Source organism: Mobula birostris, chromosome 30 (assembly GCF_030028105.1).
Source record: "Mobula birostris isolate sMobBir1 chromosome 30, sMobBir1.hap1, whole genome shotgun sequence".
NCBI classification, from domain to species: domain Eukaryota; kingdom Metazoa; phylum Chordata; class Chondrichthyes; order Myliobatiformes; family Myliobatidae; genus Mobula; species Mobula birostris.
In genome coordinates, this window is record NC_092399.1 from 5,071,107 (window position 1) to 5,359,464 (window position 288,358).

The window sequence follows — 288,358 nt, forward strand, 5'->3', positions numbered from 1 at the left end:
AGGTAGACATTTTCAAGTGTTTTGGAGACATACCAAATCTTCTCAAACTCCTAATGAAATATAACTCTTGTCATGCCTTCCTTGTAGCTGCATCGATATGTTGGGTCCAGGTGAGGTCCTCAGAGATACTGACACCCAGGAACTTGAAACCGCTCACTCTTCACTTCTGATCCCTCTATGAGGACTGGTATGTGTTCCCTCATCTTTCCCTTTCTTAAGTCCACAATCCATTCTTTGATCTTACTGACAGTGAGTTGCCACACCACTCAACTAGCTGATACATCTTGCTCCTGTGCGCCTCCTTATCATTGTTTGAAATTCTGCCAACAATGGTTGTATCGTCAGCAAATTTATAGACCATCATCCCTTCAAAGCTAATCAATAAGCCTCAATTCCTCCTTGTGCAATTGAATTTCCTCACCTGCAGACCCCAGTCAGTTCAGATCGGCAACGATATCTCCTCCACGATCTCCATCAGCATAGGTGCACCACAATACTGTGTGCTTAACCACCTGCTCTACTCACTTACTGCTTATGACTGTGAGGCAAAGCATAGCTCTAATGCCACATTTAAGCTTGCTGAAGACACCACTGTCATAGGCCAAATTAAAGTGTTGACAAATCAACGTATGGGGGGAGTCTGAAAATCTGGTTGAATGGTGCCACAACATCAACCTCTCATTCAATGTCAGCATCTGCAGAATCTTTTGTATTTATGACCTGAGACTCTGAATGAAGGCACCATGGTTGTAACAGACTTTGTTAAAACAGCTGTACACAAGTATGCCCTCAGAAAATCATTCAGAGTCTTCCCCAGTCAGAAGCCCTGGATGAACCATGAGAACTGAAATGTGCTGAGAACCAGATCAGAGGTATTCAAGTCCAGTGACCAAGAAAGTTACAAACAAGAGGTTCAGGTACGATCTCTGGAAAACCATCTCACAGCCGAAGGGACAATTCTGGGCCAAACCTGAATCAACAACGGATTCTCAACAGTTGTGGCAGGGCTTGAAAACTAACACCTCTTATAAAATTAAATCAAGCAACATAGGGGACAGCGGGGCTTTGCTTCCAGGTGAGCTCAATGCCTTCTCTGTTCGCTCTGACTATCGAAACCTGGAGGAAACATCACAAACTCCCTCAGCTTCCAATGATCCTATAGTTTCAGTTTCTGAAGCCAATGTCCGAGCTGCCTTCAGGAGGATGAACCCAGGAAAAGCATCTGGCCCAGATGGGGCACCTGGTCACATACTAAAGACCTATGCTGATCAACTGGCTAGTGTGTTCACTGTGGTCTTTAACTTCTCACTTTGGCAGAGTGTGATACCCACCTGCTTCAAGCTGGCTTCAATTATACCAGTGCCCAGGAAGAACATGGTGACACGAGGAAATTTGCAGATGCTGGAAATTCAAGCAACACACATCAAAGTTGCTGGTGAACGCAGCAGGCCAGGCAACGTCTCTAGGAAGAGGTACAGTCGACATTTCGGGCCGAGATCCTTCCGTCAGGACTAACTGAAGGAAGAGCTAGTAAGAGATTTGAAAGTGGGAGGGGGAGCGGGAGATCCAAAATGATAGGGGAGGTCAGGAGGGGGAGGGATGGAGCCAAGAGCTGGACAGGTGATTGGCAAAAGGGATATGAGAGGATCATGGGACAGGAGGCCCAGGGAGAAGGAAAAGGGGGAGGGGGGGGGAGTCCAGAGGATGGGCAAGGGGCATAGTCAGAGGGACAGAGGGAGAAAAAGGAGAGAAAGAAAAAGAATGTGTGTAAATAAATAAATACTGGATGGGGTACGAGGGGGAGGCGGGGCATTAGTGGAAGTTTGAGAAGTCAGTGTTCATGCCATCAGGTTGGAGGCTACCCAGACGGAATATAAGGAGTTGAATGCCATCAGGTTGGTGGCTATCATGGTGATCTGCCTCAATGACTATTCTCCAGTTGCACTGACATTAGCAGTAATGAAGTGTTTTCAGAAGTTGGTCAAAGTTTAAGGTAAACTTTATTATCAGAGTAGATGCTGTGTACATCACCACATGCAACCCTAAGATTCACTTTTCTGCAGGCGTACTCAGGAAGAGTAGAATAGGAACTATAACAGAGTCAATGAAAGATCAACCAGAGTGCAGGAGACAACAAACCGTGCAAGTGCAAATATAAATAAATAGCAATAAATAATGAGAGTATAAGATGACAAGATAAAGAGTCCTTGCAGTGAGATCATCTCAATGGATGAGCAGGTGAGTGCGGTTATCCCCTTCTGTTCAAGAGCCTGATGGTTGAGGGGTAGTAACTGTTCCTGAACCTGGTGGTGTGAGTCCTGAGGCTCCTGTACCTTCTATCTGGTGGCAGCAGCAAGCACGGCCTGGGTAGTGAAGATCCTTGACGATGGATGCTGCATACCTACGACAGCATTTCATGCAGATGTCCTCGATGGTTGGGAGAGCTTTACAAGTGATGTACTGGGCTGACTCCAGCACCTTTTGTAGGATTTTCCATTCAAAGGAATTGGTGTTTCCATACAAGGCCCTGTCAATATACTCTACACTACACATATATAGGATTTTTTCAAAGTTTTTGACATCATGCCAAATCTCAGCAGACTCTTAGGGAAGTAGAAGTGCTGACATACTTTCTTCGTGATTTCATTTACGTGCTGGGTCTAGGACAGGTTCTCTGAAATGGTAACACTGAGGAATTTAAAGTTGTTGACCCACCTCTGATCCTCCAATGAGAACTAGCTCACGGACCTCCGGTTTACGTCTCCTGAAGTCTACAATCAGTTTCTTGGTTTTGCTGACACTGAGTGACAGGTTGTTGTTGTGACACCACTCAGGTAAATTTTCAATCTCCCTCCTGAATGCTGCTTCAGCAATACTTTCAATACAGCACACAACAGTAGTGTCATCAACAAACTGGTATTGGAGTTGTACTTAGCCACACAGTCAAAGGTGTAAAGAGTTGTGGTGTACCTGTGCCGATGATTAGACTTATCAGCTCCTGCCTGAGAAGTGACTTACATCTGCTCCAGTTTGCCTACTGGGGCAACAGGTCCACAACAGACGCCACCTCACTGGCTCTTCACTCAACCCTGGATCATCTGGACAGCAAAGGTACATACATCAGGATGCTGTTCCTCGACTACAGCTCAGCATTCCCTCAAAACTAGTCAATAAGTTCCAAGACCTTTGCCTCAAAACCTCCTTGTGCAACTAGATCCTCGATTTCTCATTTACAGAGCCCAGTCAGTTCAGATTGGCAGCAAATCTCCATCATCAGCACAGCTGCATCACAAGGTGCTGTCCCCTGCTCAGTCTCCAGCTCTACTCGTTTTGCACTTATGACTGTGAGGCTGGGGCCCAGATGCAAGTGCAAGTTCAAAGAAAGCATGGGGGTACCTCCACTCCCTTAGGAGATGTTTGGAGATTGGGCATGACGTCTAAGACTCGTAAAAATGTTTTTTATTTGTGTGGTGGGGAGTTAATCGATTGGCTGCCTCACAGCCCGATACAGAAACACCAATGCCCTCGAACGGAAAATCTTATGAAAAGTAGTGGACACGGCCCAGTCCTAAAGCCCTCCCCACCATCCAACACATCTGTGTGAAATACTGTTGCAGGAAAGCAGAATCTATCGTCAGGCATCCCCACCCCTCATCATCCAGGACATGCTCTCTTCTCACTGTTGCCATCAGGAGAAAAATACAAGAGCCTCAGGACTTCCAGCACCAGGTTCAGGAAGTTATTACCCTTCAACTGTCAGGCTCTTAAACCAGAGGGGATAACTTCACTTGCCTCATTCTGGAAATACTCCCACAATCTAATCACTTTCAAGGACTCTTCATCTCATGCTCTCGATATTCATTGCTCATTTATTATTATAATTTCCTATTTTTGTACTTGCACAGTTTGTTGCGTCCCACAGTCAGGTTGTATGCCCAAGTTGGGGGATCTTTCATTGATTCTGTTATTGTTATTATTCTATAGATTTACTGAGTATGCCCACAAGAAAATGAATTTCAGGGTTGTATATGGTGACATAGATGTACTTTGATAATAAAATTTACTTTGAACCTTCTTCCTCAGTGTAATTATAATTTTACTATGTATTGCTGCCACAAAACAACAAATTTCATGACAGTTAAAGAGTTCGAGGAGATCCGGTATGTATCTAGTACCAAAGACTGTCGCACATTTCTGCTGATTTACAGTGGAGAGCTTTCTGAATGGTTTCACCACCAGCTGGTAGAGAATTTCCAATGCAGAGGATTGAAAAAAAATCAACTGCAGAAGGTTGCAGACAGGGACAGCTCGGTCTCTGGCACAAGCTTCCCCACCATCCAGGACACCTTCAAAAGGCAGCACCTCTGGAAGGCTCCATTCATCATTAAGGGCCTTCACCATCCAGGACAATACCCCTTCTCATTACTACCATGGAGGAGGCAGAGGGACATGCTGTTTCAGGAACTGATTCTTCCCTGCTACCAACAAACTTCTGAATGGACAACGAACCCATCAACACTACCTCAGCATTCTGCTCTTTTTTTTGCATTATGTATTTACTATGTTTCTTATTGTAACAGACAGGGTGGAAGTGAAAGGTTTATGGTGAACGTGAGGGGCAAGTTCTTCACTCAGAGGGTCCTGAGAGTGTGGAATGAGCTGCCAGTGCAAGTGGTGCATGCGAGCTCAATTCCGACGTTTAAGAGAAGTTTGGATAGGTACATGGGTGGTAGGGGTATGGAGGGCGATGGTCCTGGTGCAGGTATGTGGGAGCTGGCAGATTAAATTGTTTGGCATGGACTAGATGGACCGAAGGGCCTGCTTCTGTGCTGTTCTTTTCTATGACCCGATGACAGCGATTTCTTAATCTATCACACTACAAAACCACTGCAAAAGCCTGGTCTTGATTCTCACGGATGGGCAGCGTCAGCCCGTACCGGCTCATTTTCACCTCTGAAACCACCGTTAAGGAGGGCCGTGGAAGCTTAACCATTCAAGTCCGGAAGCAACCAAATTTTGGTTAGATGTTGGCTTCTGTGCAGAGGCGAAGACAAAACGTGAGTTTATTGAAAGAACGACTCTTGCACACTGGAATCATTACTTACTAAAGCAGAAAATACTTCTTGCTCTTCCTATTCGTGGGATTTACATTCGCTTCACAATACAAGACTCGGTGTAAAGGAGAACAAATGGAAATATGCAGGTGGCCCTGCCATAAAATCATCCCCAGTCGCGGTGGCATGAAGGGGACAAACACATTTCCTTACTGATTTGACACTTCTGACAAACAGTTTTGGAGTAATCCCAGACTTTGGTCAAATTGCGGCAGCCCAGCGCATGACAAACAACGACGCCAAGGTTATACAGCCCAGTGGCTCAGCCCCCGCCCCTCGCTGATTGGACAGTGCGGGGAAAGTATTTGATTGACAGTCCTTGTCGGGGCTCCTGGTTACAATCACCTTGGAAACCGCCGTAGCGGCGCCAGCGCTGGCTCTCATGAATGGGTGACGTCACGGGACTGGCGCCAGGGAGTCTGGAACTGAATCTGCTGATTGCTCCCTGTTCCTGCCAATTCATCACCTGTCAAAACTAGCCCTGTTTGCCTTGAGAAAACGAATCTACCTAGATCAACACAGCTGGCAAGAACAGCCAGATGTGTAAAGATCACTTTTCGGTCCTAAAAAAAAGTTTTGACAAAATGTGTGCAAAAGTTGAAACATTGCAAGCTTCGTAACGTTCATAAACTACAAAATGTTAATCTTTTTTAAAAATTGTAAACTTGTTTTTTTTAATATTAGAAATTGGAATAACAGAGTATGTATTAAAAGTTTGAGACCAAGTTTAGGCATGTTACGCTTTTGAAGACTTTCTATACAAATCATAGAGCAACGAAAGAATATCAGGCATGTGAAATATATACATGCAAATTGAAAGCGAATTTTAGGCGCCAGTAAATTTGCAGATTAAAACGGTTTGGAATGATGCAAAAAGACGTTTTTAAAACAACTGTTGCTTTGCACAGCTGTGTCAAACCGCCACTTGTATTAGTCACAACGAGAATTTTTACAGCAAACGGTCTTTGTGAGTTTTTAAGACTTTTTTTAAGAAGGAAGTGTAGGACAGGAGCTAACTGCACGGATGGCAGTTGACAGAATTAATGAAGAATGAGACTCAAGAGATTCTGTATAAAAATGCTTGGATCCGGATGAAAAAAAATTAAACAAAAATCTTGAATAATGGAGACAATGACACCTAGAAATAACCGGTTACTTTTTTTTAAAGTAACAGCCCCGAAACGTCTTGACAAATAAATGAACTCGATAGTTATGAATCAGTGTTTTTTCTTTCTCTAGCTGCTGACAATAGCTAGTCTCTTTTCGTAATTGGAAAAAGACATTCTAGCGGGAGTATTGCTATATCTCTAAAAGGCTGTTGAAAATATAAATTGACAATCATCTGTTTTCAAACTGATTATTCTCTCCTGCGTTCTGATACTCAAAAAGCTGTGAAGGAATTCGCACCGTAAGTGCCGGCTTGTTCCACTACTCCTCCCGCTCCACGAAACCCCCAGTTGTCCGGCTGTTGTCTCTCCTTCCACCGGCGGCGCTGCTCATCCGTTCCGAGCTGTCCTATGGGCCGCGCCGTTTCTGAACCATTGCCGCTCATCTTTCCAAAGGCAGGTTCTCACTGGGCGCCGAGAGAAGGTGAACTGACGTCGCCTTTCCGTGCAAATGACGGGGGGTGTGGCTGCAACTCGACTGACATAAATAGAGGGAAGTCCAAAACATAGCTGGCATTACTGCTTTTATCATTTGCGAGAACACAAAGGCTGCGCTTTACAGGACCGTTGTCCAAAACGAGGATCTTTTTAAAAAAAATATATATACATTTATAGTCACAAGCAATCCTCAAGCGGGATTTTGAGGGAGGAAGAGATGAAAGCTATCAGCCCCATGCGATCAGTGAGAAGCTGTCACGAGGCCGTGTGCTGCTTGTCTGATCAGAGTTTGGCGATCTCACGGGGTAAGAACCCGATGGAAGACTCCATCACCTTGTTGTACGACATGAACGACTGCTACTGTAAACTGATGGAGCTGGTCCCTAGCATTCCCCAGAACAGAAAAGTCAGCAAAATGGAAATCCTTCAGCACGTTATCGATTATATATTTGACCTACAGATTGCATTAGAAAGCCAGCAAAAGGATCCCGAGAACACCGCATCGAGCAGCTCCCTACTAACCTTGCAGGTAATCCACTCACCTGACTCTTTACGGATTATGAAAGTATGTTTTCGCGCTTTTTTGTTGAAACAAAGTTCCTGTAGCTTCTCTGTTAACATCTCTCCTCTCCCACTTTCAGCGATCGGAACTGTCTAGTGAAGGAGAGAGTCTGACCTTGTGTCACTGATAAAAGCCACGGTGAGTTACTGTATAAAGGTTGTAGAAGTATCATTAGTAATTAGCAGTTGGATGCAGGAACATGTAGCCAGTACTATCACTGGAAACTGTTAATTTAATTCGAACGTTTAGAATGTCTACAGTAGTACAATATTAATGTTACATTATAAAGATGTGTAGTGGAGATATGAATATGGGTATAGTTGGATTTTTGAATTTAAAAAATTGCAAGATTTTTAAATAATTTATGATTAAGTCTTAATAACTTTATAATTTTAAAGTCTTGAGAATCAATAAACTCTTGCAAAAATGATTTCATGAATGAATGTGGGAAAATCGAACTCGGCAGAAAGAGTTATGTATAGAACTAGAGGTTTTTTTTGGAAAATATTTAATAGCTGGGACGTGTTTAGCAACAGGAAGGGAGTTGTATCGTTTGTATCCTCCTTGCTGAGCTCGGATGCTGAAGAGCTGCAGATGTGCATCGAGATATTACCCCCACCCGCAGGAAGGCGCCACCAAACATTCGTATTGTTGTTGCTCTTTCTGGTCTGGGTAATTGTAGCAGCATCTGTGAAGACTTAGGGGCAGTGAACAGTGCCAGTTAGGAAACTGCGTGTCGAGGAGAGAGGCTTATGTGTGTGTTGGTGTGTTTAAGCCGGGTTTCTTTTCTTCTCACCCCCCGCCCCTCCCGTGCTGATGGTTTATCGTCCGGGGCTGTGCGGGGGTTCCTGCCTGGTGCCAATGTGTCTGGCCCGGCTCTCGCAATCTCACTGACTGACACGCCTCTCTCCCATTCATTGCTGCAGGTGTGCATTCAACTCGCCGCTCTCGCATCGCTCCGAGTGTCCTGCCAGCGAATCAAGCGTCAAGACCTCACACCCCCTCCCCACCCTTCCCGTTTCCACTTCCAACGATGTCTTGAACATTTCAACCATTTCAAGGACAAATCGTGTGTTTTTTTAAAAAAAGGAACGAGCCTGTACATATCTGGGGAACGCTTTCGGTTTGGCACCCAGAGTACTCTATTTTAACACCTCGCATTTTATCTTAAGGACCAAAGAATTTTAATGAAGTCATCTTGATTTCTTGAAAGATATTTTTAGAAATTAATGGAGAAATTATGTGATTCATGTTTAATCTTTTGGAAGGTGCTGGTTGATTGGAACTTGATGAAAAGCAACAAAAAGTTTAGTTGAGAATTTTTTTGAGGGGACCAAACGGTGAGGATTTGGCTGGACTGGAACTCAATATTAGAATGGCTAGTGTATTCACAATTCCAGATTAATCAGAGCTCTGACAGTGTTCAAGCCTCAAGCTCTGTTTTTGCTCAGAACTTTCTGTGACATAGATAACCAGAATTTGTGCCCCAATACAGTGTAGGGTGCAGTTTCACATAGCATGGATCACCCTCTTGCAGAGTGAGTAGATGCATTTCGGACTCTCTGGTGGGGCTATTGCCTTCAAAGGTACAGAGTCCTGGAGAAGTACAGCATGGAAACAGGCCTTTCAGCCCATCTAATCCATGCCGACCACAGCATTGTCCCTGCTAGTTGGTCTGTTTTTTGTAGGGACTAAGACCCTCCAAGTCCCCTCCCCGTCATGTACTTATCCAAATACCTCTTTAGTGTTGCAATGGTCTGTGCCACATCACTTCTGGCAATCCATTCCTGGTACTCGCTACTTCATTGGCCACTCACTCCTGAGTTACTGATGGATGAAGTTCTCTTGACTCCAGTGAGAGAACTACTACTTCCTGGTGTGTGAGGGGAACATCTGAGCAGGTTGCATGTGGGAACAGTAACAATTTACAACAGTGTAGGGGACTATTGCTGGATCTACTAATTAGGACTACTCTTTTACCCTTAAAAGTTTAAATAGAGCGACCAATTAAGGCCATAAGGTATAGGAGCAGAATCAGGCCATTTGGCCCATCAAGTCTGCTCCACCATTTCATCATGGTTGATTCATTTTCCCTGTCGGCTCCAAGTGCAGTATCAGGATTTTAAGACATGCCCAAATTTCAACATGTGGACCCAAGGATTCTCCAGTTAAGCCTGTAGCACGGTTTGGGAATAGTCAGATCAGGAAATCTCCTGATTTCTTAACACTTGTGATGACTACCACTTCGCAATTCAAACTTGTGCATGCAGTACTGCAGTGTTCTAAATATTTTTTTAAACAAATCCCAAACATAATTGCTGTTGGAAGTTTTGAAACATGTCTGTACTGGGAGGAGGAATCTTATGTCCATTCTAGTGGAAGTGCACAAATCTTGGAGAAGAGCTTCAAGTAGATGCTGTATCACTGATCTGTAGAAAGGGGAGTGAAGTTCCCCAACTTTTGCGAACTCTATACTAGAGTATCTTTTGTATATTTGTGGGGAGAAATTTTCCTGCAAACATGTATTTCTTCTGATGTTTTTAAAAAACTTTTTATAAAAGTTTATGGAAATGTAAATTTTATACATAATAAAAATACATTTATAAACATGTCAGTTATTGAGTGGAAACTGTGAGAGGCATGATAGTGTGTGAGAGGAACAACTGACAGTGCAACTTCTTTCTTGAAGCAAAGAGATGGAAATTAATTCTATAACACGTGAGAATTACTGCAAAGGTGGGTAAACCTGATGAAACAAGGTTTTTTCACCTGGAAGTTCCCAAATAAGTTAAAATTCACAATGTTTAGGAATCAAAGTTCAAAATAAATTTATTGTCAAAAGTACATATATATATATATATATAATCACCATGTACAACTTTGAGGGCAATTTTCTTGTGGGCATTCACAATAGAAGAGAAACAATAGAGTTAAGGAAAAACCACACCAGACAGGATGGACAACCAACCAGTGTGCAAAATACAACAATTGCAAATAGCCGGCAAAAAGAAAAATAACAAATAAGCAATAAATACTGAGAATATGAGATGATGACTCCTTGAAAGTGAATCTATGCATTGTGGGAATAGTTGAGTGATGTTTCCCCTCGAGTTTGAGCTTGATGGACAATAACTGTTATTGAATCTTGGTGGTATGAGTCCTGAGGCTCCTGAACCTGGAGCAATGGAGAACTTCTTCACAAAGGTGACCTCGTACTACCGCATTTTTTTTTGATGATTTACTCACCCACCCCATCTAAAATTAACAACATAGGAGATCCTGTAATATATCAGCTACTTGGGAAACTGGTAAGACATTCAAACTCTCAAAAGACCCCTTGAAATATTAACAGACTTTCAGAAACTCTATAAAACATTAATGGTTCCCCAGCATGCCATAAATAATAAACTAGCAACACTGTAAAATGTTATACACTCCCCACAGCAAACCTATTAAGTATTAACTTATCAACTGTATTAACCTACCTACCCAGTAGTTTTATAAAATGTTAATATACTGCCAGAAACTTCATAATATATTAGCAGACTCCCAGTATCTGGAAAATACTCCCACACCCTTAGTTCGTAAAGTATTAACACATTCTGTTAAATATCCTTCCAGCAACTTGGTTAATATTTTAAAGCTTTGAGTGTGTTAATAATTTAACAAACTCAGCCCATGTAATACAAAATTCCAGTGACTCCATAAAAGACTGACTGAGTTCCAGAGATTACAAGTAACGTTACAAGGGGCGCCACTGTCACGTAGCTGTAAGTGCAGTGCTATTACAGCTTGGGGCATCAGAGTTCAGAGTTCAATTGGGGTGTGCTTTGTAAGCAAATTTGTACATTCCTTCCAGTGGGTTTCCTCCGGGTGCTCTGGTTTCCTCTCACTGTTCAAAGACGTACTTGCTAGGTTAAAATGTTATTGTAAATTGCCCCGTGATTGGCCTAGGGTTAATTCAGCACGTTGATGGGCAGCGCGGCTCGAAGCGCCAGAGGGCCTACTCTACGCTGCATCGCAAAGTAAAATAAAACTGTGCCAGGAGCCCCCAAAATATGAAAGACCACCAATTCCGTAGAATACCCTCAGAAAAGCTGAAGAATATTAACTCTTAAGAAATGACACACAAAATATTTCACTCCACCAGAACCGATACATTTCTTGCTATTCGTAAGAACTGTAGGTTAGCACACTCCCAGAGGTTCCACCAATTTACACACTCAGAAAGTCCATAGAATATGAATGTTACCCGAGGCTCCACAAAATATTAGGGAAAAAAATCCCATAGGAGTTCATTATAAATTCCCACTCTAAAAATATTGAAAACCCCCAGGAATCCATAACAAAATCCCAACAATCCCGTAAAATATTAGAACACTCTCAAAGACGCCATGAAATCTAAACAGATTTCCACTTACTCCTGGCGTATTAATGCACTCCCAGGAAGTTTATAGAATATTAACACAGTCTAAGCGAATCCCCCAGATGTGATATAAACGCACTGCAAGAGACTCCATAAAACACTGAAGCGTTCCAGAGAGCCCATGGAAAATTATCACATACCTAGAGGTTGCATAACATACCAAAGTATTCTCAGTTACTCTGTAATATTTTAGTACTTCCCAAGAAATCTCATAGAATATTAGCAGTCCCAGAGCATCTGTAATAGTACACCAACAGCAGCTCTCAAAGTGGGAACAATCTCCCAGGAGTCCCATTAAATATTAGCAAACTCTCAGATATCTCATAAAATATTCGCACATTCCAGAATGCTGTAAAATATTACATAAGCCCTAATAAATAGCAGTACATAATACACTCTGTAAAATATTAACTCATTCCCAGCAATTACATAAATATGAACAAACTGGCAGGCATTCTCTGGCTCCTGCGGATCCTACAATGTATTAACAAACCAAGAATATTGCTAATGAGATTGTAATTCATTAACATCCGCAGAGGTCCCATCTAACATTAGCTCACTCTCAAAACCTGTGAAGTATTAGATACAAAAAAATCCAATGACTTCATAAAATAAATTTATCCAGTAGGTTAATAAAATACGAACATACACCGTGTCATTCCATAACCATTAACAAAATCCCAGATGTTCAGAAATATTTTAATTTTCATCCAGAAAGCTTGTAAATTATTAACACAGTTTCAGTGATTCCATAAGTACAAACACAATCCCAATAGTCATTAAATTTTAACACACTCCCAGAGATGTTGTCAAATATTAACACACTCCCAGTAATCCAATCAAATGCCAGTACACTCCCAGTGATTGCATAAAATATAAACATACCACCATGACTCCATAAAAAATTAACACAATTCCAGATATCCCATCAAAATATTTCCAATCTCTCATCAGCTGAGGAAAATATGAACAAATTTGCAGAGATTCTGTCAAACATTAAAGGGCATTCAGAGAGCTTATAAAATATTAACAATTTGCCACCCATTCTAAAAATTACTAATAGAGTTTCAACATCCCACAAGTATAAATACGCCCCCAATAGCTCTCTAAAAAATTAACGGTATTGAAGGGATTCTGTAAAAAATCCCTGGGAGTAGATTAAAAATATTAATGCATTCCCAGAGATTCCAAGAAATGATAACTTTTCCAAAGATCCCATAAAATATGAACACATTTCTAGGGGTCCATAAAATATTAGTACATTTCCAGACAACCCATAAAATATTTACACACTCCCAGAGAAGCTGTAAAATATTAATACTGTCCCAGTAATCCCATAAAATATGAATACTTCTACAACTCTTTAAAATATTAACACACTGCCAGATACACAATAAAGTATTATCACATTCCTGGCTACAATATTAAATATCAACAAGATCCCAATGAATCGGCAAGGCATTGACAAACTTCCCCAGAGACCATTAAATATTTAAACACTTCCAGAATTTCCATGAAACATTTCAAACTTCCCATTGCATGTGACGTCGTGTGATTCGTGTGAACAAAGTCTTCAGATAGACACAATTAGTAGATATGAAAAGTTGTCTTGTTATTTAATATACACACTCACAAATAAGCTGACAGCCTTTTGGAGTTATGAGAGAGTCCCTTTCGGAGCAAGAGGTCTGCTTGACCCAACAGCACATGGCATTTTATATGCTAAAGATCAAAGAAAAGTTCAGGACAATTCCATATTTACAATGCTTCCTTTTAACTACACACCACCCTCACACCCCCTCTTTGCACCTGTGCCACAGACACTTAAATACACACACAAATAACACATTTACATCAGCGTTATCCAGCCTTCCAATTAACTTGGTTCACGGTTCTTAGGAACCCATTGTTCAGAGCTCTGTTTTAGATTTAATCCACAGTTCAAATTCGCATCTGAAGACTGGTAGCTGAAGTCAGTCGCTGAAATTATTTGCTGTATGTGCTAACCCCAAAAAATACTCTAACCTCACGCAAAAGATTTCACCAAATTAAACTGGACAACAAAGGTTTTGCTTCCTGAATACTTTTGGGCGCATCTTACAGATGCTGGGCTGTTGACAATGAAAATCACCATGAAATTTCTTTTACAGACAGAATTTTTGGAAATTGCCTGTACTTGATATTTTAAATCATAATTCAAGTCGGACTAATTGATGCCAAGATTAAGGAAGGCATTTTTGTTGGTCCACAAATCAAACAGGTTATCAATGACGGGCAATTTGAAGGACCTCTTATGGAATCAGAGAAAATGGCATGGAGGTCTTTCATGGATGTTGATGAAAACGTTCTTGGCAAGTACAGATCACCAAACTACGTGCAGCTGGTTGACAACATGCACCAAGCATACAAAGTCATGAAGTGCAACATGTCACCAAAGATTCATTTTCTGCATTCTCACTTACTTTTCTTGCCTGCAAATCTTGGCGCTGTCAGTGATGAGCATGGTGAAAGGTTTCACCAGGACACTTAAAGTGAGAAGCCTCAGACACTGAGTACAAATAAAAATCATCAACAAAATACCTTTAACTTAGTTGAACTATTGCAAAGCAACACCACTGCTATGCACTAACACACGTTATATTCAATAAAAGTTATTTTGTTTCTGCAAATCCCTACGTGATACAAATTGTCTGAAATTATACTTGTGTTCAATTTCAAGTGGTATATCATAAACAAAGAAAATCCTGAGGAAGCAACACTTTGAAAGGAAATTGGTGTCCACTGTTATCAATGGACTGTTATATATAAGTAGTCTCTGAGATGTCACTAAATCAAGGCATACACCAGATATCACTAAATCATCACCACTCAAAAACTTCTACAGATGTACTGTGGAGAGCATTCTAACTGGCTGCAACATCGTCTAGTATTGGGGGGCAGTGGCTACTGCACAGGATCGAAGTAAGTTGCAGAAAGTTGTAAAATTACTACTACTACTATGTCGGCATCGGGCATGATGACGGACTCTCCATTTCTCCCTCTCCCTCATCAGTGTGTTCAGTCCATCTACATTAGCCGTGCTGCTAATTAGTCAGTTCCATCATGGGTACAAGCCTCTGTAGTATTCAAGATATCTTCAAGGAGAGGTGCTTTAGGAAGGCTGCGTCGATCATTAAGGACCCCATCACTCGGGACATGTCCCCTTCACACTTTTACCATCAGGAAGGAGGTACAGAAGCCTGAAGGCACACATTCCACAATTCAGGAGCAGCTTCTTCCCCCCACCATCTGATTTCTAAATGAATATTGAACCCATGAACACTACCTCACTACATTTTTAATAATTTATTTTCTGTTTTTGCACTACTTATTTTACCTTAATTATTTAACATACATATATATACTTACTGTCATTTAGTTCTTCCTAAATTTATCATGTATTTCATTGTACTGCTGCCCCAAGGTTAACAAATTTCATGACATATGCCGGTGATATTAAACCCGATTCTGATTCTGACCACTCTGGCAGAAATTTAATCCAATACTTGGATGCTTGCAGTGAATTTGAAATATTAACAAACACCATAAAATACCATTGAACCCTTGGACAATACTTCACTTTTTAAAATACACAGTATTTCTGATTTGTACATGTTTTTTAATCTATTCAATATATGTATACTGTAATTGATTTACTTATTGATTTATTATTATTATTTTTTTTCTCTCTTCTATATTATGTTTTGCATTGAACTGCTGCTGCTAACTTAACAAATTTCACATCACATGCTGGTAATAATAAACCTGATGCTGATTCTGATTCCGAGGTTCCAATAAGATATCGGCACACTTCCACAAGCTGATGGTATAGTAACAGATTTCCAGTGATGGCATGAACTATTTTAAAACATCCCAAAGATCACATAAAACAAGATTCCCTCTGATCCCATAACATAAGAACAATGAGACAGCGTACCAAGAAGAAGTAGAGCCGCTGGTGGCCAACTTGAATCTCGATTTAGACAAGACTGGAGAGATGATTGTGGACTTTAGCAACACTCACAACACGCTGGAGGAACTCAGCAGGTCGGGCAGCATCCGTGGAAAAGATCGGTTGACGTTTCGGGCCAGAACCCTTGGTCAGGATTGTGGACTTTAGGAAGGTGCAGGCTTACCACTCCTCACTGCACATACACAGCTGCTCCGTGGAGAGAGTTCGAAGAATCAGCTTTCTGGGAGTGCACAGAATGGATGATATCACCTGGCTCCTCAACACCACCTCTTCAGTCAAGAAAGCACCATATGATTTGTAATTGATTTGTGGTAACGTAACTTTATGCTTCGTGCGTGAGTTATGTGTACTGTGTTGTGCACCTTGGTTCGGAAAGCAATGTTGTTTTGTTTGGTGGTGTACATGTGTATGGTTGAATGACAATACATTTAAAGTTGAACCTCAAGACAAGCCAAGTTTACTGATATTTAACTATCAAACAAGACAATGTTTCTCCAGACCAGGGTGTAAAGCACAGTAGTACACATAACACACAATAACTTAGGAAAATAGGAATTAAATCTATGAATGAATTATGCATAGATAAACAGAGTGAAGTGGATAAATTAAATATTGGGGGGTACAGTACAAATTATCCAGTGACACTTCGAATGCCATGCGGCAGGGAGTTCAGAGGCCTAATGGCCTGAGGGAAGAAGCTGTTTTCCATGCTGACCATCCCTGTTTTTATACATCAGAGTCTCCTGCCCGATGGTACAAAGTCAAAGAAGCATACTGGACAGATGGATGGGATCCTTAATAATAATATAGCCCTGCGTACGCAGTCCCTGATGGATGGTAGGGAGACCCCCTATGATACTCTTGGCCATTCTCACAGTCCTTTGTGAGGAGCTCTGGTCCGATCTTGTGTCCAGTCAGGAGAAAAGAAGATACACAGCATGCCTGTCTTTGAGTCGTGTCTGTGGGTTCATACATCGAGAGGTTACAGTGCAGCTGGATAAAATTCTGCTTACAGCACAGCTGGCGCATTGCATTCAGTGCTGCCTGACTTCCACAGATGCTGCCTGACTGGCTGTGCATGTTTCCTCTTCATTTGTCATTGATCAAGCATCTGTGCATCAGAACTCAGCAGATCATGTAGCAGGTGCTGCTGTTAATGCCAATGTCAACAATAATTCTGATCATTTATTTATTGAGATACCATGCGGAGTAGGCCCTTTGAGCTAAACCACCACAGCAAACCTCCCCCATTTAAACTTAGTCTAATCACAGGGCAATATACAATGACCAGTTAACATACCAGTCTTTGGACTGTGGGAGGAAACCGGGGCACCCGGAGGAAACCCACGCGATCACGGGGAGAACGTACAAACTCCTTACAGGTAATGGAGGGAACTGAACATGGGCCGCTTGTACTGTAGAGCGTTGTGCTAACCACTATGCTACTGTCCCACCGCTTTTCACTCCCAGCAATTAACAGAACAATCAGCCACAGGTATATATTTTGAGTAACTCACACAAATGCTGGAGGTACTCAGTAGGTCTGTCAGCAGCGTCGGATAAAGAGTCGACATTTTGGACTGAGACCCTTCCTCAGGACTTGTACATATTCGCAGCCCAGAAATGTGTTGATCGTTAGAGGCCCAAGCTTCTTTTATGTCTTCTCTTTCTTTTACATGTCGTCTGGGACTGCTGGAGCCTTTCATCTACAGTTTGGAGGCGTGTTTTTGGGCTATTTGACTAATCTGGCATTTTGCTGTCTCTGAGACGGTTTGGGGAGGCAAACAGCCTCGAAGCCTGGTTAGCTTAGAGACGGGCCACGAGCCCATGATCGACTCCATTGTTTTGCCGATATCACCGATTAAAATATCAACGAAGATTGAAGCAGCAAGGCGAGAGAGTGTTCAGCACCTTCGCGCTCACTGCTGCCTGAGGAAGGTGTCCGCGTGTGACGGTCTCGCGTTCTCTCTTGCTTGCTGTTCCGGAGGGAAGGCCTTTACATTCGAATGGTCTCTCTCTCTCTCTCTCTCTCCTTGAAGCTGTTGAAGGGTGGTACCAAACTTCTGGGTCTGCATTTTGTGAATTGGACTGTAATTCCATTGGACTCTTTCAATTGTTGTCTGTTTATAATCCGTGTTTTCACTCGTTCTTTCTTGCTGCCATTTGTGCAATTTGTTTTCTGTGCGTGGGAAGGGTTGACGGGTTGAACGTATTCCATGGTTCTCTTTGTCTGTGGGAAGACAAACCTTGGGGCTGTATACTGAATGCATACTTTGACATTGACTGTACTTTAAACTTTGAGCCTATCAGTCAACATGGTGAGAGAAAACCTTCAGCTCTAAATGAGTGAGAAAAATGGTCAACACCTTTTTATCAAAGTCATCCAAAAACCTGCAGATGCTGGAAATCTAAAACAAAACAAACGATCCTGGAAATACTCCGCAATCAGGCTGAAAAGAGAAGCAGTAAATGTTTTAGGTCAAAGGTCTTTCTTCAGACATTTTGTCAGTTCTGATGTAGAGTTTTTAATATGAAAATTTTACCGTTGCCACGTTCTGGGAATATTTTCATTGCAAATGATATTCAAAGTCAAGAGGGTTAATAAAGTGTTTTACGTAATATCAGGTATCTGTGATACTCAAGCATAAGTTTCAGTATGGCGTCATTTTTGAGGTCACGCGCTCAATCAGCCCAATAATAGCAACGAAGAAATTGCAGAGTAGCCTCACAGTTATTCAAGCAAGGACACAATACCCAGATGATGACTCTAAAGTAATCTCAAACTGCGACCACCTGGCTGCGATGTTCCTTCTAACTTGTAATGACCAGTGTGCACAAAAATCTTGTGCAGTGCAGTTTTTTACCCAGTAACAACAACATGTGCACACCGAATTTTATGTGAAGAGGTATACACTTAACAGCTAGCAAAATACTATCAATAAGAGTTTTGATCTCCTCTGGGTTTGATTACTTTCACTCTCGTTCATCTGCACTCTCAAAAAACATATGCAGCAGGCTTGTAGCGGGTAATGAAGGATTTTCTCACTGGTGCTTTTACACACCGTCCATATGTGATTTGCTTGCTAAATTACTCTTTAAAAAGTCAAGTTTCCAAATATCACTCCACTTCTACCCACTTGCAAATTCTCCAGCAACTCTTACATTGCAACAATACATACAGGTAACACCAGTTTCTGTATTGTACATAAATATTTCTCGTAGCTGCACGTTCCTGACCTCATGAGCTTTCGATGTATCAGTTTCTACTGTTTAATTAAGCCATTCCACTTTAAATGAACTAGCAGTCCTTTGGCGCTTCACGCCCTTTGCGTCTTCGGAATTCAACATAGGGAATCAATAATTTCTTCAATTAAAAACGGTATAAATAAGCCAGTTCTAAAATCTGCAGACAAATCATCACAAACTCCACGTTGTCAACACCGTTTGCATCAGAAACTGCAAAAGGAAATGTGATTGTGGACAATCATGAAATATACTTAACATGCCAATGAGGTGGAGGGTGACAACCTTTTGTGCACAGTTTAAATTCCTTTGTGTGCTAGTAGCAAAGGATGTGTGCACGCACACCTCAGAGATAACATTGATTGGGTGCTATTCTGCCCCAGCAGCAAATCAGTTACAACATAGACACAGCACCCTCTAGTGATGACACACATACACTGCAAAATTTGCACCAAGTTTGCAATTAAATTATTTGTTTATTTATTGAGATACGACACAAAATAGGCCCTTCCGGCCCTTTGAGCCACGCTGCCCAGCAATCCCCCGATTTAATCCCAGCCTAATCATGAAATAATTCACAACGTCCAGTTGGCCTACCAGATGGTGCATCTTTGGACCGTCAGAGGAAACCCACGCAATCACGGGGAGAATGTACAAACTCCTTGCAGACAGTGGCAAGAGTCCACCTACCTCAGATCCTAGACTACAAGATAATCATATTGCTCTTCTGCGGTTGCTAACAGAACATGTTTTAGACATTGCTCATGATGGTTCCAAAGGAATCACGAAAGCTTAACAAGTGCTAAGGGAGTATATAGTGCAGTTCCCAGGAAGAGGGTGTTAGGGCATATTCTGGAGTTGGGGCATATAGCAAAATATTAACTTTCAATAGCAACCAATCTTCAGACCTGAACGTGGATTGTCGATTAAGTTTAAAATGCAGCCAGGACAATGATCATAGAGTCAGAGTGTCATAGAGAAGTGCAACACAGAAACAGGCTATTCTGCCCATCTAGCCCATGCCGAAACCATTTAAACTGCCTACTCCCATCGACCTGCACTGGGACCATAGCCCTCCGTATCCCTACCATCCATGGACCTATCCAAACTTCTCTTAAACATTGAAATCAGGCCCACATACAGCACCTGTGCTGGCAGCTCATTCCACACTCTCATGATGCTCTGAATGAAGAGATTTCCCATCATGTACCCCTTAAACTTTTCATCTTTCACCCCTAACCCATGACCTCTAGTTGTAGTAACACCCAACCTCAGTGGGAAAAAAATTGTTTGTATTTACCCTATTGATACCCCGCATAATTTTGTATACCTCTCTCAAATCTCACCTCAATCTTCTTACATTCTAAATTAGACAGTCCTAACCTATTTAATCATTCCTATAACTCAGGTCCTCCAGACCCAGCAACATCCTGGTGAACGCTTCCTGCAATTTTTCCATCTTGCTTATATCTTTCCTGTAGGTAGGTGACTAAAATTGCACACAATACTCCAAATTAGGCTTCACCAGCATCTTATAAATTCAACATAACATCCCATCTCCTGTACTCAATGACTTAAGAAGGCCAATGTGACAACAGTTTTCCTTACAATCCTATTTACCTGTGATGCCACTTTCAATTGATTATGTACAGTACCTGTATTCCCAGATCCCGCTGTTCTCCCGTACTCTTCAGTGTCCTACCGCTCACTGTTTAAGACCTACCCTGGTTGGTCCTAGCGAAGTCCAAAACCTCACACTTGTCTCCATCAAATTACATCTGCCAATTTTCCAGCAGATGCAGATTCCTCTGCAAGGCATGATAGCCTTCCTCACTGACCATACACCCCCAATCTTGGTGTCATCTGCAAAATTTGCTGATCTTGTTTACCATATTATCATCCAGATCATAAGACCATAAGACAAAGGAGCAGAAGTCAGCCATTCGGCCCATTGAGTCTGCTCCGCCATTTTATCATGAGCTGATCCATTCTCCCATTTAGTCCCACTCCCCCGCCTTCTCACCATAACCTTTGATGCCCTGGCTACTCAGATAAGATACCTATCAATCTCTGCCTTAAATACACCCAATGACTTGGCCTCCTCTGCCGCCCATGGCAACAAATTCCATAGATTCACCAACCTCTGGCTAAAAAAATTTCTTTGCATCTCTGTTCTGAATGGGCGCCCTTCAATCCTTAAGTCACGCCCCCTCGTACTAGACTCCCCCATCATGGGAAACAACCTTGCCACATCCACTCTGTCCATGTCTTTCAACATTTGAAATGTTTCTATGAGGTCTCCCCTCATTCTTCTAAACTCCGAGGAATACAGTCCAAGAGTGGACAAACGTTCCTCATATGTTAACCTTCTCATTCCCGGAATCATTCTCGTGAATCTTCTCTGTACCCTCTCCAACGTCAGCACATCCTTTCTTAAATAAGGAGCCCAAAACTGCCCAGAGTACTCCAGGTGAGGTCTCACCAGCACCTTATAGAGGCTCAACATCACATCCCTGCTCCTATACTCTATTCCTCTAGAAATGAATGCCAACATTGCATTCGCCTTCTTTACTACTGACTCAACCTGGAGGTTAACTTTAAGGGTATCCTGTATGAGGACTCCCAAGTCCCGTTGCATCTCAGAACTTTGAATTCTCTCCCCATTTAAATAATAGTCTACCTGTTTATTTCTTCTGCCAAAGTGCATAACCATACACTTTCCAACATTGTATTTCATTTGCCATTTCTTTGCCCATTCTTCCAATCTATTGATCATTGATACAGATGACAAGCAACAACGGACCCAGCACCAATCCCTGTGGCACTCCACTAGTCACAGGCCTCCAGTCAGAGAGGTGACCCTCCACTACCACTCTCTGGCTTCTCCCGCAAAGCCGATGTCTAATCCAATTCAAAGTTCAAAGTTCAAAGTAAAGTTTAATATCAGAGTACATATATATTTGACCATATACAACCCTGAGATTCTTTTTCTGCAGACATACTTAGCAAATCAATAGAACAGTAGTTGTAAACTGTAAACATCAGGAACCAATAACTTTCAACAAACTGTGCAAATGCAGATATAAATAAATAGCGATAAATAACGAGCATGAAATAACGATATGCAGTCCTTAACTGAGTGTGGTTATTCCCTTTTGTTCAATAGCCTGATGGTTGAGGAGTAGTAACTATTCCCATATCTGCAAATGTGAATCCTAAGACACTTGTACCTCCAGCAGTGAGAGCCTGGGTGATGAGGATCTTCAACGATGGATGCTATTTTTCTGCAGCAACGTTTCATGTGGATGTGCTCAGTGGTTGGAAGGGTTTTACCCGTGATGTACTGGGCTGATTTTCTGCCCATACCAGGCCGTAATGCAGCCAGTCAGCACACTTTCCACCACACATCTATAGAAGTTTGCCAGGTTTTTGATGACATGCCGAACCTCCAATGACTCCTGAGGAAGTAGAGACACTGTCGTGCTTTCTTCGCAATTATAGTTATATGATGAGTCCAGGACAGGTCCTTTGAGATACTGACATCCAGGAATTTAAAGTTATGGACCCACTCCAGCTCTGATCCTCCAATGATTACTGGCTCATGGACCTCTGGTGTCCCACTCTTGAAGTTTACTATCAGTTCCTTAGTCTTATTGATATTGAGTGAGAGGTTGTTGTTATTACATCACTCAGCTGAAATTTCAATCTCCCTCCTGTATGCTGATTCATTACCACAACGACGGTGTCATCAGCAAACTTGTATATGGTATTGGAGCTGTACTTAGCCACACAATTAGAGGCATCCGTTAGTCTTGCGAGACCATGGATCTGCCCCTGGAAAGTCTTCACTCTCCAGGGCGTAGGCCTGGGCAAGGTTGTATGGAAGACCAGCAGTTGCCCGTGCTGCAAGTCTCCCCTCTCCACGCCACCGATGTTGTCCAAAGGAAGGGCATCAGGACCCATACAGCTTGGCACCAGTGTTGTCGCAGAGCAATGTGTGATTAAGTGCCTTGCTCAAGGACACAACACGTTGCCTCGGCTGGGGCTCAAACTCACGACCTTCAGGTCACTAGTCCAATGCCTTAACCACTTGGCCACGTGCCCTATAGCCACACAGTTATAGGTGTAAAGCAAGTAGAGCAGGGGACTAGGCACACATCCCTGTGGTGCACCTGTGCTGAAGGAGGTTGTAGAGGAGATGTTTTTTCCAATCCAAACTGACTGGGGTGTGCAAGTGAGGAAATCCAGGATCCAGGATTCAATTACACAGGGGGTATTGAGGCCCAAATTTTGGTTTACTGATTAATTTTGAGGGGATGGTGTGTGGTGATATCACGTGTCACATGTAAGAACGTGATTGGACAGAGTTCGGAGCATGAGCAGAAATGACAGAATGATCTAGAAACCTGTATGGTGAAAATGTGGTTGCTGTTGCTGTTGTAAATAAAAGTTCTAGTTTTAATTCTTCTAGAATATGATTTGTTCTTAGTAACCCACGGTAGGTATAAAGAACACAACATGATGTCAGAAGTCGGTCTGGAAGAATAGTACGTTTCGCTAACATGGGAGAAACAAAGATAGTTGAAATAAAAAGCACAAACTTTTTTGTTGTTTGCTCACAGCTTTAAAAATAGAAGTTTTTCAACCCCCATCAATGCCTTAGCTGACTGGAAACGTAGCGGAAAACTGGAAAAGATTTAAACAGCGTTTTGAAATTTATTTATTGGTGATCGGAGCGATGAAAAGGAGTAAACGAAAGCTGCAATTCTACTCCACGTAATAGGGGATGAGGCAATTGAGGTATATAACCATTTTACTTTTGAAAATGGAGATAATTTGAATCTAAAGGTGATAATTGACAAATTTGACGCATTTTGTATACCGAAGCATAATGTGACGTATGAGCGCTATAAGTTTTTCAAATGTTGGCAGAGACCTAGTTAAACGATTGATCAATTTGTTACGAAGCTGAGAAACCACAGTAAAAGATGCCAGTTTGCAGAGCTGACAGACTCTCTCATTAAAGACAGAATTGTTTGCGGCATTCTGGATAATGGTCTGAGAGAAAGACTGTTAGAACAAGATTTGAATTTGGAAAAAGCTGTGGCACTCTGCAAAACTTCTGAGACCATGATGTCACAGGCTAAAGACCTTTTTATCGAGAATGGCTGCATAGACTCTGTAAACCGTGAACATATTAGAAAAAATAACGCAGCGACAACGAAACCGACAGAGAGCAAGACGCCATCTGAAAGAAAAAAAACTTTGTGATCGCTGTGGGTGGCAACATCATCTGAAAAAGTGTCTAGCGTGTTGGAAAATGTGCAACACCTGCGGTAAGAGTAATCATTTTTCACGCTGTTGCAGAAGTAGAAGGGAAATAAAACACGTAAATGCAGTGCTTGAAAATGAATGTGAGGTGTTTTATATAGATGTGCTTTCTGAAAACAAGCAAAGTAAGAATGACTGGACTGTGCCATTGCAAGTTAACCAAAACATATCCTGTTTAAATTGGATACTGGAGTACACGTAAATGTTCTTGCAGAATCGGAGTTTAATGCATTAAAGCCTAGACCAAAGTTACATCAGACAAATATAAAAGTGACTTGGTATTCAGGTGCAGACATTCCAGTTAAAGGAACATGTGTGGCAAAAGTATCACACAAAAATATGGTGCATACGCTTTCATTTGTGGTCATGCCAAAAAATGTAGAGTAAATACTGGGTTTATCTGCCTGTGAGAGACTGAATTTGGTGAAAAGAGTCTTAGTCCTGGATAGTGACACAGAGTCAGAATACACAGAATAGTACAGCACAGTACAGGCCCTTCGGCCCACAATGTTGTGCTGACCCTTAAACCCTGCCTCCCATAACCCCCCCCCACCCTAAGTTCCTCCATTTACTTGTCTAGTACTAGTCTCTTAAATTTCACTAGTGAATCTGCTTCCCCTACTGACTCAGGCAGTGCATTCCACGCACCAACCACTCTCTGAGTAAAAAACTTTCCTCTAATATCCCCCTTGAACTTCCCACCCCTTATCTTAAGTCATGTCCTCTTGTACTGAGCAGTGGTGCCCTGGGGAAGAGGCACAGGCTATCCACTCTACCTATTCCTCTTATTATCTTGTACACCTCTATCATGTCTCCTCTCGTCCTCCTTCTCTCCAGAGAGTAAAGCCCTGGTTCCCTTAATCTCTGATCATAATGCATACTCTCTAAACCAGGCAGCATTCTGGTAAATCTCCTCTGCACCCTTTCCAATGCTTCCACATCCTTCCTATAGTGAGGCGACCAGAACTGGACACAGTACTCCAAGTGTGGCCTAACCAGAGTTTTATAGAGCTGCATCATTACATCGCGACTCTTAAACTTTATCCCCCGACTTATGAAAGCTAACACCCCATAAGCTTTCTTAACTACCCCATCCACCTGTGAGGCAACTTTCAGGGATCTGTGGACATGTACCCCCCGATCCATCTGCTCCTCCACACTACCAAGTATCCTGCCATTTACTTTGTACTCTGCCTTGGAGTTTGTCCTTCCAAAGTTTACCACCTCACACTTCTTTGGGTTGAACTCCATCTGCCACTTCTCAGCCCACTTCTGCATCCTATCAATGTCTCTCTGCAATCTTTGACAATCCTCTACACTATCCACAACACCACCAACCTTTGTGTCGTCTGCAAACTTGCCAACCCACGCTTCTACCCCCCACATCCAGGTCATTAATAAAAATCACGAAAAGTAGAGGTCCCAGAACTGATCTTTGTGGGACACCACTAGTCACAACCTTCCAATCTGAATGTACTCCCTCCACCACAACCCTCTGCCTTCTGCAGACAAGCCAATTCTGAATCCACGTGGCCAAACTTCCCCGGATCCCATGCCTTCTGACTTTCTGAATACAGTGACTTGATGAAAGAGTATGAAGTCATACAGAGACCAAACTTGCCGGTACAGTACAATACAGATCTGAAGCCAAAGAGTGACAAGAATCAGGATCCAATTGAAGAAGTGAAAGCACAAGTGAAGGAATTGAAAAATGTTATTGAAATGATGAAGTCTCAGCATAAAAAAGAGATTACACAGTTAATGAATGAGTTGTGATTTCTTCTCAAAAACCTCAAAAAAGAACCAACTTCAGAGTTTCAGTTAACCGATGCAGACCAGACAACACAAGAAAATAACAATGAACCACGAGAACTGTGTGAACCACTTAGAAGGTCTACTCATGTTCGTAACCCCCCAGAGAGACTGATAGAGACATGTTAAATTACGTATTTGTTCTGATCGATGTTGCTAATTGTTTTGCTTTTTAAGGAAAGGAAGATGTGGTGATATCATGTATCACGTGTAAGAACGTGATTGGACAGAGTTCGGAGCATGCGCAGAAATGACAGAATGATCTAGAAACCGTATTTTGAAAACATGGTTGCTGTTTGCTGTTGTAAATAAAAGTTCTAGTTTTAACTCTTCCAGAATATGGCTTGTTCTTAGTAACCCACGGTACGTATTAGATTATGAGGACACGCGGTCCTCTTTTATTGTCATTTAGTAATACATGCATTAAGAAATGATACAATATTCCTCCAGTGTGATATCACAGAAACACAGGACAGACCAAGACTGAAAAACTAACAAAAACCACATAATTATAACGTATAGTTACAACAGTGCAACAATACCATAACTTGATGACACAGCAAAAGAGTTCAAAGTCTCTCGAAAGTCCCACATCTCACGCAAACGGGAGAAGGAAGAAAACTCTCCCTGCCATGCCCGACCACAGTCCAACTCTGAGTCGTCCGAAAACCTTGAGCTCCGATCAGCCCTCTGATGCCGAGTACCGAGCACCGAGCATCATCTCTGCTGAATGCTTCGACCCCAGCCTCGGTAGCCAGCAGCAGGCAAAGCCGGGGATTTTGGGGCCTTCCCTCTGGAGATTCTCGATCGCACAGTAGCAGCGGCAGTAAACCGGGTATTTCAGAAATTTCTCCAGATGTTCCCCTGTGCCTTCTCACATCTGTCTCCATCAAATCTGGATTGTCCACGGCCCCTATTTAACGGATACAATATCATTTCACTGGAGAGCTGCATGCGCTATGTCATGCCACCATCTTCTCCTCCCGCCGTATTGATATTGAGTGAGAGGTTGTTGTTGTTTTGACACCACTCAGCCGAGCTTTCAATCTCCCTCCTGTATGCTGATTCCTCACCACCTTTGATACAGCCCACAACAATGGTGTCATCAGCAAACTTGTATATGGTTTTGGATCTGTACTTAGCCACACAGTTATAGGTGTAAAGCAAGCAGAGCAGGGGTCCAAGTACACATCACCGTGGTGCAACTGTGCTGAAGGAGATTGTAGAGATGTTTTTTCCAATCCAAACTGACTGGGGTGTACAAGTGAGGAAATCCAGGATCCAGGATCCAATTGCACAGGGGCTATTGAGGCCCAAATCTTGGTTTACTGATTAATTTTGAGGGGTTGATGGTATTAAACATTGAGCTGCAATCAATAAAGAGCATCCTGATGTATGCATTGTTGCTGTCCAGATACTCCAGGGTTGTATGAAGAGCCAATGAGATGGCATCTGCTGTAAGCCTGGTGTTTCAGTAGGCAAATTGGAGCGGATCCAAGTCACCATTCAGACAGGAGCTGATGTGCTTCAACACCAGATTCAGGAACAGTTATTGCCCCCCAACCTTCAGGCTTTCAAACAAAACTTCACTCAACTTCACTTGCCCCATCATTGAAATGTTCCAACAACCTATGGACACACTTTCACAGTCTCTTCATCTCATGTTCTCAATATTTATTGTTTTTTTAAAAATTTATTATTATTTTTTTTTTCCTTTTTTATTTGCATACCTTAGTTTGTTGTCTTTTGCACACTGGTTGAACACCCAAGTTGGTGAGGTCTTCCATTGATTCTATTATGGTTATTATTCTATTAGGGATTTATTGAATATGCCCACAAAAAAATTAATCTTAGCCAGGCCCAGGAGCAAGCCCCACAGTAGGTGCTCCAAGGGACCACCCCCCCACCGTTGTACTTGGCACCCACCACAGTCCTTGCTCACTCATCAAACCAGCGGCCTCAACCTGGTGCCCCCAGCTTTCACAGCCCCTGTCTGAAGTTTACCTTGCTGCCTGTCGTGTTTAGTTTCTGCTCTCTCTTGCTTTGTGGTCCCCCATGGCTCATTATTTTGCCATCCATCAGTAAGAGTATCATTTAGTACTAAATCGTCTCTGTCGCTCTACTTTTGGGTCAAGCCTCCTCTACATTTCCTGACAGACCCTGTTTTTTCTTTTGCAGAATGCACAGCAAAAAGTGAGGACGGGCAATCAATGAGCCACCATCCAATGCCGATCACTTTGGCAAGTTTGCACTTTACACAGGTTTCACAAATCACAAAATCACACCAGCAGTGCAGCGGAGGTTTTCACACAAATGCAGAGTAAAGTCACCAGCTGAAGGGAAATCGGGGAAACAAGAACTTTATTGTTTTTTGAAGGAAAAGTGGGATTGGTGACAGTGACATCATGAGGAAATCTGCAGATGCTGGAATTTCAAGCAACGCACATAAAAGTTGCTGGTGAATGCAGCTGGCCAGGCAGTATCTCTAGGAAGAGGCACAGTCGACGTTTCGGGCCGAGACCCTTTGTCCTGACAAAGGATCTCAGTCTGAGACGTCGACTGTACCTCTTCCTAGAGATGCTGCCTGGCCTACTGCGTTCACCAGCAACTTTGATGTGTGTTGGTGACAGTGACACTTGTTTGTTCCCTATCTATACCATTAGGTAAATAATCAATATTTACATGTGCCTGACATCATGCAAGGCAATGCAGAGAAGGTATAGATTTCAAGAAGATTCCAAGGATGTTCCAAGCAGAAGGTATAGATTTCAAGGAGATTCCAAGAAGGTTCCAACAAGAAGGTATAGATTTCGAGGAGATTCCAAGGAGTCTTTGTCCATCCTAACCTAGGAAACGTGGCAGGCAATTCAAACATTCACAATAAATTACCTGTGAATAGCTAGACAATAATGAACACAAGAAAGTCTGCAGATGCTGGAAATCCAAAGCGATGCACACAAAATGCTGGAGGAACTCAGTAGATCGGGCAGCGTCTCTGGAAAAGAATAAGCAGTCACCGTTTCGGGCCAATGACCTGGCTTCTACAGCCGCCTGTAGCAACAAACTCCACAGAAATATCATTGCATGTATCTCATTAAGGCATGAGGAAAGCCGAGGTAGTTGGCCAGCTGTGGCTAACAAGGGAAGGAAAAGAATAATGTTGTTAAAAAGAGGCATAAAACTGAGAATGTTGAACGTTCAAAATGGAAGTGCTATGTTTTGTACTTCAAAATATTAAATTAACTCAAGGGAACACAGGGGAGTCCGGAATGCTGGTCTAGCTTCACCTTTACTTCAAGCGAATCGTACTTGTATCACGTGATGGCGTGATCATGTACGCAATTAACGTATTTATACATTTAACCTGTGATAAATTATTTAAACAAAGATGCTTAATCAACCCATATATACACACAAGATTACTCAAATATTACTGAAATATTAAGTACACAACAGAAAGGAAAGAGAAAAGAAAGCCAAATTTGAGAATAGATTAATGGAAATCATACAAATACACTGTGACAGTTTGTATAATTGATGTTAAATGGAAATGATTAGGTAAAGTTCACATGGCTCCTTTACAGACTGAAACAGGATCCCAAATTACATCGGGATTAAGAAAATGCTAAAGAAATTAAACAAAGATTTTTTTGTGCCTTCGTGGAAGGAGGAACAGAAAATCTCCCACAAACAAAATCACCAATCTACAGCAAATGAGGAGCTCAAAGGAATTGACACTAGTTTAAAAAAATGCAAGAGAAATTAACCCAGTATCTGATTGCAAACAAGAGAAAATCTGCAGATTCTGGAATCTGCAATCCTGCCAAAGGGTTTCGGTCCAAAGCGTTGACTGTGGTTTTTTCCATGGATGGTGCCTGGCCTGCTGAGTTCCTTCAGCATTGTGTGTGTGTGTGTGTGTGTGTGTGTGTGTGTGTGTGTGTGTGTGTGTGTGTGTGTGTGTGTGTGTAACCCAGTATCAGATCTGTTTCTGTAAGTAAGTTTTTATGTGGCTAATCTAAGGTGACCCCAACAACACTGGTTATGTGGGAACCAGGGAACAGTAATAATTTAATTGAAAGCCATGGGAAACTGGTTACTAATTTTTTTAAATTGGGAGTGATTAGTGACTGGCACACATGTTGTCACATATCAGCCCAAGTAATTGCAATCAATAGCCCATCTATTGTGTACTTTGGCATCTAGCTCTCTGTCTTTAGAATTTTTCAGAATATCTGTGCCAACAGAGATGTTTGAACGTTCACAAACAAGAGAAAATCTACAGATGCTGCAAGTCCAAGCAACACACCAAATTGCTGGAGGAACTCAGCAGGCCAGGCAGCATCTGTGGAAAAGAGTGCAGTCGACATTTCAGGCCGAGATCCTTCGGCAGGACTGGAGGAAAAAAGCTAAAGAGTACATTTAAAAGGTGGGGGGGGGGGACAGAAACACAAGGTGATAGGAGGAACCTGAAGGGGGAGGAAGTAAAGAGCTGGGAGGTTGATTGGTGAAGGAGATACAGGGCTGGAGTAGGGGGAATCTGATAGGAGAGAGTAGAAGGCCATGGAAGAAAGAAAAGGGAAGGAGCTCCAGAGGGAGGTGATAGGCAGGTAAGGAGATCAGGTGCGAGAGAGAAACAGGAATGGGGAATGGTGAGGGGGAAGGGCATTACCAGAAGTTTGAGAAATCAATGTTCATGCCATCAGGTTGGAGGATAACCAGATAGCTTATAAGGTGTTGTTCTTCCGACCTGAGTGTGGCCTCATCACAACAGTAGAGGAGGCCATGGACTGACAGGTTGGAATGGGAGTAGGAATTTGAATTAAAATGGGTGGTCACTGCGAGATCCTGCTTTATCTGGTGGATGGAGCATACGTGATCAGCGAGGTGGTCTCCCGATCTGCTTCGGGTCTCACTGATATCCAGGAGGCCACACTGGGAGCACCAGACGCAGTAGATGACCCCCACAGACTCATAGGTGAAGTGTCATCTCACCTGGAAGGACTGTTTGGGGCCCTGAGTGGTACTGAGGAAGGAGGTGCAGGGGCAGGTTTGGCACTTGTTCCATTTGCAAGGATAAATGCCAGGAGGGAAATCAGTGGGGAGGGATCTTCACCATCTTCCAGCATCTCCAGTGGGATCCCACCACCAAGTATATTTCTCCCCGCTCCCCACTTTCTGCTTTTCATAGGGAATGCCTCCTACATGACTCCCCTGTCCATTCATGCCCCTCTCGCCCGGTTTCACTTGTCACACTGTGGTTCTTCCTCTCTTCCCCCCATTTTCTCACTCTGACTCCTCAACTTTTTCTCCAGTCCTGATGAAGGGTCTTGGCCCAAAACGTTGACTGTACTCTTTTCCTTAGCCTGGCCTGCTGAGTTCCTCCAGCATTTTGTGTGCATGTTGTTTAAACATTGAGAGGTGTCTCCCACTGTGGACATCTAATTCCAAGGAACCGTTTGTCAACCCAAAGTATTGAAGTAAACATGTCATTGCAACTATTGAAATTGTATTGAAACACCTGTTACCTTTGATCTTCAGGGTATACGAATGTGTTATACTTTTGGGGTTGTGAGCCTCTACCAAGAGTGTCTCCATAAGCACGTCTGTTTGTCGCAATGAAGAAGGTCTTCTACATGACCCCTGATGAAGCAGGATTAATGGGAAAAAAGACAATCATTCTGCGACCTGAGCGGTTTCAGCAACGGGCATCAAGAGGTTCGATGAGTCCTACAAATGGACAGCTCAATCCAAATTTTTGAAGAAAGAAATTCTTTGAAAAAAATACCCATTCAAAGACAGACTTGCACTCTTAGCAGTGTTAAGATCCTGCAGTTATGTGCCCCATTGAGGAATTGAGCGCAAAGTCCAAAGTGGAGTGCAGAACTGTTTCACTATCTACAACTCTATCTATTAACTGAGTTATTAAAGGTCCCATCTGGCCAAATGAATAGATGGAAAAAGATTTCATGCACAATTTGTGGAGCATGTAAATATTATTCTGTATTTCCTGTGTCAATAAATCCCATCAATCTACATTAGGAAAGGCATTCCTTTCTCATTGGATTTTATAGGACTTAAATGAAGAATCAGGTTTAATATCCACTGGCATATGCTGTGAAATTTGTTGTTATGTAGCGGCAGTACATTGCAATACATAATAATAAAAACTGCTAATTGCAGTAAGGATATATATATAGATATGTTAAATTGTACATTGTACTGCTGCTGCAAAGACACCACATTTCACAACCTATGCCAGTGGTATTAAATCTGTTTCTGATTCTGAAAGTAGTTTGGTAGTGTTCGTGGGTTCAATGTCCATTCAGAAATCTGATAGTTCAGGGAAGAAGCTATTCCTGAATCACCAAGTGTGTGCCTTCAGGCTCCTGTACCTCCTTCCTGATGGTAGCAATGAGAAGAGGGCATACCCAAAGGTGGTAGGGGTCCTTAATGGTGGATGCCACCTTTTTGAGGCATCGCTTCTTGAAGAGGTCCTGGATGCTGGGGAGGCTAGTGCCCAGGGTGGAGCTGACTGAGTTTACAACTTTCTGCAGCTTATTTTGATCCTGTGCAGTGACCCATCCCCACACCAGACAATGATGCAGCCAGTTAAAATGCTCTTCACTGTACATCTGTAGAAATTTGCAAGCAGTGACATACCAAATCTCCTCAAACTCCAATGAAATATAGCTGCTGTCATGCATTCTTTGTAACTGCATCAATATGTTGGGCCCAGGACCGATCCTCAGAGATATTGACACCCAGGAACTTGAAATTGCTCATCCTTTCCACTTCTAATCCTTTGATGAGGACTGGTATGTGTTCCCTTGTCTTACTTTTTCTGAAGTCCACAATCAATTCTTTGGTCTTACTGACATAGAGTGAATGGTTGTTGCTGTGACACCACTCAACCAGCTGATATATCTTACTCCTGTATACCTTCTGGTCACCACCTGAAAGTCTGCCAACAATAGTTGTGTCATCAGCAAATCTGTAGATGGTATTTGAGCTGTGCTTAGCCACACAGTCATGGACCTTGCTTTGTACAGATATGATGTAAAGCACCTGCTGATCATACTGGATTCTGAAGGAGTCATTTATAGTAAATGTTCAGCTTTCCTGGTAATGACAACTGCCTCACAACAGATATGGAGAGCCTTCTGTGGATCTCTCAAAATATTTGACTTAATTCTCCTCAGATGAAGTTCCTGCAAGTTGTCACTGAATGTAGGAAGAAAAACAATCAGCAGAGTAAACTCAGCCACTGTTCTCACTTCACACAAACATGGATGGATGGATATTGTAAACACACTGCAAGATGCATTTTCACTGCTTTTGCACAAATGGTTCCTTCCAGCTCCCATCCTGAAAGTCCCTGCACAGATCACACCATGTCCTCCTCCTTATTAGTACCGGAGATCGGGGAGGGGCAAGCAAGGGTTAAACACCATCTACATCGAGGTAAGACTCCACACATCCTTTCTCCAATTCACTGAACTGATGAGAGAGAAGGAACCAAGGAATAATTTCCTCCCCTTTAATTATTGGCCGTAGCCAAATTTTATTTTAAAGTTAGATTAAACAGACAGCTAAATAAAAAAAACACTAAATTTACTGCATTGCCCATTTTTAAATAGAATTATCATTTATTTGCTTATAAAATTCTTTGTCATTTACAAAACTCAATAAAAATTAATATCATTTTTGTCTATTGTATAAAATAGATAGAAGAAGCACTTCTTATGTCTACCATCACAAATCATACATAGATTGGGGATGTTTAAATAAAGTCTGAACTGTAATAAGCCTGAAGCAGAGGCTTGTACATCACGCAGTAAACCTTTTACATTCACCCTTTGCTCACTGGCTAGAATCCCAGCAGCTCTCAGAGGAGTGCAGCTGCCCAGGGACTCACCGTCCACATCACGGTGTCCCGCCAGGCTACAGGTCTCGGGGCACTGACTCTCACTGGGCTACGGTTCCATTGTCTCTGACTTTAACATGGCTACAGTTCTACAGATAGTGGTTCTCCCCAATACCAATTCCAAAGTTAGAAATTAAAAAAAACCCCAAACCCATGACTTAGTAAAAAAAAAAAAAAAAATCCATCGACTCTACTGCCTGTTGTTTGTATGAAAGGTATCAAACATACCTGGATTTAGGATTGGGCTTAAATAATTTATTTCTATTTTTATTTAGAGATTCAGCTTGGAATAGGCCCTTCTGGCCCTTTGAGTTGCATAGCCCAGCAACCCCTGACAACCCCCCAATTTAACCCTAACCTAATCACAAGACAATTTAGAATGAATAATTAACCTATTAACTGGTACATCTTTGGAGCATGGGAGGAAACTGGAGGACCTAGAGAAAGGCCATGCATTTCGAAGGGAGGATGTAGACATTCCTTACTGATGACATTGGAATTGTCAGAAACTTCGAAGCAGCTGGTCATGGTGGAAGTGACAGTGCCTTCGGAAGTCTGGATTGAGGAGGCATTTGAGCAAAAGAAAGCCAAATACAAGGAGCTGGTAGAATAGTGCCAGGGATAGGGGTGGAGGGCACGATGTGAGTCTATAGAGGTAGGGTGTAGAGGTTTTACTGGCTGCTCGCTCTGCAGAACCTACTCTCCCCTTGGCATTACAGGGGCGACAGAGAAAAGAGCCATCAGGACCGTCACAGAGGCTGCTGAGCAAGCCTCCAGATGGCTATAGACCAAAAGGTCTGACCCGTGCACAGAACTGGGACATAAGCTGGGGACTGATCAACACTGGTGGGTCACCTAGGTGAGAATATCTGATGTTAAAAGACCCCGAGACACCCTATGTCCACAGTTTACATCACTGATGATGTGTCCTAGTGCATCCTAGGATATTTTTCAGCATCATACAGGAAAGAGCACCTGTCACTGTCTCTCTACTCTGAATTAGGTATAACTCCATTTCTACGCTATCTGCTAAATTCTGTGTGGTGTCAAGGTAGCAAAAAACATGCAGTAAGTGCTGAACTGGAGGGAATGATTGAACGGCGGAATTATTTCTTTCAAAGGGAATCATTTCAAAAATTGTATTGGTGGAAGTTATAAGGATGGACAGTGTCATGCAGGTGTAGCTACATCTGGTTCCTGCGATTTTATTTAACATTGAGATAAAATAGCTCCTTAGCCCAACGAGACCCTACTACCCAAATACAACCACGTGACCAATGAAACCACTACCCAGTTCTGGTCCTGCACTTTATGAATTGGACCTTAGTTCACTTAGACTCTTTCAGTTTTATTTTATATTCTGTGTTTTTGTGACGCTGTTTGCACGACTTGCTTGTTTTTTTTCCATGGGGGGGGGGGAGGTTGCTACCGTTTGCACAATTTGGTTTTTGCACGCCGAGGGGATTTTGATGTTCTTGTTGCCGCCTGCATGATTAGTTTTTATTGTGTGCTCGGGGGAAGTTGATGTTCTCGTTGCTGTTTGCACCATTTGTTTTTTTTTTTGCATGCTGGGAGGTTGATGATTTTCTTTGAATGGCTTCCATGGTCTTCTTTGTTTCGTGGCTGTCTGCGATGAAGACGAATCTCAGGGTTGTATGCTGCATACCATAAATGTACCTTAAGCTTGAATCTGTACATATTTCGAATGTGGGAGGAAACTGGAACACCCGGAGAAAACTCACAACATCATGGAAGAAAGTACAATCATCTTCCAGGGAGCAGCAGAATAGAACCCAGGTCACTGGTATTGTGACAGCGTTACACTAATCACGACAACATTGTGCCACTCCATTTTCTAATGAATGACATCAGCTGGTGAATGGGGGTTCATCCTCTTCCTATCCCTCATGTCCCCCTCAACTACTGACCACCCTCTTGTGAGGCACTGCAGGGGTCAGGGAGAGAGCAGCAGAGAGGATGCTTAGGGGGAAAGATAATTCCTGCATCAGAGGCCCAGTACTTTGGTCTTAGGGAGTTGGTTTTGTTACAGCATCTGAATCTCCCATTTTTGAACTGGGTTCTGATCGTCATGTTTACAGATCATTCCAGAGTCCTGGTCATAAAATTTCCCACCTAAAACAAAGGAGGCAAAAAAGAAGTCATATATCTGACAAATGTGGTTGGCAAAGTTCAAAGTAAATTCATTAACAAAGTACATGTACTGTATATCACCACACACAACCCTGATAATCATATCCTGGCAGGCATTCTCAATAAATCCACAGTAGAGTAATAACCATAACAGAATCAATGAAAGACTATCCTACCATGGCATTCAAACTGTGTGTAAAAGACAACAAACTGCAAATACAAAAAGAAAGAAATTGTACGAATAAATAAACAATAAATATTAAGAACATGAGGTGAAGAGTCCTTGAAAGTGAGTCCATTGGTTGGGGCAAGTGAAGTTGAGTGAAGTTATTCCCTTTGGTTCAAGAGCCTGATGGTTGAGGGATAGTAACTGTTCTTGAATCTGGTGATGTGAGTCCTGAGGCTCCTGTACCTTCCTCCCAAAGGCAGCAGCCAGAAAGCAGTATGATCTGGGTGGTAGTGGTCCCTGATGATGATGTTGCTTTTCTGCGACAATGCTTCATGTAGATGTGCTCAATGATGGGGAGGGCTTTAACTGTGATGGACTGGTCTGTATCCAATACTTTTTGTGGGATTTTCAGTTCAAGGGCTTTGGTGTTTCCATATCAGGCTGTGATCCAGCCAGTCAACCTACTCTCCACCAACACATCTATCGAAGTTTGTCAAAGTTTTAGATATCATGCCGAATCTTCGTAAACTCTTCAAGAAGTAGAGCTGCTGCTGTGCGTTCTTCATAATTGCACTTAGGTGCTGAGCCTAGGACAGGTCTGCTGAAATGATATTACTTAGAAGTCTAAAGTTGCTGACCCTCTCCTCCTCTGATCCTCTAATGAGGATTGGCTCGTGGACTTCTGGTTTCCTCCTGAAGTCAATAATCAGCGCCTTGGTCTTGCTGACGTTGAGTAAGAGGTTGGTGTTGTGGCACCACTCAGCCAGATTTTCAATCTCTGTTCCATATGCTGATTTGTCACAACCTTTAATTCAGCCTACGACAGTGGTGTCATCAGCAAACTTGAATATGGCATTGGAGCAATGTTCCTTCTAATTTGTAATGACCAGTGTGTGCAAAAATCTTGTGCTGGGCAATTGTTTGCCCAGTGACAACAACATGTGCGCACTGAATAATTTCTTCAATAAAACAGAATAAATAAGCCAGTTCTAAAATCTGCAGACAAATCATTCTAAACTCCACATTGTCAACATGATCCGCAGCAGAGACTGGAAACAGAAATGTGGTTCTGTACGATCATGAAATATACCTAACATGCCAATGAGGTAGCACATGCTGTGTGCAGTTTAAATTCCTTTGTGCGCTTGTAGCAAAAGACGTGTGAGCGCACACCAGTCATAATGTAAAGCGAGTACAGAATGGGACTAAGCATACAGCCTTGTGGTACACGCGTGCTGATGGACATTGGGGAGGAGATGTTGTTGCCAATTCAGACTGACTGGGATCTGAAAGTGAGGTCATGGAGGATCCAATTGCACAAGGAGCTATTGAGGGCAAGGTCTTGAGGCTTATTGATCAGCTTTGGGGGGATGATAGTATTGAATGTCAAGCTGTGGTTGATAAAGAGCATCCTGATGTCTGCACCTTTGCTGTCCAGATGTTCCAAAGTTGAGTGAAGCGCCAATGAGATGGGATCTACTGTGGACCTGTTGCACCAGTAGGTAAAATAGAGCAGATCCAAGTTGCTTCTCAGGTAGTTGATATGTTTCACCATGTTATTCAATGGATAGAGGGTTCTTTACCCCATCTTTCTGAGGACACTGGCCCTTAAGTTGTGTTCATCACCATGACCACAGGCAATCTGCCTCTGAACTGCTGCTTCGGGTGAGAATTAATTGACGCTCACAGACCAAAGGATTGGATACCATAAGACCGAAGATCAAAGGAGTTTCCCCTTCCCTCGATTTAGGCAGTAATGGCTGGTGTTCTCTTGGTAATGGGGTGAATGTACGTGGGCTGCATGAAGGGATAGGGGCTGATGGATGGAAAGCCATTCACATTGTGCCTCATCTTTCTCTCTCAAAAACAAACTAGTTTTTATTCTGCTTTTGTTTTGAGCTATCTGTTATGAAGTATGAAAGCAAGGGGCAAACAAAAGTCTGCAGTGTGTGTCACAATCAGATTAGACAGTGAAGGGGAGAGGAAATTAGCAGCAGTACTGGTTTTGAGAAAACAAACTTCCCTGACATTGCTGAGAGTTATGAGGGGTGTGATACCAGAGGGCAGAAAGGGACAGGGTTTATATAGTCACAGGCTTTAGAGGATTGAACAAGTTTTCTCATGAATGAGATGGAGAAACAGACAGTACCAATAGAAGTCACATGGCTGAGGAAAGTAGTAATACTTTGCAGTTTTATGTAATTTTTAGGAAAATATCCCAAAGTAGAACATTGGGGGACAGCAAGTGTAGGACTGATAAAGATACGATTTAGGGGTTAGACTGAGGCAGGGGTGGAGATGGGTGAGATCATCTAGGCAATGATGCTTGTCGTAATCCAAAACAACACACACAATATGCTGGGGGAACTCAGTAGGTCAGGCAGCATCAATGGAGAGGAATAAATAGTTGATGATTTAGACTGAGACCCTTCATCAGGAATGATGCTTGTGTGTGTTTGAAAACTCATCTTAGAGTCTAATGATACCAAGCTTATGATCAATCTGGCAAAGTCTTATGCTAACTTCAGAAAAAGGAGTGGAGTTAATGTCTAGGCAGTAGAATTTGTCGCTTGGACTTGACAAGAACAGATCTAGTCTTCCCAGTATTTAGGCAGTTAAGAAGACTGGTGATACCATTGCTAATGGATATAGACACTGAAGCTAATGGATATAGAAGTGTTTTCTTCAGCAAAAATGAACAATAGGCATCATATTGAGACACTCTTGTAAGCAGAGGCCTGCCGGACCCACTATTAGATGACATTTTTATATGCTAAAGATCGAAGATAACAGCAGAACAATTCTTTAGTTACAATGTATCTACAATGCTTCCTTTGCATTACATACAGTTGTCACAAACGTCCTTCTTTACACCCACACTCTAAACACCGGAAATGAATGCTGATCAGCATTGCCTGGTTTTCAACCAACTACAGGAAAACTATCATTCAGGGCTGCATTCTAAGTTCAAGCTACAATCCAAGTTTGGGTCTGAAGATTGGTTGCTGGTGAAATTAATATTTGCTATTTACCCTAGCTCGAAAATACCCCGAACAACATGAGGAGCTAGCTTTGTCTGAGCTGAAGGAGCGACATACACAAACTCCTGGTTTATAGAACACTTACCTTTGATGCTGAGCACAAATTCTTCATACAAGAGGCTTCGGATGGTGCCACTGAATTCAAATGTCCAGCAATGCTTCGGCATCCGTGTGTCCGACCAGATCACCACCTTGCTTCCAGTGTCACCTATAGCGCCAATGGTCTGAAGACTCATGTCTGGGGCAAACTGCAAATCCAAACACAAATGAAGACATTTCTCCACTTTAAGTGCTGCCAGGCTTTCTAGTAACAGTTCTATCTTAAGACACTATGCATTCCAGCAGAACCCTCGGTGAGAATCAAAAAAGAATGCAGATGCTGAAAAGCTGAGCAAAAACAGAAAATGCTGATGAACCTCTGATAAAGGGTCTCAGACCTATTGCATTATCTCAGTTGCTCTTTTCACCTCTGTGTATGGACCTTTTGAGAGGTTCCTATTCTTATTTCTCATTTCCCCTAACTCTGGTAAAGCAACTTCCATTGATGAACACTGGGGAAAAAGATTTATCTAGCATCTTCTGCTGACAACAGTAGATCTTTATTTTGCTCACTACCTACTCTGGCAACCTTCTCACAGCAGATATCCGATAGACCACTGGTGGGTTTACTGTTTTGTTAGCTCCCAATCTATTTCCAAACCATTCTTGTCTCTATTTCTTCCTTTTCCACTCTCCTATGTTCTTTTGGGTGGCGGGGTGGAGATACATCTCTACCAAAGGAGGTGTAAGGTGTTCCTTCCCTCTGCTAGAGGGCAGGTCACCTTTGGGCAAGGTGTAGCACCTACTTAGCCCCCGCTGAGCAGGATCATGTGAAGCATGGGACCAAGTGGTGGATGGTCATATGAGCAGTTGGTGCATATCACAAGTCCTGGTCATGTGACCACTGATGCTAGGCAGCCAATCTCTGAAGAACATTGATAATGTTTGGGCCACCTGTCTTGTAAAGAAGAAAGCAATGGCAAACCATTTCTGTAGAAAAATTTACCAAGAATTATTATGGCTAATAGACCATGATCACCCTTATCATAAGACATGACACATGATGATGATGACATGATCTTTCTGCATACTGTCTGCTCTCTAGCATTTACCCTTTGACTGCCTCATATGAATTGCCAAATCCTCAATGTTTTCTGTCTTTGGAGAGCCTTCTTTTCTCCCTGTAGACTGCACCTAAACCATCACCTCATTGCAGCAATCTGCATGGGCTGTTTTTATGTGAGCCAGTTCTTATCTCCGATTGATTATATTAATTCTTCTCTTCTCTGGCTGCTGGCTTGGAGTGTGTGGAGCAGGGGTACTTAAGCTGTGGTCCGTGGACCGGCTCGGATAACGCTAAGGTTCATTAGCATAAAAACGTTTGGGAACCTCTGGTGCAGAGGTTAGTGTTTATCAAAATGACAATGGTCTTTAACGATGAACGGCCATCATTAAATCTTCAGAAGGCAATGCCTCAGAAAGGTTGGCATTCCTCATTAAGGACCACCATCTCAGAACATGCCCTCATTCTCATTGCTCCAATCAAGGAGGAGGTACAGGAGCCTGAAGGCACACACTCAACAATTCAGGAACAACTTCTTACCCCTGTCATCCGATTTCTGAATGAACATTGAACCCATGAACACCAGCTCATTCCTTTTTAAATTTTTTTACTCTCTTTTTGAACTACTTATTTAATATATTTCGTATTATAATTTATAGTTTTTATTATTATGTATTGTCACTTACTTCTGCAAAACAATATATTTCATGACATATGCCAATAATATTAAACCTGATTCTGATTTTGATTGTTTCCTAAATGAACTGAGGCAAGGAACAATGGTAGAGTGGAGCTGGAGATTGTGATCAAAGACCAAAAAGCCCTCACCACCTTAGCATTCCATCTTGATCCTGTCAACCCACAGTGCCACCCCACCCCAGTACCCTAAACTCCTGTCTCCTACCAGTTTAAATCACAGAGGTGAATAGAATAGAACTTATCGTCATTGCTTAAGGCATCAAGATTGTGGGCAACTCCAGGTCATGAAAAACAGGTACGTATTTACAATGCATGTGGTATGGCTTAATTTAAAAAAAAATTCTAATGTTTACATTCAACAAGTGACTTCAATAGTCCATAACACTCAAAGGCCATTGGCAAGCCGGGGTGTAGCATTATTCAGCTGCAGACCTGGGGAAGAAGCTGTTTTTCAGTCTTACTGTCTTGCCTAAGATGTTTCTGTATCCATTTCTGTTTCTGTAAGATGGCAGGAGATTGAATGAACAGTGTACAGGATGGGTTGGGACCACAATGATTCTGCAGATCTTGGAAATCTAGAGCAACACACACAAAATGCTGGAGGAACTCAGCAGATCAGGCAGCATCTTCTGCTGCCCATTAACATCCAACCCTCCAAATTGACACAAGTGTAATTGAGAAACATTTTTGAGCATTTCACGTTGAAAGGAGGGCCTTGATATTGAGCACTCCCTTAAGGCAGAGGTGGCATATGGATGATCACTAAGCCCTGGTGTACTACAGAAGAAACAAGTGATCCTTACCTTGGGCTTCAGCATCCCTTTCTCATAGAACCAGAGCTGCTCCAGTTCCCTACTCTCAGGAGCGATAATAACCCGCCCTGACTTTACATCTTCCCCACATGGAACTATGGACAGCAGACCACCATTCTCCTGGTTCTTGACGGTGAAGTATCTTTGTTTCTGTAAACACAAAATGTTTTGGCATTAAGCACAGGGCTTTGGAACATACAATACATTGTGTTAATCATTGCTTAAGAGGGGTCAGCAGAGAAACGATTGGGAGATGTCATAGTGCATTGCAAGTTGCTCAAAGGTCAGAAACTGAAGGTCTGGGCATGAAGGGACCATCTGATGTAATTGAGGGCAGAGTATAGGGTTAACAACAGGAAAATAGTATGGAAGATCAGAGGGATCATGGGGTTCAAGTCTATAGATCCCTCAAGTTGATAGGGTGGTTAAGAAGATGTATGGTGTGTTCATTAGTCAGGAGATTGAATTTAGGAGTCAGAACGTAATATTGCAGCTCTGTAGAACCCTAGCTAGACCACGCTTGGAAAATTGTGTTCAGTTCTGGTCACCTCGTTATAGGAAAGATGTGGAAGCTTAAGAGAGGGTGTAGAAGAGATTTACCAGGATGCTGACCGGATTAGAGAGCATATCTTACAAACACAAGAGATTCTGCAGATGCTGGAAATCCAGAGCAAGACACACAAAATGCTGGAGGAACACAGTAGGCCAGGCAGCATCGATGGAAATGAAAAAAACAGTCGACGTTTCAGGCCAAGGCCCTTCACCAAGGGCCTGGAAAGGTAGGGAGTAGATGCCAGAATAAAAAAGGCGGGGGAAGGAGGACGACAACAAGTTAAGTGAGCTGGGGTGATTCTCTTTGGAGCAAAAAGGAATGAGAGGCTTGATAGAGATGTATAAGATTATAAGAGGGATAGATAAAGTGAACACACAGTGTCTTTTACCCAAAGTTCCATTGACTAATATTGGAGGACAGCATTAAAGGCAAGTGCAGGAAAGTTTAGCGGAAGTGTCAGAAGTAGGGTTTTTTAACACAGAATCCACTACTGGAATACACTCCTGCGGGAGGTGGTGGAGTCTGATACATTGGGACCATTTAAGAGACTCTTATATGAAAGAAAAATGGAGGGTTATGTGGGACGGAAAGGTTAGGTTGACCTTAGAGTAGAATAAAAGTTCAGCACAGCATCTTGGGCTAAAGGGCCTGTATTGTGCTGTAAGAGAAAGACGGAGGACAAAAAGTGAGACAGTTAGACCTGCAGGAATGCATATTTGTGTCTAGCACAAGCCAGGCAGATACATCTGCTGGAATCCACGTTGTGTTTAACATAAGCCATTCAGATACACCTTCTGGAGTATATCCTTTGTGTTTAACACAAGCCAGACAGAGACACCTGCTGGAATCCACATTGCCTTTAACACAATTCAGACAGATGCACCTGCTGGTTGCACATCTGGGTTTACTGAGCCAGTTGTTTGGAGAAGAGAAGCAAAGTGTTGGAAAGGAAAAAGTTTTAAAGATTAAGGTTGGAGAGTTCCACCATTTAAAGGACAGGTAATCCAAATGAAAATGTTCATGCTTTGGAGATGAGTAGTTCTCTTGGCTTGTGGTCATGTATCCCATGGGTATGACATGAATTCACTGGAATTCAGAAGGTGGGGTTGGGGTGGAATCTCATTGAAACCTAACGAAAGCTGGAAGGCCTCGAAAGAGTGGATGTGGAGAGGATGTTTCCTGTAGTCGAGGAGTCTAAGACCAGAAACCACAGCCTCAGAATAAAGGGATGTCCATTTATAACGGAGGTGAGGAGGAATTTCTTTAGCCAGAAAGTGGTGAATCTGTGGAATTCATTGCCAAGCTGTAGAGGCCAAACCATTGGGTATATTTAAGGCAGAGTTTAATAGGTTCTTGATTAGGCAGAGCATGAATGATTACGGGAGAAGGCAGGAGATTAGGGCTGAGAGGGAATGGATCAGCTATGGCAGGACAGACTCGATGGGCCAAATAGCCCAATGCTGCTTCTATATCTTATGGTCTTATGGTGAATGATCCCAAAGTTAAGGTTGCAGAAATCCACAGGCACAGGTCAGTCTGCTTACTCATTCACATCACGGGGCTGGATGTTAGGGGTGACCAGTTTATTGCATTGTAGTCCTGATGGATGACAGGCTAGGGGAGAGGAGCCAGTGGTAACAGTCCAGTTACCACCACACTGGTGCTGAGGTTCACATTCCTTACACGTGCACCGCATTACCTTGGTTGGGGTTGGGACGGAGGTTCAAGCTGGGCAGCTGATGTACAGTATAAGGCCAGGGCCCTGCACTAACCTGACTGATTGGCATTAACGATCCAACCCTGGTGAAGCTGCTGTACTTGGGCCAGTTTGAAATCTCAATGGGTTCCAACAGAACCTGCCGACCTCGGAAGTTGCTGTACTCGAAAATAACCCAGCTGCGGACAAGAAGAGAAAGAGGACAAGGCTTTGAGTCACACCTTGGCAAACTAAAGCAAGCTCCCTCAGTGCTCTTAAACCTCTGTTCACCGTGTAGCTGCCAGCTTTGACAGTTTGGACAAGCATAGCCTGGAAACACAGTCCAAAGATGTACCGGTTAGTAGGTTAATTGGTCATTGTAAATTGTCCCGTGACTAGGCTAGGGTTAAATTGATGGGATGCTGGTGGTGCGGCTCGAAAGACTGCATGGGCCTCTTCTGTGCTGTATCACTAAATAAATAAGCAAGCACTCTATCAGTATGCACTCTAGCAGCACAGTTAGCAGGCGGGAGATGTTAGTGTGGAAGTTTTGCTAGTTCTGCTTGCTTGTCCAGGAGTGTTATCCAATGTCACGTGTAAAGACTAACACGCAACATAGAGTCCGACACAGGAGATTGTGCAGGAGCTGGAGATCACTGGACACATTTCATGGTATGTTTCGATGTACATGTGATAAAGAAACAAATCTAAATCTGATTCTTGAGCAATGCACACAAAGTGCTGGAGGATCTCAGCAAGTCAGGCAGCGTCTATGGAGTAGAATGAACAGTCTACATTTCTGGCCGAGAGCCTTCATCAGGACTGGAAAGGAAAGAGACAGAAACCAGAACAAGAAGATGGGAGGAGGGGGAGGAATACAAAAAGGCAGGTGATAGATGAGACCTCCCACCTTCTCCTTCCTTGAGGAGAACCACAACCTTGTCATGGTTTGGAGGCTTGCATGCCTCAATGGGCCCCGAGTGCTATGATGGCTGGAGTCACGGCTTGAGGCTTTGGCTCTTGGTAGGGTCACCCATGGCAAAGAGGTCAAAGGGTAGAGGACAGACTAAGAATCACCAGTCTTCCAGGTTTAGGGTTCAGCTTAGGGCTTACAACCCTCACTAGTAAAACAAAATTGTTACGGAAACAGCAGTGAAGAATCCTTCTACATCTAAGCTTGACCGTATTCCTGAGTCTCCACCCGGTGACTTGAATGACTTGACAGCAGTGAAAACTGAGAGGCAGTTACTGACATGACGAAGGAAGCCCTGAACACCGGCAGAGACGGAGGACAGCAGTGGCATAATGGAGAGTTACCTTCTCATTCTGACTTCTGCCTCCTTCCTTTCCAGTCCTGATGAAGGGTCTCAGCCAAAACATCTCACATTTATTCCTTTCTTTAGGGGCTGCCTGACTTGCTGAGTTCCTCCAGCATTTGTTGCATATTATGCTATTTAGCAGAGCAGAAAAATAGTCTACCCATCCCTCAGAAATCCCGAAAAATAGGGCATCTTCTCTAGGTTTCTGCTGCGAGCACCACAAAATAAAAATCACTGGGACATTTCAAAATTATATTTTTCACATTTAATGTTTATTTAACTGACAGCTGGAACTATCCAACCCGTGAAGAAAAAGAATGTTTGTCTTTCCAGTGGGTACAAGAAGAGGCTGTTCTGCAAAGGCAGCATGACGGAAACTGGAAGTCCCCTGATAATAACTGTTAAAAAACACACTGTCCAACCTGCATCTGCACTGAAATGTGAGGCCCTTCAATCCAAACAACTAATCATTTGGAACAAGAAGTGCTGGGTCTGCTTGCAATGTGTGGCCATGGTCAGACACCATCTTGAATTAAACGAGTGCATAACCATCATGACAACACGTGACAGAGCAAGAACAAGACTGTAAGACATAGGAGCAGAATTAGATGTTTGGCCCATCAGCTCTGCTCTGCCATTTCATCATGGCTGATTTATTTTCCCTCTCAGTTCCATTCTCCTGCCTTCTCTCCATAACCTTTGATGCCCTGACTAATCAAGAACCTATCAACCTCTGCTTTAAATAGATTCAATGAGTTGGCTTCCACGGTTATCCGTGGCATCGAATGTCACAGATTCTCCACCCTCTCGCTAAAGAAATTTATTTATTTATTTATTTAGGGATACAGTGTCAAATAGGCCTTTCCAGCTCTTCAAGCCACACTGGCCAGCAACTCCTGATTTAACCCCTGCTTCATCACAGGACGAATTAAATTGACCAATTACCCTATTAACCAGTACGCCTTTGGACTCTGGGAGGAAACTGGAGCATTCTGGCTAAAGAAATTTCTCTTCATCTACGTTCTAAACGTGTGTCTCTCTAGTCCTAGACTCCCCCACTATAGGAAACATCCTCCCCATATCCACTCAGTGGAGGACTTTCAATATTTAATAGGTTTCAATTGAGATCTCACTTCATCCTCCTAAACTCCGGCAAGTACAGGCCCAGAGCCATTAAACACCCTACATACATTAACCAGACTCCCAGACTCATTCTTGTGAAACTCCTCTGGACCCTCTCCGATGCCAGAATGTCTTTTCTTAGATAAGGAGCTCAAAGCTGCTCACAGTACTCTACTAACTATGTCACTGTGCTGTCCTTGATGGGCAAATATATAGCAGTCATGAATAAGAATCAGAATCAGTTTTTTTTTTGCTTAAGATGGTGCCAGTGAACACTGCTGCCCAGGGCAACATCTCCCAGGTGGTCCATGAAACCATTTCCTTCACTTCTTCCACATCTTTTTCTTTTATATGTGTTCCTGGTACCTTTGGAGCCTGGGAGTTACACTTTTACGATCAATTAAGTGATCTGACACTTTGCTGTCTCTGTGAAGGTTTCAGGAGGTGAGCATCCACGGGGTCCGGGAGCTTACAGAAGGGGTGTGAGCTCAGGATTGACTCCATTTCTCACCGATTAAAGTGCCAATGAAGATAGAGACATCGATGGGGATGCGGAATGCGAGCGAGGATTCAGTGCCGTCTGCTGGCCTCTCACTTGTTGCTACCGGAGGAGAGTATCTGTGTGCAACGGTCTCGCTGCTCCCATGGGAAGGCCCCTGCGTTTGGGTGGTCTCTCTCTCTCCCACAGTGCTGTTGGAGGATTACACCAGCGGTCTGGTCCACAATTTATCAATTGGACTTTAGCTCAGTTGGACTGCTTTATATTCTGTTTTCACCCATTATTCTCTTGTTGCTATTTGCACGACGAAGGGAGTTTGGGATTTGAAAAGAGGGCATGCCCTGGGTGATGGGGGTCCTTAATGATGGATGCTGCTTTTTTGAGGCACCGATCCTTGAAGATGTTCTGGATATTATGGGGACTAGTGATGGAGCTGACTAAGTTTACATCTCTCTGCAGCTTATTCTGATCCCGTGCAGATTACCAACTACCCTCCCTCCCCTCCATACCAGATACTGATACAGCTAATTAGATGCTCCCCACAGTAGATCTGTATAAATTTATGAGTGTTTTTGAACTCATACCAAATCTCCTCAAACTCCTAATGAAATATAGCCACTGCTGTGCTTCCTTTGTAACTGCATCGATATGTTGGGCCCAGGATAGATCCTCAGAGATATTGACACACAGGAACTTGAAATCGTTCACTCTCTCCACTTCTGATCTTTCTACGAGGACTGCTGTGCGTTCCTTCATCTTACCCTTTCTGAAGCCCACAAACGGTTCTTTGGTCTCACTGATGTGAGTATGTGAGTGTATACAAACAGTAGAGTAGAAATATTCCTTCCTTCACAGGAAAAAAAATCACTATGATAGGTTTGGCTATGCGGTTTCTAAGTCAGTGTAAGCGATATTGTTCATTAAATTTAGTTTTGTACTTACATCCCACCATGAACATGAAGAGACAGAACCTGATTGTTATAACCGTCGGAGATCAGATTCTTCACCTCCGAGTCCAATTCAATCTCCTTTCCTTCAAAGTTCTCCAAACCATGCAAAGTGATTAAAGGCTCAGAGAAGATCTGTTCAACACAGAGAATCAGTCAGTCAGTCTGCCTGCTGATGGACCCCTACCTACTTGACCATTACTTTCTGTTCCAAACCCACTGCCTTCCAGCACATTTCACATGAGAGACACATTTACTTTTAAAGCTCGAGTGTTCCAGAGCTCAGGGTTCAGATCTGTGAGGAGTCTCTGTACGTCCTCCCTGTGGAATGTGTGGGTTTTGTCCGACTCCTCTGGTTTCTGCCCACAGTCCAAAGACGTACCGGGTAGGTTAATTGGTGATTATAAAATGTCCTGTAATTAGGTTAGGGTTAATCGGTGCTTTGGGGGGGTTGCAGGAAGGGCTGGACATGCCCACTTCATGCTGTATTGCTAAATTAATTAATTATGGGAAAACGGAGTGGGGATCAAAGGCAGTTTTTCCTCAATAAACTAGCAATTCCACAGCAATCTCAGTGTGTCCCAGCATCCTTCAGAGGCATGAATTACTTTTTCATTGCAATAATTATTGTCAATTAATGAATCAGGTTATAACTAGCACACAGTTGGATACAAATTGACTGTGTTACATTCTGCCAAATGTTCTTTCTGTGTTCATTTCTTTATCATTCAGACACACACTCAGTGGCCACTTTAGTAGGTACCTCCTCCCCCTAATAAAGAGGTGTGTTAACATTAAAACATTTACAGCCACTTGGCAACAAAGACTATTTGCATGGGAGTGTTTCAGTTACTGTGCACCCACGCAGCTCAGAGGTAACTGGTACTGGCATCTTAAAACCTACCACTTCGAGCAGATGGGGCTTGCCAGCTCATCTAGGAGGAGGAGAACTCTAGTCTCAAACCTCCGCTGCCTTGTGTCCATAACCACTCATGGGGTAGGCTCTGGGAGTAAACTCCGAGGAGAAATCTGGAGTTAGGTTCTCTCAGGCAGGCTGGTGTTGAGCTGAACGCTGACTGGCAGCTCCTGCGATGCCACTAATACCAAACTTTATTGGTCTCGGCCATTCCTTTGGATTCATCACCTGAGTGGAGAGGAGAAGCCTGCTACACAGGCTACAGCTTGCTCTCCATACTGTACTGTCCTGGACTGCGTATCATGTAGACAGCTGGGACAAAAGCTATGGCTGACTCCAACCAATGGAAGACCTCAAAAAAGAGTAAAGGAGATCAGAAAAAAAAAACCCTTTTACACCCAGATAGTGGGTGGAAGTCCTGTATTCTGCCTGAAAGGGCATTGGAGGCGGATGGTCCAAGGATCCTTGAATAATACCAAACTGTACACTTGAGAAGGCATGTCCTACAGCATTAAATGCCGAAGGTGATATTAGACTTCTTTTCATTTAGCACCGACACAAAGATCCAGGAATAGTCTCAACATGGGTGAGATGGGTCAAAGTACTTGCACCGTGCTGTAAACCTCCATGGCTCCATGCAGTCAGGGGAGGAGGAAGAACAGTCTTTAACAAACATTCTTCCTGGATTCCACGGGGAGGAGAACAAGTTTAAAATAGCATAGTGGTTAGCACAGCGCTTTACAGCACAAACCATAGGACTGGGATTCAATTCCCACTGCTGTCTGTAAGTAGCTTGTAGCATGTTGTCCCAGTGACCACGGGGGTTTCCTCCGGGTGCTCTGGTTTCCTCCCACAGTCCAAGAACGTACAGTTAGGGTTAGTGAGTTGTCGGCATACCATGTTGGTGCTGGAAGACTCGCAGATGGTCCCCAGCACAGTCCTCACAGATTTGATTTGACCCATACAACATGTTTCACTGTATGTTTCAATGTACATGTGACAAATAAAGCTAATGCTTATCTTCGTTATCCCTCAAGACTAGTCATGCCATGTACACGGTAGCACTAGCAGTGTGCGGGACACTATTACAGCTAGTGGCTTCGGAGTTTGGAGTTCAATCCTAGCACCCTCTGTAAGGAGCTGCTGCAGGTGGAATGCCTGTGCTTCTTCCAGGTGCCCCAGTTTTCTCCCACAGCCCAAAGACACACCAGTTGGTAGGTTAATAGGTCATTGTAAATTGTCCTGTGATTAGGGCAGGGTTAAATCGGGGGTTGTCGGGGGCAGCACGGCTCAAAGGGCCGGAAGGGCCTATTCTGCACTGTATCTCTAAATACAACTAAAGATATAAATAAATTAAAATCTGAATGAACCAGTTGGCTTTGCATTCCAGAGCACAGAGAAATTCGATGTTGGACACTTACATGTGGAATAGTTTTGACACACCGGATGTGCGTGGTCATCCTGCAACCCATTGATTGGAGGTCTGGGTACTCTCCTTCACTAACCACAAAAACCCTTCCATTGTAGTCCTGGCCTTCATACAGAGCCCAGCTGAAAAATAAACCTCAGCTGCATCAGTGAACGCAAGACCAGACTGGAACACAAGGTTTTAGTTTCCTTCAAGATAGCGGACTAAATTATATATGATTGATCTCTGAGAACATGAAGACTTAGGCGTAACAGATCCACGTTCTTCAATAAGAGCCTCTTTCTATCCCAAGTCTAACTCTAGGAACATATTCTACCTTCTACTCTTTTACCCTCTTCGCAGCCACTCTCTCTCAATCCACATAACTCAGATCCTCCCAAGTGCAGAACTGATTGAGTAATTAATGGAATATTTCTCTTTACTCCAAGGTTTTGAAATGCAAAGAGAGAAAGGTGTTGCTTCATTTCACTTCATGTGTTCCAGTTTCCGGTTCTAGTCCTGGTGGCTGTTTCCTTACTATTTTTGGGTGGCTTTTGAATCGGGGCGGCCTGCAGATAATGAACACTAAGCTGAACTGCATTGAAGTATGCCTTTTGATTTTGTGCTTTTGCCCATTTTTTTTGGTTGCCTTTTGCGTTATTTTTGTGCATGGGGAGGCGGGGCTTGACGTTGGATGTTTTTCTTTGAACAGGTTGGTTCCATGGTTCTTTGTTGCGTGACTGTCTGTAGAGAAGACGAATTTCAGGGTTGAACACTGCATTCATACTTTGATAATAAATGTACTTTGACTCCTCGAATTTGTATGAATCACGTTCGAGCTCAATTCTTGCCACCGCACCTTGACAAGGAAGCCCGCACAATTTCAACAGAATGACTTCATGAGGGCAGGTTACACAGAACTGGCCTGCAATTCCTTGAATTGAGAATATTGACATGCTGATCAAGACGTCTACAGTGATAAATAAATCTATGTTTCTTCTAATGGAGGAGACGAGAATTAATGAGTAGGTTCTTAAAATTAGATATCACTCAGGAGACTTTTTCACACAAAGTGCAGCTGAAATGTCGAGCTCTCTTCCTCTGGACAGTGAATGCTTCAAGTCATTTAAAGCTACCAGAATAAAACTGGAGACATTATTATTAAGTTGCAGTCCTGGGGGCAATTAAATCATTTAAATAGAGTTGAGCTGCTGGTCAACTACAAATTGCAGAACAGGGTAAACGTTTGTTTAGCCTGCCCCAATTGCAAAATGAGAGCTTGCTGATTGAGGGATGCAGTGCTCTGGGCTTCCAGTGTGGGGAGCCATTGAGCAGAAATGCAGATGTTGCCTCTGTAAGGAAACAAGACATACAATTTCTGGATTTGTTACAGAGCTTCCAGCAACTAACTAGTGCACAGTGTCTGCAGAATGTCCTAGACCCTCTATTGCACACATCGTCGTCGTGGCTATCCCTCGAAGTCGAGGATCATGGTCTTTGTTCTGTTGATCTACTTATGGGCTCTCAAGTGGTTTACAAGTCCGATCTTCTCATACACATAACATTCCACAACTAGCTTTACAAAAATAGTGCCTCAGTTTCTGACATAATACAGTTCACTGAATACATCAGAACAGTGTTGCCTCTGAGGTGTGCGAGTGCACACATCTTTTGCTACGTGCGCACAAAGCAATTTAAACTGCACACAGAAGGGTGTCACCCTCGATCTCATTGGCACAGTAAGTATATTTCACGATCATACACAATCACATTTCCTTTGTCCTGTTTCTCATGCTGATGGTGTTGACAACATGGAGTTTGTGATGATTTGTCTGCAGATTTTAGACCTGGCTTATTTATACTGTTTTTATTGAAGAAATTATTCAGTGCACACATGGTGCTATCACCTTTTAAAGAGGCCCTCGATGCTGGGTAGGCTAGTGCCCATGATGAAGCTGACTGAGTTTACAGTCACCGGCAGTTGAATTCACTTTCTTTGGTCCAGCTGCTATTATTTAAATCTCCTTGTTTAATGAAAGGATCAGTTGATTGCCCTGCTCATTTAGAAATCTGATGACCTGTTTGCGTTATTAGCTCAGGCTTGGAGTAATTCATCAAAGTACTTGAGCTTAAACGTACAAAGGCGAACATAAGGCGGGAGGCGGGAGGAGAAGGTGGCGGCGCAATGCAGCGCGCGTGGCCTCTACGGTGAAATGATATCGTATTTGTTAAATAGGGGCCGTGCACAATTCTGATTTGACGGAGACAGCCGTGAGAAGCACGGAGGAACATCTGGAGAAACTTCTGAAATGCCCGCTTCGCTGCCGCTGCTACTGTGCGATCGAGAATCTCCAGAGGGAAGGCCCCAAACCCTCGGCTTTGCCTGTTGCTGGCAGCCGGGGCTGGAGTCGAAGCGCTTGGCAGAGATGGTGCTCAGTGTCGGAGGCTCGAAGTTTTCAGACGACTCAGAGTCAGACTTTGGTCTGGCATGGCAGGGAGAGTTTTCTTCTTTCTCCCGTCTGCGTGAGATGTGGGACTTTCGAGAGACTTTGAAGTTTTTTTTACCGTGCCCATGGTCTGTTCTTCATCAAGTTACGGTATTGCTTGCACTGTTGTAACTATACGTTACAATTATGTGGTTTTTGTCAGTTTTTCCGTCTTGGTCTGTCTTGTGTTTCTGTGATATCACACCGGAGGAATATTGTATCATTTCTTAATGCATGCATTACTAAATGATAATAAAAGAGGACTGTGTGTTCTCATAATCTAATCTAACAAAAATCAGACACTTGTAGAAGTTCTTTGGGAACTAAATCTCATCCAATGCATCCAGTATTTACCCTGTACTGACTGGCCCATTTATGAAGCAGGTCCTGGATAGAAACCAGCTCCAGGGTTGTCACACCGTATTAACTATCAGTAGTTGTACCTGCCACTTAGGACCCTGCAGTATTGACCTATCAGTATCAGAATTGACTATCAGTGGTTGTACCTGCCACTTAGGACCCTGCAGGACTGGAGCTTAAACTCCTTTGGAATCCCCATCTTGCTTTCTTCAATTTCTAAGCAGCGTCCGTTGAAGTCGTACTCAGAGAAGATCTGGATCTAAGTGGTGAAAGAAAAGAATTTGAAACTTGTTTTAATTGTACCTGCATTGGGACAGAAACAGGAAGTAAAAAGCAGACGATAACAGCAGAAACCAGCAAAATTGGAACCAAAAGGACAGGCAACAGATCACAAATTGAATTCTCCTTCCGGTAATTCGGCCCTCTCTTCCTGCGCTCTGCTTCTATTCCCCAGTCTGGCCTCTTACCTCTTCTCCTCACCTGCCTATCACCTCCCTCAGCTGCCCCTCCTTCCTCCCTTTCTGTCATGGTCCACCCTCCTGTCCTATCAGATTCCTTCTTCTCCAGCCCTTTGCCTTTTCTACCTATCAGCTCCCAACATCTTACTTCATTCCTCGCAGCCTCACACACCCACCTGGCTTCACTGATCGCTTTCGAGATTGTACTCCTTCTCGATCTGAAACATTGACTGCTTATTCCCTTCCACAGATGCTACCTGACTTGCTGAGTTCTTCCAGCATTTTGTGACTGACTCTGTACCAGTTTGACGACTAATCTCCAACGCAGACTATTAGGTGGCGTCATCAAAACAGTGATGCAGGTTGATGTCCTTATAGGCTTTTATCCCCCATTGTAGCTCACCACAGGATATGTCAGAATGTAAATAACTTACCCCCCCCCCCAATAAACACAACTTGGTCAACGCTAAGGGCTTACAGTAGTGTGGCGTTTAGCACAATGCTGTAACAGCTTGGGACATCGGAGTATAGCGTTCAATCCCAGAGTCCTCTGCAAGGAGTCTCTATACATCCTCCCCATGGATTGCATTGGTATTCTCCGGGTGCTCCGGTTTCCTCGCACAAAGACACACATCTTTCTTTGGTTAATTGGTCATTGTAAATTGTCCCATGATTAGGTTAGGGTTAAATTGGGGTTGTTGGGAGTTGCTGGGTGGTGTGGGTTGAAGGGCCGGAAAGGCCTATTCTGCACTGTATCTCATAAATTATAAAAAAAACACTTTACAGGTCAAATCTGATGCTTTATGTCAACTCCTTTTATCTGCTCTGGTTACTGCCAATAGAAAGTTTCTTTTCATTTTCATCCCCTTGTGATGTACTTCAACCAAATTTCCCCATCAATCTTTCTGCTTAGGGTGAGCAATTCCAGCTTTGCTGATCGCTGTTCATTTCTGAAGCCTTTCTGCCCCAGTCATTTTCCAGTTAACCCTTCCATATCCTCTCCAGGGCTCAATCGTCTGTGCTAAAGCGTGATACCCACTACTAGCCTGTATTCCCCGGCTGTATCCCAACCGGCATTCCATAAAGGATAACTTCCTTGCTTTTGTACTCTCTGTCTCTATCAATAAAAACAAATTAATCTTATTTAAAAAATAAACATAACCAGCTTACATGGAGAATAATTCTTACCTTCAGTCTGAACTGTTGACCACTTGGCTCCACCTGAACACACAAAAAAACGAGACAGTGTCACTCGAAGTCAGTTTGTGTCTTATGCATGATAAATAATACAGAAATCAGTAACGTGGGAATCTGTTGTGATAGGTTTATTGGCAGAGTTTTGATAGTTGTGAGAGTTATCTAACAAAGGTAGACCCCACAGTAGTGTAGCAAATGGCATGACACTAATACAGCTCGGAGTGTCAGAGTTCAGAGTTCAATTCCGAGGTCACTTGTAAGGAGTCTGTGGAATGCTTGGATTTTCTGCAGGTGCTCTGGCTTTGTCCCACAGTCCAAAGATATACCAGTCGGTAGGTTAATTAGTCATTGTAAATTGTCCCATGATTAGGTTAGGGTTAAACATAGGGGATGCTCGAAGCGGGGCCGAAGGGCCTGTTCTGTGCTGTATTTCTAAATAAATAAATGGATTTGTGCCAAGATCAGCAAAGAGATATAATAACTTCACAAGCTAAAAGTGGTGATGCGTGGGCATACTGGGGTGAGAGTGAAAATCTGGCTGAGTGGTGTTATAACAACAACCTCTCTCACTCAATGTCAGCAAGACCAAGGAGCTGATCATTGAAATGTTCCCACAACCAATGATCTCACTCTAAGGGCTATTGCTGTTTATTTATATTTGCATTTCTCCAGTTTGTTGCTATCAATATTCTGGTTAATTTTTCATTGATCCTGTTATTGGAGAAGGTTATTGGGGTCTCCCTACCTTCTGTCCAAGACCTCTTTCAGAGACGATGCCTCCAGAAGACACGGTACATCATTAAAGACCCCTCACACCCTCTCCATGAACGGTTTGTTCTTCTGCCATCAGGCAAACGTTACAGGAGCATCAAAACTAAAACCACAAGGCTACTAAACAGCTTCCTCCCACAGGCAGTCAGACTGCTAAATAGCTGCTCTACCTGACTCTGCTTTGGACACTTTTACCTTGCACTGGACACTTATAACTTGATTTTAAATGACATGTGGCTGTTGTGTTTACTATTTATTGTTATGTTTATTATTTAGTGTTGCATTTGTTATGTTATGACTGCACTGCTCCAGGGAAACGCTGTCTCATTCTGCCCTGCAGAGCTGATGTACGGTTAGAATGACAATAAAGTTTCTTGAATCTTGAATCTTTGAACCTTATAGTTACTATTCTAAAAGATTTGCTGGGTGTGCCCGCAGGATAATGAACCTCAGGGTTTTATATGGTGATAGATATGTACTTTGATGATAAAATTTACTTTGAACTTTACCTAATCCTATAATTTGTAAAGTTATTTTTTAAATGCTAGAAAAATTCTGCTGCTCCATTTCATAAGATCTAATTTGGACAGATTGGCTCCTTCAGAATGCTTAGTGTGGTGGCAGGCTTGTTCACATCCTTTCACAAGGTCAATAATTCAGAGTGGACACAATAACCTTTCTGAAGCTAGTTTCCATTACCATATACACTTTGCTAATACCAAAGTTAACATGCTGTCTCCAGTCCGCAAAGCTGCTGCAAGTCCCTGGGAATCCTTGCGACAGGCCAACTCCGTAAAAGGTTAGGCCGCCTCTGGGTATTTCAGGAGATTGCTTACTTTACCGAGATTGGGGAAATGGGCCTTTCACTCATGAAGCCTGGGAAGCACCAGTTTATACACACGGTATCCAGGTAATGATTCCGTAAGATTGTTATAGCCCATGGGGCCGTGTAGTGGAGATAAGTTCCCATTTTCTATTAAATGCTCCCAATGGCGTGTGTCTCAAATAGCCTCTGACAACCAAGTCCAGCTCCTGGCCATCACATTTGGCTTAGCTGTTAAACCCAGTGGAATCTTTACCGCTGATAGGAGAAGGGGCCAAGGTGGGCTCCTGGCACCTTAAAACTAGTTGCTTTGGACAGATGGGGCTTATCAGCCACAGTTGGCAGCTCATTTAGGAGAAGGAAAACTCTGATCTCAAACCTCCACTGCCCTGTGGCTATACCCACTCATGGGGAAGGTTTCGTGAGTGGAAGTGAAAAATCCAGACACAAGCAAGAGAAAATCTGCAGATGCTGGAAATCCGTGCACACACACAAAATGCTGGAGGAACTCAGCAGGGCAGGTAGCATCTGCGGAAAAGAGTACAGTCGACATTTCAGGCTGAAACCATTTTGCAGGACTGGAGAAAGAAAGCTGAGGAGTAGATTTAAAAGGTGGGGAAAGGGGAGAGAGAAACACAAGGTGACAGGTGAAAACTGAAGGGGGAGGGACGAAGTAAAGAGCTGGGAAGTTGATTGGTGGTCAAAGAGTTGGGGAGCAGCAGGGACCACAGAGGGGGAGCAGTGAGAGAGGGTCTCACTGAACTCCCATCAAAGGGAAGATTTAAACTTCTTCAGGGTAGGCATCCCTGGAAGAGACTTTGCAGTGTAGTAATCCAATCACAAACAAAAGAAAATTTACAGATGCTGGAAATCCGAGCAACACACACAAAATGCTGGAGGAACTCAGCAGGCCAGGCCAGGCCAGAGCTGGAGTCCCTAAGGCAGTCCAATGCTGAGTTCAATGCGGACTGGCACACTGTACCAGTCCTTGGTATTCCTATGGATTCAGCAGCTACGTGGAGAGGGTAAGCCTGTTACATGCGCAAACACGAGGAATTCTGCAGATGCTGGAATTTCAAGCAACACACATCAAAGTTGCTGGTGAACGCAGCAGGCCAGGCAGTATCTCTAGGAAGAGGTACAGTCGACGTTTCGGGCCCAGACCCTTCGTCAGGACTAACTGAAGGAAGAGCTAGTAAGAGATTTGAAAGTGGGACAGGGAGGGGAGATCCCAAATGACAGGAGAAGACAGGAGGGGGAGGGATGGAGCCAAGAGCTGGACAGGTGATTGGCAAAAGGGATATGAGAGGATCATGGGGGAGGTGGGGCATTAGTGGAAGTTTGAGAAGTCAATGTTCATGCCATCAGGTTGGAAGCTACCCAGACGGAATATAAGGTGTTGTTCCTCCAACCTGAGTGTGGTTTCATCTTTACAGTAGAGGAGGCCGTGGATAGACATATCAGAATGGGAATGGGACGTGGCCTCCAACCTGATGGCATGAACGTTGACTTCTCAAACTTCCGCTAATCCCTCACTTCCCCCTCGTACTCCATCCATTATTTATTTATATACACACATTCTTTTTCTCTCTCCCTCTGTCCCTCTGACTATACCTCTTGCCCATCGTCTGGGTTTCCCCCCCACCTCCTTATCTTTCTCCTTAGTCCTCCTGTCCTATGATCCTCTCATATCCCTTTTGCCAATCACCTGTCCAGCTCTTGGCTCCATCCCTCCCCCTCCTGTCTTCTTCTATCATTTTGGATCTCCCCCTCCCACTTTCAAATCTCTTACTAGCTCTTCCTTCAGTTAGTCCTGACGAACGGTCTTGGCCCGAAACGTCGACTATACCTCTTCCTAGAGCTGTTGCCTGGCCTGCTACGTGGGCACCAGCTTGCTCTCCACACTGTAGGACCCTAACTGGTGTATCACATAGACAGCTAAGGCGCAACATCCATGGTTGACCCTAACCAGCAGAGGGCCTCATCCAGGTGATCGCTGTACCTACCGGTAAGATAGGTTGCAGTGAGCCAATCTTACAGCTCTGAGCACCCCAGTCCTGAGGATTCCGATAAATCCCTTTCTCTACGATGTATTGAGCTCCGGAATAGTTGGCGTCCTCGTAGGCTACCCAGCTGAAAAAGAAGTGGTGAGTTTAGCAGAAACCAAAATGACATTGAAACATTCCTGTGAGCTGGGTATTGAAGAACGTCTCCCACAGTACTAGATACTGAAGGACAATCTCATCTTCAGACATACCCTCTCACCTCAGGGCTGAGTCCTGTACCACAGTCTGTCCTGTTACCTGCATACAAATTCTTCAGACATCTGATTGTATTTCTGCCATTTTCTCCCGGGGACATTGAAGGCCAATAGTCTCTTGTTTTTGTCAGGTAGCCAGAACTGACAATGGGTCACAACCCACTCTAAGCCCAAGTTCAACCGATACCAGTCTCACTAGGAACACGACGCTCCATAATAAACAGTTGCAAATTTCATTACACCCCTCCACCACACACAGATCCAAAGCACCTGAGATAGATTAGCTCCTTATTGTTTACCTGCACTGCACTTTCCCTGTAGCTGTTACACTTTATTCTGCATTGCTATTGTTTGACCTAGTCTGACCTCAATGCACTGCGTAATGATCTGATCTGTGTGAACAGTGAGCAAGACTAACGTTTCACTGCATCTCAGTACATGTGACAACGATAAGCCAAATCCATTTCCATTGCCAACAATATTCTGCATTAGGTTTTACTTGCCATTTGTACATACTTATACATGGAATGACTTGGCTGGAGAACTCCGCCATGAACGGTCCCAAGCTGGCTGTGGAAGGAGAGGGGCTGGGCATAGGGCTAGCAACCCATCCGGTAAAACCCAGAGCTACAGAGACACCAACAGAAGCTCCAAAGGCCTCATCGCAGGGTGAGGGAGGGTCTTTGTAGATGGGCTACACCTGGGGACAACCTATTTACACCCAGGACAGAGGACTTTGGCGAGCTGCTGTCGGGGCCTATGCCCCCAGTACGGGTGATGGGCTTAAGAAGAAGACTTGTTTGGATGGCAAGGAAACAAAAGCTTTTCACCGAATCTCAGTTCATGCGACAATAATAAGCCAATTATTAACAGTCAAAAAAACTGTAGATGCTGGAAATTGGAAATAAAAAAAACTAATTTCTGCAATCTTTGAGCAGTTCAGGTAGCATTCAGTGACCTGAAAAGCTAAGTCTACTCTTCTCTCTCTACATGCGCTGCCTGCCTCCCCAAGGATCTGTCAGCTGAAAGGATAACGCCAAGCTCAGATCCACCTCCTCAGAATGACCCTGCAACAGTATCTTTCCCTCTGCCACTAGCAGACCACACATGTTCAGCTGATGTAAAGAACGGAAGCTTTTCCTAAATGAAACAGCAGCCTAGGGTTTGTCACAGGGCACAGCTGTCCTCGAGTGGGCCTGCACACTCCGTGTCTGTGCTGATGAAGGTATAACTCAGCGTGCCTGCTCTTACTTACACGCCGCTCAGTACATTAATGGACTGTATAGTATCCCCAGAATCGGTTGCTTCCATGTCTGCCACTGAATCAACCGCAGTAGTTGAATCCTCTCCCTCACAATTATTTCCTGGGTACAAAATGATCATCGGGTTGGAAAAGTCCTTCAAAACAAAGCACATCAAAGACGGTCACCTTCCAAACATACTTTACATTAAGAACATTAATTATCAACTTGAACTCCCCTTATTCAACATTTTCATATGATGTAATTTGACCTTTCCGAATCCTTATTAACTTGAAATATATGAATAGCTGAGCGGAGTTGACGACATTATTGAACGTGTTCGATTTAAGATAATTGTCTTGCCTTGCTTTGTTCCGTTTGCTTTTTTTTGGGTTTAGTATTTAGTTTTTTTTTGTTTTTTTGGGGGGGTGGTTTTCTTTGTTTTTTTTCCTTTTTATTTCTGTTTTCTCTATGATTAATTATATCAAGAGTTTGGAAGTCTATTATACTTGTATTATTTGAAATCATTTTTGTATATGCTTATCAACAATAAGATTATTCCAATCTCTCCGTATCAACATTGTTATTCTGTTTATAATTTTGGAAAATTATTAAAAAGATTTAAAAAGGAAAGAAAGAATTCCCCTGGCACCGTAATCATACATTTGACAGTGCAACATTGCTCAGGAACTTATAGGTCCGTCCCTCAGGTTCTTATCCTTTTACCGACAAGGGTATTGGAAAATAGTTATTCAAACTGAAAACAAAGGCAACTTCCTTAAAGGAAAGAAAAGCTTACAGAGTGAGTGGATGCCAGACACTGGCAAGCTTCACATTAAGTTAATTGGTTTTCATTGTCATGTGTATTTTATTTATTTGTGCCTCGTATGTTAGGAAGCAGTTGCCGTCAGTGCAAAGTGCCTGCCCCCAGTCGCCAGTCCCCAGTCCCAATCACCACACCGAAGCACATACACCACGCCAATCCCTCCGCGTACACCAATCAGGAGCAGGAATCAAAGCTGATTTTTCCCCTGCCCCTGGGTCCAGGAGCTCCAGCACCCAATGTTACTACTTCCAGCAGAATCATACAGCACAGAGGTTTCCGCTCATCATATTCTTTGAAATTACATTCCAACTTGTACCAATCCCTTTGCTCTTTTCTCGATATTAGTCTCTTCTGGATTGCTACTTCATCTCCCACTAGCTCAGAGCAAGTGGTGCATGCCAGCTCGATTTCAACATTGAAGAGAAGTTTGGATAGGGACACGGATGGTAGGGGTATGGAGGGTATGGTTCAGGTGCAGCTCAATGGAAGCAGGCAGGTTAAGTGATTCAGCATGGACTAGATGGGCCAAAGGGCCTGTTTCTGTGCTGTACTTTTCTATGACCCTTTGAACCCCCCCCCCAACCAAGACGATCAACTGGAAACCAACCAATGGTCAGCCTTCCCTCCCTCGAGGCTGAACTGTTCCACAAGTCCGTAAGACATAGGAGTACAATTAGGTCATTCGGCGCCCATTGAGTACGTTCCACCATCCCATCATTGCTGATTTATTACCTCCCTCAACCCCACCGATCCTCAGCAGCTAAAGCACTGCTGCCCCCGTACGTGGTCAACACCTACCACCACCATCTCAACACTTACTGCCCGGATGACACGCAAGGACCTTAAATCCTCATCGTAGCCACCCCATGACCTCCAGTCCGGGTACTCGCCTTCCTCCAACAGATACTGGTGACCTCTGAACCCTTCCTTCGAGTAGCCAACCCAACTGCAACGACATTTTCAAGAACCAGTTGTCAGCTTTACATTGTTTTAATGTCAGCAATTGAAACCAAATATTTTCAGGAGGGAGGGAGCAGGAAGAAGCTCTGTATTCGTTCTTTCAGAACCTCATAGCCAATGAAATGCTCCAGAGTTACAGTCACTGTTGTACAGTGGAAAGGCAAATGTCAATTTCTTAGAGGGAGTTAAGTAACAGGTGAAGAGTAACAGGTGAAGTCACTCTTTCTACTGTTCTGTGATATTCGGTGAGCAAGGTTCCTTAAAATTGTCATAGCCGGGGGAGGTAGTGAGGATAAGCTATTAAATATTCCCAATATTGTGCACCTCAAATAGCCTCTAACAACCAAGTCCAGCTCCTGGCCTTCACGTGTGGCTTAGCTACTAAGCCTGCTGGAACCATTTCTACAGACAGGAGAAGGGGAATAGATGCTTAAAACTAGTTGCTTTGGGAAGATAGGGCTTGTCAGCCATGATTGGCAGCCCATCTAGGAGAACGAAAACTCTGATCTCAAACCCCTGCTGCCTCGTAGCTATACCCACTCATGTGGAAGGCTTTGGGAATAAATCCAGAGGAAAAGTCTGGAGCTGGAGTCACTAAGGCTGTATAGTGTTGAGTTCAATGCTGACTGGCAATTCCCGTGACATCGCTTGTACTAATCTGTCTTGGTCTCTGACAATCCTTTGGATTCATCAGCCTCGTGGAGAGGGGAGCCTGCTACAAGGGCAGCAGTTTGCTCTCCGTTATCATATTGCCCTGGCTTGTGTATCATGTAGTCCGCTGGGATGCAACATCCCAACCAATGGAGGACCTCACAGTGAGGGAGAAACATTGTTCCAGAAGAGAGACACAAGACACTGCAGAATCTGGAGCATCACACAAAATACTGGATTAACTCATCAGGTGGAGGAGCATCCATGGTGGGCCTCAGGTGAGGTGTAACATCCTGGTTAAGATTTACTGCTAATGTTGTAGGATATTTAATTTAATGGCGTTCTGTAGAAGCAGTATGTTCTGCTGGTAGTGTTTGGGTTACTATTGAAGATAAGGGGTTGTGATGCTCATGCTTAGGAATGTAGTGTCATCCAATCAGGATGGTGAAATTAGGAGAAGGTTTTAGAGAACGCCAGGCAGAGAGGTTTTGTGATGGACACTGAGACGGACAAGAGATGGAGAGAAAAAGCTTGAGAGAACTGGCCATAGGATTTGATCCAACAGGAATGTGCAACTCGATGGAGTCCAAGAGGGGAAATCCTATTGGTGATCAATGAATAGGAGTTGGCACCTGGATCCACCTACCAGCTCTTGCTCCGCCGCTTCCCTCTATCTTTTTACACTGGCTCCCCACCTCCTATATCTCAGTCCAGATGAAGGGTCTCACCCAAAATGGTGACTGTCCATTTTTGTCCATTAAGGCTGTCTGATCTGTAGAGTTCCTCTAGCAGTTATTGTGTTTCTCCAGAAGACATGAGAAATTAGTCCTACTCTTTGTTCAAACGGTTCAGTGCAATCATTTATGATGAATGGTGGGGCCAGGGGTGCCACAGTTTGCTTCATTGGAGAGGCAACATTGCCAGCAACACAGCACTCCATGGCTGCGTCAGCCGAGGTTTTGAACCACTTATCCTTTAAGTTATACCCAAGACCACTAAGCACAGGGACACATTTGGCAGTCAGTGCAAGAATGCCTCAGACTGGCGAAAACCCTTCGCTATGCCGAGGACACAATGATTTATTACTTACTTGGCAGCCAGCTCCCCAGGAAGTAGCTCCTGAACCAGAACTGGAATCACATTTATTATCACTGACATACAGTATGTCGTGAAATTTGTTGTTTTGTGGCAAGACATAAACGTTACAAGAAAGCTACAAAAATAGTTTAAAATAATCAAAATCAGAATAAGAATCAGAATTAATATCTCTGGCATATGTCATGAAATTTGTTGTTATGTAGCAGTAGTGCAGTCTAATACACAATAATAAAAACTGTAAGTATATATGTAATGCAAAAAGAGGAATAAACAATTTGTGAGGTGGTGTTCATGGGTTCAATGTCCCTTCAGAAATCTGATGACAGAGGGGAAGAAGCCGTTCCTGAATCGTTGAGTGTGTGTTCAGGCTTCTGTACCTCCTCCTGGACGGTAGCAATGAGAACCAGGCATGTTCTGGGTAATGGGGGTCCTCAGTGATGGACACCACCTTTTTGAGGCTTTGCAATTTGAAAATGTCCTGGATGCTGGGGGAGCTAGTGCCCATGAAGGAACTGATTGAGTTTACAACTTTCTGCATCTCCATCCTGTGCAACACGCACAACACGCTGGAGGAACTCAGCAGGTCAGGCAGCATCCGTGGCAACGATCAGTCAACATTTCGGGCCGGAATCCTTCATCAGGACTGAAGAGGGAAGGGGCAGAGGCCCTATAAAGAAGGTGGGGGGAGGGTGGGAAGGAGAAGGCTGGTAGGTTCCAGGTGAAAAACCAGTAAGGGGAAAGATAAAGGGGTGGGGGAGGGGAGGCAGGAAAGGTGAAGAAGGAATACTGGAAAACACAATGGGTAGTAGAAGGAGGTAGAACCATGAGGGAGGTGATTGTCTGATCGTTTCCACGGATGCTGCCCGACCTGCTGAGTTCCTCCAGCGTGTTATGAGTGTTGCTTTGACCCCAGCATCTGCAGAGTATTTTGTGTCTCGATCCTATGCAGTGCCTGCTTCCCCCATACCAGACGGTGAAGCAGCCAGCTCCCATACAATACATTATAATATTAAGTAGTGATTTGAGACAGAAGTAATTTGAGAAGAGGCCATGTCCTATATGGTGAGGGTCCATAACGATGGATGGGCGCCTTCTTGAGGTACTGCCTTTTGAAGATGTCCTTGATGGCGAGGAGACTTGTGACCACGTTGGAAATGGCGGAGTCTACAATCAACAGGAATTCTGCAGATGCTGGAAATTCAAGCAACACACATCAAAGTTGCTGGTGAACGCAGCAGGCCAGGCAGCATCTCTAGGAAGAGGTGCAGTCGACGTTTCAGGCCGAGACCCTTCATCAGGACATAATCTCCTGCATCCTCTTTTCCATCCTGTGCTTTGGAGCCTCTGCAGGAAGTGCGGATGCAACCAGACAGAATGATGAATCATAGTTCTTCCCCAGCCCATCCCAAAGGCCCTCCTTCACTCATCCCTGTACAGCAGGGGTTCCCAGTGCTTTTTTTTACATCATGAACCCCTACTGTCAACTGAAGGGTCTGTGTACCCCAGGTCGGGAAGACCTGCTCTATAGGATCGGTGGCGAGGAAGCTGCATTGAAGAGCAACTTTAATGCTTTTGGTACTTTAACAAATTTCCTGTGGCCAGGTACTTACATTCCTCCATGCACTTTAATAGAGCCCGCATTGGAGAGGGGTGACCCATTGCTGGGGTAACGGGACAGGAAGTCTGAGGAATCTCCACGCACGTCTCTGTTTCTTCCCGTGTAATAAAGCCTCTCAAAGATGGTGAGCTGAAAGAAAGAAGAGCAGCCTTTTACAAATCCGGAACCCGGGATACAGGAAGACAGCCCACCGGGAAGGAAGGAGTGAACATTACAACAGAGTCACTAACTTGGGCGCATGCAATTCGCGATCTAAACACCATGGAGTTCTGATTATGATGCCTTGTTAGTCCTGAGGGCAGGGCTATCCAGAAAACAAGCATTTGAATTCCACATTAGAAGCTTGGGCATGTTGCAACAAGTTTAAAAACTTAATAACATTTTCTTTAAGGCAAAACGTTCTCAGCACTGAGTTTGGTTGGACCCGGAACGTGCTGCCAGGAGAAATGATGGAAGCAGGTACAACAGGAACATTTTGCAGCATTCAGACAGGCACATGAACAGGCAGGGAATTGTGGGACACAGACCACGTGCATGCAGAAGGAATTAGTTTGGATTGACATAATGGATACAGACGTTAGGCCAAAGGGGCTGTACTGTTTTATGCTCCATGTTCTCGTGGGTAAAAGTGACCATTAAACCATAAATACACATCTGATTCAATAACTTCCTTCAGGGAAGGAAGCTTTTTACTAATTTTGAACCTGTTTACCCCCAAGAGGACAACAACCTTGTTGTGGTTTGTATGCCTCCAATGACCCGGAGAGCTATGTTGCCCGGATCCAGGGCTTTATGCTCTGGCTCTTGGTAGGGCCACCCATGCCAAACAGCTCAAAGGGGAGAGGCCAGACTACAAGTGGTCCACCAGTCCTCTAGGTTCGAGGGTTCAGTTCAGGGTTAACATCCCTGACTGGTAAAACAAAATTGTTATGGAAACAGCAATGAAGTCTCCTCCTCCATCTGAGTGTGATGGTATTCCTGAATCTCCAACTGGAACTTGCATGAGTGACTGTAGTGAAAACCGAGCTACTGACATGATGAAAGAAGCCTTGAACACCGCCAGAGACGGAGGCCTTCATTGCTGCCCTAAATGCCACGGGCAGTCGAGACGACCTATTTTACTACAGGCCCACATCAATGTGATTGAATCACAACGGGCATCCCAGGTGCCCTTTTGATTTCTCTCACAGGAGATACATGTTGTTCATCAGGGCAGAATTTAGTAGCCATCACTCACCGCATTTGAACAGCGGGTAATTTGGAGCTGTGCACCCAGGGCCATTTACAGAATGAGAAGGTTATTACAGGACTGAGGAGAGCAGTCAACCCTTAAATCTAATGACACTTCCCAACACAACAAGCCCATCAATCCAGATCACGAAACAACAGCAGATTGCCTTCCGTGAAAAGACATTGAACCCGTCAACACTACCTCACTACTTTTTTAATGTCCACTTTTGCACCACTTATTTAATTTAACTATTTAATATAGATGCTACTGTAATTCATTTTTCTTTTTCTCTCTATTACTGTGTATTGCATCGTACTGCTGCTGCCAAGACAACAAATTTCACGACATATGCCGGTGATATTAAACCTGATTCTGATTCTGATACCTTGCCACTCATCTCATTCTTATCATTAATAAAACTAACTCTTTATTCTGGAGTAACACACACAAAATGCTGGAGGAACTCAGTAGGTCAGGCATTATCTATGGAGCGGAATAAAGAGTCAAAGTTTCACCGGGACTCGTGGTGTTTTAGTTTGATTTGATTTCATTAGTTGAACTTAAACTTCCTATTTGCCCTGCTGGGATTCAAACTTATATATCTAGTCCAAGTATCTGAATTATTAGCTCAGAAACATAACTATGCTACGAAAGACCATTTATTACCATATTCTGCTACTGCATATCAGAAGTCTGAAAAGCTGAATTAAACTTTCAAAATGAAAAAGTAAAAAGTAAACAACTGAAGTAACCACAAAAATATTGTCCGTTGAAAAGACACAGTCCATCAGTGTTAATGCAGAATGAAACTCTACTGCCTTGGCTGAATGAACACGTGACTGCAAACCTACTTTGATGTGGTTGGCCCTTACACTCCCTCTGACGAGGTAACTTCAGAAGTATCAATCATCTCCTGTTGCTATGGTTCCCATCAAAGTTCAAAGTAAATTTTATTATTTAAATACAAGTATGTCACCATATACAACCCTGAGATTCATTTTCCTGTGGGCATACTCAACAAATCTATCGAATAGTAACTATAACAGGATCAATGAAAGACAAACCAGAGTGCAGAAGACAACAGACTGTGTAAATGCAAGTATAAATAAATAGCAATAAATAACGAGAACATGAGATGAAGAGTCCTTGAAAGTGAGTCCGTTGGTTGTGAGAACATCTCAGTGATGGGGTAAGTGAAGTTGAGGGAAGTTATCCCCTTTGATTCAATGGCCTGATGGTTGAGGGGTAATCACTGCTCCTGAACCTGGTGGTGTGAGTCCCATGGGTCCTTGCTTTCTTATTCTCATCAAGGCAGAACAAGCAATAAATGTCAGCTTTACCAGGTGGGAGAACAGGGTGAGAAGAAGACAGAGAAAGAGTGAAACTATTCTCTCTGGCAACATTTTAAAGGACCACGAACATCTGGAAATCTGCAGATGCCGGAAAGCCAAGCAACACACACAGAATGCTGGAGGAACTCAGCAGGCCAGGCTGCATCTATGGAAAAGAGTAAACAGTCAACGTTTCAGGCCGAGACCCTTCATCAGGACTGAGAATAAAGATGAGAAGTCAGAGTAAGAAGGTAGTGGGGGGAGGAAGAAGTACAAGGCAGTAGGTGATAGGTGAAACCAGGAGAGGGGAAGGGGTGAAGGCAGGAGGAGGGGGAGAGCTTTAACATTTTAAAGGATTTCATTTGCAAAAATGCAGAAATCTTCTCTTCTTTTCCCAATGTAGTTCAATGTTACCTATTGCCAGTAAAATAAATGATCCTTTCCAGCTGATGACTTCATACCTTTGGTTCGTATGGCTTCTCCACTCTGGGTCCACTCTGCAAATATATCAATAATAATATTTAACCACATGGTCCAATCCCCCGATTTAATCCTAGCCTAATCACAGGACAATTTACAAAGACCAATTAACCTACCAACAGGTACATATTTAGACTGTGGGAGGAAACTGGAGCACCTGGAGGAAACCCATGCAGACACAGGGGAGAATGTACCAACTCCTTACGGGCAAGGGTGGGAATTGAACCCTGATCGCCCATACAGTTACGTGCTGTGTTAACCATTGTGCTGCCTCAGTGGCGTAGTGGTTAGACATCAACAACTCAACCGTGGAGCACAGCATTGAGAAATTCCTCTAACCCCGAGTCTGAGGTGGCTTGGGATCACAACCAGACCCACAGCAATGGCTGGGGGTGAGAGACGTGGCATGGAAATTGTAAGGGTGGGGAGTGTGATGGATGGAGGGGGCTGTGACGTACAATGATCCTACAAAGAGCGGAGGGGAGGGGTGAGTGAAACTAACTGGTCAGCCTAAAGATTAGATTTGCTTTATTTGTCAAACATACATCAAAACATTGCATCATATGGTGAAATTGGCGTCAATGACCACCACGGTTGAAGGGTGTGCTGGGGGCAGCCCACGAGTGTTGCCAAGCCTCTGGCACCAACAAAGCATCTCCATAACTTATTGACCCATATTTACCCGTACACTTTTGGAATTTTCGAGGAAACTGGAGCACCCAGAGGAAACCCATGTGGTCATGGGAAGAGTATACAACCTCCAAGCACAACAGTAGGAATCAAACTCCAATTGCCAGCGCTGGGAGGTATTGTGGTAGATGCTACACTACGATGCCGTGCTTGTTTCAGCCCATCTATTCTTACCAACTGGCTGAGCTTTATGGCCTTCCCCAAAGCCTTGCCAATCTTTCCTCTTCAAGTATTCATCCAGTTCACCTTTGAAAGTTCTTACTGAACCAGTTCCCAGCAGCATCTGAGGCAGGGAAGGGAGCTGATCAGCTCACTGCGAATGCAGTTGACGAGCTTTAAAACCCGACCTAACCCCTCACTGCACAGGAATGGTTACTCCCCGATCTCCCGCTAGTTGGATTTTAATGCTGCATGAGTTTGTGTACCATTTGCAGGGGCAATAGTGACCCCACTTGTGCTTTCTCTGCTCCCCATTCCTGCAGTGTGCGATAGCCACCAACTTCCAAGGCACACAGCTGCCCTTCGAAGAAAGGTTCAGAGTAAACCAGCCATCTGCAGAGATAAACATACATTAGTTTCGATCTTTTAAACAGACTTTAAAATTCTCATCCTTGTACTCAAAATCCCCCCGTGTCTCTTTCCTCTTTCTACTTTGTAACCACCATGCCTACAACCCCCTAAAATCTTGGAGTTCCTTCAGCTTCAGCCTTTTGCATTTGTCTGATGCCCATCACTCTGCTGTTTGGTCAGCTGGACTAGTATCTTCCTTTGTGACTTGTTAATTCAGATTCAGATTCACTTATTGATCACATGTACATCGAAACATACAGAGAAATGCATTGTTTGTGTAAACAACCAATACAACCCACAGCCTTGCCGATCCTTCTTCTTCAAGTATTTATCCAATTCATCTTTGAAAGTTCTTATTGAACCAGCTCCCAGCAGCCCCTGAGGCAGGGAAAGGAGCTGAATAGCTCACCGTGAATGGAGTTGACCAGCTTCGAAACTCGACCTATCCTTTACTTCACAGGAATGGTTACCCCTTTATTTCCCACTAGTTCTACTTTTATGTTCCACAATTTCACTCGCTCTCCACAATCTTCACTCCTCTCTTCAGGGCACCAGAGCCTTTTGGTATTCCGTGGTTTGGACAATTTCAACAGCGGCCCAGATAAACTGAAAAGACAGAGTGTTGGCTTGTTCTCTGCAATAGTCATCTCCATGGTGCTGCTATGGAGACTGCCCCAGCTGCTGTGCTCCATGCCATAAACACCATGAACTGATAAGTGAGGCTTTAGGCCTACTCCAGGGTGCTCTGGGGTTCAGATCTAAGGACTCAATTTTGGTTTGGAATTTTGTTGTTCACTTCAGTTGGTTGCATGATTTGTATTTTTTTCTTTCTTTTGCGCATTGAGTGTTGGAATCTTATTTTTATTATTTTTTTTCTTTGAATGGGTTCTTTCATGTTTCTTGCTTTGTGGCTACCTATGAGCAAGCAAATCTCAAGGCTGTCTAATTTATACACTCTTGAATCTTCAATCAACGCTCAGTGGAACACTTCAAACACAACAAAGAAGAAAACAAGAAAAGCAAAACAAACCGCTTTCCTCCCTACCATCCACCCACTCAGGCCTTCAACCCCAGGACAGGCCGTCTTCAGTCTCTTGCTGACTCGTGGATTTGCAGACACTGGGTTTTGATTTTCCCAGTGGCAGCTTAACAAGCCTCCTCTACAACCATTTGGGTTGTTAGTTCAGGTTCCATATAATTTCAGTTTTATGTTGACCCTTTTCTCTCCCTTCATGAAGACGTCAGTTGTTTCTCAGTTAACTGCACATGCGTTGACTGCCCTCTGATAGTCCATGTACCCCTGTGGGGCCCTGTGCAGTGCAGATCGACATCAAAGGAAGCATTGTCAACCCAAAGTATTGAAATAAACAATATCTTTGTGACTATCAAAATCGTATTGAACCACCTGCTGTTATCATTGGTCTTCAGGGTATATGAATGTGATGTACTGTGAGTTTGTGGGACTCTACTGAGCGGGTCTACATGAGAATGTCTGGTTGTTGGGAATGAATAAGGACTTTCAGCATCTTCAATTTCTCCAGTGACTTAGTAACAAGTACTGTCAATGGCTGCAAATTTTCTCAAATTCTGCTCTGACTCTCTCACCTTAACTTAATCAGAAGCTTCCAGAATTCAAGTCAATGTCCAACCCTCAACTAACACATCTAAAGTAAATCATATTTAGAACATAGAAATCTACAGCACATTACAGGCCCTTCGGCCCACAATGTTGTGCCGACCATGTAACCTACTCTAGAAACTGCAGGATACTTGGTAGTGTGGAGGGGCAGAGGGATCTCGGGGTACATGTCCATAGATCCCTGAAAGTTGCCTCACAGGTGGATAGGGTAGTTAAGAAAGCTTATGGGGTGTTAGCTTTCATAAGTGGAGGGATAGAGTTTAAGAGTCGCGATGTAATGATGCAGCTCTATAAAACTCTGGTTAGGCCACACTTGGAGTACTGTGTCCAGTTCTGGTCACCTCATTATAGGAAGGATGTGGAAGCATTGGAAAGGGTACAGAGGAGATTTACCAGGATGCTGCCTGGTTTAGAAAGTATGCATTATGATCAGAGATTAAGGGAGCTAGGGCTTTACTCTTTGGAGAGAAGGAGGATGAGAGGAGACATGATAGAGGTGTACAAGATAATAAGAGGAATAGATAGAGTGGATAGCCAGCGCCTCTTCCCCAGGGCACCACTGCTCAATACAAGAGGACATGGCTTTAAGGTAAGGGGTGGGAAGTTCAAGGGGGATTTTAGAGGAAGGTTTTTCACGCAGAGAGTGGTTGGTGCGTGGAATACACTGCCTGAGTCAGTGGTGGAGGCAGATACACTAGTGAAGTTTAAGAGACTACTAGACAGGTATATGGAGGAATCTAAGGTGGGGGCTTATATGGGAGGCAGGGTTTGAGGGTTGGCACAACATTGTGGGCTGAAGGGCCTGTACTGTGCTGTACTATTCTATGTTCTATTACCCTACTGCATAGCCCTTTATTTTTCTAAGCTCCATGTACTTACCTAAGAGTCTCTTAAAAGACCCTATTGTATCCGCCTTAACCACAGTCGCCAGCCATGCATTCTACGCACACTCACCACTCTCTGTGTGAAAAGCTTACCTCTGACATCCCCTCTGTACCTACTTCCAACACCTTATGCTTCCTGGTGTTAGCCAATTCAGCCCTGGGGAAAAAGCCTCTGACTATCCAGGCGATCAATGCTTCTCATCATCTTTTACACCTCTATCAGGTCACCTCTTATCCTCCGTCGCTCCAAGGAGCAAAGGCCAAGTTCACTCATCCCATTCTCATAAGGCACGCCCTCCATTTTATTTTATTTTTTTAGTGATACAGCACGGAACATGCCCTTCCAGCCCTATGAGCGGCACCGCTCTGCAACCCCGACTACCCCTATTTAACAACACGGGACAGTTGCCTAATTAACCTACGCGGTATGGCATTGAACTTCAGGAGGAAACCAGAGCACTGGGGAGGACCCACGCATTGCACGGGGAGAAGGTATAAACTCCTTATAGAGAGCGTAGAACTGAACTCTGAACACCGACCCCCCCCCCCAAGCTGTAATAGTGTCACTCTAATTGCTACGCTACCATTGCGCCCATACTGCTTGTACCGTTTTAGTATTCGCAGAGTGCGAACTTGCTGCTGCTTTTTCCACATTACAAACACTTAATGAAAGCGTGTATTTGGCTGTAAGGCACCTGGAGGTTGTCCAGAGACTGAAACTGGTGCTACTGAAATGCAAATACTTTCATCAGATTTCCAAAACCATCACATAGCGACACGGACTGGTGGACAGTGAACAGCGTTCACCACCATTCTGTGGGGCCAGTGCCGGACGTAACGAGCACTGGAAGAATGACACCACCTTCGGCATTGCACACGCTCCAAGTTAGATTTAACGAGCCTTCCATAAGGTAAACGGCAGGGGTGGGGGACTCACAATCCAGAGTTCACGATGATGGATGTGGTTTTTGGTGGATAGCCAAATATTCGGATGTCCTCAGACGCACTGTAAAATGACAGCTTCTTCCCCTCTCCATTGGCATCTGGAAACAAGGATATTTGCGGTATGGTGTAGTCCTGAAACACAGTAATAGGTTTATCATGGAATTGTTCAAATTCATGAATAGTAATGAATAGAGTATTTTCATGAATAGCAATTTGTGAATAGTAATGAATACTGAGTATTTTCATGAATAATAACTTATGAATAGTAATAAATACTGAGTATTTTCATAGAACAGTACCTCACAGGAACAGGCCCTTCTGCCCACAATGTTGTGCTGATCCAATTAAATTAGTTATCAAAACTAATCCCTACTGCCTACACAATGTCCATATCCCTCCATTTTCCTCACACCCATGTGCCTATCTAAACATCTCTTAAAAGTCTGCCTCTGCCACCAATCTACTGTGCATTCCAGGCACCTAACACTCTCTGGAATACATTTGTCCCTCAAATCTCCCTTGCAATCTCCCCCTTTCAACCTTAAATGCATGCCCTCTGGTTCATTGGGTCTTACTTTGGCAGGCATGATTTTGATTTATATATTGCAGGAGGTCTACCTCAGCCCCACCAGACTGTCTGCCATTCAGTTAGATGAGGGGTGAAGCATCCTAACCCACCTATCCACCTCGATTCCAGAACCTGACCTTCTCCCTTGGAAAAGTTATATCAATATCAGTTTGGAAAGTTTCAATGGGTATCCAGTCTCAATAACCTGAAGAGAGGGGAATCCCAGATTTCCAAAAGCATTTTTGTGAAAAAGTCTTTAAGACCATAAGACTGTGATTCCCAATGGGGGCAGTTACGTGTCCTAAAGGGGCGTTAGGGGAAATAGAAGTCTTCGGGGGGGGGCGGTGTTCAAGATTCTTGGTGGGGGGGGGCGTGGTAAGCAGCACCCTAACTTGAGGCACAAGACCTGACCGACCGTTAGTAGAGCAGGCACTTCCAAAGAAAAGGATGAGGCACTGGGACACAGGAAGAACCATCGCTCTGCTTGCAGTGAGCACTTGTCACAACGCACCTGAATCTCCGTAATCTCATCCAACCCTACCAGCCAAACATATTATTGGGGATGCATAAACTAACATCCAGGGTACCCAATGGTTCCCCTTCCCTCGTGTCATAGTGCAAGTTTATGCAATTTAACAGCTGGTAAGTCGAGTACATCCTCTCAACTTTCTCTGCAGATCTACAGAAAACAGGTCGCACAATGGTACAGTGCTGGGCGGAACCAAACAGTGAAACAGAGCCAATCAGTGAACTTGCTGTCCCTGAGGATTCCTTTTGAGGTGTTCGAAGTGACCGCCGGTCAAGAGCCATCTTTGGGGATTATGAGACCTTACGTGATTGGTCAGTCGTGCTAATTGGCATGGTCTAAAAGTAACTTGCCGAACACCAGCTCAATCCTGACTAACATTCAGATTCCAATCTGAATCCTGGTCAACGTAATATTTGCAGTTCTGGTCGTCTTCATTTTTGCCTCGCCACTCCTTTGCACACCACTACCATCATTCCATCTGTGTCAGCTCACTGGCGTCGTCAACATCCAATAGGCGTTCCCAGTTTGTGTTAATTTTTAATTTTAATTTAGCCCATTAATGATGGATAAATATGTACGGTACAATCTCTAAGAGTCTGAAGGAGGTGAAGCTTTGAATTCTAATCCTGCTAAGAAACAGAAACTACTGAAAGTGCATCGATACAATGTTACATACCTGGAGTGTGGTTTTATTCCATTCCCGTCAGATCAGTGACGCCCCCCCCCCCCCAATGTGTCTTATTTGTAATACTGTACTGTCTAATGAAGCCATGAAACCATCAAGATTGCAGGAACACTTCCGTAAAAGGCACCCTGGATAGGCTACTTATGGTATTACTCAGTTCCAGAAGATGAAAGAAGCAATAGAAAAGCGTCACACACTCTAGTCATTTGCCAAAAGAGCTAAAAATGACCTTGATAGTGGTCTCATTGCTTCTTATACATTTCCAAAATGATAGCAAAGTGTGGAAAATCTCTATAATTGCTGAAAGATTAATAATGTCTGCTGTATCAGAAGTGCTCAATGAGGATCAATCTACAATGAGCTCAAAATATATATTGAGGATAAAAGTATTCCTATTAGGGACACGATTTCATGTGTAACAGATGAAACACCATATATGATAGGCTGCCATGCTGGTTTAGTGGCATTTTTGAGAAAAGAAATTTCAAGTCTGTTTGCAATCCATTGTGTCATTCATCACCAATGTCTCACAGCCAAATACCTCAGCCAGTGACATTTTTCAAGCATGACTCTCATAATATCTGCTATCAACAAAATTAAGGCTCATCCATTAAATAGCAGAATATTTCACTAGTTTTGCCAAGATAACAATGAAGAGTTTGAACGCTTGCTTCTGCACACTAAAGTGATTTGGTTGTCAAAAGGCTGTTGCTTAAAATGTTTCCTTGATCTTTTTGACACTGTGTCTGAATTTTTGCTCAAAGTTGACGAGCTTGGGAAACAAGATTGAACTTCTACATGGAAACATGGCATATATGTATGACAAAATGAACATTTTAACTATGAAACTGCAGGGTGAGAATTTCAATTTAATCCAGGCAAAAAGTGCAGTGTTCACTTTTATCAGAAAATTGGAAATATATAAGCAAAACATTGGGAGAAGAATGTTCTCATAGTTTTCCTGCATGGAAAGTACGGCACTCTGTTTCACAGACGGTGATTTGCCAGAGTACTGCTTATACTTACAGCCACTGAAGAGGGATTTTTAGAATTGATTCAATGATTTGAATGATCTGGAAATTCCAGACTGGATAATTAACCCATTTCTTTGCAAGGTGAAACAACAGGAAGAAAACTTACAAGAAGAAATTATCAAAATTCAGAATGATAAAGAAGCAAAAATGCTTTTCAAAAATGTCAGCTTTTATGATATGTGGCTATACTGGCAATTGAAGTTTCTTGGTCTTTGGAGAAGAGCCAAACTGTTCTTCATTGCATTTCCATTCTCCTTCCTTGTTGAAAGAAGTTTCAGTGCAGTGAACCACATACTCACAAACAGCAGCTCGATACGCACTGTGTCCAGCTCCTCTAGTGTTTCCACTAAAAAGCAATGCACTGACGAGGTAGACCTGCAGTACTTCAAGTTCTTAATTCCAGCAGAAAAATACATTTAAAAAGGACAATAACACCTTTGGTTGACCCGACAGAATCTGCTGTGATTGAATACACTACTATCTTATCGGACTTTTACTTTAAAACTGGTATCAGCTTCATCAATGTACCGAGATGCAGTGAAAATCGTTTCTTTTACACGCTACAACAGATCATGCCATACATAACAATACTGACGTTGTCAACTGAAAACAGAAAGTAGAATATGATGTGGCATGGCAGAATCGACATAATAAAGTGATCTAGTATGCTATTCATAACTGGACTGTGCAGTATATGTTCAGGAAGACAACTCACCATAATTTAGTAATGCAACTAACAATGATCTTGAAAATTAACTTGAAAAATGTACTCAGGAAATATTTCTTTGAACTTCTCTTACCCTGATGGCTCTCCGAAGGGAACCAATGACTACGGGTTTGGTAGGTGGTGGTTCGGAATCTTGATCTTCTTCCTTTTCTTCTGCCCACGGGTCCGCCAATTCCACCTCTTCCTCTGCAAGGAAGATCTTCTTTCCTTTATATTCTGGCTTCTCGTATATCACCCAGCTAAGGAAGATCAGGGTATCAGGCAAGCTTTTTACGGTTAGATGGCCATCAGGTTTCGAGTGACAGGTTCCTTTGTAAATAAAATCGCCTTTTCTGCCTTAGTGAATACCACGTACTCTTTGTTAAAAACTGGACATCTGATGATCATGTCATATGTAAAATGTGCTGCATGCTGGTTAAGATTTCTACCACTGCTCGCTGTGATGGATTTAATTTTAGCTGTTTTCTGTAAAAGCAATGTGTCCTGCAAGAAAGAGTGTTTTGTCTTCAGCTAAAGGAGCCACATGTTGTCCAACCTAGGAATGTGTGTCAGCCAATCAGGATTGTGAAATGTGAGAGAAGGTTCTGGAGAGCTGTGGGGGAGAGTTTTACGAAGAACTGTAGTCTGGTTTTTTGGGTCTTTTGGCAGGAGCTGCAGAGCGGAGCACAGGGAAGATGCTGCAGAATGCCGTTGGAAGAAGAGCCCCCATTGCAAGTATTGAGCAGATGAATAGCTCCGAGCAGGAAGGGTCAATACTCCTGAAAGAGAGCCAGTTCATTCAAGATCATTTCTGAGGGAAGTTCAGAATGTGGTGCATGCTTTCATGCAGACTGCGCATCCTGTGCGTGAGTAAAGAGATACACCCCCGACTACTCCAGAATGAGCTCCAATGTTTATGTGCATATTGGACTGGTTTAACTGTAATGAGATCTTTTATTCTTCTTTTCCTTTTCTGTAACTGTTTGTTAAAGTTAACAATTTGGTAAATATATATATTTCCAATATAATTTTATGCTGGTGTATGATCTGTTATTTCTGGGCTACTGATAACAGTGTTGGGCAGCAATTACACAGCATTCGCTACAACCCATGTTCCTTAATTGGAACATCCTAACTTTCCTCTTTTGTTGAACCCCAAGTCATACCGACCCTAGATGTATATTGCTTATGTAAGGTAGCTTTCTCACTACTGAGTCGTGTGGCTTTTCGCAGAGTTAGCTCACGAGCCAAGTCTGTATATGAGCCCTGGTGAGAGGGTTATACATGCAAGTAACATAATACTTATGTATCTACTGCTAAAAGTCTAGTGGTTAATTATGGAATCTGAGGAACTTCATTCCTGCTGGGAATTTCAGGATTTCCATGCAAACACCTTTCACCCAGTTATCCCGATGCAAAACTCTCACAGAATCCAAGAGAGACTGGTCTTCCATAGATTTCCCAGCAGTTATACTGGGAATTCTGTCTGCACAATATGCATCAGGTCAGACCCAATTCAAGAGCTGCGTTACCACCCATGTGAATGGCAAAGTCCTGTAGCAAGGGACGATTGGGGTAAAATCACTTAAGTACATTTAAACTAAACTTTCTAACATTTCATTTTTATTTTGTAACTTTTAGTCAAAAAGGGAGGAGCACAGTTACCTAACATCTGTCATAAAGGGTGCTTTCTTGGCTGCAGTCAGATGGGAAGTGGCCTTCTGGAGAAAGTTCTCACTAAACAGTTGATGTAGGTCAGAGCAGCAGGAATATGTGGTGGCAGTCACTAAACAGGCAAGGTTTTCAAATATTGTAAATCACATCACTTAATCATCACAAAACAGACTTTTTCTGTCCCATGTCAAGACAGTGATTCTGTGTGTTTCAGATGTTTAAGTATGGGTATACTGGAGCATTGTTTATTTAGTCAGTGATTAAGTGCAGAATAGGCTGCCTGGCTGCCTATGAGGCCTGGTGTCTACGAGGTAATCGCTAAGATCTGATGTATCAGCTTCTCTCTCAGCCCTTCGAGCAATGCTGCCCAACAACCTGACTGCCCCGATTTAACCCTACCCCAATCACAGGACAATTTACAATCACCAATTAACCTTCCCACTATGTCTTTGGACTGTGGGAGGACACCGAAGCACCTAGGGAAAACCCACCCATTCCATGGGTACAGAGACTCCTTACAGAGGATGCCAGGATTGAACTCTGAACTCCAACACTCTGAGCTGTAATAACATTGTGCTAACCACTATGGTACTGTGCTGCCCCCATTGTGCCATGCAGCAAACTATTAAAACAGCGAAGGGCTAAAGGTAAACACGAGATTCTGCAGATGCTGGAAATCCAAAGCAAAACACACTAAGTGCTGGAGGAACGCAGCAGATCAGGCAGCATCTATGGAAATGAATAAACATTCAACGCTTTTGGCTGAGACCCTTCTTCAGGTCTAAACACATGTTTGGATTTCATAGCAAGGTTTGGGATGCCTTTGAATATTGGACCATGGATGCCATGCTCAAGAAGCCAGGCTCAGGGAGCGCACAGTAATCGTAGGTGTGATGAGAAAAGTTGATACATCAGATCTCATAGGCTTCCTTGTGGACACCAGACCTTATGGGTTGTCATGCAGACAATCTAACTCATATTTCATGCTTGCCACCTGCTCTTTTCCAAAAGAGTGGACAACACTTCTTTCCAGGGATGCGCACGCACTTCCTGTTTGCCATTTTTGGTCCTGAGGAGACTGAGAAACACCTGAATGTTTGCACGCAGCCCAGTTTAACCACCCACAAATAGGAATTGCCAATAAAATAATCAATATCTATTGGGAGAGGAAAGGGGCATGGGGAGAAAAACCAGAGTGAGTGGTTAATCTTGCTTCAATCAAGTTCAATGTACTGTAAATATCTAATTGTGAAGTGTTAATTGGACTTACCATCCTCGAATAACCTTTATGGAGATGGCAGCTGGAAACTGCCAGGGCATACAATCAGGGACGTCACAGCTGATTTCTCTCTTGAAACCGGAGAAATTCGGCTCGTTGTATATGATGATCTAAATCCCGATAATAGTTTGGGAGACAGAAGATAATGAGAAACCATGAGCAAACATCAGTCAAACAGATGGTCCCTTAGTCCAACCAGTCTGGACCACAGTTTATACCATCTACATCTCTGCGCACTACACATCATTGCATCCTGTCACATCTCCTAACTTCTTTTGCACAAGGAACTTGTTTTTAACTCAAACAGCAGTTATGATATGAAACTCACTGGTTTGAGGGAGTGGAACTGCAACTTTATAAAACTCTGGTTAGGCCACATCTAGAGTATTGCATACAGTTAGTTCTGGTCGCCCCACTGCAGGAAGGATGTTGAGGTTTTGGGGCGAGTGCAGAAGAGGTTTAGCAGGATACTGCCTGGTTTAGAGGGCATGTGCTATCATGAGAGGCTGAACAAGCTTGGATTGTTTTCTCTGGAGCAGCAAGTGCTGAGGAGAGATCTGATAGAGGCTTATAAGATTTATGAGAGGCATAGGTGGAGTGGACAAGGAATATCTGTGTCCCAGGTAGAAATGTCTAATACCAGAGGGCATGCATTGAAGGTGAGGGGAGTAGGTTCAGAGGGGATGTGAGGGAGTCAGTTTTTTTACTCAGAGAGTGGTGGATCCACTGTGACGTTTGAGGCAAATCAATTAGAGACTTTTAAGAGACGTCTAGATAGGCACAAGGATGATGGAGGGATATAGACATTGCATAAGTACAAGGGATTAGTTTTTGGGGGTTTTCGATTTACTCTTTTGCTGACTCGGTACAACATTTGTGGGCCAAAGGGCCTGTTCCTGAGCTGTCCTGACCCATGTTCTATGAAACAGAATGGATCTGTGCCTACTGAAGAAAATTGGATAGGCAGTTATGGGAAAATAATTTGCAAAGCTGCAGGAGAGCGTGAGGAATGGAACTGAGGGGATTACCTTACTGGGAACCGGCCAAAAAGCTTCCTTCCATCTCGTAATAATTGTATAACTTCTGTTCAGCTCAACCACACAAAGTGGTTTTTGAGCTCCCCATTCTCACCACTATGTCAGTGTGTTATATGAATGACTGTTGAGTATACTTGGAGGTTGGTGAGAGTTTATTTAAATCTCCATGCCTAAATACATGATATAGTGGCAGTAGTATTCTGCTCTAAGGATTAGTTCAGAAGATCTCCATGTTTAATTAAAAAACATTTTTTCCTGAATTTCTCACTAGATTTATTAGTGATCCATTTAAAAGTTTTGCTGACTGGTTTCAGACTCTGATGAATGAAAACATTTTCTCCGCATCACACTATCAAAACACCTGCATAATTTTAAACACACCTTTCAGGTCATTTCTAGAGTCAACGGGATAAAGTTATCCCATTCCATCAATTATTTCTGCATGGTTATAAATTTCAGTTTCAATAATTGACATGATTTCTTATTTTTACGGCATTACAGTTCACCCTTGTGGTGTAGACACCAGAAATGCTAACAGTGTAGAGACATTCTGCGCACCAGCCAGCCTTGCTTTATAAACTGAGATTTTTACTTATCTTTAGTTAGAAATACAGCGTGGTAACAGGCCCTTCTGACCCAACAAGCCCACTTCGCCCAATTACACTCATGGGACAAATTAACTTACTAACATCTTTTCTCCCTTCTACCGTCTGCATGAGATGATGGGACTTTCGAGAGACTTTGAGGTCTTTTTTTTTACCATGCCCATGGTCTGTTCTCTATCAAAGTACAGTATTGCTTTGCACTGTTGTAACTATATGTTATAATTATGTGGTTTTTGTCAGTTCTTTTAGTCTTGGTTTGTCCTGTGTTTCTGTGATATCACACTGGAGGAACGTTGTATCATTTCTTCATGCATGCATTACTAATTGACAATAAAAGAGGACTGTATGCCCTCATAATCTAATCTAATCTAATCTTTTACCATACGTCTTTGGACTGTGGGAGGAAACTGGAACATGTGGAGGAAGCCCACCAGGTAACGGGGAGAACATACAAACTCCTTACAGACAACGGCCAGGAATTGAACCCATGTCACTGGTTACAATAGCATTGCACTAACAGCCACACTACTGTGATATCCCTTTGGTAATGAAATGCTAGAAGACAGGGTTTTCAGATTGAAATTTCCCTTTCAGTAGGTGCTGCCTGACGGGTTCAGCATTTACTACCAATTCCTGTTTTTATGTCAGATCTCCCACACTCATAATGCTTCTCCTTCAGCTCTAAATTTCACTTTAGGTGCACCAACTTGATTTGGTTTACAACTTTTCTTTTGATATGAGAGAACTGCTTTGACCCAACGTGAGGAGGAATTGGGTGCCGTGGTGCTGCAGAGTTTAGCGCGATGCTAATACAGCTTTGGGTGTTGGAGTTCAGGGCTTAATTCCAACGTCATCTGTAAGGAGCCTATATGTCCTCCCCTGTGGAACACATGAGTTTTCTCCAGGTGCTCCAGTTTCCTCCCACAGTCCAAAGACATACTGATTAATAGATTAATTGGTCATTGTAAATTGTCCTATCATTAGGTTAGAATTAAATGGGGTGGGACTTTATCTCCAAATAAATAAATAAATAAAATTATTTAATGAGTGAGTGGTGATTGTGTGGGATTCGTTGCCATGGATGCAGTGGAAGGCAAGACATTCAGCCTTTAAAATGGAGGTTGGTAGATCCTTGATTAGTCAGGGTGTCAAAGCTTACGAGGAGAATGGGGTTGAACGGGATAATAAATCAGCCATGTTGGAATGGCAGGGCAGACTCTATGGGCTGAGTGGCCTAATTCTGCTCCTGTGCCTTATGGTCTTATGGTGAAAGCATTTGATGGTGTGAGATGGACTATACTTGCCGGAAGTGTAAACATTTCTTTACGATTGTCGTGAAGTTGCATTTCATGTTCCATCTTTATCTGATCTAATTTGAAAAGGATGGACAGAATTTTGTTTCTTGAAAAACAGGTCATTAGTGTTGCGTGATAAACTCTGTGAAGCATTGGACTTGCAAACAATTAATTGCAATGCTTCTTTAAGAGGAGAGGAGCAAACAACCTGATTCTTTTAACAGTAAGTTTACAGCAGTGACGCAGTTCACTCAGGCCAATAACTCGAACCCAGTGTTAACCCTTTACAAGACCCCCAACTTTTCATCCCACTCAATCAACACGATTCTCTATTTGAATGCATGCTTCCAGCTTTGCCTTGAAGTAACTAATGCCACTCTCATTCAGACCACCCCCAGCCACAACCCCAGAAACATAAACATCTCCACCTCACCCTTCAGTCATTTTAAAGACCTTTGTTCGGGCACTCCTCAGTCTTCTGGTTTCTCCCAGGTGTGAATCATTGGCGAAGCATGAATGCCATTTCCAGACCACAAGGCCTCGGCTGTACACACCTGCATCTTTTACTGCTTAGGTACTTTGTACCCTTTTCAAGCTGCAGCTCACTATTTGAGACTTCAACTAAGTCCTCTTCCCCACCATTTATTCTCTCTGCAAGCTGCATTCCATGTTGAATCCTTGTGGGTTGAGTTAAGAAACTGCAAGGGTAAAAGGATCCCGATGGCAGTTATGTACAGAGGCTGGGATGTGGACCACAGATTACAATGGGAAATATAAAAGGCATGTCAAAAGGGCAACATTATGGGAGATTTCAACATGCAGGTCGATTGGAAAAATCAGGTCGGTAATGGATCTCAAGAGAGAGAGTTATTGAATGCCTGTGAGATGGCCTTTTTAGAGCAGTTTGTCATTGCGCCTCTTGATGGTACAGGACTGAGATTTTGGAGCATTCTGCTGATGTTGCTTGATCTCTCTCTCTCTCCAAGCATACGTGGACACCAGACTAGCTAAGTTCAATGCAAACCTGACACCATTCTGGAATCTACAGAATTCAGATCGTTTGCACACCTCAGATTATTATTATTCAGCCGCGTGACAAACATTAAGTGCCCCTGACATCATGCACTGGATAGTTTGGCCATATGAATACACACTGCTGTCATCACACACTATGATGGAAAACAAAGGCTGTTTGGGGTGGCTATTTTATTTATTTATTTAGTGTGGAACAGGTTATTACAGTCATAGAAAAGTACAGCAAAAAACCAGGCCCTTTGGCCCATCTAGTCTGTGCCAAACCATTTAAACTGTCTACTTCTATCGACCTACACCGCGACCATGTACTTATCTAAACTTCTCTTAAAAATTGAAATCGAGCTTGCATGCACCACTTGTGCTGGCAGCCCGTTCCACACTCTCAACACCCTCCGGGTGAAGAAGTTTTCCCTCATGCTCCCTTTAAACTTGTCACCTTTCACCCAGAACTTGACCTCAAGTTGTAGTCCCACCTAACCTCAGTGGAAAAAGCCTGTTTGCATTTACCCTATCTATACCCCTCATAATTTTGTATACCTCTGTAAAATCTCTTTCAATCTTCTACTGTATGTTCCAAAGAACAAAGTCCTAACCTATTCAATCTTTCCATTTAACTCAGGTCTTCCAGACCCAGCAAAATTTTTGTAGATCTTCTCTGAACTCCTTCAACCCTATTTATATCTTTAGGTGACCAAAACGGCACACAATACTCCAAATTAGGCCTCACTCATGTCTTATACAATTTCAACACAACATCCCATCTCCTGTGCTCAGTTGTTTAATTTATAAAGGCCAATGTGCCAAAAGCTTTCTTTACGACCCTATTAACCTGTTATGCCACTTCCAATGAACTATGGACCTGTATTCCCAAATCCCTTTGTTCAACCACATTCCTCAATGCCCGACCATTCACTGTGTAAGATCTACCCTGGGTGGCCCTACCAAAGTGTAATACTAAGCACATCTCTGCATTAAATCCCATCTGCCTTTTTTCAGCCCTTTTTTCCAGTTGGTCCAGATCTCACTGAAAGCCATGATAGTCTTCCTGTCCACTACATCCCCAATCTTGGTGTCATCTGCAAATTTGCTGATCCAGTTAACCACTCTTCCAGCCCTTCAAGCTGTGCTGCCCAGAATCTCACTAAATTAACCCTAGCCTAATCTCAGGACAAATTACAATGACCAATTAACCTACTAACCCCATTGTAAAGATGCAATTCTACAGAGGCAATTGAGCCTCATCTAAAATGGTGAAGTTGAAACTCTATTTAATCGCCTACTGTTATTTTTCTGCTTAAATGAATGTGTACTCTGAGTTCAAAGGGATTCTTTTGGAATGCTTGCTCATTTTGCTGAATAAGGATCTTTTACATCTCATCTCCATGTGGCTCATTCAAGCTCTAACAGCTGCCCCCTTCTGAATCAATCTTTTCTATTTCCCTGTACCACCCTTTCAAGCAATGCAATGCCAATCCTTAAATCTCTAGCCAACATTTACTGTGGTGAATGTTCTTTGCATACTCCATTATAACCCATCATTTTCCCACTCTGCTCCAATGAAAATGAACTTAGATCCTCCCAAATCTCCATATAAATGTTCTCTCCTCATTTCAGAAACTATAATATATCTAAGATCTTGAGAACATTTTGAAATTGGTTCAAAGTTTTAATTTTCCAAAATTTATTTATTTAGAGATAGTGTGTAGGCCCTTCCAGCCCTTTGAGCTGCTCCAACCCTAACCCAGCATTCCCCTGACATTAATCCTAGCCTAATCACGGGATAATTTACAATGACCAATTAATCTAACAATTAGTATGTCTTTGGACTGTGGGAGGAAACCCACGCGGTCACGGGAAGAACGCAAAACTCCTTGCAGGCAGTGGCAAGAATTTATCTCAGGAAAATATCCAGTTACCTCAGAGCACCATGAATTTGCCTTATTTTTGGAGTACAATTGAAAGATACCTTTATGATATTAAATCATAAACATAAGAGATTCTGCAGATACTGGAAGTCACACAAAATGCTGGAGGAACTCAGCAGATCAGGCAGCATCTATGGAGAAGAATAAAGAGCTGACATTTCAGTGTGAGACCCTTCAGCTCGTCCTGATGAAGGGTCTTGGCCTGAAACGTTGGCTCTTTATTTCTCTCCATAGGTGCTGGCTAACCTGCTAAGTTCCTCCAGCATCTTGTGACTGTTACACCTTATGTCAGTGAATTATCGACTCTCAGCGGTTCAGGGGCAGATTCAAAATTACTAAGGGAAGATAAATAAAGGCAAAGTGCACATTAAAATTCAGGATAGGCTCAGTCAATCTAAGAAATACAAAGGCATTCCTTCCCCTGCAGTTTACATTTCTTACCTTGCCAGGCCGTGGGGTAATTTTTCCCTGTTCTTTTGGTTTTAACTTCTGAAAAGCAAGGTAACAATTAGGTGAAACTGTTGCTTAATTAGAACTCCTTCATGATCAGTGACTCTGGTTATAAATTAGGTAGAGAGTGTTGAAATGAGTCTGTAACTTAATAACATACAGTTTTTATCTCTGTTTCATGGAGAGCATTCTAACAGGTTGCATCTCCATCTGGCATGGAGGGGCCACTGCACAGGATTGGTATAAGTTGAAGAAAGCTTACCCAACACCATCATGGCTACTAGCCTCCCCAGTATCCAGGACACCTTCAAAATGCGATACCTCTAAAAAGCAGCATCTGTCATTAATGACCTCCATTACCCAGGACTGGGATGGTGGGGTGGAGATACATTTCTAACAAAGTAGGTGTAAGGCGCTCGTTCCCTCCGCTAGCCTGCAGGTGACCCTTGGGCAAGGTGTTGGACCTGCTTAGCTCCCTCCCCCACCCCCCACCCCAATCAGGGTCACGCAAAGCCATGGGAGCAGGTGGTGGATGCATGGGTACGATGCGTATCACAGATCCTGGTTTACGAATGCTGACGCCAGGCAGACAATCTCTGAAGAGTATTGATAATGGTCGGGACCACCTGCCTTGTAAAGACAATGCCCAGAAGAAGGCAATAGCAAAAAAAAATTACCAAGATCAATCATTGTCTTAGACCATATTCACCCACATCAGACAACATGGCTCATGATGACAGTAATGATGATGATGTCCCAGGACATGTCTCCTCATCGCTTCTATTGAAGAGGTACAGGAGCCTGAAGACACACACTCAACATTTTAGGAATTGCTTCTTCCCCACTGCCATCAGGTTTCTGATGAACTTTAACTCTCTCATTAAAGCACAATTAACCAATTCAGGTCCTCTCAAAACCTTGGAGCCCAGTGCTCTCCGGTGCCCACACAGACCTGAAGAACTCATTATAACTGTGAAGTCAAGAGTCCTCCTTATTGCAAAAAGGGTTCATTCCATAGTCTGACAACAACAGGATTGAAGCTGTCCTTGAAACTGGTGGCCCATGCTCTCAGGCTTTCATATCATTTTCCCAAAGGCGAGGAGGAGAAAAGAAATAACCCGGAGTATGGGGGTGGGGGGGGGGGGAGGAGAGGAGTCGCTGCCTCACCAAAGCAGAGGGAAGTGTAGGCAGAGCCCATCGAGGGCTTACTGGTTTCCGTGACGAACAGGGTTGTGTCCGCAACTCTCTGCAGTTTCTGGTGTCGCGGCCAAGTAGTTGCTATACCAACCCATGATGCACTTCAAAAGGATGTTTTCTATGGTGCATCTATAAAAACTGATGAGGGTTAAACTGGACGTGTTGAATTTCTTTTGAGGTGCTGGTGTGGTTTCTTGGCATGAGGGATATGCACAAAATGCTGTAGGAACTCAGCAGGCCAGGCAGCATCTATGGAAAGGAGTACAGTTGACGTTTCTGGCCGAAACCCTTCGGCAGGACTGGAGAAAACTAGCTGAGGAGTAAATGTGAAAGGTGGAAGGAAGGGAGAGAGAAATGCCAGGTGATAGGTGAAACTTGGAGGGAGAGGGATGAAGTAAAAAGCTAGGAAGTTGATTGGTCAAAGAGACAGAAGGCCAGGGAAGGAAAAAGAAGGTGGGGGTGGGGGAGCAGCACCAGAGGGAGGCGGTGGGCGGGCAAGGAGAGAGGGACAAGGGGATGGGAAATGGTGAAGGGTGTGGGGGGGGGGGAGGCATTACTAGAAGTTCGAGAAATCGATGTTCATGCCAACAGATTGGAGGCTACCCAAACAGAATATAAAGAGTTGTTCCTCCAATCTAAGTGTGGAATGGGAAGTGGAATTAAAATGGGTGGCCACTGGGAGATCCCACTTGTTCCAGCGGACGGAGCGTAGATTGGTCAGGTCTTCCAATTTACATTGGGTCTTACCAGTATACAAGAGGCCACACAAGGAGCACCGAATGCAGTACTATGACCTCAACAGACTCACAGGTGAAGTGTTGCCTCACCTGGAAGGACTGTTTGGGGCCCTGAATGGTAGTGAGGGAGGAGGAGTAGGGGCAGGTGTAGCACTTGTTTTGTTTGCTAGGATAAGTGCCAGGAAGGAGATCAGTGGAGAGGGACGAATGGACAAGGGAGTCACGTAGGGAGTGATCCCTGCGGAAAGCAGAAAGTGGGGGGGGGTGAGGGAAAGATGTGTTTGGTGGTGAGATCCAGTTGGAGGTGGTGGAAGTTTCGGAGAATTATGTGCTGGACGCGGAGGCTGTTGGGGTTTCCCCTTCTCTCAATTCCTCCACCTCCGCTGCATCTGCTCTCAGGATGAGGCTTTCATTCCAGAATGACGGAGTTGTCCTCCTTCTTCTGAGAAAGGGGCTTCCCTTCCTCCACCATCAACACTGCCCTCTACCGCATCTCTTCCATTTCATGCACACCTCTTACCCAATCCTCCCATCACGCTACCAGCGATAGGGTTCCTCTTGTCCCCACCTACCACCCCACCAGCCTCCGCGTCCAGCACATAATTCTCCAAAACATCGGCCACCTCTAACTGGATTCCACCACCAAAAACATCAATTTCTCAAACTTCTAGTAATGCCTCTCCCCGCCCCCTTCACCATTTCCCATCCCCTTGTCCACCTCTCGTGTTAGATCCTTGCCCACCTATCACCTCCCTCTGGTGCTTCTCTCCCCACCCAGATCCTTTTTTCTTTCTTCCCTGGCCTGTTTCTTTTACCAATCAACTTCCTAGCTTTTTGTTTCATTCCTCTCCCTCCAAGTTTCATCTATTGCCTAGCATTTCTCTCTCCCCCTCCCCACCTTTCAAATCTACTCCTCGGCTTTTTTTTCCAGTCCTGCCAAAGGGTTTCAGCCCAAAATGTCGACTGTGCTTTTTTCCATAGATGCAGCCTGGCCTGCTGAGTTCCTCCAGCATTTTGTGTGTGTCGCTCGGATTTCTACCATCTGCAGATTTTCTCTTGTTTGTGTCTTGGCATGAGGGTTCATCTTGGAAGAGAAAAGAAGCAGGAATAGACCCACAGATACATGTATCTCATAATCAAACATATTGTGAATACTCTCTGTCTAGGTCAGTGGTTCCCAAATTTTTTTGTGCTATGGACCTCTACTATTAACAGAGGACTCTGTGTACCCTGGATTGGGAACCCTTGGTCTAGATAGTTGCTTGAAGAATAGTCACTGGTTGGAAGTATGGGGGTAGCTGTTGCTTGGAGAACTGCAAATTGGTAAGTGCAGATATTAGCATAGATTGGACATCATTGATGCCACAAACATCACTATCCATGTTTTCATCTGTGGAGTTTGTCAGAAGGATTTAACCTAACTCAGAGCATCATGAGAGTGTGGAACAAGCTGCCAGTGCAAGTGGTGCATGCAAGCTCGATTTCAACATTGAAGACAAGTTTGGATAGGTATATGGATGGTAGGGGTATGGAGACCTATGGTTCCAGTGCAGGTTTTTGGGAGTAGGCAGTTTGCATGGCTCAGCATGGTCTAGATGGGCTGAATGGCCTCTTTCTGTGCTGAATTTTTCTATGATTCTATGACTTTAAATGGCTTTAAAACATCATCAGATGTTTTATAGAGCCACATGAAGTTAACGTTGTGCTGGGCATCTTCAAAAAATTAGGGAAATGAGACAGGAAATAATGGAATGAAAGAAATCATATTTAATAATTTATTGAGGTCCTACATTACTGTGTTGCAACATCCTCTCTAGAGACAACAGGATGTTATTGGAGAGTGTCAGGGGGCAGAATTGCGTGTGGGCACCATTACTAAGGAGAAGGTGCGTGGGAGCTGAAATGTCTGATGGTAGATAAATCACCTGGACCAGATGGACTGAATATCACTCCACTCTTTAAGATGGAATATAGGAAATTATAGGCCAATTAGGCTGACTTCAGTGGTTGGTAAGATGTTGGAGCCCATTGTTATGAGTGAGGTTTTGGGTACTTGGAGGTACATGATAAAACAGGTCAGAGTCAGAATGGTATCCTTAAGGAACTCTTTGAAGAAATAACAGGCAGGACAGACAAAGGACAGTCAATGGATATTGTTTTCTTGGAGTTTCAGAAGGCCCATGACAAGGTGCCACACATGAGCCTGCTAAGTAAGACAAGAACCTATGGTATTACAGGAAAGATACTAGCATGAATACAAGTTTTGCTCACTGGCAGGAGGCCAAGAATGGCAATAAAGGGTTCCTTTTCTGATTGGTTGCTCATGACAATGTTTATCCTTGGATGTTAAGTTCCCAACTACGATCTTCTTCTGGTGAGCTGCTGGTGCGCTCGGAGGCAGCTGCCTCTTGTGAGCCAGCCAAAGGTGCTTTGTTCCATTGTTAAATGTCACTTTTACAATCGCAAGACAATGCTGGACTCCAAAAACTTAGGGCATAGCAAGTCTATGTAAGAAAAACATTGAAGGTCTAAGTATTTTAAAATCTGATGCTTGTAATGCAATAAATAAGATGAAGAAAGGAAAGTCAGTAAGTCCTGACGAATTAGTAATAGAACAAATTATCGCCCTTGAAGATTATGGAATTGAAAAATTACTGATTTATTTAATGACACTTAAAGAGACTGGAATAATGCCAGAAGAGATGAAAAAAGATCAGTATTTATCATTCTTCCTAAGAAACCTGGAGCAATATAATGTGAATTACATAGTACCAAAAGTTTAATGAGTCATATCACCAAGATACTTCCAAGAATTTTGATAACAAGAGCTAAAAGTAAGATCCAAGCTGAAATAGGTAAAGAACAATGTGGTTTTGTGAAAGACAAAGGTACAAGAAACACAATATTGATGTTAAGGATACTATCAGAACGAGCTATTCAAGTGCAAAAAGATTTGTTTGTTTTATCGACTGCACAAAAGCATTTGATAAAGTGAAGCACAGTAAGTCATTTGATATATTATAGGAAACTCTAGATCTAGATTCGAAAGACCTCCACCTAATCAGAAATCTGTACTGGGAACAAACTGCCACTGTAAGGATAGATGGAGAAGTGAGTCAGTTTACAAAAATCAAGAGAGGCATTAGGCAAGGGTGCATTTTCTCCTCTGATTTGTTTAATGTGTACAGTGAAACAATATTACAAAAAATAAGAGACATCTTGGGAATCAAAGTTGGTGGTGTAAACATCAATAATTTCAGATATGCAGATGACACTGTTAGTTGCAAGTACGGAGGAAGAACTACAAAACTTAATTGATATAGTTGTTGAAGAAAGTGCAAAAATGGGTCTATCTATCAATTGCAAAAAGACAGAATGTATGGTGATATTCAAAAAGAAGGAGAATCCTATCTGCAGGCTGAGAATAAACGGGGAAGACATAAAACAAGTACAGAACTTTTGCTACTTAGGAAGCTGGGTAACATCAGATGGCAGGTGTGTCTTGGATAACAAAAGAAGAATAGGGATGGCAAAAGACACCTTTACGAGAATGAAGATTATACTGACCACTATTAAACTAGGCATGACAACCCGCCTCAGAGTACTGAAAGGTTACGTTTATCCAGTTATATTATATGGCTCAGAATGTTGGACAATATCTAGTAACATGAGGAAATGAATTGAAGCAGCAGAGATGTGGTTTTTGAGGAGGATGCAAAGAATATCATGGACGAATCTGAATAACTAATAAGGATGTCATGAACAGAGCAAACACAAAAAGAGAAATAATGTATGAGATCATGAAAAGGCAACGTAACTTCATTGGACATGTGATTAGGAAAGAGGAGTTAAGCCTGGTTTATACTTCCGCGTCAACGCGTCGCCGTAAGTTCTGCGTCGCCACAAACCCCGTGCAAAGCTGACGCAGAACCCTACGCGAGAGCCTGCGTTGCTGCGACGCACACCTCTCCCAAAATCTAACCACGCATCGTGGCAACGCAGACCGTAAGAACTGTGATTGGTCTGCTTGGTAGCATCGCATTTCATCCTACGCTGCAATAGCTTCCCATTGGACGACTGAATGGCAGGGAAGGCACTCTGGCTGCAATGCTTTCCATAAAGCTTTACAGACCTCCGAAATCATGGAGGACACATTTCGCTTTTACAAAAAAAGACGCTCTCGTCTTGTTTACCCCGAGAAATACTACCATGACCATGAAGCCTTGCATGGACAGGCGAGTGCGCATGCGTGACGTGCGCAAATTGCAGAGCGACGCAGACACACCAACGCACAAGTATAAATGCTCACAACGTGCGTAAGTCACTTGCGTAGGTTACGGCGTCCAGTTAACGCAGAAGTATAAATCAGGCTTTAGAATGCACGGTAATTATGGGAAAGATTGAAGGGAAGAAAGCAAAAGGAAGACAAAGACAAATGATGATGGAGACAGCAGTCAGAGAACTGGAAATGAATACCAATGAATTGATCCACTTGACCTGAAACAGGAGTGTGTGGGCCACGGCAGTCAAAGCTCAAACTGGGCATGGCACCTGATGATGATGATGATGATGATAGCAAGCCTACCCCATCAGTGACTTGTTCATTGGCAGAGGTGCTGGACGGGGTGCTGCCTGCTAACGGAAGGCATCAAAGGTATCTGAGTTGCTGCACAAAGGTGGTGTGCAATATTACCCTGGGCGATTGTCTTGGACATTTCTCTTGAGATTGCGAGACCCTGTTGGGCACTGACACTGTAAGATGTTGCAGGCCTGTCTTCCTTGTTTGGTGACCCAAACAGATGACGGGGGAGCTGCGTGGCCTCGGCTGTAGGAAGGACTAGGCCTCAAGCCGCAGGCCTGTCTGCTGCTGCAGTCCAGGAGAGAGGGCACCGGAGGCTGTGTAGCATGGCTTCTGTGCTCAGGTGGGGGCTAGCCTCTCCCATCGGTGCTGCCCTCCAGTGTTCAATTGGTGGAATGATAAACTAGATTTGGTCCACACATTTGTCTGTTTGTCTGTGCATTGACAAGAAATACACCATCAATTTGCAGGACATTTCCCTCAATGATGTCCTAAAAGTTGTACCTGCTAATTTCTAACTGCACTACAAGATCATATTCCATATACTGTGTGCATTCAAATATAAAATCTTCAGTTCTGTATTCGTCACCCTTTGTTACTGAAAGCTAAATTCTTTTCCCTTTCTAAACCTTTTGACCTTTTTGGCCTTCCTGGCGACTTTCATAATCTCTACTGCACTCTCCTTCATTTTTACTTTATCCCCCACTTTTCCAAACCATTGAACTGCTGAAACTACTGTTTAGGTCAAATACACACTTCATCTTATTCCACTGCAATTTTGTCCTGTTATCTGCTTATCCTTCCTCACAATCTCACTGCACACTGTATCTGCTTGTACACCAGCAGCCCCATCTTCTGCCCTATCACTCCGGATCCTATCTCTCTCTCAAGTTAGTTTACACTTTCCCCAGAAGCTCTAGCAAACCAACCCACAAGGATATTGGCACCCGTTGACTTCAGGTGTAACCCCTCCTTTCCCCAGAAGAGATCCCAATGATCCAGGAATCTGAACCCCTGCTCCTTGCACCAATTCTTCAGCCACACATTCATCTGCCAAACCATCCTATTCTTACCTTCACTAGCACGTGGCACAGGGCGCAACCCAGAGGTTACTACCTTTGAGGTTCTACTTTTCAGATTTCTACCTGACTCCCTGGATTCTCTTTTCAGGACCTCATTGCTTTTCCGACCTATGTCATTGGCACCAATATGTACCACAACATCCAGATGTTCACCCTCCCCCTCTATAATGCTGAGGACCTGATTTGAAACATCCTTGACCCTGGCACCTGGGAGACAATGTGCCATCTGGGTGTCTCTTTCATGCTCCTGTCTGCTCCTCTAACTATGGAATCCTTGTCAATACTGCAATCCTCTTCTCCCCATTCTCTTCTGAGCCATACAGCCAAACTCAGAGCAGAGACCTGGTTGCTGTGACTTTTACCTGGTAGGTTGTTTCCCCTCCCAACAGTATCCAAAGCAGTATATTTATTATTGAGGGGAACAGCCATTTTACAGATGTTACAGGGACAATTTTCCATCAGGACTTGACCCCTGTCACCCACCCACCTCAGATATTAAAAAGGGTGGGACAACGGTTGGTTTGAATTAAGTTGAGAAATATCCAACTGGATAAAGGAAGATCTATTGGCTTCTCAGTCTGTTTGTGTGAAGGTGAAGATGATCATATCAGGTGACTAGTAAGTGGGCCAACAAGCTTGAGAGATTATGCGATGAAACGTCTTCGAAAATATTCAACCAGCACTTGTAAGTCCACATGACATACAGGGTGATATAATCTAGGAAACCTCAGATCAAACATTCCAGCAGATAGTCAGTCAAAATTCTGATCTCAGTCTCACGTCACAATTTGGAATACTTGACTTGGATTATTTGCATTCCCCAAAACCACATACCTGCTAAATAATTAAAAACAATAATTACCTGCTAGAGTATTGTACCATGTTTCAGATATTCAACAATGATCAATTCTCAGAATTAATGCAGTTGTTCCTGGAACCTATCCCACGCATAGGTTACTCATTCACTGGCCCCAGGAATGTGGCTCTACAGAACCTCTATAAACATCATCTAATTGAGTTAAAAGCATTTTTATAAGTTCAAGATGGAGACAATCGCAAACACTTAAGCTATTTGAGAGCTTTGCCACCTGGTTCAGCCTGGGGTTATGGCTTAACCGGTACTCATCAGAGCCACCACACCAGGATAGGGTTCCTCCTGTCCTCACCTACCACCTCACAAGCTTCTGCATCCAGCACATAATTCTCCATAACTTCTGCCATCTCCAACGGATTCCCACTAACAAGCACATCTCCCCCCACCCCCACCAATTTCTGCTTTCCACAGGGATCACTCCCTATACGACTCCCTTGTCCATTCGTCCCTCCTCCCCACTGATCTCCCTCCTGCTACTTATCCTTGCACATAGAACAGTGCCACACCTGCCACCAACGTTCCCTCTAACTTTTAGCAGTCAGTATGCGCAAAAATCTTATGTTGTGCAAATTTTTTCCCTGTGACAAAAGTACATGCGCACTGAATGCACGCATTGCACAGTTTATGTAGGTTTACAAAATATTTGACATAAAACTGCACAGAATAACAACAAAATAACATACATATTTAAGTTCCTGGGTTATTTTCTCTCTCTCCTGTCTTTGGCATTTACCCATTCTTTGTAAACTCTATCTAGACTACTAGAACTTCCATCCAATTGATAGCTTTTGATTCTCATTAACATATCCAAATGACATTCACCTAAACGGTTTCTCAGCTTGTTTTTGAGTTGTTTCATTAGGCTAAAACCTCGCTCACAGTTCGCACTAGATGCAGGAAAGGTTCCCCCAATGTCCATCAACTGTGCAAGGTCGCAAAACTGTTCATTTTGAAGTACAAATGCTACCATTTGAGCAAAGTTTGAAATCAGTTTGGATTTAATTTTTTCTTGCACGGAAAATTTGAAATCATTAATCTAACTATTACAATATTTTCAGCTAGAAAATCATGATATTTTAGACATAAGGCATTAACTTGTTCATCGCCAAATGTGAAGTCACAATCTGCAATTGTGGAGAAATCAAAAGCTGACCATTCTTGTACCTCATCTTCAGGAAACCTTTCTTCTAAATGAACATAAAGACTATTTATAAATGTCAGCAGTGAACTTGTATGTACTGTGACGTTTTGTTTACGTTGTTGGCTTAGCAAAACTTTAACTTTGTCACTCCACGAAACACTGTCTCCCCGATACTGCTTTCTTACCTTGATAATTTTACCTCGCGCAAGATGAAGTGAATCAGTCGGTGTCAGGCCACTGTTTTGCAGAATCTTGCACAGTGCAGCCAGTTCATCAAAGACATCACTTAAAGCCTGTAAAGCTACTTTGTACATGAGGTTTATCAATTTCTTGTGACAGTATTTAGCCACAGGGTCATTTGACTGATCTTTTTCAATCAAAACTTAGTGAGCTATCTACAGGATTTGAAATAGATCTTTGTAAACTTTACGATATGAACACTGTCCGCCAAAGATGGCTGCTGCTGTGATGCAGCTGTACAAACCGAAACAGGATAGGTGAGGTGATGTAAGTTAGTGACATGCATTGTGGTATTTGGAAAACCAACTAACTAGTTAGCAGAAACATTTAGCTAAAAGATTATTTTCAATAAGTATAATTATTAATTACTACATTATTTTAGGTAACTAACCTTTTGTGCACACATTAATTTCCTTTCTGCGCTGGTTGAAAAACATGTGTGCGCACGCACACAGCTTAGAGGGAACATAGCCTGCCACCACACCTCCTCCCTCGCCACTGTTCATGGCCCCAAACATTCCTTCCAGTTGAGGCAACACTTCACATGTGAACCTGATGGGGTCATCTATTGTATCCGGTGCTCCCGATGTGGTCTCCTGTATATCGGTGAGACCCGACCTCTTTGTCGAGCACCTTTGCTCCACCCGCCACACAAAGCAGGATTTCTCACTGGCCACCCATTTCAATTTTACTTTTTATTTCTATTCCGACAAGTCAGTCCATGGCCTCCTCTACTGCCATGATAAGGCAACACTCAGACTAGAGGAGCAACACCTTATATTCCATCTGGGCAGCCTTCAACTTGATGGCATGAACATTGACTTCTCGAAATTCTGGTAATTATCCGTCCTTCACCATTCCCATTCTTGTTTCCTTCTCACACCTTCTTTTCATACCTATCACCTCCCCCTTCCCTTTCTTCCATAGTTTTCTGTCCTCTCTTATCAGATTCCCCCTCCTCCAGCCCTTTAACTCTTTCACCAATCGACTTTCCAGCTTTTTACTTCACCCCCTCCCCTCTCCCATTTTCACCTATCACCTACCACCTTGTACTTCTCCCTCTCCTTCCCTCAGCTTGTTATTGTCACTGCTTCCCCCTTCCTTTTCAGTCCTGATGAAAGGTATTGGCCCAAAGCCTTGACTGTTTATTCACATCCATGGACGCTGCCTGAGCTGCTGAGCTCCTCCAGCCCATTGTGTGTATTGCACTAGATTTCCAGCATCTGCCTCTTTTGTCTAGTCATTACATTTCTGTGGATGGATGTAGGTCAAGCCATCCCTTCTGATAGGTTCTGACCAGAAAACATAGAAAATAGGTGCAGGAGTAGGCCATTCGGCCCTTCGAACCTGCACCGCCATTCAGCATGATCATGGCTGATCATCCAACTCAGAACCCTGCACCAGCCTTCCCTCCATACCCCCTGATCCCTTTAGCCACAAGGGCCATATCTAAGTCCCTCTTAAATATAGCCAATGAACTGGCCTCAACTGTTTTCTGTGGCAGAGAATTCCACAGATTCAACACTCTCTGTGTGAAGAAGTTTTTCCTAATCTCGGTCCTAAAAGGCTTCCCCTTTATCCTCAAACTGTGACCCCTCGTTCTGGACTTCCCCAACTCGGGAACAATCTTCCTGCATCTAGCCTGTCCAATCCCTTTAGGATTTTATATGTTTCAATCAGATCCCCCCTCAATCTTCTAAATTCCAACCAGTATAAGCCTAGTTCATCCAGTCTTTCATCATATAAAAGTCCTGCCATCCCAGGAATCAATCTGGTGAACCTTCTTTGTACTCCCTCTATGGCAAGGATGTCTTTCCTCAGATTAGGGGACCAAAACTGCACACAATACTCCAGGTGTGGTCTCACCAAGGCCTTGTACAACTGCAGTAGTACCTCCCTGCTCCTGTACTCGAATCCTCTTGCTATAAATGCCCCCTTACAGCCTTTTGTTGTAAGGGGGAAACCAGCATCAGAATTCAGCTATCACTTGAAGACTCATACTAGATAAATGTGGATCTAATAAGTTGTACCCAGCAAATTCCATCATCCATCTTTTCTCAAGTTATATATGGTAGTCAATAGTTTAGTATAAAATCAATATTTACAGTTCTGGGATCTCATCAAAAGGCAGAAAATCAAATGGCTTGATCAAATGACAAGTAAAAAGACTTGTTTGCAAAGGGGAAATTTCTTGGAATTAATGGTACTCTTGGATAAAAGAGAATTAACTGAGCTTATCAAATACAGAATTGATTTCTACAGGGCCACAGGGAGCCGATAGCTGGCCGGTGACATCCACACTGGACTTTGAACCGAGTGGCCCCATGGTTCGAATCCGGCCGGCTCAAATCTGTGCTGGGTTGAGCATCAAGCTAGAAACTTGACCTCGTAAAAAAAAACAGGCAAGCACTAAGGAAACGGACAGCTGATGCGCCAAACAAGGTGTGGAGAGGATTTAATTAGTTAATAGGGAGTCAATGTCAACACTTGCAAATGGTTTGAAATTAAAGGACTGATGCAGGAGTTCAGAGGAAGATTGTGGTCCAGCAGATAATCAGACATTGTCTGGAACTACGTATATATATTTAATGTTGGTAAGGGAAGTTCTCTACTCAACTTTATTCGCCATAAACATTTATATATGTATTAGGAATTAGTTGTAGTGTGTTAGTGCGACATGCAACAAAAATATTGAACAAACACAAAGAACTATATAAAAATAGAGTTAAAGGTTATGGACAGATATAATGTACTCACCCATCCATCTGGAAAAGCTGTCAATCTTGCTGGTTTCTTTTCAGAAGGAAAAGAAATCTTACTCTTCCGAAGATCCTGTCCACTATCTGACAGACAAGTGAATCCAGGTATCAGTTTCTCAGGGGTGCTGAATAGAAGGTTAGTCCTTCTGGTGCCCAAACTCCCGTTGGATGATTGGGCAAGTGAATTTGGTGTTGATAGTTTATCCAAAGCTACTGTTGCTGTGGGAACATCCTCTTGTGACAGGCTTCTCTGCATTCTATTTTGTAACGTTGCTGGTGCGGCACTGATTTGCTTTTCAGTCATTGAGAGATCAAGTGACCTGCTGGAGAACGATTCTGTAGGATTGCGATATAAGTTATACAAGAAACTGTTGCTAATCCTAGACCGAATGCTGTCTCCAACGAGGGCTTCCGTGCCTTCTGAACTTGCAATGTCATCTAATTTGTTTCTCCCAGATAAAGAAGATTGGAAGACTATGCTGTTTTGCACAGAAGCACGTTGGGGTCCAATTTCGGACTTCTCCTCAAGCAGCCTCTTCATCATGTGCCCAGGAGTGAGACTTGCCTTGTTTGTCGATACCATTGAGAATTTTTTTTGAGGAGGTTCCAAAACAGGTTGGGTGGGCAAGCTTGGCAAAAGTTTTCCATCAACTGCCACAGGCTCTGCTGCCTCTGGTGTTTCCAGTGGCTCCTCGGTGATTGAGGAAGATGGAGAAAGTATTGGATTAGTTTGATCCTCTTCAATGGGAGGCAGCGTGGCAAAGGGAGAAGTGGAGGAATGAGGTCTCTGGTTCCTTGCATTTTTATTACGACTCAAGAGTATGGGAACATCCAAGTTACGAATAGTATCAACAAAGCCATCGATTTCTGACTGACTATCAGAGTCATCCAGGGCATTTGTGAGACTAATCTTCATGTTACCATGAAAGACGGCATCATCGGGTGACAGCTGATTGTCTAACAAGGGGCTTCCAGATAGATGAAGGTGTTGAACTCTATTTCCTCCTAATCCTGTACTCACATATGGGAATTTGAGGGCTTCTCGTTGAGGCTCTGGATTCACTATTGAGGAGCTTTCAATCTTTATGTTCTCTGATTTATCCGTAGGTTTTTGCAGCAGCATACTTTGAGAAGTAAGCGTCAGGGTTTCAGCAGTTTGCACTTTCATAGACTCTTCGGGGAAATTTACAATACTTTGTGGTGGTCCTTCTTGGAGACTGCCAAGAGAGCTGTATGGTACTGAATCCAATTTTACCTTTTGAGATCCACTTTCCTCAGTGGTCAGGAAAGGAACAGTTTCAGTAATACGACCATTCTGGTCAGGACTCTGTTGATACAAAGTGTTCATCTGCTGAGCAGATCCAGAAGAATTCACATTCTTCCAAGAGCCACTTCCATCACATTGAGGGTCTTTGCCAGGCTGCTGAGAAGGTTCCTGCCTAATTGTCCCAATAGAGATAACTGAATTCATAGGACTCTGCTTTTCCAAACTCTCACTCCATGTTGGATTCTCTGGCAAAGAGAGAACCTTCTGATTGGTGCTGTCATTTGTTGTAGTTGGGTCAACTCCATTCACAAATATTTCATCCTTAATGAACACATTATAAACTTCATGCTTCAAACCTTCTTGTCTTGGCTGCAAGGAGTTCTCCGAATTTCCACTCCCACCATCACCAAGACCTCCACTGACGTTCTGCAGAGTGGCAGTGTCTGCTGTATGTGTAAAGTTAGCACTACCTGCAGGTTGAGAAGGCACGACACTGGATGGGTATAGGTCAGTCTCAGGGAGAAATCTGCTGTTAGTGCTCATTATCTTGATGTCACCTTCCTCTTGCTTGCAGCTGACTACCAAACCTCCTGCTTGCTGTAGGGGCTCCGGCAGGCTGGCCGGCTTCTGAAGGTCAGGTTTCCTGAGAAAACAAATTTCTAAAGATATAACACCGTTCTCCAGAAACCTTCAGATACAAGAAAGGTAGCTACAATACTTCAAAGGGAACACATTATTAGATAGACAGACCAAGTCTTAAGACAAGGTTAAGAAGCAATGCATTTCTCAGATCTGCTCAGCTGATCAAGTTCATATTTTTTTGTGTAACTTTGTTTACTGCTATTTGTGCTTTGTGCTGTGTATGACTGTTGGTTTTGTGTTTTGTACCTTGGCACTGGAGGAACGCTGTTTCATTTGGCTGTATTCATGAATGGTGGAATGACAATTATACTTGAACTTGCCAGCTCTCAGAGCTTTCAACCATTCCCGTCTCTTCATTTATAATCAATAATCTCTCACATACTCATCAAAGTGGCCCCTCTGCTATTTCACTGAAGCTCTGAGTAAAATTGGTCAGGCTGTGCGACATGATTGAAGGTGGAAACATAATGAATGGGGCTTGACTGGTGACAACTACAAAAGGAATGTTACTGTGGGTGAGAGAACAATTAAAGAACAATAGGCCCAAGCTTGCTATATATAAACTTGCTACAGTGGATTGAATAAAAGCAAATTCAAACTGACTGAATGTTTTAAACTACAAAATTGCACTTAGAACATAGAGCATAGAAAAGTACAGCACAGAGACAGGCTCTTTGGCTCACAATGTTGTGCTGAACCAGCTAAGAGGCAAATCAAAAACCCCTGAATAGTAATCCCTCCTACCTTGACAATATCAATGCCCAATGTTCATGATATCTTCCTCACTTATATATGCCTATTTAAACGTTTCTTAAAAGCCTGTAATATAATTGCCTCTACCACCATACAAGGCAGTGCATTCCAGGCATCCATGACTCTCTGAATAAAAAACTTACCCCCACATCCCCTATGAAACTACCCCCTCTCAGCTTCAATGCATGCCCCCTGGTATGAGACATTTCTACCCTGGGAAAAATATACTCCCTGTCTGCTCTATCAATGCCTCTCAGAATGTTATAAACCTTGATCAGATCTCCCCTCAGTCTCCGTCACTCCAGAGAATAGAACCTAAGTTTATCCAGCCTCTTTTGATAGCACATGTCCTCTAAACCAGGCAGCATCCTGATAAATCTCTTCTGCACCCTCTCCAAAGCCTCAACATCCTTCCTGTAGTGAGGCGACCAGACCTGTATGCAATACATCAGATGTGGCCTAGCCAGAGTTTTCTAAAATAGAAGTGATCGGAACATAGGTCTAAACATTAGACTCAAAAAAGATAGAATGCTTTATTTAAGGAAATATCTGCTCCTGTTGTGTTTAATGATGCAGCTCTATAAAACTCTGGTTAGGCCACACTTGGAGTACTGTGTCCAGTTTTGGTTGCCTCACTATAGGAAGGATGTGGAAGCATTGGAAAGGGTACAAAGGAGATTTACCAGGATGCTGCCTGGTTTAGAGAGTATGCATTATGATCAGAGATTAAGGGAGCTAGGGCTTTACTCTTTGGAGAGGAGGAGGATGACAGGAGACATGATAGAGGTGTACAAGATAATAAGAGGAATAAATAGAGTGGATAGCCAGTGCTTCTTCCCCAGGGCACCACTGCTCAATACAAGAGGACATGGCTTTAAGGTAAAGGGTGGGAAGTTCAAGGGGGATATTAGAGGAAGGTTTTTTACTCAGTGAGTGGTTGGTGCGTGGAATGCACTGCCTGAGTCAGTGGTGGAGGCAGATACACTAGTGAAGTTTAAGAGACTACTATACAAGTATATGGAGGAATTTAAGCTGGGGGCTTATATGGGAGGCAGGGTCTGAGGGTCAGCACAACATTGTGGGCTGAAGGGCCTGTACTGTGCTGTACTATTCTATGTTCTATGTTTAATAGTTACAGCAACACCAGACATTAGTCAGAAAACAACAGAGATTGCAGATGCTGGCATCCAGAATAGTAAACACAATGCTGAAAGAACTCAGCAAGTCATGAAGAAGCTGTGTTGGTGCTGATGCAGATCTTCACCCAAAGCAACAATGTATTCAGATACACATGAACACAAAGGATTCTGCAGATGCTGGAAATCTTCAGCAACACACAGGCACAAATTTTGGAGGCACTCAGTCGGTCAGGCAGTATCTATGGATGGGAATAAACAGTCGATGGTTCAGGTCCGGACATTTCATCAGGACAGACACAGATACTGACTGACTTTACAGTTTCTTCCAGCATTCTCAGAGGGAAGCAGAGAGATTGTCATTACTAAAAAGGAGGAGGAGTTGGTGGGGCAGAGACTGATATGGGGGTTGGGTGGAGGGAGGGAAAGATGGGCAGATGGAGCCATGTAGAGAAGGGAAGATGGAGGGAATGGAAAAGTGCACAAAGAGAGAAGGACCAAGGATGAACAGGTGAATAACCTTATATTGGAACTTCTATTACATTTTAAACACTGCTACATCTGTGTTGGGTGTCGGGGTGGGGATACATCTCTACCAAAGGAGGTGAAAGGAGCTCCTTCCCTCCACTAGCCTGCTGGTCACCCTTGGGCAAGGTGTAACACCTTCTTAGTCTCCCTGGTCAGGGACATGTGAAGTGATGGGAGCAGGTGGTGGATGGTCGTATGAGCAGCTGCTGCACAACACAAGTCCTGGTTATGCGACCACTGACGCCAGGCAGACAATCTCTAAAGAGTATTGCTAATGGCTGGGGTCAGGGTCTTGTAAAAGCACTGCCTAGCAGGCAATGGAAAACCAGCTCTGTAGAAAAATTTGCAAACAACAGTCATGGCCATGGAAAGACCAAGATCGCCACGTTATACATGGCTCATAACGAATGAATGAACATCTGTGTGTGGTTGGTATCAATATTTTACATTATCAATCCCTACTTCTATTGCTATAATGGAAACTGCCTCAGTAACATAAAGGAAGATAAATCACCCTGGCATTGGAGACATTGAAGTCAGTTAATATAGGCAGTAGCAAGTTTAAAAATACACCATTGACATCCAACAAAAATGGCATTTGGAATATGTCTGGCCTCCGAGATGTTTACTTCTGGCCTTCTTCAGAGCTTCCAACATGACAGTAAATCCTCTAGATTAAGACCTTAAGATATAGGAGCAGAATTAAGCCAGTTGGCCCATTGAGTCTGCTCCACCATTTCATCATGGCTGATCCATTTTCCTCTCAGCCTCAGTCTCTTGCCTTCTCCCCATATCCCTTCATGCTCTGACTAATCAAGAACCTATCAAAACTCTGCCATAAATTCAGGCGGGTGTGGAGACTTGATCTCCACAGCCTCCTGAATTCCACAGATTCACTACTCTCTGGCTAAAGAAATTCCTCCTCGTCTCCATTCTAAATGGATGTCTCTCTATTCTGGGACTCCATCTTCTAGTCTTAGACTCCGGTCCTCTCCACATCCACTCTATCGAGACCTTTCAACATTTGGTAGGTTTTAATGAGACTCCCCCCCCCCCACCCTCCATTCATCTGAAATCCAGTGAGTAGGGGCCCAGAGCATCAAATGCTCGTCATATAACAAGCCTTCCAATCCCAGAATCATTTTCCTGAACCTCCTTTGAACCCTCTCCAACGTCAGCATATCTTTTCTTAGAAGAGGGGCCCAAAGCTGCTCATGAGGCCTCCAAGTGAGGCATCACCAGTGCCTTATAAAGCCTCAATATTACATCTTTGCTTTTATATTCTAGTCCTCTTGAAATGAATGCCAAAATTGCATTTGCCTTCTTCACCACTGACTCATCCTGCAGATTAACCTTTGTCTCTTGCCACATGAATATAAAGCTTCATGTTAGCCAATTGAAATGCTATTCTTTTGTGGAATTGATAATCCTTTGTAACATTCCTGCATAGAGTTTTTTTATAATTAAATTTGCCAAAAGCCAGGTTGCAACCACCTCATTGTCAGTGCAGGTTAGAAATACTAAAACCATTCCAGACTACCATACTTTGCAGCTTTCAATAGTCCAGTGACTAAGTGATTTTTATAGCTCATTCCTCCTTTCCAAGTATTCACTGAAACTGGCATCAGTAAATTATTAAAGACTAACTCCATATGCAGTCCAGCAGATGTATATTAACATGTTGTCTTGGTAAACAAATTAAACTTTTTAGAACCAGTCAAGAAAACAAATAGAATATTATGTTTAAGAATTAGAGCAACCATGCTTTGAACATTGCTACAATATTGCAAGTTCAAGTTCTGTATATTGTCATTCAACTCTACACATGTATACAGCCAAATGAAATCTTTCTTCAGACCAAGGTGCACATATAATTCACATACATGACACATAAAACCTAAAGTAATATTATCAGGAATAAATTAACAAATAATAAGGTGCATATATGATATAAGTTTAAAGTAAACAGTATAACACTACTGGCACTTCATACGTGATGAGATCATATGATGATATTCATACACGGTAGCAGGGAGTTCAGTAGTCTTATGGCCTGGGGGAAGATGCTGTTTCCTAGCCTAACAGTTCTTGTCCTAATGCTATGGTACCTCCTGCCTGATGGTAGGAGGCTGGATGGATGGGAAGATCATTGGCATGCTAAGGAGTGATGTCTATGAAGTTTGAAGATATGGTAAATTCTATAAAGAAAGGCACTGCACCAAATGTTGCTTTGCTCAGTAAATAATTAAATTAATTTAAATCAATCTAAATTGCTAACTATTTTCTGGTATTTCAGGGTCTGAATGGTAGAACATAATTTAACATGAGGTCATAAATGCCAGCTAATGAAACACTGAAAATTGGACATTATGCTCGGATCAGAACTTGGGTCAGGCTGTTCTGCTCCCTCTACACCCATGGCTATGTGGTTCAGCACAGCTCAAATGCCAACTATAAATTTGCTGAAGACATAACTGTTGTTGGCAGCATTTCTGATGGTGACAAGGAGGCGTACAGGAATAAGATACATTGGCTGGTTGAGTGGTGTCACAACAGCAACCTTGCACTCAGTGTCAGTAAGACCAAGGAACTGACTGTGGACTTGGCAGGAAGGGGAAATTGAGGGAACACACCCAATTCTCATTAAAGGTTCAGAAGTGGAAAGGGTGAACAGTTTCATGCTCCTAGATGTCAATCTCTCTGAAGATCTATCTTGATCCCAACGTATTGGTTGCAATTGCAAAGAAGGCATGACAGCAACTATAGGAGTTTGAGGAGTCTTAGTATGACTACAACAAATTTCTACAGATATACCATGGAGAGCATTCTAACAGGATGCATCACCATCTGGAGGATGGGGGCCACTGCACAGGATCGGAAAAAGCTGCAGAAGCTTGCAAAGTCACCAGCTCCATCATGGTACTAGTTTCCCCAGCATCAAGGACATCTTTGAAAGGCAATGTCTCAAAAAGGCAGCATCAGTCATTAAGGACCCGCATTACTCAAGACATGCTGTCTTCTTAATACTACCACCAGACAGGAGGTTGAGGAACCTGAAGGCACACACTCAATATTTTAGGAACAGCTTCTTCCCCTCTGCCAGCAGATTTCTGAATGGACATTGAAGCAACTCATGAACATTACCTCAGCATTTTCGCTCTCCTTTTGCACCACCTATTTAATTTAATTATATCTATAAAATATATTTATATATTTTTATTTCTATAATAGATATATATAGGTGAGGCCAAATTTGGAGTATTGTGTACAGTTTTGGTCACCGAATTATAGGAAAGATGTCAACAAAATAGAGAGAGTACAGAGGAGATTTACGAGAATGTTACCTGGGTTTCATCACCTAAGTTACAGAGAAAGGTTGAACAAGTTAGGTCTTTATTCTTTGGAACGTAGAAGGTTGAGGGGGGACTTGATAGAGGTATTTAAAATTGTGAGGGGAATAGATAAAGAGTTGACGTAGATAGGATTTTTCCATTGAGAGTGGGGGAGATTCAAACAAGAGGACATGAGTTGAGAGTTAAAGGGCAAAAATTTAGGGGCAACATGAGGGGGAACTTCTTTACTCAGAGAGTGGTAGCTGTGTGGAACGAGCTTCCAGTAGAAGTGGTTGAGGCAGGTTCGATGTTGTCATTTAAAGTTAAATTGGATAGATATATGGACAGGAAAGGAATAGAAGGTTATGGGCTGAGTGCAGGTCGGTGGGACTAGGTGAGAGTAAGAGTTCGGCACGGACTAGAAGGGCCGAGATGGCCTGTCTCCGTGCTGTAATTGTTATATTCATTTATTATTGTAATTTGAAGTATCTTTTATGTACTGCACTGTACTGCTGCAACAAAACAGTAGATTGCACAACTCACAGTATATTCAACCTGATTCTGATTCAGATTACCTACCAGTTGAGGCAACATGTGGCAGTGATCCAAGAGGTAGGGAATTATTCACTCGCCCCATCATTGAAATATTCCCACAACCTATGGACTCACTTGCTCAATATTTATTGTTTGTTTGTTTATTATTATTTTGTTTTCTTTCAGAAGTTGCACAGTTTGTTGTCTTCTGTACACTGGTTGAACGCCCAAGTTGCTGCGGTCTTTCAGATGAAGTGCAGCTTGATGGAATCAATATGGATGGGTGCTCACCGGTTCACATGGATGTTGTGGGCCGAATGGCCTATTTCACTGCTATACTGTATTACTCTAATTCTCTGTACATTAAAGAAGAAAATAACATTGACTTTATATTTGACAGCACTAGGAAAAGAAAGCAGGCTGTTAATAAATTAAGTTGTTTCTCTAACTACGCATTATGTAAGAACTAACAGTGATGTCGAAATTTAAATGCCTTCTTTGTGAGTGACCCTCGGAAGTCATTCGGAATGTCAGTCTCATCAAACTCTGGTCAAAAAGGAATGGAACCACACAGGAACCGGATCAGCTGGAAATGGTTACTGGATAATATCCAATTTCATTCCCTTAATCTACAATTCACTGTAAGTATACATTCCTCAAATGCAACATCAAACAAGACCATTTAAAAAGTTTACTTGAATCTGAATAAGAGAGCAATTATAATTAAAAAAAAGATACTGATCTTTTTACTTGGAACCAAATGTTAAAACATTTTAGCCAAATAGATTAGACGCTTCCTTGTTGCAGTGAATGATCGGTGTCTGTTCTACGCTGCCCCTTTTCATCCTTTTAATAACAATTCAAACCCATACCGCAAGATTGGAGATTCCTGTATTTCAAGACTGCGGTGGAAGTAATTAGCCACCTCTGACCTAACGATATTTAATACCTGAAACTTTCTATAAGACGACTGAGGTGACCTTTCACCCACTAAGGTCAAACTAGACCCTCTTTAACCCGCCCCGCTGCCCTTTAACCCAGCCAAACGGTGCCACAAACTCTCAACTTCTTTCCTTAAAATAATAAAGTTTCTGACGCAGGAGAGGTGCCTGTCTCTTTCCCTCCAACTTGATTAAACCAGACTCTGCTTGAAGGCTGTAATTAGGGCGAGAGTTTTGCCATCCTCAACTCGGACGTGGTCTCCTGTCTTTGACTCACCGCCCGGGGAGAAGCTGCTGACAAATCTTCAACTGCACAACCTACTTCCTGCGTCGAGTTACCCACAGAAACATAGCAACAAAACGAGAGAGGAGCAGGTTGATGCAGACCGCGCGGGAAGGACCCACCTGAGAGCCTGGGCGGCGGGCGACGGCGGTAGGAAGCGACTGAAGCCTGGGACCCGGTAGCTGGGACGTGGTGGGACGTGTAGCGAAGATTGTCCTCTGCTCTGCACTTGCTGCCCGGCGGATCCAGCGAGAGGCAGCTCCCGAGCGTTCGCCGCATTCCTCTGGCATTCCTCCGCGACTGGCTCCGCAGGTTCGTTCGGATTCGAGGTTCCGCTTTCTGCCATTAGTACCTGTGGTCTCCCTGGGTCACTTGTCTCTGTCGAAATTAGGCCACCCGCATGCCCACCTCCTCCCTCTTTGGAGAGTGTGATAATGACTTTCAATCTAGTCTTTGTCACCTTGGAAACTTTATCTCGGGATTGACTGGAGGATTCACAATGATCCTCTGAAACTGGGGCGGAACAACTGTGGAATCTTTGATCTGTGCACCCTATTCTTTCCAGGTGAGTACTTAAAATGTCCTCAGCCCAGTCAGGGTGGTTCTGTTGTGCATCAAATTCCGAAGAACTTGTTTGGTTTTGGGTGTCAGGAATGCTGCAAGTTGGGTACACGATTTGTTTCAGTGGGTGTGACTCGAGTCTCCCAGAATTTGAGAATAGATTCTGACAGTCTAATTCTGAACCTTGTGTGTGCGCGCAGTGTGGCAGTTCTACCTGACTGGCTTCTGAATTCCCTGCTCCCTTCTCCCTCTGCTCGGCCACTACCACCCGTGGCAGGGCTGTGGAGGAATCCGAGAGAACGAGACTCTTCCTACCCTCCCTCCGATTACCCAAACTTTCAAAATCTTCCAAAGCCTTTCTGTCGCCGCTCAGGTCTGTCTCGGAAAAGCGGAAATTTCGTTTCTGTGGAGGGGAAAGGGAACAAAAGAGAGCCATAAACGTGAGATTAAATTGCTCAAGAGATGCCGAAAGAATTTGGCAGGCTCTTCGCGATATAGATTTACAGTGGCATGCAGAAGTTTGGGCGCCCCGGTCAAAATTTCTGTTACTGTGAATAGTTAAGTGAGTAGAAGATGAACTGATCTCCAAAAGTCATAAAGTTAAAGATGAGACATTCTTTTCAACATTTTAAGCAAGATTAGTGTATTATTTTTGTTTTGTACAATTTTAGAGTGGGGGGAAAAAAGGAAAGGAGCACCATGCAAAAGTTTGGGCACCCCAAGAGATTTGAGCTCTCAGATAATTTTTACCAAGGTCTCAGACCTCAATTAGCTTGTTAGGGCTATGGCTTGTTCACAATTATTGTTAGGAAAGGCCAGGTGATGCAAATTTCAAAGCTTTATAAATACCCTGACTCCTCAAACCTTGTCTCAACAATCAGCAGCCATTGGCTCCTCTAAGCAGCTGCCTGGCACTCTGAAAATTAAAATAAATGATGCCCACAAAGCAGAAGGCTATAAGGAGATAGCAAAGCATTTTCAAGTAGCTGTTTCCTCAGTTCGTAATGTAATTAGGAAATGTCAGTTAACAGGGAATGGTGGAGGTCAAATTGAGGTTTGGAAGACCAAGGAAACTTTCCGAGAGAGCTGCTTGTAGGATTGCTAGAAAGGCAAATCAAAACCCTCGTTTGACTGCAAAAGACCTTCAGGAAGCTTTAGCAGATTCTGGAGTGGTGGGGCACTGTTCTACTGTGCAGTGACACCTGCACAAATATGACCTTCATGGAAGAGTCATCAGAAGAAAACCCTTTCCTGCACCCTCACCACAAAATTCAGCGTCAGAAGATTGCAAAGGAACATCTAAACAAGCCTGATGCATTTTGGAAACAAGTCCTGTGGACTGATGAAATTAAAATAGAACTTTTTGGCCACAATGAGCAAAGGTATGTTTGGAGAAAAAAGGGTACAGAATTTCATGAAAAGAACACCTCTCCAACTGTTAAGCACCGGGTGGATCGATCATGTTTTGGGCTTGTGTTGCAGCCAATGGCACGGGGAACATTTCACTGGTAGAGGGAAGAATGAATTCAATTAAATACCAGCAAATTCTGGAAGCAAACATCACACTGTCTTTTTTTTAAAAAATCTGAAGATGAAAAGAGAATGGCTTCTACAACAGGATAATGATCCTAAACACACCTCAAACTCCACAATGGACTACCTCAAGAGGCGCAAGCTGAAGGTTTTGCCATGGTCCTCACAGTCCCCCGACCTAAACATCATCGAGAATCTGTGGATAGACCCCAAAAGAGCAGTGCATGCAAGACGGCCCACGAATCTCACAGCACTAGAAGCCTTTTGCAAGGAAGAATGGGCGAAAATCCCCCAAACAAGAATTGAAAGACTCTTAGCTGGCTACACAAAGCGTTTACAAGCTGTGATACTTGCCAAAGGGGATGTTACTAAGTACTGAACATGCAGGGTGCCCAAACATTTGTTTTGGGCCCTTTTCCTTTTTTGTTATTTTGAAACTGTAAAAGATGAAAATAAAAAAGTAATCTTAAGATATTAAAGAAATGTGTTATCTTTAACTTTATGCCTTTTGGAAATCAGGTCATCTTTTACTCGCTTAGCTATTCACAGTAACAGAAATTTTGACCAGGGGTGCCAAAATGTTTGCATGCCACTGTAAATGTCAGGGTTAATTACGTCGTACATTTTCATGCACCTCTCTTGGGTCAAAAACAAATGAAAACTTGAAAAATCTCATTTGGTCATGCTAAAAGCACCCTTTTCACCACTCTGTCTACCAGTGTCCTTAATTTCAATTCCCCCACTCTTCCCCTACAACATGTGATATTTTTCCCGACCTGTAATTCTCAAACTCTTTTTGTACATTACAATTGAACATGGTTCCATTGCTTTCCAGATCACTCATGTAGCATGTATGGTGTTGCTCCCACTTCTTTTGCCAATCAATGCCAGACAATCTGCCACTAACAATTTCTCTGTATTTACTCCATTAAAAACAATCATGGATACATAGACAGCATATTCCAGGCACCCACTAGCCTCTGTGTTTTAAAAAAAAACTTGTCTCATAACTCTTTAAACTTCCACCCTTTAAACTTAAACCTATACCATTCAGTATTTGGCTTCATGCTGGGAAAAAGAGTCTCGTCAGTTTACTCTGCCAAACTACAGGGAAATCGTTGCTTTAATCCCACTGAATATTCACTCAGCGGAACTCTGAACTGATTCCATAATCTACAGACTCACTTCCAATGACCTCACAACTCATTTTCTCACTAATATTTATTTGGACATTTGATTCTTTTGCACATTGGTTGTTTATCAGCCTTGGTTTGAAGAATCAAAGATCCAGAGTATATTTATTATGTATGCAGTATATAACCCTGAGACCTGTCTTCCCGCAGGCAGCCACACAAAAAAAATGAAACACCGTGGAACCCTTTTTTAAAAAAAACCAAACACCCGACGTGCAAACAAAAAACAAGTCACACAAACTGCAAAAAAGTCAATATCAAACCATAAAGTCTTTGAAATAGTTTGGGAATGTTCAGTGTAGTTCAGTTCAAATTAGCACTGTGTTGTTCTTTGGCTGTAAGCTGCAGAGCCAATCCGTGTCAATGTGCCGGATCAAAATTGTGCAAAATAGCAATTACAAAAGGTGTAAGCAGAAAACAGAAACGGAGAACTGCAGTGTCTGAAAACCACTGCAATCCATAAATATGAATTTATGAGAAACTAAGTAGAGTTTTTCATAAATTCTATTGTATTTCTTTATTTTCTTTTACATACCTGCAAGAAGCCGAGTCTCAAGGAAATATATGGTGACATATACATACTTTAAATAATAAATTTACTTTGGCTTTGACGTTACAGGATAAACTAACAGAGTCCTTTTCTCAGATACTGAATAGGTTTAAGACATAGGTTTAAGTTTAAAGATGGAAAGTTTGAAGATTTGTGAGACAAGTTATTTTTACACAGAGGTCAGTAGGTGGCTGGAACATGTTGCAAGAGGAAGTGGGAGAAACAAATATGATAGTAAAGTCTGGTGTTTAGTGCAGGGGTTCCCAACCTTTTTTATGCCATGGACTAATACCATTAATCAAGGGATTAGTGGTTCCCAGGTTCGGGACCCCTGATTTAGAACAGGCAGAGAATAGAGGGATGTGGACCTTGTGCGGAGAGATGGGGTTAGTTTAAATTGGTGCCATGTTTAGCACAGACATGGTGCCTGTACCAGTCAATGTTTTACTAATTTCATTCTATTCCCCTCACTTCCCCATTGACTTATCACAGATTTCACCCTGCACCACACACAAGAGGCTATTTACAGTGTGGCCAGTTAACATTCCAAAACATAAACCGTTGCATTCTGTGGTGGGGGAGGGTGGTGCTGAGGCACCTAGGGGACACAAACATGGTCACAGGGAATACTTCCAAACTCCATGCACATTAGTGCCAGAGACCAGGGTTGAAACCATTGAATCTGTGAGAGGCAATTGCAATGGGAACATTTATAATTCAATCATTGTCACATTTTTTGTCCTTTGTTAATACAGCATAATCTCTGACTTGAAAACACATCACTATTACTATTGTGTGACGCTAGTGTCAACATTTCCCTTAATAGTTGCCAGTTTTAATCAATTTGCTGTAATTGCCCCTTAAAATATCCTTACCTTTGATTAATTGTCACCAACCAGTTAGTCAGATTTAGGGAGGCTTCTGCGTCAACTTAAAATCTCCTTGAGTTGATGTTCTTGGAAGAAATGCAAACCGTTTATGTAAGTTGCATTGTCAAAATGCTGGAATGATGTTGAGGCCTGTGCATGGACTCCCTTTTGGGAGTCTGTGATCCCAATGTATACCTTACTAAGTCTAGCTCTTAAATAAGTTTAAAATGGCATGATTTGATAAATCTCCTTCCCAAATTATTTCTTAATTCTGGTAAATATACGCCCACACAGTCATGATTGGCCAATCCTTGTGCTTTTTGGCTGACTTGACGTTTTATCGTGTAACTAGATGATGTTCAATCTCCTGCCTGTGGCAAAAATATAATCTGTATTAATTTCACTTCCTTAGTCAGCATTTATTTTAAACTTCTGACAAGTTTGAAAATTCTTTCCAATTCTACTTTAGACAACTTGATGGCAAGACTCCAGACTTTGATGTACCTGTGGTAAATTAGGGTGGTGGAATGAAGATACGTCTCTACCAAAGGAGGTGTAAGGTGCTCTTTCCCACCGCAAGCCTGCAGGTTACCTTTGGCCAAGGTGTGGCACCTGCTTTCCCCCCCAATCATGGTCACGAGGCAGCGGGAGCAGGTGGTGGATGGCCGTATGAGCTGCTGGTGCAATTCGCAAGTCCTGGTTCTGCGACCACTGACGCCAGGCAGACAATCTCTGTAGAGTATTGATAATGGCTGGGGTCACCCGTCTTGTAAAGACACGGCCCAGAAGAAGGCAATGGCAAACCACTTCTGTAGAAAAATTTGTCAAGAGCAATCATGGTCACCATGATCACCTACGTCATATGACACGGCATGTGACAAATCAATGAAAGAATGAACAAAATTACAGCAAAGGAATATATCATTCTGCATTGTTACTGATGTTAACCACCTACTTAATTCTTCTAGAAGATTCTGTTTGGAAGTATTTATGCCATTCCTCTCAAACAAACCAGGCTATAGTCTTTAACAACAAATTTAATGACAGTATGAGTTTTTAAATATGAAAAAGAAACATCAAAAGCTGGTCCAGTCCATTAGTTAGAATACAGGTAAAGCACTGTGTTCTCCTGCATTAGCTGCATAAAGGACCCAAAGATGATGGTGCAAAAGAAGATTTACTAATCAAGAACCTATCAACCACTGCTTTAAATATACCTAACGACTGGCCTTAACAGCCATCTATGATAATGAATTCCACAGATTCACCACCCTCTGGCTAAAGAAATTCCTCCTCACCTCTGCTATAAAGTGGTTTGAAAGTACTCCCTGTGACCACCTTTGTTTCCCCTGGGTGCTCCAGCAACTGCCCCCCACCCAGTCCTAGAATCTCCCACTATAGGAAAAACCCTCTCGGAATCAGGTTTAATATCACTGGCACATGTCGTGAAATTTGTTAACTCAACGGCAGCAGTACAATGCGTGATAATGTAGAACAAAAAATAAGTGAATCAATTACAGTAAGTATATATACAGTATGTAAATTAAATAGTTAAATTAAAAATAGTGCAAAAACAGAAATAATGTTTAAAAAAAAAGTGAGGTAGTGTTCATAGATTCAATGTCCATTTAGGAATCAGATGGCAGAGGGGAAGAGGCCATTCCAGAATCACTGAGTGTGTGTCTTCAGGCTTCTGTACCTCCTTCCTGATGGTAGCAATGAGAAGAGGGCATGTCCTGGATGATGGAGGTCTTTAATAATGGATGCCACCTTTCTGAGGCACCGCTCCTTGAAAGTATCTTGGATATTACAGAAGCTAGTAACCAAGATGGAGCTGACTAATTTTATAACTTTCCGTAGCCTCTTTTGATCCTGTGCCGGGGGTGACACAGCATGGTGTAGGCCCGCCTGACTCTTCAAGCTGTGCCACCAATTTAACGCTAGCCTAATCATGGGGCAATTTACAATGACTAAATAACCTACCAACAGGTATGCCTTTAGACTGTGGGAGGAAACCAGAGCACCCGGAGGAAATCCACACTGTCGCGGGGAGAACGTGCAAACTCCTTAAACAGGCAGTGGCAGGAATTGAACCCAGGTGACTTGGGAGTTTGAAGAAGACAATTCTAAATGCTTACTGTTTGGAGATGGCATTGACTGACATTTGAGTGACACAAGTATTATTTGCTACTTTTCAGCCCAAGCCTGAATGTGATAGAACTATTGATGCTTATTGATGTCACATCTAGTCAATAGCTGCTTTCTTGGCAAGGTGGTCATTTCACCCCCTACCAGTTTGTCCATTTTTACAACTTCCAAAGAATCAACAAAAACACAATACTCCAAGTGGTCTCCTTGCGTGCTTCGTTTTCCAAGTTACCAACAGGGAAACAAGGATCACAGAGAAAAGGCAGGAAAATGGGTTTGAGTGGAAGGTGGACTGCCTTCGAACGGTCTCTCTCTCTCTCTCTCGCTCTCTCTCTCTCTCTCTCTCTCTCTCTCCCCCTTGATGCATTCAGAGGGTGGTAGCGGAGCCTTGGGCAAGGTTTAAGTGACGTGGTTTGTGGATTGGAGTTCACGTTATGATGTGTATCTGCTTCCTCCTCCTTTTGTTGATATTTTGGGCACCTTTGATCGGGACAGATTGCAGATAATGACCAACACAGTGCTAGACTGAACTGAGGTGAACTGAAAATGCCTGAACTCTTCCAACTTTTGTGTTTTATATTTTGTGATTTCCCCTCTTTTTGTTGCTGTTTGCACAATTTGGTTTGTGTGTGTGTGTGTGTGTGTGTGTGTTTTTCTTTGAACAGATTCCATAGTTTTCTTTGTTTCATGGCTGTCGGTAGGAAGACAAATATCAGGGTTGGAGACTTTGATAATAAATGTACTTTGAATCTTGAGGAATGTTGTATCAGCTGTGACCCTGTTCAATGTGAAGCAAGCTTGAGGGTCCAAAAGGTAGCCAGAAAAGGGCCAAATACAAGGCACACAGAAATTTTATCAGAAAACTTCAAAATTTCCTGTAATTTCACCGAAGTATTCCTTACAATTCAACATAACTACAGATGAATTTTGACTTGTTCAGATAGTTTGTTCCTAACACTTTGTGGACAGTCAGATTTCATTGCTAATGCACACAGAGAGATGAAAATCTGATATATCAAGCAGACAAAGGGAGCTAATTGTATCACAGTCAATTCATTAGACTTCCTCATAGTTCTGAAAAATTACTATATATTTTCCTTCCCCATTCAAAGTGAATCAAATCTGCTTCCACCTTCCTTTCATCCAGTGTCTCCAGGATCTTAGCAACTCAGTGTGTGGAAAAACTCACATCTGGAAGATTTGTTTGTTATCCTGCAATCTGTGTGCTCTAATTATCACTCCTACAGTGGGTGTTTTCTCCATTATTCTGTCACGGCTGTGACCTTTAAAGCATGACTGACAGTGTGTGGCAGGTGTGACTGAGGGAGGGAGTCTCTCCTCAGATAGATTGTTTGGCGCTTTCTAAAGCAAGTACAAGATTGCGCAAAATCTTAATCATTTTTCTTACGGCCATCTGTGGAGTGACGGCATTTTATGATCAACGGGGGAAACTTACAGGGCCCAGGTCTTAGTGCGAGGAATGACCCGGCGTTTGGACGATTTAAGCGCCAGGCCAGGTGGATTGAAAGGCAGGGTGTTTGAAAACCATGGAACCTGTTCAAAGAAAAACATCAAACTATACCCCCTCACACAAAAAAAGCAAATCGTGCAAACAGCAATAAAAAGAGGGCAAATCACAAAATATAAAACACAAAAGTTGGAAGAGTTCAGGCATATTCAGTTCATCTCAGTTCAGTCTAGCACTGTGTTGGTCATTATCTGCAATCTGTCCTGATCAAAGGTGCCCAAAATATGAACAAAAGGAGGAGGAAGCAGATATACATCATAACGTGAACTCCAATCCACAAACCACGTCAGTTAAACCTTGCCCAAGGCTCCGCTACCATCCTCTGAATGCATCGAGGAAAAGAGAGAGAGACCGTTCGAAGGCAGTCCACATTCCACTCAAGTCCATTTTCCTGCCTTTTCTCCATGATCCTTGTTTCCCTGTTGGTAACTTGGAAAACGAAGCACGCAAGGAGACCACTTGGAGTATTGTACTTTTGTTGATCCTTTGGAAGTTGTAAAAATGGACAAACTGGTGGGGGGTGAAATGACCACCTTGCCAAGAAAGCAGCTATTGACTAGATGTGACATCAATAAGCATCAATAGTTCTATCACATTCAGGCTTGGGCTGAAAAGTAGCAAATAATACTTGTGTCACTCAAATGTCAGTCAATGCCATCTCCAAACAGTAAGCATTTAGAATTGTCTTCTTCAAACTCCCAAGTCACCTGGGTTCAATTCCTGCCACTGCCTGTTTAAGGAGTTTGCACGTTCTCCCCGCGACAGTGTGGATTTCCTCCGGGTGCTCTGGTTTCCTCCCACAGTCTAAAGGCATACCTGTTGGTGGGTTATTTGGTCATTGTAAATTGCCCCATGATTAGGCTAGCGTTAAATTGGTGGCACAGCTTGAAGAGTCAGGCGGGCCTACACCATGCTGTGTCACCCCCGGCACAGGATCAAAAGAGGCTACGGAAAGTTATAAAATTAGTCAGCTCCATCTTGGTTACTAGCTTCTGTAATATCCAAGATACTTTCAAGGAGCGGTGCCTCAGAAAGGTGGCATCCATTATTAAAGACCTCCATCATCCAGGACATGCCCTCTTCTCATTGCTACCATCAGGAAGGAGGTACAGAAGCCTGAAGACACACACTCAGTGATTCTGGAATGGCCTCTTCCCCTCTGCCATCTGATTCCTAAATGGACATTGAATCTATGAACACTACCTCACTTTTTTTTTAAACATTATTTCTGTTTTTGCACTATTTTTAATTTAACTATTTAATTTACATACTGTATATATACTTACGGTAATTGATTCACTTATTTTTTGTTCTACATTATCACGCATTGCATTGTACTGCTGCCGTTGAGTTAACAAATTTCACGACATGTGCCAGTGATATTAAACCTGATTCTGAGAGGGTTTTTCCTATAGTGGGAGATTCTAGGACTGGGTGGGGGGCAGTTGCTAGGGAAACAAAAGTGGTCACGGAGTACTTTCAAACCCCTTTATAGCAGAGGTGAGGAGGAGTTTCTTTAGCCAGAGGATGGTGAATCTGTGGAATTCATTATCAATGCTGTCGCTTGCCTTTATTGTTTGCATGATTTGTATCTTTTTTTCCCTGTCTCTCTCTGCATTGGGTGTTTATGTCAGTCTTTTTTTTAAATGGGTTCTTTTGGGTTTCTTGTTTTGTAGTTGCCTGTAAGGAGACAAATCTCAGGGTTGTATAATGAATACATACTTTGATAATAAATGTGCTTTTAACTTGCACACTCAGTGGTCACTTTATTAGGGACAGGAGTGAACCCGATGTGATCTTCTGCTGCTGTAGCCCATCCAGTTCAAGGTTTGAAGTGTTCTGTGTTTAGAAATGCTCTTTTGCACACCACTGTTGTAATGTGTGATTATTTGATTAATGTCATCTCCCTGTTGGCTTGAACCAGTCTGGCCATTCTCCCCTGACCTCTGTTATTAACATAGAGTTTTTGCCCATGGATCTGCTTCTCTGAAAACTCTAGAGCGAGAGTTCCCAACCTCAGGTCTACAGATCCCTCGGTGAATGGTAGAGATCCATGACATAAAATAAAGTTGGGAACCCTTGTTCTAGAGACTGTTGTGTGTGAAAATCCCAGGAGATCAGCAGTTTCTGAGATACTCAAACCACCTTATCTGGCACCAACAATTATTCCACAGTGAAAGTCACTTAGATCACATTTCTTCCCCATTCTGATGTTTGGTCTGAACAACAACTGAACCTCTTGACCATGAATGCATTCTTTTATGCATTTAGTTGCTGCCACATGATTGGATAATTAGATATTTGCATTAATGAGCAGATGTACCTAAAAAAGTGGTCACCGAGTGTAGCTTGTAGTCCATTTGGCTATCAAGGCCTTCTGATGGATGAATACACAAAGATAAATATCTCTTTGTAAAAGGATTCCAGATCGATTAAACTGCTGGCTCAGATATTTTTTAGTCGTTCGAACACACTGAATAGTGCCATTAATGACAACAAGTGACAAAGATGAAAAAGGACCAAGCAGGAAGTTCACAGGAGTAAGTATTATTTACTTCATACAAAATCTGAAGCTTCTTCCTACAGAACTGTGGAGAAATATGTTTTCCTAAGACCATGAGGAATGTCAATGACTTACTGTTTTGTGCTTTACCAGATGTGTTGTGACATGCTCACATTAAATTAGATTCGTTTGATGGTTCAGTCAAGTCCTGGATTGAACATGTTGGACATCTCCTTTCTTACAAATGACAATGCGCAAAGAAACATCCACCTTACTCTAATCAGTGAATGATAAAAATAGACATCTCATGTTTCAGAATTCCTCTTCTTTCAAACCAATGCCTAAAACAGATAATCCATTCATTAATCTAGTTGTAGCTGACATAGCAGATGCTATTTGATTGGCTCTCCACGCAACCCTGGAACATCTGGACAGCAAAGATGCATACATCAGATGCTGTTTATTAACTACAGCTCAGCATTCAATATTATCATCCTCTCAAAACTAATAAATAAGGTTCAAGAATTTGGCACAATAACTCCTTGTGTCATCGGATCCTTGGTTGCCTCACTTACAGACCCTAGGCAGTTCGGATTGGTAGTAACATCTCCACAATCTCCATCAGCACAGATGCACCACAAGGCTGTGTGCTTAGCCCCCTGCTCTACTCACTTTACACTTATGACTGTGTGGCTAAGCACAGCTCCAATGCCATATTTAAATTTGCTGATGACATTACTATCATAGGCCGAATCAAAGGTGGTGATGAATTGGCGTTTAGGAGGGAGATTGACTATCTGGCTGAGTAGTGCTACAAACACAACCTCTCTCTCAGTGTCAGTTAGTGTGTTTCGTACAGCAGGTGTTTTTCTCTTCACGCTTCAAACTGGTTTCGTCAAGCTGCCCTCCAGCTTGTGGCCGCATCAATGGACTGCGGCAAAGCACGCGGATCTTGGTGAGAGGGCATGTTTGGACCAGGTGGAGGACGTCCTGGGTTGGGGCACCACAGGGACTCATATAGTGTTCCCTGGCACCCGAACAGACAGACTCGCATCTACCCCTCCCAGGCCACACGTCATCGCAACTCAGTGTCAGTAAGACCAAGGAGCTGATTATTGGCTTCAGGAAGAGGAAACCGGAGGTTCATGAGTCAGTCCTCACTGGGGGATCAGAGGAGGAGAGGGTCGGCAACTTTAAATTCCTCAGTGTTACCATTTCAAGGGACTTGTCCTGGGCCCTGCGCATAAGTGCAATTATGAAGAAAGCCTCTATGGCCTTAGAAGTTTGCAAAGATTTGGCTTGACATTTAAAACTTTGATAAACTTCTATAGATGTGTGGTGGAGAGTATATTGACTGATTGCATCACAGCCTGGTATGGAAACACCAATGCCCTTCAACTGAAAATCCTACAAAAAGTAATGGATACGGACGAGTCTATCACAGGTGAAGCCCTCCCCACCATTGAGCATATCTATACGGAGCACTGTTGCAAGAATGCAGCATCCATCATCAGGGATTCCCATCAACCAAGTCATGCTCTCTTCTTGCCTCTGCCATCAGGAAGAAGGTACAGGAGTCTGAGGACTTACACCACCAGGTTCAGGAACAGTTATTATCCCTCAACCATCAGGCTCTTGAACCAGTGGGAATAACTTCACTTGCCCCATCACTGAACTGTTCCCACAACCTTATCTTTCAAGGACTCTTCATATCTGGCTCTCGATATTTATCACTTATTTATTTATTATTAGTATTTTTTTTCTTTTGAATTTGCACAGTTTGTTGTTATATTATGATTCATGGATTTACTGAGTATGCCCACTCAGAGATGTATATGGTGACGTCTATGCACTTCGATAATAAATTTACTTTGAACTTTCAACTTTGCTACACACAGACTGGCTACTTTATTTCTGTACTGCCTACACCTGAACACTCTGTAGATGGATTCCGTTGGTGACTTTGAGGCCTGTTTTCTAAATGTGGAGAAAATTCAAAAATCAGAGGTGCAAAGGGACTTGGGAATCGTCCAGGATTCTGTAAAGGTTAACTTGCAGGTTGAGTTAGTGGCAAGGAAGACAAATGCAATGTTAGCATTCATTTCCAGAGGACTAGAATATAAGAGCAAGGATGTAATGCTGAGGCTTTATAGGGCATTGGTCAGACTGCCCTTGAAGTATTGTGCGCATTGTGCCCCCCTTACCTGAGAGAAGATATGCTGGCATTGGAGAGTGTGCAAGAGGACGTTCATGAGAATGATTCTGAGAATGTAAGTGTTAACGTATGAGGACCATTTGATGGCCTTGAGCCTATACTTGCTTGTGTTTAGAAGAATGAGGTGCGGGGGATGGGGGGATGGCGGATCGGCGGATCTCATTGAAACCGACTGAATATTGAAAGTGGAGAGTTTGTTTCAAATAGTGGGAGTTTCCAGGACCAGAGGGTAAAGCTTCAGTACAGAGGGACAACCCTTTACAACAGAGATAAAGAGGAATTTCTTTAGCCAGAGAGTAGTGAGTCTGTGGAACTTACTGCTACAAGTGGTTGTGGAGGCAAGTGATTGAGTATATTTAAAGCAGAAGTTGATAGCTTCTTGGTTAGTCAGGACATCGATGGTTATGGGGAGAAGGTAGGAGGATGGGTTGAAAGGGATAATAAATCAGCCATGATGGAATAACAGAGAATATTCGACGGGCCAAATTCCCGAATTTTGCTCCTAGGCCTTAGGGTCTGATGGTCTCCCATGTTTATGAAGGTTCTAATTCAGTGCAAATATTTCTTCTTTTACTTCAAAAAATAATAAAATGGATTAACACACACAAAATGCTGAAGGGACTCAGGAGGTCAGGCAGCATCTATGGAGAGGAGTAAAGAGTCGATGTTTTAGACCGAGGCCCTTCATTGTGCTTTCTTCTCTCTCTGCTGGTGTCGGCTCAACGGAGCAACTGGTCTCGGGCTGAAATATCGGCTCTTTATTCCTCTCTGTAGACGCTGCCTGGCCTGATGAGTTCCTCCAGCATTTTGTGTGCGTTGCCCTGGATTTCCAACTTCTACAAAAACTCGTGTGAATAAGACAGATTTCTGATTTTATTGTCCTGATTGCTGGTTAGCATTTCCACAAAAACTCATACTGAGTGAGTCACTTTGAGTGAAGCCTTGGAGCTGGCATATTGTTTACTGTCAAAGGTATTAAGATTAGATTAGATTCAACTTTACTGTCATTGTGCCAAGTACAGATACAAAGCCAAATGAAATGCATATAGTACTCCAGCGAACCGTGCTGTATCTTTGCAAGGCTGCAGAACCAAGTGAATGGGATTATTACACCACTCTTCCCTGCTTGCTATCATATTTTTGTTTCTGTAATCTAGTTGAAGGATATTGCTTTGGGATATGTTTGCTCATGCGAGAGTGAAAGAAATCCAGTAAAAGTAACAGAGATGAAACTATTTCAGTTTTCATGGCAGCAGAGAAGTATTCTATTGAACTAGAGATTCAGTCTCTCTAATTGTTTGGCTGGTTGAAATGTTGGGCTTATTGTCCTAGAACCACAGTACGTGTTTCGTCATAGACTCATACTGCACAGAATCAGGCTCTTCAGCCCATTTGGTTAATCCTGACCAATATTTCCATTTAAGCAACTTTGCTTCACAGAGAATAGTCCATATAAGTGTCCCTCAGGTCCCTATTAAATCTCCCTCCTCACTTTGATATCTTTTAACCAATCTCTTCCATTTCCAGACACTTTGAAATCCACCATTCAGCTTATGTTCTTGACCACTTAATACTTCCTTGGGGAAGTCTTGTTAGGGAACTGAGAGGTTTTGAGTGTTTTACCATGATAAGGGTACTATACAAATTCAATTTTTTTTATGGTTGTAGGACTGATGTTATTCTGACTCTCTTCATGAGGAAATAATTCCGCTGTCAATACTGTTCAAACTCTTGCAAAAGAAGGGATGTTTGAACTAGAGAGCAGGAGATATTGAGAGAAGTCATATCTCAAGTGACGGCCTTAAGGGCGTATCGGAGGAAGGGGAAAAGGAACCAGCCCATCCAAAGGGCAACAACTTCAGTTTAATTGTTAACCCCATTGAAGCTTGGCATACAAGGATCCGGGAATGAAATAAACTGGGAGTAGTCACAAAAATTAATAACATCAGGAAGTAACAGGCTGAGGGATATTCACAGGTCCTCACCTCCCTCTGGTGCCCCTCCTTCTTTCATTTCTCCCATCATTCACTCTCCTCTCCTATCAGATTCCTCCTTCTTCAGCCCTTCACTTTTTCCACCTATCATCTTCCAGCTTCTCACTTCATCTCCTCTCTCACACTCACTTGGCTTCACCTTTCACTTCCCAGATTGTACTCCATCTCCTGCCCTCTTTGTTATTTTGATTTTCATTCAGTATGGAATAGGCCCTACCGGCCTTTCGAGCCGTGCTGCCGAGCAATCCCCCAACTTAATCTGACCCTAATCACAGGACAATTTACAATGACTAATTAACCTACCGACCGGTACATCTTTGGACCGAGGGTGGAAACCAGAGTACCTGGAGGAAACCCACGTGGTGACGGAGGGAACATACAAACTCCTTACAGGCAGCGGCGGGATTTGAACCGGCGTTGCCTATATTGCAAAGTGTTGTGCTGACCACCACGCTGCCTTGCCTCCCCAGTACATTCTGACTTCTCGATTTCCAGTCTCAGTGAAGGGTCTGGGCTTGAAACATTGACCGTTTAATCCTCTCCATAGATGTCGCCTGACCTGCTGAGTTCCTTCAGCATTTTTGTGTGCGTCACTCGGATAAAATAGTATGGTTTCACAGCACATATCCCCCACTTGTGCACAGGCATTCTTGCACTGACACTCACTTTCACTAGGACACACACTCACTCCCCAAGGTGATTGATTCATACCTTCAGTTGAACAGGGTTCGCATGCTAGCAACGGAGGTGCACAGATTTTCAGCAGAATTGCCGAGCAGCAACAGAACAAAGAGGACCTCTGTACTTCCATCAAAATACTATCAAATAAAGCAAGCTCATGGATAGAGAGGGCCTCTGCACTTTCATCAAAATACTACCAAACAGAGCAAGCACGTGATGAATCGTTGCACCCAAGGAGGAAGTAAACATAATTAATTCTTTAACTTTTGTTGATAGTTACAGAGTGGAAACGCAGCATTCATTGCTTCACGCTCGCCCCTGTTGTTCCAATCTGAGAACTTGCCCAAGGATCCTGTTTTGAATTGCACAGACCTTAACTGGAATCCAGCAAAGCAACCCCTGCAATTACTTAACAGCAACTCTGAATTCACTTGAAGTCACATTAAAGAGAGTCCAGATCTATTTGATGTGCACACAATCAGGTTTCCCTATCTGACCACCTGCAAAGAAAGAGCAAATTACTGGAGGTCACGACTGTGCAAATGAATCAGTTACCAAACTGCTCAGAAATTTTGATGCTCCTCCAACCCTGTTTTCTTGCACCTCTTCGATTTTCGTGGCACACCATGTTGGCCGACCAGTGCCCAAACTCTGGAATTTCTTCCCTATATCTTACTGTTTTACTTTTTTACTCTGAAATGTTCCTCACTACTTCACTCATTAACCAAGCTTTTGATTACTTGGTTTAAAATACTGCCTGCTGTAGCTCAGAATCAGAACTAGGATCAGGTTTAATATCAGTGGATATGTCACGAAATTTGCTAAGTTTGCAGCAGCAGTACACTGCAATACATGATAAAGAGAGAAAAAACAGTGTATTACAGTGAGTACAGTGGTGCTAGAAAGTTTGTGAACCCTGTAGAATTTTCTCTATTTCTGCATAAGCATGACCTAGAATGTGATCAGATCTTCACATAAGTCCTAAAACTAGTCAAAGAGAACCCAATTAAACAAATTACACAAAAAACATACTTGTTCATTTATTTATTGAGGAAAATGATCCAATATTACATGTATTTCATGGAAAAAGTATGTGAACCTTTGGGGTCATGCCTTCTACAAAAGCTATTTGGAGTCGGGTGTTCCAAGCAAAGAGATGAGATTGGAGGTGTGGGTTGTACAGGTGCCCTGCCCTATAAATAAAAGAGCATAAAGTCAGGTTACTGACAGAGCCTGCTCTTCTCAAGAAAGATCTGTTTATGTGCACCACGGAGCGATCAAAACATTCTTCAGAGGACCTTAGAAGAAGAATTGTAGAGATGCATGAAGCTGGAAAAGGCTACAAAAGCATTTCTGAAGACCCGAGTGTTCATCGGTTCACAGTAAGAGAAATTGTCTATAAATGGAGGAAATTCAGTACTGTTGCTACTCTCCCTAGGAGTGGGTGTTCTGCAACGATCACACCAAGAGTACAATGTGTTGAAGGAGGTGAAAAAGGACTCAAGGGTAACAGCAAAAGACCTGCAGAAATCTCTAGAACTTGCTGAAATCTCTGTTCATGTATTGACTGTATAAAAAAACACTGAACAAGAATGGTGTTTATGGAAGGACCCCACAGAGGAAACCACTGCTCTCCAAAAATGAAACATTGCTGCACGTCTCAAGTTTGCAAAAGAGCACCTGGATGTTCCCCCAACACTTCTGGGACAATGTTCTATAGACATATGAGACAAAAGTTGAACTTTTTGAGAGAAATGCACATTGCTATGTTTGGAGGAAAAAGGGTTGATGGTGACCTTAAAATCACTCCAGATCCTGACAGATCCATTTTTCTTAGCAACTGGGACCACTGGTGTTACCCTTGGGCTTCACTCAACCTTGGAAAGTATTCATTCAGCCTCCATGCTATTAAGCTCACTGGTTACTTTATCATGGATGCTATAAGGAACCTAAAGGGGTTTGTAAAACTTGGCATTTTCATTTAGCACTGCTTTACCCTTGATGTGTCTGAGTTTTCCAGTGCCATCCTTTAACACTGCTGTGGCACCATCCAGTATCTTTCTTAATTTGCTTTCAATTGACTTTATAGCAGGGGACGCAGCATAAAAAATGGTGGATGGATCTCCACTCAAGTTGTAGTTGTCTCAGCCAATCATAGTCCCACAATGCTGGCCTAGTTGTTTTTACCACATACGAGCCCAATGTGGCTTGTTGGTTATTGTATTTCACTGTTATGAAGGTCATTCCCACAGGATTTATCTTTTCTCCAGTATAAGTTCTTAGTTAGATAGCCTGCAGGCTTCAGGTCAGTATCTTTGAAATACCGTTCAAATCATTTTGTGGAATGACTGAAACAGCCAGGCCAGTGTCCAATTCCAGTTTAATTAATTTGCCATTCACTTCTGGTGTAAGCCATATTTCTTGTCTATTGTTAATCTTCACAATATAAATCTCAAGACTACCCTGTCCTGTGTCACACACATCATTATCCAATATTTCATCAATAGTATGCACAGTGGTGCTCTTTTTGAAACTGGAACTTGTACATTTATCTTTTTCTCTTCATTTATTTTTGTCTGTCCAACATGCTCGTTGTCTGTGTTCTACATTGTTGCATTTTCTGCAAGTTTTGCCTTTAAACCTGCACTGATCGGGTGTATGTGAGGCCCTGACAGAATAGTAGCAATATTTGTTCAACCTGGCTGGTTTCTGCCTAGACCCTGCAATTTTATTCATGCTCATTTTCATTCCTGATTGCAACTCAATTGTCTTTGTCTGCTGCTTCCGTTAATACAGCTATTTCAATTGGTCTTTTATATGTACGAGGGGTAATTGATAAGTTTGTGGCTTAAGGTAGAAGGAGTCAATTTTAGAAAACCTAGCACATTTGTTTTTCATTGTAGTCCCTTCCTACATGTACACACTTAGTCCAGCGGTCGTGGAGCATACGGATCCCTTCTTTATAGAAGTGGTCCACAGCAGGGGTGATTGATAAGTTCATGGCCTAAGGTAGAAGGAGATGAGTTATTAACTTCAAACTTTCTGCATAATCACTCAAAGAGTTGAACTGCACGTGCATGTAACGAAAGTGTCTTGGACCTCCAGGTGGTCCACAGCAGGAATGATTGATAAGTTTATGGCCTAAGGTAGAAGGAGGTGAGTTATACAGCTCTCGTTACATGCACGTGCAGCTGAACTCTGTGTGAAAATGCAGAAAGTTTGAAGTTAATAACACATCTCATTCTACCTTAGGCCACGAACTTATCAATCACCCATGCTATGGACCACTTCCTGGAGGTCCAAGACGCCGACTTCTACAAAGAAGAGATCCATATGCTCCACGACCGCTGGACTAAGTGTGTAATTGTAGGAAGAATAAATGTGCTAGGTCTTCTAAAATTAACTCCTTCTACCTTAGGCCACGAATGTATCAATCACCCCTCGTAAGTTGTGCTTCAGTTAGGAGCTGTTTTTGAATACTTTCTTGTAAGATTCCCCAAACTAAACAGTCTCTCAGTATATGATTAAGTCCATCATTGAAGTGACAATACTCAGCCAACTTCTTCAATTCAGCCACATACGCCGAAATGGACTCCCCTTCCTTTTGATTCTGCTTATGAGATATCGGTAATCAACAACGGTTTGGTTCTAAATGTTCCTGCATTACTTTCATAATATTAGCAAAGCTCATTTCATCTGGTTAAACTTTGAAGCAAACTATATGCCTTTAAATCCAATGCACTCAGCAAAATTGGCACCCTTTTCTCCTCCATTTGATTTGAAATACTGTTCAATTAACTCAGTATACAACACCCAGTTATCTCTTATGCAATCGAATGCATCAGGCTTATTTATGATTCTTATCACCTGGTACTGACAGTTTATGAACTGGTGAATTTGATCATTTCCTGCCTTTTTTCCAAAATGACAGTGTTCTTTTCCTTCCTGAAGAAGCACCTGCTGCACTTTCTTTTTTAACTCAACTGTTTCTCGCAGCACTTTTTAAAAGAACAAACATCTTGATGTGCTTTTTTAAAAACTCAAACGTCTTGCTGCACTTCAACAGGTAGTTAGTCATCTCAGATTCATTTAAAACTTCCACCATCGTTATGTTTTGTAACTCTAAAACCTAAAACTAATTGCAGGACAAAGATGGGAGACCAGGAGAAGGGGTTTAAGTTTCATTTTTATTTTGAGCAAGGCATGCCCTTATGACATGATGGCACGATGACATATGCTATGTATGTACTTTTACATAAAACCTGTCATGAATTATTCAAAGAATGCTTAATCAAACAATATTAAATATTACTGAAATATTAAATACACAACAATGTTACTGTGTTAATATTATTTTATGTGATATATGTATTGTGTTCTGCATCTTGGCCCCAAACAAGTGTTGTTTCATTTAGCTGTATACATGTGTATGGTTAAATATTAAATTCGAATGAATAAATGAATGTGAAACTTGAATCCTAAACAGGACTTGCTGCAGGTTTGGATACAGGTAGTAGAGTAATTGGATACAGTTAATGGTACGGTCAGTTCGAGGGTAATTGCTGCTCTTTTAGTTCACTTGAATTGAGAGGACTGGATAGTATTTTACCAACAGAAAAAAATATTGCACTATTAGTGTATCAACCAGTGAACTTTAACACAACAAAATCTGGAAACATAGAGGCTGTAGTATCTTCCCCGCCTCGGTGCAGTGTGAATGTATTGGGTACATTGTCCCTAAAACTCAAAAGAAGATTTTAAGCGCTATCTGATGTAGATATCTATGGGTACTCTCCCATACACTAGTTACACTGTATCAACGTACTCTTCAAAGACTAGCTTGCTTCTCCTCCTAGTCTCCACAGCAAGATCTTGCTGCCATATCCACTATTTGAGTGGTGGGTTCCCCCCTCATACGAAGGAGGAGATACTTCCAGCCAGCAAAATTGATTAAACACAATTTATTTTACTTTTAATGGTACACATTTAATTTTAGACAAACAGCTCATAACACATATTTAAAACTATCAAGGATTTCTGCATTGCAAAAGAAAATCTGAATTACAAATGATTTGTAAACTACAAAGAATTTCCAAACATAGGTTTAATATTATCAATTAAAAGAAATACCAAAAGTTGCAGATGAATGAATTGTCGACCGCAGAAACCGGAGGTTGAGGAATTAATTCTAATTCTCCTTTCTTTCACCCTGTTTTTCTGTCACTCTCCTTGTTATTTCTAACAATCCCCAATAAACTCTAGCATTTATACTGTTTTGCCACTATTTGACATTATTTGCATGTGATATGTGTTGGGACAAAGTGGTTCTCACAGTTGATCTTACAGCTTTTGAGGACAGAGATTCCAGATACCCAGAGTTAATGATTTGTGGGCATACTCTCTGAGTACTCAAATATCCCAACAATCAATTGGCCAGCTACACCCGCAACCATATTTGATGTGCTAAGTGGCAACAACAGTCTGGTCTGCAAACGTCCTTGAATTTAGTAACCAGTGTTGCCTGGTTTGATGTAGGCCAATTAACATAACCCCATTGTCTTACGTTTGACTGGTTTTGATGAAAACATCTCAGAGTCACTAAACTTTGCAAACCAAATCTGTTGAACAGTCAGTCAGCAAGACAGTTCTGTTTGTTTGCCAAGCTGTTCTTCTAACTTCAGGCCAATTAATGCTTGCTAGTTACATTAAGAACTGAAGACCTGATCTTGCTTACAATAAGAAGCTGAGCAAAGAATACTGGTTACAAATTTAACCTTATCACAAACAACACGGACCCTTTGGAAAGGTTATGCAGCTGTACCGGAAAGCTGAGGTTGGCAATACGCCTCTCGGGTCCTGGAAAATTAATATCCGTCACAACAGCTTGGCAAAGGAGACATGTCCAGCCCATGTCCAGAAATGTATTAAACACCATTAGCATTCTGAGCTAGAAATTTGTACAAAGTTGCCTGAAAAGTTGATTGAAATGCCACTGTATAGGAAGAATACGACAGGTCACCATGCATGGTGTACAACAGAACAACCCTTTTTCAAAGGACTTTCCTCTGTTAGCTCCTCCACTGTGGCAGAAGAGTTCAGTTTGTAGATCACAAACACAAAATTATTATGCACAAGCTGGAAATCCTGACTGACTGTCTCTTTGTCTCTGTCTCTCTGTCTCTGTCTCTCTCTCTCTCTCTCTCTCACACACACACACACACACACACACACACACACACACACACACTGCAGCAAGTCAAGTGGGATCTATCGAAAGAAAAAGCCGAGAACCTTTGAATTGTAGGTCACAGTTTTGGTGGTGAGGAAAGAGTCACAAGAGTGGGGTGACGGGCTCAGTCACAGAGGATCAGGGTTAGTTATGTCATTGGTTGTTGCAATGGTATGAGATGAGCCAGGAGAGTGGGCCTGAGGGTGCAGTTTAAATCTGGAACCAAGAGCCCTGAGAAGGTCAGTAGCAAAGGGTAGCATTGACAGATACCTTAAAACCTGTGGAATGAACCTAAATTTCGAACAGGCCTCACACACAAAATGCTGGAGGAACTCAGCAAGTCAGGCAGCATCTCTGGAAAACAGTCGACATTTCAGGCCGAGATCCTTCTTCAGGCCTGTTTCAATGCCAGTGGCCCCTACATTCTCAGGCCTTGTACGTGCAAAAGAAAATGTTGCCAGAACATAATATGCACAGCGTTTGACACAATTTCCTATTCCCAGCACGAGCACAGGATAACGAACACAAAATGCTGGAGGAACTCAGCAGGCCAGGTAGCAACTATGGAGAGGAATGAACAGTTGATGTTTTGGTCCCAGACCCTTCATCAGAAATGGAAAGGAAGGGGGAAGAAGCCAGAATAAGGCGGGAGAGAGGAAGGAGGGCAAGCTGGCAGGTGACAGGTGAAACCGGGTGAGGGGAAAAGTAGCTGTTTGGGGGAGGGAAGATGAAGGGAGAAGCTGGAAGGTGATTGATGGGAGAGGTAAAAGGCTGAAGAAGGAGGAATCTGATAGGAGAGGAGAGTACATGGGAGAAATGGAAGGAGGAGAAGCTCCGGGAGAAGGGAAGATTTAGAGGGGAGCCAAAATGTGGAATGGAATCAGAGGGACTGGGGAGGGCAGAAGCACATTACTAGCACCCACGGAATCCCTGACTGAATTTACAGAACTATACATGGAGCAGTCAGGTTTTTGATTAAGTTCACTTGCTTGTTACATTATATCGGGGAAATGTGATACCAGGTTATTTCATAGTTCTCAATGGCTATTTCTACAGCTCATTTGTGCTGTGGGATTTAGAGTCAAGTGAGCAAGTGACACTAACTAGGGTCTGACACCCGGTGATGTGTGGGTGGAAGGATCGCAGAACCCTCTGGATTAAGCAGCTCTGATGTTCAGAAAAGGAGTTCTGAATTGATGTGAAAAATATGAAATCTCTGGTGAAATCAGCTCCTTTTGTTTTCCTCTGAGGGTGATAGCCCTGGGTGAGTCACTTGGCTGACATTTAAAAGTACCCGGTTGTATAAGTTTAAAGTTATCCAGGTTATGAATGAAAATATCTGCATCAGCACCTTTCCAGAGTAGCAGGGTGTTGCCAGTTAATCACGTTTACATTATGAAATTCTGATAGAAACCGTATTGAGCTCCTCTCAGAGTTGTGTTGAAAGAAAGATTTAACCTTTTAGCTTTCCTAATCTGCTGACGGGAACAGTATTGTCATTATAACAAAACACATACCAAATGCTGGAGAAGCTCGGTGGGCAGTCATCACCTACAGAGAAGAAATTGTTTCATTCCAGTATGTTTCCCAGCCTTGAGTGGGAGCAAGGAGAAACAAAGGATGAGTATTTTTATCAAGTTATTGGAGAGATGGGAGCTGTATTAATCAATACTCTTTCTGCTGGACTCAGCAAAATTTGTTCCTTGTCTTATAATCATAGAGTCATTGAAAAGTACAGCTCAGAAACTGGCCTTTCAGCCCATCTAATCCATACTGAGGCATTTGAACAGCCTACTCCCAACAAACTGCACCAGAACCATAGCACTCCATAGCCCCATCTATCCAAAATTCTCTTAATCATTGAAATCAAGCTCTCATGCACCACTTGTGCTGGCAGCTCGTTCCACACTCTCAGCACCCTATAAGTGAAGCTGTTTCTCTGCATCTTCCCTTTAAACCTTTTCCTTTTCACCCTTAACCCATGACCATTTGTTGTAGTCCCACTCAACTACAATGGGAAAAAGCCTGCTTGCATTTACCCTATCTATATCCCTCATAATTTTGTATACTATTTTGTCCTGTTTATTAATTATTATACTGTCTTGCACTGTTTTGTGCACTTTATGTAGTCCCGTGTAGGTCTGAAGTCCAATGTAGTTTTGTGTTGTTTCAGGTAGTCTAGTGTAGTTTTGTGTTGTTTCTTGTAGTACTATGGTCCTGGAGGAACATTGTTTCGTTTTTACTGTGTTACTGTGGATGCTGTCCAAGTTGCATGCCATCTTGGACAATGTCTCCCATCCACTACATAATGTACTGGTTGGGCACAGGAGTAATTCAGCCAGAGACTCATTCCACCGAGATGCAACACAGAGCGTCATAGGAAGTCATTCCTGCCTGTGGCCATCAAACTTTACAACTCCTCCCTTGGAGGGTGAGACACCCTGTGCCAATAGGCTGGTCCTGGACTTATTTCCTGGCATAATTTATGTATTACTATTTAATTATTTATTGCAACTGTAATGAAAACCGATTTCCCTCGGGATCAATAAAGTATGACTATGACTATAACTATGACGGTACCAGCAGTTATGGTTGAAGTGACAATAAAAGCAACTTGATCTTGAACTTGAAATTTCCTCTCAATCTTCTACTCTCCAGGGAATAAAGTCTTAACCTATTGACACACACAAAATGCTGGATCAACTCAGCAGGCCAGGCAGCATCTATGGAAAGGAGTATAGTCAATGTTTCAGGCTGAGACCCTTCGTCAGACTGGAGTAAAAAAGATGAGGAATAAGAATTAGAAGGTGGGAGGTGTGGGTTGGAGGAAGAAACACAAGGTGATAGGTGAAACCAGGAGGTGGGGGGGGTGAAGTAAAGAGCTGGGCAGTTGATTGGTAAAAGAGATACAGGGCTGGAGAAGGGGGAATCAGATAGAAGGGCAGAAGGCCATGGAACAAAGAATAGGGGGAGGAGCACCAAAGGGAGGTGATGGGCAGGTAAGAGAGGGGAACAGGAATGGGGAATGTTGAAGAAGGACATTACCTGAAGTTCGAGAAAATAATGCTCATGCCCTTAGGTTTGAGTCTACCCAGACAGAATATAATGTGTTGCTCCTCCAACCTGAGTGTGGCCTCATCACGACAGTAGAGGAGGTCATGGACTGACATGTCAGAATGTTTTAACCTATTCAATCTTTTCTTATAACTTAGGGCCTCCAGACGCAGCAGCATCCTTGTAAATTTTCTTTTTGAGCACAAAATTGAACTGGTAGGCCCAGAGAGAGAGCTTTATTGTTGCTTATTTATTTGATCTTATTTAGAGATGCAACGTAGAATAGGCCTTTCCTTTGAGCTGTGCTGCCCCACTGATCTAGGAAAGCATAAGTAACCACTGTCTTGTTACTCTTCTTAGACTTCACCTGAACTGGAATTACAGGAAGCTTACAGCTCCTGTAAGGCCATTAGATACCAGGGCGGTACTCACTGCTGTGTTTGCTTCACTCACGGCTTGTTTCAAATCCACGTCCCTTTCATCAATTCCGGGTTCAGTTTAAGTTTCACTTCCCACAATGGCCACAGTAGTGGCAAAGTTGTTTCTTTTAGCTTGAGAATGAGCTTGCGATCCAGTCTTGTTCACACCTTTACTTACTGCTGGTAGTGTAACATTGTATTTTGTGCCAAAGACTGGGTGTGTAGCAATCTTACCTTTCAATAAAATCTACAATGTCAGTGAAAGTAACCTTACGGTTATGCCTTTCCTGCAGTTTACAGACTGCCAATCTCCATTTCTCCCCAAAGGTTATCCGGCAATTTATTCGCTACAATCCTCATATTAGCAGGCAGATCCAACTCACGCCTGTCCTACACATCTTCCATGGCATTGCAACAAACAGTAAGAAAAAGACTGTAATCTTGAAGAACTTTCACGTCTTCCGATTTGATATGCAGTTAAGAAAGAGCTTTTTCCATATAGGCAGCAGCAATTTTGGGCTCACCAGCAAAATGTTCCTGTAGTAAACCTTGTGGCTTTAGACATCCTTCCTCCGGACCAGCCCGATGTCAACTTTTGACAAGCACTCTAAGGGTAACTTCCAGTGAGCTGGTCAAGAAAATAGAGATAATTGCCATAGTTATCAGTCTTGTAGGCACGCGGCCAAGTGGTTAAGGCATTGGACTAGCGACCTGAAGGTCATGAGTTCGAGCCCCAGCCGAGGCAACATGTGTTGTGTCCTTGAGCAAGGCACTTAACCACACACTGCTCTGCGACGACATTGGTGCCAAGCTGTATGGGTCCTAATGCCCTTCCCTTGGACAACATTGGTGTCATGGAGAGGGGAGACTTGCAGCACGGGCAACTGCTGGTCTTCCATACAACCTTGCCCAGGCCTGCGCCCTGGAGAGTGAAGACTTTCCAGGCGCAGATCCATGGTCTCGCAAGACTAACGGATGCCTTCTCTTTTCTTTCTCTAGCAGTCTTGCCCTCAATGCTATTCTTGAAAGCTGTCATAAATGAGTGATATTGCAGTGGGTCACCATCGAAGATTTGGATCTCTCCATTAGTCAGAGATACAATGGGCTGTTGCATTACTATGCTTGTTATTTCCTTTCCTGTCCCTATGGCCTCCAATGTGGCATTTAGACCTTCATTGTCTGAAGCACCAATGTCATCACACAGTGCTACTGGATATGGTGCAGGCTAAGAATGAACATCCTGAACTACGCCTTGGGGTTCAAACTCATAGCTCAGAGACATTTGTGCCTCAAATGTATCTACATTGACATTGAGTATGCTGGATTTTTTCTGTTCCATGTCAACATCCCACCATAAAACTGCTCTGCTGGAGCACATTTAGCACCCATGGCACTTGACGCGCTTAGCACTTTAACTCTAGACACCTTGGCTGCAATTTCTTCCTCAACCTAAACTGCTTCATCTTTCTTTGAAGCTGTTCCATCTGTTTTTCCAGGTGTGTTTGTCCTTCAATATTTGTTATCCTGTACATAACTCAGCTAAATCAGCCTCCATTCAAATGAGGTATCAGGTGCATGGGTCACTCGGCTAGCAATAGAACCTGCTGCACTCATGTTAGATGCACTGTCTTTAGCTTTGTACACAGTCACAGCTTGTTCTATGGCTTTCTAAATATTTCCATTTCCTCCAGCAAATTGACCTTCCACACCGTATGTTTGTTTAATTTCTCTTAGTCTTGCTTTCAAGGTCACTGCTTCCAGTTTGATTCACGTTGTTTTCCTAGTGCATGAACCAGACAGAACACTGGTAATTTCAATTCAACTGTCGGCAGTGGAAGTATTTCATTTCAGCATTTCAACAGAACCAATGGTTGAACTACTCAGGCAAACACCACTATACAGCTTTCAGTCCCTAATTCAACCAGCAGCACTGACCATTCAAAACTGTGTTTCAAACCCAGACACACAGCATGAACCAACAAAAAGTCATCACTGGCCACAAGCTGCTCCAGGCTGCAGTGCATCTAATCTCACGGACATATCCGAATGCTGATATTCATTTGGTATAACTGCCGAAAACTATTGCTGACATAGTTTCATGGCCAAACCAAAACAATTGTCACTGCCAGTAAACCTACAGATTTGTTGTACTGGCATGATGAAACCTCATTCCATTAATGATTGCTCCAAAAGTCAAGGATATGTATTTGATCCTTTATTAGCATTTAGCAAATGTACAATCTTGAAACGATGAAACTTAAGCATACCCAAGTGTAAGCTAAGTGTAATTAAGTGTTATTGAGTAGTCAGCAAAAGATATGACCTCCAACAGTCCCTACTTACAAACAAACTGCCTAGAACAAAGCATGAAGATGTAACTTATTGCCTTCACTTTTACCATTCCCCCACCCATATGACTAGTTACCATAGCAAATATAATAGACACACAACTCAGAATATAATGCCAGTAGAGAACCGATGCATGGCTCCAACAAAAGCATTCTGTCTGGATGAATAATGACCTAGCTTGGCAACTGCAAGAAACTGCTGAGAGTTATGGACGTAGCTCAGCCCATAACAGGAAGCTCTCGCCGGCCTGGTAAAGCAGTCAGCATGATCAAAGATCTCAGCCACGCCGGACGTTCTCTGTTCTCCCCTCTCCCATTGGGCAGAAGATGCAGAAGGCTGAAAGCACGTCCCACCAGGCTCAAAGTCAGCCTCTATCCCACTGTTGTCAGACTCTAGGAAAGACTTCTTGTACGATAAGATGGACTCTTGACCTCATGATCTACCTCATTACGATCTTGAATTTCACTGTTTATCTGTTCTGCACTTTTTTCAGTAGCTTTTCCACTTTATTCTGCATTGTTATTGTTTTACCTTTGTCTAGCTCAATGCACTGGGTAATGATTTGATCTGCATAAACAGCATGCAGGACAAGCAATTCACTCTATCTTGGTATATCTGACAACATTTTTTCAAATTCACAAAATAAAATTTATTCATAATAAAAATGGTTTACACGAGTAAACATTCAGTACCTTTTCATTTTTATATACACAGCTAATGCTTTAAGTATTGTTCTATTACCTTCACACGCATCATTAGCACTGCTTCCACTCAATGTGGCTCTGTAGGGTGGTGTGATAACTGCTACAATAATTGAAGGGCTTCCTTGCCCCACCTAGCCCCTCCCTCACCAGAAGAAGAACCCTACATAGTGATTCTTCACCACTGAGCCCTTGCATGGCTGCATCAAGCTTCAATTCCATCTTTCAGCACCTACTCCTCTGCCCGCCAGCAGCGCTCCTTCACGGACATCTCAATGTACTGAGAGACCAACAAGTTTCAGGTCAACCAGAGAGGTGATGATCTGCCAGAAGGACTTAGTGTATGTCTCAGTGAGTGTCCCTGGGACATCTGACAAGAATAAACCAATACCTGTACAATTTCTGGGCAGGCAGCAAGAAATGATTGGAGTGAACACCAGCAGGGTGACATGAGAGTGGTGCTCCCTCCTTGTGGTCATCAGGTACAGTACTGCATGTAAATATGTGTGACCCAAACCCAGCTCCTGAATCACGGCAGTCATCTGAGCAACCTTCCATTTCACCTGAAGATCCAAGATGCATCATATCCATACAGATGCAATATGCAGATACTCACAGAATCAGGTTTGATATCACCAGTGATATTTGTTATTATGTGGCAGCAACACATTGCAATACTTAATAAAATAGTCCTAAATAGTGATATATTACTAAATAAATAGTAATTTATTTAAATTAAATAAGTAGTGCAAAAAGAGATAAAAAAAAAGTAGTGAGGTAGTGTTCACGGTTTCAATGTCCATTCAGAAATCTGATGGCAGAGGGGAAGAAGCTATTCCTAAGTCGTTGAGTGTGTGCTTTCAGCCTCCTGTACCTCTTTCCTGATGGAAGAAATGAGAAGGCGAAGGGGATCCTTAGTGATGGATACTGCCTTTTTGAGGCATTGCTCCTTGAAGATGTCCTGGATGCTGGGGAGGCTATTGCCTATGATGGAGCTGACTGAGTTTACAACTTTCTGCAGCTTACTTAGATCCTGTGCAGTGACCACCCCCTCCCCCATTAGAATGCTCTCCATGGTACATCTGTAAAAACTTGCAAGTGTCTTTGGCGACATACCACATCTCCTCAAACTCTTAATGAAATATAGACACTGCTGTGCCTTCTTTGTAATGGCATCAATATGTTGGGCCAAGGACAGATCCTCAGAGATATTGACACCCAGGAACTTGAGACTGTTCACAGTTTTCACTTCTGATCCCTCTATGAGGACTGACGTGTGTTCCCTCATCTTGCCCTTCCTGAACTCCACAATCAATTCTTTGGTCTCACTGACCAATGGAGGTGGGTGTCAACCCTCCACCTGATGACTGTCTCTGTGTGTAGTTGCATCAAGCTGTGCATAGAATCCCAGTATACAAGCACCAAGTGTCAATACTTTCTGTCCCCACTGATAGGATGGATGAGTGTGGCCTTCCTCTTAGTTCAATCTTTACCACATACTCGTCCCCTGTTGAAACCAGCTCTCCTCAATCCTGTCTATAGATCCATCAAAGCTGTCACACAACTTGACAAGAGTTGTTAAGAATGCAAATGGTGTTGCTGGCCTTCATTGGTTGGGAGATTGAGTTCAAGAGCCACGAAGCTCTGTAAAAACATCTTTAGACCACACTTGGAACATTGTGTACAGTTCAAGTCACCTCATTACAGGAAGAATGTGGAAGCTTTAGAGAGGGTGCAGAGAAGATTTACCAGGATGCTGTCTGGATTGGAGAGCATGTCTTTTGAGTATAGACTGAGTGAGCTAGGGAGTGGCCTAGTCTCTGGAGCAAAGGAGGATAAGAGGTGATTTAACAGAGGTGCACAAGATGATCGCAGATATATGGTAGGCTCAATGGACAGCCAGAAGCATTTTCCCAGGGCAGTAATGGTTAATATGAGGAGGCATAATTTTAAAGTGATTGGAGGAAAGTATTGGGGGAGGTGTTACTGGTAGGATTTTTACACGGGGACTAGTGGGTGTGTGGATTGAACTGCCAGGGATGGCAGTGGACGCAGAAAGATCAGGAACATTTAAGTAATGCTTAGATAAACACATGGAGATAGAAAAATAGAGGCTATTGAGGAGGGAAGGGTTAGATTGATCTTCGAGTAGGTTAAAAGGTTGCCACAACATTGTGGGCCGAATGGCCTGTACTGTGCTGTAATCTTCTCAGTCCTATGTTCTGTCTGTTTCCCCTCTTACCAGGTGGGGAGCCCTGACCTGAAACGGTGACTATTTCCCTGCAAAGGATTTTCACTTTATTTGAAACTCTTTTTCTTTGTAGTTCGCAAATTAGTTTGAAAATGAGATGTCCTTCAAGATTCTTTTTGAGATTTTCCCACCGGGCTCTTCCTGAATGTTTGTGTTCATTTAAGACCTAGAACTCTTTCTGGAGCTCTGGTCTATGTGACTTATTCAAAGTCACAGCAGGAGGAATATTAGGAATTCTGCTCATGGGATCAAACTCCATGTGTAGGCTTAGCCTGTTCTCCAGAATGTCATCCCTGTATATCAGTGAGGGAGTACTGCAAAGTTCCAATGCAACAGTTTATCAATACAACGGTTTAAGGTCGGCGATCAAGGCAGAGTAGGGGTTGGAGTTGAGTGTTGGTGTGAGATGAAGTTACAAACAAAGCAGTCTGATGACAGATTCGAGCTGAGAAAACCAGGTGAGGAGAAGGAAGGTGGAATTCCTGATTGAGGGTCTACCAAATCTGCCAGACTTCCATCGAAGGCAGCAGAAGTGAGGGTTGGAGCATTTCCATAACCTGAGCCACCTCTCAATGCAGAGAAGTTGGCTGACATTCTTGAACCAATGAGCTGTCATCCACTGATAATGGTGAGGTGAGATTGAAAATGAAAACAAATCGTCCTATTGTAAACCTGGAGGAACAGGTGTACATGTATACACCACAAGCAAGCAAATTTGATGAGACTCTTCTGAAGTATATCCATCTCTCCAGGGGTTAGCTGAACATTACAATGTTGAAAGCTTTAATGCATCCTTTTTTTTGGCAAAGGGTCATATCAAGTCTTGGTTTTATTATTGCAATTTGAATCTGCTGCTAATTATAAATGTTCAGCAGCCAGGTAGTTTCAAAGTTGCTTTCTCAAGGATTCAACCTTTTCTTGAATTTGAGTAGCACATTAACAATGGTAACATACTTGAAGGCAATAAACAATTAAAATTTGACACTGAACATAAACATAGTGGCCACTTTATTAGGTACACCAGGGCGCCTGCTCGTTAATGCAAATATCTAATCAGCCAACCCAATGCGTAGAAGCATGCAGACAGTGAAGAGCTTCAGTTTTTGTTCAGACCAGACATCAAAATGGGGAAGAAATGCTATCTGAGTGACTTTGACTGTGGAATGATTGTTGGTGCCAGATGGGGTGGTTTGAGTATTTCAGAAACTGCTGATATCCTGGGATTTTCACACACAACAGTCTCTAGAGTTTACAGAGAATGATGCATCAAATAAAAAATGTCTAGTGAGTGCCAATGCCTTGTTAACGAGAGAGGTCAGATGAGAATAGCCAGACTGGTTCAAGCTGACAGGAGGGTGACAATTACTCAAATGACTGCATGTTACAACAGCAGTGTGCAGAAGAGCATCTCTAAATGCTCAACACATCGAACCTTGAAATGGATGGGCTGCAGTAGCAGAAGATCACGAGTATACACTCAGTGGCCACTTTATTAGGTACCTCATGTAGGTATCTAATAAAGTGGCCACTGTGTTTTTCACAGGGAGTATTGGATCAGGCACCCTAACCTTAGTGAAAGGTATAGATTTTAAGATACATCTTGAAGAACTAGAGTGAAGCAAAACAGATTAAGGAAAAAAATACTGAGCTAACCACCGAAGCAATTGAAAGGCAGATGAAATGAAGGTGCCCAGAAAATTAAGAAACATGCGAGTTTGCTTTCAACGTTTAAGAGAAATTTGGATATGTAGATGGATGGTAGGGATGTGGAGGACTATGGTACCGGTGCAGGTCAATGGGAGTAGGCAGTTTAAATGGTTTGGCACAGACTAGTTGGGCCAAAGGGCCTGATTCTGTGCTGTACTTTCAATGACTCTATGACTATGCAGTGTAGCAAAAATGAAAGAATGCTGAGTCATCAGAGGATAGTACAAAGAATGGAGTGAGAACTCGGATGAGAGTGAGAACAGGGATGAGACTTTTTTAAAAGAGGCATTGATTGGTCAGGAATGGGTAAACAGAATACACAAGCATTTGCTAAGCTGCTTCTTCAGTTTGCTAATGGAGTGTCACAGTTCATCTCCCATCCTTGCAGTGATTTCCTGTTTCATCCCATTGTCCTGAGTTCTGTTCTAGCACTCCCGGCACAGAGCTCTTGTTTTTCTGCATAATCAGGCCCATCGTTTCCATTGTCATTAAAATGTCATTAAAATCCAGGAGGCTTGTGGACATTCCTCTTCATCATTATGAGCCGTGTCATATAAAGAAGGCCATTATGGTCTCATGGGATTGAGGATGAGGAATCTTGACATCAATCAACCAATTTTCCAGACAGTTATTTGCTATCAAGTTTTTTGATGATTCTGTGGTGATTTTTGCTAAAAGTTGAATTTAAATTTTCATTATTAATAACATAATTTTCTGTAGTTTTGGAAAAAAGAATTTGATGCTCCTTATTAAAGAATTATGGACTGTTTCTATTATTATCTGAATCTATTCAGGAAATATTTTGTTTTCCTTTGGTATTTGCATTGAAATAAGTTTTTCAAAATGCTCCTAATATACAGTATCGCTTACTGTGATTAGTCATCATCATCATGTGCTGTGTCATATGATATGGGCGATTATGGTCTATGGCTAAGATTGTCTTCGCGATTTTTTTCTACAGAAGTGGTTTGCCATTGTCTTCTTCTGGGCAGTGTCTTTGCAAGACAGATGACCCCAGCCATTATCAATTTTCTTCAGAGATTGTCTGTCTGGAGTCAGTGGTCGCATAACCAGGACTTGTGATATGCATCAGCTGCTCCTACAACCATCCACCACCTGCTCCCGTGGCTTCACGTGATATGGATTGGGGTGTGGGTAGGATAAGCAGGTGCTACACCTTGCTCAGGGATGACCTGCAGGCTAATGGAGGGAAGAAGCATCTTACACCTCCTTTGGTAGAGTCGTATCCCCACCCCACCACCCAACCAGATCATTGGAGGCATTTAAAGGGGAATTAGACAAATAAATAAATGCCAGGGAATTGAGAGCAATCTGGAGCGAACACAGAAGTAAAGAACTGGAGCAGGTAATAAAGTATCATACTGAATGAGGAGCTTGTTCCCATTATCTTATATCTTCTAATTATTTCTGCAGTGGCAATAAATAAGAGGATTTGGAAAGAAGCCAAACATATGTTTTGGGAGATCAAAACTGCAGTTGAAAAGACAAAGTGCAAAAAGATCAATGATCTTTAGTGAAGGTGTCTCCTGGTTTATAGCAATTATGATTCATATATGATTGAATTTGAGAGAGAGAAGGATGGGATCAAGGTTAATATTTTAAAATTAAATAAGGGCAACCATGAATGCACAAAAGCAGAATGAGCTAAACCGAACTCGCAAATTAGTGAAGGCATCAGGTCAGGCAAAATGCAGCAGCAGGTATTTCAGAGTGCACGTATCAGATACAACTAGAATATGAAGGAGATCCAACAATCTGTGGTTAACCAAGGAAGTTAAGGGTGGTATCAAATTTAAAAGGAAATCACATCATCATAGAAAGATGGGCAATCATTATTTTCTGAGAGAATCAAGATCCTTTGAATCCCTTCCTCAGGACTGTGAAGGCAGAATCTTTAAGTGTTGGAGTGGAGATACGTCTCTACTTAAGGAGGTGTAAGGCGCTCTTTCCCTCTGCTAGTCTGCAACTCGTCCTTGGGCAAGGTGTAGCATCTGCTTATTGCCCCACCCCCACCCCCTTTCAGGGTCAGGTGAAGCCATGGGAGCAGGTGGTGGATGGTCGTATGAGCAGCTGGTGCATATCACAAGGCCTGGTTATGCAACCACTGACGCCAGGCAGACAATCTCTGAAGAGTATTGATAATGGCTGGGGTCACCCGTCTGGTAAAGACACTGCGCAGGAGAAGGCAATGGCAAATTTTTCTGCAGAAGTGGTTTGCCAAGTACTATCTTGGCCATAGACCATAATCATTCGATAGGGTACATAATGGTGAAGAAAGACAGAGATAGATGGGTTCTTGATAAGTAAAGCATGAAAAATGACCAGGAATAGGGTGTAATGCAGAGTTCAAAATACAATCAGATCAGTCACAATTTTATTGAGAAGTGGAGCAGGCTTGAGGAGTGGAGGGAACTAATCTTATCCCTGTGCGTACTAACAGAATTCTTATATTGCAATAAGCCACTACATTCCATTGGAAATTACTCATTCTTGTGAAGTGGCCATTGCTAGAAGGTCAGCAATTAGTAAGCAAATGATTGTGAAATGCTTTATTCTCCAGCACAGTGTTGTGAAATTAGATCCACCGTGCTGAGCATTGGCAAGGCCCCTGATATTGACCTGGTGATAACAAAGGAATGGAGGTGTGGGATGGAGTCTGACTTGGAGAGAATTCTGCAGGTGGCAGTAGTGTTCTTGTTCACACACTCACATTGCCATTCTAGGCAGTAAAGGCTGTAGGTTTCGTAAGTGCTGCTGAAAAACCAATGTGGGTTGCTGTGTTGAAGGTGTGCACTGCTAGTGATAGATGGTGAACTAATTACAGGCTGCTTTGTTCTGACTGGTGACTTTACCTGGCGATTGGTTAGAAATTTTGTCAGTAGAGATGAATACACAGTAGAGTCAATATCTATTGTTTGTTTATTTATTTATTATTATTTTTTTCTTTTGTATTGGCACAGTTTGTTGTCCTTTGCACATTGGTTGTTTGTCCATCCTGTCCGGTGTGGTCTTTCTTTGATTCTGTTATGTTTCCTGGATTTACTGAGTATGCCCCCAAGAAAATGTGTCTCAGGTTTCTCTATGGTAACATATACATACTTTTACAAATTAACTTTGAACTTTTAGCCTTTGGCACAGCATAAACCATGAAATGAGAGTTCTACATAACAAAAGTAAAACCTTAATCACAAGAGATCTTCATCAAATTATTTATTGTTTCACTTATTGAGATACACCGCAGGGTAGGCCCTTCGAGTCCTTTGAGCTGTGCTGCCTAGCAACCCCTGATTTAACCCTGGCCTGATCACAGGCCAATTTACAATGACCAATTAACCTACTAACCAATGTGTTTTTGGACTGTGGGAGGAAACTGGAGCACCTGGAGGAAACCCTTGCAGTCACAGGGAGAACGTATAAACCCCTTACAGGCAGCAGTGGGCGTTGAACGCAGGTCACTGGTACTGTAAAGTGTGCTGACCGCTACGCTACCGTGCCACCTGTAATGATATTTTATATCTCACTTTCAGAAAGGGAGACTAAAATATCCATTTTAGGAGATTGAAAAGGACATCAATATCCCTCGCTATTGAGAAAAGGCCAATAATTTTGTTGTAAGAGACCAGAACTTGAGAAAATCTTGCAATGTGTATGAAAATGACACAGCTCATTCAGAAACTAAGGTCTTAAATCTTAAAAGAAACTGTGAAGGTGTGAGGGAAGGGTTGAGTGGAAGAGGGTTCTTTTCACATAGAGTAAGTTATAGCATAGAAACAGGCCTTTCAGTGCATGCCAACTTGATCTCCTACCAGTCCCATTTATCTGCACCCAGGCTGTATCCCTCCATACCCTCTCATCTATGTACCTTTCCAAACTTCTCCCAAGTGTTACAATTGAACCCACATCTGCCACTGCAAGCATTCACTTTATTTATACCTCTATAAGATCTTTCCCCAGTTGCCAGCACTCCAGAGAATAGGGTCCTAACGGATTCAACATTTCCCTATAATGCAGGTCTTCTACCTCAAAGGTCCCCAACCTTTTTTGCACTGCGGACCGGTTTAATATTGACAATATTCTTGCGGACCGGCCGACCCGGGGGCGGGGCGGGTAGGGTTGCCAACGGACAAGAGTAGCGGTCAAATACATTGGGTTTACCCCGAGAACGACTACAATGACCATGAAGCCTTGCGCGGGCACCAGTGCGCATGTGTGTACCTGACGATTTTTTTCTACAAATCGTTTTTGGTGATTCTGTTTGGCGGGGGGAGGTGTTAATCACAACTGGAATATAAGTGATAAGTGGCTAATACACTCAATTTCGTTTCTAAAAAGGTTTATCTACCGAATTTAATATTAAACACACAGCGCATATTTTCCTCGCATGAATATAGTGATAAGTCAATTATCAGAGGAGGACAGGGGAGCTTGAAGTAAGTGTTGAACGAACTTCCAGTAGAAGTGGTAGAGGCAGGTTCGATATTATCATTCAAAGAAAAATTGGATAGGTATATGGACAGGAAAGGAATGGAGGGTTATGGGCTGAGTGCAGGTCGGTGGGACTAGGTGAGAGTAGTGTTCGGCACGGACTAGAAGGGCCGAGATGGCCTGTTTTCGTGCTGTAATTGTTATATGGTTATATAGGTCACTTTTCAGTCAATAGCATGATAACATTTTAAGTAACGTTTGGATATTAAACACACAGCACATATGAACATATGAACATATAAAATCATTGCAACACACCAATATCGCTGAATCAGTGGGAGCCCTGGGCTTGTTTCCCTGCAACAAGACGGTCCCATCGAGGGGTGATGGGAGACAGCGATACTCGAAGGGGGTTCCTTATGTCCAGTCTATTCCGCAATTTAGTTTTCGTTGCATTCATTGCAGAGATAAGTTGGAAATGGAAGCAACGTTTTCAGTGCTTTCGTGGCTATCTCAGGATATTTAGCCTTGACTTTGATCCAGAATGCCGGCAGAGATGCTATGTCAAACATACTTTTCAGCCCACCGCCATTTGCAAGCTCGAGGAGTTGATCTTCCCGCGCTGACATGGATGACGCGCGGGTAATGACCTTGCATATGTTCAAGCTCAACAGTGCGTGACAGGGAATGAGGAAAGGAGCAGCTGACTCATATCGCCAAATCATATCGTTTCCTCAAGGCCCAGTAGCAAATGCTTTGCAGTCCGGCACCGGTCCGCAGCCCGGTGGTTGGGGACCGCTGATCTACGTGGCAGCACCTTGTAAATTTTCTCTATCGCTATCTTTCCTGTAGGCAAGTGATTAGAACTGCATATAATATTTCAAATTTAGCCTCAACAACATATATACATCTTCAATATAATATTCGAATTCCTGCACTCAATATCCTGACTTATCAAGGCCAATGTTCTCAGTGCTCTCTTTACTATCCTATCTACCTGTGAAACCACTTTCAAAGAATTACGGATCTGTATTCCTAGGTCCCTTTGTTCTATCACACACCTCAGAGCCCTGGTTTGTCCTCCCAAAGTATAATACTTTACACTTGTCCGCATTAAGTTCCATCTGCCATTTTTCACCCCATCTTCCCAGCTGATCAAAACCAGGCTATAAGCTTTGATCTTCCAGTGGCCACACATTTTAATTCCACGTCCCATTCCCATTCTGGTATGTTTATCCACGGCCTCCTCTACTGTAAAGATGAAGCCACACTCAGGTTGGAGGAACAATACCTGATATTCCATCTGGGTAGCCTCCAACCTGATGGCATGAACATTGACTTCTCAAACTTCCACTAATGCCCCACCTCCCCCTTGTACCCCATCCATTATTTATTTATATACACATTCTTTTTCTCTCTCTCCTTTTTCTTCCTCTGTCCCCCTCACTATACACCTTGCTCATCCTCTAGTTTCCCCCCCTCCCCCTTTTCTTTCTCCCTGGACCTCCTGTCCCATGATCCTCTCATCTCCCTTTTGCCAATCAACTGTCCAGTTCTTGGCTCCATCCCTCCCCCTCATGTCTTCTCCTATCATTTCGGATCTTCCCCTCCCCCTCTCAAATCTCTTACTAGCTCTTCTTTCAGTTAGTCCTGACGAAGAGTCTCGGCCTGAAACGTCGACTGTACCTCTTCCTAGAGATGCTGCCTGGTCTGCTGCATTCACCAGCAACTTTTATGTGTGTTGCTTGAAATTCCAGCATCTGCAGATTTCCTCGTATAAGCTTTGATAGCTTTCTTTGCTGTCCATTCCACCCACAATCTTGATGTCACCTGCAAATTTGCTGATCTAGTTCACCAGCTTATCATCTCATAGAGTCGCAGAGACGTACAGCACAGAAACAGGCCCTTTGCCCCATCTAGTCCTGCTGGAAAAATGGCAGATGGAATTCAATGCAGACAAGTGAGAGGTGCTGTACTTCAGCAGGACCAACCAGAGTAGGGGGTCTTGCACAGTGAACGGTAGGGTACTGAGGAGTGTGGTGGAACAAAGGGGTCTGGGAATGCAGCTCTATAACTTATTGAAAGTGGTGTCACAGGTAGATACGGTTGTAAAGAAAGATGGGATGCAGAGAGAGATCCCTCTGTAAGCCATGATAGCCTTCCTCACTGTCTTTTACACCCCCAATCTTGGTGTCACCTGAATCATTAATATAGATCTAAATCATTAAAATAGATGACAAACAACAATGGACGCCTGCAGTAATCCCTACAGCACACTACTAGTCACAGGCCTCTAGTCAGAGAGGCAGCCATCTACTACCACTAATTGAATGTCCAATCCAATTGACTACTTCATCCTGAAACTCTATGACAGGTTATTTCATGGTGTGGATTGGAACAAATTAAAATTAGGCCCTTCAGTCTCTTTGGCCAGTCCCACCACTTTATTCCATCGTGGAATAAGGGATAAGGACATGTAAATCAGATTAAGTATGTATCATTTCTGTACTATCACCCAAGAATAATCTATTGATCTCAGATTTGAAAACTTAAGTTAACTCCCTCAACCCAATTCCTTAAAGTGGGGTGCTTTCCAAATTTCTTCCACCCTCCATTAAAAAAAAAGTGCTGCTGAATTTCCCTCCCAAAGAAACTCACCCTCGTATTAAGATCTTGCACTCATTTGTGTAAGGTCAGCCGTCTGGAGTGGAAATCAGACACATAGCCTGAGACTCAGAAATCATAGGGATAAAAGCATTTGTCCTCCGTTGTATCCTCTAATCAGAGTCCAAGATTGGGAACTCCTGCTCTAAATAGATGATGTGTATTGAACACTGCTTCTGAAGTTGATGCACCGGACTCCAGTGGAACTAGATTTTGGAAATGGAGCTTAATGCAATTCCAGCATTCTTTCGAAAAGGGAAAGGGCATTATTTTGCCAGGTACAGTTACACAGATCAGAAGCAAATTGAGAACTGCTCCTTCCCTTTATTGCATGGTTTACTGTCCTCTCCTATCGGACTCTGTCTTCTTTGACTCTTTACCTCTTCTACCTATGATCATTGCTTTTCATTGCCGCTCCCTCACTTACCCACCTTCCTCCACACCTGGATTCACCTATCACCTGCCAGCTTGTACTCCACCCCCTCTCCCCGCCTCCTTATTCTGGTCTCTGCCCCCTCCATTTCCTGTGTAGCATCAACAATCATTCCATTGTCAAAGTCACTTAAATCACATTTCTTCTCTATTCTGATATTTGAGCTGAATAACAACTGAATCTCTTCTTCTTCTAACTTTTAGTGTCAGTTTGCAGTCCAACTTACAGGTGCATTACCGCCACCACTGGACTGGCATGTGGTGCAGAGAGCTGGGAAATTAACCCCCTACTAATTCTTTATCAAATGAAATCTAAATTACCTAAAAAGCCCTATAGCTTGTAAATAATGAAAGACAATACTGTGAAGTAAATTAAAATCACTTCCATAACTTAAGTTTTTAAATGAAAATCCCCAAAGCTAGTAGTGCAGCTTGTATTTGCTTTCTTGCAACCTTGTATGCTTCATATTGTAAAAGAATGTGTTCAATGGTTTCATAATGGTGACAAAACCTACACACCCCAGAGTGTTGGTTTCCAACAAGATACAAGGACTAATTAAGTATAGTATGCTCAATTGTAAATCAAGTCAATATAATTCCTTCCTTTCTTGCCTTACCTCCTTCTCCCATCAATTCCACAACTCTTGCTATAATCCCAATTCTTAGCCCCACCAACCCACCCCTTAGCTTCTGATTTACTGAGTAGATGATCTATATCCACAGATGAACTTTTGACCACTCATTCCCCTCAGCACCTCTATGTGCTGGAACCCTTTAGAGGCAGACATGAAGACCAATACTTTGAATATGAAATAGTTTGAAGAGCTTCTAGCAGTAAATCTGACCTACTGCTAGAATGACCAGTTTTAAGATTAGTCAAAACTGAAAAGGAATCTGAACAAATTATAACTGAATCTCTTGACCATGTCTGCATGCTTTTATACATTGGATTGAAACCACGTGTTTGGCTGACTAGGTATTCACATTAACGAGCAGGTGTTCCTAATAAAGTGGCCACAGAGTGTTTATAAACAAGTCATTTATTGTGCTCCTGTCTGTGAATTAGAAACATATCAGTCAGCATTTTTATAGATATTCTCACCGTTACATCCTCATCTCACAATAATCACCACTGAAACTCCTATTGTCAGAATAGCTTCATATTTCAAAACAATTATAATTTGTAATTTGATTTGTCAGCCAGTTGGCATGAGAATCCAGATTCAGGGTGTGGAGGAATCCACTGGTGCATGAATTGGCAAGTGCAGCACACACAGGTGATCATCTATTTCCACTTCAGTAATGCTGACAGATTCTGCTCACCTATCACTGAAATAATCATCCCTGCTTTTGCTACCGTGGGACATAATAATTCTAGTGCATTCCTTGCTGGCTCACGATTTTACCCTCCAGAAAGGCAAGTTTGGCCAAAAGCCTGTTGGCCGCATCCCTAATCACGCCAAGTTCTATTAACCTTCATTCAGCCATTCAGGTTCCTAATCACCACTCTGATTTGGAAACTCTAACCCTCGTTTTTAAAATTCCTTACTTTAAGGTTCTCAGCCTGAGACCCCTGTGATCCAACAGTCAAGTTTTTCTGCACATGTACAGCATCCATCCTCCGCCTACAGTATCACATGTTCGTTCATCAACTCTGGAGTTCTCTCTCGATTGCCCCCCAACCCACCTTAAGGTCAGCCTTAAAATAACTATTGGAAAGAAAAGTAAGGAAAAAATAACATTGCAGATACAGGGGGATCTAAAAAGTTAGGTTCCAGGGTTTACTCAGGGTGCTGTGGATGCCTGGAACTCACTGCTTGGTATGGTGGTAGAGACAAACACACTAGAGGGTTATAAGAGATAGGAACATGAATGTAAGGAAGATGGAGGGATATAGACATTGTGTAAGTAGGAGGAATTAGTGCCTGGGTGTTTTTGATTTGCATTTTAGCTGGTTCGGCACAACATTGTGGGGCGAATGGCCTGTTTCTGTGCTGTACTGTTCTATGTCCTATGTCCTAAACTAAAACAAAAACATGTGAATATATTTAAGTGAGGCACCATGTGTGAAGAGAGGAAAATGTTAACATTTCAAGTCAAAAACGTTTCATTCAAGAGATGACCTCTCAAGTCAATGAAAGACCATTGACCCAAATGATTAGCATTGTTTTATTCTCCCAAAGGCTGATGTGTGACCTTCTGGGTACCTACAACCTCTGTCCACCTTAAAGCATACCTCTGACCAAAATCCTAGCTTCCCCTCAAAGCTTGCTGACAATTTGAATAGTGGCAAACGGTGTTAAAAAATACAAGTTGTTCATTTGCGACAAATAATGTGCTCTGATATATCTAAAGGTTCGGAGTGACATCTGGTGGTTCAGTGCAAGATGAAGAATCAGCTGCATAAATTAGAAAGGCAGAAGCAACCGAGGTACTGTGATAAGCGTCAGCCCAGACAGCGAGGATGATGATTGTGTTTCCTTGTATTCTCTGAAGCTCCGAATATCTACGGGCTCCAGCTGGTTAACAAGAGTTCTAAATTGCATTGGACACTATTGTGTTGGAAACTGAATTTTTAATTAGACTACTATTTATTTTTTTGATTTTTAGTTTAGGATAACTCACTCCTGTTCCTACTTTCCATTTGTCATCAGCACTCACACCAATATTTTATTTTTTATATTTTATTGCAATAGAGCACAGAGTCAGCCTTTGTGACCCATCGAGCCACGTCACCCACCAACCCCTGATGTAACCCTAGCCTAATGTCTGGACAATTTACCATGACCAATTCACCTACCAACTGTTACATGTTTGGACTGCAGGAGGAAATCAGAGCACCCGGAGAAAACCCACACGGTCACAGGGAGAATGTACAAATTCCTGACAGGCAGTGGCAGGAGTTGAATCCAGGTCACATGTCCTGAAAAGTGTGTGCTAGCTATTACGCTACCATGCTGCCACTAGCCCCCCTGCAAACTGGCAGAGCCTCCCAATTATCAGCTGGCATTGCCTTCCCCATGGATCAGCTATCAAAACCCTTCACCATTCACCATTCCTAAAGTCTGTTGGCCATTTCTCGCTGCTGCCTTCAGATACACACACCTGTCTCTTCCACATCTTACTCCATCTATAGGCTCTAGCCTACAATTCCCATTTGCCCTTTCCTCAAGCTATGGAATCATACAGACCACGGGAAGGCTTCACCTCTCTGCTCTGGCCCTAGATGAACATTAAGCCCTTTCCCTATTATCCTACTTCAAGCTTCATAGATTAAGCAACACACACAAAATGCTGGAGGAGCTCAGCAGGCCAGGCAGCACTATAGCCATGAATAAACTGCCGATGTTTCAGGATGAGACCCTTCTTCAGGACTGGAATGGAAGGGGAAAGACACTAGAATAACAAGGTGGGAAGAGGGGAAGGACGATAGCAAGAAGGTGATTGGAAAAGCAGCTGGGTGGGAAAGGTAAAGGGCTGGAGAGGAAGGAGCCTGATAGGAGAGGAGAGTGGATAGGAGAAAGGGAAGGAGGATGGAATCCACAGGGAGATGATAGGAAGAGTAAATTAACCTCACTTTTGGGAGTCACCGTCTATTCCCGTCCTGAGAAGCTCCCCCACCGAAGTCTTTGTCATCTCCTGACATAGCTGTATTTTAGTGGGGGATAAATATTGATGTCAATATGGAGCTGAGCTACAACACTTTTTGGAAATACTCGTGGGACCAGAGACACTTTGGGGCTTTAGCTGATCAGAGGTCAGCACCCCTAATAGTGCAGCACTCCCATGGTATTGCATTGGGAGTAGACCCTCAGATTACATGCTCTGGTCCCGGGGAACGTCAGTGGAGACAAAACAGAGCTGCTCTTTCAGGTCAATGATGTTACCACCAACCAGATGACCAGCTATTGACTTGTTTTTCTCTCCCATTAGATGCCTAGCCTGTTGAGTGTTTTCAGCATGCTCTAGCATCTTTAAAACATTTTGACCAAGGAGAATAGAGGTAATATTTCTGGTCCATGTTGGACCTCCAATTCACAAACTTCAGACAAAGGCTCCTACTAGAGCAGAAGTTTATAACATGGGGGAATGAATGGATTCCAGGGTGTCTGGGAACTTGGCTGGGGAAAAAATTCACATCTTTACTTTCACTAACCTCTAACTGAAATTTAGCATTTCCTTCAGTTATGAATGTAGGCAACAAACCACAGTAGCATTCGCAGTACCTGTGACTTTGTCACCAATAGAAATCACAGACATTTTCATATCACATTTCAGTTGTTACAAACATCTCAAAATATCGTTTACCGCATGCTCATCACTACTTTGAGGTTATGGTAGTTATTAGACTTGCCACTAGATCGAACATGATCAAGGTTTCCAGTCTGCAGATGCTTGTGCAATGTGGCTGGCCAACTATCAAACAGTCCTGTGCCTAGTGATTGTTCAGCCACCAAGCAGTCTTTGCGAATTAGGATTTCCAACCTTTGCAACCACTAAAACAAAAAAAAATTGAAATCGCTTGGATGGCCAACATGACATGCATGTTGCATTGTCAAAGACCACCCCAGTTTCATGTTCTTATTCCAGGTAAGTAACAACGGCTTCCCACTGATAGGTCTTGAAAAATAAAATTTAATTTTAACTTACCTGTATTTTAAATGTATAGTCTTATTTAATGTGTTAACAAAGAAGCACATATTTTACTATAGCACTATTTGTTTTTTGATATTTTGATAACTGTATTTCAATATAATTGGTTTCTCTTGTAATACTATGTATTTTATTTTATATATTTGAAAATATCATTCTGAGAAGGGGTTCATAGGCTTCACTGGACTACTGACAGGGATCCATGGCATCAAAATGGATGGGAGCCCCTGGTCTAGAACAATGGCTCATGGGCTAGATTGCTAACAGTGAACATCTACCCCAGCCAGACCTGCAATGAAAGTCAGCACTTGCCTCTTAGAATCTCCTCTTGGACCTGAATGTGGGGAGTGGTCCAGACGGTGTTATTTAAAAGAGCCAAAGCTGCAGCATTCTCAAAAGGTAAGTAATGCTTTCTTTAGCATTCCGGGAAGACACCCATTCCCTTTGCTCATTTATACTGCCACTTCATTCTTCTATCACCCTCCTTCCTCACCTCTGACTTTTGAGTGGAGTTCCAGTGGGAATCAGCCTCTGACTCCATGTCCAAAGATTTATCCATCCCATGTGAAGGATCCAAATGTTCTTTTTGTGAACCCCTGAACCTCTGTTTCCTCTGGCCCCAGTCCAAATACCTGAAATGAAACAAAATGGAGAAACGTTAAGGTGTCTGATTACTTCACCGTGAAGGCAAAAATTCTCTTCCCCTTTGAATCAGCCTTTAAGGGCTACACAGATGAGAAAGTTCTCACAAATCCATGGATTTTTTTTGTAATTGGGCATATTCCCAGATGCGTCATCATGGCATTTGCTGCATTCACCTGCCTCTCCTCTGCTACTGGTCTCCTAATATCAGCACTCTCACAGCACTCCACCTTCATAATTGTACCATCAGGCACATTCAATCTCATGACAACCTCCCTTCCTATCACGGATAAAGCCCTCCGAACCATTGAGCACATCTACATGAAACACTGTCATAGGAAAGCAGCATCCATCATTACAGATTCCCACCACCCAGGACATGCTCTTTTCTCATCACTGGCATCAGATAGAAGTTACAAGAGCTTCAGGACTCGCACCACCATGTTCATGAGCAGTTATTACCCCTCAACCATCAGGATCTTGAACCAAAGGGGATAACTTCATGTGCACCATCTCTGAAATGTTTCCACAACCTACAACTCACTTCAAGGACTCTTCATCTCACATTCTTGATATTTATTGTTTATTTATTTATTAATATTATTTCTTTCTTTTTGTATTTGCTTTTTGCTCACTGGTTGAAAGCCCAAGTTGGTGCGGTCTTTCATTGATGATGTACACTTGCTATAAAACTACATGAAACACTGTCGTAGGAAAGCAGCATCCATCATTAGGGATTCCCACCATCCTGAACGTGCTCCCTTCTCATTAATGCCATCAGATAGAAGTTACAAGAGCTTCAGGACTCACACCACCATGTTCATAAGCAGTTATTACCCCTCAACCATCAGGCTCTTGAACCAAAAGGTAGAACTTCACTCTAGTTTACTTGCCCCAACACTGAACTTTTCCCACAACCTATGGACTCACTTTCAGGACTCATCATCCCATATTTTCGTTATTTATTGCTTTTTGTTTATATTTACATTTGCACAGTTTGTTGTCTTCTGCACGCTGGACGATCCTGTTACTATTCTATAGTTTTGTTGAGCATTCCCACAAGGAAATATATCTCAAGTTTGTGTAGAGGGACACATCTGTACTTTGAATAAGATCATAGTTGATTTGGTCATGGACTCAGATGCACCTTCTTTCCTTTTCCTCATTAACCTGAATTCCCTGCTATGCAAAATTCTATCTAACCGTGTCTTAGCTATATTTAATGAGGTGGCCTTCACTGCTTAACATGCAGAGAGTTCCACAGATTCACTACTCTCTGTGAAAAGCAGTTTCTCCTCATCACCATCCTAAATCTATTCCCCCTAAATCTTGAGGCTCTGTCCAGCGTTCTAGACTCATTTGGCAGTGGAAACAATTTTCCTGCCTGTCCTACATGTTATATGTTTCTATGAGATCTGCTGACAATCTTCTGACTTCAGCGAGCATACTGTCAGGTCACTCAATCTCTCCTCATAGGATAACCACCTCATATGCACAATCAACCTGGCTTCCTTTGTACTGCATCCAAGGACAGTTTGTCCTTCCTCAACTAAGGAGATCAGAACTGCACACAGTACTTCAGATATGGCCTCACCTATACCCTGTACACTTGCAGAATAACATTCCTGTTCTTAAATCCAGTCCCCCTGGAGGAACCCAGTAGGCCAGGCAGCATCAATGGAAATGACTAAGCTGTTGATGTTTTGGGCCGAAACCCTTCTTCAGGACTGGGAAGGAAGGAGGAAGATGCCAGAATATAAAGGTTGGTGAATGGGGAAGGAGGGTAGCTAGAAGGTTCATCAGGATCTCGACCTGAAACGTTGACTCTGTTGGTTTCCACAGATGTTGCCTGACACGCTGAGTTCCTCTAGCATGTGTGAATTGCCTGGGATCTTTCACTGCTGTCACAAATGGACCAGCAGCCACTCTGCAGGTGTCACCTTTGAAGTTAATTAGATTAGATTAGATTATGAGGACACGCAGTCTTCTTTTATTGTCATTTAGTAATGCATGCATTAAGAAATGATACAATGTTTCTCCAGGATGATATCACAGAAACACTTGACAAACCAACTGAAAAACTGACAAAAACCACATAATTATAACATATAGTTACAACAGCGCAAAGCAACACCGTAATTTGATAAAGAACAGACCATGACACAGTAAAGAATCCCAAGGTCTCTGGAAAGTCCCATCGTCTCACGCAGACGGTGAACCTCCAGCGCCGCAAACTTGCCGATGCAGCATCCTGGAAGCATCCGACCACAGTCCGACTCCGAGTCCGTCCGAAAACTTCGAGCCTCCGACCAGCTCGCCGACACCGAGCACCATCTCTGCCGAGCTCTTTGACCCCGGCCCCGGCAACAGGCAATAGGCAAAGCTGAGGATTTGGGGCCTTCCCCTCTGGAGATTCTTGATCACACAGTAGCAGCGGCAGCAAAGCGGGCATTTCAGAAGTTTCTCCAAGTGTTCCTCCGTGCTTCTCACGGCTGTCTCCATCAAATCAGGATTGTGCACGGCCCCTAGTTAACACATACGATATCATTCGGAATGGCTGCGCGCGCTGCGTCATGCCGCCATCTTCTCCTCCCTCCCGCCTCAGGATGGTTAGGGGTAAGATTCTAGTGTGAATGAACTGCCATGGCTGGGACGCACAACACCTTAATTCAGACTGGTTGTTGAATTCATCACGATGCATTAAATTATGACTGGAACAAGATTGCCACCATTTGGAGTCCCCCAGTTTTGTAATTAGATAATAAAGGGGTCAAGGACATTGACTTTCTGACCCACATACATTGTGAGGTCTACCTACTGATAGCCAAAAGTGGTACCTAGGGACTGAAGGGGCTTTAGACCGGGATTGGGAATAATCAGTCCTTACCCCAGCTCACAGTGGCAACAGTTCTCAGTAACAAAGCAACACACACAAAACGCTGGAGGAACTCCACAGGTCAGGCAGCATCTATGGCAAAAAAAAATAAACAGCTGACGTTTCAGGCTGAGACCCTTCTTCAGGACTAAGAAGGAAGGAGGGAGATGCCCAAATAAAATGGTGGGGGGAGAGGGGAAAGAGGCTAGCTGGAAGGTGAGAGGTGAAGCCAGGTGGGTGGGAAAGGTCAAGGGCTGGAGAAGAAAGAATCTGATTGGAGAGGAGAGTGGACCATAGGAGAAAGGGAAGAGGAAGGAACACAGGGGAGTGATAGAAGTAAAAGATCAAAGTGAGGAATGGAGGAAGGAGGGGGGATTTTCTTTTAAAACCGGAAGGAGAAATCGATATTCATGCCATCAGGTTGGAGGGTACCCTGGCGGAAGATAAGGTGTTGTTCCTTCACCGTGAGGGTAGCTTCATCTCAGTAACAAAGCTTGCTGAGTCCAGCTGTTCTTTTTAAAAAGAGGAAGGAATTTCGCTTGCTGTTGCACTCTACATGACCTTTCAACCCTCATTGAGATGACTGATTCCTAACTGCAAACTGATGTGGTGCAGTGTGTCAGCTTACGACAGATCGATGGCAGGGTTTAAAGAAAACTCACCATCAGCTTTTCGAAGGAACAGTGGGCAATTCTGCTCTGCCTTTCACTTTTACTGATGGTTCATGCAGACTTCCTCAGCTCTACGTGCATTAGCTCTGTAACCTAGTATCCTGCCAATCCAAAGAAATCTAAGTCTTTCCCATTTTGAAAGTTCCAATCATTTCCACATGACCAGATAAGAATCACAGAGAAGTACAGCTCAGGAAAAGGTCCTTCAGCCCATCTAGTCCATTCCAAAACAATTTAAACAGCCTATTCCCATCGACCTGCCCCGGGACCATTGCCCTCCATATCCCTAGTATCCATGTACAAAGCTCTTCACTTTATGTTCTTTTTTATCTTGCCTGAACCTGCTTAACATTAGGTATTTGGTAATGGGGACAGAGAGCAAGGAGTCGATGATAAATACACACTCATGCAAACACAGACACACAAAGGTCACAAGGCAGAGTGGATTGCAGTTTCCTCTCGAGTCAAAAGTTTCAACTTTAAAAGCTGCCACTTGAGCATAAGATTCCAGGCTGGGACACCATTTCATGCTGAGGGGGGAAATATTCAGCCAGTCAAGCAGATTACGTGAGAAAGAACCATACTTCAATGTACTGGTGTGCTCGTCACTATCACCGGCTAAGCAGGCACAGTGAAACACAGGCAGAAGCAGTCCTTGGAGTCCCTACACTAACTCCAGACTCTGTGAACAGATAAAATATGTACAACCTTTCACCTTTGCTTCATTAATTTATTCCTAAATGTGACCCACACCTAGTGTAAGACATAGGATCATCCCTTCAAAATCAAGTTTGACTCCTGCACTCTGTTATGTCTCCCCTTCAGATGCATCATGAACTTAACAAAACAATTCAATGTTTAAACACAAAGAGATTCTGCAGATGCCAAAAATCCAAAGTGACACACACAAAATGGAGGAGGAACTCAGCAGGTCAGGCAGCATCTACAGAGGGGTAAAAACAGTTGATGGTTTGGGCCGAGAACATTCAGCAGGACTGGAAAGGAAGGGGTAAGATGCTGGAATAAAATGGTGGTGGGGGGGGGGGAAGGGGCAGAGGAATAGCTAGAAGGTAACAGGTGAAGCCGGGTGGGTGAGAAGGTAGAAAGGGAAGGAAGAGGGGAACCAGGGAGAAGTGATAGGCAGGTGAGAAGAGGTAGGAGGCCAGAGAGGGAAACAGAAGAAGAGGGAAAGAGGAAGGAATAGTTTTACTGGAAGGAGAAATTGATATTCATGTCATCGAGTTGGAGGCTCCCCAGACGGAATACAAGGTGTTGCTTCTCACCCTGAGGGTGGCCTCAATTTGGTACAAGAGGAGGCCGTGGACCGACATGATAGAGTGGGAATGGGATTTGGAATTAAAATGTTGGGCCATCTGGATGTTCCAGTTGTGGTGGACGCAGCAGAGGTACTCAACGAAGGGGACCCCCAATTTACACGGTCTCACTAATGTGGAGGAGGCCACATCGGGAGCACCAGACGCAATAGACGACCCCAGCAGACTCACGGGTGAAGTGTTACCTCACCAGGAAGGACTGTTTGGGGCCCTGAATTGAGGTGAGGGGGGAGGTGCACTTTAGCTGCTTGCAAGAATAAGTGCCAGAAGAGAATTAGTGGGGAGGGATGAATGGAGAAGGGAATCACAGAGGGAATGACTGCTGTAGAAAGCTGGGTGTGGGGTGGGAGTTGTACTGTGCATCCTCACAATGCATCTGCAATGAATCGAGGACTCCTTCCCCAGACGTCTCCGTTGTGAGCTCAGCAGTGGAAGATTTCCTTGCCAGGGAGCAACTACTATTCCAATAAATTAGCTTAACAAAACCTGAGAACCTTCTGGACAAAAACAAAGAGCACTGCAGCTGGGAAAGAAAAAGCTTGCCTAATTGTTCGGTGCATGTTCCTTTGACTTCGTGCTCTCTGCACTGGATAGTCAGCTGAAAACCAGCCTGAACTTGGCCGACAGTGGAGGTGGGGTTTCTCCCCAGTCTTTCACTCAGAGCAGGAACACGTAAGGTGGACCGGAAGAGCTGGGGGAGTACAGAAGGCAGATGACCGAGGGGATGGTCAGTGGTAATGTTCAAGATGTAGAGGGTGAGGGTGGGGGGTAGGAGGTTGCTGGAGGATTAGTGTCAACATTGGAAGGAAGGGTTGAAAGCAGTTATGGGCAACAAGTATGCCAGAGATATTAAACCTGATTCGGATTCTGGAGGGGAGTCTGATGGAGAGGAGATTCCTGGACAGGGGAGGGGGGTGACTATCGTACCTCTAAATTTATGGAAAATGGCAAAAATACGGCAAGAAGTCATTTTGAAGGAGGAGAAGAAGAAAATGTGAAAGGACTTGCATTTATGTAAAAAAAGAAGTCCCCCAGGAACACAAGGAATGTACTGTAACTAAAATCAGTGTGGTGAAGGGGGAGCACTTGTAGGACTGAGTGCTTAAAAAGATGTTTTTTTAAGAAGTCAAAGAGATAGAGAGGAAAGACAACAGTTCCAGACTCCACATCCCAGTCAGCTGAAGGAAGGCTCGTCAACGTTGGAGGAAGAAAGGACCCGCAATCAAAGCTTTACTGAAGGCAAAACCACATGAAAATAAAAACTAGGTGCTGGAATCGCTTGGCAGGGCAGGCAACATCTGCCTGGGGAAAGGTCTCTGACCTGGAACATCGACTCTGTTTCTCATTCTGCACCTTGTCTGACAGGAGCATTTTCTGCTTTCATTTCAGATTTCCAGCATCCACAACCTGTTTGTCTTTACAAGATTGCACTGAGGGTGAATGGGTTGTGAGATGATTCATTATTTAAGTTTGGGGAGTGTTAGCAGGCCACTTGGCTGCGAGCAGTCTCAAATTCTGACTTCATCACTAATTTAGACACAAGCGCCCTGCTGATGCAGGTTCAAAGCAGAAGTCAGAAGCTACAACCCTAATCTGAACTCATCTTCTCTTTAATGTTGATGGAGATGGAGACTGAGAGCAGTGGAGTGTGGGAATGCAGATCAGTTGGACATTATCAATCACTAGGAATCGATGCACCGTGGACCAAAGGTCAGACCAGATTTCCGTCGCTCATTCCTATTCTTGTTTTATGTTGACTGCACATTGAAGCCTTTCACACCATCCTCTCTCTGTCCTATGTGCCAATGCGATACAATGCCACAAATGGCGGGGTGGAGATACATTTCTACCAAAGGAGGTGTAAGGTGCTCCTTCCCTCTGCTAGCCTGCAGGTCACCCTTGGGCAAGGTGTGGCACCTGCTTAGCTCCCCCCCCCCCCCTTCCCAATCAGGGTCACGTTAAACCATGAAAGCAGCTGGTGCATATCACATGTCTTGGTTATGCGACCACTGATGCCAGGCAGACAGTCTCTGAGGAGCCTGGTAAAGCCACTGCCCAGAAAACAGCAATGGTAAACCAGGTCTGTAGAAAAATTTGCCAGGAACAATCATGGTCATGGAAAGATACTGTGCCAATAAGGCCTTTCGGGCCCTTCAAGCCATGCTGCCCAGTGGCTCCCCCGATTTAACCCCAGCCTAATCACAGGACAGCTTACAATGACCAATTAACCTACCAACTGGTGCATCTTTGGACTGTGGGAAGAAACCAGAGTACCTGGAGAAACCCACATGGTCAAGGGGAGAACGTACAAACCCCTTACAGGCAGCAACCTGTAATGGTAAGTGTGATAACTTCTACTTTGAAAAAGGGACACTCGACAACTTCATGCCAAAGAAACAACTTTATCTCAAACTTCAAAACCGTTATGTATATACAGAGGCTTTCACAACCCGTACGGCACGGCAGGAACACTATATACAGAGACCACCGGAAGTAAAAGAAAAAGAAGTAAAACGCCCCATTATCCTAATTAGTATTAACGTACTTTTAATAATGCTCACGTTACAACAGTAAGTGACACAAATGTGCGGTTAGGCCTCAAGTACAGAAAGAGAGACCTTGAAGCAGATGAACAGTTAACTGACTTTTAATAAGATCTGTGCAGAATTAAAGGAAATACTATAGAGGCTAGGCCAACAGGGATGTTAACTTAAACTCTCAAACTGAAAGCTAATGCTGACACTACAGCTTGGAAGCAGTAACTTAATACTAAATGAATACCGCTTGATAGATTTTTGATTGGTCGGGACATGAAGGGATATGGGGTGAAGACAGGAGATTGTGTTTGAGAGGGAAAATGGATCAGCCATGATGAAATGGCAGAGCAGACTCGATGGGCCAAATGGCCTAATTCTGCACCTGGTGTTGTGAATTATCTGGTTCCTACTTTTTCCCTCCTAGAAAATGCAACTCAAAGACGTAGCGGTTCCCTGATCACTTCTATTACATCTGTCAGTCTGTTTCCACATCTCACCTTACTCATCTTACTGCTAAGCCAAGACTTTCCAGCCTGTACTGACTGGAAGCTGCATGGTTTCTCCGAACTGAAAAAAGGAAAAATCTGATAAGCACTTGAACTTCTGTTGTCTAATTGCACAACATGTTTAAGGTTTCTGGTTTCTCAGGCACGTACATTGACAAATAATCCCTGTTCCTGCTCAAGATTCTGTTCAAGTGGGCTTGAAACTTACCGAATATAGAAACTTGCCAGGACATCATTCTTTAAGCAGAAGTTGTTTTCATAGTATTCTTTCGCATTTTTAAGAATGATAATTTTGCAGTTTTTAAAAATAATTTAAATTAGATGTGTCAGTTTACAATCCCCAGGTACAAGTGAGCAACTTTGTTTTAAGTCCTCAAAGCAACAGTGAAACTTATATAATAACATCTGTGTACAATGATCAGCTTCTGATTAGACTAAAAAAATCTATGATTTCAAACGATTTTATAAGTATCTTATATAGTTAGAGCTTTCTTGTCATTGGTGAGGACAATGAAATTGCAGTGAAACACTTGCATAATGCCATAAGGCATTGGAGTAGAATTAGGCCATTTGGCCCATCGAGCATTCCCTGCCATTTCATCATGGCTGATTCATTTCCTTCTCAACCCCATTGTCCAGTCTTCTCTCCATAGCCTTTCACAGCTTGACTAATCAGGGACCTATCAACCTCTGCCTCAAAAACACCCAGTGACCTGGCCTCCACAGCTGTCTGTGGCAATGAAAACCAAGGACTCGCAACCCTCTGATTGAAGAAATTCCTTCTTACCTCTCTTCTAAATGGATGTCTGTCTATTTAGAGGCTGTGCCAATGGTCCAAGACTCCCCCACCAAAGGAAACATCTTCTTCACATCCACTCTATCTAGACCTTTCAACGTTTGATGGGTTTCAATGAGATCCCTCCTCATTTTTCTAAACTCCAGCAAGTACAGGCCCAAAGCCTTTAATCACTACTCTTATGATAACCCTTTCATTCCCAGAATCATAAATAAGGGCCCAAAACTGCTCTCAGTACACCAAGTGAGGCCTCACCAGTGCCTTGTTCAGCCTCAGCATAACATCCTTTCTTTTATATTGTAGTCCTCTTGAAATGAATGCTTACTCCCTCACCTCTGATTCAAACTGTAAATTAACTTTTAGGGAATCCTGCAAAAGGATTCCCAATTTATCATTAAACCTAAAAATAACACTTCATGTCTAGGACCTCCCTCAAGTGAGCACAATTACTGAAGTCTACCAATGGGAATTAATTCAGTCTGAAACTCACTCACTGCCCATTACACCACTGGTGTTTAGGGCAGCAATGAATGTCCTTCGTCCTTGGCGGTGGTCAGGGCTTCCTTCATCATGTCTGTAACTTCCTCTTGCTTTTCACTACTGTCAGTTACACAAGTCCTGGGTTGAGACTCAGGAATACTGTCACACTCAGATGTAGAAAGATTCTTCATTGCTGTTTCCATAACAGTTTGGTTTGACCAGTCAGGGTTGTTAGCCCTTAGCTGAACCCCCAAACCTGGAACACCAGTGGACCACTCTTAGTTTGGCCTCTACCCTTTGACCTGTTTGGTATGGGTGACCCTACCAAGAGCCAAAGCACAAAGCCCTGACTCCAGCCAACATAGCTCTCCAGGTCACCGAGGCACAGAAGCCTCCAGACCACGCCAAGGTTGATATCCACTTGGAGGTCAGTCTGGAAGCAAGAGCAGTATTATTTTTTTGAGCAGGATTCTAGGATATTTGATTAAGAGTGAGTTTTGCACATTTCGTAATGTACACTTGACCTTCTGTGAGCACTGGTAATGGTTTGCCCGACTGCAAACAGACAAGCAAAAAGAGCAGCTTTACTGAACTAATCTCCAACTTCTTTCAAGGTTATTGTCCTGAAACATTTCAACTGTCTCTCTGTCCACAGATGATGTCTACTTCCTGATTGTTTAGAGCATTTTTCAATATTAATTATAAACCTTGAATGGTTATTCAATAAAGATATCTTGGCAAGGCTTGATCATTCACAAACCATACCACACCAGTGATGTGCAGGAGAGTGCAAATCACCAAAGACAGCCAGTGTAGACATCTTTTTCCCCTTAATTATTAACAATTTTGTCAAAGAAGTTTATTGTTAAAATAGAGCCAAGGCTTTGAGCCGATGTGAATAGGATACAGTGATCCATGCAACCTTTGTCATGGATAAGTGCTTGTGGTTACTTACAAAACATCAGCATTAGGGCTTCAGAGTAACGAATGATTAGGTGGAAGAGGGCTCAGCTCTCCTCGACCAGTGATGCTAGATGGGTTTCCATGGTTCTATTCTTTGCTGAATAATCAATAGAAAATCCAATAAATTGCCATCAGCCAATTCCTTTTCTGAAGAAAGGCGTGTTTCAGATTTGTAGGGTACGAGATCGTGTAGTTGGGTGTCCTTAAGCCAATTACAAGGATGTGGAGCATCCCTGGGTGATCAAGTGATGTTTAAATAGGAAAATTATTGACTGCAAACTAGCCTTTCCATCAACGTCCTTGTCTGGATTGAGCATTGTTTTCATTTAGAAATCCATTAAAGCACAAGAGCTTTCTCATGAAGCTGTGGCAAGGCAAAGACTGCCACTAACTGGAGAGGGCAATGAGTTATGCAGAGATCCAAGGAAAATGAAACAGCTTGGACTTTCATTCAGAAGGTCTGGAGAGAAAGGTCAATCAGAGGAAACACAGCGTTAAAGAAATGACGTCAGTCATTATAGAGAAATCTTTTAACAATTTGGGCTCCATAAATTGAATGACCACTTGGTAGATGTGGTTTAATAAAACTACAACTCAAATCTGAGTGAAGATCCTTAACAGGACAAAGAGAAACTCATTGATACCTCATACAAGATATAACAAGGAGCAATGGGGAACTTCATTTTCCATTTAACTCAGTCACGGAGGATCTAGATGTTACTTCCTTTCAAATTCTTCAATCACAATTTTGTCTTATTTAACAAAAACCTAATAACACTCACTTTTCATCTTTGAAATGAGTGCAAAACACATTTTGAAACTGAGATGAGATTGGGAAGGGAGAGATTTTTTCTCCCATGCGTCTGTATGCACAGTGGTGAACCCAAGTTCAGAGTAAGGTCTAGAATTGACTCAGACTCAGAATAAACAAGATGTCACACACACAATCCAAAAGTAAAATCAGGAACAGTAGCACTAGAAATTGAACTCCTACAATTGAGGACTGAGTGTTTGCATGAGGCTTTCCATGAGGGAATGTGACAGACAATAACTGGCAGTCTGACTCTTAAAGGGACAATGGCAGCTAACTGTACGCTGGGGAACTGGAGTGCCAAAACTTGGATGCCGGCCACTGTTCAGTCAGGACCGTCTCAGAGTATGTGGAAGTTCTCCGTGGCACTATTTGGACAACCATCTCCAGTAGTAGGACTGCATTCCCAATTATGGTCACCCAAATTCTCTGTCCTGCTTCAATTATTTCAATCACTTTTATACACAAGAAAATGCAAACTCGATCACCATTACCATATCTCATATATTTACTCTTCACTCTGGACTTTGTTCCAGTTAACCTGCCCAGCACCTTCTGCAGAAACAACTCTCCTATCTCAAGGGTACAGTGTGAGAATGGACCGCAGTCTTCGAGATTAGTTTGCACACCTGCCTTACCATTGGGCACTTTCACCCCAAGGACAAAGGCCAGTCCTCCACTTGCCATGGCTTTTAGTGATTTCTGTATATGACCTCCTCAGTCTTTCTACAGTCCCCACCCTCCAGTGTCAACTGATCTCACTTCGAGAGGACTAGAAAATATAAGTAAAGGTAGAATGCTGAGGTTTTATTGGTTGGACTGCACTTGGAGTATAGTGAGCAGGTTTGGGCCCTCTATCTAAGAAAGCATGCTTTGCCATTAGAAAGAGTCCAGAGGAAGTTCTCAAGAATGATCCCAGGAATGAACGAATTAATGTGGAGGAGCAGTTAATGGCACTGAGCCTGTACTCGCTGGAGTTTGGAAGAATGAGGGGAGGACCTCATTGAACCCTATTGACTATTGAAAGGTCCGCATGGAGTTGACGTGGAGAGGATGTTTGCTATATTAAGGGAATCTAGGATCAGAGTACACAGTCTCAGAATAGAGGGACGTCCATTTAGAACAGAGACGAGGAAAGATTTATTTAATCAGACGGTGGTAAATCTAAGAAATTCTTTGCCACAAACAGCTGTGCAGGCAAAATCATTGTGTATATTTAATGTGGAAGTTGATAGGTTCTTGATTAGTCAGGGCATCAAAGGTTATGGGGAGAAGGCCAGAGAATGGGGCTGAGAGGGATAATAAATCAGCCATGATGAAATGGCAGAGCAGGCTCAATGAGCTGAATGGCCTAATTCTGCTTCTAGGTCTTAGGCTCTTAGTATTGGCATATTGTGTTTAAGTCAGGTCACATAATTAACATGGGTGAGCCTGCCCCTTTAACCAATGGATCAAATCACTCTTTGCCATTTCAACAGAGGTTACCAGGGCATTCAACAAGTACTTACCATCCTGTTACGGCAGTCTGACCAGCAGGCGTTCTCCAGATTCTTCTGCGTCTTCTTCTAGACTTCTTTCCTCCCAGATGCCTCTTGTCCAACCTCTCTGCCTCATCGAATTCCCTCAAACTGCTCACTTCAGGTGAGTGGCTTGGAGATTGACTTGGGCTTCTGGGCGTGGTCAAGATTTCAGGAGACCCACTTGGATCCCACATTGTCTTCAGACCAGCTGTGCCGAGAGTTGGCTGAAACCAACGGCAGGTTCACCTCTCGGAACAGGAAACCAGAAGACTTACACACAAAGGGCGACACCTGCTTACTATCAACTCAGTGTGAAAACTACCTGAAAGTTAAATAAGGGAGGGAACCAATTAGATAAAGAAGAATCAACATGAGGGTGGAACAGCTGGTAATCTTATAGTAATTTGTTATTTACAATTAAATAGAGAATATGTAACATGAGAAAGGTGTTGGGGGGGTGTTGGGTGCAGGTTTATATCGACAGTAAGACAGGCAAAGACTAGAATGAAGATATTACAAACAAGAAAAATCTGCAGATGCTGGAAATCCAAGCAACACACACAAAATGCTGGAGGAGGCACCGTATGCCTTCTTAACCACAGAGTCAATCTGCGCACCTGCTTTGAGTGTCCTATGGACTCGGACCCCAAGATTCCTCTGATCCTCCACACTGCCAAGAGTCTTACCATTAATACTATATTCTGCGATCATATTTGACCTACCAAAATGAACCACTTCACACTTATCTGGGTTGAACTCCATCCGCCACTTCTCAGCCCAGTTTTGCATCCTATCAACGTCCCGCTGTAACCTCCGACAGCCCTCCACACTATCCACAACACCCCCAACATTTGTGTCATCAGCAAACTTACTAACCCATCCCTCCACTTCCTCATCCAGGTCATTTATAAAAATCACAAAGAGTAACGGTCCCAAAACAGATCCCTGAGGCACACCACTGGTTACCAACCTCCAAGCAGAATATGACCCATCTACAGCCCATCGTTACCTTCTGTGGGCAAGCCAGTTCTGGATCCACCAAGCAATGTCCTCTTGGATCCCATGCCTCCTTACTTTCTCAATAAACCTTGCATGGGGTACCTTATCAAATGCTTTGCTGAAATCCATATACACTACATCTACTGCTCTACCTTCATCAATGTGTTTAGTCACATCCTCAAAAAATTCAATCAGGCTAGTATGGCCTCATATAGCAGTTGTATTAGTCTGTTACTGAAAGTGCTCCTCTGTTTGGCCAAGGTGGCATGCAGAGGATGAGAAACATTGTCCAGAATTACCAGGATTTTCCATAGGGTCCTTTGTTTTACCACAGCCTCCAGTGTGTCCAGTTTGACTCCAATAACAGAGAAAGTCTTTCCAATCAGTTTATTGAGCCTGTGACATCACCTGTGTTGATGCCTTTGCCCCAGCACACCACCACATAGAAGATTGTACTGACAACGGCAGACTGCTAGAACATGTGAAGGAGAGGCCTTCTTTAATGGCTCTGGGTCTGTACTCACTGGAATTCAGAAGAGTAAGAGGTGACCTTATTGACACTTATTAAAAATATTGGAAGGCCTTGATAGAGCGGATGTGGAGAGGATGTTTTCTATGGTAGGAGAGTAAGACCAGAAGACACAGCCTCAGAATAGAAGGACGTCCTTATAAAACGGAGGTGAGGAGGAATTTCTTTTGCCAGAGAGTGGTGAATTTGTGCAATTCTTTGCCACAGACAACTGTGGAGGCTAAGTATTTAGGTTATATTTAGGCAGAGGTTGATAGATTCTTGATTGGTCAGGGCATAAAGGGAAATGGGAAGAAGGCAAGGGATTGAGGCTGAGAGGTAAATGGATCAACCATGATGAATTGGTAGAGATACTTGATGGGCCAAATGGCCTAATTCTATGGTCTTCTGGAGTTTATTTAAGATGGAGACGAAGAAGGATTTGGTTCTGATTTTGAGAGTCCTTGGAATTTTTTGCTCCCAAATGCTTGGGAGAAAGAATCCATGACCATAAAAAGCTGAGCTTTCTCCTCATCTCCATTATAAAAGGACAGCCCTCTATTCTGCAGCTGGGTTCTCGGGTCTTAGTCTCCCCACCACAGGAAACATCCTCTCTAAATCTACTCTATCAAGGCCTTTCAACGTTCGATAGGTTTCAATGGGATCCCCTCTTGTTCTTCTGAATTCCAGTGAGCAGAGGCACAGAGCCATCAAATGCTTTTCATATAATAAGCCTTTCAATCGCAGAATCATTTTCATGAACCTTCTTTGAACCCTCTCCAATGTCAGCACATCCTTTCTAAGATAAGGGGCCTAAAACTCCACGTGAGGCCTCACTAGTGCTTTATAAAGCCTGATCATTACATCATTGATTTCATATTCTAGTCCTCTCGAAATGGGTCTTTAGAACCCGTGTTGATTGTAATGTTTGTCTAGATGTTAACTTACTTGCTTTTTACCTTCGATGAATGTCCCTCTCTCTTCCTGGTTATTCTTGTTGGCACAGTCTTGATCTTTCTTTTGCTGTCCAACACCTGCTCTGGCAGTAACATGTCAGGTTCCACGAGGCCTCAACTTTGGAATCGTTCAAGAGAACAAAGATGACCCCATCTTTTTTTTCACTACCAAAGTTTTACCATAACTTCTCAACCCTGCTCTTTCCACCCTCAGCTCAGTTTATAAACTTCGTTCAGTGATCAAGGAACAAGCCTGCACTTTATTTGCGATTTACATTTACGTGTGTTAGGAACTTGCTGTGGTGTTTTAGTCAGGGTACGACATGCAACAAAAAACACTTCAAAAATTATAAATAATAAAGAATTATATAAAATAAGTTAGAAGTTAAAGTGCAGATTTGGAATAAAGTGTGCATAAATATATAAATTCAAGCATTAAGATTATGCAATTTCCTGATAATCTTATTCGAGTCTAGATTGCTTGTTGTCATTCTTCAGTACACTAGTGTAAAGGAGAACAAAATGATTGTTACTACAGATCTGATGCAGCATAAAAAAGCACAGTTATCATAATGAACACACGAAATATCAATGTAAATGCAATTCTATAAAACACAATGTACTAGTAATTGCTATATACATGAACTGATTGTATGATCATAAAGTAATGCAAGTGATCTATGAATTTGGAATCATTCTTGCTTTCCTCAGCATGGTAGCATTGTGGTTAGCACATCAATTTACAGTACCAATGGCCTGGGTTCAATTCCCACAGCTGCCTGTAAGGGGTTTATACGTTCTCCCTGTGACCGTGTGGATTTCCTCTGGGTGCTCTGGTTTCCTCACAAACAAAAGAAGATCTGCAGGTGCTGTAAATCCCAGTAACACACACAGATTGCTGGAACCCAGCAGGCCAGGCAGCAACTGTACTGTTTTCCGTAGATGTTGCCTAGCCTGCTGGGTTCCTCCCAAATTTGGTGTGTGTTGCTCTGGTTTCCTCACGCAGTCCATAGATGTATTGGTTGGTAGGTTACTCAGTCAATGTTGTGTGCATATATCTACTGATGCTGCCGGACACATCTTCAGTGATGTTCTTGGAATCATCGGGCGTTTTGGGTCTTTCAACATCATACAACCTCCTCCAGGTGACCCAGCCGGGTCTGATCAGACCCCAGCTTCTGTCCAGATGGCTAGCTATTTATGACTCCATGGCTCCCCTCTTTTGAGCCACAGCCATCTTGAGGCCCTCTCTGCCGCATCGGTGGTACTGCGGATGGCTCTCCTCTTCCTCTCTCCCTCGATGCCCAAAATGCTGAAGGCTCTAACTAAAGAACAGGCTGCAAATCCCCTACAACCAACCTCCACTGGGAGACACCTCGCTCTCCATCCAGCCTGACAGTTGCTGACCAGTCCTGCGTACTTGGAGAGCTTCCTTTCAAAGGCCTCTTCCAAGCTATCCTCCCATGGGACTGTCAGCTCCAGCAGCACCACTTGCTTAGTAGACTCAGACACTAGGACAATGTCTGGTCGCAGGGTGGTGGCTGCGATATGGTTGGATAAATTGTCCCGTGATTAGGCTAGGATTAAATTGGGAGTTTGCTGGGTGGTGCAGCTCAAGGTGCCTGAAGGACCTATTCCGCACTGTATCTCAATAAATAAACGAACAAACAAACACACAAACAAACAAATAAAATGCAACCAACACACATCAAAGTTGCTGGTGAACGCAGCAGGCCAAGCAGCATCTGTAGGAAGAGGTGCAGTTGACGTTTCAGGCCGAGACCCTTCGTCAGGACTAATGCAACACTTCGTTGTTTAGGTGTTGAGTTGGGGTGAGGTAAGCCCTAATGAAGTCATAATTTATCATTTCTTCTTGTGTGAGACTGTCTGCAAAATGGGAGAAATTATTCAGTTCAATCTGTAGATGGCGCTATTGTATGATTTATCCATATTGTCTCAGAGCCTGTGCACGCCTGCCCGATTGTTGATCCAGGTTCGAGCACCTTGTGTCTCCACTGTGAATTCCAGGTACAGAGCTGCAAATTTTTCTTCATGGAATGAGTGAATGAATTATAAAATCTCTTTCAAGATCTCGGGTTCTTTCAAAGCCCACACATTCTCACAGAGTGTTGCAAGTTACATGACAGAACCCCCGTAAAGTATATTGAGACAAATTACCAGGTAATCAATCTGTCTATTTCACAGAATCACAAAGCATGACAAATATTTCGTGCTGAGATCACTCACCCACGAAACATCATCAGAAGTTATTTTACTGTTCAGCCTTAGAGAGCAGATAATACATGTTTAATATTCCTTTTGAAAGATGTCTCCTCCAAGTCTTCATCTCTTCCTAAGTAGTATTATGGAGATTCTTAGAAAATGTTGCCTTCAGGTCTCTAAATTAGAATTTATGCAACGAAGAATGTCATTTATCTTACAAAAATCAAAAAATACCATTCATTCCACAGCTCTCAGTCCACAGCACTCTGCTTCAAGTTACAGTCCTTCAAATACTCATTCCACTTCTTATCTGCAACAAGGGGTTCAACTTCTTCTGTTCCTCCAGACAGTGAGCCCCAGAGTCCCACCACTTTACCGTTGAATATTTCTCTGTGACCTCCCCTGCCTTTCTATCATTGCAATAAAATCATTCACTGACCATCGATTTCACTGCAGCAGAATTCAAGTCCACAATCTTTTGACAAATAGATGAAAAGCAAACCACAGGCAATCATAAATACTAATTTCAGTTACTTTCTGCAAAAACAATCTAAATACTTTCTTTAACATAAAAATAACACTGGACAGCAAAGTTTATTTTAATCTGTTGCTTCCTCTGAAATGTTTTGTGGTTATGATAGACCACTTGAAGCTGAACACAAATATAATCTCAGACTACTATTATCACAAAACGGAATTTGGAGAAACAAAAAATTAACTTTTATTGAATATAATGCATTTATTTGAATAATGGTGTTGACACTTTGCAATAGTTCAACCTAGCTAAAAGTGTTTTTTTTTATCATTTTCATTTGTACTCGGTGACTGAGGCCTGCCTTTTAAGTGTCCAACAATAATCAGCCAGCATTGAAGAATTCCAGTTGCCCTGATACCGTTTCTCCATGACCGCAATGTCCTGGTGAAACCTTTCACTATGCTCGTCACTGACAGTACCAAGCTTTGCAGGGAAGAAGTCTAAATGGGAATGTAGAAAATGAATGTTTTGTGACTTGCTGCATTTCATGGTTTTGTATGCTTGAAGCGACGTTGTCAACCAGCTCTGTGGTTGCCAAGAAAATTTTCAACAACAGCCTAGAATGCCTTCCATGTGATTTTCTCCAGTTCCTCTTGAAGTTCTTCCAATTGTCTGTCCTTGATGACTTGTTTGATTTGTGGACCAACAAAAATGCCTTGCTTAATCTTGGCATCAGTTATTGTAGAAAACATCTGTCTCAAATATCAAAATCCTTCATGGAAATTTTTTGTGCCTGGAGACAGCAGATTCCATCCTTGCAGTCTTGAATCTGGTGGGTTTGCCATTGACAAACCCACGTTTCTGACTAGAGCATTTAACTCAGATTGAATTATCAGATGAGATTCACCCGACATAAAGGTTTGAAATTCTGTATCAGTATCAGTGTTGTTTTCCATTCCAGACTCGTGCATCATGGCATCTTCATCTGCGTCCTCTAGTCTCCATGTCTCCAGTGGCTTTGGTACTGGAAGAGTATCGTCATGCGGTATAAGTTTCATTGATGAAGGGAGACTGAGGTAGTCAATGGATTTCCTGTTTTTAGCAGAGAAGCCAAACACACCAGTCAGACAGAAATAGCGGTCTGTCACATGATCCTTCTGCTCTCGCCATATCACCGCGACAGCGAATGGCATTGACTTCCGAGTTTCTCTGAGCTAAGCTCTAAGGTCAACAGTGCAGACAGCATGACAAATGCGAGGAGCAATTTTACACCCGAAGTGGAGCTCATAGGCTTTCTTAATAAGAGGAGTCATGCTCTGTCTTTGAGATTTAAGTGTATATTAACCATAAATATAACAGAAAGTATCAGAGCTGATGCAATATTGACATAGAGTATAAGCATCAAAGTGATGGCAACCGATATACATGTAAACACAATGCATAGAACAGTGTGGTGTGATGCTTTTAAAACCTGCCCTGCCTAAGCATGTCCAGGCATGCCTGGACAAGCTAGAAGGCTTTTCAGCTGACATTGTGGCCAACATTTTAATTGACTTGAATTATGAATTGAAATAGAAAAAAATACCGGCACTTTCAAAAAAATGGCGTGTGATAGGGAAATTTCATGGTGATTTTCATGATCCGCAGCCCAAACTCCATAGGATACACCCAAAAGTATTCAGGAAGCAAAATATTTTTGTAGTCGAAAGACTAGCATAAGAAAATTATAGATTCAGAAGAAAATCATTTAATTCTTTGTTTGCCAGTGATGAATACAATTGTTCTAGCCATAACAATACGGTAATTTTTTATCTTCAGACTTTGAAGTGAACAAGTCATGGCAGAGTGATTCACTGAACACCTTGAAACTGTCTACACTCCTTCTTGGCCGTTCCATCCACTGGATGCAAAGAAGCAACTCTTCACATTTTCACCAGCACCATCTCCCAAATCCACAATCTCCATTGCAGATTCTTCTCCCTCCCCAGCTTACGGACGCCAAACTTAAGCAGAGCCCAGGAGATGAGGAATATGGATTTGGCCTACTGCTGAGATCTGCGGGCATGAGAGATCTTGTTTAGTGACTGCATTACCAGGTTGTAAACTATTTGTGTTAAGGACAGTTCACAGAAAAAAGTGGGCAGGACACCACAGCTCCAAGCTCCCCAAGTTAAACACCATCCAAACTTCCAATTATTTTTTTGTTTATTTTTTCATTGTTATTGGTTTGAGGTCCTGTAACTTCTGGCTTAACAGCATCTCTGCCAAGTGGTAGGCAGCAGACTGGATCCCCATCTCTGTGCCTTAATTTGTCTGCTATCATGTTCACCATCTTGCTGCTATCACTGGTCGCCTCTGTACCACAGCGGTTAACGTGATACCATAACAGCTTGCTGCGTCGGACTCTGGAGTTCAATCCTGGTTCAATCCCAGTGTCATTTGTAAGGGGTATCTGTATGTTCTCCCCTTGGAATACGTGGCTTTTCACTGGGTCCTCTGGTTTCCTCCCACAGTCCAACGAGGTACCGGGTGGGTTAGTTGGTCATTGTAATTTGTCCTGTGATTAGTGTTATTGGGCGTTACTGGGAGGTGCTACTTAAGGACCAGAGGGCCTATCCACCCTGTACCTCTGAATAAATACATAAAACCTTCATAGGTTTTGTGGACATTCTGCATCATCTTTTCTAAAAATCCTGTGTACTGTAGGGAAAAAATTACGTCAGATGTAATCTGTGCAAAGAGAGAAGGTAGTATTTAAAGTACAATTTGTCTTTATGACTTTGGCATACAAGATTATGAAGGGTATAGATAGGATTAAATGCAAGCAGGCTTGTTCATCGGAGGATGGGTGAGAATAGAACTGAGGGTGGTGAGAATTCAACTGAGGGGGGTGAGAATAGAACTGAGGGTGGGTGAGAATAGAACTGAGGGTCGGTGAGAATTCAACTGAGGGTGGGTGAGAATTGAACTGAGGGTGGTGAGAATTGAACTGAGGGTGGATGAGAATAGAACTGAGGCTGGTGAGAATAGAACTGAGGGTGGGTGAGAATAGAACTGAGGGTCGGTGAGAATTCAACTGAGGGTGGGTGAGAATTGAACTGAGGGTGGGTGAGAATTGAACTGAGGGTGGATGAGAATAGAACTGAGGATGGTGAGAATAGAACTGAGGGTGGTGAGAATTCAACTGAGGGTGGGTGAGAATTGAACTGTGGTGAGAATTGAACTGAGGGTGGTGAGTATAGAACTGAGGGTGGTGAGAATTCAACTGAGGGTGGGTGAGAATTGAACTGTGGTGAGAATTGAACTGAGGGTGGTGAGAATAGAACTGAGGCTGGTGAGAATAGAACTGAGGGTGGGTGAGAATAGAACTGAGGGTCGGTGAGAATTCAACTGAGGGTGGGTGAGAATTGAACTGAGGGTGGGTGAGAATTGAACTGAGGGTGGATGAGAATAGAACTGAGGATGGTGAGAATAGAACTGAGGGTGGTGAGAATTCAACTGAGGGTGGGTGAGAATTGAACTGTGGTGAGAATTGAACTGAGGGTGGTGAGAATTCAACTGAGGGTGGGTGAGAATTGAACTGTGGTGAGAATTGAACTGAGGGTGGTGAGAATAGAACTGAGGGTGGTGAGAATTCAACTGAGGGTGGGTGAGAATTGAACTGAGGGTGGTGAGAATTGAACTGAGGGTGGATGAGAATAGAACTGAGGGTGGTGAGAATTGAACTGATGGTGAGTGAGAATTGAACTGAGGGTGGTGAGAATTGAACTGATGGTGAGTGAGAATTGAGCTGAGAGTGGGTGAGAATAGAACTGAGGGTGGTGAGAATAGAACTGAGGGTGGTGAGAATAGAACTGAGAAGTGAGAATTCAACTGAGGGTGGGTGAGAATTCAACTGAGGGTGGGTGAGAATAGAACTAGAAGTCATAGGTTAAGAGTGAAAGGTGAAAAATTTAAGAAGAGCTTCTTCACTCACAGGGTGCTGAGAGTGTGGAATGAGCTGCTAGTGGAAGAGACGGATGCGGGCTAGATTCACCGTTGAAGTAAAGTTTGGATGAGAACACAGATGGGAGGAGCATGGATGGCTATGGTCCAGGTGCTTGTCGAGTGGACTGGGTGGAATAATAGTTCCAGTCCTGAAGAAGAGTCTCGGCCCGAAACATCGACTGTTCAGTCACTTCCTTAGATGCTGCCTGGCCTGCTGAGTTCCTCCAGTATTTTGTGTGTGTTACTTCTGATTTCCAGCATCTGCTGATTTTCTTGTGTTTCGAATATTGGTTCAGCATTGACCAGAAGGGCCCAACGTCCTGTTCTCTGTAGTGTTCTCTGACTCGATAACATTGACCAGAAGGGCCAAATGGCCTGTTTCTACACTGTAGTGTTCTCTGACTCGATAACATTGACCAGAAGGGCCAAATGGCCTGTTTCTACACTGTAGTGTTCTCTGACTCGGTAACATTGACTAGAAGGGCCAAATGGCCTGTTTCTACACTGTAGTGTTCTCTGACTCGATAACATTGACTTCAGTTCACAGCAATAATTAGAAGCTAAATATCATCATTATCATTTAAGATTCAACTACAATAATTGGTCATTTAAGCTTTTGTGTTAAATTTCAGAATACTTCCCAAGAAGTTTCATATTTAGAACAAAACATTTCCAAAATAAAACATGCTGGTTGAACAAGATGATGCAAGTTATGGGCAGGTGGGCTGATGTGAGATACTCTTTCCCATGACAAGGAAAATGGTAACCAAAGGACATTGTCATTAAATAATTGGCCAAGGAAGATCAGTACAATTATTGACACACACCATCCCCTTCCCATTGGCTAGGTGAAGTAGGTATGTGGATTTGTACCTGAGAAAAAGATCAGAAAGTATACCACATGTCTCATTTACAATGCAAGATGGTGTGGAATCCATGGCTGAATAGTTAACTCTTAAAAAAGGCAAATTTGCCAGACTCTGGGAAAAGAACATGGAGAATCGGACCAAATCAAAGAAAGTAAATTATTGACAATGGGCTGAAAGGCCTCCAGTTCATAGAATTCAACTGAGGGCAAAAAACAACTATAGAGGAATACACAAGATAGGAGATGGAGAATTAAGATTCACTCTCCAATCCATGTTGCACCAATCCTTTCCTTACAACTGTTCAGGTAGCATGGAAAAAAAAACAAGATTCTTTCAATTTAAAAAATAAGTTTTAATCATTATATATACTACATAGACAGACAGACACACACACAAACATATATAGTGCTAGGGTGACTAAGACTTTTGCACAGTACTGTATTTGTCACTGTGGAGTGGAGAGCGAGTTTATAAATCTGATGGGAGCAAAAGATGTTGAGAATGGTGAGGGTGGAGCGCTGTGGGACAAGTGGGAGAGAAGAATTGCTAGAGGAGGGGGTTGGCATGAGTGCAGACACACCCAGCCTTGAGGCACCGGGCAAGCACATTTGATTTCAAACCATTGGTTTATTAATCATTACAGAATGTCTCTCTGGTGCTTCCCGCTCCCTCACCTTTCCCTTCCCCTTTTCCCAACCATAATTTCCCTCTGCCTGTCCCCCTCCCACCCTTAACCCACAATAGATTCAGGTTTATCATTATTCTCATATGTTATGATTTTTTTTGCGACAGCAGTACAGTGCAATACATAGAATTACTACAGTTTTGTGCAAAAGTGTGAGGTAACCTATATTTTATATATATATATGTCCCTATGACTTTTGCACAGTACCCTATATACACATATCCATAAAAAAGAAAAAAAAGTAAAACAAAATCTTTACATACATGGTCGATGACAATTCCTTCTAGCACTAGGTTAGAGTGATTGGATCATCCAAAATCTTCCTTAAAGACAGGAAAGTAGGACCCAGCAAAAGAAAAGGGTACAAAGTACTTGTCAAGTGAGTATTAGCCATGAAGTGACTTTGCATAATGATTAGTGATGGTGTATGTGTGAAATTCTTTTGACTGTTAGATCTCTTCTTATTATTAATACTCAGATTGGAAACAAGATATGCAATGATAATTATCTATCAGCCACTCCGGAATTCGCTGATGTGAAGCGGGGTGACAATTCAAATCTGGATGGTGGCTATTAGCTGCAGGATGCTGACGATGTTTCTCATTCCATTGCACCAAATCCATGTTTTGAATGCAAGGAAAGGCACCGAATGGAAGCACATCAACAGAAAATGTTAGTGTCTAGCTGAGTATGTAGTTCAGTCATGTTAACCACATTGTTTTCAGTTTTATAATGCCTTTAACGTTCGTGTAAGTGTAATCATTGAAGAAAGCACAGCTGCACCTCCACTTAGAAGTTTGCGAAGATTTGACATGACATCTAAAAATTTGACCAACTTTTTGGATGTGTACTGGAGAGTATGTTGACTGGCTGCATCACAGACCGGTACGGAAGCTCCAATGCCCTCGAATGGAAACTCCTACAAAAAGTGGGCGGCAGCACAGTAGCGTAGTGGTTGGAGCAACACTCTACAGTACCGGCGGCCTGGGTTCAATTCCTGGCACTATAAGGAGCTTATACATTCTCCCCGTGACCGCGTGGGTTTCCTCTGAGTGCTCTGGCTTCCTCCCACAGTCCAAAGATGTACCAGTTGATAGGTTAGGGTTAGCCCGTGATTAGGCTAGGGTTAAATCGGAATGTTGCTGGGCAGCGCAGCTGAAAGAGCTGGGAGGGCCTACTCCACAATGTATCTCAATAAATAAATAGATAGATAAGTATCATGGATACAGCCCAGTCCATCACAAGAGGTTTACTAAAATGTTGCCTGGGTTTCATCTCCTAAGTTACAGAGAAAGGTTGAACAAGTTAGGTCTTTATTCTTTGGAGCGTAGAAGGTTGAGGGGAGACTTGATAGAGATGTTTAAAATTATGAGAGGGAGTGATAGAGTTGACATGGTTAGACTTTTTCCATTGAGAGTGGGGAAGATTCAAACAAGAGGGCATGGGTTGAGAATTAGAGGACAAAAGTTTAGGCGTAACATGAGGGGGAACTTCTTTACTCAGAGAGTGGTGGCTGTGTGGAACGAGCTTCCAGCAGAAGTGGTTGAGGCAGGTTCGATGTTGTCATTTAAAGTTAAATTGGATGGATATATGGACAGGAAAGGAATGGAGGGTTATGGGCTGAGTGCAGGTTGGTGGGAATAGGATAGGGTAAGAGCTCGGCACAGACTAAAAGGGCTGCGATGGCCTGTTTCCATGCTGTAATTGTTATATGGTTATAAGACAATCCCTCCCCGATCATTGAGCATCAACATAGAGCGTTGTCACAGGAATGGAGAATCCATTATCAGAGACCCCTGCCACCCAGGCCTCACAGGAGCCTCAGGACCCACAGGACCCACACCTCCAGTTTCAGGAACAATTACTACCCCTCAACATCAGGCTCTTCAACCAGACAGGATAACACTCAACTTCACTGGGGATGGGGCTGCGCTCACCTATAGACTCACCTTTAAGGACTCTTCATCTCATGTTCTCAACATTTATTGTTTAGTTATTTATTATTACTTTTTTTTTCCTTTTTGTATTTGCACAGTTTGTTTTTTGCACATAGGTTGTTTGTCCGTCCAGTTGGGTGCAGTCTTTCAATGATTCTATTGTGTTTCTTGTATTTAGTTCAAATGCCTGCAAGAAAGTGAATCTCCGGGTTGTATATGGTGATGTACATGTGCTTTGATAATAAAGTTACTTTGAACCTTTAAATGGAGCATTGTGAGATGAACATAAAACCAATACTCAAAAGGAAATACCAATGCTCTTGTTAAAGCGCCAGTTTTACAACTATCTTTACGAAGTAGGCAGAAAAGTTTAAGAATGGAATTCCAGAGCTTTGTTCTTGGTAGCAGGCGGCCCAACTGCCATAGGTGATTAAAATGGAGGGTGTGCAAGAGTCCAGAACGGAAGATTTCGGAAATCTCACTGTGCTGTTGGACAAAAGGAGGAGACAGAGATAGAACAGGGTGAGGCCATGGGTGATTTATGAATGATGAACAATGGGAGGTATTGTTGTGCCAGGAGCCAGTGCAGTTCCAGAATAGTAAATCATTTTCTTCTTCATTTGGTGAATTATACACAACTGTGTTGTTAACATAGTTTGCTGAAATCTTCAAAACTTAAGGATAATTGACAATTGTCCCGATGAAGGGCCTCGGCCCAAAATGTTAACTCTTTATTCCATTTGATAGACGCTGACTGACCTGCTGAGTTCCTCCAGCACTTAATGTGCGTTGCTCCAGATTACCAGATCTGCAGAATCTCTGGTGTTCAAAGATTACCAGTAAGTTTTCGCCTGCCTTCAGTAGTGCCAACTTAAACCAGAAGTGTCATTCATAATAAAACATTTTGTTGACTTTGTTTTGTTTTGAGAGTGAATTGGCCAACTTGTAACCAAGAGAAATTGAATTAATAATGGCAGGTGCCTGTTCGAACATGAGAAGTAGGGATTTTCCTCAGCTCAGGCTCAGAGAATGGAAAGTGTTGGTCCAGAAATAAGAATCCAGTGTTACGGCTATAAGCAAGGGTGAAGATCTCTGCAAAGGATGGTCTTGAAGCAGAGATGGAGTCAGCTAACCTAACCTGCAATAGCCTGTTAGCTGGTGCACAGGAAAGCAATTTGAATAAAAACAACAAAACGAAATAAATGCATAGTTTCGAGTGACAGCCATGCGCTAATTGCACTGACTCAACCCAAAGCCCTTCAACCACAGACAAGCTGTACAGAAATAGACAGTGACTACCATAACTGCACAAAGAATTTAATAAATACTGAAAATCACCAAGCAAGCTTTCACACCTCATTGGAAAAGAATTTTATTTTCAAATGTCAGTTGCTCTTCACTCCAATAGTCTAACTATTCTTCAGATAGTTGACTTCTTAACACTTAGCAGGAGGAGTATATATGAGACCAAAATAACAGAGTGCTTCTTCTTCACTTGATGAATTACATACAACTATTTTGTTAACATATTTTGCTGTAATCTTCAAAACTTCAAGGATAATTGATATTAAGGCATTTAATTGTTTTTGTTTTGAATTGAGATTTGGCCAAATTGTTAATGGGCCCAATAAAAAATTTCTCCTTATAACTTACCCTTAGTTCATCATCGGCCTTGATTTGCAACCCATCCCTAACCTCCCTTTACATCCCCTTGCACATGATTGCCTCCCAGTTCTACATCCATCCACGGTAAAATTGCCAGTCTGAAACCCACCAGTTTAAATCCATGGTATATTGCTACACAGTAAATGTTCCCTCAGTGAATTGTTTCTGGAGGAAATTGGTGACTTAGAATGTGGATTCCAAAGTCTTTTTTTTACTCAAAATCCTTTGTAAATCTAACACACTAGCATATAAAGAAGTAGTCAGCCGTGTGGAATGGCATTCAGTCGTGTGTAACACCCACAGGATTTCTTACCACACACGCATAGCCCTCTGATGCCTTGGAAGAGCCCTCCAAATCACATCCTGGCCTTTGTCCTTCCCTTTTTCTTAAACCATGTCCAACCCTGCAAACCCCACCACAACCTTTCTGTTTCCTGATTTCTGGTCTCTTTCATCTTGGCCCTATATTGACTCTATATTCCTCTCCATAGATACCACCCGACCTGCTGAGTTCCCCTTACATTTTCTGTGTGTGTTATACTAATCTCATTCTGTGCTTTCAGCTGCCGAAGCATTTAGTGAGACCTCCCACCCGTGACATCCTTGCATTCCCATTTCTCCATCTCCTGCTTTAAGATGCCACATTATACTATCTCAAGATCAAATTGTCAGTCACCGATCATGATGTCTGTGGCTTGGTGTTAACAACCAGCTCGCCCCACCCAATTACGTCTCGAGACCAATCAACCTACTAACCTGGATGTCTTTGGAATGTGGGAGGAAACCAGTGCACCCAGAGGAAAAGCTGATGAATCCGAAGGAACAGCAGAGAGCAACACAGTTTGGCAGCAGTGGTGTCACAGGAGTTGCCAGTCAGTATTGAACTCAAAGTAGGACTGCTTTAGGGACTCCAGCTCTGGGTTTACTCCTGGATCCTTCCCATGAGTGGGTGTAGCCGCAAAGCAGCGGAGGTTTGAGACCAGAGCTTCTCTTCTCCTAGGCGAGCTGCTAGCCGTGGCTGACAAGCCCTATCTGCTCAGAGCGACAGGTTTTAAGGCACCAGTAACCTGTTTTTGCCCCTTCTTCTGTCAGTAGAAACAGTTCCACTGGGCTTAGTAGCTAAGTCACATGTGAAGGCCAGGAACTGGACTTGGTTGTCAGCAGCTATTTGAGAGCACTTGATAGGTAGTAGAAGCTTATCCCCACTACCCACTCACTCCCCACTAATATGACAATCTTTAGGAACCACCAAATCCTAACCATTTGAGTAACTAACCATCCAGAATCCTCTTACAAGTCTCAGTGAGATCAAATGACATCAATTCTCCTGTTACTTCTCCATGGACTGCAATCTATTCTTCTTTCCAAGAATTTCTCCATTTCCATTTTGTAATTTACTGTTGGGTGTAATGAGCTCTTTGAGCCTGTGTGGGGTGCTGAAGAGGGTTGAGGTCTGAGGTGTTTCGGAGTACCTGAATTGGTTAATTGTTGCTTAATGAGAGTCATTAATCATTTAGTGTTCCTGCAACACACATAAAAGTTGCTGGTGAACGCAGCAGGCCAGGCAGCACATCTAGGAAGAGGTACAGTTGACATTTCAGGCTGAGACCCTGCATCAGGACTAACTGAAGGAAGAGTGAGTAAGGGATTTGAAAGTTGGAGGGGGAGGGGGAGATCCAAAATGATAGGAGAAGACAGGAGGGGGAGGGATGGAGCCAAGAGCTGGACAGGTGATTGGCAAAAGGGATACAAGAGGATCATGGGACAGGAGGTCCGGGAAGAAAGATGGGGGGGGGGACCCAGAGGATGGGCAAGGGGTATATTCAGAGAGACAGAGGGAGAAAAAGGAGAGTGAGAGAAAGAATGTGTGTATAAAAATAAGTAACAGATGGGGTACGAGGGGGAGGTGGGGCATTAGCGGAAGTTAGAGAAGTCAATGTTCATGCCATCAGGTTGGAGGCTACCCAGACGGAATATAAGGTGTTGTTCCTCCAACCTGAGTGTGGCTTCATCTTTACAGTAGAGGAGGCTGTGGATAGACATGTCAGAATGGGAATGGGACGTGGAATTAAAATGTGTGGCCACTGGGAGATCCTGCTTTCTCTGGTGGACAGAGCGTAGATGTTCAGCAAAGCGGTCTCCCAGTCTGTGTCAGGTCTCGCCAATATATAAAAGGCCACATCGGGAGCACCGGACGCAGTATATCACCCCAGCCGACTCACAGGTGAAGTGTTGCCTCAGCTGGAAGGACTGTTTGGGGCCCTGAATGGTGGTAAGGGAGGAAGTGCAAGGGCATGTGTAGCACTTGTTCCGCTTACACGGATAAGTGCCAGGAGGGAGATCAGTGGGGAGGGATGGGGGGGACGAATGGACAAGGGAGTTGCATAGGGAGCGATCCCTGCAGAATGCAGGGGGGGGGAGGGAAAGATTTAGTGTTCCTTGTGTTTTTCTTGAGTGACTCACTCTTTGTAAGGTGCTGCCTATGTTCTTTTGGAATTATTATGAATAAACTCTTGTCACCATCTCTACATTGGAGTCGGTCTTCCCTCTGCACTTGGGTTCCAATATTGCCAGCCTTCATTGTGTGAGTTGAGACAATCCCCTGCTGATGATCATGTATGGTAAAGACATCAGTCCCAAACTTTGAGCATGGATCTACACTAGGCTGGACTTTCCCTGCCCTCTGAAGGTCCCTATTAGGAGTGACGAGAATTTCATAGGTCACCAAATCAACCTAATTCTGATTCTGATAGTTGAACTCAAAATCACAAGGTGAATGTAACTGGCCAGGATTGAGTCATAACCTGGGGATGGAGGAGGTTTTGCTTGTATTGGAGTGTTATACCAAACTTTCCCTCAGGAGATATAATGGGTGGGGAAAATTCCAAATTTTTCCTTCTGTATGTCACTCATCAACATCATCTTAAAATAAACAATAACATCTACACAAAGGCATGCTTATTATATCCTCGATATAAAAGAATATTTGCAGAATCTTTCACAAAATATGTCTCACAGTGAATGAATTAATTGTGAATTGTTGACAAGGCCAATACATCCCTATGAACTCAGCAAGTTCCTAGAAATTCAATGATCGGAGGGCCTTTCATTCATATAGCACCTGTCAACGTAACATTTTCCAGCCAATATTTTGTGCCATGTGGAGATTACAGCTGTCAATATGCCCACCGAGCTCCAAAAAACAGTAAAATAATACACACAAAATGCTGAAGGAACTCAGCAGGTCAGACAGCATCTATGGAGGGGAATAAACAGTCGACTTTTTGGGCTGAGGCCCTTCATCAGGACTGGAAAGGAAGGGGGAAGATGCTAGAATAAAAAAGGGAGGGGGAGGGAAGACAGGCTGGAAGGAGATAGGTGAAGAGTACATGGTTGAAGAGTTGGTTATGACCAGATGATAGAGTCTCAGAGTAATGCAGCACTGAAATAGACCTTCAGACTAACTGGTCCACACTTGACTACAGCATCCTCCTGTTAGTCCCATTTACCTGATTTCAGCCCAAACCCCTCCAAGCTCTTCCCCTTCATGCACTTACCCGTCTCAAACTCTTCCTCTGCCAACACAATCCAGGCACTCACTACCCTTTGTGGAAAGAAGTTGCAGTACTTCTCAGATCTCTTTGAAATCTCTCACTTCCTATCTTATATCTCTGCCCCTATCTTAATTTGGCCACCCCAACTCCGGAGAAAGGACCATGATCCTTTCTGCCTTATCCATACTCTTCATGATTTTGCAAGCGTCTACGAGTTATTCTCCTATGTCCAAGGGATAAATTTCCATGGTGGCCAATCTCTCTCTTTAGCACAGGCCCTTTTGTCCTCATAATTTTTTTTCTGCACTTTCTCCAGCTTGAGAATTTTAGTAGATTTTTTTCTACCAAAGTTTTACAAAGGTGACCTCGTTTGAGGAACCTTCTCGGATACTCTCATCTATTAGTGCAGCACTAAATTCCTGAAGCAATATTTCAATATTTCATATCACCACACCCCCTCAACTGACCTGAGCGTTGAGTTCTTGTCTTCGCCAATTCAGTCATCTTTGCGATAGGCACAACATCATATTCATGGGCCTGAAGAGAATGCTGCAAATTTTGTGATCTTCTGCGTAAGGCCCTAATTTTCATAGAACATAGAACATAGAATAGTACAGCACAGTACAGACCCTTCGGCCCACAATGTTGTGCCGACCCTCAAACCCTGCCTCCCATATAAGCCCCCACCTTAAATTCCTCCATATATCTGTCTAGTAGTCTCTTAAACTTCACTAGCGTATCTGCCTCCACCACTGACTCAGGCAGTGCATTCCACGCACCAACCACTCTCTGAGTAAAAAACCTTCCTCTAATATCCCCTTTGAACTTCCCACCCCTGACCTTAAAGCCATGTCCTCTTGTATTGAGCAGTGGTGCCCTGGGGAAGAGGCACTGGCTATCCACTCTATCTATTCCTCTTATTATCTTGTACACCTCTATCATGTCTCCTCTCATCCTCCTTCTCTCCAAAGAGTAAAGCCCTAGCTCCCTTAATCTCTGATCATAATGCATACTCTCTAAACCAGGCAGCATTCTGGTAAATCTTCTCTGTACCCTTTCCAATGCTTCCACATCCTTCCTATAGTGAGGCGACCAGAACTGGACACAGTACTCCAAGTGTGGCTAACCAGAGTTTTATGGAGCTGCATCATTACATCGCGACTCTTAAACTCTATCCCTCGACTTATGAAAGCTAACACCCCATAAGCTTTCTTAACTACCCTATCCACCTGTGAGGAAACTTTCAGTTTTTAATTCTCCATTGAAATTCAATCACATAGAGTGGAAAATCTGGCACACCATGGTCCAATTTCCAAGAAGTTGCACATTTCCTTGCAATTCCCTGACATGGTAGTACCTGCCAATGCCTTCAGGGGACGCTCACTGTTTATAGCTGCAATTTATCACTGTCGCTATCATATGTATTTACTTTTGAAGAAAGTCAGTTATAACTTTCTCCTCATTTACTGCCAAGATCAGTGAAATTATTTTTAAAAAAGCTGCTGACACAGATTTCCGATTGAGGGGCACACTTTCTATTTTGCAGGAGGGTGCCTGAGTTAAAACTGCAGTTCTGACTGATGCCCCAGCACATGCCAGAAGAAAATAATGTCCAAGCTCCACTGGTTTTGACTTCAGCTGTTAAACGAGCAGAAACACAGGGGTTGAGGAGTGGCGGTGGATGGCATTTGTAGGACAACAGGAAGAAAGACAGTGAGAAGCCAACAGACAATGCGGAAGAAATAAAGAGGGTGCGGACGAGGGCAGCAATGTGGGGGTGAGTCAGAGAGAGAGAATCAAGGTTGACAGATAGCAAGCTAGGAATAGAGACAGAAGCAGAAGAATACAGAAGAGAGAGGAAGGAAGGAAGAGAGTGGCAGAGGGAGAGAGGAAAGAGAGAAATGATCATGCAGGATAAAGAGAGGAAGATGAAGGAAATAAAGAGATGAAAAACTTTTGGAAATCCGGGCAAGCTGCAAAGGCTCGGAAATATACCCAGGATAATCTTGCTGACTTTCTGGTGTACTGCAGTCTTGACCCACACTTGATCATGTGGGAGTGACACATGCCAGAAAACCAAAACTATTTTTCATTACGATATGAATCACATGCCTCAACATGCGATGTCAAATTAAATTTGCTTTACAGACATTACCCCTAGTTACACAAAATGCTGGAGGAACTCAGCAGGTCTGGCAACGTCTATGAAACTGATGTCAATGTCCCAGCAACACACATCAAAGTTGCTGGTGAACGCAGCAGGCCAGGCAGCATCTCTAGGAAGAGATGCAGTTGGCGTTTCAGGCCGAGACCCTTCGTCAGGACTGAGAAGGAAGGGGGAAGATGCCAGAATGAAAAGGCATGGGAGGGGATGGAGGAGAGCTAGAAGGTGATAGGTGAAGCCAGGTGGATGGGAAAGGTAAAGGGCTGGAGAAGAAGGAATCTGATAGGGGTGGAGAGTGGACCACAGAGGAAAGGAAAGGTAGAGGGAATCCAGGGGGAAGTAATAGGCAGGTGAGAGGTGGTTAAAGGCTAAAGTGAGAAATAGAAGAAGGGAGGCGGAGGGAAAAAATTACCAGGAGAAATTGATTAGTCATGTCATCAGCTTGGAGGTTACTTAGATGGAATATAAGAATACACTGCTCCTCCACCCTGAGGGTGGCCTCTTCTTGGCACAAGAGTAGGCCATGGACTGACATGTTGGAATGGGAATGTGCATTGGAATTAAAAGGTTTGGCCACCAGGAAATTCTGCTTCATGTGGATGGTGCAGAGGTGTTTGACAAAGCGGTCCCCCAATTTACAACCAGTCTCACCAGTGTGGAGGTGGCCACATTGGGAGCATCAGACACAATAGATGACGGCGGCAGATTCACAGGCGAAGTGTTGCCTCACCTGGAAGGATTGCTTTGGGCCCTGAAAATCCCAAGGTATTAACTACCCCTCACTGACAGAGAAACAATAGATACGTGTGATTTTTGCAGACATAAGCGACTGTTGATGCTGGAATCCGGAGCACAAAAGTCTACCACTGGGGGAGTTCAAAGAGTCAAATGCCATCAACAGTGGCAAAGGGATGATTGAGGCCTGCATTGGGATTGAGGGTATTGAGGAAAGGTATGACAAGAATCTGGTTGATGCTGACGAGTTGGGTTGGACCGTAGGCAGATGGATCTGGGGTGGGCAGTGATGGTGCTGAGACAAACTGGTGGGTGATAGGTGGAAACATTGTCATCATCATTATGTGCAGTGTCCTACGACCTGGACAATCATGGTCTAACCATGATCATGATTGTTTGGCAAATTTTTCTACAGCAGTGGTTTGCCATTGCTTTCTCCTGGGCAGTGTCTTTACAAGACGGCTGATCCCAGCCATTATCAGTACTCTTCAGATATTGTCTGCCTGGCATCAGTGATCGCATAACCAGGACTTGTGATATGCTTCAAAGTTGCTGGTGAATGCAGCAGGCCAAGCAGCATCTGTAGGAAGAGGTACAGTCGACGTTTCAGGCCCAGACCCTTCGTCAGGACTAACTGAAGGAAGAGTGAGTAAGGGATTTGAAAGTTGGAGGGGGAGATCCAAAATGATAGGAGAAGACAGGAGGGGGAGGGATGGAGCCAAGAGCTGGACAGGTGATTGGCAAAAGGGGATACGAGAGGATCATGGGACAGGAGGTCCGGGAAGAAAGACAAGGAGGGGTCCAGCAACGACCATGGACACCTTCACAGCGATTACGCAACCACCAACTGCGACGCCAGCCTTGAACTCCAGGCCGGGTCTTTATGTGCTGTTGTTGTGACTCCCGTCTCCCCTTCCCCCACCAATACTCTGCAATCCCGTCTCCTTCAGATCCCATCGTCAGCTCCTGGGTACTCAGAGGCTCCATCTTCCTCTCACCCCAACCCACCCCTCTCCACTGACACCCCCAGCCTCCCCCCTCTGATCCCAGCTCTCATCCGTGCCGGGTCTTTACCATCCCCTCCGACCTTCAACTGTCGGAGGCAGAACGCTCTGTCCTCAGTAAGAGCCTTACGTTTGTCCCCCTTCGCCCACACCTCAGCAAGTTCCGTGTTCGCCATGATGCGGAACTTTTCTTCCGCCGTCTCCGTCTCCGAGCCTACTTCTTCGGCAAGGACTCTTCCACCCCCACCGATGACCCCTTCTCCCGTCTTCAACCCTCCTCTTCTTCATGGACACCCCACTCTGGTCTTCTGCCTGCTCTGGATCTCTTTATCGCTAATTGCCGACGGGACATCAACCGCCTCGACTTCACCGCACCTTGTCCCCATTCCAACCTCACTCCTTCGGAACGCTCTACTCTCCACTCCCTCCGCACTAATCCTAACCTTATTATTAAACCCGCCGATAAGGGGGGTGCTGTTGTAGTCTGGCGTACTGACCCCTACCTTGCCGAGGCACAGCGACAACTCGCGGATACCTCCTCTTATTTACCCCTCGATCGTGACCCCACTAAAGAGCACCAGGCCATTGTCTCCCACACCATCACCGACTTTATCCGCTCAGGGGATCTCCCATCCACTGCTACCAACCTTATAGTTCCCACACCTCGCACTTCCCGTTTCTACCTCCTACCCAAGATCCACAAACCTGCCTGTCCTGGCCGACCTATTGTCTCAGCTTGCTCCTGCCCCACCGAACTCATTTCTGCATACCTCGACACTGTTTTATCCCCCCTTGTTCAATCCCTTCCGACCCATGTTCGTGGCACTTCTCACGCTCTTAAACTTTTCGATGATTTTAAGTTCCCTGGCCCCCAGCGCTTTATTTTCACCATGGATGTCCAGTCCTTATATACTTCCATCCCCCATCAGGAAGGTGTCAAAGCTCTACACTTCTTTTTGGATTCCAGACCTAATCAGTTCCCCTCTACCACCACTCTGCTCCGTCTAGCGGAATTAGTCCTTACTCTTAATAATTTCTCCTTTGGCTCCTCCCACTTCCTCCAAACTAAAGGTGTAGCTATGGGCACCCGTATGGGTCCTAGCTATGCCTGCCTTTTTGTTGGGTTTGTGGAACAATCTATGTTCCGTGCCTATTCTGGTATCTGTCCCCCACTTTTCCTTCGCTACATCGATGACTGCATTGGCGCTGCTTCCTGCACGCATGCAGAACTCGTTGACTTTATTAACTTTGCCTCCAACTTTCACCCTGCCTTCAAGTTTACCTGGTCCATTTCCAACACCTCCCTCACCTTTCTAGATCTTTCTGTCTCTGTCTCTGGAGACAGCTTATCCACTGATGTCTACTATAAGCCTACTGACTCTCACAGCTATCTGGACTATTCCTCTTCTCACACTGTCTCTTGCAAAAACGCCATCCCCTTCTCGCAATTCCTCCGTCTCCGCCGCATCTGCTCTCAGGATGAGGCTTTTCATTCTAGGACGAGGGAGATATCTTCCTTTTTTAAAGAAAGGGGCTTCCCTTCCTCTACTATCAACTCTGCTCTTAAACGCATCTCCCCCATTTCACGTACATCTGCTCTCACTCTATCCTCCCGCCACCCCACTAGGAATAGGGTTCCCCTAGTCCTCACCTACCACCCCACCAGCCTCCGGGTCCAACATATTATTCTCCGTAACTTCCGCCACCTCCAACGGGATCCCACCACTAAGCACATCTTTGCCTCCCCGCCTCTCTCTGCATTCCGCAGGGATCGCTCCCTACACAACTCCCTTGTCCATTCGTCCCCCCCATCCCTCCCCACTGATCTCCCTCCTGGCACTTATCCATGTAAGTGGAACAAGTGCTACACATGCCCTTGCACTTCCTCCCTTACCACCATTCAGGGCCCCAAACAGTCCTTCCAGGTGAGGCAACACTTCACCTGTGAGTCGACTGGGGTGATATACTGCGTCCGGTGCTCCCGATATGGCCTTTTATATATTGGCGAGACCCGACGCAGACTGGGAGACCGCTTTGCTGAACATCTACGCTCTGTCCACCAGAGAAAGCAGGATCTCCCAGTGGCCACACATTTTAATTCCACATCCCATTCCCATTCTGACATGTCTATCCACGGCCTCCTCCACTGTAAAGATGAAGCCACACTCAGGTTGGTGAAACAACACCTTATATTCCGTCTGGGTAGCCTCCAACCTGATGGCATGAACATCGACTTCTCTAACTTCCGCTAAGGCCCCACCTCCCCCTCGTACCCCATCTGTTACTCATTTTTATGCACACATTCTTTCTCTCACTCTCCTTTTTCTCCCTCTGTCCCTCTGAATATACCTCTTGCCCATCCTCTGGGTCCCCCCTCCCCCCTTGTCTTTCTTCCCGGACCTCCTGTCCCATGATCCTCTCGTATCCCCTTTTGCCTATCACCTGTCCAGCTCTTGGCTCTATCCCTCCCCCTCCTGTCTTCTCCTATCATTTTGGATCTCCCCCTCCCCCTCCAACTTTCAAATCCCTTACTCTCTCTTCCTTCAGTTAGTCCTGACGAAGGGTCTCGGCCTGAAACGTCGACTGTACCTCTTCCTAGAGATGCTGCTTGGCCTGCTGCGTTCACCAGCAACTTTGATGTGTGTTGCTTGAATTTCCAGCATCTGCAGAATTCCTGTTGCTTGTGATATGCTTAGTCATAGTCATAGTCATACTTTATTGATCCCGGGGGAAATTGGTTTTCGTTACAGTTGCACCATAAGTAATAAATAGTAATAGAACCATAAATAGTTAAATAGTAATATGTAAATTATGCCAGTAAATTATGAAATAAGTCCAGGACCAGCCTATTGGCTCAGGGTGTCTGACCCTCCAAGGGAGGAGTTGTAAAGTTTGATGGCCACAGGCAGGAATGACTTCCTATGACACTCTGTGTTGCATCTCGGTGAAATGAGTCTCTGGCTGAATGTACTCCTGTGCCCACCCAGTACATTATGTAGTGGATGGGAGACATTGACCAAGATGGCATGCAACTTAGACAGCATCCTCTTTTCAGACACCACCGTCAGAGAGTCCAGTTCGATCCCCACAACATCACTGGCCTTACGAATGAGTTTGTTGATTCTGTTGGTGTCTGCTACCCTCAGCCGCTGCCCCAGCACACAACAGCAAACATGATAGCACTGGCCACCACAGACTCGTAGAACATCCTCAACATCGTCCGGCAGATGTTAAAGGACCTCAGTCTCCTCAGGAAATATGACCATCCACCACCTGGTCCCATGGCTTTACTTGTCCCTGATCAGGGGGCTAAGCAGGTGCCACACATTGCCGGAGGGTGATCTGCAGGCTGATGGAGAGAAGGAATGCCTTACACCTCCTTTGGTAGAGACGTATCTCTAACCCGCTATCTGTGATAGGTGGAAGCACAAGTAGAAAAGACATTTTAACCCCACGGAGCCAGGTAGGGGAGAGGAAGGGTAGTGACTGAGGCTGGTAGGTGATAGGGAGAACAGAATGAGGGAAAATGATGGACAGGGGGAACCAGATGGGGAAAGAATAAGAAAGATGATCCAAGGGAGAAGAAACCCTTTGGGTGATGGTAGATGGAGCCAAATGGGGCAGAGTGATGAATCTGGACCAAGAGGGTTGGAGGGAGGATTGGAAATGGTGAACAATGGGAGAGAGCCCTTGGGTGGACTGTTGACAATGGAAGAGATCCACAGAGGAATGGGTTACCTGAAATTGATATCTATTTGGAAGCTGGATGAACAAGCCTAGCTGGCCCCAAACAGGAGTATGGACCTTCTATAAATATGCTGATCTGAATCAAATGACATCATCAGGACCAAACGGCAAATCACCAGCAACGTATCCTCATCCAGTCATAATGGTGACGAGTCTTAGTCCCCAGAAGACCTTACAGATGTGCATATTCTGTGACAAGGTATGGTACACGTGGTATAGAAGAAGTCAGGAAATATAGAGGGGGCTTGAGCAAAAACAAAGCAGCAGAGATGATTCAGCGGGGAGCAATCACTTTAATAATAAACTGCAAAATAACAAGCCATGAGGGGTCACAAATCAAGACAGAACAGATACTTAACACAACAAGGTAACTGAAGACTAGGAACAACTGGTAGAGGCTACCTAGTTCAACGGGCGAACAAGGACTATGGATGAGACCTGGGTTTAAATACGTTACAGGTATGGAGTTGGAAAAGAGTGGCAGGTGACTCCTGTTGCCTGGGTGGAGACTAAGAGGAGCTTGCTTGTGCAGGCCTGATGGAAGAATAACTGGGTGAATGGAGCCCCTGGTAGAGTGGAATGTACAAGGTCATCCGTGGGTTGGGTTGATATGGTGGAGAACACTTGAGACGTGCACATAACATTGGAGGTTACAGTCCATCAGATAGTTACGGTTGTAGGTGGATTGGTGAAGGAGATATTATGATTGTTAGTTTCAATGATTGAGTGAAGTTACTGTAGGCGATGGAAGAAATTGATAGGTGATATGATCAATAGAGTAAGGTTCAAATGTTGTTGGAAGTGTTTATTATTTAGGTAGTGTATATGAGCAGCAGGGTGGAGATACATCTCTCCAAAGGATGTGTAAGGCATTCTTTCCCTCTGCTGGCCTGTAAGTCACCCTTGGGCAAAGTGTAGCATCTGCTCAGCCCTCCAATCAGCATCATTTAAAGCCTTGGACAGATGGTGGGCAGTCGTATGAGCAGCTGGTGCATATCGCAAGTCTTGGTTATGCAACCACTGACGCCAGGCAGACCATCTCTGTAAAGTAATGGCTGGGGTCACCTGTTTTGTGAAAACACTGCCCAGAAGAAGGCAATGCCAAACCACTTCTGTGGAAATATTTGCCAAGAACAGTCATGGTCATAAGACCATGATTGTCCAAGTTGTACAACATGGCGCATAGTGATGATGTTATATGATACGGCGCATAATGATGATGTCATATGACTGCACACAATGATGATGAGGTGAATAGTAGATTAGTGGATAAGACATATCATGGGGCAGATCAAACAGGATTTGACACAGAAATGTATAGACAGTTCTGTCCAGTAATCTACTATTCATCTCATTAATGATGGGATAGGGTCTACATTGGCATGAGAAGAGATTGTTTACAAAGAACAGTGTCATTGATGTGTTGGCTGTATGCTTAGCCTTCGTTATTCGACAGGATGTGGGGATCAGAAGTATGGCCTACATTTAATTGCGTCTCTTGCTAGGCCACTTCCTTGTGAAAGTGGTCACTGGGCATGTGCCTTGCCAAGGGGGTCTGGGATCACATGTCAAACTTGAGTACTGACTGAAGATTTACTTGGAGGATGATTAGAGGGGCGATGGATGCATATTTTCTAACTGCGTCTTATCGAAAGTGTGATGGAGTCCAGTGCAGGGAGAGATTATATTAGTGGGTGGTTTCAATTGTGGGATTGACTCTATGTGCACTGTGCAGATTGTTGAACAGGCTCTAGTCATTTTGTGATTTTTTAAAAATTTCTACCCTAGACGATATCAGTTATGTGGTATTTTGCTATATTTTTGTGGTGCAGTGCTGTCACATTGACGAATAGCAGCAGTACTGGTTTTGACAGTAACTTTTTCACTTGTGCTCTTGTATGACTGTTCGCGTCAACTATATACATTATAAGAGTCAGCGTTGTCCAAATAACCCAGACAGGCAGGAATGGGACCAGGACAGCAAACCGCTGCCAAGATTTATGCAGGCCAGTTTTTGAGTATATTTAAGATGGTAGTTGATAGGTTCCTGATGAATCAGTGTGTCAAAGGTTATGGGGTTTGAGAGGGATAATAAATCAGCCATGATGGAATGGTGGTACAGACTTGATGGGCCGAATGCCCTAATTCTGCTCCTATGTCTTATGGTCTTATGAAATGTGGACTCAGCCCTCTGTCACCCTGACACAACCTTAATTAAACAAAGGTGGTGTTGAAGAGGAGAGTCAATGGAAAGCCAACGGCAATATTTCTTTCTATGTTATTTAATTCTTGCAACATTTATAATCAGATGACTTGCAACATTAAAGACTGGGTGAGTTAACTCATTGGTGCATGGGTTGTGCTTTTGCTCATGCTCTCGATCTGAGTCATGACTGCGCTCTATCTTTATCTTCACTGGGTGAAGCTTCGTTTCAAAGCATATTGAGAATTCAAATTCAAGATTCAAGATTGTTTAACGTCATTTGTAGTATACAACCATAAAGGAGAATGAAATAATAGTTACTACAGATCTGGTGTAGTATAAAAAAACACAATAAGATAAAAGGCACAGTAATAAAAAATGCAATAATTATAAATACCTAAGATAAAGTAGCACTAGGTACATAAAGTGACTGAAAGGAAATGGTGAAGTAGTGGTGGTGGGGGTGGGTGGAGTGTGGTCATCAGCCTTACTGCTTGGGGAAAGTAACTGGTTTTGAGTCTGGTGGTCCTTGCGTGGATGCTACGTAGCCTCCTCCCTGGTGGAAGTGGGACAAACAGTCCATGAGCAGGGTGGGTGAGATCCTTCAGGGTGTAACTGACCTTTTTCTGGAACCTCTCTGTCGATCTGTGCTTGCTGGCAGGTAGGCTGGGGCCAGTGATGTGTTGGACTGTTTCGATTACCCGTTGAAAGGCCCTTGTGTCTGGCAGGGTGCAGTGACCACACCATCCAGTGATGCAACATGTTAGGATGCTCTCTACCGCAAATCTGTTAACAAAGGTCACGAGCGTTGATGTGCATAGCCCAGCTTCGTTCAGCCTCGTCAGAAACTACAGGTATTGGTGAGCTTTCTTGACTGTGCAGGATTTGTTCTGTACAAGATGTGCTCTTCCAGGAGATTGAAACTGCTCGCAGTTTCCACTGCTGTGCCATGATGTAAAGAGGACTGTGAGGCAAGTTCTCCAAAAGTCAATAATAATTTTCTTTGTCTTGTTGACATTGAAGAAAAGTTTATTTGCCTAGCACCAGGCCTCAGGCTGTTCCATCTCCCCTCTGTAAGCCGTCTGATCAACGTTGGTGTTGAGCCCTGCCATTGGGAAGCATGTTGGCGAGTGTCCAGTGTGGCAGGAGCAGAGTTTTTGACATGTGCTCAAAGCACTTCATGATAATTACTGTCAATAGCACAGGGTAGTAGTTGTCCTCAGTCTCGGCCTGTGCACTTACAATGATCTTAACCAAATCTACTGAATATTCTCGTCAGCCACTTAAGCCTGTTTCTCATCCAAGGGCTTTCTACTCAGAAAATCTGTCCATTATTTCCCTTAATCCATCTCTATCTTTGTCATTGTCACTACCTTTCTCTCACATATGTTGTCTCTCTGTGGCTCTCTTCATTTTATTTTCTCTCTCTTCTCTTTCTTTCTTTGACTATACATCTCCCAGTCTGTATCTCCCCGTCTCTCTCTCTATCTCGTGCAAAATACAGACATGGGAATCTATAAACATGTGACCAAATTCTGTGAAAAACACATCTTGATGCATCAGCAACAAAGTCTTTATCTGCTCTTCAGTTACTGACCTAGAGGAATCATTAAATTCACCCTAGCCTCTTCAAAATTTAACCATATTTACCTTTTTCTATGTACCACACGCTCTTTCATCCAAGTTAGTTTTACTGCCTTGATCATTAAAAATGTTTTATTCAATATCATATAGTCTCAACCACTGGATATTTCCTGGTGTCAAAATTTGTGAAATATGAATTACGTAGCCCTTCAGACAAAGGTTTAAAATAGTTTTCGATAAAGATAAGACTGGTCCTGAATTGAATGTGCTAAACTGGGGAAGATTTAATTACAAGTGTACTCGGCAAGAACTGAAGAATGTAGACTGGGGGCGGCTAATCATAGAAAAAATCACATCTGGAGTGTGGGAGTGTTTTAAAGGCCAGTTGGTTAGAATTCAGATTTAGAATGATTCTGTGAGAGTGAGAGACAATGCTGCAAAGGCTGAAAACATTGGATGGCAGGAAATATTGTCAAAAACAAAAAGGAAGCATATGTCAGGTTTAGGAAGCTGAAGTTAGATAAGACTCTTGAGGAATATAAAAGATAAAAGCCCCATGGGTGACCCAATTCCTTGCCAATGTCGCTGACTGAAGCATCATGGGAGACTGAACCATTGAGACAGCAGTCGGGGTGTGTTGCTGTTGAAAGAAGGCCCCTGCTCTCTCCCTCTCTCTCTCTCTCTTTCTCTCAGGCAAGCGACATGGCAGATGGTAACATCAAAACAGCAGGCTCATCTGTTGCAGGAGTGATATCTCTCTCTCCCTTGCTAGTGAGGGAGAGAGAGAGCCTGTCTGAGTTGTCAAAGTGTTGAGGTAGACAGTAGTTTTTGATGGACTCTAGATCATGGTCTCTTTGGGGGCTTTGCTATTGCTGTATGGTGGGTGGTGGGGGTGTTGATGCATTTGCTGTTGCTTGTGTGTGGGAGGGGGAGGAGGGCTTTGGAGTTCTAATACTTCCTGTCATTCATTCTTTGGGTTTTTTCCTGTTTCATGGATGTCTGTGAAGAGTAAGAATTTCAGGTTACATACTGTATACATTCTCTGATATTAAACTGAATCAGGTAATGAAGTGCTCTTAGCAAGATGGTTGAAAAAAAATTCCAAAGTATCCTGATGTATATTAGGAAAGAGAGGGTATATAGGGGAACAATAGGTCTAATAAACCCAGGAGGGGATTTATGCTTGCTCCCAGAGGAAAAGGGTAAGGTCCTAAAAGAGTATATGCATTAGCTTCCATGAAGCAGAAGGACATGGATGACGTTGAGATACAAGAGAGATCTTCATATTCTAGAGAAGGGTTCCCAACCTTTTTTTATGTCTTGAACCAATACTATTAAGCAAGGGGTCCGTAGACCCCAGGTGGGGAACCCCTGCTTTAGAGCATGTCAACATCAACAAGAAGGAAGTATTGGATTGCATGAAAAACATGAAGATGGGTAAGTTCCCAGGGAATGCTGGAATCTACCCCAGGATATTGATAGAGGTAGGGGAGGAGATTGCAGGGGAGGCCTTGACAGAGATGTTTGTATCCCCTTTAGCCACAGGCAAGGGCCCAGAAGATTGGCAAATAGCTAAAGCATTTCCTTATACTAAACTAAGCAAGAGGGACAAGCCAGGAAATTATAGGCCAGTGATGCTTCCATCAATGATAGGGAAATTATTGGAAAAGATTCCTAGTGCCAGGATTAACTGACATTTCGAGAAGCATGGACTTACTGGGGAGTGTCAATATAGCATTGTATTGGGGAAGTCCTGTCTGACAAATTTGATTGAGTTTTTTTGAGAAAGTGTAAAGATAATTGATCGGGATAGGGCAATGGGTATTGCCTGGATGGAACTGGGGAGCTAAAATGCTGGGTGAGGGGGGCGTGTACAGAGTAAATCGCAGGACTTTAGGAGCAATCATGTACAGACAGATCTTGGCGTGTAAGTCAATAGCTTCCTGAAAGTGGCAACGCAACTAGATAGGGGGTGAAATCGGTGGACAGATTGTTTGCCTTCACTGGTCAGGTTACTGGATGATGAAAGTTAGCAATATATTTTAAAGCTTTAATTAGGCCATTTTTTGGTGCATTGTGTGCAGGTTTGGTCCGCACATGGTGGAAAGGAATGGAAGGCTTTGAAGTGGCTACAGGAGAGGTTCACCAGGATTCTGCCTAAGCTGAAGTATGTTAGTAATAAGGAGAGGTTGAACACACTTGGGTTATTTTCTCCAAAGCATCGGAGGCTGAGAGCTGACCTTACAGAAGCATATAAACTTGAGAGTGGAATAAATAGGGTTGATATGAAGAATCTTTAGAAATATCAAATACTAGAGGACATTGATTTAATGTAAGAAAGGGAAAATTCAAAGGAGATGTTTGAGCAAAAGAAAGTGGCAGGTGCTTGGAACAAACTTCCAGGGTTAGGGGTAGAAGCAGATAGGATAATAACGTTTAAGAAACATTCAGACAGCTCTCCCCACCACTGAGCACCCCTACAAGGAGCGCTCTTGCAGGAAAACAGCATCCATCACCCAGGATCTCCTCCATACAGGACATGCTCTCTTCTCACTGCCGCCATCAGGAAGGAGGTACAGAGGGACCTCAAGACTCACACCACCGGGTTCAGAAACAGTTAGTACCCCTCAATCATCAGGCTCTTAAACCAATGGGGATAACCTCTTACAACTTCACCTGCCCCATCATTGAAGTGTTCCTGCAACCTATGTGTCACAAGTGCAGAGCACGGGTGGACACAAATGCAGGACACAAACATGTTTTGTAGCGTTAACTAAAATAGAGTTTATTAATACTTACTAGGGAAGCAAGAAAGCAAGGATTGCACAGAGAGACATCAAGGAGTGAATGAAGTGGAAGCGGGAATATGCATGGCTGGAGTTAGGCTCAGACCCTGGACTTAGACTGGGACTCAGGGCCTGGGCTTGGCCTGGGACTCCGGACCTGGACTTGGACTTAGACTGGGACTTGGACTTGGAACTCGGAACATCAGAGCCTGGAGTTGGAACTCGGAACTGGGAACATTGAAACACAGAGCCAGGACTCTTCCTTGGATACAGGACACAGAACACAGAACACGAAGAGACAGTTCCCCACTCAGGGTAGCAGCAAATAGCTGGACCTACCCAGCGGAGACAAGGACATGAAGAGACAAAACCACACAACGATAGACAGTTCTTTTATCTTGGCACGAAGTGGCTCCAAGTAGCGGCGAGCTCTCGACTCAACCCTGGACCTACAGATAGCGGCTCTAAACTCACTCCGGCGGGTTAACTTGACGGTATCACTCCGGTGAGGTAGCATAGCAGGCTCACTCAGGTGCGGTAACTTGACAGGCTGGCTCTGGCGAGGAGAGACGACTTACTGGCACTCACTTCGGGGAGAGGACTTGACTCGCTCTGGCGATGTGAGTTAGCTCGCTCCAGCAAGGTGACTTACTCGCACCTGCTTCGGTGACGTGAGGTGACGGTCTAGCCCCAAGCAGCTGTAAGCCCGACACTATATACCGACCGTTCAGCTGAGAATCAAGTGCCTTTAATTACAGAGCCCAAGATACACAGGGAAACAATGAATTAAAGGAAAGCAAGGAGTCAACGGTCCCGATCGTAACACAAAGAAAATCTAAAGGGAACCAGGGAATAACCAATTGGGACCGTGACACTATGGACTCATTTTGAAGGACGTTCATCTTTTGTTCTCAATAGTTGCTGTTTATTTATTTGTTATTTCTTTTCTTTTCTTCTGTATTGGCACAGCTTGTGGTCTTTTGCACATCAGTTGTCTGTCCCTCCTGTTGGGTGCGGTCTTTCATTGATTCTGTTGTTTCTTGAATTTACTGCGTAGGCCTGCAAGAAAAGAAATCTCAGGGTTGTGTATAGTGACATATATGTACTTTGATAATAAATGTACTTTGAACATGAACTAACAGGGATTTGAGGGGATTGTTCCAGTGTTGCATCTTTTATATTCAATCACTCCCACTGAATGCTATGCCAGTTCTGGGTGCAGAGTAATTTCATCAGTCCAACTCCTAGTAGAAATGGACTTACAATTAAATTCCATCTTCATTCCAGTGATAAATCACACTTATATTCATTGTGGCCACAGGATGACAATTAAAGAGACTGGGTAAATATTGCATGAGTGCTGAAGTTGGTGATACAGGGACAGAAATGTCAGCCCAAGAATCTGCAATAGAAAATGGAGGCTCTTAATCTAATCTGGGCTGAACACTTTGCCTCAATACAGTACGTCCAATGATCGTTCTGAAGATTGGCTGCCTAATTGCCCAGAATTCTTTGTCTAAAGCAGAGGTCCCCAACCGTTAACCAAGGAAATCCCTGGGATGAAGTATGATTGTTCGTTTACATTAGAAGCCGGTTTTCTTGTTTCTTCCTCTCAAAATGTAAAGGTAAATTGGGAAAATTCAGGAAACACTCAGTAGCTGATATTCCTCATCCAGCTTTCTTCAGGCCATGATTTCAACCTTCCGATTTGGGTTAAATGTGAGAAGTTACTGAGTAACATGCAGCTAGATCATAAATGGTCTGATATCAGCTTCCAAGCTCCTGAGTTGGCAAAGGATCCTTTGTGGACCATGACCAACTACATGCATTAGATGGCTTTTTATATTAGTTGAAGGTATGTGGTGAATTTATGTCTCACACTGCTGGGATTCACATGTCAGATATGACAATATCCAGGTGAGCAATCACCACAGAACCAATCTCATGAAGTCCTCAGGAAGTTTTGAATGTACTGGAATGTAGAGCAGGTGGGAAGCTGGGAGGAGTAAGACAGGGGAATTGGAGGAAAAATCTAGGAGTAGATCAAGTGAAGGAGAGTTTCAATGAAGTATTTCCATTTTGAGGGTGGCAGGGTTGAGATATGTCTCCACCAAAGGAGATGTAAGGCACTCATTCCCTCTGCTATCCTGCAGGTCACACCTTGGGCAAGGTATAGCACCTGTCATGGGAGCAGGTGCTAGATGGTCGTATGAGTAGCTGGTGCACATCACAAGCCCTTATTATGTGATCACTGACACCAGGCAGACAATCTCTGAAGAGTATTGATTGTGGTTGGGATCACCTATCTTGTAAAGACATTGTTCAGAAGAAGGCAATGGCAAACGAGTGGAAAATTTGCAAGAACAATCATGGTCACAGAAAGACCATGATCGCCGAAAGACCATGATCGCCCACGTCATATGACATAGCACATAACGAATGAAAAATTACCATTTGAGGCACTATGCAGATTTAAGATCTACTCTACATTACAGTAGCATGTACAAGAGTGCAGGAATTGGAGACATTGATGGAATGGCGTTATCCTTAGGTCTGGAACAAAGTCAAAGTTCAAACCCAATTTATTATTGAAGTACGTATTGAGGTCCTCTGTTGCTCAGAGTTGACGATGGATGCTGAGCCCTAACTGTCTATGTGATACGCAAGCCAGTACGATATGGAGAGCAAGCTGTTGCCCATGCAGCAGGCTGCTCCACTCCATGCATCTGATGAACCCAAAGAAACAGCAGAGGCCAATACAATTTGGTACCCACCATGTTGCAGGAGTTGCCTGTCAGCATTGAACTCATCGTAAGACTGCCTTAGGGACTCCAGCTCCAGACTTTTCCTCAGGGTTTGCTGTAGAAGCCTTCCCCATGTGTGGGTATAGCCGCAAGGCAGTGGAGGCTTGAGATACGAGCTTTCCTTCTCCTAGATGAGCTGCCAGCCATGGCTAAAGAGCTCCATCTTCCTGAAGTGACTGGTTTTAAGGTGCTGGTAACCCAATTCTGTCAGTAGAAATGGTTGCATCATGCTTAATAGCCAAGCTACACATGAAGGCCAAGGCTGGACTTGGTTGTCAGAGGCTATTTGAGATGTACTCCATTGGGAACTTTTAATAAGTGGTGGGAGATTATCCCCACTACTACTCCCAATGTATGTATATGTCACAGTATACTACGTTAAGATTCATTTTCTTGCAGGCATTTACAGGAAAATGAAGAAATACAACAGAATTTATGAAGAACTATACATAAACAAAGACTGACAAACAAGCAATGTGCAACAGAAGATAAATTGTGCAAGTAAGTATTACTGAGAACATCAATTTTAGAGCCTTTGAAAGTGAGTTTGTAGGTTGTGGAGTCAGTTCAGAATTGAGCTGAGTGAAGTTATCCGAGCAACACTCCCAAAATGCTGGAGGCACGCAGCAGGCCAGGCCAAGAGCGAACAACTGGCACTTCAGGCCAAGAACCTTCCTGAGGATTGGGAAAAAAATGAGAAGTTAGAGCAAGAAGGTTGGGGGGAGGGAATTACAAGGTGGTAGGTGATAGGTGAAACTGGGAGAGGGGGTGGGGGTAATTAAAGAGCTGGGGAGATTATAGGTGAAAGAGATAAAGTGCTGGCAAAGTGGAAATCTGGTAGGAGAGGGAGAAGACCATGGAAGAAAAGGAAGGGGGAAGGAACGCCAGAGGGAGATGATGGGCAGTTAAGAGTTGAGAAGAGAGAGGGAAATGGGAATGGGAATGGTGAAGGGGAGGTGGAGGTGCAATTACTGGAAGTAATCTATATTGGTTCGTAAGCCAGATGGTTGTAGGGTATAACTGTTCCTGAACCTGGTGGTATGGGACCCAAGGCTCCTGACCTCCAGCCTAACAGTAGCAACAAGAAGAGGACGTGGTCTGGTTGGTGTGGATGTTGCTTTCCTGTAGCAGTGCTTGAACTGCTAGTGCCACCAACTGATGATGGCATTATGACAAATAGTTTTCTGGAGCTTTACAGCAAAAATGGCCCCGGTACCCCAGTCCATAAATGCAGAGTTTCTAAGGAATATTTTAAGGGCAAAAGAGGAAACACAAATGAGGGAAAAGGAATCAGAAAGTTGAAAGCTTGATGTAGCAAATGGGGAAAAGCTTGTAGAGTGGGTAAGCACCTGCTGAATGGGCCATTTCAGTACTACGTTTCTGCGTTTGTATTTCTCTATTATGCAAAGGTTTCATGAGCTTTGCGTAAGTAACACAGTGAGTGAGGAGCAGAGGTTGGCCGACACCTGCAGAGAAAGAGCCCTGAAAAGCAATTGTGCCTCATGGGTGGTGAATCTGTGGAATCATTGCCACGGACGGCAGTGGAGGCCAAGACATTGAGTATATGTAAAGTGGTGGTTGATAGGTACTTGATTAGTGAGGATGTCAGAATCAGAATTAGAATCAAGTTTAATATCATCATCGTATGTTGTGAAATTTGATGTCTTTGCAGCAGCAGTACAATGCAATGCACAATAATGGAGAAAAACTGTGTGAGTTATAGTCAGTATATATATGTATATATAAGATAGTTAAATTAAATATGTAGTGCAAAAATAAAAATAAAGAAGCAGTGAGATAGAGCTCATGGATTCACTGTCCATTCAGAAATTAGATGGCAGAAGGGAAGGAGCTGTTCCTGAATCGTTGAGTGTGTGCCTTCAGGTTCCTGTACCTCCTCCCTGATGGTAGCAATGAGAACAGATAAAAGGTAATGGAGAGAAGGCAGGAGAATGGGGTTGAGAGGGATAATAAATCAGCCATGATGCAATGGCGGAGCAGACTCAATGGGCTGAGTGGCCTAATTCTACTCCTATATCACACAGTCTTATGAATTGTAAACAGGCCCTTCAGACACTCCGTCACAGGGATTAGATTTGATGCAGCCTCTATTGTGAGCTCTCTGTGCTGGGGAGTAGCCTTCTGTGCCTAGTGCTGACAGCTACTTCGATGAACATGTGCACTGCTCTGCTCTAGTCATTCTCCCTATCGTCCGCTATTTATGTAAGTTGAGTTTTTCCCCGCCCCCCTCCTCCCATTGTTCTCAGGATGTGAGAGGATGAGGTTATTGGTGACTCCGTTTGTTGTGGTTCCTTTCATCATGTTGCCCGTTCCTTCTCAAACAGGAAGTAGGTTTAATTAGGTAGGAGCTTGGCTGCCTTGTAACAATTCGGGTTTGTCTTCATCTCAAACTGCGACCATGGTGCAAACCTCAAGAGCGGAGCAGCACCGAACTGAAGCCGGTCACAGCTGCAGAACTGCGTGGAAGACAAAACTGCACCCATGGAGAACCGCCAGCTCTGCTCGCGCTGCACCTTGTTTCCTACCCTCGAGCAGGCAGAAAGAACAGAGCTCTTGCATGGCACTGATTCTCTCTGCAGGTGGCTATTTACACTGACTGCCACCAGGATTCAGTTCCACTGGTGCTGACTCACTCTGTGGCACAGCTGCATGGGGCAAATGTTCAGGAACTGACTTAACCGAGGTGAAGTACCCACACTGAATCCTTGTGGGTACATTTCCACTGGTCCCACACTCCCATTCAATGGGTTACAGTTCCACACTGATGTCCATTGTGGGATGGTTCTGTAGGCACTGACCGGCACTGGAACAGGATTCCACAGGTTCCTCACTTTTATTGAGATTGTACCAGTGATGCACAGTCGAATAAGAGAATGCTCGTCGAATCTGTTCTGTCATTCAAAACCCTGACCCTGCCTCTCACCACTAAACTCTTACTTTCTCTCCTCATACTGCTTGATGCTTTTTGTGTCTTGAAGTTTATCTTTCTTAAGTAACTTCAGTAGCTTAGCCTTCACAACCTGCGCTGTCGCAGATTATTTAGATTAGTTTCCCACTGAGAGAAGAAATTTCTTCTCATATCAGTCTTAACCCCTTACTCTGTATCCTGAGGATGCTATTCATGGTTCTCGACCCACTGCTGACTGAAAACATCCTCCTTCGGTTAAACTGATGAAAATGTAAGGCACTGCAGATGCTGGATTATGAATCCGGAAAAAGAGTCTCCATTTGAAACAACTGACTCATTGAGTTCCTCCAGCATCTTGTTTGTGGCCTTTTAAAAAATTGTACATTTCAATAGAACGTTCTTTCATTATTCCAAGCTGTAGGGAATACAGGCCTGTTTGACACAATCACTCCTCATTAGACAATCCAGGAACGAGTCTGCAAACCCTTTGCAGCTGGGATATCTTTTATTAATAGGGAAACTAAATTACACACAATATTCCATATATCGTCTCACCAAGGCTCTACAGTCTATAGTTAAGGCTAGATTCTGTATTCAAAACTTCAAACTATGAAGGTCATCTTCTTTCTAAATTTCTTGCTGCGTTTCCGTATCTGCTTTTGGACTGGTGCACAAGGAGACTCAGATCCCTTTCTGCATCAATATTTTCTAATCTCTAAACATTTAAGCAACACTACTTTTTTTGTGAAAATGAATACTTCATATTTATGGTTCAAATGGTCCAGTTTAATATCAGACAATGTATACAGTATACAACCTGAAATTCTTACTCTTCACAGACATCCACAAAACATGAAACCCCACAGAATGAATGATAGATAAACCAGAACCCCCCCAATTCTGCATTTACCATTTATTTGTCCACTCACTCAGCCTGTCTAAATTGTCTGAAGCCCCCCACCCCCCAATTCTGCATCTCCCATTTATTTGTCCACTCACTCAGCCTGTCTAAATTGTCTGAAGACTCTTGACTCAACCTGGGGTCCATGGACCCTTCGGTTAATGGTAAGGGTCCATAGCTTGAAAAAAGATTGGGAACCCCTGGTCTAGAGGTACCGACTTTGAAAGGGTAAAATTTACATTGAGTTGTGATTTTGCAGGAACTGTCTATTATTCTGGTGCAAAAACACTAACTCCCATTGGAATATAGGTTCAAGCACACTAAAATTCATGAATCCACATCACCATGACCACCACATTTCAAGAGGGGAGTGGTTCTGCATGCACTGATTCTCAATGAGATACAATATCATAGGCACTAATTTACAGTTGTAAGGATTCTGACTCTAACTACGGTACAATTGAATGGATACAGCCATTGGAACACTGTGCTGTTGTGGTTTACCTGTACTGTTACTGTTACCTGTGCTGCACACTTCACATACATACTGAATTATATTTTATTAACTTATTTGTGGTAATACAGAATGTTGTTTGAAGTGCTGTGGTGCACTACAGTCCAGAGGAAGGTTGTTTTGTTTGCTGGTATATACAGTATGTACAGTCAGATGGCAATAAACCTGAACTTGAATTTGAGTCTTGCTGGGGAGCCACTCCAAAATGCCCCCTCTCTTGGGATACAGGTTACTCACCAATGTACAATTCCGTCAGTACAGAGTCTCAGAAGAGTACAAATTCAAGATGACAGGAAACCCTTTAAAGTACAATACCACACTGGAATACTGGCATTTGACCACTGGTCTTTCTTGGGATTTGAATACTTTTGGGTATATCTCAAGTATTTTGGGCTGCTGGTCATGAAAATCACTACAAAATTTCCCTCTCATGCACCACTTTTTAAAATCGCCAATATTTATTCTTTCAATTCATAATTGAAGTCAGAATAACTGATGGCAAGATTAAGAAAGGCATCATTTGTTGGTCCACAAATCAAAAAGGTCATCAATGACAGGCAATTCGAAGAACTTCTAGTGGGACAGGAGAAAATCACATTGAAGGCATTCCAGGAGGTTGTTGAATGATATCAGGGCAACTGGAATCCATCAATGCTGGCTCGTTATTGTTGGACACTTAAACGAGAAGCTTCAGATGCTGAGTACAAATGAAAATTATTAACAAAATATTTTTAGCTTAGTTGAACTATTGCGAAGTTTCGGCACTGTTATGTAATTAAATGCACTACATTCAATAAAAGTTAATTTCATGTTTCTCCAAATTCCTACGTGATACAAGTAGTCTGAAATTATATTTGTGTTCAGTTTCTAGTAGTCTTATCATAAACAAAAAAAAAGATCTGAGGAAGCAACACTTTCAAAAAAAAGATTGTTGTCCAGTGTAATTATTTGGTTCATCTGCTGAGTTTCTGATTAACTGTGTCCCTTCAGGTTATTTAATATAGAGTGTGTGGTGAAACTCTCCTTTGTTGGAGATGACCGTTGCCCAGTACACGTGTAGTTGCTATTTATCGGCTTTTGGCTGAAAGTTGTTGAAGTTTTGCAGCATGCAAATAATGACTGCTTCATTTGCAGAGGGATTTGCAGATGAAGCTGATGGTGAAGTTAATGAACCTTGCTGCTCATGGGGGAAGGAAATTCATTCATGATGGAGCTGCAGATGGCTATTCCAGGAACACGGCCAGGAGGAACTCCTGTTTTATTGAATCTAGTGTCAATGTTGAGGATTCCAAAGGGAACCAATATTTTTCACCCTTTCACCATTGGGCCAATGTTCTGGTGGGTCTGCTTGCTTGCTTATTTATTTATTTACTTATTGATTGACTGATTGATTGATTACGATAGATTTTGAATAGGCCCTTCGGGCCCTTTGAGCTGCACCACCCAACTTAACTTTAGCCTAATCATGGGACAGTTTATACAATAACCAATTAACTTACTAACCATCACATCTTAGGGCTAGGAGGAAGCCAGAGCACCTGGAGAAAACCCACATGTTCCATGGGGAGAAGCATACAGACTCCTTCCAGATGTGATTGGAATTGAACTGAGCTACCATGGTGGTAAATGGCTTCATTAGTTTGCCATTGAACAAGCTGTCTTCAAGGATTGTGGTGGAGGTACCTGGCACATTAGCTGTAAGCTATGATTCTGTGAGACAGTTTATGTCATGTTCTATCTTAGAGTCACAGAAATGTACAGCACAGAAACAGGCCCTTCATTCCATCTAGTCCATGCTGTACCATTTAAATTGCCTAGTCTCATTGACCTGCGCCAGGACCACAGCCCTCCATACCCCTACCATCCATGTACCCATACAAACTTCTCTTAAACATTGAAATCAAGCTCACATACACCACTTGTGCTGGCAGCTCATTCCACACTCTCACAACTCTCTGAGTGAAGAATTTTCTCCTCATGTTCCCCCTTAATTTTTTCACCCTTTGCCCTTAACGCATGACTTCTTGACTAGTCTGTTGGAAAGTTCTCCCAATGTAGATGCCAGTTACCAACATGTGTTTTTTTGAGTAGGATTTGGAAAAGGATGGGAATGCCAATGCAGATATTGATAGGTTTTCTAGGTTAATGCGCTATGGTCCAATTAATCATATATCTTCTCAGTTTTAAATAGCCTCTGAAGGAGATTAGTAGACAAAATGGCTATTATGACTACTTGGAGATTTCCATTGTCATCAATACAAGGTTTAGTTGATAGCACAACAGAATGATGTACCAGATCAAATCAGAGGTCACTGAAGAAACTGCTGAGGGCTTGTTCTTGCTGATAATCATCCACGCACTATGCGTCTCCAGGCCATGTCACTCAAGGACTTGGGCTACATGTATTTTTTTTGTGTGACTGTATGCTTACTGCTATCTTATACATGCTATACGTGCCTCTTGCTGTGTATGAATGTTGGCACTGTGTTCTGTACCTTAGCCCCGGATGAACGCTGTTTTGCTTGGCTGTATTCATGGGTATTTGTGTATGGTTGAATGACAATTAAATTTGAACTTGAACTTGAGTCAAACAGAAGGGATGGGCCTGATGAGTCACACTGTAAGTGGATGGCAGATTTCCTCTCTGAAGGAGATTAGTAGACAAAATGGCTATTATGACTACTTGGAGATTTCCATTGTCGTCAATACAAGGTCTAGTTGATAGAAAATTCATTCTTCTAAATGCTAGATTACTAACTGAATTTAAGTTCCTCAGCTCCTGTGTGGGATTTGAACGCCAGTCTATGGGTTATTATTCTTGATCAGAATACTGACTTGTACTTGGCTATAAACCCACAATTCCAAAGAAGAGGCATAAGGGCCTAATTCTGCTCTTATATTTTATGAGGTGTATGGGGTGTCCAGAAAGGGGTGGTACCTCTTCTAAGTGGCTTGCCGTGTCTATTCTGGGGCAGTTCACTCACCTTTGGTCCCCACCAGACACTCAGCTCTCACCTGTGGCTCCAAGTAGCGGTTTGCAAGGGAGAGCAGCCACACCTCAGTATACCACTTTGACAAGCGGGCTAAACCAGGAGATGGTAGCCAGTAGGCCTCATACCCCAGTGAGATAAAGACATGCCTGTCCTAGCATGTGAAGTCACCTCTGGCAGACTGGGTGGATGAAACAACCTCTCCTTATAATTCAGGTCCTCCAACCATGCAACATCTTGCAATTTTTTTCTACATTATTTTCAGTTTGACCATGTCTTTCCTATAACAGGGTACCAAAACTGTACACAGTACTCCAAGTGCAACCACACCGAGGACTTCTACAACTGCATCGTAATGTTCCAATTTCTCTCCTCAAAGCCCTCGCTGCTGAAGACCAGCATGCTTAAAACCTTTTTCAGCCTCCTGTTTACCTGTGACAGTGCTTCTATGAAGTACTGTATGCACCTGTACTGCAAAGTTCTTCTGTTCCATTACATTTCCCAGTGCTCCACTATTCATTGTTTAAGTCCACTGAAAGTTTGACTTCCCAAAATGCATCACCTCATTCTTCTCTGTATTGACATTTGCCACTCAGCCCACTTCCAAATCCCCATGTAATTTATGATAAACTTCTTCACTGTCAATAACACCTCTAAATTTTGTGTCATTTGCAGACTTACTGATCAAGACTCATGCATTTGCATCCAATTCATCTTGGGCACACTTTATTTGATTAATGCAACTATCTTTCTTTCTTTTTCAATCTTTTTATTAATTTCAGAATATATAAACAAAACATAGTAATAATACAAATAATAGGAGATAAATTGTTACACTTACGAACAGTAATCGTAAAGTCCAATATTGAAATTTGACAAAGCTCCCAATCATGTAGAACTAACAACGGATAATACAAATCAAAAAAAAACTAAAAAGAAATCATGAAAAAGAAAAACAAACAAAACCGAAAAAAAAACCCATCCCAAAAGAAAAACAAAATTAATCAACTAAACTAAAAGACTTGGGCAAATCTAAAAACTTAAAAATGAAAAAGAAGAAAACCTTAGTGCTGACGACTCCATTCCCCTCCAACAGCAATACAGAGAAATAAAACAAGTTTGGAAATAAACATATTACATTAAATGAAAATGCTGAATGAATGGCCTCCAAGTTTTTTCAAACTTAATGGAAGGGTCATAAACTGCACTTCTAATTTTCTCCAAATTCAAACACAGCATAGTTTCTGAAAACCAATGAAATACCTTAGGAGGGTTAATCTCTTTCCAATTCAACAAAATAGACATTCTAGCCATTAAAGTAAGAAATGCAATCAAATTAATCCAATATGTGACAGATGTCATTTCGAGATAGCTTCTCTAACCCACATGTTTTGGTCATGTCCCCTGTTGGAGAAATATTGGAAAGATATTTTTGATATTATTTCAACGGTTTTAAATATAGACTTACAACCGCATCCAATTACTGCTATTTTTGGACTACCAATGATAGATTTAAATAATTTAACCTCTTCATCACGAAGGATGATTGCATTTCTTACTTTAATGGCTAGAAGGTCTATTTTGTTGAATTGGAAAGAGATTAACCCTCCTAATGCAACTATCTAATCAGGCAATCATGTGGCATCAACTCAATGCATAAAAGCATGCAGACATGGTCAAGCGATTCAGTTGTTGTTCAGACCAAATATCAGAATGGAGAAGAAATGTGATCTAAGTGACCTTGACCATGGAATGATTGTTGGTGTCAGATGGAGTGGTTTGAATATCTCAGAATCTTCTTATCTCCTGGGGTTTTCACATGCAACAGTCTCTAAGAGTTTACAGAAAATTGTTCAAAAGCCAAAAAAACATCCAGTGAGCGGCAGTTCTGTGGGTAAAAATGCCTTGTTAATGATAGAGTTCAGAGGAGAATGCCCAGACTGGCTGAAGTTGACAGAAAGCGGATGCAACTCAAGTAACTATGTGTTACAACAGTGATGTACAGAGAACATCCCTGAACTTGCAACATGTCGAATCTTGAAGTGGATGGGCTACAGCAGCAGAAGACCATGAACATACACTCAGTGGAGTCTTTATTAGGTAGAGGAGGTAACTAATAAAGTGACTACTGAGTGTATATGAATAATGAATTACAGGAGTCCCAACACTGACCCGTGAGGCACACCACTTGTCTCCAGCCTTCATTCCAACATACGACATTTAATTAATACCCTCTGCTTTCTATCATAGAGCCAATTTTGAAGCCAGCTAACCAGATCTCCCGGGATTCCATGACACCTAATTTTCCTGACCAGCCTACCATGTGCGACCCTTTCCAAATAGACAACACCCACAACCCTACTTTCGTGTATCTTTTTGGTTGCCTCTTGGAAAAACTTGAAAGGTTTTTCAGGCTTCCCCATGCACAAACTATGCTGACTCTGTCTATCCAAATGCTGGTAGACCTTATTCCTCACAAGTAGAATTATTTTACAGGCCTAACTTTCCCACTACTAATGTCAGACTGATCAGTTCCCTGAATTGTTCGTGCAACCCTTCTTAAACAATGGAACAATATTAGCCCCACTTCCAGTCTTTGGGAACTTCACTAGTTGCTAACAATAAGGAAAATATCTCAGTAAGGGCTTCTGCAATTTCTTTAGTCTCCTACAAAGTCTAAAAATACTTGTGATCAGGCTCTGGGAAGTTACCCACTTTAGGAATGAAAGTACCCTCTCCTTAGCAATGTGAATATCTTCCAAAGCATTTACATTGGTTTCCCTTGTCTCTTGAGCAATCTAAGTGGACACTCTCCAGTGTGTAGATCTCGGCTCTGTGTTAATGAAGAAAACAGAAATGTGTCTATCACCCAATAACAAAAAGATTGTTTATTGTTTGAAAGATCTTTTCTCTTTGATGAAAGATGACATAGTGCTTGAGAACAGATTTTGCAACCGATTACCAAGAATTCCTGAATGAAATAAATTTGAGATATTATCTCAAATTCTTGTCATTAACACTTTCAATATGAGTTTGTGCTCACAGCTTAACTTGTTGTGGTAAGCCAGAGGACTAGGCAGGCTGGCTTTTAGACATTTACGCAGTCTGCTGGGCGTGCAATGTTTCAGGAGCTGATTCATTTAGAAAGTTTCTGCTGTTGTGTTTGTGCTGATGACTATGAGATATACGCTGAACTTAAACGGTTCCCTTCCACACTCCGCGGAAGTTGAGGCGCAGTGGCGACTGATTGACACTTAGTCATAACAGGCCTGGCTGTGCTGCAGGCTTGACAGGTGGATTCGAGGTTAACCCTTGAGGTCCTGGAAATGTAAGAAAAACTGTGAATACTGGAAGGCATAAATAAAAATACAGCAGAAGTTTAAAAAAAAATTAAGCAGTGGAAAAGATGCAAGGAAGAGAGTTATAATTGCGATCTGGATTGGTCACCAAATGCATGGCAGAAGAAGATTTTGAAAGATAATTGGATTGACACTTGAAAAAGAAACACTGCATGGTTGATCAGCCTTTGAACAGTATAAAAAGAAACAGTAAGCAGCTGATTAAAGAGAAGGGAAACAATTGAGTAATAGTTTAAAAGGGACAGCTGTCTGTTAGTCAGCGGTGGAATGGGACAAATAACCATCACAGTGGGAGGAGGAAGGGTACAGCAAGGAGGGGAAGACAGTAGCTTTAATTTAAGGCAAAATAAGGTCGGTGAGGGAAAGCAGCATTAAGTGTTATCGGGTAGCTGAGCATGTAGGTCTCAATGGGCAGAGCTGTGAGGCCAGAACAACTCAAGCTTCTGTACCATTCTGCACCTCAATGTACCTCTCGGAATCTACGAACCTCAAAGAACTTTAGAGCTCTTGGACAAGAGTCCAAAATGCCGACAAGAGGGAGCATCAGTGAGGAGCATCGTTATAGACACACTGACATGGGATGGATTCGCCCTACTCAAAAAATATCATTGTTTTCAAAGTACCATGCAAACATGCCCTCAATTAAAAAGTATTTTTACCATCTACTTATGGTGAGGCTAGCTGGTCAATAGTTCAACTTTCCATCCCTTCTCCTTTGATAGTGCTGTTACCTTAAACACAAGAGATTCTGCAGATGCTGGGAATCCAGAGCAATGCACACAAAATGCTGGAGGAACTCAACAGGTCAGGCAGCATCGATGGATGTGGAAGTCTCAGGACGAGGTCCTTCAGCAAGACTGGAAAAGAAAGGGGAAGGCACCAGAATAAAAAAGGTGGGTGGAGGGGAACGAGGACAAGCGAGAAGCCAGGTGGGTGGGAAAAGTAAAGGGCCAGAGAAGAAGGAATCTGATAGGAGAGGAGAGTGGACTATGAGAGAAAGGGGAGAAGGAGGAGCACCAGGGGAGGTGATAGGCAGGTGAAGAGAAGAGGTAAGAGGCCTGAGTGGGGAATAGAAGAAGAGGGAAAAAGAAAAAAGATGGAAAAAAAATTACCGGAAGGAGAAATCGATGTTCATGCCATTAGGTTGGAGGCTACCTAGACAGAAAATGAGGTGTTGCTCCTCCACTCTGAGGCTGGCCTCATTCCGTCCTGAACATCTGTCTGGAATTTACAATGTTCTTTCTGAGACTGCATGGGTTTATCCAGGTGCTCCCGTTTTCTCACACATTTGAAAAAGTGAAATATGGTGGTTAATTTTTTTTTTCATTGTAAGTTGCCCCAGAGCGGCTTTGAGTTGCTGGGCATGTGAAGGACAGTTGGAAAGTAGACAGCAGGTAACTGTGAAATTAGTGGGTATATGAGATTGATAGGATTGCTCTCAGGGTCAGCAAAGGTTTGATAGCCTTCTATGTTGTAAGAAAGTATGAGAATTAACTAGGTCATGTTTGATGCTTTCCAGCACACAGGAACCACTGAAAAAATGGACAAGTCCAGCAGATAAAATCAACTCCTTTAATATTTTTAGCCATCTATTATGGTAGGTTATCAATTCCAGGGGAAATAATGGGCTTTTGACCATTTATTTTCCCAGTACTAATAATTACATTTCCTCACTCTCACAAGATGTAATGAACATTCAGAAACTTCATGTCCTTTATGCATTTAGATCAACCCCATACACTTTGATCTGAATACATTATGCATTCAAATATAATGCCTTCATATATTTTTCTCTGTATTTCAAACTTGTCCCGTATAATGACTTTGAAGCGAGAGTTGTAAAATAACAGAGACTATAAAATCTTGTGGTTTATAAACCTTTCTGACGCAAATGCTACAGGAACAGTTGAGAGCAGATATACAATTAAGTGGGGAAATCCAGAAGTTTCTGTCTGAGAAGTGCCAGTTCGCCGTTTGCTGCATAGCAACTTGCTGCCTGTTTCACTAGTAAGAGGCATAGAACAGTGTGAAGCTTACTTCATCAAAGTAAAACTTATACAGTAATTCAAAAACCTTTCTCTTCTCAATTTTCCCTTTCTGATTTTTTCTGTTGCAACACACAGAAATTGATGGAGGAACTCAGCAGGTCAGGCAGCATTACGGAAATGAATAAGCTGTCAATATTCAGGATGAGATCCTTCAGCAAGATTGGAAAGTGTTATGTTATCTTACTCCAGAAACTAATTAAAAGAAAACCATGGGAAAAGGTGTGTGTAGCACACACATATGATGCAGTGGCGTAATGACGTATACCAGTCGCATACTTTTATATGGAACCTGTACTGAATTCTGTAAACAACAAAGAATGCTTAATCAAGCAAGATATTTAAAATAGCACTTAAATATTACTGAAATATTATAAAACACAGCAGAAAGAAAGGGGAAAGATGCCAAGATAAGAGGGTGAGGGGAGAAGACGGACCAGCCAGAAGATGATAGTTGAAGAGGGAGGCAGCAAGGATCTCAGGTGAGGAGGAGTACAGCAGATCTCACTAAATCCCCATCAAAGCGAAGAGTTTGGTTTCTGGCATTTATTGTGAATGCCCACAAGAAAATCGGGGTTGCTATATGGTGACATAAATGTTGATAATAGACTTACTTTGAGTTTTCCAGCTTGTGACCTCAATCCTCATTTACGAATTCCCAGGGGTCTCAGTTTGCCCAAGGAGAATGCATGTGCGACCAAAACAATAATGAAAAAGAATTTCCCTCGGATCTGCACATAAATGAGTATGGTGTTTTGCTAGCATGCAGTCAATTCACCCTCTGCCCCAGGTACGCCTTCATCTCATTTCTATTGGATATATTCTTAAAGTCAGCACTTATTGCCCATCTTGAATTATTCTTTAAACGCCGTCACCTCCTTGAATAATGGCACTGTCTGCCAAAGAAGCTTCAAAAATTTTGGGAAATAGGAGTCCCAAGATTTAGATCCAATGATAATGAAGGAACAGTGCTGTATTTCCATCAGGATGGTGATTGTTACTTGGAGGAGAATTTGGAAGTGGTGACATTCACTTTGGGTGGTGGGGTGGAGATACATCTCTACCAAAGGAGGTGTAAGGTGCTCCTTCCCTCTGCTAGCCTGCAGGTCACCATTGGGCAAGGTGTAGCACCTGCTTAGTCCCACTGATCACGGTCGCATGAAGCCATGAGCGCAGGCGATGGATGGTCGTATGAGCAACTGATGCTCATCACATCCTATTTATGCGACCACTGACGCCAGGAAGACAATCTCTGAAGAGCATTGATAATGGCTGGGGTCACCCGTCTTGTAAAGACACTGCTCAGAAGAAGGCAATGGAAAACCACTTCTGTAGAAAAATTTGCCAAGTACAGTCATGGTCATGGAAAGGCCACGATTGCTCACATCTGTATGATGCAGCACATAATGATGAAGATCGTGTTCTCTTGCATGTCTTTTCCTTGATTTTTCTAGTGGTAGGATAAAGAATTTGGAATGTGCTATCAGCACATCCTTGATGGGCACTTGGAGTATATTTTGAAGATGTTATATGGTCTAGTCATGGTTCACTGGTGGAAGTAGTTAATTTTAAGGGGTGATGAATTGGGTAACAGTTGAGTGGGTTGCCTTGCCCTGACTGTCACAGAGCTTCTTGGATGTCATTGGAGCTGCATTCATCCAGAAAAGTGGAGAGTAGTACCCTACCCTCTGGATTTATACTTTATATGTGATGGAGAGAGCATTGGGTAACAGGAAATGAGTTAGTCACTGCAGGATCTATAAACAGAAGAGATTCTGCAGACCCATATCATCTTCAATCAAATTCCTTCTTCCTCAGCCCTTTCCTTCTACCATCCATCACCTCCCAAATTCTTACTTCATCCTCCCTCTGCCTGCCCACTCACTTTCCCTCTCACCTGGACTCACCAATTACATGACTACTTGCATTACTTTCTCTCCCCCCCCCCCACCTTCTTATTCTGGCGTCTGCCCCTTGCCTTTCCAATCCTGATGAAGGGATTTGGATCAAAGCATCATCTGTTTATTCCTCTCCATAAATGCTGCCTGACTTGCTGAGTTCCTCCAGCATTTTGTGTGTGGGATGTTCATCTTTTAACCAGATCTTGGAGTCCAGTTGAAGATCATTTCAATGATGATCTCCAGAATGGCTTTGTGTTATCTATCTAAATCAGTTTTTTGAAGTTGATAATAAGTCGTTCTCTTCAACCAGAGAAATCTTGAGAAAATAGTTGTGAAACATATGAAAGCTCAACAAGGCAATTCAGAGGGACAGTATTTTGATATGAAACAGGAGTCACATAGTGTTGAGGAAGGGTCTCAGCCCAAAACACCGACTGGTTATTCATTTCTATAGATGCTGCTGGACCTGCTGAGTTCCTCCAGCATTTTGTGTGTTTTCCTCTGAAAAGAAAAGCCAGTTTTTAACAACCATTTTATTAATTCTATATTCAAAAATTACTAAATTCCAGCTTTCATTTATTTAGACAACTGTGATCACTGGATTGATTCATGCTCTCTCTTGATTCAAAAATATTGAACTATGGAAATAATGTTCAGTATTGTGAAAAAGTCCTAGGTACATATATATAATTAGGGTGCCTAAGACTTTTGCACAGTACTGTATTTGTCAACATGGAGCTGAGAGCGAATTTATAAATCTGGTGGTAGCAAGGAATGTTGGGAATGGTGTGGTGGAGTGCTATGGGAGGGGTGTGGGACAGGTGGCAGAGAAGGAATGTTGGAGGTGGGGAGTGGCACGGGTACAGACACACCCAGCCTTGAGACACCAGGCAAGGTAATTTGGTTCAAAACAATTGGGTTATTGATCATTACAGAATGTCTCTCTGGTGATTCCCACTCCCTCCCCACTCCCTTCAACTTTTCCCAACCATGATTCCCCTCTCCCTGCCCCTCTTCCCACTCTCAGTCCACAATAGAGAATCAGATTTATCATCACTCACATATGTCATGAAATTTATTTTTTTACCGCAGCATTACAGTGCAATACATAAAACTACTACGCTACCATGCAGAAGTCTTAGGCATCCTAGTTATATACTCCATATCTGCACAAGACTTTTGCACAGCACTGTACTTTTAATTTATTCAAAACCTGAGCACCTTTGGCAAAACCAATATTTGCTGCCCAATTCCAGTTATCCCTGAGAAGGTTGGGGAGAACCAATTTTTTGAGCCAGTCCTTATAGATACCTTCAGTGCTGTTTGATGGGGAATACCCACTAGGGTTTGGACCCAACATCAAAGAAGGAGCTAACTATGACACACTTCTAAAATACAAAGAAAAAGTGCTGGAAATACTCAGCAATCAGGCCACATCTGTGGGAGGAGACACTAAGTTAACGTTTCAGGTCAAGAACCCTGCTTCAGAACTTGAATTGCATTTCTAAGTTTGGAAGATGAGTAATTTGAAAGGATGTGGCCTCCTCCACATCGGTGAGACCTGTTGTAAAGTGGCAGCTCACTTCTTCAAGCACCTCTGCAACATCCGCCACGAGTGGGACTTCCTGGTGGCCAAAGATTCTAATTCCATTTCCCATCCCGATTCTGTCATGTCGGTCCATGGCCTCCTCTTGTGCCAAGATGAGACCACCCTCAGGGTGGTGGGGCAGCAACCTGATGGCATGAGTTTTGCTTTCTCCTCCCGGTAAACAGATTCCCCCTTCCCTGCCCTTTTATTCCCCTTTATGATCTTTTACTTCTTCTCACCAGCCTATTACTTCCCTCTGGGTCCCCTTCTCTATCTCTTTTCCCTATGGTCCGTCTCCTCTCCTATCAGATTCCTTCTACTCCAGCCTTTGATCTTTCCCATCCACCTGGCTTCACCTATCACTCTTCAGCTAGCCTCTTTCCCACCCTTTTATTCCAGCATCTCCCCCCCCCCAACCTTTCTTCTCAATCCTAATGAAGGGTCTCGGCCTGCTGAGCTCCTCCAACACTGTGTGTGTGTGTTCATTTGAAAGGATGGCAGTCTTCTGTAGACTGATCTGTCCCTGTTTTCCCTCCGGCACTGTGTGTGTTTTAATTTGAAAGGGTGACAGTTTTCTGTAGACTGATCTATCCCTGTTTTTCTAGGTACTAGAGCCTGGCATTTGGAATGTGTTGTTGAAGAAGCCTTGACAATCTGCTGTAGTGTGTCGGATTACTGTTACACACTGCAGCCAAAGTGTGCAAACAGCATAAGGTGTTTAAAATGGAAGTTTGGATGATACTCTTTTGGCCTTTTTGTTGTTGAGATTTCTGAGAGGTGCTGGAGGTGCAGTCACCCACACTAAGAGGAGAGTAGTCCATCTGGGCGTGCCATGGAGTTGGTAGACTGCAACAGAGTCCATGAATTACCAGTCACTACACATCCAGCATTTAACTTGTTTTTGTAGCTCCAGTATTGGTGTGGTTGTTCAATAGTGCCCCCCTGGATTGATTGCCATGCTATCAAATGTCAGGAGGAGGTAATCTGATTCTCCTTCAGTCAGTCTGAGTTGTGTGGTACAAATGTTACATGTCACTAACCAGCCTTAACCCAAAAGCTGCCATTCTGCATACCATCACAGACTGTTTCACTTCCTGAGGTACTGAACATTATGCAGACATCAGCAACCATAACCACAGGTCAGACGCAACCTGGCCCATCGTGGGCACGGTCCGCTCCATTACTGACTGCCTCAAGAAGACAGCATCTATGATCAAGGATCTCCACCATCTGGGCCATGCCCTCCTGTCACTGCTATCGTTGGGCAGGAGGTATGGAGGCTTGAGGTCCACACCACCAGGTTCAGGAACAGTAACTGTCCAGCATCCAAAACAACACCCACAAGATACTGGAGGAACTCAGCAAGTCAGGCAGCATCTATGGAAATGAATAAGCAGGGGGAAGCGGGGAGATGCCTGAATTAAAAGGTAGGGAGAGGGGAAGGAGGCTAGCTGGAAGGCGATAGGCGAAGGGTCTCCGCTCGAAACGTTGACTGTTTACTCTTTTCCATAGATGCTCTCTGGCTTGCTGAGTTCCTCCAGCATTTTGTGTGTGTATTTTGCACAAAGAGCGTGTTTTCTGCAAGTCAGGCAGCATCTATGGAAATGAATAAACAGTTTACATTTCAGTCCTGAAGAAGGGTCTCGGCCCAAAACATTGATTTTTTTATTCATTTCCGCAGATGCTGCCTGACTGGCTGAATCCTCCAACATTTTGTGTGGTTTGCCTTGGGTTTCCAGCATCTGCAGATTTTCTCATGTCTGTTGTTTTATACAGTCATTTTATTCACCACCTTATAAAATCTATGTATAATTTATCTTTACTTTATGGCCTATATGTTGTTTGAATCTAGGTGTCTGAAATGTGGTTGCAAGCAAGCGTTTAATATACCTGTAGTGCAATGTGCACACGACAATAAACTCTACTTGACTTGATAAACTTGATACATAAAACTGTTTTGCATCAGACATAAAATGCTGGAGGAAGTCAGCAGGTCAGACAGCATACAATGGAAAAGAGTAAACAGTCGACATTTTGAGCCAAGACCCTCTTCCAGATCTGATGAAGAGTCTTGCCTGAAAGGTCTTTTCCATTGTATGCTGTCCGACCTGCTGAGTTCCTCCCGTAGCTTGTGTCTGCTGCTTTGGATTTCCAGCATCTGAGGACTTTCTTATGTTTATGATTTGTATCAGCATCTGATTGGTGGAGATGATTGAGCTTCGGACACCAGCTGACAGATCTAATGCACATTAAAACTTGGCCTCAGATGATGATATCTCTGTAAGACCATAAGAGCATAAGGTATAGGAGTGGAATTGGGCCATTTGGCCCATCAAGTCTGTTCTGCTATTAATTCATGGCTGATTTATTTTTCCAGCCCATTCTCCCACCCTTTAACCTTTAACCTCTTTACCAATTGAAAACCTATGAACCAATGTCACAGCCTCCACAGTCCTCTGTGGAAATGAATACTGCAGATTCACTATCCCCTGCCTATAGATATTCTTTCTCATCTTAGTTTTAAAGGCAATAATACAGTCGAAGTACCATGTACACTTTTGGACACTCAATTATTAGAAAAGATGTGGCTAAAATGGGACGAGTGCTGTGAAGATTTAGAAGATGTTGCCAGGACTGGAGGACATAACTTATAGAGGGGGGTTGTCTGTGCTAGGTCTTCATGCCGTGGAACATAGGAGAATGAACCCTTACAGAAATATTTAAAATTCGGAGAGGTATCGATAAGTTAGATGGTAACAGTCTTTTCCCCAGGGTAGGGAGGTCCAAAATTAGGGGCCATAGATTTAGGATAAGAGGGGAGAATTTTGAAAGAGACCTGAGGCAGCTTCTTCACACAGAGAGTGATGGGTCATGGAATATGCAGCCAGAAGAAGTGACTGAGGCAGGTACAATATTATAATTTAAGAAGCACTTGGATAGGTACATAGAGGGGCAGGGCTTGGAGCAGGGGTTCCTACCCTGGGATCCACGGATCCCTTGGTGAATGGTAGGAGTCCACTGCATAGAAAGGGTTGGGAACCCTTGATTTAGAGGGCTACGGGCCAAACAGTGGAAGTCACTACTAGCTGGGCGGACATTGGTTCAGCATTGGACAAAAGGGCCTGTATTTCTACTAAAATGCTCTGTGACTGTACGACTCTGAAAGAAACGTTCCATTATCTTGAGGCTTTGCCCTTGAATCCTAGACTCTTGTACTAATGGAAACGTCCTCTCCATATCCATTTTCTCCCTGCCTTTCAGTATTTAGCATCCAATGGGATCCGCCCCTACTCCTCTTCTGAACTCCATCAAGTACAGGCCCAGAGCCATTAATCATCCTTCATCCATCCAGCCTTTCGTTCTCAGGATCATTCTTGAGATCCTTTTCTGATCCATTCCTGGGCCAGCTCGTCAGTCCTTCGATACAGGGCCCAAAATTGATCACAATATTCCAAATATGGTCTGAGCAATACCTTAGAAGCCTCAGCAGTACACCCTTCCTTTTACGTTCTAGTCCTTTCAATATGAATGCCAACATCTCCAACAATCACACCTGTCTTGTTTGTGCTAACCATGGAGCGTTTTTCTCCTTCACTCCTAGTTCTCATTTCAGATTCACCAAGATTTCTTCTCAGTCAGATGTTGGCATGAGGTCAAAACCAGTAACTCTGAGCTTCATTTCTGAATTCATCATACCTTTGTAATAAGATATTGAAGTACGAATGTGCTGTTTACGATAACATGGCTGAGTGGCGTCAGAACAACAACCTCTCACTCAACATCAGCAAGACCAAGAAGCTGATTATAGACTTCAGTAGAAGGAAACCAAAGGTCCATGAGCCGATCCTCCTCAGAGGATCAGAGGTGGAGCGGGGCTGGCAACTTTAAATTCCTAAGTGTTACTATCTTAGCGGACCTGTCCCGGGCCCAACGTATAAGTGCAATTATGAAGAAAGCACAGCAGCACCTCTACTTCCTTAGGAAGTAGAGGAGATTCAGGATGACATCTAAAGCTTTAACAAACTTCTATGGATGTGCATCACAGACTGGTATGGAAACACAAATGCCCTTGAATGGAAAGTTCACAAAACGTAGTGGATTCAGCCCCAGTCTATCACAGGTAAATGTTGTCACAGGAAAGCAGCATCCATCAGACATACCCAGGACATGCTCTCTTGTTGCTGTTGCCATCAGGAAGAAGGTACAAGAGGCTGAGGGTACAGTTACTACCCCTCAACCATCAGGCTCTTCTACATAAGGAGATAACTTCACACAAATTCACTTGCCCCATTATTGAAATCTTCCCATAACCAATGAACTCACTTTCAAGGACTCTTCATCTCATGTTCTTGATATTTATTGCTATTTATTTATATTTTCTTTTACACAGTTTGTTGTCTTCTGCACCCTAGTTGGCTGATCTTTCATTGAGTCTGTTATAATTACTATTCCATAGGTTTGTTGAGTGAGCCCACAAGAAAATGAATTGCAGGGTACATTGACAATAAAATTTACTTTGAACTTTCAAAAGTTCACATGCTGATAAACTTTTTTCAGTTGCTACTTAAATTCCTCCTCTACCTCTCCAAATTCTTATCTTTCCTCATAAAAACTGAGCACTCCTGATGAAAACAAAAAGAGAGATATGCAAATATACACACAGGCAGTTTAAAGTTTACAAGTCTACTCCACCCAAAACGCCAAGCATTGAACAAACACCAGATCTGGTTATTACTTACTACGCTCTGGCTTGTTAGTCCTGCCAACAGATCGTTGACGTCAGATTTTCAACTGCAAAACATACTTGCATTTATACAGCAGCTTTCATATCATAAATTGAGTTACTGACAACATGGGCAACACAACTGCAGTCAGGCAGCATTTATGGAGGGAATCAGGTCTTGGGACCGAAACATAAACAGTTCTTTTTCCTCCATGGATGCTGCCTGACCTGCTGAGTTCCCGCAGCATTTTGAATGTGTTGCTCAAGATTTTCAGCATCTGCAGAATTTCTTGTGTATCTGACAACCAGGTGTTGAAATATAGGAAACGGGGTGTCCAATTTTCACAGAGCAAGTTCCAAAGGAACACCAATGTGGTCTTGGCAGGGTAACCACTTTTAAATGGTGTCGGTTGAGAGAGAAATATTAACTTGTGTCATCAGGAAGAGTACCCCAATCTTTCAGGAATAATGCTGTGTAATCTATTAGATCCACCTAAGCAGAAAATTCACAACTTTATTTGCAGAAATGTTAATAAAGAAGGGCTTTAGTTAGAGTGGTAGTAATAAGGGATCACCTCACTGTAAAAGTTGTGGTAATGAGGGATCTCCACACTATAGGAGTTGTGGAAATGAGGGATCCCTACACCATAATGTCTGGTAATGAGGGATCTCCTTTCAGTAGGATGTATGGTATTAAGGGATCTCCAGACTATAGAATGTCTGTTAATAAGGGATCACCACAATGTAGTTGGAGCAGTAATAATGGATCTCCACAGTACTGAAGGACTATCAATGAGGGATATTTGCACTGTGTGAGAAGTGGTAATGAAGGAACTTCACAATGTAGGAGGTGTGGTAATGAGGGATCTCCATACTGTAGAAGGTGTGGTAATGAGGGATCTCCACACTGTAGGAGGTGTGGTAATGAGAGATCACCACACTATAGGAGGTGTGGAAATGAGGGATCTCCACACTGTAGAAGGTGTGGTAATGAGGGATCTCCACACTGTAGAAGGTGTGGTAATGAGGTATCTCCACACCGTAGAAGGTGTGGTAATGAGGGATCTCCACATTGTAGAAGGTGTGGTAATGAGGGATCACCACACTATAGGAGGTGTGGAAATGAAGGATCTCCACACTATAGGAGGTGTAGAAATGAGGGATCCCTACACCATAATGTCTGGTAATGAGGGATCACCACAATATAGGAGGCTTGGTAATGAGAGACCTCCTTTCAGTAGGATGTATGGTATTAAGGGATCTCCACACTATAGAATGTCTGTTAATAAGGGATCACCACAATGTAGAGTGTGTGTTAATGAGGGATCATCTCACTTAGGACTTGTGGTAATGAGGGATCTCCACGCTGTAGTAGATGTGGTAATGAGGAATTACCTCACTGTAAGAGGTGTGGTAATGAGGGATTACCTCACTGTAGGAGGTAGTGGTAATGAGGTATCACCTCACTGTAGGAGGTGTGGTAATGAGGGATCACCACACTATAGGAGGTGTGGAAATGAAAGATCTCCACACTATAGGAGGTAGTGGCAGTGAGGGATCACCTCACTGTAAGAAGTGTGGTAATGAGGGATCACCTCAATGTAGAGATACGGTTATGAGGGATCATCACAGTGTAGAAGGTGTGGTAATGAGAGGTCTTCACAGTGTAGAAGGTGTGGTAATGAGGGATCTTCACAGTGTAGAAGGTGTGGTAATGAGGGATCTCCACAGTGTAGGAAGTGTAATGAGGGATCTCCACAGTGTAGGAGGTGTAATGAGGGATCTCCACAGTGTAGGTGTGGTAATGAGGGATCTCCACAATGTAGGTGTGGTAATGAGGGATCTCCACAGTGTAGGAGGTGTGGTAATGAGGGATCTCCACAGTGTAGAAGGTGTGGTAATGAGGGATCTCCACAGTGTACAAGGTGTGGTAATGAGGGATCTCCACAATGTACAAGGTGTGGTGATGAGGGATCACTACACTGCAGGAGCTGTGGTGATGAGGGATCTCTTCACAGTTGGAGATGCATGCATGAGGAATTACCACACAGTGAGGTATTAGTGCGTTGTTGGAGGTCTGGTATTGAGAATCTCTGCATTGCTCAGGAACTCTAATGTGATATTATTCTGATGAAAGTACGATACCAAACTGAAGCTTAATCTTGTCAAGGTAAACATAGAGATCTCCAGGCACAAGTAAAATAAAAGAGGGGCCTGCATTCATATCCCTTCCATGTTCTCATAACATCCTATCCCACTTCACTGAAAATGGCCTGCCCTTGTTTTACAGTCACCCTTCTCTACGTTCGTCAGGTTTTGAAGAACAAGATCCCTCAAACAGCGATGTGATTTTATAAAGATATTCTTTCTTTCAGAGATCCTCTCTTTGTATGAATTGGAAAGCACACTGTGGATAAGCCTGTTTTGTCTGAAACAGTGTTTTGTATCTCCGTGTGATTGAGCAGTGGTGTCCTAAGATTGTTTTGCCTGAGCGATGGCCCCTCCCTTCACCAAAAATAAATGAACTGTTTAATCATCATTCTGTATCTTGCAGCATGCAGTGACAGGTACTGCGCTTCAAAGATAACAAGCCCTTCTCTTCTATCTGCTCTAGATCTTCGCCCAAACCCCAGAGGTGAAAGTTGTGCCTTTAACAAACTACCACTCCCTTTCAAAGAAGCTGCAAAACAAGATGTACTTTCACTGGTTCCACCGGGGGTTCTGTCAGCTTGTGATCAAGCTGAGTTTAACAGTTCAATCTGAAATCTTAAAGTTTTAATCCTTCTGACTGGTTGCATCACAGTTGGGTATGGAGGGGCCTCTGCACGGGAACTGAAAAGGCCTCAGAGAGTTGTAAACTCAACCAGCTCCATCATGGTCACGAGCCCCCCCAGCACTACGACCCCTTTGAAGGGCGCTGCCTCAAAAAGGCAGCATCCGTCACTCAGGATATGCCCTCTTCTCATTGCTACCATGAAGGAGCAGCTACTGGGACCTGAAGACAAACACTCAACTTTCCGAGAACTGTTTCTTCCCCTCCCCCATCAGATTTCTGAATGGATAGTGAACCCATGAACACTATCTCACTACTTTTCCTCTTTTGCAAGGTACTGTAGTGATTAGCACAACGCTTTGAAGTGCCAGTAACCTCGGTTCATTTCTCACTGCTGCCTGTAAGGAGTTTATTCGTTCTCCCTGTGTCTGTGTGGGTTTCCTCTGGGTGCTCTGGTTTCCTCCCACAGTCCAAAGACATACCAGTTGGTAGGTTAATTGGTCATTGTAAATTGTCCCATGATTAGGCTAGGGTTAAATCAGAGGCTTGCTGGGTGGCACAGCTCGAAGGGCTGGAAAGGCCTGTTCCACACTGTATCTCAATAAATACATAAATACCAAAGCAGCAAATTTCACGACATATGCCAGTGGTATTAAACCTGATTCCAGTTCTGACTAAAATCTTATTATTCACAGCATTTGAAATGCATTGCTCTGAATAGGAAATAGTCCACTGAAAGAAGCTTGCTTCGCCTTTGCTTGTACACACAAGTTGCCAGCTCTGTTGAGTGAAAATTAAGCAAAGCCATTGCTTTGTGGGATGCCATTAAGGTTTTTTGGTGAGAAGGCAGAGCCCCTACTTGAAGCTTTAGTGGAAGTGGATGAAGTGAGGCCAATTGTTTCAGTGGGCCAGAGTTGCCAAGGCTCTTCTGATGTAAGATGGCGCTGGTGAGCTCAGCAGCAAACAAAACAAAGAAAACCACAGACTACTTCATTAATCACACTTTTTCTGGTAAACGATCACTTCAATCAATAGCCTTTCGGAGTAAAGCTTTTGAACCGACTTTATGACATGGCGTTTTTGCAGCCTGAACTGAAGTCTTGATGGTGCAGGTCGGTTGTGGCATGGTGTGTACTGACCAAATTGAGGTGATGGGACCTGGGCCCGAGAGCGGGCAACAAGTCGATGTTTGGCCACTGTTGGAGCAGACTTGGAGGCGATTTGATGCAGCAAAACTGAGGTGAGACAGAGTCAAGGTGGAGCCCGGGCCCCAGAGCGAGGAATGTCTTGAGGTTTGGTTTATTTAAGTGCCAGGCCGAATTGGAAAGGTCAGATATGGACCGAATCAAGGTGGCAGGGCCCAGGCCCGAGAGTGTATCAGAACGTCAGGGCCCAGGCCCGAGAGTGTATCAGAATGTCAGGGCCCAGGTCTGAGAGTGTATCAGAATGGCAGGGCCCAGGCCCGACAGAGTGTATCAGAATGGCAGAGCCCAGGTCTGACAGCAAGGAACGACCTAAGGTTTGGATAACTTAAGTGCCGGGCCCAATTAAAAAGGTCAGGGTGTCGGGGCCAGAGATGAGGGACGGGCCAGTTCAGCTCACTGCTCTGCAATGTTTACTCATCTCTATGCTGAGCAGAGGCTGTGACCTGCAACCAATAGGTTCTTGAATGGGCTGCTGGCTTCATGTCTGTGGACTCCCTTTCATGATCTTCAGTTCTGAATACTAGTTGTTTACTTTTATTGTTTGCACAATTTGTTTTCTTTTCTCTGCATGTTGGGTGTTCAATGATCCTTTTTAATGGGTTCTACTGGGTTTCTCTCTTTTGCCTGTAAAGAGACCAATCTCAAGCTTGTATAAATTAACTTTAAACTTTGAACTTTGAATTTCGGTTGTCATGTTGCTCTGGCAAATGGAATTATTTTACTTTAAAATGTAATGTGTGGACATCCCTGACAAGTCTGACATCTTCCTGGGCCTCTTCCAAAGGTATTTGAGAATCAACGTGATGGTTGGGATAGGGTTCAGAAGGCAGGTTTTCTGGAATGGACTAGTGGAAAAGATATGCTTTTCTCAGAAATCTACAATGCTTTGTGGTCACTTTTGCCAATATGGATTCCCTCCTTTGCCTTGGTGAGATTTGAATTCACATGCTCCGAGATCATTAGTCATTGCAAGACCAAACCCTGAACGTTTGGATAAACTGATACTGGATGTTTAGCAAAAACTGCAGTAGTATGAGTGACCCCCACCCACATCAGTTCACATTGAAAATCCATGTGCTCAGTGGGATACCAAAAAACACTTTTCAATCAACATTACGCTTCAAAAATCATTTAATGTCCTGATTTTCAAAGGGGATTCCTCAAGAAACTACACTTAGTTCACTATTAATGTGGGCCTGACTTTTCCAGTCTGTAGTTGTACGCAAGAGAAAATGGGCAGATGCTGGAAATCCAAGCAACACATACAGAATGCTGGAGGAACTCAGGAGGCCAGGCAGCATCTGTGGAAAAGAGTACAGTTAATGTTTCGCGCCTTTAGCAGGACTGGAGAAAAAAAGATGAGGAGTAGAGTTAAAAGGAGGGGGGAACTGGATAGAGAGGGCTGAAGTAAAGAGCTGGGAAGTTGATTGGTGAAAGAGATACTGTGCTGAAGAAGGGGGAGTCTGACAGAAGTGGACAGAAGGCCATGGAAGAAAGAAAAGAGGGGAGGAGCATCAGAGGAAGGTGATGGGCAGGCAAGGAGATAAGGTGAGAGAGGAAAAAGGAGATGGGGAAAGGTGAAGGAGTGGGGGGGGGGTGTCGTTACCGGAAGTTCGAGAAGACAATATTCATGCCATCAGGTTGGAGGCTACTCAGACGGAATATAAGATTTTGTTCCTCCAACCTAAGTGTGGCCTTATCCCATCAGTGGAGGAGGCCATGGACTGACATATTGGAATAGGAATGGGAAGTGAAATTAAATTTTGGGTCACATCTGTCTTTTGGAGAGATAAGAGTCACGTGTCTTTCCCTCTTTGATCTGTTTATGTTCTGGTTTCATCCTTGTAAATGTTAAGTAACTGGCTGGAGAGTTCACGGGCACTTCCAACATCTTACTTTTGCAGTATGAATTTCCCACTTGTTTTCCAGGTGGCATCAATTGTACTGGGTGCCCAAGAAGAGCAGGGTGACCTGCCTCAATGACTATCATTCAGTAGCACTGGGGTTTTACATCCATTGTAATGACTTGCTTTGAAAGGTTGGTTGTGACACAAGTCAACTCCTGCCCCAGCAAGGATCTGAACTTGCTTCAGTTCACTATATGACCAAAAAACCATATAATATAGGAGCAGAATTAGGCCATTTTGCTCTGCCATTTCATGATGGCTGATCTATTTTCCCTCTCAGCCCCAGCCTCCTGCCTTCTTGCCATATCCCTTCATGCCCAACATCCACTGATTCTCCTTTGTCTATTCTGCTTGTTATTTCTTCAAAGAATTCTAACAGATTTGTCAGGCAAGATTTTCCCTGAAGGAAACCATGCTGACTACAACATATTTTTTCATGTCCTTCCAAGTCCCCCAATCCACATCCTTAACAATCAGCTCCAATATCTTCCCAACTACTGAGGTTTATACTGAGATATAATTTTCTTCCTTTTGCCTCTCTCCCATCTTGAAGAGTGAAGTGATATTGGTAATTTTCCATTTGTCAGGAAACATGCTGGAATTTAGTGATTCTTGAAAGATCATTACTAATGTCGCACAATCTCTTCAGCCATCTCTGTCAGAACCCTGGGGTGTATACCATCTGACCCAGACGACTTAATGCCGCAATAGGTCTACAGCAGACATTGTCTTGCTGGTTCTTCATTTTGCTCTGGATCACTTGGATAACTGGAACACTTGTATCAAACTGTTGTTCATTGAATTCAACTCGGCATTCAACCCCACCATCCTCTCAAAACCTATCACCTGGGCCTCTGTACCTCCCTCTGCAATTGGATCCTCAGTTTCCTCACTGGGAGATGACAATCAGTGAGGATTGAAAACAACATCTGCCCCTCACTGAGCATCAGGAAGGGGAGGTCAGAGGAAGAACTAGCAGCTCTCGTTGAAGGATCTACAGTGGAAGTGGTGAGCAGCTGTAAGTTCCCGGGTGCCAGTATCTCGGAGGATTTATCCTGAGCTCCGTATATAAAAGTGTTATGTTTTGTAACTTCAAAACATTAAACTAATTCAAAGGAAGACACGGGAATCTGAGATGTGAGTGTAACTTTGGGTTTACTTTAAGCAAGGCGCACACATATCATGTGGTAGCGTGATGACATGTGCAATTCACGTATTTACGTATATAACCCGTAATGAATTATTTAAACACACAAGAATGCTTAATCAAAGAATATATATACAAGATTACTCAAACAGTACTGAAATACTAAATAGACAAGGTGTAAAATGAAGAAGGTATCTTTGTTTTCTAGAAGTGTAAGGAGGTTTGGTATATTGTCAAAGATTCTGACAGAGTTCTACAGTAGAACACATTCTAACTGGTTGCATCATGGTCTGCTGTGGAGGCTCCAATGCACAGCAGTGGATGAGACTGCCGAGAGTAGAGAACTCACCCAGTTCGATCACTGCTGCAGCAATTGCAGCCACCAAGGACATCTACAAGAGGCAAAGTCTCAGGTGGGTAACAACCTCCATTAAGGACATCAGACACCTGGGCTACGCCCTTGTCCCATTTCTGCCACCAGGCAGTTGGTTCAGCAGCCTGAAGACACACACCTCAAGGTTCAACAGCAGCTTCCTCCCCACTGCCATCAGGTTCTTGAACTAACCTGAAAAACCCCAATTCTATCCACTGTAAGATTATATCTTACTCAACTTGATTAATGCTGTTACGTTTATTCTTTTATAGGCTGTCATGTAAATTATGTATAATTTTGGTTTATATAATATATGTTGTTATGTTTGTAGAACGACGAGGCAGACTCAATGGACCAAATGGACTAATTCTGCCCCTACATAAACACGAGGAATTCTGCAGATGCTGGAAATTCAAGCAACACACATCAAATTTGCTGGTGAACACACACATCAAATTTGCTGGTGATCCACGGCTTTCTCTACTGTAAAGATGAAGCCACACTCAGGTTGGAGGAACAACTCCTTATATTCCGTCTGGGTAGCCTCCAACCTGATGGCATGAACATTGACTTCTCTAACTTCTGCTAATGCCCCACCTCCCCCTCGTACCCCATCCGTTATTTATTTATATACACATATTCTTTCTCTCTCTCTCCTTTTTCTCCCTCTGTCCCTCTGACTATACCCCTTGCCCAGCCTCTGGGTTTTCCCCCCCCCACCCCCTTTTCTTTCTCCCTGGGCCTCCTGATCCATGATCCTCTCATATCCCCTTTGCCAATCACCTGTCCAGCTCTTGGCTCCATCCCTCCCCCTCCTGTCTTCTCCTATCATTTTGGATCTCCCCCTCCCCCTCCCACTTTTAAATCTCTTACTAGCTCTTCCTTCAGTTGGTCCTGACAAAGGGTCTTGGCCTGAAACGTCGACTGTCCTTCTTCCTAGAGATGCTGCCTGGCCTGCTGCGTTCACTAGCAAATTTAATTCTGCCCCTATGTCTTATTGTCTTATGGCTTCTAAAGCTAGATCTCCATTTAACCACTTGTCCTCCACAACCCTGCCATAAATTCAGTTACTGAACACTAGCAGTATTACAAATTGATATGAATTTTTAAAGATCTGTGCTGAGAGTATCATCTATCCAAACTGAACCTATACCGGAACATAATAAACACTGGAATCATATGTACAATGACAGCGGTGCTGGTGAGTGTCCTGCCCCTTGTACACCAAGATGGGTGCCAACAAGCCCGTTGGGATGTTAGCCGACAAGATCTGATTGGTTCTGCTTTTTAAAAGAGGGTGGGAGTTGGGGTCTGTACCCCTCCTGGCTCCTGCATAAATGAAGTAAAAGAAGTCAAACTTAGCTTTTCAAATCAGTTTCTGGCTCTTTCTGATTCTGATGAAGAGCCAGTTCACGTCCAAAAGCTCAAAGGAAATTTCTTACCGAAGCCCTGAGATTCGTTTTCATGTGGGCATTGCACAGTAAGTCCAAGAAACGTCATAGGATCAGTAAAAGACCACACCCAAGGGGACAAACAGCCAACGTGCAAAAGACAGCAAACTGCAAGTACAAATGAAAAAAAAGCAATAAATGGGTGTATCTGTTGGTTTTGATCACAGCATCAATGTCTGAAGTCAGTATTTGTAAGACCATAAGACTGTAAGATGTAGGAGCGGAATTCGTTCAGTCTGCCCATTGAGTCTGCTCTGCTGTTCCAACATGGCTGATTTATTATCCCTCTCAACCTCACTCTCCTGCCTTCTCCTCGTAACCTTTGACACCCCGACTAATTAAACACCTATCAACCTCCGCTTTAAGCATACCCAATGGCTTGGCCTCCACAGCCATCAATGGCAATGAACTCCACAGATTCAGCACCCTCTGGCTAAAGAGATTCCTACCACCTCTAATCCTGTAAACACATAAAATTTGGAATTGTGGTTGATGGGGAAGGAACAAAATGAAAACTAAAAAAAGGACTGCACTGCAGTTGCAGCTACAAATCCCCAGCAATCTATACCTACCTATGCCAAAATCTGCAAACCAATAATCCAAAAGGACATTATGCAGGTACTGATGAGTAAGGACTTTGATTTGAAAGTCAGTGCTGACTTACCTATGCAAATCTTCAGCATTTATTTTCCTATTGGCCCAACATTGTTAAGCTGAACTGATCTCAACAAGTGTTGCTGTGTCTCCACTTCTCTGCATGGCTCACATTAATCTTTCAGCGTCTGCCCCTTCATATCTTCCATGTTGATGCACATGAGGAAGAATGATAGAGATAGACAAGGGCTCCTTTTGTGTCCCACATGGCATGTGAACCTTCAGCTTACCCTAACATAATGCATAGAAACATAGAAAACCTACAGCACAATACTGGCCCTTCGGCCCACAAAGCTGTCCTGAACATGTCCTTATCTGAGAAATTACCTAGGGTTACCTATAGCCCTCTGTTTTTCTGAGCTCCATATACCGGTCCAGGAGTCTCTTAAAAGACCCTATCGTATCCACCTCCAACACAATCGCCAGCAGCCCATTCCATGCACTCACCACTCTCTGCATAAAAAACTTACCCCTGGTATCTCCTCTGTACCTATTTCCAAGCACCTTAAAACTGTGCCCTCTTGTGATAGCCATTTCAGCCCTGGGAAAAAGCCTCTGACTATCCATATGATCAATGTCACTCATCATCTTATACACCTCTGTCAGGTCACCTCTCATCCTCTGTCACTCCAAAGAAAAAAGGCTGAGTTCACTCAACTTATTCTCATAAGGCATGCTCCCCAATCCAGGCAACGTCCTTGTAAATCTCCTCTGCATCCTTTCTATGGTTTCCCCATCTTTCCTGTAGTGAGGCGACCAGAATTGAGCATAGTACTCCAAGTGGGGTCTGACCAGGGTCCTATATAGCTGTAACATTACCTCACGTAGCTGCAACATTACCTCAAGTAAGTGGGACTGAAAGCCCAAGGTGTATCTACATAGAACAGTAGCATAGCAATTAGCACAATGCTTTACAGTAGATGTGACCCAGGTTCAATTCTCACTGCTGGCTGTAAGCAGTTTGCACATCTTCCCCAGGGAATGTGCGAGTTTCCTTCGCATGCTCCACTTTCCTTCCACAGTCCAAAGAGTTGCTGGGCCGTGTGTCTCGAAGGGACGGAAGGGCTTATTCAATAAATAGATAAATTATCCTCACGGGCCCCAGCTTGTAATCTCATGTACGCTCAAGGATGGCAAAAAAATATTAATATGATCTTTTTCCGCATCAGAATTTAAATATGTAAGAGATGTAAGGCCCTAGATAACTTACAGTTTAACTTCAGGATATAGTGGTTGAATAATAAGCAAAGAAATGAATAAACATTTGCCATTTTGGACTGAGGCTCGACTGGAAAGGAAGGGGGAAGATGACAGAATAAAGAGATGGGGGGAGGAAGGAGGATAGTTAGAAGGTGAAGTCAGGTGGGTGGGAAAGACAAGGGGCTGGAAAGGAAGGAATCTGATGGGAAGGGAGAGTAGACTATGGGAGAAAGGGAAAGAGAAGGGGACCCAGGGGGAGATGGTATGCAGATAGAGAAGGGGTAAGAGGCCATAAGAAGGGGGGAGGGGAAGAATTTTTTTTACCGGAAGGAGAATCAATGTTCATGCCATCTTTGAGGCTACCCAGGTGGACCACAAGGTGTTGCTCCTCCACCCTGTGGGTGGCCTCGTCTTGGCACAAAAGGAGGCCAAGGACCGAAAAGCTGAAACAGGAATCGGAATCGAAATTAAGATATTTGGCCACCGGGAAGTTCCAATTATATGCATATTTATTTCTTTAAGTTTAATCATTTTATACTTAAATCATGCCTTGGTAATTTGTTGCTTGTGTATCAGTATGTACATCTCTGTGCCCTGCAGCACGTTGCTCCAGTCCTGATTTGTAACAGACAAAAGGAGCCAAGAGGAAGTTTGGAAACCCCAGTAATGACTGAGAGCGTCAGAAATGACTGTGAGAGTCTGTAATTAGCGGGAGAGGGAGTGGCCGTATTTTCCTGTACATTGCAACATGAGGACTCATATTGCTGTATCTGTAGTCTCCCCATGTGGGCATTAGGTAGACCCTTAATGAGAAAAACCAAAACTTCTCTCCTACTGTAGCATCTGCCCGTCTATTAAATCTTTCCTGTGATTCTGTCCTGCTTCTGTAGCTGAGATGGAAACAGGCTGGGGTGATTTGTTCACTAACAGCTGCACAAGTACCACAAAAGGTAATGGATTCAGCTTAGTCCATCTCGGGAAAAGTCCTCCCAACCATTGAGCACATCTACATGAAACGCCATTGCAGGAAAGCAGCATCCATCATCAAGGACCCCCACCACCCAGGACATGCTCTCTTCTCACTGCTGCCATCAAAACAAAGCTACAAGGGCCTCAGGACTTGCACCGCCAGGTTCAGAAACAGTTGTTACCCCTCAGCCATCAGGCTCTTGAACCAAACTTCATTCAACTTCACTTGTCCCATCATTGTAAAGTTCCCACAACCAAAGGACTCACTTACACAGAGTCTTCATCTCATGTTCTCGGTATTTATTGCTTATTCATTTCTAATTATTGCTTATTTATTTATTATTATTGTTTGTTTATTTATTATTATTGCTTTTTTTTTACATTTGCACAGTAAGTTGTCTTCTGCACTCCAGTTGAATGTTCCAGTTGGGTGGTCTTTCATTGATTCTGTTATAGTTACTGTTCTATAGATTTGTTGATTATGCCCACAAGAAAATGAATCTCAAGGTTGCATATGGTGGCATATATGTACTTTGGTAATAAAAATTACTCTGAAATTTGAACTTTGAAGTCATGAAATAAAACTATTGTGTTTTTACATTGATCTCATCTGATTGAGTAATGTATATCATTACTTCCTATAAAATAAAATCTAACCGCATAAATGGCAGTTATGCCATTTTCTGTTGAACTCACTCTCCATAGAGCTGAGTTCAACCCCTTTTATGCACTCTTTGAAAGGAAGAATAAAACTAGACCCGTGTGAATCCCCACAGCATCTGGTAACCCTGTGACTTCTGTCTCAGAAACTGGCATCAGAAGATCACTCAGGATGCTGAACCCTGACAAGAAGTTAGAACAAGTTGGTGTATCTAGCAGATCACTGAAAACCTATGCCGACCAACTGGCCAGTGTATTCAAGGACATCTTCGATTTCTCACTGCTGCAGTCAGAGGCTCTCATCTGCTCCAAAAAGGCATCAATCTTACCAGTGCCCAAGAAGAGCAGGGTGGGGGGAGCTGCCTCAGTGGCTACCTCCCTGTGGCACTAACATCTACTGTGATGAAGTACTTTGAGAAACTGGTCATGGCCAGAATTGATTTCTGCATGAGCAAGGACTTGGACCCGGAACAATTTCCCTACTGCCTCAACAGATCTACAGCAGATGCAATTTCACCAGTTCTCCACTTGTCTTTGGAGTATCTAGGTATCAGTAAAACATAGGTTAGGCTATGGTTTCACAATTATAGTTTGGTGTATAACACAATTCTGTCAGTACTAATCAAAAAGTTTCAAAACCTGGGCCTCTGTATCTCCATCTACAAATGGATCCTTGATTTCCTCACTGGGAGAACACATTCAATGCTGACAATCAACATTGGCGCACCTCAGGGATGCATGCTTAGCTCTCTACTCTACTGTCTATACTCATGACTAGGTAGTTTGGCACAGCTCAGATGCTATCTATAAATTCACTGATGGCAGAATCTCAGATGGTGGTGAGGGGTCACACAGGAGCAAGATAGGTCAGCTGGTTGAGTGGTGTCACAAACACAACCTTGCACTCATCATCAGCAAGATCAAGGAATTGATTGTGGACTTCAGGAACAGGAAGATGGGTGGACACACACCAGACCTCACTGAGGGTTCAGTGGTGGAAAGGGTGAGATGCTTCATGTTCCTGTGTGACAACATCTTAGATGACCTCTCCCGGGCCCAACATATTGATGTGATTACGAGGGCAGCCTGCCAGCAGCTATACTTCATTATGACTCTTCAGAGGTTTGGCATGTCCCAAAAGACTCTAATAACTTTCTGTAGATGTACAGTGCAGAGCATTCTGACCGGTTGCATCATCGCATGGTATGGAGGCTCCAATGCACAGGGTCAAAAGAGGCTGCAGAGGGCCTTAGTCTCAGCCTGCTCCATTATGTCCTCCCCACCACAGATCACATCTTCAAAAGGCGGCACCTCTGGAAGGCAACGCCCATCGGAGAGCACCCTGTCCATCTGAGACATTCCCTCTTCTCAACGCTACCATCACAGAGGATGTACAGGAGCCTGAAGGCCCCAACTCAATGTTTTAGGGACAGATTCTTCACCTCCCTGATCAGATTCCTGAACAGCCCATGACCCCATGAATACTGCCTCGGATTAGCTCTTTTGGACTATTTATTTATCTGTTGTTTGCAACTTCCAGTAACAAAACAACAAATTTCAAGACAATTAGTCAGTGATAATAAACATGATTCTGATTCTCATATTCTTTGGAAAACCCTTAATCTGACCTCTTCTCTCCCTGAGGGAGGCAGGCATGATGGCAAGTTCCATTGCCTTTAAAGAGGCAGAGGCAAAATAGATTGGTGAAAAGGTGTAATCTTTAAGAAACGCATTCAAGAATTTTGTCTGTAGTGAGAAAAAGAGGAAAAGGAAAATTGTGACACTGAATCTAAGATGTCAGTAATAGAATTCAAGATGCCAAAATTAGAGGATGTGGAAATTCCAAGAACTCTCTCCTTTTCTCTGTATCTCTTTATCACCAGCTCTGCGCACGCTTGAGGTCGTTGACATAATAGATGGAAGAGGATGCTTCCTTTTATGGGAGAATGCAGAACAAGAGATCACTGTTGAAGAATGACACATTTAAGACAGACTGAAGCAACTTTATTTCTCTGAAACTTTCCCTCAAAAGGTGGTGGAAGCGGAGCCTTTGGCTCAAGTTGGCAGATTCTTGATACGCAAGTGTGGAAAGGATTGTGTAAAGTCACCGGGAACACAGAGTTGAGCTTACAGTCAGATTTTCCATGAGCTGATTAAGTGACGGAACAGGAGATGAAACTTTAATCCCCAAAGGTTCCAAAATATTCCTGGCAGGTTGCAACAGAACTCCACAATGTGGGCATATTCCCACTGAGCTGTAGGCAGCTGATAATATCTAGCATACTTTCATACAGTTCAGTGAAAGTGCTCACGGACCGGTTGTTCTGCATCTTCATTCTCCTGCTTTCTGTTGAAGTAGGTGACGTTGTGAATTATTAAAGAAGTCAGCTCATGTTTGTGCTTAGTGCAATAATAGAGTTAATTTCTGCTCTTTAAATTGTACTCTTGATTTCGAACTCAGCGTCTTGAATGGCAGACAGGCTCTCATGCTCTCCTGCTGTTAAGCAGCTGGTATGCTGTGTTTTCATTACACAATGCAGGCATTGGCACAGGTTGTAGAGTCGCCTACCTCTTTGCCTTTTTTCCCCATTGCCTTGCCTACACCTGTTGACTGGCAGACAACAATCTGGAAGGTTTATCAAATGTCCGTTCACATCTCATAACCCCACCCTCGCTCCCCCAACCTTGATTGATCGGTCAAACAACATGCCCACGGCAGCAGTAACCATCTCTTCCGTACAAATTGGAAACCTTTGTTACACCTCACTCCGAGTATTAACCAATATTAAAGGAAAATAGTACAATTTGTTGCATGTTGCAGTGTTCACCGAGCTGGCAAGCCAATTGCTAAACTTGGCGATCACCACAACAAACGCCTCAACCCAAAATTCACCACCATCATAATATAATTTCTTGGAACGCCAAGCTAGAAACATACCTTCTTGCAGTGACTGGACCATGCAATGATCCTCCCCTCCTTCCAGTTCACGAAAGGGTTATGCTGGGACAGCCAAAGGTGCCCAGGAATCAGGGGACTCAGTGATATAGAAACTAATGTCCTCCACATGATCTTCTATCCTCATCTGCAAGACCAATATCTGCCTGGAACCAAGCGGACGGCTGTCCAAGACAGTTGCAGCCATGGACTGGTTCAACTCCTGCAGCGGTCCGTTGAGCCGACGGGCGGTCCCCAAGTTCAGGAAATTTCCAGCTGCTCCAGAGTCGAAAAAAGCGTTCACCTCTTGTCGGTTCCTACCCGAGGAGATCTCCGTCCTCAGCATGGCATCAAAATCCATGAGATTTGGGGTAGTGGCTGCTACTGCCACAGTCCTCCCAACACTGGACGGTCTGAACAGCTCTCCTGATAGCTGCAGCTTTGGACGTTCGGCCCGCAGGTGACCTGCTTCCCCACAGTAATGGCAGCAACCTCGACTCCGATGCCGGAACCATGTGCATTGCCAGCGATCCTTACACGGCCGATTTGCCTGGGCTCGAGCAGGGGACAGGCTGGTCATGGTCCAAGATCAGGGATGGAACAACGATGCATTGAGGCCAGGCTTGGGCTAGCCCTGTTCAACTCCTTGAAGAAATCCCACTTACGCCCTGCCAGATGATTATCAAGACGAATGGACTGGTCAATCAGAACCTCTAAGTTCTCTGCTGGTTCTCCCACGGCAAGGGCATCCTTCAGTTCATCTCGAGTCTGTGGCGGTATGGAGTCGCCAAGGCCTCCACGTTCCAGCCATTCTCTTGGGTCAGGGTTCAAAACTCAATGGTGTAGTTAGCCGCTGAACATCCTCCCTGGTGAATCTTCATCTAATGGTCCGAGGCCTGGCTGGCTCCAGCAGGGTGATGGAACAGCTTCCTTGTGGCAGCCATGAATTCCTCCGAATCTGAGTAAATCTCTGACCTACATTCCCAATGCACGGTGGTCCAGGCCAGGGCTCTTCCAGTCAGAAGAGAGATCATGAAGACCACCTTTCCGTGCTCCGAAGGGAACTAGGATGGCTGGAGTTTGAACACTAATAAGCATTGAATGGGGAAGTCACAGCAAGGGCCTGGGTCACCGTTGAATATCTCTGGGATTGGAAGATGTACTGGCTCCACGGTGATTGACTGGCTCCCCCAAGCGACACTGACTCCCTCCTTGTGAAAAGTTGACAAAGGGCTACCTGGAGGTTGTGTATCTCCAGGCTCTGTCTGGAAATCTGCTCATGGTTAGGCACAGCTGACAAGAGACTCCGAAACCCTGCTGTGTCCATACTGGCTAAATCGTACTGTGACGAGAGTCCTTGATGAGGATGGTTTGGACCCAAATGCTGGAGTATCTGAAGCAAGGATAGAGACACGGAATAAAAATGGACCGAGAACTGAACACAAAACAAAACACTGGGTGAAATCTCTGGCCAGGCTTACAATTAATCACCAAGGCTCCATCCAGATGATCTTTCAATGCTGAACTCTTGATGTCCAAAACATGATTGCCAATTAGTGAATAGTCCTGAATGTTTAAAGGGGCAGTGCCATCTACTCATTCTCCAGAGTGTTAGAGCATCTAAACCCCTGAAGCTGGCATGGTTGAGTACATGTCATAACACAGTGTCTCTCTGGTGACTTTGATCACAGTCACATTAGTTTGAACAGTGGCCGATTTTATAAAAAAATAGGTTATTATGACAAAGTTCTTTCCAACTTGTCCTAGTGATTTCTGCTGACCTTATTCCATCTCAGGGCCATTAGCCCTCAATTAGTGTACTCTTTTCCAGAAACATGTGAGGTAAATAATCTTCAGTGCTTGGCATTACCTCGGCGGTCAATCAGAAATAACAAAGTGCATTGGCGAGGGCAGTGCAATTAACTTTGGTAATGGTTTTCATAAGGTCCCACATGAAAGGCTGTTCCTAAAGTTTGGAGGGTTGCCATTCATTGTCTATGTCTTAGCCTTATTTATCCCAACAGAATGCATCTGCCATTGCTCTGCCTGCCCACTTTTACAAACTGATTTTTACAAACATTCCGCAGCCTAACATTAACCACTGTTTCTTGTGCCTTCATGAACTTACTCATGACCACAATGTTCTTATCAAAACGATTAATGCATACAGCAAGCAGTGAGGGCATTGATCTCTGTGCTGGTCACAGGCTTTCAATTGTGTTAATGCCTTTTACTTCCAAGCCAATTTGCTATTTAATTGTCTCAAGTTCTTCCTCTGTACACTTCATGTACCAACCACTTCCTAGGTGAAAAGTTGACCCTAACATTCCTATTCAAACTCCTCCCTCTCACCTTAAACTCCTCGTTTTTCATTCCCAACCTTGGGGAAAAGACTGTGCATTGATCCTATCTGCACACCTGATCATTGCATAGACCCCGACCAAATTACTCCTCATTATCCTATATTCAAATGAAAAACACCCCAGACTGCATAACCTTCTCCATAACTCAATCTCTCAAGTTCTGATGACATCCTAATGAATCTCCTCTGCACACTATCCAGGTTATTGGCATCTGAACACTTGAGTTGAACTGAACTGAAATATGCCTTTTGATTTATGTTTTATATTCCATGTTTTCACTCTTTTTTGCCATTTGCATTATTTTTTTGCATGTGGGGGAAAGGTTTGATGTCTGAATGAGTTGGTTCCTTGGTTCTTCTTTGTTTCATGACTGTCTGTGAGGAAAACAAATTTCAGGGTTGTAAATTGTATACATACTTTGATAATAAATGTAATTTGAATCTCAAATCTTGAATCTTTGAATCTTTCTTTTAACAAAATTTACCAATTTACAAACCTAATGGCTGAGCTTTCTCCTGGATTGATATTTCAGTAATGGACTACAACACAGACTCATATCGATATTGCACTTGCAATGCCACCAACCCAGGATAAGTTGTGAAAGTTTTGAAAATTTTCCCAACATCCCAAAATAGGCCTGCCCCTGATATTTGTAGCATTGAGGGACTTTTCATTGCCATTATAGGAGCAATCGAATCTCAAAACAGACACTGGTTAAGAAAATGTGATGCAATTTAGTTTAGGCCAATTTCAAAACCCAGAGAGTGACACAGCAAAGATGATACTGGAACAAACCTTTCCAAAGCAAGAAAAAATCTGGAGCTTGCCTAGCACAAAAAGATGTGGAGAGTTGGAGGTAGGGTTCAATTAAAATGTTCAAAATGAAGGTTATTACTCCCTCAAAAACTGCTAATATCCTTACAGTTCTTCGTTTGAAGTTCTCTTGCCCTGCCACAGTACAAAATCTTCCTCCGTGCTTCTCCACGTCTGTCTCGATCAAATCAGGATTGTGCACGGCATCCTACTTCACAAATACGATATCATTCGGAACGGCTGTGCGCGCTGTGTCGCGCCGCCATCTTCTCCTCCCTCTCCCTTAAAGGGAGAGGGGTGGCTTTACTAGCCTGGGGAATGTCACGGTAGTGCTCAGTCAGGACAGACTGGAGAGCTCATCTAGTGAGGCATTATGGGTAGAACTGAAGAATAAGAAAGGTGTGATAATGTTAATGGGATTATATTATAGACCACCCAACAGTCTGCAGGATTTAGAGGAGCAAAATTGTAGAGAGAGCACAGACTGTTGCAAGAAACATGAGGTTGTTATAGTAGGTGAGTTTAACTTTCCACTTATTGACTAGGACTCACATACTGTCAATGGGCTGGATGGGAAAGAGTTTGTGAAATGTGTTCAGGAAAGTTTCCTTAATTAGTACATAGAAGTCCCAACTAGAGAGAGCGCGATACTCGATCTGTGATTAAGGAAATGAGACAGGGCAGGTGACAGAAGTTTGTGTAGAGGAACACTTTGCATCTAGTGATCATAATGCCATTAGTTTCACGGTAATTATGGAGAAGAATTGATCTGGTCCTCGGGTTGAGATTCCAAATTGGGGAAAGGACAATTTTGATGGTATCAGAATTGATCTGGCAAGCGTGGATTGGGACAGGCTGTTTTCTGGCAAAGGTGTACTTGGTAAGTGGGTTGCCATCAAGAATCAAATTTTCAGTGTACACTACATCCAAAGCCAGAATCAAAAGTTTGAGCATAGTGGGACCAATGTTCTGAGCTCCATATATTTCAATGTAAGAACTATTGTAGGAAAGATTGAAGAGGTTCAGGTGTGGATCAGCAAATGGAATTATGACATTGTAGCCAGTAGTGAGACTTGGTTTCAGGAAGGGCAGGACTGGCAGCTCGATGTTCCAGAGTAATGTTGTTTTATCCTTGCTAAAGCAAAAGGGTTAAAGGGGGAGGGGTGACTTTACTAGTTAGGGAAAATGTCACGATAGTGTTCAGTAAGGACAGACTGGAGAGCTCGTCTAGTGAGGCTTTAGGGATGGAACTGATGACCCTTTATGTTCCTGTCAGAAAAAAAAGCAAGGGTGACAGGTTTAAGGAACCTTGGTTTTTGAGAGATATTGAGGCCCTGATTAAGAAAAAGAAGGAGGTGCGTTGCAGGTATAGCCAGGTAGGAACAAATGAGGGGCTGATGGAGTATAAGAAATGCAAGAGAACACTAAAGAAAGAAATCAGGAGGGCGAAAAGAAGGCATGAGGTTGCCTTGCTGACAAGGTGAAGGAGAATCCTAAGAGATTCTACAAATATGTTAAGAGCAAAAGGATTGAAAGGGACAAAATTGGTCCCCTGGAAGATCAGAGATAACCTATGCATGGAGCTGAAGGAGATGGGGGAGATCTTAAATGGGTTTTTTGCATCTGTATTTACTCAGGAGATGGACACAGAGTCTATAGATGTGAGGCAATGCAGCAGCGAGGTCATGGACCCTATACAGTTTACAAAGGAGGAGGTGTTTATTGTCAAGGCAAATTAGGGCGGATAAATCCGCAGGGCCTGAAAATGTGTTCCCTCAGACCCTGTGAGAGGCTAGTGCAGGAATTATAGAGGCCCTAGCAGAGATATTTAAAACATTCTGAGCAATGGATGAGATGCAGGAGAAGTGGAAGATAGTTAATGTTGTTCCATTTTTTTAAGAAAGGCTCTAAGAATAGCCAGGAAATTATAGGCTGGTGAACCTGACATCAGCAGTGGGAAAGTTATTATGTGTGGTAAGTCATGTTCAACCAATCTTATCGAGTATTTTGAGGAAGTTACCTGGAAAGTGGATGAAAGCAAAGCAGTGGATTTTGTCCACATGGACTTTATGACAAGGTCCCACATAGGAGTTTCAGTCACTTGACATTCAAGGTAAGGTAGTAAATTGGATTAGACATCGGCTTTGCAGAAGAAGCCAAAGAGTGGTAGTAGATGGTTGCCTCTCTGACTGGAGGCTTGTGACTAGTGGTGTGCTGCAGGGATCGGTGCTGGGTCCATTGTTGTTTGTCATCTACATCAATGATTTGGATGACAATGTGGTCAACTGGATCAACAAATTTGCAGATGACACCAATACTGGGGGGTGTGGTGGACAAGAAGGAAGACTATCAAAGCCTACAGAGCGATCTGGACCGCTGGAAAAATGGGCTGAAAAATGGCCGATGGAACTTAATGTAGACAAGTGTGAGGTGTTGCACTTCAGGATAACTAACCAGGGTAGGACTTAAACAGTAGGCAATAGGGCACTGAGGAGTACAGTAGAACAAGGGGTCTGGGAATACAGGTACATATTCTTTGAAAGTGGTGTGACAGGTAGATAGGGTTGTAAGCAAATCTTTGGGCATAGTGGCTTCATAAATTAATGTATTGCCTACTATCACAACCCTATCTTTCTTGCAAAAGTTTCTGCTCCCTTGACTAATTTTTTTCTCTAAATCCTACAGTCTGTTGGGTGGTTCTATAATATAATCCCATTAACGTGGTCGTGCCTTTCTTAATACTCGTTCCACCCATAAAGCCGATGGGGCTAGACAGGTTAATGGGTTAGCACAGATATTGGATGAGACGAAGGGCCTGTATCTGTGCTGTAATGTTCAATGTTCTACGTTCTATGTTCTAAGACCCTTTATCAAAGTGATGAGAATTCACTGACGGGGCTTTGACCTTGGTAAATTGTTCCTTCAAATCAGCCTGTAACATGGTGAACCAACCATACCCTCCCATTGCTTCCCTGTCATTGAGCTGTGTGGGTGTGACCTCACCTGACTCCCTTCCAGATGCTTGGCATTAGTAGAAGATGGAGGCATGTTGCAGTTGTGCAAGACCTTGGTAGAGCAGCATTTGCAAAGCTGTGTTCATTCTTGGTGACGCTGCCGTAGGAAAGGCGCCATGAAGACCATAAGGCCATAGGAAATAGGACCAGAGTTAGGCCATTCGGCTTATCGAGCCTTCTCTGCCATTCCATCGTGGCTGATTTGTTATCCCTCTCAACCCCATTCTCCTGCCATCTCCTGTAACCTTTGATGCCCTGACTAATCAGGAACCTATCACCCTCTGTTTTAAATCTATGCAAATGACTTCTCCACAGCTGTCTGTGGGAATGAATTCCACAGGCTTGTCTCCATCTGGCTTAATAAATTCCTCCTCCTCTCTGTTCTAAAGGGATCGCCTTGTATTCTGAGGCTGTGCTCTCTGGTCCTAGACTCCCCCACTATCGAAAACTCTCCACATCTACGTTGTCTAGGTCTGATTGGTCTCAACGATATTCCCCACCTCCTCCCTCGTTCTTCTGAAGCTGGAGAAACTGCAGAAAATATTCACAAGGACGTTGGCAGGACTCAAGGGACTGAGTTATAACGAAGGTTTGAGCAGGCTAGGACTTCAGTCCTTAAAGTGTAGGAAAATGAAGGGTCATCCTATCAAAGTTTATAAAATCTTTTCCTCAGGATTCGGGAATCAAGAACCAGGGGGCATATTTAAGGTGAGAGAAGACAAATTTAATAGGAACCTGAGGGGCAATCTTTTCACCCAGAGAGTAGTGTGTGTAAGGTATGAGCACCCAGAGAAAGTGGCTGAGGCAGGCACATTTGCAATATTGATATGGCACTTGGACAGTTGCATGAATAGGAAAGCTATAGAGCAGGCCTTCCCAATCTGGGGCCCACTGACCCTCAGTTAATGGTAGAAGCCCATGGCATAAAATAAGTTGGGCACCCCTGGTTTAGACCATAAGACCATAAGACAAAGGAGCAGAAGTCGGCCATTTGGCCCATCGAGTCTGCTCCGCCATTTTATCATTAGCTGATCCATTCTCCTATTTAGTCCCACTCCCCCGCCTTCTCACCATAACCTCTGATTCCCTGGCTACTCAGATACCTATCAATCTCTGCCTTAAATACACCCAATGACTTGGCCTCCACTGCTGCCCGTGGCAACAAATTCCATAGACTCACCACCCTCTGACAAAAAAATTTCTTGCATTTCTGTTCTGAATGGGTGCCCTTCAATCCTTAAGTCATGCCCTCTCGTACTAGTCTCCCCCATCATGGGAAACAGCTTTGCCACATCCACTCTGTCCATGCCTCTCAACATTCAAAATGTTTCTATGAGGTCTCTCCTCATTCTTCTAAACTCCAAGGAATACAGTCCAAGAGCGGACAAACGTTTCTCATATGTTAACCCTCTCATTCCCAGAATTATTCTAGTGAATCTTCTCTGTACCCTCTCCAACGTCAGCACATCCTTTCTTAAATAAGGAGACCAAAACCGCCCACGGTACTCCAAGTGAGGTCTCACCAGCGCCTTATAGAGCCTCAACATCACATCCCTGCTCCTATACTCTATTCCTCTAGAAATGAATGCCAACATTGCATTCACTTTCTTCACCACCGACTCAATATGAAACAATATGAGCCAATTGTATACAGGTATGACTAGCCACGATGGGTATCTTAATTGACATGGATCGGTTGAGAAGAAGGGCCTTGTTCCACTCTGTATGAGACATAAGACAAAGGACATAGGAGCAAAATCTGGCCATGCTGGCCTCCCTGCTATTTCGTTCCTGCATTACTCCCTGTGTGATATTATCCAAAAGCATTAAAACGTTCGGTTATGGCCCAAGTGCGGAGAGAGAGAGAGAGACGAGGAAGTGGGTCAACAGTTCACTGAATTTAGTGAGAAATGTTGCAGAATTTACAGGAAAAGAAAAGCAATAAACACTAGGCCAACAGGGCCATTAACTAGAACTCTCACAATGAAAGTTAATGCCAACACTGTGGCTGGGAGCAATAACTAAATACTAAATGAAAACTGCTCCTTGACAGCGTCAGTCGAAATGGTCGTCCCCTTTCCCGGACAAGGGCGAGGGTAAGTAGGGAGGGCAAAAGTTGCTGTGCCTTTGGGCAAGTCGTGACAAGACTGGAATGAGAAGAAGGGAGTTAAATACCACCGTAAGGAAATAGTAATTAGCTGGTACGTGCATACTCATGAGCGTGAAGCCGAACCCACTCCACAGTCACCCCACACGGGCACAGAAACCCCGTAGCAGAGTCCATGTTTGTGACACATTTAGACTCGCAACACCCCTTCCCTACAGCTCTCCCTGGATCTCATACGGTACAGCATCCAACACAGAACAGGGAGAAAATTCCTGCAGCTGGACTTTGGGAAAACTGAAGCCTTCTCTTTTCATCTTACACCCTGGGAGACGTTGGGAGCTGAACCAGGTCACTGACAGCCTATTTATTCATTTCCAAGGTGAGACAAAACACACTTCCTTCCTCTGTCTCAACCACTGTCCCAGTTCAAACAAGATCGAAATCAACGAGGACGAGAGCGGAAGGCAAACGGATGCTCAGCGTCGCCTGCCTGCATTTGACTGGTCTCCCACTCCCTCTTGCTTGCTACTGCCAGAGGAAGGTGTGGACTGGACTCGTTTAGAGGACCGTGCAGTTCATGCAGTAAGTGTTTCTGGTTTCTGGTTACTCCTTTTTAATTGCTACTTGGTGCGATTTTGATCAGGCCGGACTGGCTCTGCGGCCTGCATTCAACGAACATCACGGCGCAAAATTGAACTGAACTGAACTGAACTTTTCTACACCATTTCAAGGCTTTGTGGTTTGATGCTCAATGTTGTATGTTTTCGCTTTTTTTTTGCTTTTTTTCCTCTTTTTTTGTGTGTTGGGTGTTTGATGCTTTCTTTGAATGGGTTCCATGGTGTTTCTTTGTTCAATGGCTGTTTGTGGGAAGACAAACCTCATGGATCTATACTGCATTAATGCTTCGATAATAAATGTACTTTGGCTGACTTTTTAAACTTAAACATGGTTGTTTTCAGAATCCCCCCTATCTCAGTAACTTCATTCAGCCTATAGGCTTCCAGCATCCTGCATTCTTCCACTTTTAATCTTTGCCAAACTTGATCATTCCATCTTGGAAGTTGTGCCTTTAATTGGCTAAGCACATAGCTTTGGAATGCCTGCCTTAGGCCTCTACTTCCCTGTGACCCTTTAGGATTCATAGCTAATGTCTTTGACCACATAATTTGTCCCCAGACATTCTGTCTTCCTTTGTGACTCATTGTCATTTATTATCTCTCCAGTGAGGCAGCTTAAGGCTCTTGAACTAATGGTTTATAAATATTTTTTGTCAGTATTTACAGGGCAAATCAGTTTCTGGAAGGAATCCTCAGACAGGAAAATATTTCTTGTTGCCTCACAAAGGACCATTGCTGACTCTGTTGTCACTCAAGAGTGCTTTTGTCTTGATTAAATGCATGAAGTCCAGATGGGATGAATGTTCAACAACACGCACAAAATGCCTGAGAAACTCAGCAGGCCAGGGAGCACCTATGGACAAGAGTACAGTCGATGTTTCAGGGTGAGACCCTTCATCAGGACTGGAAAGAGAGATGAGGAGTCAGGGTAAGAAGGTGGGGGGGGGGAAGGAGGGGAGAAGGAAGTACAAGGTGGGAGGTGATCGGTGAAACTAGGTGAGGGGGAGGGGGTGAAGTAAAGAGCCGGGAAGTTGATTGGAGAAAGAGATAAAAGGCTAGAGGAGGGGGAATCTGATAGGAGAGGATAAAAGACCATGGAAGAAAGTGAAAGAGGAGGACCACCAGAAGGAGGTGATGGACGGGTAAGGAGATAGGGTGAGAGAGGGAAACAGGAATGGGGAATGGCAAGGAGCGGGCAATAACCAGAAATTCGAGAAACCAATGTTCATGACATCAGGTTGGAGGCTACTGAGTCATAATATAAGGTGTTGCTCCTCCAAACTGAGTGTAGCCTCATCACGGCAATTGAGGAGGCCATGGACTGACATATCAGAATGGGAATGGGGAGTAGAATTGAGATAGGAGATCCTGCTTTTTCTGAGTGGACAGAGTGTAGGTGCTCAGTGAAATGGTCTCCAAAATATGTCCGGTCTCACCAATATGCAGGTGGCTACACCAGGAGCACCGGATACAGAAGATGACCCCAACAGTCTCAGAGGTGAGGTGTCGTCTTACCCGGAAGGACTGTTTGGGGCCCTGAATGGTAGTGAGGGAGGAGGTATGAGGGCAGGTAAGGCACTTGTTCCGCTTGCAAGAATAAGTACCAGGAGGGAGATCAATGGGAGGGGATGAGTGGACAAGGGAGTCACATAGGAAGCGATCCCTGTGGAAAGCATAGAGTGGGGGGAGGGAAAGGTGGGCTTGGTGGTGGGATCCCGTTGGAGATGGCGGAGAATTATTGCTGGATATAGAGGCTAGTAGGGTGGTAGATTAGGACAAGAGGATCCCCATCCCTGGTGTGGCGGTAGGAGGTCGGGGTGAGGGCAATGTTGATGGTAGAGAAAGGAAAGCCCTTTCTTTGAAGGAGGAGGACACCTCATTATTTTTGGAATGAAAAGCTTTATTCTGAGAGCAGATGCAGTGGAGACGAAGGAACTGAGAGAAGGGGATGGCACAGTGGCCTGCTGAGTTACCCCAGCATCGTGTGTGTGTGTGTTTGTGTGTGTGTGTGTGTGTGTGTGTGTGTGTGTGTGTGTGTGTGTGCGCGCGTGTGCTGTTTTGAATTTCCAGCATCTGCAGATTTCCTCATGTTTGGGATAAATGTGCTCTTTCTTTCTCTGTCCATCCCTGGCAATGCTGAAGTCAACCAGGGTTAACAGAACAATACCACAACCAACACACACGGAGCGCTGGAGGAGCATAGAGGCAGCATCTATGGACAGAAATGAATAGTAGATATTTCGGGCAATACCACAAATGAGATAGAAACCTGGCAAATCCTATACCTGAAGTTGTAAGTATAAAAGTATAAGTACATATCATTCTGACCTAGACAGAGATTGTAATTTATTGTTAGCAGTGTTATCCAATATACAGCTGCAGATTCATAACACAGTATAACTATGACAAACCATCAAGAAAAATTGACAAAACTTTATTACAAACTTGGAAATCTCAGGAGGGGAGGAGGAAAGCTCAGACGTATTCCTTCATTAGGTAACCAGACGGAACATTTCGAGTCAGCAGTGAAGATTGATTTGCTGTTTTATTTCTCTGAGGTACTCGTCCGTCCTCACTCCCCGTCGGGAAAGAGCAACAGAGGAAGGCTCCTCCAATACCAAGGAAACAGCTGGCTGTCCAGCCCACGTAAAGTGCATCTCCCAGCTCCCACTTCAAGTTCTCCGGCAGCAGTGGGTTATAAAAATCGGTGATGATGTTGTGAGCAGCCCATGAGACAGGAACCAGGACACACAGCCCAGCAAAGATGAAGAAGGAGCCAGCAACTGTGACGATATAACCCTTTGTTTTACGGTCATCTCCAGCACAGTAGGTGCACTTCATTCCCACTGTTGCTACCAGGATAGCTAGAAGTCCAGAGGAAATGGCCAGGCACATGAAGGCTCTTGCCAACTGTACATCCCCAGCGAGGTCGAGCACCGAGTCATAGCTATCACATACCAACCTGCCCGAAGTCTGTTGGTAGACGCAGGTCATCCAGATTCCTTCCCATGTGATCTCCGTGTTCAGTATGGTACTTCCAATGAATGGCGTGATCTTCCACTGTGGCATCCCTGTTGCCGCACAAGCACACATCCACCCTATTATACCAATGAGGAAGCCAAGAAATTCCAGGGCAGTGCTAGCCATTGTCTTCACAATCCCTCTGTGTATCTCACAACCAGTTTGTTTTCCCTACCTCTATCTCTCTTCGGTCAGCTGCTGCCGTTCGGTCTTTTTTTTAAATCTTTGTCTCTCTATTTTCTCTTATTTTGTCTGATTCTGTATCTCACCTTTCTTGTTGATGTCTCACTCCTTGCTCTTCTTTGCTGAGAGCCTCCAGCTTTGTTTCTCTGTCTTGCTTGTACTGTCTTAATATTTTTCTTCTCTTTCTTTTCCTCTCTCTCGGTCCCTTTCTTTCTCTCTGATCCGACGACACGTCAGTGAATGTTATTGCCTGGGTCACCCTCGCACGTTCCTGATTTGAGCCACTGACCAGATCAAAGGGGGGACAGGCAAAGTACCTGAAGCAAAATAAAAAAACAATATGGCTTGCTGCAGTGTGACCGCTGTGTATAGACAGAAGCTGGATGGTGGCGTCAGCAGCTCGTAGAACTATACCTGTCTCAGATGTCAAAGGATGGATTTCTGTTTGGGGGGATGGGGTGAAATGAAAGAAAGAGCAGAAATAGGGAACTGCAGACATCAGCTAAGCAAAAGGTTGAAGTCGTTCAATAACAATGTGATTGATACTGTGTATTCGTACAGCAACATCTTTTCAGCGACTCAAATTATATTGAAAGTGTTCACATCAATTTTTCCTGTTGTTAAAAGAAAGGGGAGTAGAGGGAAATATTGCAAAAATCATGTCAAACTCCCAGGACTGCAAGACACACACAAAAGTTGCTGGTGAACGCAGCAGGCCAGGCAGCATCTCCAGGAAGATGTACAGTCGATGTTTCGGGCCGAGACCCTTTGCCAGGACTAACTGAAAGAAGAGCTAGTAAGAGATTTGAAAGTTGGAGGGGGAGGGAGAGATCCAAAATGATAGGAGAAGACAGGAGGGGGAGGGATGGAGCCAAGAGCTGGAAAGGTGATTGGCAAAAGGGATATGAAAGGATCATGGGACAGGAGGCCCAGGGAGAAAGAAAAGTTGGAGGGGAGAAGCCCAGAGGATGAGCAAGGGGTATAGTGAGAGGGACAGAGGGAGAAAAAGGAGAGAGAAAAAGAATGTGTGTATATTAATAAATAAATAACGGATTGGAAGACTGTGTGAGCAGAAGTCAGGAGAACTCGGAGTTCAGGATCCCATCATCGGCTAGTCTGGGGTCAATACCCAAGATCAGAAGACTGAAGGCTGGTCAGAAGCCCAGACGTGAGAGCCCAATGGCTGGAGACTGGAGGCCCAGAGGCGTAGGGTTGGAGAACTGTCTGGGTGCAGGTGGCTGAGAGGCAGGAAAGGGAGCTTGCTATGCAGTTGTTGTTCTGCCGAGTATTGTGCACATTTTATTGTTGCGCCAGAATGTGTGGTGACACTTGTGGGCTTCCCACGGCAACCCCTTTGGTGTGTTGGCTGTAAATGCAAGCAACAAGTTTCACTGCATGCTTTGATCTACAGCACCGTGCAAAAGTCTTAGACACGCACTGTATATACAGCTAGGGTGCCTAGGACTTCTGCGCAGTACTGTGTTTGTAAACACGGAGTGGAGATCGAGTTTGTAAATCTGGTGGGAACAAAGGATGGTGGGAATGGTGAGGGTGGAGTGCCATGGGAGGGGTGTGAGGCAGGTGGCAGAGAAGTGCCAGGGTGGGCGATGGGGCAGGTGCCACTTCCAGACGACAGCCAGCCCTGACACCCCAGGCAAAGTAACTTGATCCCAAGCAATTGCTTTATTGATCATTACAGAATGTCTCTCTGGTGCTCCCCACTCCTAATTACTACAGTGCTCTGCAAAAGTCTTGGGCACTCTAGCTATATATATGTGCCTAAGACTATTGCACAGTACTCTAGCTGTGATAAATAAATCAAAATCTGAATCTAAATCTGAAAGTTGACATCAATTTGCCTCCAATCACCCTGAAATTTGTTTGGCCTCACTTACAGTGTACACTGAGTGGCCTATTTATTGGGAACCCATTTAAAGAAAACACCAAATGTCCAACACACAAAAAAAAGAACAAATCACACAAACAGCAAAAAACAAGAGCAAAACACAGATTATAAAGCATCACAGCGCAGAGTCGCTGAAACAGTCTAGGAAAGTTCAGCTTACTTCAGTTCAATTCAATTTAATGTTGTGTCGTTCGTCAACTGTGGGCCACAGAGCTAGTCTGCCCCAATCAAAATCTCGCAAAATAGCAATTAAAAAAAAGAAGTAACCAAAAACACATATGACATGAACTGCAAAGTCCCGTCCATAGACTCATTAACCCTTCCTTAAGGCCAAAGACTCCGGCTGCATCGAGTGAGAGTGAGAGAGAGACTGGTCAAATGCAGGCACCTTCTTCGGGGAGCAGTGAGCTAGCACAAGTGAGAAACCGGTCACACGCAGGCCCAGAATCCTAACCCAGTTTTACTCATTTGGTTTCAGGAGTATGAGCTGGTTGTCGTTTCCAAGACTACTGCTTACGGTGATCAACTCAAAATTCAAAGTAAATTTATTATCAAAGTTCAGATAGCAGGATGGAGATACGTCTCTAGCAAAGGAGGTATAAGGCACTTCTTCCCTCTGCTATCCTGCAGATCACCCGTGGTCAAGGTGCAGCACCTGCTTAGCCCCCGATCTGGGTCATGTGAAGCCATGGGAGCAGGTGGTGGATGGTCATGTGAGCTGCTGGTGCATGTCACAAGCCCTGGTTATGCAACCACTGACAGCAGGCAGACAATCTCCAAAGAGTATTGATAATGGCCGGGGTCACCCATCGTGTAAAGACACTGCCCAGAAGAAGACAATGGCAAACCACTTTTGTAGAAAAATATGTCAGGAACAAACAGGGTCATGGAAAGACCATGATCGCCTATGTCAAATGACATGGCGCATAATGAATGCACAATAATCAAAGTATATAAATGTTACCATGTACAACTCGGAGATACATTTTCTTGAGGGCATACTCAATAAATCTATAGAATAATTATAATAACAGAATCAATGAAAGTCTGTATACTACATGCAACCTCGAGATTCATCTTCTTGCAGGCAGCCACAAAACAAAGAAACACAATGGAATCCCCTAATAAACCCCTCATGACAAAGACCATCAAACACCCAATGTGTGAAAAAAGAACAAATTGTCCAAACAATAAAAACGTAAACAGAATCTCTCATGTTTATGACCCTCCCAATTTCCCTTCTGCATCATTATGGCAACAGATGTTACTATATTTTTCACTCTTGTGTAGTTTAATTTGTCTTTCTGTCTTTAACAAAGTTTCTTATTGTGAAGTCATCCTTAAACGTCAGCCCAGATCAGAGGTGAGAGCCAATTTTGCTCACTCGCCCATCACTTCTCTCTCCTCTTGCTGTTCCGTTGTTGGGTCAATTTAAATGCTGGCCCACATAGACTGAAAAGACAGGGTGTCAGTCAGGACGAGAGCCGATATCGCTGGTCCTCTGCGATGGTCATCTCCACGGGGCTGAGACTATGAATGCTGCCCCAGCTCCCGTGCTCCGTGCCCACTAATACAATGAACTGATAAGCGAGGCTTTGGGCCTACTACAGGCTGCTCTGGGATTCGGCTCTGAGGACTCCATTTTGATTCAGAGTGCTGTCATTCATTTCAATTGTTTGCATAATTTGTATTTTTTTTCTTTCTCTTGCCCATTGAGTCCTAGATCTTTTATTTTTATTTTTATTCTTCTTTTTCTTTAAATTGAGTTCTTTCAGGCTTCTTGCTTTGCCGCTACCTGTGAGCAAGCAAATCACAAGGTTGTATAATTTATGCATTCTTTGACAATAAATGTGCTTGAATCTTGAATCTTAAACAAACCAAGTTTTGAAAGACTCCCTAAAAGACCAGTGTTCCTCCAGCATTTTGAGCATATGAGCTCATTACATCCGACAACATTTTGGCATCTAGAGATGCCTGTTGCCATGGCTGCTTTGTCCTCACCCTTTCACAGATATTTCTTTGTCCCATCTATTCCTTCCTCCACTTTCTTGATTCAACATTATCAAAGGACTGTGTTGTGTATTTAATATTTCAATGACATTTGAGTAATCTTGTACATATATTGTTCAATGAAGCATTCTTATTCATTTAAATAATTAATTGCAGGTTATATGTAAAAATACGCTAACTGGCTATATCATCACGCTACATGTGATACGTGGGCGCCTTGTTGAAAGTAAAAGACAAAGTTCCATCTGCATTCTCGGACTCCCTGTTTAATGTTTTAATTTAATGTTTTGGCATTAGGGTTGGGATCCCCTGCAACAGGTCCATGCATGGTGATCATTCAGTCTGTGTTTAGTTCATTTCATGTCGAGGAAAGTAGTAACAAAAAAGAGCGACAGAACCAGAAACAGAAACAAGAACACATCATTAGCCTGAATTGAAGTCCAAATCTACAATCTGTATCGATTTAAACCTTGCTCTGCGCTATCCGCCGACTGCACCAGGGGAGAGAGAAATCACTTGAACACAAGGACCTTCCCTCAGGAGCAGCAAAGAGTCTTCCAACTGAAATGTTAACCATCTTTCTCCTTTCACAGATGCTGCCTAGCCTACTGAGTGTTTCTAGCACTTCCCCTCACACTTTAGAGTTCCAGTATTGCATTTTATTTCGTTTTGATAAACAGCTCATGGCACCACTGTCTAACCAGAAAAGACAATGAGGAAAGCTTATTCAAGAGAGCCGTCAAGTTCCCAGGCAAGGTTTAAGTTTGTCCTGAATCTAAAGTAAAGATAACTCAAGGACTATGAATTAATAGGTGATTTCTAATTGTTTATCAATGCTGAAAAGTCTGTCTTTTTCTTGCATTCGAGCATCAAAATTTTCCTTGAGCTGTCTGAATCCAACTCAGGCCTTACAAGAGCCTACGTCAGAAAGAAATTTCCTTTCTCTGTTAACTTGCATGCTAGCTGGGCAACTTCTTGTCTCTGTTAAAATATTAGGTAGATGTTTCTTCAATTAGGATATATGAATTGGTGCACTAGCACATCACCTTCAAAGTGTCACTGGTTAATCTGTTAGGTGTACTACTGAGCCTCACACCCTGATTCGGTGATCCATTGTCTCATTTCTATATACATTGTATGGTTATATACGTTACATATATGTATATAGTTAAATGACAATAAACCTAGCTTGATTTGGTATGAGATGGTGAAACTTCCAGGTATCATCTGGCAAAGACTTCATTAACTCTGCTGTGATAACTTCGGCTGAAATTCAGAGGTAATCCGAGACACTAATATTTATTTGTTGTGTCACACTTTCCCTTTTCATTATGTAGAAACGCTAGCTAGCTGTATGGAGCTTTCTCTTTTACCACATGTTGATTTGAAGAAAAGAATCCTCAATGCCTGAATGAGCAGAAAGCGCCATCTGGGTAGAAGTTCCCACCATCTTTCCCTTGGAATCATATTAAGCTCCAGTGTTACTGGTGTGAATCGACACCCACTACAGTGAGGAATTTGTTCAATTTTATTTTCTTTAATTGGGATACAGCGCGGAATTGTCTCCCAACAATCCCTAATTTAACCCTAGCCTAATCATGGGACAATTTACTACGACCAATTAACCTACCTAGTACACCTTTGGAGGAAACCAGAGCACCCGGAGGAAAAAATCATAGTCATGGGGAGAACTCCTTTACAGGCGGCGGTGGGAATTGGACCTGGGTTGCTGGTACTGTAAAGCGTTGTGCTAAACACTCTGCTAATTTTAATATCTCTTTTAGACTTTCCATCTACAGCCACAAAACCTGAATAATTAAATCGGCTCTTGTCACATTCCCCTTGCAGTCAGCTAAGCAGAGAGGGAGCATTTGGGCACGCAGTTAATAAACTGAGGGAGAGAACAGTGAAAAGAGTTCTAGATTGGCCTGACCGTTTCAGCAACAGTATCGTTGTCGGTGCATTGTGATCAGAAAGCTGATCCTGACTTCTGCTTGAAACATTACTTTAGAACATACAACAGTACATCAAAGTACAGGCTGTTCAGCCCACAAGTTATGCAGATCTTTTAACCTACTCTCTAAGATCAATCTTACCCTTCCCTCCCACATAGCCCTCCATTTGTCTTTCATCCATGTGCCTATCTAAGATACTCTTGGACGTCCATTGTGTATCTGTATCTACTACCACCCCTAGCAGATCGTTCCACAGCTGTAGGTGCAAAAAAATCCTCTGGCATTCCCCACCCCCCACCTCCGTACCTTAGGCATTTTCACCCTGGGAAAAAGTCTCTGGCTGTTACAGCAGAGAGCCCTGCTAGGCAAGACACCAAACTTCCAGTCTCACCAATGAAAACTATCAGCTTGTCCATTATTTCCACTTTATTTTCATTGCTGATCTCCTTCATGCCTCAGTTTAAATCCAAAGACATTTCTTTGTTTAATTCAAGCTCAACTGTTCCTGTTCTCACTCTGTAGGCTCATGTTTCTAACAAACTCACACCAAATTCCCTCGACCATCACTTCTAGAGGCTGCTACGTTTCCTTGAGCAATCCTCAATGTAAACTTGCTTTTGATCCATTTCCCTCTATTGCTTTGTGATCTTCCCCAGACCCACATCCCTCTGAAATTTCTGCCCTCTTCCAAATGTCAACTCATGTGTGCCCCAGTGCTCATTACCTTCAACACTCATTGCCTTTCCTTCAGTTAGTTAGTTCCTAAACTCCAGTACTGCCCCTCTAGCAGAATCAGAATCAGAATCAGAATCAGGTTTATTATCACCGGCATGTGACGTGAAATTTGTTAACTTATGCAACATATAATCTAGCAGAGGAAAAAAATAAATAAAATAAAACATAATAATAACAAATAAACAAGTAAATCAATTACGTATATTGAATACATTAAAAAATGTGCAAAAACAGAAATACTGCATATTAAAAAAAAGGTGAGGCAGTGTCCAAAGCTTCAATATCTATTTAGGAATCGGATGGAAGAAGCTGTTCCTGAATCGCTGAGTGTCTGCATCATCCTTTCTTAATATTAAAGATCCTCCTTAAAACTTATCTATAACATGGCTTAACTTCAAATATTGAGTGCTAAGAAATTCTAGGGAGTGCTACATAAATGCAAGTTATTGTTATTGGTGGTACAGATAAGAAAGTTGAGCTCAGTCTTTGTGCTTCAGATATTTATTTGTTTTAAAGTAAGTTTCCCCTCAATAAAATATTGGAAGTTTCTGGTTTCATTGTAGAAACATCTCTGGAAAATTCATGATAGTTCAGCTTTGATGCGAATGCTGGGTTAAGCTCATTATTTTATCCATCGTGGTTGTTTCCCAAAGAAATTCAATGTATTCAGACATGGAAATCCTTGGGACTGTTATACTGTTATGAAACTGTTACAATAAATAACAAGGACATGAGATAAAGAATCCTGCAAAGTGAGTCCAGAGGTTCTGGGAACATTTCAATGATGGGGCGAGTGAATTTGAGCGAAGTTATCCCCTTTTGGCTCTTGAAACTCTTGCTCGCTAAGCAAGCCAATCTCTGCAATGTCGGAGGGGGTCACAGATCTGATAATCTCACTTGCAGCCTGTTTTCTCTCTCTCTCTCTAACTCTGACTCGACATATTCTGACTCTCTCGCTCTGCTGTTCACTCGCCCCGCACCAGCTGTGATCCAACCTAAACTCTCTTGCCCCTGCATCAAGAAGATGCCCCTTTCATACCTTTCAAAACCCCTTACACTGGTGCTTTTTCATACATTTGGTACCTGCACCTGCAGGGTGACCTCACCTTCCCCAGAGAAACATGTTTTTCACCACTTTCATCTGTTATGGCTGTGGACTTGTACTCCCTTAACTTTCTCAAAACATGGTTCTCTTCTATTTTCCAAAACAATCCCTCTCCAAGCTAACAGCATTTTGCTTGACAGACCTCAGTTTTATTTTAGCATATACCAAGAAGGAATCACATTAACCTTTCTTCCTTACAAGCAGTGTTAGTTATATTAATCATATCTTCCATTGCAAATCTATTTTCTGCATAATACACATCAAAATTTGAAGAGAAGAGCAGCTCAGAATTAAAAGGAACCATAAGTATGCAAGACATAATTTATGCTTGGGTGGCGGGTGGAGATACATCTCTACCAGAATCAGAATCAGAATCAGGTTTATTTTCACCGGCATGTGACATGAAATTTGTTAACTTAGGAGCAGCAGTTCAATACAATACATAACCTAGCAGAGAAAAAATAACAAGTAAATCAATTACATTATTGAATAGATTTTTAAAAATGTGCAAAAATGGAAATACTATATATAACAACAAAGTGAGGTGGTGTCCAAAGATTCAGTGTCCATTTAGGAATTGGATGGCAGAGGGGAAGAAGCTGTTCCTGAATCGCTGAGTGTGTGCCTTCAGGCTTCTGTACCTCCTACCTGATGGTAACAGTGAGAAAAGGGCATGCCCTGGGTGCTGGAGGACACCCAATAATGGACGCTGCCTTTCTGAGACACCACTCCCTAAAGATGGTATAAGGTGCTCCTCTCCTGGCTTGCCTGCAGGTCACCATTGGCCAAGGTGTAGCACCTGCTTAGTCACTCCCCCAGTCAGGGCCACTTGAAGTCATGGGAGCAGGTAGTGGATGGTCGTATGAGCAAGTGGTGGATGGTCGTATGAGCAAGTGGTGGATGGTCGTATGAGCAGCTGGTGCATATCACAAGTCCTGGTTATGCGACAACTGACACCAGGCAGACAACCTCTGAAGAGTATTGATAATGGCTGGGGTCACCCGTCTTGTAAAGGCGCTTCCCAGAAAAAGGCAATGGCAAACCATTTTTGTAGAAAAATTTGCCAAGAACAATCACGGTCATGGAAAGACCACGATCGCCCACATCATACGACATGGCGCATAATTATAATGATGATGCTGGGGTAGAGATTTAATGAGTTATTGTTGCAGATGGAAACAATACAGTATTTCTAACGTTGTAATGGAGAGGAAAAGGATAGGAGGGATGGAGGAATGGATTTAGAGAGGGAAGTGTTCAGGACGGAGGACATAAGAGAGAGTGTTTAATGAGACTACATGTTAAAAGGAAGAATTTTATGGGAGAATAATTTGAGACATGGATTGTTAAACCCCAGTTATGGACAGAAGAGAGGTAGGGTGTACTTAAATCTGAATCGGAAACTGAAGATATGAAGATATCAGTTAAAAAATGATGAATGAGGATTGTAGAAGATCTGAAGACTGAGCAGATTCAGGAAGAAGAGCCAGTGTGGAGATGGGAGATGGGATATGGGTGATGGGTGATGGGTGATGGGTGATGGGTGATGGAAGATGGGAGATGGGTGATGGGAGATGGGTGATGGGAGATGGGAAATGGGAGATGGAAGATGGGAGATGGGAGATGGGTGATGGGAGATGGGTGATGAGAGATGGGAGATGGGAGATGGGTGATGGGAGATGGGTGATGGGTGATGGGAGATGGGAGATGGGTGATGGGAGATGGGTGATGGGAGATGGGAAATAGGAGATGGTAGATGGAAGATGGGAGATGGCTGATGGGAGATGTGTGATGGGTGATGGGAGATGGGAGATGGGAGATGGGTGATGGGTGATGGGAGATGGGAGATGGGAGATGGGAGATGGGTGCTGGGAGATGGGAGATGGGTGATGGGAGATGGGAGATGGGTGATGGGAGATGGGAGATGGGTGATGGGAGATGGGAGATGGGTGATGGGAGATGGGAAATGGGAAATGGGATATGGGAGATGGATGATGGGAGATGGGAAATGGGAAATGGGATATGGGAGATGGATGATGGGAGATGGGTGATGGGAGATGGGAGATGGGAGATGGGTGGTGGGAGGGGAGATGGGAGACGGGAGACAGGAGATGGGAGGTGGGTGATGGGAGGAGGGAGATGGGAGATGGGAGATGGGTGATGAGGAAACTTGCATATTTGGTGGTCAGAGTTTAAAGAAACACACACAAAATGCTGGAGGAACTCAGCAGACCAGGCAGCATCTATGGAAAAGAGTACAGTCGACGTTTTGGCCCAAAATGTCAACTGTAGTTTTTTTGCATAGATGCTGCCTGGCCTGCTGGGTCCTCCAGCATTTTATGTGTGTTGCTCTGATTTCCGGCATCTGAAGATTTTCTCTTGTTAGAGATTCAAGGAAGCCTGAATACAAAGAGGAGGTTCTAATAAGCATGTGTAATCAGGGCAGATCAGATCTCCTCTTCCATAAGACAAAGGAGCAGAATTAGGCCATTCAGCCCATCGAGTCTGCTCTGCCATTCCATCATTCCAATGAATATGCTTTAACTCTGACCAAAAGGAGCACCCCTATTAATGTGACAGCTGCATTCTCACTACATCAGCAATCCCAATGACTTGCCGATTTGTTTTAAAATATGAAGTACAACTTGAACTTGGAAAACTAATTTTTTCTCAAAACTAGTGAACCTGGTTAAGAAGGTTACTCTCTTACTTCCATTAGAGATTAGTTGTCACCAAACATTGGAAAAAGTACATACCTTATTGCATTAACTATAGTTTTTGTCCCCCACAAGGATTTTGTCTCTCCTATTTGCATTTAAACCTATGTACAAGGATAAACGTAATGACTTTACAGTTTCATTGAGTACAACATCTCCATCAGCACCGGTACACTGCAAGGCTATGTGCTTCACCTTCTCCCCCTGCTCTACTCGTTTTATACTTGTGACCGTGAGGCTAAGCACAGCTCCAATACAATATTTAAATTTGCAGACGACACCGCTGTTGTTGGCCAAATCAAAGCTGGTGATGGATCAGCATATAGAAGGCAGATTGAAAATCTCTCTCTCTATCAGCAAGACCAAGAAGCTAATTATTGACTTCCAGAGGAGGAAGCCAGAGGTCCATGAGCCAGTCTGCACTGGGGGAATCAGAGGAAGAGAGAGTCAGTGCTTTAAATTACTCAACTTCCCTCGCCCCGTTACCAAACTGTTCCCACAACCTTCTATACGGCCTCACTTTCAAGAACTCTTCATCTCATGTTCTCAATATGTATTGCTTATTTGCTGATTATTATTATTATTTCCTTTATCTTTTGTATTTGCTCAGTTTGTTGTTTTTTGCACGTTGGTCGTTTGTCCGTCCTGTTGGGTGTGGTCTTTCATTGATTCATTTATGGTTCTTGGATTTACTGAGTATGCCCGCAAGAAAATTAATCTCAGGGTTCGTATATGGTGATGTACAGTATATGTACTTCGATAATAAATTTACTTTGAACTTTGATATTTTAAACTTACTGCATTTTGTCAGAAGATAAAAACCTGAACAAATGTATCAACCTCCATAGAATGAAACACACCGGGACACCAGATTTCAGTTTGTCAAAAGAACTTTCTTTCTTATTTTATGATATAGGATGGTTAGATTTCTTTAATCTTCGCCATTCTCCAGTTTAAAACTATTGCAGGTCCCTGGGTGTTGATCCCGGCCCATGTTTCACTTCAGATTCAAATGTTGATCCTGGAAATAATAATAATTACAGCAGATACTAATTAGAACAGTAGCTTAAAAATTTGCTCACAATAAGCAATGTTCATTATGTGTTTCTAATATAGTGAAATGCCCCACAGTAATCCCTGTTACCCAACAGATTTTCCCTTTAGCCTGCTGTCCCCACATTCCCACCAATGCCCCTCAGATTCTACTTTTTTATTTTTTTATTTAGACATACAGCATCGAACAGGTCCTTTTGGTCCAACAATCTGCACCACCCAGCAAACCATGGTTTTAAATCTAGCCTAATCACAGGCAATTTAAACTGACCAATTACTAACTGCTACGTCCCTGTACTGTGCGAGGAAATCGGAGCACGTGGGGGAAACACACACATTACCGGGGACTCCTGAAAAATCCTACCCATTATTTGTTTACTTGTTCGTTTATTTGTTGAGATACAGCACAGAATAGACCCTCGAGCCGCAATCCTCCAATTTAACTCTGCCCTAATCACGGGACTATGTACAATTACTACCAATTAACCTACCAAGCTTTGGACTGTGGGATGAAATTGGAGCTTCCGGAGAAGCCTTGCAGCCACGGGGAGAATGAATTCCGTACAGGCAGCGGTGGGAATTGAACCCGGGTCGCTGGTACTGGTACCGAAAAGATACTCTGCCACCCTTAAGACTTATTTAAATACTGGGGACAATTTACAGCCCTCACAACTAGGGGACGTGGAAGGAAAACATAAGATCAGGAAGAAGCTCACGTGGTCACAGGGACAACATGCAAACTCCTTTCAGACAGTACTGCAGGTCAGACAAATTGTGGCAGAGCCACAGATGGAGATATGAGCACAAGTAACAGTGATTTCCTCACTGCCCGAGGCGTATTTTACCAAAGGTAAAAAATGTAGAAAGTCGGAGATAAATTAGCAAGGAATCTTCAGAGCTTAGGATCAATTAGCAGAAGTCACAAACCCTAAAAGATGGAGCAATTAAATCAGATATATGGTAAAAAGCTGAACTGGGGGTGGGGGCACAGAGATGACAAGGTTTTGTAGAACTCTAAGAGTTTACACAGGAAGGACGATCTCAAACTCAACAGAGTTCAGAAGGACGAGGGGGATCACAGCAAAAACTGCTGGATACAGAAAGGTCTTGACAGAATGGACATGGAAGAGATTTTTCCACTTGAGGACTCTGAAGTTACAGCTTGAGAGTAAAGGAATGTCCCTTCAGAAATTAGATGAAGAGGAATTTCTTCAGCTAAAGGGTGGTAAATCTGTGCAATTCATTGCTACGGACAGCCATGGAGGGCAAATGGTTGCTGTGTTTAAGGAGGATGTTGATAGCTTCATGATTGGTAAGGGATTTAAGGCTTACGGTAAGCAACTGGACGTGAGGAAAAAAATTTCAGCCATGATTTAATGTTGGAACAAGTTTGATGAGCCAAATGGCCCAGTTCTGCTTGTATATCTGATGGTGCTAGAGCTTATAGAAACAACGGGGGGTTTGAAAATAAGGATGAAAATTTTAATTCTGAAACAATGCAGGCCCAGGATCCAATGTGAAGACAGGGGTAATAAGTCAATCGGATGACAGTAAGATATGGAGAATAGAACTCTGGATGACTTAACATTTAGAGATGTCAGTCAGGAGATGGGGAGGTGTAAAATGTAAGGGAGGAAAATATACAGTTAAACCAGCAAATGAGAAAACTATCCCTGGGGGAGGGGGGGTTATTGCAACTGAAGTTATGCAAAGGACCCCCAACAGTCCTTCCAGGTGAGATGACACTTCACCTGTGAGTCTGTTGGGGTCATCTGTATCTGGGGCTCCCAATGTGGCCTCCTGTACATTGGTGAGACCCGACCTGGATTGGGAGACCACTTTGCTGAGCACCTCTGTCCGCCAGTTCAGTTCCACTTCCCATTCCCATTCTAACGTGTCAGTCTGTGGTCTCCTCCACTGCTGTGATGAAGCCACTCTCAGGTTGGAGGGACGACACCTTAATTGCTGTCCAGGTAGCCTCCAACCTGATGACACAAACATCGATTTTTCAGACTTCCGGTAATAGCTCCCTTCCCACTTCACCATCTCCCATTCCTGATTCCCTCTCTCTCCTATCTCCTTACCTGCCCATCACCTCCTTCTGGTGCTCCTCCCCCTTCCCTTTCTTCCATCATCTTCTACCCTTCTATCTTATCAGATTCCCCTTGCTCCAGAACTTTATCTCTTTCACCAATCAACTTTACAGCTCTTTACTTCACGCCTCCCCCTCTCTCGGTTTCACCTAGCATCTGCCACCTTGTGCTTCATCCTCCCCTCCTCCCACCTTATTGTTCTGACTTCTCATCCCCTTTTCCAGACCTGATGAAGACCCTCGGCCTGAAACGTTGACTGTTTATTCACTTCCATAGATGCTGCCTGATCTGGTGAGTTCCTCCTGCATTTTGTGCGTTTTGCAAGAGGTCGGATGAGAGGAGTGTAGAGATATTGGGACTTTGTAGAGTTGAAGGAGGTTACAGAGATAGGGAGAGGTGGACCAAGGAAGGATTTCAACCCAAGGATGAGTATTTTAAAATGAAAGCGTTCTCAAGCAGGGAGATTGGGTGAGTTTAAGAAAATGTTATCAGTGATAACATCTCCTTCTCACTGACTGATAACACAGGCACACTTCAAGAATGTGTGCTTAGCCTGCTGCACTTCTCTTTCTACGCCCAGGACTGCGTGACTAATTACATCTCAAATGCCATCTACAAATTTGCATTTGAAATTGTAGATGGTGACAAGGAGGCGTACAGGAGTGAAATAGATCGGCTGGTTGAGTGGTGTCGCAACAATGACCTTACACTCAATGTCAGCAAGACCATGGAATTGATGGTGAACCTCAGGTTAGAGGAAGTGGTGATAACACTTCGTCAGGGGTCAGCAGTGGAAAGGGTGAGCCACTTCGTGTTCCTGGGTGTCACATCTTGGAGGATGTGTTCGAGGTTCAGCACACTGATGCAGTCACAAAGAGGTCACGCCACTAGTTCTACTTCATCAGCAGTTTGGGGAGGTATGGTACGTCACCAAAGTCTTGCAAATTTCTATAGATATATGAAGCAGAGCATTCTCACTGGCTCCATCACAGCTTAGGATGGAGGCTGCGATGCAGACGTTGCAGAGGGTTGTAGAGTCTGCCAGCTCCATCACGGTCTTTGGACTGTGGGAGGAAACCAGAGCTCCTGGAGGAAACCCACGCGGTCACGGGGAGAGCGTGCAAACTCCTTACAGCAGTGGCAGGAACTGAACTGTAAAGTGTTGTGCTAACCACTGCGCTCTCGCAACGCTCCTGCTAGCTACTGTTCACTCCAGATCTCAGTGATGCCCAACTACCCAGTCCTGTATAACTGCCAATCACCAATCTTGATGATCTCCCAATGTCATTGCATCGTACTGCCGCTGCAAAACAGCAAACTTCACGTCATAGAGTGATAATGAACCTCATTCTGATCCTAATTCTCATAGAACTAGCTGTGGCCAATGCTGCAAACACCAGTTTATTTGTTAAGTGAGAACTATTTATAGGCAGTGAAAATTTCAACACAGGCTAGCCAGAATAGACAGTGAAGACTTGACCAAGACTTGCAGTGGAGATTGTTACCTGTTTCCCGAAGCTGTGGAATGATAGTGAGAGAGGTTCCTCATGTGCCGCCTACTCTTCCCGCTGTCTTCTGGGCAGGAACAGCAGAGGATGCTTCCTCCAAGGACCAGGACGAAAGTTGATCCCCAACCCAGGAACAGAGCGTCACCCAGTTCTGCTTTCATGGAGAGGGGAACCAGAGGGTTGTAGAAGTCAGCCACAATGTTGGCAGCAGTCCAGGAGATTGGAATCAGGACGCACATTCCGGCCAAGATGAAGAAAGCCCCTCCTGTCACGGCAAGCACAGCCTTCAACCTCTCCTCCTGCTCTGCGAACTTGATGCATTCCATGCCTGCGCAGGACACCACTATTGCAAAAATGCCCAGAGCCACAGCCAGGCACATGAAAGCTCGGGCTGCCTGAAGGTCAGACGGCAACCCCAATAATGAGCCGTAGACGTTGCAGGTCAAGAGACCCCCACTGTCAATAATGCAGGTCATCCAGATCCCCTCCCAGCCCTCCTGCGCTGTCAGAATTGTGCTGCCGTCTAAATTCCGGATTTTCCACTGCGGAATTGCCATAGCCACACAGGCCATGAACCAGCCAACCACAGCGGTAATGAATCCCACCACCTGGAAGCCGGCACTTGCCATTGCCCACTTGAAAATTCCCAACAGTCGTATGTGGATATGCTTCCTCCTGGCCGTCCGGAGCTCGGGGATAATTGCAGTTAGCGACAATTAAATTCTGGTATCAGACGAAAAGTTCTGGACATGACCTTCTCACACAGACAGCGACAAAAGCCTGCTGCACAAACCGAGGGATGGATTTCTGTGAGGGTGGGGTGGGGGGGGGAACACAGTGGATAATTAATGACTGTTTAAATGAGCCGTCAGTCTCATTTATATTGGCAGGTTGCCAGTAATTGATACATGAAGTGGTTGGCAGTGTCTCCTAACTATGTAATTTTGGAAATGGTAGTACCATTTTTTTGCAAGACAGATCAAATCAGCGGATCTGGAAGGAAATTTCTCTTGAAACACATTCTCTGCTGTATGGCCGCATGGAAAGGCTATAAGACCTTAAGGCATTCAACAGGAACAGAGTTAGGCCCTTCAGGCCATCGACTCTACACCATTCTATCATGGCTAATATATTATCCCTCCCAACTTCATTTTCTTTCCTTCTCCCCTTAACTTTTGATGCCCCAATGAGAAACTTATCAACCTCCGCTTTAAATATACTCAATGACTTGGCTTCCGCAACCATCTGTGGCAATGAATTCCACAGGTTTACCACCCTCTGGCTAAAGAAATTCCTCTTCTTCTCCGTTCTAAAGGAATGTCCTTGTATTCTGAGGCTGTGCCCTCTGGTCCTAGACTCCCCCCACCACAGGAAACATCTTCTCCACATCCACCCTATTTAGGCCTTTCAATGAGGAAAAAGATATAGGAGCAGGAACAGGCCATTTGGCCCATCAAGCCTGCACCACCATTCAATAAGATCATGGCTGATCTGGCCATGGACTCATCTCCACCTACCTGCCTTTTCCCCATTACCCTTAATTCCCCTACTATGCAAAATCTATCCAATAGTTGGTAAGTTGATAAGTTTCATTGAGATCCCCCCCCCCCATTCTTCTAAACTCCAGCAAGTGTAGGCCCAGGGCCATCAAATACTCCTGGTATGTTAACTCTTTCATTCCTGGAATCATTCTTGTGAAGCTTCTCTGAGCCCTCTGTAAGCCTCAGCATTATATCCTGGCTTCTGTATTCGAGTCCTCTTTAAATGAATGTTAAATAAAAAGCAGGAAATACATAGATCAGAAAATAAAAAGACACTTGTCCCTACTGCATGATCAAGCATCCAATGTTATTATCATGGCAGACCTTTGACCTCAACACACCACATTATCTTTTGTGTTAGGCCTTGATAGGTTCCATCGGGGAGAGGTGGTTAGTGGGGATAAACTCCCACTGCCTATTAAATGACGTGCGTCTCAAATAGCCTCTAACCACCGAGTCCAGCTCCTGGTCTTCACATATGACTCAGCCACTTAGCCCAACGGAACCGTTCCTATGACAGGAGAAGGGGCAAAGGCAGGTTACTGGCACCTTAAAACCAATCGCTTCGGGGAGATGGGGCTCATCAGCCGTGGTTGGCAGCTCATCTCAGAGAAGGAAAACTCCGATCTCAAATCTTTGCTGCCTTGTGCCAATACCTGCCCATGGGGAAGGCTTCATGAGTAAACCCCGAGGAAAAGTCAGAAGCTGGAGTCCCTACAGAAGTCCTACATTGAGTTCAGCACGGACTGGCAACTTCCGCGATGCTGTCGCTGTCCCTGTCATTCCTTTGGATTTATTAGCTGCGTTGGAGGTGGGGAGGCTGCTGCATGGGCAAAAGCTTGCTGTCCATATCCTACTGACTTGCTCTCCATATGTTCTGACTTGTGTATACATGGACAGCTAGGTCACAACATCCCTGGCCGGCCCTGCCTAACGGAGATCTCAGGAATATTCCCTGATACCTATTTGGTCATATTAAGGCACAATTGTCCAATGAGTTTGACTGGATTCCTTGGCCGCAGTCCAATCACAATGGATAGCTGGGCCTCCTTTGTCTTGGTTAAGTACAATAAAGTACTCTGTAGATAAGGGAGGTGAAATAAACCATATTGGCTGCTTCCTTCCAGTCAGTGGCTGAAGGAATTCATGCTAAAGGGAAGGGATTAGGAGCTGCCTCAGAGATTTCTGAAATAGTCAATTAAATCAGCGAATCCTCCAAGTACCCTGGCAGTTTTAAAAAGTGAGCGGGGCCTGTTGGGACTTGTTTGTGGAGTGGGTAACTGCGTGGGTTAGTAGTAACTAGGTTTAATTAGCAAGGGCCAACAAAAAAAGTGGGATTTGAGCAGATCAGCCATTGTTGCAGCGGCCATTTTTGTGAGTGGACAGTGCTAGAGTAGTCAGGCTTTCACTCAGCAAGTTTGGGCAAGAATTTAAGTGGCTGACAAGGGAAGTCAAAGACAGCATAAATGCAAAAGAGAGGGCAAAGATTAGCGGGAAGTTAGATGATTGGGCCACTTTTAAACATCACTAGCAGGCAACCAAAAAATCCATCAGGAGAGAAAAGATGAACATAAGCTAGGCAATAATATTAAAGAGGATACCCAAAGTTTTTCAGCTATATAAAGATTAAAAAAGAGGCAAGAGTGGATATTGGACCATTGGAAAATGACACTGGAGGGGTAATAATAGGGAACAAAGAAATGGCGGATGAACTGAATAAGTATTTTTGCATCAGTTGTCACTGTGGAAGACACTAGCAGTGTGCCAGAAATTTGTGTCGGGGACAGAAGTGAGTGTCACTGTTGTTACTGAGGAGAAGATGCCTTGGAAGCTGAAACTGCACCCTAGGGTTCTGAGAAAGGTAGCTGAAGATGCATCCGTAACGATCTTATGAGAATCTGATTTTCTGGTATGATTCCCGATGACTGGAAAATTGCAAATGTCACCCCATTCTTCAAGAAGGGAGGGAGGCAGAGAAAAGGAAGTTACAGACCACTCAGCCTGACCTTAGCGGTCAGGAGGATGTTGGAGTCCATTGTTAAAGATGAGCATTCGGGGTACTTGGAGGCACACTATAAAGTAGGCCAAAGTCAGCATGGTTTCTTTAAAGGGAGATCTTTCCTGACAAATCTTTGATGAATTAATTGAGCAAACAACAGGCAGGATAGTCCAAGGAGAGTCAGTGGATGTTGTTTTCTTAAATTTTCAGAAGGCCTTTGACAAGATGCAGCACATGAGGCTGCTTAACAAGATAAGAGGCCATGGTATTACAGGAAAGATACTAATATGGATAGAAGATCGGCTGATTGGCAGGAGACAAAGAGTTGGTACAAGTGGGGCCTGTTATGGTTGGCTGCCTGTGACTAATAGTGTACAGCAGGGGTCAGTATTGGGACCACTTCTTTTCACAATGTATATCAATGATTTGGATGATGGAATTGATGGCTTTGTGACCAAATCTGCAGATGATACAAAGATAGTTGGAGCGTCAGGTATTGTTGAGTAAGCAGGGAGTCTGCAGAGAGATTTGTCCAGATTGGGAGAATGGACAAAGACGTGGCTGATGGAATATAGAGTAGGGAAGTTTATGGTCATGCATTTTGGTAGAAGGGGGTGTAAAGGGACTTGTGGGTCCTCATGCAGGATTCTCTAAAGGTTAACTTGCAGGTTGAGTCAGTGGTAAGGAAGGCAAGTGCAATGTTAGCATACATGTCAAGGGGACTAGAATATAAGAGCAAGGATGTGGTGCTGAGGCTTTGTAAGGCTTTGGTCAGACCATACTTCGAGTATTGTGAGCAGTGTTGGGCCTCTTATCTAAGAAAATATCTGCTGACGTTGGAGAGGATCCAGAGGAGGATCACCAGAATGATTCTAGGAATGAAAGGGTTAATGTGTGATGAATATTTGATGACGCTGTGCCTGCACTAGCTGGAGTTTAGAAGAAAAAGGGGAGATTTCATTGAAACCTACTGAATATTGAAAGGCCAAGACACGGTGGATGTCGGGAGGATGTTTCCTCTAGCCTAGGACCAGAGGGCAGAGGGAATCCATTTAGAACAGTGTTGAGAAGAAATTTCTGCAGCCAGAGGGTGGTGAATCTGTGGAATTCATTGCCATGGATGGCTATGGAGTCCAGGTTACTGGGTATAATTAAAGCAGAGATTGATAGGTGTTTGGTTAATCAGAGTGTCAAAGGTTATGGAGAGAAGGCAGGATAATGTGGTTGAGAGTAATATGCATCCTTTCTGATGGAATGGTGGACAGGTTCAGTGGGCTGAATAACCTCATTCTGCTCCTCTGTCTTGTGGTCTAATTATTCCAGAATTAGTTGCTTCAACTAACTCTGTGATGTTTAAGGAAACTTGCACTGCTAATGCTAACTGCTACACTTTGCTACCTTGCAACACTTCAAAAACTATAAGCACAAGAGATTCTGCAGATGCTGGAAATCTTGAGCAACACACGCAAGATACTGGAGAAACTCAGCGAGTCAGCATCTATGGACAGGAATAAACAGTCAATGTCTCAGACCCTTCTTCAGGACCTGATGTCATGAACATCAATTTCACTATTTCTCTCCCCCCGCCCATTCTCTCTTTCTCCTTTCCCCATTCTGTTTATCCTCTCACCTCTTCTCCTCCTTCCCTTTCTCCCATGGTGTCCACTCCTATCAGATTCCTTCTTCTTTAGCCCTTTATTTCTTCCACCTATCATCACCCAGCTTCAGAGTTCATCTTCCCTCCTCTAGCTATCCATATTTCCCCTCACCTGGTTTCACCAATCACCTGCCAGCTTGCACTGCTCCTGCTCTCCCACCCACCCAATCACCTTCCCCCTCACCTGGTCTCACCAATCACCTGCCAGCTTGCACTGCTCCCGCTCTGTCACCCACCCAATCACCTTCCCCCTCACCTGGTCTCACCAATCACCTGCCAGCTTGCACTGCTCCCGCTCTGCCACCCACCCAATCACCTTCCCCCTCACCTGGTCTCACCAATCACCTGCCAGCTTGCACTCCTCCCGCTCTCCCACCCACCCAATCACCTTCCCCCTCACCTGGTCTCACCAATCACCTGCCAGCTTGCACTGCTCCCGCTCTGCCACCCACCCAATCACCTTCCCCCTCACCTGGTCTCACCAATCACCTGCCAGCTTGCACTCCTCCCGCTCTCCCACCCACCCAATCACCTTCCCCCTCACCTGATCTCACCAATCACCTGTCAGCTTGCAGTGCTCCCTCTCTACCACCCACCCAATCATCTTCCCCCTCACCTGGTCTCACCAATCACCTGCCAGCTTGCACTCCTCCCACTCTCCCACCCACCCAATCACCTTCCCCCTCACCTGATCTCACCAATCACCTGTCAGCTTGCACTGCTTCCGCTCTCCCACCCACCCAATCACCTTCCCCCTCACCTGGTCTCACCAATCACCTGCCAGCTTGCACACCTCTCATTTTCCTGCTGTGCCTTCTGCTCCTTTCTTTTCCAGTCCTGATGGAGGGTCATGGGCCAAAACATCAACTGTTTTCTCCCTGCCATAGATGTCTTGTGACTTAAGACCATAAGACCATAAGACATAGGAGCAGAATTAGGCCATTCAGCCCATCAAGTCTGCTCCACCATTTCATCATGGCTGATCCTGGATACCACTCAACCCCATACACCTTCCTTCCCGCCATATCTTTTGATGCCCTGACCGATCAGGAAACTATCAACTTCTGCCTTAAATATACCCACAGACTGGCCTCCACCACGGTCTATGCAGAGCTTTCCACAGATTCAATACTCTCTGGCTAAAAAAAAATCCTCCGTACCTCTGTTCTAGAAGGTTGCCCTTCAATTTTGAGGCTGTGCCCTCTAGTTCTGGATACCCCCACCATAGAAGACATTCTCTCCACATCCAGTCTATCTAGTCCTTTCAACATTTGGTAAGTTTTAATGAGATCTCTGCCCCCCCCAAAACATTCTTTTAAATTCCAGTGAGTACAGGCCCAAAGCTGCCAAATGCTTCTTGTATTTCAACCCCTTCATTCCTGGAATCGTCCCCGTGAACCTCCTCCGGACTCTCTCCAATGACAATGCATTCTTTCTGAGATCTGGGGCCAAAACTGTTGACACCAGTCAAAGTGCAGCCTGACTAGTGTCTTATAAAGCCTCAGCATTATCTCCTTGCTTTTATATTCTAGTCCCCTTGAAATAAATGGCAACATTGCATTTGCCTTCTTTACCACAGACTCAACCTGTAAGTTAACCATCCGGAAGTCTTGCATAAGGACACATAAGTCCCTCTGCGCCTCTGAATTTTGAACCTTCTCCCCATTTAGATATTAGTCCCCACTGTTGTTCCTTTTACCAACATGCATTATCATACATTTCCCAACACTGTATTCCATCTGCCACTTTTTTGCCCATTCTTCCAATTTCTCTAGGTCCTGCTGCAATCGCATTGCTTCCTCAGCACTACCTACCCCTCCACCTATCTTTGTATCAACCACAAAGCCATCAATTCCATTATCCAAGTCATTGACAAACAATGTGAAAAGTGGCGGTCCCAATACTGACCCCTGAGGAACACCACTAGTCACTGGCAGCCAACCAGAAAAGGCCCCTTTATTCCCACTGGCTCCCTCCTGCCTGTCAGCCATTCCTCTATCCATGCCAGTATCTTTCCTGTAAAGCCATAGGATTTTACCTTGTTAAGCAGCCTCATGTGTGGCACCTTATCAAACGCCTTCTGGAAATCCAAGTAAATGACATCCACTGCCTCTCCATTGTCCACCCTGCTTGTTACTTCCTCAAAGAACTCTAACAGATTTGTCAGGCAAGATTTTCCTTTGCAGAAGCTAGGCTGACTTTGACTTATTTTATCAGTAGTCTCCAAGTACCCTAAAACCTCATCCTTAATAATGGACTCCAACGCTTTCCCAATCACTGAGGTTAGGCTACCTGGCCTAAAATTTCCTTTCTTTTGCCTTCCTCCCTTCCTATAGAGTAAAGTGACATTTATAATCTTCTAGCCCTCCAGGACCATGATCATGACCAATGCTTCGATCATTTCTTCAGCAACTTCCCTCAGGACTCTGGGATGTAGTCCATCTGGCCCAGTGACTTATCCACCTTAAGACCTTTGAGTTTACCTCATACTTGTTACTTTGTAATAGTAATGACACTCACTCATGCTCCTTGACACTCAAAGAGCTCTAGCGCACTGCTACTGTCTTCCACAGTGAAGACAGATGCAAAGTACTCATTAAGTTCATCTGCCATTTCTTTGTCCCCCATTACTACCTCACCAGCATCATGTTCCAGTGTCCCAATATCAACTCTTGCCTTCCTTTTGCTCTTTATATAACTGAAGAAAAACTTTAAGTATCCTTCTTTATATTATTGGCTAATTTGCCCTCATATTTAATCTTTTTCCTTCTTATCGTTTTTTTAGTTGTGTTTTATTGGATTTTAAAAGCTTCCCGATCATCCAACTTCCCACTCACTTTTGCTACCTTATATGCCCTTTCTATGGCTTTTATGCAGTTCTTAAATTTTGTCAGCAATAGTTGCCTACCCTGCCATTTGAGAACTTCTTCTGTGGGGCATATCTGTCCTTCACCTTTGAACTATTCCCAGAAACTTCTGCCATCTCTGCTCTACCATCATCCCCGTCTGTTATCTTCCTCCAATCCACTGGGCAAGTTCCTCTCTCACACCCCTGTAATTCCCTTTATTCCATTATGATACTGATACATGTGACTTATGCTTCTCCCTCTCAAATTGCAGTATGAATTCAATCATATTATGGTCACTGCCTCCTAAGGGTTCCTTCACATTAAGCTCTGTAATAAGATTTGGGTTAATACACACCACCCAATCTAAGATAGCCTTTCCCCAAGTAGGCTCAACACAAGCTGCTCTAAAAAGCCATCTCATGGGCACTCAACAAATTCCCTCTCTTGCGATCCAACACCAACCTGATTTTCCAAATGCCCTTGCATATTGAAGTCTCCTGTTCCAATTGTGACATTACCCATACTACATGCCTTTTCCAGCTCCACTTGCAAACTCAACCCCATATCTTGGCCTGTACTTGGAGACCTATATATGATTCCCATAATGTTTTTTTATCACCTTTGCAGTTTCTTACATCCACCCACAAATATTCAATGTTCTCTGACCCTATGTCACCTCCTTCTAAAGATACAGTTCCATCTCTTACCCACAGTCACACCACCGCCTATGCCTTCCTGCCTGTCCTTTTGATACAAAGTATATCCTTTGATGTAAGGCTCCCAACTATGGCTTTCTTTCGGTCATGATTCAGTAATGCCTACAATGTCATACTGACCAATCTCTAATTACGCAATGAGTTCGCCCACCTTATTCTGAATGCTGTGTGCATTTAAATACAGCATCTTCAGTATGCATTCTTCACCCTTTAGAATTGTACCTGTGTGATACAACTTAACCCCTTGCTCTGTCTGCATTTGTACCGAATCATTGGCTTGTCCTTCCTTACATTCATGTTACACCCAACATCTACTTGTAAACCTGCTGGCTTGTCCTCAGCTCTACCATCCTGGTTCCCACCCTCCTGCGATATTAGTTTAAACCATTCCCTGCAGCTCTAGTAAACCTGCCCACAAGAATATTGGTCCCCCTTGGATTCTAGTGCAACCCATTCCTTTTGTGCAGGTCAGACCTGCCCAGAAGAGGTCCCAATTATCCAGAAATCTGAATCCCTGCCCCCTGCTTCAATCCTTCCAGCAACACATATGCCTGCCGCCTCATTCTATTCCTATCCTCACTGTCGCATGGCAGACGCAGCCATCGCAAGATTACTACCCTTGAGTTCCTACTTCTTAGCTTTCTTTCTAACACCCTGTATTGTTTTTTCAGCACCTCCTCCCTTTTTCTACCTATGTCATCGGTACCAATATGTATCATGACTTCTGGTTGCTCACTCTTCCTTTCCAGGATATTGTGGATGTGTCCAGAAACATCGTGGATCCTGGCACCCGGGAGGCAAACTACTATCCGTGTTTCTATTTGGCGTCCACAGAATCGTCTATCTGTCCCCCTGACTATACAGTCCTCCACTACTGCTGCCATCCTCTTCGGTTCCCCACCCTTCTGAGCCACAGGGCCCGACTCAGTGCCAGAGGCACGGCTGCTGTTGCTTCCCCTGGGACTTGCTGAGTTCCTCCAGCATTTTGTGTTTGTAACTTCATAAAAGTGCATTGATGGCCATGGAGTTATAGGAAACACTGAGATCGTGGTAACAAGCAGATTATTTTCTGCAGGGTTGTATGATTCAAGGACTTTGGAATCAGAGTGAGTAGTGATTTTTCCAGAAGGAATTGTTATTTATTTATCATTTATTAAGATACAGCACGGAATAGGCCCTTCTGGCCTTTTGGGCCACGCCACACAGCAACCCCCCAACTTAATCCTAGCCTAATCTTGGGACACTGTACAATGACCAGTTATCCCACCAAACAGTACGCTGTTAGACTGTGGGAGCACTCGGAGCACCCACACAGTCACAGGGAGAGCATGCAAATCCTTTACAGGCAGCACTGTGCTAACCACTACACTACCGTGCCACCTGCATGCATACAAAATGGAATTGTATGTGTGCAAAATCCTCGGATTTGGGGGAATTTTGTATGCTTTTCTCTCTCTCTCTGCAGATTGTAATGTAGGGCTCCCCCTTGTGGAGCAGCTGAGAAGGGTTACCATCAATTCTGTGAACATCCCTACCGGGAATTCCGTCCCATTGCCACATAAAGCAGGGAAGGGGCATTCAAGAAGGTATATATTATCTTTAGGTCATGCATTGGGAGCACAAAACGCCTTGTATAAGCAGCAGCAAACTATATCACTTAGGGCCCTTTTTCTGGAAGTGTTTGTGGTCCCACATTGGCCTCATTAACCACCCCAGAGCTCATAAGGCCAGAAAGGATCCCACGATCCTGAGGGAATACCTGTGGATAAGCAAAATAAATTAATATTGAGAAGGTCAGTCTGATTGGCACAGTACCGGAGAAAACATTGGGCCTTGGTTACTAGTGATGAGCTGCGATACGATTGTTCAGAATCAGAATCAGGTTGAAAATCATCGGCATGTGTTGTGAAATTATTTGTTCACATTGTGGCAGTAGCACAATGCAATGCATAATAATAGAGAAAAAACCTGTGCATTATATATATATAGTTAAATTAAATAAGTAGAGCAAGAAACTAGAAATAAAAAGAGTAACGTGGATTCAATGTCCATTCAGAAATCAGATAGCAGAGGGGAAGGAGCTGTTCCTGAATTACTGACTGTTTGCCTTCAGGCTCCTGTACCGGCTTCCCGATGGTAGCAATGAGAACAAGGCATGTCCTGGGTGATGGGGGTCCGTGGTGATGTATGCCACCTTTTTGAGGCATCACACCTTGAAGATGTCCTGGATACTGGGAAGGCCAGTACTCATGATGGAGCTGACTGAGTTTACAACTTTCTGCGGGCAACTTCGATCCTGCGCAGGAGCCCCCCGCTCCCCCAGCCCCACGCCCATACCAGTTTCATACATATGAATGAACGAAACTCAGTGAAATGGAGAACTGCAGATACAGAAACTCTGAAGTAAAGATGCAGCCATCAGTGAATGCTAGTATTTCAGGTTAATGCTCTTTTGTCAGTAAAATGGAATAGATAGTGCAGAGGAGAATGCAACAGGAAGCCAACAGACCATCCCATGTTAGTGCTTCTGTAGGTTTTCACAAATAAAAACAGCGGAGGTGTTTTATATTTCAGAAAAACCACAACAACTCATTTATTGTAACCCAAAACACTGAATACAAAGAGCAGTAAAAATTCTTTATGTAATTACATCATCACATCAGACTAGCCTCTTAAAGTGAACTCCAACTCCATGTCAGTAGCTGTGAATTATGCACGTTTCCACCAATTACATTACCCTGCACTGCCATTCATAGTCCCTGATCTTACCAGTTATCTTCCAGTAATAAACTTCACCTTCTATTGGACTCAGTATTGACTGAAACCCTCACTCCTAACCACAGACTGCATTAGAGGGATGTGGAGCATTACGGCTACTGCTATTTATACTTCCTCTGGACCCATCTTTTAGTTTTTTCTAACTTCCTATCTATCTATCTATCTATTTTTTCAATCATTCATCCATTTGCTTGTTTGTTCAAAGGTCAAGTCCAAAGTACATTTCATATCAGAGTATCCATCCAGTACACAATCTGAAATTCGTCCTCTTCACAGCCATCCACAAGGCAACGAAACCTCATAGAACAATAGAAATATCGAAGCCCCAAAGCCCTCCCTCCTCCCTCCCTGCGCACAAGCAGCAGCAAAAAGCATTGACCCCCCCCACCACCACCACCCACACCAGCAAAAGGAAAGAAAGACATGAGAAGAGGAATAGGTTGCTTTGTGGAAGAACCGGAAGAAATTGCCTGGCATCATCTTTCCTCAGTCCTCCTCCGACATTATTTATCTGTACGTTTGTTTATTGAGATACAGCGCGGAATAGGCCCTCCAGCCCTTTGAGCCGTGCCACCCAGCAGCCCCCAGTTTAACCCCTGCCTAATCATTGGACAATTCACAATGACCAATTAGCCTACCAACTGCTACGTCTTTGGACTGTGGGAGGAATCCACAGAACCCAGAGGAAACCCACAGAGTCACGGGGAGAACACGCCCTGCCCCTAGGGAGCGAGCATAACTTGTTTCCTTTCAATTTCTGTTTGTTCTGAGACCAATGTGAAACATATAAACTTTGCCATAGAAGGTGCATGCCGGGGCAGGCCAAAGGGTATATTGAGAGGAAATGCACTCCATCCACCATGATTGCCAGGCTTCTGTATGCCCCTGATCATAAGCTTGAGGTTCTCAGTGCCATCTTCAATGTCCCTTCTCCACTTTGAAGGCTTTTGGGGCCAGAAATTCTCAGGATAAATGGAGATGTTGTGCTTTTATAAGACGATTTTGAGAATATCCTTGAATTTTTCTTCTCTCCACCTGCCTATCTCTAAAGTAATTTAGGGCCCCGATGAGAGGAACATTAGGCTGGAATCAGAATCAGAATAATTTTATTGCCAGCATGTGAAACATCCCAGAAATTATTGTGGTTTGGTGCCAAACATAAAACACATGACAGTACCATAACAGACAACACAATAGCAAACAGCAAGTTACAAGACAACAGTGCCAACGGTCATGAGCAATCAACAATTAGCAGACCAGTCACATGGACAAACATCAATAATCAAACTTAGATCAATGTGAATATATGAAGAGACTGAATAGGAGGTTGACATTGGGTCAAGTACTCTATCAATGGATTTAGAGGGGTTCATGGAAACAGTAAAAATGGTGTCTCTCCGGTGCATTGATGTGTTTTCTGTTTAGAGTCCAAATCTAAGAAGTGTGGAAGGCAGGGATTTCTATGGTCTGGTAATATAGACTGATATTTCTACATTGAAGACTTGGTCTTCAAACGGCTTTTTCCTCAGCCAGCCCTGGACTTTGCTGGTACAGTGAAGGCAATGATTCGACCATATATGCATATATACAGTACTGTACATGCATTTTGAATTTCCCTCACCTCTGTGTGTGATATATACCGGGAGTGTTGCAGACAGTGGGCTCAAAGCATTGTTGAAGATCACCACAATCCCTTTGACCCACTGCAGTCAGGAAGGAAGCACAGGAGACAGACTGGGTAACAGCTCCTTCCCTTAGGGCTGTGAGACTAAGAAATACCCTGCCACCACAGAGGTCTTGTCACTAGCACAGTGAGCTGTTTACTGTTTACTACATGCATTTGAATCATAGTTTATTAACTTGTTCATAGTATAATACTTTGGTTTATATGCCGTGTGTAATATGTTGCGTGGGTGCACAGTCTGGAAGAACGTTGCTTCATTGGGTTGTATATATGCACAGAGAGACGACAATGAACTTGAATTTGCCACTTAATCTCTCCCACCTCCACCAATCACAGAGCTTCCCGTTGTTCTTTCCTATCCATTACTGCCCTCCCCCACCAACCCCTCTTCAACACCAATCTCCCTCCTCTCTACTTGCCTATATTTCTGTTAGATCACTAATATATTCCACTGTCGATCAAAGGTCACCAAGCTGCAAAGTTATTCTGCTTTCTCATTCACAGAAGCTGGCTCAACTACTTTGCAGTTCCTGCGTTCTCTATTTTTAATCAGCAAAAGAGGAAGGTTGCATGGCAACTATGTACAGATTGATGGCTTTACAGACGGCATATACTGCACATCAAGTTTAAAGAATGCAGGCTCAGCTGGAATGTTATTAATTACAGAACATGTCCGTTGTCTTTTATCCAGCAACTGCGCTGACTTTGGTGCCTGGTTGTCCATTGATGCTAATGGATCTTATTCAAATAACATTCACCTGGAGTCATGTATGATTTCATAGAGTTATCTCATGGGAAAGCAAGAGGGAGAAAGATAGAAAGAGAGAGGAAGGGCAAGAGAGTTGAGGGGAGAGAGACAGAGAGGAAAGGGATGCGAGAGAGGGAGGCAGAGAGGGGAGAGAGAGAAGGAGGGAGAGAGAAAGAGAGAGAGGGGAGGGGAGATGAGGAGAGAGAGGCAAAGACAGACAGTCAAACGACCAGAGAGAGAGAGAGAGAGAGAGAGAGAGAGAGAGAGAGAGAGAGAGAGAGAGAGAGACTGAGAGATATGGAGGCAGAGACACAGGGAGCGTGAAAGAGGGTGTTCATGATCTCACATAAATGTGGAATGAAGCATAAACTGAAAAGTAAAATGTTAGTGTCTGCACTGCCTACAAGATTCTGCTGACTGGTTGCAACCAACAGGGCTCTATGTCAATGTCACACTGCATCTCAAACAAACTAACAGTTTTAACTGGGCAAACCTGTCACTCTTACTTCCTGTTCAACAAAATCAGTCTAATTTGGGCAGGCTGCATTTTCACTAGGTTGGGGAGAACAGACAAGGCACAATCAAAAGGCAAGTTAGACTGAGCTGCAGAGTGATAGGAGCAGAAAGAGGGCATTCAGCCTCTCGAGCAGGTCTGTCATTCTGTCAGACCATGCTTTATCTGTGGCTTTATTTCATTTACCTGCTGTGGTTCTGCATCAGTACTTCTATCCAGCAAAACCCTGTCAAATTCAGCTTTGAAACCTTCTGGTGACTTCCTGACTGAAATTCCCCCTGTGTCAAGAAATGCCTCTGATTCTAATCTCCCCTCCACCAACAGGTTTCTGAACAATCTCTGAACACAGGAACACTACTTCATTATTCATTTTTTCCACCATCTATTTATTTCTGTAACATATAATTTTTTTAGGTTGTGCAATATACTATGCAAAAGTCTTAGGCACATATGCAGTATACAGCAAGGGTGCCTAAGAATATTTGCACAGGACCGTAGTGATTTTATGTATTGCACTGTAATGCTGCCACAAAAATACAAATTTCATGACATATGTGAGTAATGATAAACCTGATTCTGATACAGATCTCTGTTGTGGACTGAGAGTGGGAAATAGAATCATGGTTGGGGAAAGGGATAGGATAGGGAAGGACCAGAGAGACATTCGGTAATGATCAATAAACCAATTGTTGGGAATAAAATGACCTTGGTTGGTGTCTCAGGGCTGGCTGCGTCTGCACCCGCACCAACCACCCCTCCCACCCCTGGCACTCCTTCTCTGCTACCAACCCCACACCCCTCCCCTGGCACCCCACCCTTGCCATTCCCACCATCCTTTGCTCCAGCCAGATTTACAAACTCACTGGCAACTCTGCGTTGACAAATAAAGTACTGTGCAAACATCTTAGGTGGCCCAGCTATATATTTTTGCCCAGACTTTTGCACAGAATGGAATAACAAACCTGATTGATTCTGATCCTGATTCAGTTAACCTGCCTTTGCACTTTGTGCTAGAACTGGTAATTTTGATGAAGGGTTACCAATCTGCACCTTTAACTCAATTTTTTTCTCTCTCACAGATACTGCCTGGCCTGCTGATTAATTCCAGCAATCTCTTTTATTTCCAATTTCTGTACGGGATTTACAGGATTTCACTGTCCAGTGTTGCTTTACTTCCCTCACTCTCTACCCTTGTTCACCTTCTTCTCTTTGTATCTTCTTTGGTTCGAGTTCAAGTTTATTGTCATTTAACCTGTATACAGCTAAAAGAAACAATGTTCCTCTAGGACCAGTGGTTCACAACACAGTTTCAGTATCACATAAAACAATATTAACACAATAATATTAATAGATAGATAGATAGATATACTTTATTGATCCCGAGGGAAATTGGGTTTCGTTACAGCCGCACCAACCAAGAATAGAGCATAAATATAGCAAAACAAAAACCACAAACAATCAAACAGCAAAATGCAAGCTATGCCAGTTGGAAAATAAGTCCAGGGCCAGTCTATTGGCTCAGGGTGTCTGACCCTCCACGGGAGGAGCTGCAAGTTCGATGGACACAGGCAGGAACGACCTCCTGTGCCGCCCAGTGTTGTATCACGGTGGAATATGGCCGGAGTCCAACAGCAAAAAGTTCAATATCTGGTCTACAAGCACGTTCTTCGATCGTAATATGACCCGATTGCACCATCTGTTGTTAACCAGAACACTGAGCACCCAACTCCTTTACGCTTACCGCTCTCAGTGCGCTTCCGGTCAGCCCGAACGATCTGGAAGCCGTCCATGGAAAAGTTTTGATCGGGTATATCCTCGTGCAGCCCCATTCCAGTGAAACACATAACATTGCACTCCCGAAATGTTCTCTGACACCTGGCTAGAGCCGTGAACTCGTCCATTTTATTACCCACCGAACTCCTCTTCTCCATAAGTCTCTGTTGTCTCGACCTGGTCCTCTTTCCTCGACTTTGTGATCCCCCTCTGCATCCTCTGTGTGTTTTCCTCCAGATTTCAGAAGAGGCGTCCTCCGCTCTGCTTGCTAAACCGGCCGGCATAAGCACAAGCAGCTGGTCCCTGAAATAAACAATGCGACGATGCTTCTGTAAATAAAATAAAATAAAAACTATTCTGTAGATGTACAAGTTGACATAAAGTACAGATACAACATATAGCTAAATATACAACAGCATTACAGTAACTGGTGCTGGATGTTCAAAAGTCTGACATCCTAGGGGAAGAAGCTGTAACCCAGCCTGCCAGTTCTTGTTCTTACACGGTGCAGTCCTTTCTGCCTGATGGTATGAGGTCAAAGAGGTTATGGGATAGATGGGAGGGGTCCTGGATGGGGTGGGGGATGGATGAAGACACCCTGATGATTCTTTTAGGAGTATTCAAAAACCATGGCAGTCTTGCTGTCAGGTTCTTTAGAGAGAACATCTGCAAATAACAAGTCTTCATGAAACTCTCTCAGCTGGCAGCACCATCATGTGGATCATTCAGTCTCCTGTAGCGCCCATCTCATTGCAGATTCAGCCTTTGCTACCCCTTCTGTGCAACTTAAAACATGTCCATTTGCTAACCTTATCGGGTTCTGACCTGAAAATGGAACTTTGTAAATTTCTCTTGATCTGCCTGACTTGATGAATAGCTCTAACATTCTAGATCTGTGTTTCTAGTTTTAACCTTATATGAGTCTCATTCCTTTGGACTTCCCCAATAAAGAAAAAACTAAATCTGTGTACTTTATCAATTTATATAGTCATTATAAAACACTTAGATCAGATGTGAAAAGAGGACAAAGCTAGTATATTGCAACATTTATGATGCAATACTTTTTGTTCTCATTGCGTGGGCAGGTGAAGTAGACAGCAAACATAGAATGAACTGTAGAGAAATCTATCTCAACATTTAAGGAGTAATTTTTTTCCAAGAATCTCTGAGAATCAGATCCTGCTGGAGACAAAATGAAAAGTAGCAGTTATAGTCATTTCCCAACCTCTAATGGGACTTCCCTCCACACTCCATTCCATTGAACTACCTTCGTACTTATCTGTCACAATAATGTTCAAGTTTGTTTAATTATCACTGACTGTATCTGAATCCCAATGAATACAGCCAAATGAAACATCATTCCTCTGAGGCCAAGGTACAAAATGCAGAACCAACAATCATACACAACACAAGGAACAGCAGTAAACAGACTGTATAGGCAACAGAAAAAAATGTAGCCCGTGTCCCAGGGTGAGGTGTCAAGGGACTGTATATTGAAGGAGCATGGGTGTTGTCGGCAAGACCAGGCCGCAAATGAACACACACAATCTATCTTGTCTTCTACTGAGCGAGCACTGGAGAGCAGCCCCGACGGGAGGGGCGAGCCCTCAATCCAGCCACCTCAGGGTAATGTGCAAGATGGAGGGGAAGAGTTCACATCCCTGTCCCTCTTTACGCTTGTGAGGTGGACCCTGAACCTGTGGGACTTCATGTTTGGGAAGATGCGAAGATCCAGGAAACGGGGTGAGAAGATAATTCCTTCTCCAAGAGCTCCACATGTAAAGAGCAAAATCCTGCGGTGTTATTCTATCCCTCGACCTATTCTCTCAGTAACTCCCTTAACTTCGGCTCGCCTCTCCATGAGGTTTACTCATCTCTGCACAGACTTGGGCTGTGGCTTGCAATCAACAAGCTTCTGAATCAGGTGCCTCAGTTTGCATAATTTGTTCTTTTTCTTGCTCTTTCTCTCTGCACATTGGATGTTCAAGTCTCCTTTTGTTTAAATGGGTTCTATTGGTTTCTTTGTTTTGTAAAGAGATGAATCTCGAGGTTGTGTGATGTATATATACTTAGATCATAAGAATGTACTTTGAACTTTGTACTTGTAACCTTACAACAACGTCATGGAAATAGGTGATGTTGATTTAATTGCTCAGAGATCGAGTGCAGACTTACATCGAACATTATAGCATGGTACAGGCTCCTCAGACCAAGATGTTGTGCCTGCCTTTAACGTACTCTAAGATCAATCTAATCCTTCCCTCCTACATAGCCCTCCACTTTTCTTTCATCTATGTGCCTATCTAAGATTTTTTAAAACGTCCCTAATGTATCTGCCTCTACCACCACCTCTGGCAAGGCATTCCATGCACCCACTGCCCACTGTGTAAAAACCTGCCCCTAACATTGCCTCTGTACTTTCCTTCAATCATCTTAAAGTTATGCCCCCTCATATTATCCACTTCCACCCTAGGATAGAGTCTTTGGTTGTCCGCTCGATTTAAGCCTCTTATCATGTGATGGGATGAATGATGTAAAAGATAGCGGATACGATAGGATCTTTCATGAGACTCCTGGATAGGTACACGGAGCTTAGAAAAATAGAGGGCTACGGGTAACTCTAGGTAATCTCGAAGGTAAGGACCTGTTTGGCACAGCTTTATGGGTCGAAGGGCCTGTATTGTGCTGTAGGTTTTCTATATTTCTATGAATTAGAAGGTCCTCTGAGATTTCTGCTCCATATCAGTTCTCGACTGCTGCACAGCCTCAGATCTTTTTGTATCTGCTGAGGCATGCCGTCCTTCAGTTGCCTATGTCTTGAGAACCACATGTTCCTCTGCAAAACCTCCACACTTCACCCTTTTCCTTTTAAACCTATTCTCTGAATGCTCACAGTCTTTTTCCCAGGATAAGCAAGTTTAAAACTAGAGGACGTAGGTTAGGGTGAGAAGGAAAGATTTAAAGGGGGCAGAGGGGCACGTGTTTCAGACGGATACTGGTAGGTATATAGAGCGAGCTGCCAGAGCAAGTGCTAGAGGCAGGTACCTCATCATTATCATCATTGTTATGTGCTGTGTCGCATGAGGTGGATGATCATCGTCTTTGACCATGATTGCTTTTGGCAAATTTTTCTACAGAAGTGGTTTTCCATCGCCTTCTTCTGGGCAGTGTCTTTACCAGACGGGTGACCCCAGCCATTATCAATACTCTTCAGAGATTGTCTGCCTGGCGTCAGTGGTTGCATAGCCAGGACTTGTGATGTGCACCGGCTGCTCATACGACCATCCACCACCTGCTTCCATGGCTTCACGTGACCCCGATTAGGGGGACTAAGCGGGTGCCACACCTTGCCCAAGGGTGAGACCAAGAGCCTAACATCATACGAGAGGTCTGGTCAAGAGCCTGATAACAGTGGGATAGAATTTGTCCTTGAGCCTGGTGGTAGGTGCTTTCAGACTTTTTTAATCTTCTGCCCGATGGGAAGGGAGAAAGAATGACTGTAGTGGGTGGGATCTTTAATCATGTTGGCTGCTTTACTGAGGCAGTGTAGAGTATAGGCAGACAGCATAAAGGAGAAGCTAGTCTGTTTCATTGCTGTCATGCTCTATGACTTTCTGGCCAGAGTTTTGGCCATTGGTCTTAATATCGCCTGACATAACTCAGTATCCATTCTTGTGAATGGAGTTGGGACTCTACTGTGCTAAAAGCAGTGTAAAATGTAAGCTGGAGCTGTTGTCATAACTTTGATTCAGCCATCTGTTACTAGGCGTAAAGCTGTTTCACACACATACCTGTTCCTGGAATCATCCTGTGCATAGCCACAGGTTTCGAGCGTAACCTGAGTTACTGGACATTTCTTGGCACCAGATCTGCTTCCCACATCTACAACAGCTGGTAACTATGCAAATATCTGATGAGTTCAAACATCCTGAGGAGTTTCACTGGAATCTTCTGAAATAGGCTTTAACAAAGTGTTGCCTGCCATGCTAAAATATCATTATACGACAGGGGTTCCCAGCCCAGGCTCCGCGGCCCCCTCGGTTAATGATGGGGTCCATGATATAAATAAGGCTGGGAACCTGTGTTATGTAATATGGAACATTAAGGCCATTTAAAGTAGAGCCAAAAGATCACAAACCTGGCTGCAATTAAGGATTTGCAAGGATTATTTAGTTGCCGCCCAAAACTATAAATCAATTTGAGACCTGGCTTTCACTAATGAGAGCATTCACAATTTATGACAAAGTTGTCTTTATAGCATAATCTGCCCAGGAGCTGGATAACAGTAATAAATTTCATTGTCATTGTGAAAGAGAGAACCTGAGAAAGAGTTTGAGGTGCAGGTGAATGAGGTAAATGCCAGCAGGGAGAACCCATGCGTGGACGGTGCTTTATGGCAGCATTAGGAGTCGCAGTCTGGATATGGACCCACTTTAACCGGGACACTGCAGACATTTTGACGCAGGCAGACATGGAGCAGGTACAAGTACTTTGAGAAGTGTGGTTCTCTTCTGATAACTCCATAAGCAAATGTATCGAAATAGACTGTACTTCCGGTAAAACCACCCCCACTCTCGCCATTCCCCACTCTCACCTTATCTTCTGAACTGCCCTTCACCCCCTCTGGTACTCCTCCTCCTTTTCTTTCTTCAATAGCTTTCTGTCCTCTTCTTTCAGACTCCCCCTTCTCCAGCCCTGTAACTCTTTCACCAATCGACTTCCCAGCTCTTTACTTCACCTCTTCCCCACCCCCACCCCCACCACTTCCCGGTTTCACCTATCATCTTGTGTTTTTCCTTCCTCTCTCTCCTCTTTCTTACTCTGACTTTTCTTCCTCCAGTCCTGATGAAGGGTCTTGCCCCGAAATGTCAACTACACTCTTTTCCATAGATGCTGCCTGGCCTGCTGAGTTCCTCCAGCATTTTGTGTGTGTGGCTTGGATTTCCAGCATCTGCAGATTTTCTCTTGTTTGTGATCCAGCTACGAACCCCTAAGAGCCAAAGAAATGCGAGCCAATAGAATTCAAAGATCAACAGAAGGGGTAGCCAATCAGGACTGAGGCAAGCGAACAGGGGTGGCTGGGGGTGGGGGGTTGCTATACAAGCACAAGCACTCGCAGAGAGGAACACCAACAACTGTGCATTGAGGATGTCACTCTGACTGGTGTCTGCAAGCCAATTGCCAAGCTCGTGGAACACTACGAATATTCACAGCCATTGACCCTTCTGTTTCTGACCAGGATCTGGGATAACTCTTATGTCTTTTCACCCAAGATTACCTGACCTGAAATATCTGGTAGATATCCAATTCTGTAATAGGCAGAAGCTATAGCATCTTTCTTAGAGTCACAGAGCACCGAAAACAGGCCCTTCAGCCCATCATGTCAATGCTGATTATCAAAACCTACACCAATCCCATTTACCAGCAGCTAGTAAGCAGCTTCCTGTTGCTCAGCAATTCAGGATCTCACGCAGATACCTTTTAAATGTTATAAAGAAGTCTCTGCCTCCACTACCTTCTCTGGCAGTTCATTCTCGACATGACAAAGTCTGCAGATGCTGGAAATCCAAAGCAATGCAAACAAAATGCTGGAGGAACTCAACAGGTCAGGCAGCATCTATGGAAATGAATAAGCAGTTAACGTTTCGGGCCAAGAACTGAGACTGAGAAGGAAGGGGGAAGATGCCTGAATAAAAGTGGAAGGAGGCCAGCGGGAAAGTGATAGGTGAAACCAGGTGGGTGGGAAAGGTCAAGGGCTGGAGAGGAAGGAATCTGATAGGAGAGGAGAGTAGACCAATGGAGAAAAGAAAGGAGGATGATAACCAGGTGAAGTAAGGCAGGTGGGAAGAAGTAGAAGGTCAGAGTTGGGAACTGAAGAAGGGGTGGTGAAATTTATAGACCAGAGGGAGAAATCAATGTTCATGCCATCAGGCTGGAGGTTACCCAGGCAGAATATAAGGTGCTCCTCCACGCTGAGAGTGGCCTCACATTGGCACAAGAGTAGGCCATAGCTCGACACGTCACCACAGGAGTGGGAATGAGAATCGGAATTGAAATGTTTGTCCATGAGGAAATCAGCGAAGCAGTCTCCCAATTTACGCCGGGTCTCACCAATGTAGAGGAGGCATGTCAGGAGCACCGATCATTATAGATGACCTCAGCAGACTTGCAGCGGAAGTGTTGTCTTTCTAGATTTCAACCACCACCTGGGTAAAAACATTTTTCTTCAGAACCTTTCAGGCAGCATGGTAGTGCAGCAGTTAATGGAACACTTCACCGTACCAGTCATCCAGGTTACTTCCTGCCGCTGTCTGCAACGGGTTTGCATGTTTGACAATCTTCTATAGATGTGTGGAGGAGAGTATAGTGATTGGCTGTTTCTGGCCAAGATCTGGGACAGTTTGTGTGTCCTTTCACCTGAGACTACCTGACCTGAAATATAGACAGGATGTCAAGCAAGGTACAAATTTTTTTTTTCGAAAGCGTTGCTTCCTCAGAATTTTTTCTTGTTTGTGATAGACTGCCTGAAGCTGAACACAAATAGAATTTCAGAGTATTTGTATCACGTAGGAATTTGGAGAAACAGGAAACTAATTCTTATTGGATATAATGTGTTTAATTGCTGATAATTCAACCGAGCAAAAAAATATTTTGTTGATGACTTTGTTTCTAATCAGTGTCTGAGGCTTCTCACTTTAAGTGTCCAACAGTAATCAGCCAGCATTGATGGATTCCAGTTGCCCTGACACTGTTTCTCCATGACTGCCATCTCACCATGCTTGACATTGGCAGTGCCAAGATTTGCAGGGAAGAAGTCTAGATGTGAACGCAGAAAACGAATCTTCCGTCACACGTTGCACTTCACGGTTTTGTGCGCTTCAAGCGTGTTAACAACCAGTTGCACGTAGTTTGATGCTCTGTAGATGTAAAGAAAAAATTCCAACAGCGTCCTTGAGTGCTGTCAGTGCGATTTTCTCTGGTCCCACTAGAAGTTGTTCGAATTGCCTGTCATTGATGATCTGTTTGACTTGTGAGCCAACAAAAATCCCTTCCTTAATCTTGGCATCAATATTCTGACTTGAATTATGAATTGAAATAACAAATACTTCAATAAGTCTTTACGTATAAGACAGAGGCTAACAGATTCTTGATTAGTCAGGGCATGAAGGCAGAAGATTGGGGCTGAGAGGGAAAGTCGATCAGCCATGATGGAATGGTGGAACAGACTCGATGGGCCGAATGGTCGAATTCTCCTCCTATAACTTATCGTCTTATGGTCTTATATAGATGATTTCAATAAAATGGTGCGTGAATGGGAAATTTCATGATCAGCAGCTCAAAATCCTTAAGATGCACCCAAAAGTATTCAGGAAGCAAAATCTGTTATCCAGTGTAATAGGCAGAAGCTATAGCCAAGCGTGAATCAACTGAAACGCATGTTTCAGTTTCAGTGAATCCTCCCATATTTGATTTAAAAAACAGCTCTTGCACAACGACAGGAAAGAAATTTAAACCTCACCTCCTACCTGCCCTGAACACATCCTCCCACCCGTCACTCCTCCCGCTCTGCCTCTGTGTCGTTTCTCTCTTTCTCGTTTAGTTTAATGAATGAATAGTCAGTAAGTGAATCACTTTCCATCTGATGTTCAATAAAGTTCGTAAATACGCAGCAGTGATGTATTATTTACAATAAACTGAGTTGATGATCTGATTTTGGTTTCGTATTATGATTGTGTTCCAGTTCCTCCCAATTTATCTGAAGCTTAATCTAACTTGCTTCACCATACATTAGAAGCAAATATATCAGCGGCTTTTAAGATATGTTTAGATGTAAGAAAGATGCAGGGATGTGGACATGGTGTAGGTAGGAGGGGTTAGTGTTTGGGTGTTTTTGATTTGCTTTTTAGCTGGTTCAGCACAACATTGTACTGTCCTATATTCTATGTTTATATTTTTTATCTTGTTAAGTACATTGCTTGAATGTCTAATTTGGACTGTCAGGCTTTGGACAACTACTAAGGGTGTGCTAAATTTTTAATTATTTTGTTTTATTTAGGGATATAGCATGGAACAGGCCCTTCCTTTCGGCCAACGATCCGCACTACCCAGCAATTTAACCCTAGCCTAATCATGGGACAACTTATAAT

The 288,358-nt window shown here is 43.4% G+C and overlaps 4 protein-coding genes and 1 long non-coding RNA gene across 5 annotated transcripts; 2 read left to right on the top strand and 3 right to left on the bottom strand.

The window, feature by feature from the left end:
• Positions 1-6,781: 6,781 nt before the first annotated feature.
• id3 (inhibitor of DNA binding 3) lies at positions 6,782-9,889 on the top strand. Its single transcript, XM_072247208.1, has 3 exons — positions 6,782-7,247; positions 7,360-7,418; positions 8,207-9,889. The coding sequence occupies exons 1-2, from the start codon at positions 6,936-6,938 to the stop codon at positions 7,405-7,407; spliced, it is 360 nt and encodes a 119-aa protein (XP_072103309.1). The 5' UTR covers positions 6,782-6,935; the 3' UTR covers positions 7,408-7,418; positions 8,207-9,889.
• A 23,869-nt stretch (positions 9,890-33,758) lies between these two features.
• Positions 33,759-108,701, bottom strand: LOC140190572 (beta/gamma crystallin domain-containing protein 2-like). Its single transcript, XM_072247249.1, has 20 exons — positions 107,951-108,701; positions 98,411-100,322; positions 85,795-85,842; positions 79,448-79,566; positions 76,598-76,763; positions 72,974-73,113; positions 69,369-69,495; positions 68,235-68,270; positions 65,204-65,340; positions 61,704-61,830; positions 60,073-60,215; positions 58,564-58,690; positions 54,955-54,987; positions 53,455-53,567; positions 50,476-50,605; positions 48,134-48,273; positions 44,328-44,451; positions 41,994-42,152; positions 39,475-39,637; positions 33,759-36,161 (listed from the first exon to the last, which is right to left on the bottom strand). The coding sequence occupies exons 1-20, from the start codon at positions 108,172-108,174 to the stop codon at positions 36,073-36,075; spliced, it is 4,257 nt and encodes a 1,418-aa protein (XP_072103350.1). The 5' UTR covers positions 108,175-108,701; the 3' UTR covers positions 33,759-36,072.
• LOC140190574 (uncharacterized) lies at positions 107,869-173,387 on the top strand. Its single transcript, XR_011883635.1, has 3 exons — positions 107,869-108,393; positions 152,674-152,907; positions 172,623-173,387. It is a non-coding gene; the product is annotated as an uncharacterized lncRNA (long non-coding RNA).
• Positions 173,388-237,328: 63,941 nt separating this feature from the next.
• LOC140190460 (claudin-4-like) lies at positions 237,329-248,813 on the bottom strand. Its single transcript, XM_072247074.1, has 3 exons — positions 248,252-248,813; positions 247,715-247,745; positions 237,329-237,566 (listed from the first exon to the last, which is right to left on the bottom strand). Exons 1-3 carry the CDS (start codon positions 248,811-248,813, stop codon positions 237,329-237,331), a joined length of 831 nt encoding a protein of 276 aa, XP_072103175.1.
• Positions 248,814-260,203: 11,390 nt separating this feature from the next.
• On the bottom strand, positions 260,204-264,581 carry LOC140190533 (claudin-4-like). Its single transcript, XM_072247189.1, has 2 exons — positions 263,950-264,581; positions 260,204-260,319 (listed from the first exon to the last, which is right to left on the bottom strand). Exons 1-2 carry the CDS (start codon positions 264,579-264,581, stop codon positions 260,307-260,309), a joined length of 645 nt encoding a protein of 214 aa, XP_072103290.1. The 3' UTR covers positions 260,204-260,306.
• Between the last annotated feature and the right edge of the window lie 23,777 nt (positions 264,582-288,358).

What these genes read in the sequence shown, in the direction of transcription:
- id3 (XM_072247208.1), top strand. Translation starts at nt 6,936, where the DNA reads ATGAAAGCTATCAGCCCCATGCGATCAGTGAGAAGCTGTCACGAGGCC. An exon ending in GCTCCCTACTAACCTTGCAG is followed by an intron (nt 7,248 to 7,359) that starts GTAATCCACTCA and finishes TCCCACTTTCAG; the next exon opens with CGATCGGAACTGTCTAGTGA.
- LOC140190572 (XM_072247249.1), bottom strand. Translation starts at nt 108,174, where the DNA reads ATGGCAGAAAGCGGAACCTCGAATCCGAACGAACCTGCGGAGCCAGTC. An exon ending in CCCGCCGCCCAGGCTCTCAG is followed by an intron (nt 100,323 to 107,950) that starts GTGGGTCCTTCC and finishes TTGTTTTCTCAG; the next exon opens with GAAACCTGACCTTCAGAAGC. An exon ending in CACTATTGCCCCTGCAAATG is followed by an intron (nt 68,271 to 69,368) that starts GTACACAAACTC and finishes ATATATTTGCAG; the next exon opens with AGTGGACCCAGAGTGGAGAA.
- LOC140190460 (XM_072247074.1), bottom strand. Translation starts at nt 248,813, where the DNA reads ATGGCTAGCACTGCCCTGGAATTTCTTGGCTTCCTCATTGGTATAATA. An exon ending in CTTCCTCTGTTGCTCTTTCC is followed by an intron (nt 247,746 to 248,251) that starts CGACGGGGAGTG and finishes ACATGAGGAAAT; the next exon opens with CTGCAGATGCTGGAAATTCA. An exon ending in GGAAATTCAAAACAGCACAC is followed by an intron (nt 237,567 to 247,714) that starts GCGCGCACACAC and finishes CCCTGACCCAAG; the next exon opens with AGAATGGCTGGAACGTGGAG.
- LOC140190533 (XM_072247189.1), bottom strand. Translation starts at nt 264,581, where the DNA reads ATGGCAAGTGCCGGCTTCCAGGTGGTGGGATTCATTACCGCTGTGGTT.